At 42.8% G+C, this 229,768-nt stretch overlaps 1 protein-coding gene across 4 annotated transcripts; it reads right to left on the bottom strand.

The window, feature by feature from the left end:
- Positions 1 to 23,282: 23,282 nt before the first annotated feature.
- BCL2 (BCL2 apoptosis regulator) lies at positions 23,283 to 193,275 on the bottom strand. Of its 4 annotated transcripts, none has more exons than XM_084850509.1 (4): positions 192,802 to 193,275; positions 191,051 to 191,083; positions 189,906 to 190,788; positions 23,283 to 31,776 (listed from the first exon to the last, which is right to left on the bottom strand). In XM_084850509.1, the coding sequence occupies exons 3-4, from the start codon at positions 190,461 to 190,463 to the stop codon at positions 31,642 to 31,644; spliced, it is 693 nt and encodes a 230-aa protein (XP_084706635.1). In that variant the 5' UTR covers positions 190,464 to 190,788; positions 191,051 to 191,083; positions 192,802 to 193,275; the 3' UTR covers positions 23,283 to 31,641. The 4 variants fall into 4 exon arrangements, with proteins under 4 accessions (XP_084706635.1, XP_084706636.1, XP_084706634.1 ...); XM_084850510.1 differs by lacking the exon at positions 192,802 to 193,275 and adding an exon at positions 191,605 to 191,805; XM_084850511.1 differs by lacking the exons at positions 23,283 to 31,776; positions 192,802 to 193,275 and adding exons at positions 122,706 to 127,905; positions 191,605 to 191,748.
- Between the last annotated feature and the right edge of the window lie 36,493 nt (positions 193,276 to 229,768).

Raw genomic sequence — 229,768 nt, 5'->3', positions numbered from 1 at the left:
CTTTTGTACAGTTTTTTTCCTCTGATCTAAAAGACTGAGCTTTAAACTACAATATGCTGCTAATTTGGGACCTGCCCCCTTTGCCTTCAGCTCCACCTGCCACTGGAATGAAGCCCCTGAGAGCTTCTCCGAATTCAGCCCTCTGGCTGAAAGAGGTTCAACATACCTGTCTTACAAGGTGCCAGGGCCGGCCCAAGACATTTTGCTGCCTAAGGAAAAGAGCAAAATAGCACCTCCTCCCATTCCAAGTACAAAAGCTGACTGGACTTGCAGGTGAATCTCTCCTCAACGCTGGCAACTGAAGGCAGAAAACCAGCGTGGGTGGCTCAGGCCAGGCTGTGTAGCATACAACACTCTCTTCCGACACTTTGCTGCTGCCTGAAACAACTGTCTCACTCTGCCTAATGGTAGGGCCAGCCCCACTAGGGGCACAGCTCAAAATCTATGTCTCGTGAGTTCTTCTCATAGTTGTCTGAGGTGCACCTGCTGCAAAATATGTACCCTGCATCTTGGGTGACCTCCAAGTTGTGACCATTGCTCCTAGCAAGTCATAGTTTTTCTGACATATGTACAGCAGCAAGGTCGCAGAGGTTTCTGTGGTGTCTGGGAGGAGTTTTGTGAGGTTATTCAGCCCTTCCTCTCAGTGGGTGAGATCCCAAACATCTTATGGCCCCTGTGATGCCCTCCCAGGGACCATAGGATTGTTGTTGTTGTTCAGTCGTTCAGTCGTGTCCGACTCTTCGTGACCCCATGGACCATAGCATGCCTGTCCTTCCTGTCCTGCGTGCTCTCCTGGAGTGTGCAGGTAAGTAAATAATTTATTCATATCCTGCTCTTCTACCATTTTAGTCAAAAGAGGCTTACATCAGATATACATAATACATCAAATACAAAAATACAATTACAGATGATACAATTAAAAACAAGAAAGCCTGCCAAACGTTAGGAGAGCAGCAATTTTTTTAAAAGAAGGATATTATTATAAGATCCGATATGAGCAGAGGGATTGTATTTGTGGGGCAAAGTGGAGGTTTTGCCCATCATCTGTTCTTCTGCCTTATACTGTAAGCCTAAAGAAGGGCTGCTCTTCCCAATTTGGAGAAAATTAGTAGGGGTGTGTTAGGTGCCTTTAGCACGGATTTGGGAGAGGGATGTGCTTTCCTCACCTGTATTTTTATGGGCAATTTGTGTATGCAGACAGCATAGGGGTGTCCCCAAGTAAGAAACCTGCAAAATTTCAGAAGGGCAGGTGCAAGGATTAGGAGTGTGGTGAGCAAAAACAGTGTTAAGGTTTTATTTTTTTCTTCTTTGTGTTTTCTGTTCGGTTGACAGTGCTAAAGTTTCAGAAACTTTAAGTGCTTCATCCTTGATGGAGTGGATGAATGGAACACTTTACTGAGAAAATATATGGATGTGTAAAATGTAGAGCTTTTGCACGCTATCTAGTGCAGGAGTGTTTAACCTCTTTCCGCCTGAGGGCTGAATTCAGTTCTAATGCTGGGTGGGGCTGAAGGCAAGGCAAAATACCAAAAGTACTAACATATTGTAGCTTAAAGCTATTACTGCCAGTAAGCTGTCTCCGTGCCCATGTGCCCTAAGTATAAACACTTAACTGAAGCTTTTCTTTAAATCTAACAAACAATTCTTTATTGACTAGTCTCTTTCAATGGAACAACAAAGAAACAATAAGTCACAGTCCACAGGACATAAGGAGGTTGTCACAAATGAAGGTTGGGTCCAGGGGGAAATTACTGGTGGATGCTGGATAAAAAGGGGTGAGACGTGGTAAAAACAGAGCCTTCCCTCCCAGGTCTTCTGAGCCTCTTCTGAGCCAAAGGTAAAGAAAACTCCTGCCCAAAAGAAAGTCTGTACTAGTTCATCTCAGACTGCTAGAATCCAGCTACAGCAGGCCTGGCTAGCAGGTCCTTGATCTCTCCATCCACAGTATAAACATATACATTTCTTGGAAAAATACCACTTGCATTGTTAGCATGGTAATGTGTTGCTGAGGTGCCGAGAGTCATGTAGGACGTAGCGATTGGATTAGTGCTAGAGAGGTAGTGATTGAATTAGTACTAGAGGACCGTGGTTGATTAACTTACTGCGTATGAGTCACAATGCCTAGCAGGGCCCTCATCTCTGGAAACTGGAAAACTTCCCCTAAAGGAAGTCTGTGGCCCCTTGACTCAGCGCTGCACCAGATACTGACCAAAGCCTATGTTATGTGCCTTGTTTACTTGTTTGTAATAATAACTTTGTATACATATCAATGTTGCCTATTGTTCTGGGTCCAGTCCCGAAGGGCCATGTTGGCAACTCTTGCAGCTTCTTGCAGACTGCAAGACTTGCAGCTTCTTCACCTTTCAAGTGTCAGATGACTAGATACCACCCACAAACCTCATCATTTCACAAGAAGAACTTCATCATCCATCAACAAGTTTAACATCAACCTTACACCAAAGGACAGGCTCCCCACAACAAGAAAATCTAGCCCTGGGAAGCTCTATAAACTAATCCCACCAACTTCCCATACCACAGGGGTGCAGAAACTCAAGCCTGGGGGCCAAATCCAGGGATTTCCCAGATGGCCCCACCTCCTTTATTTTTCGGTGGTTTCCTGGCTTTTCTGCATTCCCCCCACCCATCCTAATGGGTTGAAATGCTTCTCCTAAGGCTTAGTTAGTGCCAGTAAGAGCTTTAAGCTACAATATGCTGGCATTTTTTGGTATATTGGTCCCACCCCATTTGCCTCTGGCCCCACCCACCAGTGGAATCTCCCCCCCCCCAAATGGAATTCAGCCATCGGGCTAAAAAGGATTCTGCACACCTGACATGCTTCCCCTCCCATTATTTTAGATCAGGTTAGATTTTGCCGGTATGTCCACAGTACCCTTTCAAGCTAGGACAAGTGGTACTTGTACAGTATACACTTCCTTCCTCTCATTGAGGCATAGACGTAAGTGTTACACCGTAATTCTAGTCTTACTATGTGGTATGGATGGGTGAGACATTCCTTGAGTTCATCTTTTAATTTGAACTGACCAAATATGCACTTCTTGAAGCTACACACAAACCAGAATGCAGTGACATGGCAATATTCACACTTCCCTAAATTTTACGGCGCAATTTGCCAGTCAAAACATGCACACAAAAATGTGTATAATAGCAGGAAATGTGCACCAAAATATGTACAATAGGGGAAAGTGCACACAATAATGCACCTATTAGGGGAAAGTGAACACGAAATCACATTATGTTTGGGAAAATCATGGGCAAAAAATTATATGTAGAAAACGTGTACACAAATACATACATTTAGCTAACTATGCATGAACTCAAATCTGTATGAACTTTCATGCAGACTTTAAAAAAAAACATATTTTGCAGACTACTACACAAAGAGGATGGAATGAATTTAATGTAGGAAAAAATTAGAAACTCAACAAAATTGCACAGGTTTGTCCATCGCTGTGGTTGCTACATAGTTAAAAAGTCTCTAGAACTGAATAATCTCCACCCACCTATGCAGCTTAGGGTGCAATCCTATGCATGTTTAGACAGAAACAAGTCCTACAACTCCCAGCATTCCCCAGCCAGCATGCAGTTGTAGGACTTGTTTCTGCCTAAACATGCATAGGATTGCACCCTTAGTTTTCCAGGCAGTATTAGTTTTGGGCCACTAGGTGGCTACAATTGTGAAGGAGACCGTCTCTCGAAGCTTTGCATATTTATTTATTTTGGCCTGCTTCTATTTTGCCCTTCTCTGCATGATCTATTCTCTTACACTGCACGAGCTTGGCAGCACCCAAGCGAGGAGCTTTTACCTCTGGAAATTTGTCATCAGTCCTGAAGCATTCATATATTATACGCAAAGGCAGAACTAACGTTGCACTTGTCACAGCTTGTTGTTTAACTCCATGTAAAATTCAGTCTGTGATTTGTGGGAGGAGGAAACAGTCATTGCGTGAGAAGAAAAAAATGGAACAAGTCTGGAAAGTACATAAGCTAAGGTTTCTCAATTTATGTTATAGTGGCACTCTCTAAATTAAATTATTTGGATTTGGTCTGGCATTGATTCCATGGGTGTGTCAGGCACACAGATCAGGGGAAAGGCAAATCTGCAAGATATGCATTGTGTTCAATGGGATGTGAAACAGCCAAGTTTGCTGAAGACACCAAATTATTTAGGGTGATTAAAACAAAAAGGGATTATGAAGAGCACAAAAATGATCTCTCCAAATTGGGAGAATGAGCATCAAAATGGTAAATGCAGTTCAGTGTAAACAAGTATAAAGTGATGCATGTTGGGGCAAAAAAATCCCAACTTCACATATACACCAATGGGGTCTGAGGTAGCAGTGACCAACCAAGAAAGAGATCTTGGGGTTCTGGTAGACAGCTCAATGAAAATGTTGACCCAGTGCGTGGCTGCTATGAAAAAGGCCAATTCCATGTTAGGCATAATTAGGAAAGGAATCAAAAATAAAACTGCCAAGATCATACTCCCCTTATACAAACCTATGGTGTGACCACACTTTGAATACTGTGTATAGTTCTGGTCAGTGAATCTAAAAAAGGATATTGTAGAGTCGGAAAAAGTGCAGAAAGGGGCAACTAAAATGTAGTGATGGTGAAGAAGCTGCTGCTTCCATCTTGGCCAACCTTCCCCCAACCTGGTGCCCTCTAGTTGGGTTGGACTACAACTCCCATCATCATAAGAACATAAGAAGAGCCATGCTGGATCAGACCAAGGGTCCATCTAGTCCAGCATTCTGTTCACACAGTGTTACACACTTACACACACATTGCTATGTTTGCTTGTTACAACCATAAAACCCTACATTCCTGTAAAGCCCTCATTGTACCTATTTGCTTTCAGGTAGAGAGGTGTTATACGTCTTGCCTAGCTCATCACCAGGCATTACATTAAGCAGTGGGAGAGGCAGCATCAAAAGTGGCAAGACCAGTTCTCTCCCCACGGCCCCTTACCTATGCTTCTTGGGTGCTAGAAGCTCATACGTCGCTCCCTATTATAACTTGTCAGCAAGCACCACTGTTATCAGAAATGGACAATGAGGTATGGATCTACCCGAATGAGTCTTCAGCCAGCAACTGGGTAGGGACCAGTTGACACAGTGAACTAGTTGTCGGCAGTTTTTCACGTAATGAGGGCTTGGAAGAAAGTGTTAGGCTTGCACATGTCTCCCCATCATGCACAAATCATGTTGAAGTACCCAAAGTCTACGCATGTACCTTTATACCCAAGATGTCTTCACACACACACACACACACACACACACACCAGAAAGGGGTAGGTGAAACATGTGAGTATAAGTTGGGAATATGCATGGATAGATAGATGCACATAGCCATTGGATCACAAAGCATGCTCTTCACATGTTAGAGTCCACATGAACCCAAGGCTTGTTCCCATACCAATCTATCGTTATCCCCAGTCTATATCCCAAATGTCTGTAACGAAACTTCATGTTCTCTTCTGTTCAGTTCCATTTGCCTAGTAGAGGGCTAAGCAGCCTGGTGCCCTCTAGAAGTTTTGAACGACACCTCGCATAATCCCTGACCATTGGCCATGCTGGGCAGAGCTGATAGGAATTGTAGTCCAAAAAGTTCTGGAGGGTACCAGGTTGCCCACCCCTGTTACAGTAATGATCTTGTGAATGACTTAGGTGGCTTGACAAGAAGCCAGAAGAATCCTCTGATGAGGAGCTTCTCAAAATCAATATTCCGGATCTGTCAAATCAGATCAAAGGCCTATCTAGTTCAGCCTCCTGTTTCCTACAGTGGCTAATCAGGCATCTCTTGGGAAGTTCACAAGCAAGAGGGCAAGAGCCTTCTCCTGCTGTTACTCCCCAGCAACTTGTACTGAGCAACTGGCTCTGATTCTGGAGGGAGCATAAACTCATCCTGACTAATAATAACTACTTCAAGAAGCATTCTTTGTTTTGTTTTGTTTTTAAGAATCCTTTGGAATCTCTTGAAGGAACTTAAAGGAAAAACGACAGCACTCATTTCCAAATGGATTAAACTGTTATGCATGTTTGAGGTTGGCTGGGGAATGGATGGCTCCTTATTTTTTTATTTTCTATCCCACCATTCTGCCCAAAAATGACAGTCAAGGCAGCTAACAGTAAAATCCAGATTAAAAACAAAATTCTAATTAAAACACAAGAGAAAAACAAAGAAATTCAAAACATAATTAAAAACACAACAATAAAAGAAATGAACAGCACTCAACCCAATACAATTCCCTTCAACAGCAGACCAATATCTTTGCCAAAGGCTTGCCTGGCTAAAAATGTTTTTGCTTGCCATCAGAAGGACAACAAAGAGGGAACCAACCTAGTCTCCCTCGCCAGGGAGTTCCAAAATCTGGGAGTGGCCACAGAGAAGGCCTCTCTCGCATCACCACCACACATGTCTCTGATAGCAGTGGGACCGACAAGAGCCTCCCCGAAAGATCATAAAACCCAAGCAGGGTTTAGCCAGATGTTCTTCCTTGTCCACTGAGAGGCAGCCTCTGTGTTTTAAGGCACCACCAGCTGACGCGTCAATGTGGCCGTTGAGTCTATTAATCCTACTCTTGAGGCTAGAACAGCTGGGGATTATTTCAACAAAACAGTGCACATGCATGAAAGGAAAAATTCGCAGAAAGATGCCCTAGAGTAAACAAAACTATATCTCACCCCAGCCCCACATGCTACTCTGTGAGAGAAAAAGCGGGTCACAGGCATCCCTTCCCCCCACCCCCTGACAGAGTGATTTGAGGTTCTATTGAAAACACTACAATAGGAAAGTTGGTTCCCATATTTACTGAGCAAAACTGGATTGTTTCTTGGACAAAAGCGCTGGATGATTTTTGCATGTTCATACAGCAGCATCAAGCTGATTGCAGCGGGTCGGTGGTGTGGGGGGAATGCAAGATGACAGTATAATAGTTTGCTTTGATTTTAACAGCATGCTTCAGCTTCTGTTTGCTTTCGCTTTTCAGTTTCACACTAATGTTAACATTCACACCCCAAATGTTTGTGTGGTACAATGGGTGCTATACAATGGACAGCAAGGTTTTATTCGCTCCTATTAGTTTTGCCCTAAATCCATGAAGATATTACTCATGAGGTTACCTTGACTAAGGACCTGTTTATTCCACCACTTCTCAGGGATGGCCGTACCATGAAGGAAAGTGAGGCAGCTCCCTCAGGTGGCAGATGCTGGGAGGGGCAGCAGCAGCCCCCTCCTGCCATTCTTCCTGTGACCCCAACCCATTCCCTCTGTGGGAGGTAGCGCTATGTGTTCCACCAAGACAGAGCTGTGTGTACCCCGTAAGCTAGCCTGCTGGCCTCAGGTGTGGTGGCAGATGCTGTCTCATCACCAGTGTTGACGTAAGGTTCAAATGAAGTTTGTTCCGCTTGGCACTCCACCTCAAATGCTGATGTTGGAAGTGCCATTCCAAAGATGAAGCTTTGCACATAGTGGAGAATGTGCTTCATCAGCTGTCTGTGGATCTGGCACATACCCACAATGACCATATCAATAGGCTTTTAATAGGACTCTGATATTCTTGCTTGACTTATGTGACCAATTCTGAAACAAGAAAACAGTGTTTTAATGTCCCTCCAGCTCTTGGAGTCCTTTTGGTGCTGCTAAGTACTTTTTGTCTCCCATAAGGAATACTCTTTCAGATACAGCTCAAGCAACTGTGGTATTGTGGTAGGTGAATTGCATGTTGGGAGTTGTAGTAGAGGCATGGAAAGAGGTGGGGAGGAAAAGGAAGTGAAAGGGACGAGTCAAGAGGAAGAGAAAGAGAAAAGAGAAAAGGAAGAGAAAAGGAAGTGAAGAGAAAAGAGAAAAGGAAGAGAAAAGGAAGTGAAAGGGACGAGTCAAGAGGAAGAGAAAAGGAAAATGAAGAGAAAAGGAAGAGAAAAGGAAGAGAAAAGGAAGTGAAGAGAAAAGAGAAAAGGAAGAGAAAAGGAAGTGAAAGGGACGAGTCAAGAGGAAGAGAAAAGGAAGAGAAAAGGAAGAGAGAAGAGAAAAGGAAGAGAAAAGGAAGTGAAGAGAAAAGAGAAAAGGAAGTGAAAGGGACGAGTCAAGAGGATTGCAGAGGGAGACTGTTTGCTTGAGTTTCAGTTTTGAGAAAAGGCCTAGAATAAAGAAGCATTTAAGGAGCTGTCTCTCATGTCTTGGGATTCTTGCAATACAACAGCAACATAACTGGTGTGCTACGACATTTCAGAAGAGAGCCATCATTCTCAGGACCATGCTGTTTGCCCTGCCCCATAGAGCTATTTCTTGGCCTTCTCTCCAGGCTCTTCCAGATGTACATGGGGGAACTGAATTGGGGCAGACATTTCAAGCCTTTCTAGCCAGTCAGTCTATCCAGCCAAAAAATAAAGTGCATTTGTTGATTATTTGTTGTATGGGACCCAGATATGTTCTACCAAAGGAAGCATTTCCTGTCTGGGAAACAGCACTTTTACCTAGCAACCAAACTGTAGTCTCTTGTCAGACTTGGAAGATTCCACTCTGCCTCCCCTCTGCCCACCCGAAAGTAAAGCCATAGCTAATCTATGTCCAGAATGAATGGGTGTGATTTCCGTACATCTGAATACTTCTGGAACATCATGCACGACAGATGGATAATAATGGTGAAGCGTCATGGGTAAATGCTAGGACTTGGGATGTTAATACAGTCGGATTTTTGAGAGTACCCTTACTCTCCCCCTCCTCATTAAAATCACATTTAATGAATCCATCTGGGTCCTGAAAGATAAGGGCTCCTGAGGCCTATCAGAATCCTTGTGAACTGGGCAAGGAGAGGAAATTTGCAGAGATAACCCCATTGCTCAACAGCAGAATGACAGCTTCATCTGACTGTCAATGTTGATCTCTAGCATTTTCTGCCCTTGGCAAATGCACTGTTTCAAATAATCACATTAGTGGATGCAGAAAATGGGTTTCTGACAGAATGCTATTTCTTCATAATAATGTGTGGGCACAAACACACAGACAGAGACAATATATTTGCAATTAGCTTCTGTCTCAGAAGTTGGACGGGATCTTTTTCGATTCATCAGGGGCTGGCAGCCAACTCACTTATCTAATTGGATGGAAAACTCCTGCTTTCTTCAATTTGGACAATGTCTGCTTTTTCACAAAACCATTAAACGCAGCTGTGCTTAAATATATAACAGCAGCCTCACTTAAAGAAGAAGAAAAAAGCACAGTCTGAAGTTAATAACTGGTCTGTCCTCTTCTCTGTTTGATCTCTCAGATCTCTTTGATTATGGCTGAAACATGCCCAAATCTTGAGGAATTTTTTTTCCCAATCCTTGGCAATCCATCATCTCTTTTTTTTTTCCATCATCATCTTCTTCTTCTCTGCAAACTGTCCTGCTTACTGTCAAGCCTACAAATTGCTATGGGGTTTTAGATACTTCCCCCTCTAGCTAAAGTGCACAGTAGTCTCTCCCCCCGCCCCCAATACTAAATCAAGTAGCTGCATAGACCCATGCAGGGCTAATGTGTTTTTTTTGTCCCCTTAAATATTTGGGAAGGATTGCAAAGTTATAGATGTTGTTGTTGTTATTATCATCATCAACAACAAGAACAACAACAACAATAGTGACTGTCTATCAGGAACCAGGGAGGAATGTGGGTGGCCATACCTTGTCAAGACAGTGAAGAAAACTGGAAGAAGAAGGGGTAGGAAGTAAAAGTCTGAAGAACAGCAGGTATTGCTGTGCTGACTAGACAAGAGCAAAATGCCAGCCTCCTAGTTATGTACATCAGGCCTGGCCAATCCAAAGGCTTCATACTGCCTGCCAATTGCAGGGGCCAATGTTGTACATCCCCATTCTCTTTGGTGCCTGAAGATCCTACATTAGACCTTCAACTTGGTATTTGATGCCTTTTGCATCTCATTCCTTCCCCCAACAGATTATCTCAGCCATTTCGGAGTAACGGCCATGAAGGCCGCATGTTGCCAATAAGCTACTGCAATCTATGAGTCTTACACTGGGATAAGCGACATATACTGGGATAAGCGACATACACAAGTACAAATCTACATCTGGGTTACTTGAGCACAAAACTCTAAAACTGGCCAGCAGAACTGCACAAAGACCTGGTGAAAGGCAATCAATTAATATTAATATTTTACAGGTGAGGAAATTTGAGATTAAGCAGTTAACACAAAGCCAACCATGGTCACGTCCTGGGACCCCACTGTAAACGCGGAAAGGGTCCACAATGGGAGGACTGCAGATTTTTTCCTTTAATGTAAAGGCAGCCAGTATTAAAGATCAGCAAGTTCAGGCGGCGCTCTTAAGCATAAAGCCCCATTTTACATCTGGGGAACACTGTGCCTCAGAGTGATATAACCTGCCCGTGGATTATGAAAGTAAGTGGCAGCCTATTTGTTGTTGCTATTATTAAACAATTTGGTGGTCAGAACTACTTGCTTATCTACTGCAAATCATACTGAGATCCATCAGTAGATCCCAATCTACCTTCTGTCTGCCCTTGATCTAAATAACCCAGCTCATCTTTTGTGGATAGAGTTGTCCCCTTGGCTCTTGAGCTATTTTTGCCTGAAGACATTTTGTGTGGCTTGAAAATATTATGGGTTTTGTGGGGAGACGGGAGGAGGTCCACCAACAAGTTGGCCCAGTAAAAGGTATCACCTTAACTTGATTTCTCTGGCAGAGTTTTTCTCTTGTTAAAGAAACCAGCCTTTTGACCTAAATGCAAAAGTGGCGTCTGTGACTCCAGTATAATTGGCAATGATGACTCCCAGCTATGGTTAAAGTGAAAGAGAGGGAGTCTGAGAAGTTGCATTGCATTTGCAGTTACAGGTGTTTTCTGCATTTCCACCCAAAGGTCCTTCCAACAACAACAACAACAACACGACCTTCTCTTGGTCTAATTGTACAAACCTATTGGAACAGAAGGCCAATGAGTGGGTAACTTCTCTGTCTGTGCTGACTTAGTGAATGAGATGGTATAGGCCTAACTATAATATTTGATTTGTTTTTGAATGATTTCTATCATACCTTTCCACAACACTCCACACCCTTGGTTTCTCACTTCTTCTTTTTCAAAACCACAGTGAAACGATTAAAAAAAACCTTCACCAAAAGAGTAAGATCAAATTAATAGATAAATAACAACCAAATCAAAATCAGCATCTGCTGAAAAAATAAAAGCTGTACTTGTAGTGCGGGGAGAGATGCTGTGGTATTGTAAACTATCCCTAATATATAGTGCCAGGCCAAGATATTTTTCTGCCTGAGGCAAAGGACAAGGTGGTGCCCCCACCAGATATAGAAGGCAAAGGACAAGATGGTGCCCCCACCAGAATACAGAAGCTGACTGGACTGGCAGTTGAATTTTACTTTAACTTGTTGATGGGACGCTGTCCTCTACTGCACCTAAGAGCAGCAGGCTAGCTTAGCAGGTGTAGGGCAGGCCACACAATACACACAGCTTGGTCCTTCAACACCTTGCTGCCACTCCACACAGCCAGCATTCCCTTGGGAAAGCCACCTCATTTTACCTAATGGCAGGGCCAGCCCTGCTAATGTAATTCTCCCATTCCAGCCAGGTTATGAGGCCATGGAGGACCAAGCTCAATGTGATGGGATGATCTTCAGATGGAAGTCATTCAGTCCCAGTGTCTAAGAAATTCTAGATAACAGGTCTGGAATAGACGGCTTCATGAAGCAGGCTCAGGACTAGGGCCAGGACCCATGGGAGCTCCCAGGGAAGGCAGATCTTGATCCAACAGATTCTAGTGTTCAACCCTTACATCCCTCAGCAAAGCCTGGCCCCTCAAGTGAAGTTGCAGAGAATTGATAGTGGTGGTGCTGAGGCTTGAAGAGCCTTAAACAGTGGGATCTTCAAATGTTCTCCGACTGTGCCCTCTGCCTTTCCACCCTTGGGATTCCTTGGAAGGCTAAATGGCTTGGGTGGCAGGGGACCCAATCTGGACTCTGAAAGGTCTGAGCTGCCCCTCCTTGATTCAAACCAGGTAATTCCTCCTTGTCTTTTAAGACCTCTTCAGAGTTTCATCTTGGATTCCAGGTCAGTTGGCTTCAGGAGCCACAAGACCTCCTGGATAAACAGTCCTGGCTCGGAACCAGTGTCTAACTCAGGGGGAATGTGTGGCTCTTCAGATGTTGTTGGACTGCCATTCCCATCATCCTTTGCCATTGGCTGTGCTACTGGGACTGATGGGAGCTGCAGTCCAACAACATTTGGAGTGCCATACATCCCCCACCCCCCACCCCCAGTCTAACTAGGGTCAGTTCTAGTGAGATGTCACTAATGGAGACATCTAGGATTTGAGTTGCAGCAGTAGCATCCTTGGTGAAGTGACTACTGGTACATGGCTATAGAATTGCAGCCTGGTGTTTTCTTTACAGTTGAAAATAAAGGGGTGGGGTAAATGATTGATTTAAGAAAAAGCAGAGTTGGGACTGGCCAGTATCTTGATGTCAGCCTGCCTAAGAACTTCATGTACTGAGGTCCATATTTAAGTCGTGTGTGTATCTGTTACAAATACAATAAGAATGCAGATTTGGCACATGCAACTATAATGGTTCAAGTGTTCTATTTCAAGCAGCATACTGATGTGGTAACAGATCAGATCTGAAGGGCTTCAGGATTATCACTATTTACACAACTCCTAAAACTATTAGGCAATGTACAAAAGTTAAAGATCAGCCTGGTCCTGCCCAGAAGTTTATGCTCTAATCAAAGACAAAACATGTTAGGGAGTAAAAGGGAAGGAAGGTCAATGATGGCAAGCCAGGGAGAAAATATCTCTCTTAAGGAGGTGCTTGAATGTAATAACAGAGGAAGAGAGCTGGATGTCTGGGGGAAGAAAAATTTAGTGGTAGGCAGCTGCAACGGAAAAGGGATGCAGGCAGGGGTAAAGAGGGTAATTTTAGATTTGTTTGTTTAAAATATATTTCTTTCCCCAAAATAGCTCAAAGCATTTCATAAAAATAAAAGAACACCGTCTTAAAATTAGAAAACCACACAAGTAAGACTATAGAAGAGAACATCTGCTAGTCACGGAAGAAGAAAAAAGATCCAGATCAACCAAATGCCAACTGAAAACGAAGCCTCTTCCAACCCCTCCAAAACCAGAGGGAGGGAGTTTTTCTAACTGCATCTGGTGATTCTGAAGCTTTGGGGCCATTACCATAAAAGTCTTGTTTCTAGTTACCCTAACTGGTCATACCTATGGGACAGAGAGCAGTGCCTGATGACTGACTCTCAGCTGGTGGGTCAGCTGTTTCAGGGAGAAGAATCCCAGACCATGAAGGGTTGAAAAGGCTGAAACTAGCACCTTGAATTGGACCAAAAAGATTGGTAGCCAGTGTAGCTGGCTCAGAATAGGCTACATATGTGCATGCCTTCTGACTAGGCATATGCATATTCTCCTAGCTTAAGGGAAATGCTACCCACAGAGTGAAGATTCTGAGGAATAACTAACATAGAGAGAGAACCTACTAACCCAGACACTAATCCTGGTCATGTCTCAGAAGGCTGAATGCCCAAACAAATAACATTTTCTCGGGTTGCATCCTGTGTCTTGGACTGGCCATCACCAAAGTTACTGAGGTCATCACTCCGAGAAATCCTAGTATTTTGTGGATAGGTTGGCATGAACCCATTTGAAACTGACCTATGAGAATCATATCTCTAGAATAAAGGCACTTCCGCATATTGAATCCAAAATAGATCTGAAGGTTGTGCTGAGCTGGATTTAGCTTTGATTTCTCCCCATTTGCCTGCAGATTCACCCAACAAACCATCCATTTGCCTGCAGAATAATGCGGAACCTTCCAAAGGAAAGTCTCTGAGGCTCACGGTTGTGATTGTCAGTACAGCTGTGCAGTGCAATGTACCCAGACCTGCCTTCTTCAAAGCATGGCAATTGCTATATTACACATACTACAACTTGCCACATGATCAGTTGCATTAACCTGCTGCATGGGTAATCTGATGGCTTCTTCTTGCAAAATCTTAGCAAGATGTCTTTTGGGACACAGGAAAGGTTCCATACCTTACCATAAAGACAACAGATAACATCCCATAACAGCCATATGTGTTTTATTGTATTGTAACAGCCAGGTAATTTGATACTTTCAAAAGTCAAAGCTGAGGAAGAATACACCCTCTTCTCAATCCTCTCCTATTTTCTCCCTTCTTAATCAACAGGAGCAGAATGTGACATATGCCTTTGTTTGCCTCGCATAGCTCCAAATGTCTATGCAGTTGGTTGAAGGGTGGATGAATAAAAGAAACAACCTTACTCCTATGTTGTGTACATAGCACCTATCTTCTAATAGTGGCAGTAACTAGAGCTGCTTCTGTGGGTTGCCTGCACCCATGTCAGCCTTCCCCAACACAGAGCCCTCCAGATATGTTGGACTACAACTTCCATCATCACAGCCAATGAAATGCTGGTTGCAGGTGATGGGAGCTGTAGTCAACACATATGGAGGGCACCATGTTGGCGAAGGCTGGCCTGTGTAGTTTCCAAAGACAGACTCCACGGAAGCCACAAAGAAGAGTAGATTGGGAGAGTCTGTGGCCACATTGGAAAATAAGTACAATAAGCTGAAAGTGAACAAGAAGTCAGTGAAAAGGCCCATGTAAAGGGGTGAGGTATGATCAGAACAAGCGGAAGCATTTAAGACCAAGTGGAAAAATTACTAGAAGCAGGGAGACGATTGAGAAGAAGATAGTAGTAGTTGATGTTGGGAATAATAAGAGGATAAAGTAGGCTCTCTTCACACCTGGCACTTTATTCCATTACAAACTGGCCCTTTTGATTCCAGATCCTTTCTGGGATTTACACTGGCCCTGTATACAGGCATCTCTCATAGTGCTTTCCTCTGCATTATATCTTTTCATGGCTGGGCCAAGCTGCATGGAATAATGAGGACAGAAGGGAGCGGCTGGCTCCATACCCCTCCCCTCCCCTGATCATTGGTTCTTGTAACATGATTGATGGCTCAGCCCCATCCCTCCACTCCTTCACAGCAGGAGGGAAGTCACAAGCCCTTCTAGTGATCTGGATAGGGGGCTATGGGAGCTCCTTCCTCCAAGGGAGAGAGCGTCTTCTTGATGGCTTGCCCCAAGGCTGCTGGTGCTGCTAGTCCTTCTCTACTAAATATGTCAGTGTGTGATGGAATTAAATGCAGTATATTGCTTACACTACTGAGTTTGAAGGCTATACAGATTTCTGGGTTCCCAACTACAGAAGTAAGAAATCCACAAATGGACTTGTATACAGTCAATGCACCAAGCCATCCCTAGCAGCCCCCCACCCCCCAGGTGACCGCTTCATGGAGACACCTTCTTCATTAGACCTGGCTTGCTCCCCCCTGCTGTTGTTGCTCCTCCCCCTTATTCTGACTTCCCAACGACCCTGCAAGGTGGGCTAGGAGAAGAGATAGTGGCTGGCTAGGTGGGAGGGAGTACTATGGAAAACCACCTCAGCATTACTGCCTTAACTAAAACAACTGCACACCCCAAAAGGAAACTATTAAAAATGACCATTCCAAACTTTGCATGATTAATTTATTAAGGGGAGGAGAAAAGGCACTTTTAATACCCATTGAAATCCTAACTGTCCAGCCTTTCTCCTGCGTGGCTGAGAAGGGAGACTCCCCCATCCACCCTGGGAGGAAAAAAGCTCATCGATCTGGTGAGCAAAAGGGAGAAGAAGCAGTCAGTGAAGTTAATGGGAGGGGGAGGTTCCAAGTACATGCATTGAAGGGGATGGGAGACCTTAAGACTGCTACTCTAAGTAGACTTACAGTGCACTCCTATGCATGCCTACTCAGAAGCAAGCACACAGATTTCAATGGCACTTAGTCCCAGGAAAGAAAAGCCTTAGAGCCAATGAGTTTACTCGGAAGTAAGCATTGCTATGTTCAAGGGGATCTTGGAGCCCATAGTGGAATGGGAGAGAGGCAGAAACGGTCCCTGGAAGCTCAGTCAGTGACCTGCCCCCCCTTCCCACCAATTTGTTGTCATGACAATGTTATTCAACACTGCCAGCAACACCCCCAGCACACACCTGCACAAAGCTGGACAAAGCACTAAAGGGGAAATGCACAGGGGGAAAATGATGATTTCAATAGCAAGCACAGAAAATGCTGGGTTTTCCCCGTTCTCAGATAACATGGGAAGAGAGAAGGAAAGTAGTGAGATAGCAGCAGGAGAGCAGCAGCATCGTTTAAAGCTCCCATGAAAACCAGTGATTAAAAAAGAACGATCCTGCTAAAAAACTCAGGTGTGACGTTTTGGTTGTTGTGTCTGTTGTTGTGTCCGTAAAGAGTAAAAAGCAAATTCTAGATCCACTGATCAACTGAAAGGACTTTGCAAGGGAAAGAGGAAGCATCAAGCAGTACTCCAAGATTGAGTTTGAGGAGAACAAGTAACACCATTCTCAAGGACAAGCAAAAGCAATGCTGAGAGAAGCTGGGAAGGAGGGAAAAGCAGAAGCTCTATTTTGGCAGACTTGTTTGAGGAAATGGGCATTCATCCACTGGGAGAGGGCGGAGGAAAACATGACTAGAAAGATGGGCAAGAATAGAAAGAAAAAGATCAGGTATAGAAGAGTAGAGTTGTAAATCTTTAGCACAAAGGTGATATTGGAACCAGTTGAGTAATAGAGCTCAGATGGAGAATGCAAAGAGATAGAAAAGAGGACTTCATATGGAAAAATGATCCAGTTATCCAAAGCTTTATTACATGTGTATCCCACCTTCCCTTTGGAAAGATCTGTCCACACTGAGATCTGCCTAGCCTGAATATGGCCAAAGCTTCAGATGCCCTCAAACTCTGGATCATTCTGATTGGTATGGCTGGTATTGCCCACAGCAGTCCAAATATAGCACCACTGTCTACATGTTATGTTTTCCATCCCACTTCAAGGCGCTGGCACTTATCATTAGTGCTTTACATGGTTTGGGACCCAACTTTGCTGTTATGATATTATCAATCTGTCCAAAGCAGCCTTCTGCAACCTGATGTCCACCAGATATTTTGGATTACAATCCCCATAATTCACAGTCAGCTTGGCCAGTGGTGAGGGATGATGGAAGTTATAGTCCAACACATCTGGAGGGCAGCAGTTTGGGGAAGGCTGATCTAAAGGTTTTGTCTGCTGCTTTTATTCTAGTTATGCATCTTATTGTATCGCTTGTTTTTGTTTGTATATTGCCCTGAAACTGAATATGATGAAGGGTGATATATAAATGTTTTAAACCAACCGATGAATAAAATAATAGAAGTGGACCCTAAAAGTGATGACAACCTGGGTTTACATGGAAGAAAGACAGTGAATCTGGATGATCAAGGCTGCATAACAAGTTCTATTGGGTTGAAGTCTCAGATGTGTTATAACAAAATCATGTCAAATACACACTTTTCTCACATCAAGCCATGTTTAAAAGTTTAAAGTCTAAGAGCTTTTGCTAGAGAAGCTTACGTGAGAATCATTTGTGTTTTGTTAACAACTGAATTATACAATGGAAAGTGTATGGCAGCTTTGGGAGAAGGGGGGGACCCTCTTGTGGAGAAGTAACAGCTGTTTTTTGTGAACACAGAAAACTGAAGGGTAAAGAAAATCTCCCTTGTAAAACTCAAGGGCTTGGACAGGAGGAAGTCAGTAATGAGGAGAGGATGTTAAGAAGGGAGAGAATGCCTCACCTGCTTTATCCATACACATTGAAGGAATTCAGTTTTGAGGCTCCAGATGTCAAGCAAAACTCCAATTCGCAGGGGTTTCCTGTCAGTTTCCACCCATAATGTTAATTTACAGCCACATGAGAGAGCAGTTTGGTTTTCAGCCAGTCCTGTCTTTGCATAACTGGAAATGGAAGGATGCTAGTACAGTCAGCGATCCCTTCCAGACAATGACTTGGAAGATACCAGCTGCATGGTAAAATTAGACAGCACACTCTGGTCTGGCAGCTCACATGCAAACTTTTCCTGCCTTCCAGAGTCTTGGCAGTTAATTCTCCACACATGACCATGGGGTTCTTTGCCTAAGGGCTCCAGATTAAAGAGCATCGGGGTTCCCAAGTCAGTTCTTGGCATGGGGTTTTAAAATGGGGGAGAAACCATTGCTTCCTGCAAGAGCACATGTTGCATGCAGAAGGCTCCAGGTTCAATCCTTGGCATTGCTACTAAAAGGCTCAGGTAGCAGGTACTGAGAGCCTAGAGACTGCTGCCAGTCCCCGTTGGCAGTATTGGGCTAGATCAGGAGAAAGAGAGAGAGAAAAAGAGATGGCAAAAAAAGAAAGAAAAGGGGGGACCCACCCACCTTTGGCTCTGTCCCTGCTCACCACCAACATGCAGGCCCCAACAGATTAGCCACGAGGGAATATGGCCCGACGAAGGGCAACGCCAAAGTGTGTTCAAACTACCGCACAATTGCGCTCATTTCACATGCCAGCAAGGTGATGCTCAAAATCCTACAAGCTAGGCTTCAGCAGTATGCGAACCGAGAACTACCGGAAGTACAAGCTGGGTTTCGAAGAGGCAGAGGAACTAGAGATCAAATCGCCAACATTCGCTGCATCATGGAGAAGCAAGAGAATTCCAGAAAAACGCCTATTTCTGCTTCAGTGACTACGCTAAAGCCTTTGATTGTGTGGATCACAACAAACTGTGGCAAATTCTTAAAGTGATGGGAGTACCAGACTACCTTACCTGTCTCCTGAGAAACCTGTATGAGGGTCAAGAAGCAACAGTAAGAACCAGACATGGAACAACCGAGTGGTTCAAAATTGGGAAAGGAGTACGACAAGGCTGCATATTGTCATCCTGCTTATTTAACTTATATGCAGAGTACATCATGAGAAATGCGGGGTTGGATGAATCAGAGGTCGGAATTAAGATTGCTGGGAGAATTATCAACAACCTCCGATATGCAGACGATACCACCCTAATGGCAGAAAGTGAAGAGGATCTCAAGAGCCTCTTGTTGAGGGTGAAAGAGGAGAGTGCAAAAGCTGGTTTGAAACTCAACATTAAAAAAACTGAGATCATGGCATCTGGCCCCATCACTTCCTGGCATATAGAAGGGGAAGAAATGGAAGCAGTGACAGATTTTACTTTCTTGGGCTCCAAGATCACCGCAGACGGTGACTGTAGCCATGAAATTAAAAGACGCTTGCTCCTTGGGAGGGAAGCTATGGCGAAACTAGACAGCATAGTAAGAAGCAGAGACATCACCTTGCCGACAAAGGTCCGTCTAATCAAAGCTATGGTTTTCCCAGTAGTAATGTATGGCTGTGAGAGCTGGACTATAAGGAAGGCTGAGCGCCGAAGAATTGATGCTTTCGAACTGTGGTGCTGGAGAAGACTCTTACGAGTCCCCTGGACTGCAAGGAGGTCAAATCAGTCCATACTAAAGGAAATCAACCCTGAGTGCTCATTGGAAGGACAGATACTGAAGCTGAAGCTGAAATATTTTGGCCACCTAATGCGAAGAGAAAACGCTCTGGAAAAGACCCTGATGCTGGGAAAGACTGAAGGCAAAAGGAGAAGGGGACGGCAGAGGATGAGATGGCTAGATATCATCACCGATGCAATGAATATGGACTTGAGCACACTCCGGGAGAGAGCACAGGACAGGAAGGCCTGGCGTGCTATGGTCCATGGGGTCACCAAGAGTCGGACACGACTGAACGCCTGAACAACAACAACAAATATGGCCCGACAGAAAAAAAAGGTTGTCTACCCCTGGGCTGGATGGACTAATAGTTTGATCTGCTTTATTGCAGATTCCTATGGTTGAGAGATAATTTGGGGGTATCTCAGAAGCTTGTGTGTGGCTCCTGAATGACCAGGTCGTAAGAACATAAATACATAAGAACGTAAGAAGAGCCATGCTAGATCAGACCAAGGGTCCATCTCATCCAGTATTCTGTTCACACAGTGGCCAACCAGCTGACATGAGTGCAATAGCATCCTCCCCCCATGTTCCCCAGCAACTGATGTACATAGGCATACTGCCTCTGGTACTGGAAGTAGCATACAGCCATCAGGACTAGTAGCCATTGACAGCCTTTTCCTCCAGGAATTTGTCTAATCCCCTTTTAAAGCCATCCAAATTGATGGCCATCAGTACATCTTGTGGAAGTGAATTCCATATTTTAACTATGTACAGGGTGAAGAAGCACTTTCTTTTATCTGTCCTGAATCTCCCACCAATCAGCTTCATGGGAAGTCCCCGGGTTCTAGTATGATGGGAGAGGGAGAAAATGTCTCCCTATCCACTTTCTCCACATCATGCATTGTTTTGTACATCTCTATCATGTCTCCCCTCGCTCACCCTTTTTTCTAAGCTAGACAGTCCCAGATGTTGTAACCTTTCCTCATAGGGGAGTTGCTCCAGGCCCTTGATTAGATTAGTTCCCCTTTCCAGCACTTTTTCCAACTCTACAGAATTATTTTTTAGGTGTGATGACCAGAACCGTACACAGTATTTCAAGTGTGGTTGCACCATAGATTTGTATAAAGTCAGTATGATCTTGGCGGTTTTATTTTCAATTCCTTTCCTAATTATGCCTAACATGGAATTGGCCTTTTTCACAGGTCAGGAACGACAGGTAAGGTTCCTTGCCAGACAGCTTGCTGGCCGCCACTACAAATCTTCCCTGGCAATGTGCCACCATAGAGGAGTGTTGACAAGCATTCTAGCAAGTTCTCATGGGCTGGCCAGTGCTCCAGGCGTTATCGACTGGCATCCTAGTCAAGAACTGCAATTCAGTAAGGTTTCTGTGGTGTTCATGCTGGGATGCCTCAACAGCCAAGTCAACATGGAAAGGGCCCCCTCAAGGTAGGCAGTTTGTAGATTCGAAGAAGTTCCTGCTGACTAAAAGCCAGAGGAGACTTAAAGACACTGTGGGGATGCCACCCCTAATGGCCGTTCTGTGCCAGTGTCCCTGCCATTGGGCCTGGTGGCAGCACCTAGACCCCCCTACAGCTGCCAAAGGCTACTTGCACTGTGGCCTGCATTAGCCCTCCCCCACTGCAGGTCTGCTATGAGCCTCCGTTTTAAATTTCCCACAATGAGCTAGAGTGATGCTGCACTGGGAACTCCAGGAGACTGCAGGAAATTTAAAATGATGGTTCATAGCTACCAGGCTAAGCTGGTAGTGGGTACTGGAATAGGAAGGGGCCCATACTTTACGGTTCCTTAGACCACAAGCTGGCCCTACCTGTTATCTAGCATTATTTACTTGCCACCACATGATCAGTCTCCATCCCTTGGCTCTCTATCCCTAATGATCTCTGCCAATTAAGGAAAAATATTTCATGTGAATCCATAAAGAAGATCCTGGATATTCTAGCAGGAAGATGGCTTTCCACCATTCTGAGATCCACAGGCATAGACAACTCTTCTCCCTTGTAAAGTCCCAAGCAGCTATTTTATGCTCAGCCCAATTCTATCACATGTAGTAGCTGTTGCAATTACATTTGGGGATATCATCTGCATTCGATAGTTTTCCAGGCATGGTGAACTCCCTCCCGAAGGAGATGCAACAGGCCCACTCCATGGAAGCTTTCAGCTAAAGATATGTCTGTGTATCTATAGAATTTTTTCTGTTCTGCTCTTCATCATAAAAAGATCCCAGGGTGGTCACAATATACAATACATTATTATACAATACAATACAATACAATGGAATACAATACATAGAAGCCAGGCAGTGTCAATACACTGCCCTTCAACTAAACAGAGCGCCAGGAATGTGTTTTGATGGTTTTAAATGCTGCTCTTCTGTACTACTGTGTGTCTGTGTTTAAAGAACTGTTTTTATAATATTAATTGGATTTCATTAATGACACTACAAATAGCTTTGAGGGTCATATGGTGAAATAGCATGGGATATGTTTAGCGAAGTAAACAGCTTCACTCAAGCGTTGTCTACACTGTAAACCTCATGGCAGCCTTCTCCAATCTGGCACCCTCCAGATGTTTTGGATTATAATTCCCAGGATTCCTGACCATTGGCCATGCTGGCTGCGGCTGATGGGAGCTGCAGTCCAAAACATCTAGAGGGCAGCAGGTTGGGGAAGGCTGCCTTGTAAAGCAGAATTGCCATCCTTATTAACTGGCTTTGCTCCTGTGCTTTTAACAGGCCAAGACCAGACTTGGGTGTTATAGAGAATGCATGGTAATCATTGAAAGCAACAGCCCCAGATCTTCTCCTCTTCTTCCTCCATAATGTCTATTACAGTGTGATATAACGCCATTTCTCTGCAAGATATACTTACCTGGCCTCTGCTTGACTTCTTTAGCTGTCACTGGTAGTGGGGATTTGTAATGTGATGGTTTTACTCTCATTTATTTAGAGGCAGTGTGATGTAGTGGTTACAGTGTTGGACTGTGACTTGGGAGATCAGGGTTGCAGTCTTCACTTGGCCATGAAGCTCACTGGATGACTTTGGACCAGCCACTGACTCTCAGCCCAACTTACCTCACAGGGTTGTTGTGAAAATGAAATGGAGAGGAGGGCTATGAACCCCACCCCCCTTGGGTTCCTTGCAAGAGGAAAAAAAGGCAGGATATAAATGTAATTAATAAATAAATCACTTTTTTTAAAACACTATTTGGGTTGGATCCAGATTTATGCTGGATCAATTGTGCAGATGGAAGTGGACTTCCCCACCCCCTCCTTCCCAGGGCAGCCCCTCCAGCCCCCTGAAAATACTACAGAGAGAGTCAGGAGACTGTGGAACGGGGTGAGCTGTGGTGTATGTGAGGAGCGGGTATCCTCAAAAATAGGGCAGAGAGACCTTCCACGAGCGGAACCCTTCCTCTTGTGGAAGAGCGATCCTGGATCCAGTCTTTTGTAAAATGCCTTTGGACCTGGATCTCAAAGCAATTTAACAGTGAATAAAATCAAATGGATAGAAAGCAGATGATATTGCTGTCACGGCAACAGATCCAGGCTACCAGAAAGATAACACCACCCTACTTTAAGCCCTCACACATTCTTTTGAAATGCCTGAGTAGGGTTTAAGTGACATATTATATCTGATCTTGCCTCATATAGTTAGGACTGAACTGACTGATATAGAGTGTGATATGTAACATGTAATATATTTTCCACAGGTTAAAACCCCCCCACAGTGTTTGATGATGTTACAAAGAAGAAATAGATAATTTTGACACATTTGAGGTATTAGGCAATAATAAGGAAGTATTAATTTAACTCTCCGATACTCAGGATCAAACTGACAAGGTTCTTGATAATCAGGAATGAACTAAAATGCCAATCTCTCACAGTGTGCTTTATTTTATTTTTCTCACAAGATTAGCTGAATGGAATGTTTAATGGCAGCATGATTTATGGCAACTTTAAAACAAAACAATGCAATTATTTTAATAAATGACAACAGACAGGCAAACTGTTTTTTACTTTTACATACAACATCCAAAGCATGGAAATAAACTCACATCTGTGTATTACTACAATGCTGGTGCTAATTAAAATTAAAATTGTCAGAAGAAAAACACAGGCATAATCCACTTGCACTGCCTGCTGGGACACTGGAGGGAATGGGAACTGTCTGTGTGGCTTCCATAACCTTATCTCACCGCATTTCTCTTGTGAATGGAACATCATGCTCAGAACATCTGCCAGGTACACAGAGGGAGAGCTGGATAGGGATATAGGTGACACATACATTCCTCCTAACATCCCATGATGCCAGGCTTTCCCAATTTGGCAATCCCAGATGTGCTGGGCTACAACTCTCATCACCCCCCAACCAGCATGGGCATGTGCTCAGCTGGAGAACAGGGGAAAACCAGACATCTATTGTGTTCTGCTGGGATCCTCTGTGCCTGGGCATTGTAGATGCATTATGAGTGGGTCCACTATGTTTAACTGGAAAAAGTGGACAATTTTGTAAGATAAAAAGAGTGTTTCAATGCAGTTGAAAGGTGGACACAAACAAAGCTGCATTAACTTCCATCAAATAAAGAAACTGTTCTAAAATGTTGGTTAAATTAACTCCCCTTTTATTTCTTCCCTCTATTCAGTCTAAAAAAAAATGTTGCTGTTTCAGAATATTTTGGCCTGTCTATTGATGAAAGCAATGGTTATTTTTCTACACGAACTCAAGATTTTATGGAAGAACAGCCCTGCTGGATGAGACTAAAGACCCATCTAGTCCAGCTTTCCCTTTCCAACAGTTGACCAACCTGACCCCTCTGGGAAAGCAATAGCCTCTGCTCCCAGTTGTTTGTTCCCAACATCTGGTATTCCAGACTGCTGCTGAACATGGAGGTTCCGTTCTCATACATGAGTTACATTTATTAACTAGTAAAATATCTAGTTAACCTATCTAGTTTCTACTAGATAGAAACTAGATAGGTTTCTATCTAGATATCTAGTAGAAACCTATCTAGTTTCGCGCACTGAGCATCGCATCTTGTTTAAGCCTCTGCGTGGATCAACTGTTATTGCACTGATGGATCCTGGTGCCTTCTGATTAGGAGAATAACTATGGGGCATACAGTGGGGTGGTTAACCCTTCCCACCAGCCGCAGTCCCAATGACAATCACTCCCCCAAACCTGCTATTAGCCCCGGTAGAGAAGCTTCCATTGGCACCAACGAGAGCTTCCCTCCTGGGACTAATAGCAGCTGTGGATGAGCAATTTTTATTGGAACCATGTGTGTGTTAAATCCCCTCTGGATTAACCATGGTTTCCATCCCGATTTAAATGAATCTAGATATGTTAAATGCATTCACTCAAACACTGCATTTAGTTTGGCCCTTAAAAGCCTATAGAGGGTGGAGTAAAACAGAAACAATGCACGACCCAATGCACTACTGTTCATTAGTCCTTTACAGTCACTTGGCCATCTTTAAAAGTATAACACTAGCTTTTGTACATCTAGAACTGATCCAGGAGGGAGTACTAGTGCCTGTGGTTGTAGCTCAATGTAATGCTGATGCAATACAGCTATAGAATAATCATAGACTCATAGAAGAGTAGGGTTGGAAGGGGCCTACAGGGCCATCGAGTCCAACCCCCTGCTCAATGCAGGAATCCAAGTCAGAGCATCCCCGACAGATGGCTGTCCGGCCTCATCTTGAATGCCTCCGGTGTGGGAGAGCCCACCACCTCCCTAGGTCATTGGTTCCATTGTTGTCTTGCTCTAACAGTCAGGAAGTTTTTCCTGATGTTCAGCTGGAATCTGGCGTCCTGGAACTTGAGCCCAGTATTCTGTAGTGAATCTTGCCCAATCAGGAGGTGTACTGAAGACTCTACCCTTTGGAATAAATTTGGGATAAAATTCGGGGGCAGGACATTTTGGCTCTCCTCCCTGGGATCCCCAGTGTTTTCTAGGAAGCCAGCTCTGGGTCGGATCCAGGGTAGTGCTTAAGTCATGGTAGAGGAAGGGGGAGGGAGGGGAACATCATGATTCCTCCTTCTCCTGCAGCCCCCTCTCCTGCCCCAAAAGCTGCTCTGGAGGGCTGGGGGAGTCTCCGCAGCAGCATGAAAGGAGACACAAAGGGTTGCAGGGGGAAGCAGCAAATCAGGAAGCCTTCACTGGATTTTGGTGCCTTCTGTGAAGGGAAGGAGCCCTTCCACTGATGGAATGGCCAATCTGGATCTAACCCAAAATATTTGCCCAGGGGCCATTATGGAGATGTTTTCCTGCTTCTGGCCATCACAAGAGAACACAAGAAGTAGTACTACCATTACCACAAGATGTAGTGACGGCCACCAATGTGGATGGCTTTAAAGGGGCATTAGAGAAATTCATGGAAAATGTCTAGTCCTGATGTCTATATATAACCTCCAGTATTGGATGCCTCCGTAAACCAGTTGCTTGGGAACATGAGCGGGAGGGTGCTGTTGCACTCATGTCCTACTTATGGGTTTCCTACAGGCACCTGGTTGGCCATTGTGTGAATGCTGGACTGGATGGACCCTTGGTCTAAACCAGCATGGCTCTTCTTAAATTCTTAAGTTCACTGCCGACTGTCACCACCCTGTGCACTTTTCGTTTCTGATGGCAGAAAAGCTACAGTTGGACCAGTGCTACATGCGCATCCTAAGCAGTTATTTTCTAGCATGGATAATTCCAGAATCGACCCATCTGAATGGGAGGGAGATTATGCACAGGATCAAAGAAAGCCAACATGGTTGAGTAGATAAATAACTGGCCTGGGAACCAAGAGACTCATGTGCAAACCTCAGCAGTGCCATGAGCGGGAGAGTCCCCATCAGCATAACCCTAGGCATGTCTATTCAGAACTAAGTCCCATTGAGTTCAATGAAGAGAATGCCCCAGTAAGTTCGTATAGGTTTGCCACCGGAGTCTTTGTTCCCCAGCTATAAAATAAAAGAGGCTTACTTTGCAAACTTGTAGCGAGGGGGAAATGTGATGGAAACTATGAAGCACAATGCAAATTGAAAGTGCTGTTTAAACGATTGGAGCAGCAGTACTCCTGGGTTTTACAGGGTTTTCTTTTTTTAACCTGGGGTAGGCAACTTGTGGCCCTCCAGATGTTTTGGCCCAGAACTCCCATCGGGCTTCACTGTTGGCTACACCAACTAAGGCTGATGGGAGTTGTAGAGCAAAACATCTGGAGGGCCAGAGGGTGCCAACCCCTGTTCTAAACCATAACAGTGTACCAGAGGAAAAGAAAACAAGAAAGACTGTCGAGTGTCATGGTGAAAAAGCCGAGGGGAAGGACAGCTTCAAGCTTTTATATACATTCAACCTTTCTAAATACATTTACCATGAATACTAGCAATATCAACTGTCCTTATAGCTAGTGCAGCCACAATACTGTACAATTCTGCAGCAAAGAGGGGATGGAAGGAACACCCACTGATCATCTGCTTTAAGACACAGACTATCAACAGCCACCTGGACTTCTCTGGCATAGAGCTAATTAAGATACTGAGAAGCCCGGTGGACAGAGACACAATAAAATGACTAGCGGCAGCATCTACCTGAATGCCTGTAATGTGACTACTTCAAATGACATCTAAAGCAGCTTTGAAACATCCTGGAATGGGTGATACACCAAAAATAAACTTTGTTCAAATAATCACGGTTGTATATAGCAGCACAGGCATTTTATAGGTCTTTTATAATTTTGACACTGTAAACCTTTCATTAAAAATTAAACCACTCCTTACTGATAATGTTTAGAGGTCCATAATCCAGTATTTATGATTAGGAGTTTATGGTCACGATTTGAAAATCAAGGGGAGCGCATGAAATAAAGAGCTTTAAAAAAAACCCATGCTCTCCAGGCCAAGAGCTCAGTCCCACAAGCCTCTGTGCTGAGATGGCAGCACAGGAGAAGAGGCACCAGGGCCTTGGCATCGCACACAAGGGGTGGGGAAGCGACATCATTCTGCCCCATGCAACATGAGCTGGATGCTGCTTTACTCCTACTTCTGCCACTCCAGTTAAAGCAGCTCCTTAAATCATGCTGCCTGTTCTGTCTGCTAGTTCAGCCTTCCCCAACATGGTGCCCTCCAGAATGATAGAGATGGTGCTGGCTGGCAATGATGGGGGCTGTAGTCTCAGCACACCTGGAGGGCGGCAGGTTGGGGAAGGCTGTGCTAGCTCCATGCTTCCCTTGGACAAGTGGGGAGGCACTGCACCAGATCCTATGTCTCTGCCTGAAGGTACTACAGTAGCTCAAGGGTGAGAGTGGTGGGGAGGAGGAAGCTTGTTTTTACAGCCCGGATGCATAACTCTCCCCTTGCCCCGTGTCCTTTTGAGCGGGTATAGTACAGACTGCTCCCATGTTATCCTTCTTCACCACTCCCTTGGAATTCCTGGACAGCATTCCAGTGTCTGTTTTCACAAGGGCCAGTTAACTCACAGTCATTACTTGTTGTTTGTGACAACTTGTGTGTATGGATGAGCCAACACAAATGAATCGCCACAAACAGAACTTCCACATATTCCAATGCCAACCCAAACACAGCACTTTTAAGTGAAGGCAGTTTACATATTGAACCAACAACCTGATCCTATGTAGAGTCAGGTGTGCTCAAGCCCACTGAGCACATATCACTCAGCATAGGATTGGGCTGTGAGAGTTGTTATGGGCTGAGTAACCAAGTGATGAAACTCAAGTGATGGGCACACATGTTTGAACCTGCCCTTGGTAAAACTGTTGGCATGCAACACTGATGCAAATCACTGAATACTGGAGCTTCAGTGGCGCATGGAAGGCTCTTTTGTGCATTGCTAAGGCACACCCTCACCTGGCATTGCTGATATAGGCTTACATGGTTTAACTGAGTGCATAGAAGGAGTGGTTTGCACAGAAATGAGTTGTTTTCCATACATTTTTAGTATTGAGGCAATCCAATAGATGTTAGGCATGATTATAGGCCACTGACAGGTATGTCGGTGCACCTCACTTCCTCTGAATTGCTCCTTATAAATGGGTAGTTTTAACATGTATGAATAAACAGCTTAGCTTTAGCAAAGCTAAATATTTTAACTTAGTGAAGCTGAACACACATTGCCCAGTATCTAGAACATATGCCAAAGGTTATATGCTTATTTCTAATGTGAAACATAAGAGCACACTTCACTGATGCTCTTGAAATGCTAGGTGCAAGTGCCATCCTAACAGAGTAGCTACTGCAATGCTGAGATGCATAAATACATTGAGCGCAGTCCGCTGGGAAATTCTCCTCTCTATGCTCCATTGAAATGAATGGGGCCTGAGCAAGAGAGGCTTCCTTATAGATTCTGTCCATTTTAAAGCAGCTTTGAAAACACAGGGTTGGATCCAGACTTAGTCATCATTAGAGTAGACCCACTGAAATCAATGGAACTTACATTAGTCATGACTAACCTAATCCCCATTAATTTCAGTGGGTGTACTCTAAGTATGAGTAGGTCTGGATCCAATCCATGATATTAAACTATTAGTTATGAAACTATTACGTTCCCTAGAGCTTTTTTTTTTTTTTGCATATAATGCCACAAATTAAGATATTTCACTTAGATCTGTTTTTGTTGTTTTTCTTATAGTTTTTTAAATATATATCTCTCATCTCAAGCAACACATCAGTTGAGGCTGTACTTCAGGTCCAAACTTTTATCACTGGATGAATAAGAATTCATAAATTCCATTTCTTTACAGTTTGATAAACAGAGAAATAACAACCAGTTTGAAAGAAAACACTTAAAAAAAAGAAAGACAGAAATTCATAGAAGTCAAACATGTCCACCACATCTAATTTAGATCTTGTTCCTTTCTGACTTGTATTTCTTCTAGACATTTACTAAGCCCCTGCTTTAATACCCATCACACTGATTCTAAACTCATTGGCTGGAATCCAAAGAACAAACCATGACTTAGGCATCTTTGCATATGCTGGGACTTTTCTGGCTCCATCCTGCAGTGCCCTTCCCTGACACCTAATTGTGAAGCTAATTGTAACTGGGGACCCTCCAGTGCAGAATCCTATGTAATATGAAGGGCAGCTGCTGCTAGCAAAAATTGGTAAAGTCCTGAGCATATGCAAAAGCACTAGCTGTTCACACAGAGTTCTTTTGACCGTGGCCTATTTATCCTATTGATACCTATGGACCATCTATTACCTAGATGTTATGGTCCATTGGAATGAATTCTACTTAGAGTTGCCTTTGTCAAAGTGATAGACCAGAAGAGAACATCCCATCAATTCTCTTGCTTTAGAGCTTGAGTCCACCTCAGGCAACCCAACCAAATGTGTATCTAACTTGCTCTTAAAGAATGTCAGCAGTGAAGAGTCCACCACAGCCCTAGGTACTGTCAGTTTCAACTTTTGGGGGGGTCCCTGGGCAAGAGGCCCCATTGGGCTTACATTCTTGAATGGGCCTACCTCCTTGCCACTGTCACCACAGCCCCATTTGCTTGCCCTCTACCTCTGAATCCAATTTGCGCCACTGTCCAGAAGGAGCGGTCAAGGCAAATGGAGGCGCCTCCTCCTCCTTTCCCTTGCTGTTATTGCCGCTTGCATGCTTGGGAGGACAGGTGGACAAGAAGCAACAGCAAGGAGGAGGAGCAGGGCAGAGGGCCTCTTACTGGGGTGTGGGCATTCGCAGATGCCCAACAATGCTGACCCTTGGTGATCTACCTGTCTTCACCTATACGTTTGGGACCAAAGAACAAAAGAACATACTCTCAGAAAAGCTGCCTTATTATGTACTCTGCATTCCCTTTATTTAAAGTGATTTTAAATAAGAACTCCCTGCTCCTCTTCCTTCCAAGGAAGAAAGAGCACAGGCACCTCAAGGAGCTGGGGGTCTGTAAGTTTCTCCAGGTGGAGGTGTTGGACGGCTTCTTTATCTTCCTTCCTTCCAAATACGGTCTTAAGAAATAACCAGCGTGCAATACTTCTGAGGAAAATAAAGCTCCAATTAGTAGGAGGGGACGGAAGATAATTTAATTTTGGTGTTCATTCTGATACAGAGAGAAAGACAGAGCTAATCTCTGTCAGCTGGTCACCCCTCCTTGCCAAATGAATCTTGAGCCTCTTTCGACTTTGAGATATTATTAAGTGACCAAAGCAAATTGCTTTTCAAGACCCCCAAGAAGAATTCAGTAAGTAAAGCAGGATCAGCTGTGAGTAAACGCTCATTCCAGTGGGGACATGAGCCAGGACTTCCAGGCTCCAGATCTGCGAGGCAGGCACAAGCACAGGCACTTACGGCTTCCTGATGGTTGCACATTAATAATCAAGTTACTGAGGAAGAATACACTGAAACAGCAATTCCTTGCCATTCCAAAATACGTAGCTCCTAGTTTTTAAAATAGTCGCTTGAAGACCCATCGATGTTCCCCTCCCAATGTCAATCAGTTGGGGTGTATAATAATGGCACAATATGTCATGTAACAAGATGCTTCAGAAGTTGCATGAAACAGTATTTCCAGCTGCTGTTCCATCAGGGAGCTTTCGAAATGCAGCTGTTGGCTTTGGGGACATTACTGGCCTGAATCTTGTGTTGCTTCTTGCTCCGGATAAGTACCATGTTGAATCACTACATCCCAAAGGCGATACTGGCTTGAAATGGTCCTCATCTCATCAATGCTGCATTTTAGGATCCCCCTTCCATGGGCAGAGCTGTAAAACCTAACTGCAACATCACACTGTGGCAAGCAGCCCATTCACTGACTTCCTTAAGGAGGAAACACACACGTCTCTGTGCCTGTTCTTCAGTCCACTGTAACAAAACAGTCTGTCGAATGACATGTTGCTAGAAGATCTTTGGAGTCTCCTTAAACTTCATTCCAACAACGTTATAGCATATGCGTGTATAGCTTGCAGAATTTCAGGAAAATAGCAGGTTAAATGTAAAATATGTTTAATAAATAACTCTTCTCCAGCAATGTAGAAAATAAATGAATATTCCCTTTGGCAGTAATAGCTGATTTAATATTTAGACGGAAAGATACTTGGCTCATAAAATAATATCATTATGCTACAGGAAAAAACAAACATAGCACATATTATTTTCTTCTGCCCACTCTGCTCTCAGTTGCTTTAAAAAAGGCTTTTTATCAGCCCATCATAAATTGGTTGAAGTCACTTATGGCCCAGATAAGCACCAAGGGTGATGCATGCTCCCACGACAGCCAGACTCAGGATTGTTTTCAGAGGCAGCCATGAGAAATCAAACAAAGGCCTCATGTTGTTGCTGTATAGCTCCACAAAGGCATCCTGGGTAAAAGAAGGGGAAGAAGAGGGGGCGAGGGGAGAAAGATGATGAGAATCAAAGGACGATATTGCTGCAAACATTAACAAAGTTACTGTTCACCATCAGCTGAAGATTAAAACCAAACCATCTGTGGAAGTTGAGAACAAAATATTTTGGCATGAACCTTTCTTTCCTGCCAGAAGAGAACCCTGGGTGTCTGGCTTCTGTGCATGTGGAGGGGACTCCCCAGGGATTCTGCAGAAGACCCGCCTTCCCTGCCAGTCAGCTGGATGTGTTGCCAACGGAGTGGCCCATTGCCAGGCAAAATTCTGGGTGACTGGGCTGAGATGATTCCAACAGGCAGTGGGAGATAGCATGGCAATTCTCCTAAATCAGCCTTCCCTAACCTGGTGCCCTCGAGAGATGTTGGATTGCAGCTCCCAGCATCCTCCAGCCCCAGGCTGGAGAAGGCTGTCCTAAATATTTCCTGGTGCCCCATTCAATCCCCCAGTGTTCAGTCACAGTATACAAAGGCCCTACATAGCTTGTATTCAATCTTGCTCCTTTAATCATGGTTTTTGGCACTTCTTTACTTCTCCAAACCAATGAGCTTTTCTACACAAGGCTGTTAATTGCTGTGGGCATCTCTATATTAAGGAAAAATCCCACAGCCTTACTGAGGCTTTCTTTTCCATTTTCTTCATGGGATCAGGATGGGCTCATTAGAGAGCGAGCACATTATTGGAAATTGAGAACATCCCTTCTCAGCAATGCTCTATAGTCTTCAATGAAACAGCCCCACCTAGTGGCTGCCAAAACTTTGGGTTAAATTTTATTTCATCTGATCTCTGATCTTTTTAAAAGTGGAATTAAGCTCAAAAAGCACAGGAGATGCTCTGGATGATGACAACCATGTAAAGGACCCACAAACTTCAATGAGTGGCCAATCATGAGTGTGAAATAAAAGCCATGTGTAGAAATTATCTGTATTACTTTTGGTTTCACTGCAGAATTGAGATCTGAGCTCTGCTTTTCCGCTACATAACCTCTAAGTGGAGCTGTGCTATAGTGGAATAGCACAAATACACAAGTAGAAACAGTGCTTTCAGAAACAATACCCTATTTTCCCCATCCTCCCCCCCCAAACCCAGGAAAGTGCTCTGAAAAAACAAAAGCAAAACTGGAGGATCAGGATATCATCTAAAGAACCCGTAAACTGTGAATAAGGAATCATAAGTGCACAATAAATGTCTTGGGTAGAAAAGCTCAATTTTTCTGGAGTTGCCCCTGCTACCAAGTTATTTTGGGTGTCTAACCAGCAATGCCTTTTCCAAACCAGATATTCTGTTATTTTAATTTATTTGATTATTTATTTGATTTCTATGCTCCTCAATACCAAAGCTTTCTGGGCTTTTTAGGTTAAAGACAGCACTTTGAATTGGGCTCAGAAACATACAGGCAGCCAATGCAAGTGGGCCAGAATTGAGGTTATATGCTTAGACCTTCTGGTCCCTGTTATTATTCAGGCTTCTGCATTTTGCACAAGCGGCAGCTTCTGAACTATCTTCAAGGGCAGCCCCACATACAGCACATTACAGCAATCTAACCTGGAGGTTACCAAAGTATAGACTACTAAAGCCAGGTTATCCCTGTCCCGATAGGGGCATAGCTGGGCCACCAGCCAAATCTGTTAGAAGGAACTCCGTGCACTGAGGCCATCTGAGCCTCAAGGGACAAAGATGGCTCCAGGAGAACCCGCAAGCTAATTACTGAGCTGCCAATACATGAATTTTCTGCATTCAGTGTGCTTGCCAAAACACCAGATTGAAGCCAGTAACTCAGCCCACCACCATCTGAGTTCTGGTTTAGCTTCCTGCTTGCTCTCTTGCTGCTGAGGCAAGCTGAGGAGCCTTTGGAATGACTGTGGGAGGAGCTTGGAGCTTTATTGGTAAGATGATAAAGGCAGAGGGTGGTGATTTGAGGATTTTCCCACCTTCACTTCAGTTGTACTAACCGCCATACTCCCTCCACCCCTGCCCCGATAGTCAGAAGATACACTGGTAGCTTCCAGTGGTGAAAGGTGAGCCCCGAAAGTGAGCGACACTACAAGTCCCACCCACCCACCTGGCCAAGCCAAGCTCATCAGGAGAACCTAGTGGGTTAAGGCTGGTGGTGTCATAGGCTTATAGTTTTAGCTAATAATCAATTGTCTGATTCCAGATACAGGAATTATTCACACTGACACATTTAACAACTGACACAAGATGGCGCATCAGGCTTCTCACACTGTGCAACTCAATTCAAATCCTGTGGAGCTGGACTTCAAAAGAGACGCACATAGAGAAAGAGAATTAACTGCCATAATTTCTCTTTTCAATAAGCAAGCAAACAAAAACAAATATATGCTGACTGCTATGCTGTTGTTTCTCCTTTTCACAAAAGAGAGGAATGAACTATTCTGGTCCCAAATATGGTTTTTAACACAAAATATAAGTGCTGGCCACAGTCTACTATGCTCAATCCCATTTAAATCAGAACTAGGTATACTAAAGACCACTGAAATGAATGGCCTCAAGAACACCTAAGTTTGAGATGGATCGTGGCCTCTATGTGCAGCTTCTCCACAGTGATTCATGTAGTTTAAAAGCTTCCATGAATGGCAGCATAAACGTAAACCACACAAATGGAAGGGTGTGTGTGTGTGTGTGTTTGTAGTTTAGCTTACAGAGAAAAGGGAACTGACAGGATAAGTGAAGTTTTGGAACCTGGAGGGGAACAGGTAATTTGTAAAGTCAATTAATTCATGATAAATACATTAATGCAACAAAGAAGAAAAACCATTAAGGGCACAATCCTATCTAGATAAGCAGGAGAAGCATGGGAGGATCGTTCACGCTTCTCCTGCTAGACAGATTGTCTAGTTGCAGGGGCCCGAGCAGGAGAGGAGGCTACTGTATTTATTTATTTATTTATTTATTTATTTATTTATTTATTTATTTATTTATTTCTATACCGCCCAATAGCCGAAGCTCTCTGGGCGGATCACAAAAATTAAATCCAAGCAACACACAATAAAACAATTTAAAATATATAGAACATTAAAACCACAATATAACAATACAACCACAATAAAACCTAGCAGCAGTGCAGGAGTTTAAAATACAGACTTAAAACAGCAAAGCTAAAAATTTAGAAAGCTAAAATGCTAAAATGCCTGGGAAAATAAAAAGGTCTTCACCTGGTGCCGAAAGGAATACAATGTAGGTGCCAGGCGAACCTCACTAGGGAGCTCATTCCAGAGCCGGGGTGCCACAGCAGAAAAAGCCCTCCTCCTAGTAGCCACCCGCCTCACTTCCTTTGGCAGGGGCTCACGGAGAAGAGCCACTGACAATGATCTTAAGGTCCAGGCAGGCACATATGGGAGGAGGCGACCTAGGAGGCATGTAGCATGTGCTTCCACACTGGTGAGGAGATGGGCTTTTAGAAGTACCTTGGTGGCTCCTAGAGTTACCCTGGCCACTAACTGCCTGCCAAAATGGAGGGGGGAAAGCAGGTATAATGCAACAGGGCCTGTCCTACCATCAGGCAGAGCGGGGTGGCCACCTCAGGCAGCTGAGTTAAGAGTGTCATGAATGTATTATTGTTGTATTTTAATGCCCAAGAGAGGAAGAGAGAAGCCCTGTCCTCTGCACTCAGAAGAGGAGTGCAGAGCAGCTGAAAAGGGGCAGGGCTGGGGGCATTCCAGGGCGGGGAGAGCGGATCTGTGAGATTTTCTGCCTCAGGTGCCAAAATAACTTGGCTGGCCTTGGGTACTACGCACCTTCACTTGGGGAGGGGCGCCATTTACTGCCTTGCCTCAGGCAGCAAAATGACCTGCGGTGTGACATGGGAGAACCTTGTAGCGCTGCCTTGCAATTTCCCCCATCTACAATGTTGATGTGCAGGGGGCTTAGGAGCTATCCTAGGATCAGACACTGGAGAACTTTCACATCATCTCAAATGCAGGTCTTTCAGAAAGCAAGTTATCACTGCTTACCAAAATACTTCCTGGCCCACTAGCTTTGACCTACAAAACCCTAATTGGGCTGAGTCCTGGATATTTCCCATCTACCTTCTCCCAGATGTGCCTTCCTGAAATATAAGATCAGCTGAAGAGCACCTGCTTCATGTTCCTATGTCTTGGGATGTATGAACGAGGCATGCATGAACTAGCCCAAAGAAAGTTCTATTAAGACTGGCTTGGCTAAAGAAACTCTCCAAAATTTGAAAATGACAGCCTTAATATTTGTTGCTGGCTTGTAAAAAATGCAGTTACTTTGCTACACTATTTGGCTAACGGCTGCCTCATACCCCTCCTTATCTTCATCTATATAAGAACAGATAATGGTGCCATAAAGTACAATGTGAACTCGAGCAAATCTTGCAGAACTCTGATGCTTTTGCTACAGGCATTTCCCCATGGTATTTTCAGTCCATGCTTTGCTTTGGGCAGGAAGTAGAAGAGCTTGATTAAAAAGAGAAAGCAGAATAGCTAATGGCAAAGCCGAGGTACAATGGGATTGCAATGCTAATCAAGGGAATTTAAAAACAAAGAGGAAATAGAAGTCATCACAAACACTTATGCTCATGTTCAGCACATGAATTCCTACAACCACAGAATTCAAGAAGAAAATGAAGTCATTAGAATATCAGATTTATTATTTTTTATTTGCTTGTTCCCACCGTCGTTAATTCCACAGGTAGTGGGGGTGCTGTTTGTGCTTAGGAGGAGCGCAGACCAAGGATGGGCTGTAGTGACTTTTAGAAAATGTTAATGCTCTGAGTTATGGCGAGGGGTAAGAAACATCTGCAGAAAATGCACAGTGGGAAATCCCCGTTCTCACTGACAACAATAACATCAGCGTCTACCTTATGGCGGCTGCTCCATATATTCTAAGTAACTGTTTTATGGGTCCTCTCTTTCCTCTTTGCTGCTTTCTCAAACATCCTGATTAGACTTATTTCCGAAGCTTGTTTGAACAGCCTGTCCCTATTTGTTTAAGTTTGAAACCCGATTTAAACAAACACCCAGACCTGTTTTATGCACTAAACCAACAGAGAGCTGGAGGTGGGGGAGCCTGTAGAAAGCCCAACACGTAAAGTCAAATGACCTCTAATTTGTAGATGTCTCACAAGCTGAGCCCTTGGGAGGGCTGAGTTGAGGTTGGAAGGATTTGGGGGAAAGACCAACCAGCAATATTCCTGGAGTATTCCTCTACCATCCCATGCCAGAGGTGGAAGGGGAGGAGATAATAAGAAACAAACCACTGATGTTCGATCCTAATCATATCAAAACATATATGCTTACATATATGCCTACATCTGTATGAGCCTGCCTGAACATTAAGATTAGTGTCAAGAGACCCTACTTTCTGGCCCACCAGCACGAGCCATTAGGCTGGTTGGGCTTTCTCAGTGGTGGCCCACTGGAACTCCCTCCAAGGGAGATACAAATGGTCTCATCACTGTTGGCTTTAATGCTCCCCCCAACACATTTATTCCAGTCTGCATTTGATGCTTAAAATTCATCAGATGCTGTTGCTGCTCCTGCATGTATGTTTAATTGCAATTTGTATGTTCCTGTTTTTGTATTATTGCAAGCTGCCTTGTGAAGGCAGCGTGCCCCGAAAGATGGGTAAAAAAACCCTTCTAAATAAATAAACAAAGCTGCTTTATACCAAGAGAGTCCAGTGGTCCATCTAACCTAGTATTGTCTAGTCTGACTTGCATTGGCTCTCCAGGGCCACAGATAGAGAGAGGTCTTCTTGAGTCTTCCACCTGAGATCCTTTAACTGAAGATGAAGAGTTTCAAACTTGGATTTTCTTCACAGAGTGTAACCACTCCACATCTGAGTTATGGTCCTTCCTGACCACTATGACTGATGCTGCATGACTGTTGGCTTGAGGGCAAGTGGATCCGACTAGTCCATAAAAGAGATGTGCAGCACATTCCTATGGAAGTCCCATGAGTTCAATGGGGCTTACTCCCAAGCAAGGACTGCAGCCCCTCATAGATACATTGTAAACGATTTGTACAACTGTATCATCTGGCCTTCCCCAACCTAGCGCACTCCGATGTGTTAGACCACAAATCCCACCATCCCCAGCCAGTATGACCAGTGGGTTGGACCATTCATTTAAGGTATCTACTGTTGAAGGATTATTTGCACCCTAAATATACCTTCTTGGAAATAAGGGCCTATGCATTATTGATACATGCACCACTATTAAAAATGTTCTTCTCTCTATATCGTTTAGCAGGCTCTTACCCCAATATGCCTGCAGTACAGTGTGCCAAAGAGCCTTGGATGAGCCTGTATGGTAAAGACATTTTAAGTGACACTTGCCATGTGAAGGGAATACTTGGGTAACGAGAACGCGGCACATATGAGATGTCACATCTAAACTGGACCTAATCCTCAAAGGTTTCAGTGTGATTTAGTCTCAGGTAGATGCACCTGAGACCAGGGTATTAAGAGGGTAAAGTAGCCGTCCCCAACCTGGCACCCTCCAGATGCGTCAGATTGCAGCTCCCACCATCCCCAGCCAGCCTGGTGAGGATGATGGGATGTGTAGTCCAACACAACTGGAGAGAGCCAGGTTGGGGAAGGCTGGGGCACTGAATGTTCTTGGCATGCAGTCCAACCCTTGACATCTCTGGTTGAAAAGACCTCAGGTAGTGGGGGCCTGGTAGGGTACTGCCACCTGGGCTGTACTCCAGTGGACCAATGGCAGCTTCGTTCTCATGATTTGTCCCATTGGCTGAAATGCAGCCCCCGCTCTGCAAAGACCAACACTTCCTATCGCTTGTAGCTCAGTGGGATGTTATTGATCTGTGCTGCATATAAAACAGGGCTGGTAGGTGGGGAAACTGGTTTGCTCGGTGCTGCATTTAGCATTTAGGAGCGAGTGGGTGGTGGACAGACTGTACACCCAGAGGAAGTCAACTTCCTCTCTCTCTCTCTCTCTCTCTCTCCCCCCCTCTCTCTTTTCTTTCCTACCTGAATCAACCAGCTGGTGAGGAAGTGATTTTATTTCCCTCGTTATCACTGGTCCAACAGGATATCCTCTTCAGCCGCACTGTGCTGAATGAAGGGCTGGCGAGCCTTCCAAGGCTTGGCAGAGCACAACCACCCGCCTTGCTGCTCTTTCGTGCTGCCCCATCGATGACTCACAAGTAAATAATGAAAATGCCAGCTTCTGAAGAAACTCACGTGAGGCTGGGTGACATGTCTCCAGCTCCCGTTAATCAGACAGAACAAGAGATGTATGACATCATGCGAGTCCTATACAACAGTATGTGTTTAGCCTCTGTGTGAGAAGCAAAACCATCTCCCCCACCCCTACCCAAACATCATAATTTCATATGGTAGAAGCCTAATTACACAAATCTCTGTTGGTTGTTTTATTGTGGTCCTATGTGCATATCTGTGTGTTTTATGTCAGCTGCCTTATTGCTTTTTGGTTTGTTTGTTTGTTTATACATACATACATACATACATACATAGCTGTATGTTTTCATAATTGTTTCTAAGCCACAGTTTGTAAGCCCTGTGGCCAGGGAAGCGGTGCGTTGCAGACTTCCCCAGCCTAGTGCCCTCCAGATGTTTGAGACCTCAACTCCCAACTGCCCCAGCCAGCATGGCCAACAGTCAGGAATGCTGGGAGTTATATGCCCAAACTTGTCCATCTAGTCCAGCATTATCCACTTTGTCCAGCAGCAGCTGTCAGAGGTCTACTGAAGGGGCCTTTCTGGACATGTTCTGCTGGTTTGAGATCCTTTTAACTGGAGATGTCAGGGACGCAACCTGGGAGTTTCTGCATGCAAACCATGTGCTCTACTATCGAGCCGCAGCTCCTACATTTTATAAGCAAAAATCAATAATATAAGCAAGTACCCCCATGCTCTCCCCTGGAATAGTAATTGAGTTCAGAGATGATACTGCAAGGAATGGCAGGAAAAAAACCAGCTTAGTAGTCTGTTGCTTTATTAAACCGAAACCTCGTTATGGAGAAAATGTTGTCTCCAAAATGACGTAAATGTACTTCAGGTCCAAGGCTGCTTTTCAAAAAGAACTTATATGGTATGTGGTTCTGTGTGTGTTTAATGCAAATATCGGCCTCAGCCTGTATGTAAATTAGGATAGGTCTGCTCAGCAATGGCCTGTTGGGTTATTTCAGGGTTGTTTCCCCCTCAAACAAGGGTTCGGACAACACAACAAGTCGCATCTGGGCAGGTAATTAAGTAAATGACGCCTGGCACACACCGCGGCTTAAACAAACCACCTTAGCTTGTTTAAGCCACGGTGATCGTGTGAACCAAGTCACTATGTTGTGCTCACACTGATGTCTTATGACATTTACAAAGAATTGATTGAGTCACACCTCAATTATTAAATTATTATCAATTATTAAAAATGTGGGCAACTTGAAAGAAGGTACAACATTTATGTGCTAATTTGAACCCACAACTTCACAGTAACCTCGTAGCTGTAGAAACCAGCAATTATGGTGAATGGGCTGACATATATATAAAGGTTGTTATGTACTCATATAATGTCCCTTTCTCTTTATCGTATTTTTAAAAGATTAGTTCTTATTTAGGATTGTTGCAGCTCCACGTAATATAACATATCTTCCTTATATTTGTGTGTGCTGTATAGCTCAGATTTTGAACGGGTAGTCCAACAGTTCATGTACACTGGTGTGATAAAGATCAGAGAACAAGGCCTGTTTTTGTTCTATCGGACATTGCCAAGACATCAAAGCAAGAAAGCAGTTTCAAGATTTTATTTTCTACTGCATTTTGACACAGTTTATCTTCTTTAAAAGGAAATATTAGTCTATACATTTGGAAAGACATATATTTGGCTGATCTAAGGACTCAGAACAAAAAGCCTTCTGGGGACTGTACCACTTCAGGCCTCAGATAGAAGGGATGTTGTTTTGAATGCATGGGTAGTCCAACTTCAGTCCCATTGATTTCAATGGGTCTGCTCTAAGCGTAATTAAGTCTAGATCCAATCCAGTATGTTTAACCGTTGAAAGTCCGTTACCATGTGCATCACCCCAACTACTTGCAGATTCTCTATGATAGCACTGTGTATCTTTGCTGACAGCAGGCTATGGTGGAGACACTGCAGACAACAGGGTTGACACATCTGGTAAGAGGAGTACTATCATATGGAAGTACCTTCTGGCCACTTCTACATCAGGGTTGTAATGTGTAAATCTTTTTATGCACAAGCAACAGGCCAACACACATAGCTGTATCTCCCCTACCATTACCTGTCCTTCTGTCTAGTGCATTATAAACCATGAGCTGTGGGTTCCATTTCTGCTCTGTTTTTTTAAAGTGAAATCTCCACTTCAACCCTCTCCTCAGCCATGAACTCACACTGTCCTTCAGCCTCAGCCTCCCCTGTCCACAAGATAGGCATAATAATGCCAGCCTACTTTACAAGGATGTTGTAAGAATGACCAAGATATTGTTTGAAAAGAGCTACATAAGCGCTCAATATTATTTCTTCCTCTCTTCACTTTCCATCACTAGCTGCAGGTTGTTTGGGAGCTATTCAACATGCCAATGAGGTGGAAGCTGCAGTTGCAGGCAGGTAGGGAGGCTTCTGAGACTGAGGAACATCTGTGGTTACTTTACAAGAGGGAAGTCTTGGTGCCAGAAGTTCTTGGGAGGAACTCTAGAACACTCTGAGCTACTAGATGGGAGGGAAGTACTTGCAATGACTAGAGAGACTGGAAGCCTTTCCCTTGATTAAGAGAGGGGGTGTCATTATATGACAGTCTGAAACACCCCCCCCCCCCAGTCTGATGCTTACTAAGCTAGGCTTGCCTGGGAAACGTTACAGCAATTAGTCTTGGCGTCTCCAACTTAATTCACTTACACACTGTTTTGCAATATCCGAAAGACAGCTCCTGTGGGGGTTTGCTTTCTTTTTTTGCTTCCATTCTTGGAAAAGCCACCTCAAAAAAAAATGAGATTATACATCTGACACCAGCATAGCAGCTGCAATGGCATTATGAAATCAGCAGTTAATCATGGTTGTCTGAGGATGGAAATCCACTTTGGTGGGATCAGTGTTGTTAACCCCAACGATGTAAAAGAAAACAACAAATACAGCAACATACACACAACCACACACAGAACGAAGGCCACAACATTGCAGTTCTCAATTTTGCAAGTGGTTCACAGAAATATAATAACTTCCAGATCGATGCTAAAGCAGCAATTTGATTTGTTTCCAGATGTGAAACTGCGGGCCAAGCGTGAGAATCTTTCCTGCATTGTGTTGAGCAAATATGAACCACTTATATTTCTTACATGTCACAGCTGCCAGTGCATATTACTTTCAAGATATCATAAAAAGAGTTAATTCACAAAGCAATTTGAGAAATGGGAACTGAAAGTAGCTATTAACTCAAATGTCCCAAAAGAAGATTGGGTGCACGGTTGCCGTCAGCAGGCTGCTGCTACAGAAAGGGGACATATTATTAAATACGTTCAGTGCTTTTAGCAGGCCAGTGGCTGCAACTGGAGGGACCGTTCAGAGGTCTGAGAGAGGGTCACCTCCATGGGGACTAGTAGCATGCCCCGCTAAAGAATTTTCGAAATATTCTATACAGAACAGAAGATACTTCTGGCTGCTGAACATCTCACTCATCAAATACAAAAGCTTTCACACTTTCAAAACTTGGACAAGGTTGTGAGATCACATCTGGCAGAAAAGCTCAAGTTTTCTGATACAGCTTCTGTTCACTCCAGCAACTGGGCATGCATAACGAAAAGCGCCATCCCTATTAAACTACTGGAGGGTTTGCGATCGATGGATGCAGAATGGTAAATAACGACAACAGCAGCAACAAAAAGGACAAAAATCAATGTGGAAGAAATCCGCAGCAGAACATTAGATTCCCAATATGCTGAAACTGGACTCTGAACAAGCAAAAATCAATATGGAGAGAGTAGAACAGAACCGGTTTGAGCAGGCAGTATTATCAGCTGAGCAGCATGAGACTCCAGTCATACATTTCTCTGCCTCTTGCTTCTCAGCACTGCTCCGATAAAATGCTTGCTCCTTCTCTTAACACCCAGATGCCAAGTTGTCTTGTAAGATAAGTTCCTTTGATCCATCCTCACGTCCTACCCGTGACAGGCTTTGAGTTTATTTGGAATTCTAGTCCAGCACTCCCTGTATCTTCTTTGTTGTTCCCACAGAGTTCGTGCCCTGCCACTCCCTCTCAGAAACATCTCATCCAACACAACACAGATGAAATCAGGAGCAGCCTTTAATCCCCCTATTCTCAAAGCAAGGATCCGTTCACAAGTTCCACCCCCTCCACTGTGATGCATTGTTGATGGCTTTTCATTTGATGGCTTTCCATAAATGCATTCATTTTTTTCTGCCACAGCCTGTGCTCCCCTAACTTAAAAGCCAAGAAGTTGAATGTGGTAAAGCTATACAACAGCCTTCCCCAACCTGGTGCCCTCCAAATGTGTTGGACTACAAGTGCCAGCATCCCACAGCCCACTGGGCACCAAGATGGGGAAGGCTGCTATTCGAGAAAGACACAATGGTCCTACAACAGATTATCAACATTTCTGCAACTGCATTGTATGAAACAGCAGGCATGGTGCCTTAGTGCCCATGAGCATGTATTTACATGCATGTGCGCTAGAGACAAGATGCACCCATGCATCAGTCCTGCAGAGGGAGATGAAGAACAGCAAATCTAGCAACTCACATTATTTTTTCAAAATACGGCATCCACAAAAGGCCAAAACATGGACAAAAGAGGGACAGTGATTTTTAAAATAAAAATTAAAATAAAGACCACCCTTGCAGTTGGAGCGCATGCAGATATGGCACATGACCTGTAGCAGATCTTCTTCCCTGGCAGGCCTTATGAACTGTCAACAGGCTCACAAACAGAATTGATAAGAAACAATCCAACCTAATAACTACCGTAACAGATACAAGCCCAGTTCAGACAAAACAGGAAGCCATGGTTTCCCCTATGCGAATGAGCCAGGGTGAGCCTTGGGCTCATGTGTTTCCTCCCCCCACCCCATTTTGTTGCCACAAGATGATTGTAAGCTTCTGCTTTGATTGTAAACAAACCACAGTTCCCCATAATGTCTAAATCTTGGGAAACCGTGGTTTGCTTAAACTATGCTTCGTGAGAATAAGCCAGGATAAAACCTTTGTTTTGGATCCTGGCTTGTTCTGAGACACCACCATAGTTTCCCATTATGTCTAAACTGGGTCAATGTATGGAACGGTTGCATCAGACCCAATTATATTCTAGAGAAGGCAGGGGATACGGTAAATGGAAGCCATGTATTAATGTACATTAATATGTATTAATGTACATAAATACATTACTAGATTGGTTGTTGTTGTTCAGTCGTGTCCGACTCTTGTGACCCCATGGACCATAGCACGCCAGGCCTTCCTGTCCTGCGCTCACCTCTTATTTGGTACCTCCTTTTTTTCTTTTACTTTTAGCGAGCGTGCCTGCCTGCCTGCCTGCCTGCCTTCCTTCCTTTTCCTTCCTTCCTTCCTTCCTTCCTTCCTTCCTTCCTTCCTTCCTTCCTTGAAAGCTGCTGTAGTGTAATAGCTAAGAGTGTGGGCTATGAAATCCCAGATTCATATCTCATCTCATCTCAGCAACTAAGTGACCATTAGGAAAAAGCTACTATTTCTTGGCCTCAGCTTTCCCTTCCCGTCTTCTACAATATGGAATAACAGTATTGCCCTACTTCAGAGGGTTGTTGTAAGGATAGTGAGTAATGCATGTGAAGTGTTTTCAACACTCTAAAGTAGTGGTCTTCATCCTGTCCAAACCCAAGACCCACCTCTGATACTCAACCGGCAACATGGGACCCATTTTCACTTTTTGTTATATGTGGGGTGCGGAGAATCTACACAGCCACACAAAAGCACTTCTTTGGACCCATATTCTCCTGTTCCACCAACAACTCCCATTCACAGAAAATCAAGTGACTTTAAGATCATGAGTGCAAAACAGGGTGGGGGGGAGGGGGAGGGAATCCACACAGCCACTCAGAAAAGCAGTCTTTGGAACCCAGAAGCAAGTTCTGAGAGCATCCAAAGTCCGCTTTTTTGTATGTTGTTGTTGTTGTTGCTGTAGTAGTAGTAGTAATATATTCTCAGAGTAACTACACAGAAAAGCAGTCTTTGGAAACTAGCAGGAACCCATTGCAAATCATCATCATCATCATCATCTCAGAGTCACACAGAAAAGCATCCAAAATGCATCTCTTTCCCTGAACATCTCCACAGCCACCTATACCCCAAACTCAGAAGTAACGGCAAGAAGTAGCACAGCACACATATCCAGTATATGCATCCCTACTCACAAGTAAGAAGGACTGGATTACTCAGGAGTAATTGTCCAAGCAACAAACAGAGATTAAATACTTTCCCACCTCCCAAAAAATCAAACAAACCCCCAAAAGAGATGAATTTCAGTCAGAGGCTCCATCCACATTCAATCCATCACACACATAGGCCCTGTTCACACATAACATGGGGAAGGATGGTTAGGCTAACCACGGTGCATGGTGGTTACCACTAAACACACTGAGTGCTCCCGCCACACATGCACAGAGCCATGGCCTGCAGCATGGTTAGCCTAACCACTCCCTAACCATCCTCCATCCCGCAAAACTATGCAGTCCTATGGACATGCTGCCATGCATCCCAGCAGCCTCACTGGAGCAAGCGGCCATGAGCCGCAGCTGCTGGCAGCCATCTTGAGGCAGCAGCTGCTGGCAGCCATCTTGGGGCTCGGCACTGCAGCCACTGTCTCTCACTGGGCATGTCCTGCCACCTGCACACACATGGCCTGTGATCCGTCTTTCCCATGCTGGACACTTCCTGCCCATCCCTCCCACAGTGCTGCGGGCAGTGCTGGTGCTAGCATACTGGGGCTTCGCCTTTGCAGCACTTGGGGCTGGGGGGGGGGCTACAGTTTTGGGGGAAGGGACACCATTAAAGGCAGGATGACTCTGCTTGCCCAATGGCTGAGCGGGTGGGGATGTTTTCCCTTATCACGGCTGACGCAGGTGCGAAGTGCTCAAGGTCGATGTGCTGATAACAGCAGCGTGGGATCAAAAGCATCTTTGTTCCCCACACACTTCTCCAATTGCGTACTGCGGATGAGGATGGAGAGCGAGGAGGCTGGGTCTTGGCTGTCATGTCATGTGTTGCTAGGCAGATTTTGGCCATGGAGATCTAACGCACTGGCAGGAGCAGCAGGGCAGTTTTTGGCCGCTCTTGCCACAGACCTCTATGGCAGTACTCGGATAAGCATGGGGGCCTGCAAACATCACACTAAGCCATGGTTAGGGCCACTAACCTTGCTGTAGCGCATGGTTAGTGAGCGTGGTTAAACTGTGGTTAGGTAGCCACCATGGTTAGGAAAAATGCCTCACACACAGCACGCTAAGCCACAATAGTTAGCTCAAAATGCTTAACCATCATGGCTTACCATTATGTCTGAACAGGGCCATATACATACAGGACCACTTTTTAAACATATTCGTTCATTCTTTCATTTCATTTCATTTCTATACCGCCCAATAGCCGAAGCTCTCTGGGCGGTTTACATACACTCACTCACTCTCTCACCACACACTGCTGGTAAAAAAAAAAAAGTTTTAATTTGCTCGCCATCTTGGAGAGCCCTGCTGCTGCTGCTGGATAGACAAAATGTGCTTTCACAGAGGAACAGGAAAAGGCTACCAGTTTCTTTCACTACGCATGCCTGGATAACAGAACACAGAGCAGTCGGAAGAGCTGATAAGGGGACTGACAATGAGGACTTGTAGTGTGCGTGGTGCCACAGTAAAAACAAAAAAGGTAACTTTTATTGTGTCTGGGAGTTGTTTGATAAAGGCAGTAAACAGGGCCTGGGACCCATCTGATGAGGCCTCATGACCCACTTCTGGGTCCTGACCTGCTGGTTGAAGACTTCTGCTCTAAAGAGCTATATAAATGCTCATTATTAATATATTGCCTCTCTATCCATGGTTCTCCCCCCACCCTACTCAACAAACTTGCAGAATCTACATTTGAAGCTCTACTGTTTAATTATTTAGCTTGTGGCCTATCCAAGTTATGAGGGCAAATATATTTTTAATCTTTCATCCTTAACATTAGCCCTGCCTAGGTTACTGATGCAACCTCAACGGAGAGCAAAGTTTCTTGTTTGGCATGTGAGCATCCCCCAATGGCGTCAACTCTAGGGATGTCAGAGGATTTCGCCACGAATCTTGGGGAGGCCGATTGCCAGCGCATTTGGCCCCCCGAAATCGGTGGCGGAACGGTCTGCCACCCCCTCGGGACGGGAATTACCTTCGGCGAATCTTCCTGGCGGCAGCGGCTCCGGTGGCTGGTCTTCCGACCGGCTGCCGCCGCTGCCATTTCCAGTTAAAAAACAAAACAAAAACGTGATAGGCTATGTAAAAATTTACGTAGCCTATCACGGCTAGATTTTAAAAAAACACCGTGATAGGTTACGTAAATGTTTACGTAGCCTATGACGGCTGATTTAAAAGAAGAAAAAAAACGCGCGTATGCAAATGGCGGCGCCCATGGGCGCCGCCATTTGCGTTCCTTATTTTGGCATGTCTTAGTCTACGTAAACATTTACGTAGACTAAGACGGCGAAAATAAGGGGAACGCAAATAGCGTAGATGCTACGCTATTTGCGTTCCCCTTATTTTCGCCGTCTTAGTCTACATAAAAGTTTACGTAGACTAAGACCTGCCAAAATAAGGAACGCAAATGGCGGCACCCATGGGCGCCGCCATTTGCGTACGCGTGTTGTTGTTTTTCTTTTAAATCAGCCGTCATAGGCTACGTAAACATTTACGTAGCCTATCACGGCTGACTGCAGGGACGCAAATGGCGGCGGCTACGGCCACCGCCATTTGCGGAGCCAGCTGGCCAGGATTCGGGGGGGGGGAGGGACGGAGCGCCTCCCCCCCGCCCAGAATTTCGGGGGGAGGGATGGAGTGCCTCCCCCCCACCGCGAATGTCACCCTTCGAAAAGGTAAGTGACTTTCGTACATCCCTAGTCAACTCTGACACAGCTCTGAGCAAAGGACTGAATGGTCAGGATACAGGATCAGGACCAGCCATGTACCCACATGTCCTACTTATTTCGCTTGGGTTTACGCATGCAACACTTCGTGCAGGATGGAATCCTATAAAGGCAATGCAAGTGACTACGCCTTTCTGCCCACTTCTGCTTGCCAAGTTTGAAATGTTCCACTCAGGCTCCATACTGATTCCAATCTGTTCCACTCAGGCTCCATACTGATGGCATCACACAGGCAGAAAGCAGAACAAACACATAGTAACGAAATTAATAATTACATGCACATGAAAAAATGAGCAATTCAAAATGCAATCCGAAGCATCTTTACTCAAAAGTAAGCCCTGCTGAATTCAATGGCTCTTGCTCCCTAGTGCAGCCTTCCCCAACCTGGAGCCCTCCAGATGTGTTGGACTACAACTCCCAGCTTCCCCAGCCAGGTGCTGGGAGTTGTAGTCCAACACATCTGGAGGGCTCCAGGTTGGGGAACGTTGCTTTAGGGAGTGCAGCCAGAGTGTTCTCTATGCTTCCTTAGGGGAAGGCCATCACTCACTGATAGAGCACACACCCTGCATGTAAAAGATCCCAGTTTCAATCCCCAGCACCGGCATCTAGGTTTGGAAAAACTCCCTTCTGAAACACAGGAGAGCCACTGCCAGGCAGTGCAGACAATAGCTAGATGGACCACTGGACTGATTCGGTATAAGGCAGCTTCCCGTGTCAAGCGGGGATATCTCTCACCAGCATTGAAACAACTTCACTAGCATCCAGGTTGTTTCAAAGTGCCAGCACTTATTTATTTATTAATTAAATTTATTAATCGCCCATCTGGCTGGTCACCCAGCCACTCTGGGCGATGTACAGAGTGTATAAAAGAACAGTTTAAAACAACAGAATTCTACAGTAAAAACATCATATTTCTAAAAATACCCTAACCCACCCCAAATGCCTGCCTGAACAACCACGTTTTTAATGCACGGCGGAAGCTCATTAAAGAGTGGGCATGGCGAAGTTCCCTAGGGAGGGAGTTCCACAGAGTGGGGGCCACCACAGAGAAGGCCCTCTCCCTCGTCCCCACCAGTCTAGCTGTCCTGGCTGATGGGACAGAGAGAAGGCCATCCGAGGCTGATCTTGTTAAGCGGCCTGTCTGGTGTTTCTGGAGGCGCTCCTGGCTTAGGACCTAAGTACCTGAAGGAATGCTTGCTCCCATAGTAGCCTACCTATGCAATGAGCTCATCTTCAGAGGCTCTCCTCCAGGTGCCCCCCCAATCTGCGGTAAGGTGGGTGGCAACCAGAGAGAGAGAGACAGAGACAGAGCGCCTTCTCAGTGCTGCAACTCCCTTTGTGGAATTTTCCTCCCCAGGGAGGCCCTCCCAGCGCCAACGCTGTTGTCCTTTTGGCACCAGGCAAATACATTTTTATTCTCCTAAGCTTTATGTTTATGTATTTTATCTTCTTTTTGTAAGGCATCCTGAAAATTCTGCTGAAGGGAAGTATATAAATCTTTTAAATATGTTCCTCTGAGACCTCCCGGCACAACCAATCTATCCTGTTTTGGTTTCCTCCAAGTCTCCAGGACGTGGCCCAGTGATTAGATCACAGTAATCCTCCTGGCACGGGATGCCCCCTCCTCAGCATCGAGTGCCCCCTTTCTACAGCCCTCCTGTCCACAGTGCACCCTTGGTTGGGGGTGCAGAGGAATTCCTATTGCTGTGCCATGATGAGCTGTGCAGGTTTGTACCTACCGGAGCCTGCCCTCCTGTTAGGTAGAGTGAGGCGGCTGCCTCAGGCAGCAGGTGCTGGAGTATGGGGAGTGGCAGTGAGGTGTTGGAGGACAGAGCTGTGTGTCCCACATTGCTGGCTCTGTGCTCCCCGCTAGCCTGCTGCCCTCAGGTGTGATGGAGAGAGCTGTTCCATTGCCAGCACGGAAGTCAGATTCCACTGTCAGTCCAGCTGGCTTCTGCATGTGGAACTGAAGACAGGGGTGCCATCATGATCTTCTCCTTCGTCTCAGGCAGCAAAATGTCTTGGGCCAGCCCTGGTACTGGCATGCATGTGATATGGGCAGATTGTCCTCAGTGTAGCAGGTTGGGGAACGAACAAAACAAGTAATATGAAACACTATTTGTTCTTTTCCCATCTGCGACTCAGGAACAGAGATTAAAGTTCACCTCTTTGACAACTGATCATAAACATTGCTGTGCCTCTTGAAAGCCTCTGGAGGTCATGTTTCATGATTCCCCCAGAACTGAAATAATAAGGGATGATTAGAGACTGAGCTTTCCTGACCTACTTTGCTGTTCTGGATGATGATTTCCTAGCTCCAGGTCAGAGTATAAATAGAGAAGCATCTGACTCTCCCACATAGATGCAAGGGGATGGCAAGAGGTGTGTTGAATTATTAAGCACCTTAAACAGAAAGCAATGGATTTAAGAGCATTTGTGAGAAATGTTTGCTAGATCAGATTCTGCCCTTGCAGTTAAGCACCCCTACCGGCTACATACATACATACATACCGGCTACATACATACCGGCTTCTGTTTCCCTCTCTTCTCCTCCTATCAAGATTTAGCCTGGATTCTCCTTGGAGTTTCGACCTGAATTTTTTGCTTAGGATATTTGGTAAAGTGCCATCTACAGTGATGGTGCTATATAAATGAGCAATGACACCAACAGATGGAATGCTATCAGGTACCATATGCAGACCACAGATCAACACTTGTAATGATAGAGTATGATAAACATGGAAACTGACATTTATTTGCATCTCTATTTATAGCCCATTGCCTACGACAGTTAAGCTTATTCAGATAATTGAAGACTGATTCACAAAAGTGAGTTATGAACTCTGTCTTTTCACCTATGGGTCAGGAACAATGGAGGTCATTCTTCAGAATTTCCCCACTTGTCTTTTATACCATGAAGTCTTTGGAGCTTTTTTTTTTTCACTAGTTCTCTAACAATCCAGCTAAGGAGATGTGGAAGCAAGCTTCTGGCTGTGTTATAATTTAGTGCTGCGTGAAAGAGCTTTGGGTTTGTGCGCTCCCCCCCAATACAGTCGCAAGGTAGAGATCGGAAGCATTTACTTTGATTTTCAACTAACCACAGTTTGTTTTATCTCAGCTGAGGCAAACTGTGGTTAGTTTTTACTATGGTTAAAACACAACTTCAAGCTGTGATTTTTGATCCTGGCATATTTTGAGAAACCTCAGTTAAAACTAATTGCAGGTCCCAGTTTAGACAAAATGGCAGTTACTGATCTCTGCTTGTCCATGCCAAAAATGAGAGGGGGGAGCAGGTGTGAGTAAGGAACACTAAACTCTGCTTTAACACTAGGCCTGAACCAGGCCACTATGGATGGCCTGCTGGACACATTCAAATGCATATCAGAATGTGCCCGGACCTTAAGATCATCATCAGCGGCCCTTCTCCGTGAGCCCCTGCCAAAGGAAGTGAGGCGGGTGGCTACTAGGAGGAGGGCTTTTTCTGTTGTGGCACCCCGGCTCTGGAATGAGCTCCCTAGTGAGGTTCGCCTGGCGCCTACATTGTACTCTTTTCGGCGCCAGGTGAAGACCTTTTTATTTTCCCAGGCATTTTAGCTTTCTAAATTTTTATCTTTGCTGTTTTAAATCTGTATTTTAAACTCCTGTACTGCTGCTAGGTTTTCTTGTGGTTGTATTGTTATATTGTGGTTTTAATGTTCTATATATTTTAAATTGTTTTATTGTGTGTTGTTTGGTTTTAGTTTTTGTGAACCGCCCAGAGAGCTTCGGCTATTGGGCGGTATAGAAATGAAATAAATAAAATAAATAGAATGTGCATATCAATGCCGATGCATCTATCCATACTTCAATGGAATGAAACCTCTCATTTGCATTTCCATCTACATTCCAGGGAAACTTGAGTTGGATCAGGTATTTCCATGTGCAAATACATTCATAAAACACATTTAGGGCTGTCTGGAATCTTTTTCTAGTCTAAAAATTACTGATCTGGTCCATGTCTGAAGCAACCTTGACAACAAACTGCAGCATGAGACAAGATTACAGGACCTGACCTTTTTGTTTGTAAGGTAGCTAGATTTGTTCTAGCTACCAAGACTATGGAACGTTATATTGCAAAAGAATTTTTATCTCACTCTTTTGTGGCAGTTTAATTGTGCCTACTGTATTTAATACTTTTATTTTGTTGTTTAGTATAGTCTATGTTGTTCATTATTCTATTTTGTCGTTGTAGCCAGTAGCTAACACAATAGTCAGTAAAGTAATCAATGCTGCTGTGAACAATCAAAACAACCTCTGGAAAATTATCCTGGGAATCAAAATTAATGTGTTACTCATGTACTTTAATCACAGTAAGCTTCACAGTTCAATGGATATTAACGAAGAAGATTGGGACGTTTCTGGAATACCTAAAGTACCAAACACAGCCCATTCTATAGCAAGCTGGACCACACAATCAACAGCTCTGAGCTCGCATGATGTCCCTCTTGCTGGGCTGTGTCACTTTAGATTACGAGTACGAAAAAGCGTTGTTAAAAATTCTCCCTGCCAATTCAAAACTAGGTTTTCCATTGCACCAGAGGTCGCTTATGCTAGTGCTACATCAATGGCATAAGCAGAGTGGCAGCGTTGGATAACTGCCCTAAGTGTGCATAAAACTGGGAAATCAGGTCCTTAGAGTAACAAATTAGAATACATATAATATTATTGTGATCTTTCAGCTGGATTTGATTGCCTTGGGGAGAGAATATGATGTAATTTATCTCATTTGTCTGGCTTCTACCACAGTGAATAAAAGATTCATTATGAAATATCAGATCCCAAAGAGGGCAAGACGTGAAAAACAAGACTAGTACATAAACCAGCAATTAAAGAAATAGATATATAGCTGTATATATCAACATAGCGTCAGATGTGGTTTCTGCACTACATGAACAAACACAGCTTTACAATGTAGAGCCATCCATCAAGATCATTTCATGCACTAAGTGCTTCCAGTCCAGGGGCGCTGCTAGGTTCTTAAAAGATCTGGGGCACAGGCCCATAACACAAATTTGCATATATATATATATATATAATATATCCAAGTCTAAGTGCTCCTCTAATACATATGTGTGTGTGTGTGTGGTGTGTGTGTGTGGTGTGTGTGCATGTGTGTGTGTATAGATTACATAGATACATACATTCATACATACATAAGAAGTGTGCATTGACCCCCCCCCCCCGCTTGGAAAACATCCCGCTTCTGCTCGGGCCAATTTGTAGTTGGTCCACTTCAGCTCAGCACCAAACCTGAGTCAAGGTTTGGAAAAATGAGTCTTTATGCTTCCTGTTGACTACCATGGGAAATTAGAGAAAAACTGTAACTTTTTTCTCTTAGTCAGAACTGGATGATAATTTCAGGCATAGAAGTGGATTACACCCGGACAATGTCAGAAAAATAGGTGCAGGGTTTATATTTTGATTTTCTTTTAAAGGGAACTGCCAATAACATTTTTATTACTTGGAAGAATTGGATAAACATTTCAGGATTCATTGCTCCATCAGAGGAGATCATGTCCGCCAAATTTCAGAATGATAGCCACAAGGGTTTTTGTGCAAGGATGGCCTTGACATTTTGAGGTCCCCAAAAGAGGACATACTTATCTCCCTATTTACCTTATGGACCAGTGTTCTGAAAATTACAGTCAGCCTAGAGTTGTCCCTAAGTAAGAAACCAGCAAAGTTTCAGAAGGATAGGTGCAGCAGTTCATGTGGAAGGGGAGTTCTCCAATTTGGGGGAGGGAGTGATTTGCTTTCCCTTCCCCAATAGTTTTTGGGTAAGTATGTATGAAAATGCACAGGCCATTAGAGGTGTCCCCCAGGCAAGAAACCTGCAAAATTCCTGAAGGATATACATGCATGCAAATTTAGAATTACTAGAATTTATTTACATTTCACCAATGTTAGCAGAAGGGGAACATGGGTGGGAAGGTGCTATAGCACTCATGTCCATGTCCTGCTTGTGGCCTTCCTGTGGGCATCTGGTTGGCCATTGTGTGAACAGAACGCTGGACTAGATGGACCTTGGTCTGATGCAGCATGGCTCTTCTTATGTTCTTAGAGAGTGCCTCTGAGCATATGCAGAATGCTTTTCTGTCACCACTGAGCACTTACATTCCCCCCTACCAATTCTATTCCCCTCCATGCAACCATGCCTCCTCATCCTACCATCCTCCAGCAACACTTCATAAAAACAGATATCTCGTTTCGTGCAACTCTCTTCTACCTCCTCCTTGTAATGCACAAGCTATCATTGTATCTTCTTCCTCATAACTTCATTTGTGCCAAGACTTCACCAGGATCCAGCCAATGAATCTGTTTTTAAAACTAGGGCTAAGTTATGGACAAACTCTAAGCATGTACTAAGTGCCTTTCCATCATCACTGAAGCTAGAGTTCATGCAAGCCGCCCCCCAATGACAAAACATGCATAGGACTGAGCTGAAAAGCTAGTCAATACATTAGATGGAATTGGGTAGGCACTGTATTAAGCCTGCAGTACCATGCTCACAACTCAGGACTTATTTCTGAGTAAACATGCAGAACATCAGGGTGCAAACTTCCCTGCAAAAGTAACTTGTGCTGGAATCCTATGCACACTTTCCTGAGGGTAAGCCTCATTAAACATGATGGGGCTTCTGAGTAGGCATACATAGGATTGTATAAATGAGCAGTATTTATCTCCCTTCCACTTAAGAAGCAAACCAAAAACTCCTATTTTTCTATTAAAGCTTTCTGTTCATAGGAACATAGGAAGGTGCCTTGTACTGAGTCAGACCCTGGGTTCATCTAGCCCAGTGTTGTCGACACTGATTGGCAGCACTGGCTTTTCAGGGTTTCAGGCAGGATTCTTTCCTAGCCCTACCTGGAGATCCTGGGGAATTGAACCTGGGACCTTCTGCATACCACGCATGTGCTCTGCCACTGAACTGCAGCCCTTCCTATTGCTGGATAATGGCAAGTACAAACAAAACAGTCCCAGATTTATTTCTCTGCAACCATGTGAACCCATATTCTCAAAGGCTTGAGTGAGAAGGAGAAAAACCAACCCTCTTGTCTGTTTGTATGAAGTCAAATACAGTTCAGAACTTCTCTTGCCCACCAAAGAGAATTCTCTTTAAGGATTCCCCAAGATATGCTCTGGGGGAGAAAGAAGAGAAAGAAAGAACAGGACAGGGGAGGGGAGGGAAGAAGAAAAGAAGAATGGTGATTGGAAATGTGTGTGTGTGTGTGGGGGGGAGAATTCCCCAAGCCAAGTGACTCCTTTCAGAGAGGTAGTACTTCAGATGAATTTAGGAGGCTGTGGAGGGTTTATAAAGATTGCACATACTTAAATGAACTCTATGATGTGAGGTGGCTGAGGGCTTTTTCTAGCTTTTTTAAAACTGTAGAACCTATTTAAAAGCCTCAGGTATTTAAAAGCCTCCTCGATCATGACATCACATAGTCCTAACCTTCCTTTTTGAATAATTTGAGTCCTACAGCTATTTAGGAGAAATTTAAGTGGAGGGGGAGAAAGAAGTCTGAGGAGGCTGACTGGATCCTCTGCTGTACTGAAGCTACTAAATTTCTGCAGAAGCCAAAGGTTCCAGTTTGGGGCCGCAAAATCAGGTGTTGTGTGAAATACCAGTATTTCACATGGAGCTCTTTCTTCCTTTCCTTCTCTCTCTTCAAAAAGTAATTGCAAGCAAGTGCCCAACAGTGGGCATGTAAGAGCAGAAAAGTAGGGGGAGATAGGTTTTGTGCGCCTCAGAAAAAACCTACACCAGAGATTAGGGATAGTGACCTCTTAATGGTCACCTTAAACATCTTCTGATTAGGATCTCTAATCTCCTGTGTGGCTTGGCAGTTTTTTACTTTTTGTTTTAGTCTTTGAGAAAAGGAAACTTTATGCATGCCTAGCACAAAAGCTACTGGACCTGTCTGAAATTTGGCAGGTTCAGTCAGCTCCATAGGGGCTGCCAGGTCCCCAAATTCCATGCTCTTATGTGGAAGGACAAAAAAATTATAGATCTTTGCTTTGACAGATTTTCTTGAAAAAAGCAAATTTTACCTGTGACTAGCACAAAAGCCACTGGACCTAATTGCCTGAAATTGGGCAGGTTTAATCAGATCCATGGGGGCTACCAGGTTGCCAAATTTCATGTATTTATAATACAAACTAAACAAGTTATGGATGTTTCTGTTTTCCAATGCAAGTCAATGGGAAAATAGAACAGCTCAAAAGATCCGAGGCACAGCTCAAAAGATCTGGGGACTGTGCCCAGGTAGGTGCTTACTAATGACACCCCTGTTCAAGTCTACCCAGCTAATTTCTTTGTATTGTTATACCTGACAAACATTAGTACCATCTTCTCATGATGTGCATGTATAATTTAGAATGGGCACTAATCCACTGCACTTTAGTGCCATTTATTTATATAGTATGCTATATATAGTATAAAAATGAATACATACCTGTTTATGTATCTCAGAAAAGGCCATCTGGTGTCTTGTGGGCCAACTCTGTTCCCCAGTGGGCCAAGTAAATTCAAAGCAAGGTGTGAAAAAATAAAAACTATTCCGAAAAGAGGTGTGTGTGTATTGTGCATATGAGAGAAAAAGAGAAAAAACCCCAGACAAGATGCAAGAGATACATTCATAGTGGATCATCCATGTCAGGGGTAGGCAGAAAGTAGATCTCCAGATCTTTTGGACTTCAACTCCCAGCATTCCTGAGCATTGATTATGCTGACAGAGGCTTCTGGGTGTTAAAGTCCAAAACATTTGGATATCCATCTGTCCACCCCATCCTATGTCACATGACGGTCCGCAGAGAGAGGGATTTCACATTTTAATATTACATCTCTCTTTAGCTGCCCATGGTTGGAAATAGAATATTGGACTACAGAGACCTTGATCTGACAGAGCAAGGGAATTCTTACATCTCTTATGCTCACTGCAAATTTATTGTAATGCCAAGTTTGCTCTTTGCAGTCAGATATCAAGCATTCTATCCAATTAACTAACGTTTCACAAGGACAGAAAGCTATTTATGACCGCAGATGGACAGCAATACAATGGGAGGGCTTCAGAATTCTAATTAGACAACGAATAACAAAGAATACCTTAAAAGGAAGGGAAAAAATGATCTGCCTGGCAGCATTGTTCTACGTAGCTTGCAACAAAAGATGCACTTGTTCTGCCAAGATTTTCCCTTCGTTCAGCATTAATCATGGAACCAAAATGCAAAACATTACACTAATTCTTTGGAGCTAATTAACCATTCACAAAGATGATTATATCACTGTCTGCAGTTTATGCACCTGGAGAGATGGAAAACAAAAAGTCCATGGGCAATATGTTCAGGTTAAATTATAGAGATTGGATGAAAATGTATATCCTTTAAAAGGCATCTCTGAGACATTCTCTGTAAGGACAACAGAGACAGGGATCACAAGAGTTTCACAAAGAACTCAATAACTTAAGGAAGAATATCTTATTATTTTTAATTTGGTGCCTATAAAGCTCATGCCATCATTTTAGTTGCTACTGGATGCTTTAGGGCAGCCTTCCTCAAACTGGGTCCCTCCACATGTTTTGGACTTCAACTTCCAATATTCCTGACCACTGATCATGCTGGCAGGGGCTTCTAGGAGTTGACATCTGGAGATCTACTTTCTACCCACCTCTGCTTTAGGGCATAACTTCATCACAGACCTGAAATGATTTAATCATCGTTCCGCTTTCTCAGGCGATTCAGGGAGCAGTGTGTGTGTGTGTAGCTAGGGATCAACAGAATTCTCACTAAACTACAATTCCCAGCATTCTTTCGGTGAAGATAGTAAAAGTGACATAAAGCCGAAGTATATAACCAACTCCACAAACTCTAACCTTTATTTCAGGGATAAAATTCTGGGGCTCATCTCCAATCCAATGCATCAACTTATATTATGTTACTAAGCAAAACATGCATTAACTATGCCTATGTGCACAGTTAATACATGTTTTAACTATTGCATAGTGCAAAATAATGGGAACATGGTAAAGTTAGGGGTGAGAAAGATCGGCACATTTTCCCCATAGTCAGCAGCAACGTAAATCGGAAAGCTGCATTTATGAAAGGTGATTGGGAAGGGCATACCATACTTGAATTTCTAAAAAATACAGTGCAGTTTCAATGAGCAAATCAACACAACTCATTTTGTTTGATATAATGGGTGGATGGGATAACCAGTTGGCTTTTGTTGCTGTCGTTCTCGTCAAATGGTAACTACTTCATGTAGCCAACTGCATAAATAGGTACAGAATACGTTGGGATAACCAGAATTGCATAGCATGTGTATGTGCAGTATCTTATTCAAGGATCATCAATTCAATTGAAGCCACTTGCATCAGCATAACATGGAGTAATGGGTTATCCTGCCCTGTAGCAATACAGATTGATTGGATAAGAATGAATGGATGACTGCAAGATCGGATTCTAAGAGCAAAAAAACCTGAGAAATGCATGGGAATAGGAAAGAACGGGAAAATAATATTTGGTATAGAGTATTAATGCATAAGATTTCATACTATAAAAATATGGGAGGGTCATGTCACAGAACAGGACTTCAATGGGACAAATTTATTCAGTATTGGAGACAGAAGAATAATTACTGGAATATAGGGAAAGAGATCTTAAAAGTTGTCTAACAGCTATACTTGAATTTAATATACATTTGATTGGAAAAGAAATCAAGAGAAGTATTGAACTGAGAAAGCAGGGTTATTAATTGATTGAATTAACATTTTCTTAGTTCTTAATTCAAGATTGAATTTGGAATTGTATTGTCTCTTCTTTGTTAAATGATGTCAATAAAAAGCTTTTACAAATTAATAAAGAAGAGTAGCCAATACTGGGCTAAATAGAGCAGTGCTGTGACTTGTGAGGCAGCTTCCTATGTTCCAGAGGGCTCTTTAACCCATTCTTCTCTAGCGTGAGCACCAACAGAGGCCCTGGTGCTGCTCTTCCTTTAGGTACCTCATTTGCTCGCTGTCATTTGTTTTGTGTCTTGGCTTGTACGAAGGCCTGGGTGGCAGAGGTCCATAAGGGGAGGACTTGGACAGAAACATGCTGTTCACACACAGGGAAAGCAGATTAAAGAGCCCTTTGCCTGTGCCTCAGTTTGGAAGAAATTGGCTGAGATGCGTGAGTGTGTGTGTGTGTGTGTGGCGGGGAGACTGAGCGGGAGCTTGGGATCATAGGCTATTCTGGGGGCCAGATGATAACCTTTTTTGGTGGGGAGAGGTCAGACAGACCTCCAGTGGCCTATCGATAGTCTAAGCTGTGAGGCAGTCCCCACTTCAAATTTCACAAACCTGTCAGGTAGCCTTAGGCAAGCCACGCTCAGCCTCAGACCCTCACCTGCACCATGGGGATAAAAAGAAGAAGAATATTGACAACTTATAGAACTCTTGACTGGATTATTGCAATACTTTATGTGAAGTGCTGTGATCGCTAAAAAAAAATGCTATATTAATGCTAAGCATCTCTTGAGCCTGTTTAAAACAAAAGTCTGGGTTTGTTTAATAAATGAGTTGCTCTTTAACACCAAACTGATTTTGTCATCAGCAATGTTTTGCCTCCCCAGAGAAAGAGCCACAACATGTATCTGTTTAACCTGGATTTATGATTCAGGTCAGGAACTAGGGCGAGTGTTTTGAGTAAACAGTGGGTGGTAACAGGCAGCAACTGGCTGACAACAGACATGGATTGTTCGTGTTGTTTTGCTTTGATACACATGTCCAGATGGATGTGTTTTTAATTTAGTAAATACATTTCCAATATGCTAAGATGACATATTTTAAACCTGCCCAGTTTCATGGTGTTCTTTGTACTGAAATGCCTGCCTCTTATTTTAAATTAAAATAATAAATAAAAGGTCCTGATCCAGCCAAAGCTAAGTACTGTTAAGTTCCATGGATTTCAAGGGGAAAGTGAAGCACATGCTGACATATCTCTGCAGTAATCAGCAGGACTTCATGGTGGTTAACACTAGCTAGATCATGACCATCATGTTTTAAAGAGATGCAATAATTTAAAAATGAGAGGCAATTTGCCCCATAAAAATATATCTTACGAATGGGACTAGCAACAAAATGTTGCAGTGTGGAGTGCTTCTGTTCCGGGTTCCATCGATGCCCTCCTTCAGGATAGTCCATTCCACCCCCACTGCCCATTTTTCTGTTCTCCCACAACAGAGACATAATATTCCCTGCACACTGAACATGCTCAGTCCTCAATGGACCGTTTTTGGCATTGTTTGCCTTCATAATATTTTTCCCCTAATGATTATTTTGTGGTTCACCCAAACAAGCTGATACTTCCCTCTTGTTTCTCAGCACTCCCATTTGGCTACAATCCTGTTGGCACTCAGCACCCGAGTTCACTATTAGAAGGAGTGATGTATTCTGTTTACATAAACATGTGACACTCCTTGCTAACTACATTAGTTTATGTCAGCTCAAACTGGCATGTATTATTCTCACAAGATTTTCTTAAATATCAGCCTGGTGGTGGCTAAGGTTGCCAATGTTTTCCTTTTAACTGGGCTGGCTTCTGTTCCTTTAACAGAAGCTTGATCTGCAGACATTAGCAGATGATAATGCATATCTGAATGCAATGGGTAGGTGGGTGGGTGGAGAATCTTCACCTGCTGATTTCCACATATCAAGCTTCTGTTAAGGGCGCAAGAGCTGGGTTTTGTTCTGGTCAGTTGGCAACCCTACTGGTAGCTTAACACCTTTCTTTAACTGGCACAAAAAGAAGAAGAAACCCATTTTACCAAAACATATCATGTTAATTAATGATTTGTTTTTGTAGTGCAACCAGAGCAACCTGTAACTACAGTAAATTAGAATCTCTGAAAAAGGGAATTTCCAACAGTCACTGATATTAGTAGTCACCCCTTCATTACCTTCCTTTCTAGTTTCAAGATGAGATTATTTTAAAAGGCGGATTTGTCATAAAAAATGAAACTGCCTGAGCTAATTTGCAAATTGATACAAACGGGCCAAGGGGATTCCCATGTCTGCACACAAGCATATTTTTTGTAAAACAAATACACCCCCCCACACACACACACACTCTTTGCCACAATAAACGATTTTAACTGTTAAATGCGATTCTTGGTGCTAGCTTGCTCACTCTTTCAATGTATCTGACATGTTGGGACTGATCTCAGTTGCATGAACCATATTGATTTGATTTGGGGAGTTGCACCTCTTTCAGCTGGCATAGGAAAGCAGAAGTCAAGGCATGGATCAGTGATGCTCCTGTGTATTTATGTGGGATGGTTTGGTGGATGAGGACTCCAGGGAAACCAGCTGGGGTTTCTTTGGGCAAAGAAAGAGGTTTATTATTTCAGAATTCACCATTAATGGACACAGTGAGTCATACTCTTGCACTGAGGCAAAACCGCCAGTAAACTTACTACAGTATATTTCTGAACTGCCTTGCCAGTCATCCAGTGCTATTAAGCAGCTATGAATATTGCTCTTTTTTTATCCAGTTACACTGACGTCACTGGATTGTGGCTGGGCAACTGAAAATACCTTGGTTCCTACGGACAAGCAAGCTGAAGTTAGACTGACATTTCTGGTATTGTTCTGGAAGGCAAATGGGAAGTAAGGTTTGGGTCCTATTTGGGCCACTTCCATGAAATCTCTGACTTGAATTACTCGTGTGCAGCAGACTATAAAGAATTATGGCAGCCTTCCTCAACCGGGTGCCTTCCAGATGTGTTGGACTGCAACTCCCATCATTCCCAGCCAGCATGGCCATTTGCAGTCCAACACATCTGGAGGGCCCGTTGGGGAAGGCTGAATTATGGAGTCACTATAATTGTGGAGACACTGCAATCGCAGTGCTATTTGGATGAATGAAATTATATGATTCTCACGAACAAAGCATTAAATATGGATAGATTTACACCTATCTCAGAGCACTTCCACATTTTATGAAGGGATTGAGTTTTTCACAGTTCCATCTGGGTTATAATAAATGGAGCAAAGAATAAAAGGAACATGGTGGTCGGAGTCTACTACCAGCCACCCAATCAAGGAGAAGACGAGGATGAAACTTTTGAAAGGCAAATAGCCAATGTTTCAAGGAAGCAAGATGTAGTAGTAATGGGGGACTTCAATTTCCCCGATATTTGTTGGGAGACAAATTCTGCAAAACATGGCCCCTCCAGGAAATTCCTGACTTGTGTGGCGGATAACTTAATGGAAAGTAGAGGAAGGAACTAGAGGATTGGCTATCCTTGACTTGATCCTAAGCAACAGAGATGACTTAGTGGATAAAGTAACAGTCACAGGAACTCTGGAGGACAGTGACCATGTTATATTTGAGTTCTTGGTTCTAAAGGAAGCAAAAGCCGAGTGTAGCCAAACGTGTACCTGGATTTTACCCTGGACTCAGAACAATGATCAGTAAGGTCCCATAGCAAGCAACTCTAATGAGAAAAGGAGTCCAAGGTGGGTGGGAGTTTTTAAAAAAGGAAATTCTCAAGGCACAATTACAAACAATTGCTACAAGAAAAAATGGTGGAAGACAACAGAAGAAGCCAATGTGGCTTCACAAAAAGCTTAGAGACCTGAAAACAAAAAAGGACACATATAGGAAGTGCAAGGAAGGCCAAGCAACAAAGGAAGTGTATAGGCAGGTAGCACAGAATTGCAGGGATGGTGTCAGAAGGCTAAAGCTGAAAATGAGCTGAGGTTAGCGAGGGATGCTAAAAGCAACAAAAAAGCTTTCTTCAGCTTCGTACATAGTAAAAGACAGAGGAAAGAAATGGTGGTTCAGCTATTAAATAAGGATGGCAAAATGGTAACAGATGACAAAGAAAAGGCAGAAGTGCTCAATTCCTACTTTGGCTCAGTCTTCTCCCAAAAGAGGGTCTATGAGCCCCCTGGCAAAAGCGAAGTACAGGCTGAAGGGGCAGGATGGCAGCTTGAGATAGGCATGTGGTGAAGGAACACCTAATTACTTTGAATGAGTTCAAATCTCCAGGGGCCAGATGAACTGCACCCTAGAGTAATAAAGGAATTGGCAGAAGAACTCTCAGAACCACTGTCTATTCTCTTCGAGAAATCATGGAGGATGGGTGACGTGCCAGATGACTGGAGGAGGGCCAATGTTGTCCCTATCTCCAAAAAGGGTAAAAAGGAGGAGCCTGGGAACTATAGACCAGTCAGTCTGACATCAATCCCTGGGAAAATTCTGGAGCAGATCATAAAGCAATCCTGCATCTGTTTTTCAAGCACCTTGAAAACAATGCAGTGATTACTCGAAGCCAACATGGATTTGTCAAGAACAAACCCTGCCAGACGAATCTGATCTCATTTTTTGATCAAATAACCTCCCTTGTGGACTGTGGGAATGCTGTGGACATCATATACTTCGACTTCAGCAAAGCTTTCGACAAAGTGCCCCATGATCTCCTGATGAGCAAACTAGCTCAAAGTGGGCTAGAGAAACAACAATCCGGTGGATCCACCGTTGGCTACAGAATCAGACTCAAAGAGTGCTTATCAATGGGACCTTCTCAAACTGGGGAGAGGTAATGAGTGAGGTACCACAGGGCTCAGCCTGGGCCCAGTGCTCTTCAACATTTTTATGAATGACTTGGAGGAGGAGGTGCAGGGAATGCTGATCAAATCTGCAGATGACACAAAATTGGGTGGGATAGCTAATACTTTGGAAGACAGAAACAAAATTCAAAGTGATCTTGATAGACTAAAGTGCTAGGCAGAAAACAACAGAATGATGTTTAATAGGGATAAATGCCAAGTTCTGCACCTAGGAAAAAGAAACTAAATGCACAGTTAAAGGATGGGGGATACGTGGCTCAACAACACTACAAGCGAGAAGGATCTTGGAATTGTTGTAGATCACAAGCTGAGTATGAGCCAACAATGTGATGTGGCTGCAAAAATGGCAAATGCTCTTTTGGGTTGCATTAATAGAAGTATAGCTTCCAAAACCTGGGAAGTACTAGTTCCCCTCTACTCAGCACTGGTTAGGCCTCATCTGGAATACTGTGTCCAGTTCTGGGCACCGCACTTTAAGAAGGATGCAGACAAGGTGGAGAGGGTTCAGAGGAGAGCAACAAAGGTGATCAGGGTACTGGAAACAAAGCCCTATGAGGAGAGACTGAAAGAACTGGGCACGTTTAGCCTTGAGAAGAGAAGACTGAGGGGAGATATGATAGCGCTCTTCAAGTACTTGAAAGGCTGTCACAGAGAGGAAGGCCAGGATCTTTTCTCAATCATCCCAGAGTGCAGGACACGGAATAACAGGTTCAAGTTACAGGAAGCCAGATTCCGGCTGAACATCAGGAAAAACTTCCTGACTGTTAGAGCAATACGACAATGGAACCAATTACTGAGGGAGGTGATGGGCTCTCCCACACTGGAGGCATTCAAGATGAGTCGGCAATGCTCTGACTCGGATTCCTGCATTGAGCAGGGGGTTGGACTCGATGGTCTTGTAGGCCCCTTCCAAACCTACTATTCTATGATTCTCATAGCAAATAGTGATATGATTGACAGAAGCACTTCCTTAAACATCTGTATACATGTATCCAAGAGCCCTTATTGGACAGCACATCATACCAGTGCATGTATGCAAGTATTTAAGGGTAAAATATATGGAGCTTTTATGTTGTGGATGCTTTTATGTTTCCACTGTAATGCCTGAATATCTGTGGTATATGTGACTGCCACAGACAATGTGGAGCTGCTCTTATGTTCTAACTGGGGGTGCTGAACCTCTTCTAATCCAAGGGCCACATTCCATTTCGGAGAAACTCTTGGGGGCTGCATTCCACTGGTGGGTGGGGCTGGAGGCAAAAGGGGTGGGCGAAAAGGAAAAAGGGGTCAACCAAAATGCCCCAAAGCTCCATATATTTTAGCTTAAAGCTCTTCCTGCCAGTAACTAAGCCTTAGGAGAGGCATTTCAATTTAGAATGGGGAAGAAGACTGCACAAAAGCCAGGAAACCATCAAACAATTGATGGTCAGCAGAAAGGGGGTGGGGCCAAGGGAAGTGGGAGTGGCCATCTGGGGAACCTCAGAGCCAGACTGGGACTCCAGGCGGGCTGGATGTGCCCCCGCCCCCGGTTCTGTACTTCTAAAGTAAACGCAACCTTATACACTCCCACCGCAGTCTGGCTGAAATGCTGTCTTTAAACTTTTTGTTTAGGGGAAAAAACAAAAATAGCTAAAGGAAGACATGATGAGAGCTTTATAAAACTATCAATGCTGTGGGGAAAGTGGAGTAAGAGGGAAGGTTTTCCTCTGGCTCTTATAACAGTCTTGCTGAAGGTAACTCATTAAAATTAACTGGCAGTAGTAGATTCAATCCTGACACAACACATAACTTGTGGATTTGCTGTTATAAGAAGTAGTGGCAGCAGCTGGCTTTAAAGGAGATAGCACAAATTCATGAAAGACCAGGAGGTGTGGAGCATGGCTACTAGCCACAGTTAACTGAACTTCATGGAGAGTTTCTATACAACAGACAGCTACCATTGGTAATTAGTAATGGTGATGAAAGTAATTTTCCATTTGATGTGAGCAATTCACATATGGCAAAGCTGTGCTGCCCATTACAGCTATTCTGTGGAGAACTCACTATGCGGATTTCCATCAACCTCCCGACGGCGACTGTAACTTGCATATTGTCCCATTAAAGTCAATTACACTAAGGGTGCAATCCTATCCATGTTTAGATGGAGAAAAGGCCTACATTTCCTTGCTGGCTGGGGAATGCTGGGAATTGTAGGCCTTTTCTCCATCTAAACATGCACAGGATTGTGCCTTAAATTGGCCAAGAGCTACAGCTTACTATCTTCTAAACTCAATAGAAGAAACACCAAACTACCTTTGCTGTAATGTGAACACTTCAGTGGAAGGGGGACTTCCAATGGTAAGTAATTACTGTAATAAAGCTGGTATAATCTACTAGCCCAAATACATTTGTGGACTGCAGACTGGGGGCTGTTTAGACATTCCTCAACTGTGTATGTTGTAGGAAAGTGCTTATTGATGGCAACAACACCAGTGGGAAAAGTAATGTTGAAAAGATCACTATGTGCACAGCCCCAATGCTAAGTGGGTAGCAAGTAGTTTAACTTACCAGATGTCAGGGCTTGATTTGATCATTTTCTTCTCCAACCAAAAAAGGTTGTTTGACCAAAGACTATTGCTAGCTATAGTGCCTGGTTAAATATAGTTAAATTATATATCAGGCCTTATGGGGGTGTAGCACTGATCTACTTCAGAAAAATCTTAAGGTACAGCCCTCATTTTGATGTGGAATCTACCAAATCAAAATGCAGGTGGGGGATCACATGATTTAATGCTCTCCTGTCTCAAACCTACCCTTGCACATAAACTAGCATGTGAAGCACCTTCTTCCCTGCACTGTTTTCCCTTCCTGATCCCAGCCTTCCAAAGTGATCATGCACCTGCATGTCATGTTTAGTTTGGTCCTAGAGTTCTTCCTAAGAATCCTTCCTTCCTTGCAATACAACAGGTGCTGTTTTATGAAGGGAAAGGCTGTAGTTCAGTGGTAATGCACATACTCTGCATGACAAAAGGTTCCACCTTCTACCTCCATCATCTTCAGGGAAAAAAACCTATCTCGAACCCTGGAGAGCCACTGGCAGTCTTCCCCAATCTTTTGCCCTCCAGATGTTTTGGACTACAACTCCCAGGATTCCTGACCATTGGCCAAGCTGGTTGGGGCTGATGGGAAATGAAGTCCAAAGCATCTGGAGGGCACCAGGTTGGGGAATGCTGGTGTAAACCATACTGAGCTAGATAGACAAATGGTGTGACTTGGTATAAGACAGCTTCCTGTGTCCCCATGTAGTAAGTTCCAATGATGCAGCAGTATCGATTTCATGTTAAGTGGAGATCTAGACTGATGGCAGAAGCAAGGATCAGGTGAGCTGGAGAAAAAGGAAGGCAGCAACAAATCTAATCAAGGCAAATGTCCTTGAGAACCCTTGCTATCACTTCCTAACCCCACTCTGTGAGAACAGGCCCTTCGGAACTTTTGATGATCATAACAATGTGGTTTTTCATGCGTTGTTTTGAAAGGTCAGCTTTACCATCAACCCCTCCAGCCCAGAACATTGAAAGCATAGAGGATACATTGAATCATACATATTGTTCATTGTCTCATTTGCATTTGGTGAAATCCCTGCATGGGCCCAATTTAGCGAGTACCGCACTGATATTTCCCCAGGCAATACATACTTTCTAAATGTAGCTTCTGTGCTTCTCTAAAACAAACACTTGCCCCATCCTGCCTTGCTAAATCATCCATGGCTTGAGTTTGCTGTTATAAACATGTGGGTTAGCACACATTCAGAGAAAGACAGACAGACAGACAATGGAACAGACTAACATTTTGGGCACATATTTTGCTCTCCCTTCCTGCCCCGAAAATGTCATCAGATAATCAGTAGTGAAATATGTTAATCTGCCTGAAAAGTGGATAGGGGAACAGCTGTTGTATCATTTTAATACATCCTTACAAACTCTCTATATTGAGCACAGGGTTGGTGCATCCACTTGACTTTTCATTTCTGCCTGGGGTCCCTAACGTGGAGCCTGTGAGCACCGATGTGTCCACAGACCCCTTCCTTAACAAGTGTCAGGATTCTTGGCTCTTCTGATTTTTAAAACAGAAGGCTGGCTTGTCTCAAAGCAAAGCACTAGTCTCCAACACCATGTTCATTTCTAAGAATACCTCTGGTCCCCAGATAGGCCCCAGAGGGATTCTTAGAAAATAAAAATGGCAGGTGGCTATAGCCCAGTGGTTTATTTTGCAGTGTGCCCAGCCACCCAGAAAACAGAAAGATAGGTGGTAGTCGGGAGATGGAGTGGTAGGGAGCGAGTGGGGGTATGTGTGTTTTGCCTACATTATGTATATTTGTGTGTGTGTGTGTGTGTGTGTGAGGGGGGGGGTTGCCTGGGTTATTTTTTTAATATGGTATGCCTGTATTAGCTAGTTTATTTTGTTTTGGTGTGGTGTGTGTTTTCCCTGGTATATATGTATTTGGTGTGTGGGTTTTGCCTGGTGTGTGTATGTGATGTTTTGCCTTGGACTTTTTGGGTGTGGGTGTGTGGTATGGCTGGGTGTTTTGCCTGTGTATGTGTGTTTCTTTGAGCATCACCACAGAGCTGTCTGTAAAATGGGTATTCTGTTGTGCTTTGTTGGGGGCAAATATGTGATTTGGCATTTGGGCCTCAGATCCCACCTCTGCCTTGCATTAACCTTCTTGGTTAAGTAAAGTTTGCCTTATGTGAAATGGGTGAAGGAGCAGAAAACTGTGGGTTCAAAAGAGTACTTTTGTGTTTTGGAACTCACACCCCACTTCTGCCTTGTACTTAGATTCTTGGCTAAGTTTAGTTTCTTTTAGCCTCACCAGTCTCTTTCAGCCTTCTGGAAAATAAGTATTTTGTGACTGGCCACGCCCACCATAGCAGCCATTTTGGGAATACGCATGCCTCCTCATGGCAGACATTTTGTGAGTCTGCCCATGATATGCTCTCAAAATTCTAAATGTGCCCACTGGCCCAAAAAGGTGAGTGGTGGGGGGGTAATTTATGCTAAACCCATTTGTTCAACTACAGGTCAATACAAATGGCCATTTCGCAGAAGATAACAATGTGCATGCAACTATCTGGTAAGCTGTCTGTCTGAGCCCACCCTGACAACAGTTTTACCCCATATATCCACCTGTAATGTCAGATAAAGTCATCCTTACAACTTGGCAGGATGAGACAAATGATCAGCCATTGGGAGTGACCCGGTCCATCGACACTTGGATGGATAGCCCAGCTGAGTCTTTTCAAGTTTTTGCTATTTCAATAAGTGCTGCTGCCCAAAGCATTCAGGTTACGTTTCTGTGCAATAGGGATTCACTGTCTCATATAAATAGTGATGGCAGTAGTTGTGCCACATGCTTTCTTATGGTCTGGTTGGTCACCTTGGCCAAAATGTTAAGAACTTGGTCCCAAAATCCAGTTATTATATGGCAAAACAGCCACATATGTATCATAGTAACCTGCCCCCCCTCCCATCCCCTCCAGCATTCCGATGACAGGGACTTATTATAATGACATAGCCTACGTGAGATTGACTTACAAAGTAGTTATATCATCTTAACAGTTGGTAAATACTCATCTGTAGCCATCCTCTATCAGAAATCTGGGGAAGCACTTGGGATACAGACAACCAGCTTACGAAGTGGTAACATGCACACCAAGGCACGTTACCACTTGGTAAACTGTCATCTGTTTCACCCATAGTTTAATCATAACAACTTTGAGAAAAGAGGGGAAGGCCCCAAGTTTTTAGCCCCTAAAATAGCCTGCTAGCAAGTCATTGCCACCACCTTCTCTTTTGACAACCATCCCTTTCCACAGCAACTTTTGCCTGTGGGTTGGCAACTGGCTACCCCATCAAGGATGACTACCTCATCAAGGCTATATTTGGCCTGTTGGCCACAAGTTGTCTACCTGTTGGCTAGATTGGTCATCATGCAGAAGGGCAGGGCATAGCCAGACTGGGCTAACAAGAGAGTCTGAATGGGTCTTGTGGCTCATTCAAGCCCAGTAATATGGAAGTATAGGATTGGGCTGCCTGTGTTTTAGACTCCTGATTGTAACATCCAAATGTTGTGCTTTATGCCCCACACCTTCCTCTCCAATGGTTTGTTATGTTTTCACATTGTCATAGAGTACCACTAGTAGGTGCTCTCCAAGAAGCTGTTGCTGCTTTTCCGGGGAGAGCCCCTAACCATGGGGATCTTTGTAGTTTTCAAGATCATATGATTAGTGGCAAAGCAGCAGACCCATATCTAGTTTTGTAAATGACACATCTGAGACCAGAGCACTTTTCACTCACCCATTTCAGTCAACCAGGAGTGTTTTCCTTTCAGAAGAAAAAGCATGAGGTTGTTTTTCTCATAAACTAAGAACATAATGAGTATTAGGTGAAAACAAAGAAATGAAACCCTCACACTTTGTATAGACATACAATTTGGAATAGATCCCAAAAGCCAAAGGGATTTCGGTGCAACAGAAGGTGGCCATAAGACTCTTTCTAGTTTTCGCCACAACAGATGAACATGGCTACCCCGCTGGAAACTGTTTCAAAGGAAAGTATTTTTGGATTGTTGGAAGATGGACTTTGCCCATTCCACAGAGTGGCAAAGCATTCAGAATGGGCACAATCCAGCCAGAGTTAAGCCCTTTTCAGCAAGCATGATGCTATGTTTGTTAACCTAGACATAACTCACACTAAATCCAGCAAATAAACACTCCCAGGAAAGTGTGCATAGGTTTTGCAGCCTTTGAGCCCCATTGATTTCAATGGGAGAGGTAAGCATGTGTTTAAATCTCTCCCACTGGAATCAGTGAGGCTCAACCTTGGCTGCACTGTGCCATATCTAGAAGTGCCTTGAGATCAGGAAGGGGGCCAATAAATGGAAGCTGGATCCACACAAGATGGAGATTTTGACGGTGAGTGGCCCCTGTACTTCTCCTTAAGGATGAAGTTTGCAGCTTGGGTGTTCTCCTGGGCTATGTTCAGAAGTGCCTTAATGATTAGCTCTGTATGGTATGGTAACTGCATCTTGCCTTTGAAACCAGGGACCTAGCCATCATAATTCCTCATATCTTTCAAGCTAGACTACTGCATGTAGATTAATGCACTTTATGTTGGCCTGACTTTGAAGAATATTTCGAAATGGAAATAAGTTCAGAACATGGTAGCACAAATGTGAACAGGGACTCACCAGCAGGAGCATATTTTGCCTGTCCACCAAACCTCACTGGTTACCAGTTTGTTTCTGGATCAAATATTTTTGTCATATAAAGCTTTCAGTGGTCTGGGATCTGGACCACTAGAGATACCAGAGAGACTGACTATCTCTATCTGAATTGCCCTGGATGCTAAGGCCCTGCTCTGAACACCAGATGATGCTCCCCCCGCCCCATTTTTTAAACCCCGTGTGCACATGTATGCAATTTCGGCAACCAAGCAGCTGAAGGAGAAAGGTTTAAACCTCCTCTTCTGGTGTGCAGTGGTCCCAATCTGGATTGAGGCCTCATGCACTTACTCTATAGTAAAAAACAAAACAAAGAGAGGAGTCAGTTGCATGCTGCATACATAATTAGTGTAGCATGTAGCTTGCCCTGACTCTGAGATGCCCTGCCTTCTGAAGCAAAATGGGTGGTTATTTTTCATGGGAAGAATGTTAGTGTGGCCCATTTTCATCTCTCCTTCTGAATGCAAATATAAACCTTCCTTTATAGGAAAGCCTTTGGGGGAGGATAGCAGCTTGTGCTATACTATCTGCTGGGAATTTATTATATATACACACACAGTTATTTTTATACTGCTTTATCCTCAGATTGGTGGCAATTGTTTTCTTTTTTAATTCTATGATTTTTAAATTGTAGTATAGTTAAATTGCGTGTGTCTGAGAACAGGGAGAAGAAGGGGCATATAAATATTTTTATCCAAACAAGCAAACAATGTTGAATAAGTTTCTGATTTTCTGGAATAATGTAACATAAAATACAAACAATTTATATAGTACATTTTTTATGTGTTCCACATACATGGATCAATAATCCTGTAAAGTAAACCAGATTATCTCCATATTATTGATGTGGGGAATGGGAGCATTGGCTCAGAGATAGCAGCCTGCCTAAGGGCACATCATAGCTACCATGACATAGCACATTTGGCATAAATTGTATTAAGCTAAAATCAAATATAGGCTAACCTTGGGCAGAATCGTGTAGGTTTATATATGCAGAGTTTGCACGAATGAGGAGCAAAGACTATTGTTAAGTATATATAGCATATTGTTTTGTAGAAGGGAAATCTATTCCCACAAGAATGGGAATGAGACAACATTTTATTGGACCCACATGTGGTTTAGCTACTTAAAATGCTACATTATGTCGAAGGGAGGAAGTGCCATTGTTAACAATATTCGATCCAGTCAGCTGGACTCAATAAAACAAATTAAAGCAAAACCCCAACCTAAGCAATGTTGTTTTAATTGAATCAAATCCTTAAACATGAAAAGAATTCTTTCCAACTAGTTCATGATGTAGACAAAGTACTCTAAAGACATCCTATTAATCCAGCAAAGCTGGGGTTTTGCTATACACTACAAATCTAACAACCACAGAGGTCTTTTCTGACCAATATTTTACTCACAATTAGATATAATAAATTTATATACTGTACAAATTAATGTAAAATCTAGTCACCTTATCTGCCCTGATGTAGCATGAATGCTGTGATGTGCACATGAACATCACAGTGGGCCACCCCATTCACTTCAACACAGGGCAGCTCTGTTGTACAAAAGGACATGTGTGGATCTTCACCCCCATTGAAATGAATGGGGCAGCCCTGAGGATGGATGAAATTCTGTAGACACAGCAGAGTCACTGCACTGGGATGACTGCCTCTGTTCCAATTTCATTAAGAAGTCGGTATTAGAAGACATTCCTTTGAAATCACCAAACTGAGAATCTTTGGCTGCGACCTCTGAATGGACATTAGGAAAGACCATGACTATCCTGGTAAAGAGAGAAATGGGAGAAGTATAGCCAAATGTGGATCATTCTGGAAGGCTCTCCTTAGCGAACCACCTATTACTCTCTGTGCCTGAGAACATGTGGCCCACACATTTGTTACATTATTCTGGGTCACCACTTCTTTGCTCATGTCTCCGCCTATCGTGTTCTGAGCATTTGATACTCAGGTGTCAAATTTACACCCACCTCATTCTGTCTATATTTATAGACTAAGTTTTCCTATGGATAACATTTTTCATGTCATAATCATCCTGCTGACATAATGAAAAAAGGGTTTTTGATGTCAAGCAAAATAGGCTTGTACCCTCTTATGGAAATCAAAGAGGAGTCAATCAAGGTGTCAAAAAGATTTTAAATAGCCCACTGATGTTTTTCCATACTGCAAGATCCATTCAGCTCCTGTACATTGGTAGTGTGAATGAAAGAGATTCATTGCTGAGCAAACAGATAAGGCTGAGATTGCAGGAACTGATCAATATGTTAAGATACCGTGCAACAAGAATACCTAGCAACCTCTGCCTTTGTCAATGTCAGGGAGATGAATGAATTAGGAAGGGGAGAAATGTTTGCATTCTTAAAATGGCAGGTTAACTTCCTGCTCTAATTTAGTACCAAGAGTAGCAGAGTGTTAAAGAGAATGAACTGTGTGAGCCAGGAAGTCTGTGGTTTCATGAATATCAGCTTAGCCACGAATTCACTTGGTGGACTTAGGGAAGACTCTGTAGCACTGTTCATACATTTATAACATGTACAGTGAATGTGCGTGGGACTGGGGGTAGAGAATGGGATCACAATGGTAAGCCCTTTGCTCCAAACCTATATTTATTATTTGTTTATTTATTAATAATAGTTGTATACCCCTTAATGTAATAAAATCTCTAACCAGTTTATATATTAAAATATTTTTTAAAATCACTTTTTAAAATACACAATTAATAAACAATTACAACAACAACAACAAAATTAAATAAAGAAAAGAAGCAATACAACCCCACCCCACCCCATAAAATGGAACTGCAACATGATGGTCCATTATTCATTCACCTGACCATCTGTATGGTCCCTATGAGTGCACTAACTGTATGTGCAGACTCTCTATTCTAGTATACTTCTTTCTTTTTCTTTTTTTGAGCAACCCGGAACCCACCTACTCTGGGGCAGTTACGATGAGATCACTTCAAAATGGCCCAATACAGCCATACCATTAGAATGCCCAAGTAAAGACAAAAAGCAATGACCCACACCAGCCATACGCTTCACCCCCAAAGGCAAGATTAAAGCAAATTACCACCTATTACCAAGGATAGTAATCATGAATATGGCCCTCTTTTGATCACCCAACCAAACTTGGTCCTCATTAAATAGAATCCCACTAACAATGAATGGGATCTTTATACCTGTCAGCAGAGGGAAAACTAGGACACCATTTGGTTATAAAACAGCCTTTGAGGGAGGAGTTAGTTGCATTAGCAGGGCTGCGTTGAATTGCCTTCTCTGTTCTATTTCAAACAGCAGCCGAGTAGTTTAAAATAATAGATGAAGAGGGCCTGTTTTCAGTAGAGACTGGAAATTAGACTCTTACCTGAACATTCTGTATCCTTTACTTGGCTTCATTTGTCTGTTTTTCTTAGCAAATCTAAACAAGCTTTTCCTGTTCCTCATGTTTGTGTATATAAAATAGAAAATCTTAAAAAAAAAATCTTAGGTCATGGAAGAAAATATCTAGAACTATTGAGTTAAGATTCTTTTTCAATCCCACAAACATGAAAGAATGCAAAACCAGAAATGTATCTGTACCTGCTTAAATTCCACCCAGCCCCCTCCGCCACACATTCACGATATTCAATGTATGGTTATCTATATTGTAATGCATGAAAAGATGTTGTGAAGGTTATAGGAAAGCCTTCTGCAGTGACAGGCTGAGCTGCTGTGATCACAGAGAGGTGTGACAGGCAAAAGGCTGTCATGGGGCTCAGCTGCTCAAACCTCCAAGAAGGGCAACACAAGGAAAAGGGCATAAGTAAGGAGGGATTGTTAGGTCTAGGAAAGGAGCAGGCAGGGGCTTAGAAGACAGCAGGCCTATGGCAGCAGGGGTAGGGGACAGGAATTTTTAGCAAGAGGAAAAGGCCAGGAGGAGGAGCCAAACATGAAAAGCAAACTGGGAGAGCAAACGGGCAGGAAGGTGAAGTGCATATGACCTGGAGTAGCAGAGGTGAGGAAGACTAAAATCCACATATCGATTTCAAATAACCAGTCAAGTCTTTGTTTGGATAACACATTTGGTATAGGAAGGACACTCACCTGATGCTATCTGTGAAAGGTTACAAAATGTACTGTCAGGAGATACCCTTTACTTTCTCACAGAACTGGGCAGATGGAAGACAGAGGCCACCAGTTCCGGTTCCATGCAGTGATTCCTGTATATCCAAATGCTACTAACAGAAAAGCCACCGACATCTGGATTGTAGCATACCAGAAACAGAGTGTAAGAGTCTGCAAAGTGCACCATCCTAAAGGAAACTGTGTGACGAAAGTGTGTTTAAAGAGAAAAATATCTAGAAGACTTGTACAAGAATGCTGAGGCAAATGCTACAATGGAGGAAGCAGTGGTTGGTCTGCAAAAATAGTAATACTATTTATCCATTGAAATGAATGGTGAAGACCCTATAAGACCCTGCACATTCAAGCAAAAGGTTGGATCCAGGCCATACTACACTCTTAGACACACTTATTTATTAGTAAGGCCCACTGAATTGAATGGGATTTATTTCTGAGTTATACATGCATAGGATTGCAGTGCATGTTAGTCACACTTAGGTCCCAATGAAATCAATGTGAAAAGTTAATCATACTAACTCCGGTTTCAATAGGACGTGTAAGTAACTTACAGCACAATCCTATACATATCAACTCAGAAGTAAGCCCTGCTGAATTCAATGGGACTTGTTCTTGAGTAAGTATGTATACCTAGTATCCTCCAGACGTCTTGGACTACAATTTGGACTACTGTTCCCAGCATTCTTGACCACTGGCTGTGCTAGAAGGAAGTCCAAAACATCTGGAAGGAGGGCACCAGGTTGGGGAAGGCTGATGAACAGGATTGCCACCTTAGTCTGGATCCTTCCCAAAGTATATAGACTTCACAAGCAAAACAATTACCTCCCTTAACATTCTGGTTGCACCAATCTGAGCCAATATAATGCCATAGGTAGGCCTTCTCCAACCTGGCACCCTCCAGATGTGGTGGGCTGCAACTCCCATAATCTCCAGCCAACGTATACAATGGTTGTGCTGGCTGGGGTTGATGGGAGTTGTAGTCCAACATAACTGGAGGGTGCCACGTTGGTGAAGGCTGTCATAGGTACAGACCTATATTCTGGTATTAGTAGTATCCAGCTATTCAAAAACTATGAGTCAGTTTCCATCCTACAAATTAGGAGGTTTCATACATGTTACACACAGGGTTTATTTTATTCGCCTTCTCATGTTAAAGGTTTAGCTTACACTTGGGTCGTGTTTTCCAACTTTTTCTTGGCAACGATAAGGTCAAGGTACTTTAAAAAACATTGAAATCGGATAGTCTCACGCAATTACATAACTCCTGGAATTGAGGCTTACGGAACAGCATTAAGCAACATGAGACAGAGGATAAAATAGGAACTCTGGCAACACTGCTATTTCTTGGCAAATCACATCAAAGAGTTTCAGGTCTACCTGTGGCTTTTATGAACATGCCTTCAGATAGCTGCAGTGCCAAGTGTCACAACAACATCATTCATATACTCAGGACTAAACTAAAAGCTATGACCATAGTGACCTTATGTAGAGTATAAAATGTGCTGTGAGCATGTGTTTGGATCTATGTGTGTGAGATCCCAAACTCTTTTAGTCAACAGGTGCCATGGCTACACAGCCATAAGGCTATAATTGTTTTGTTCAGCAAAGGACCTATCCTTGAATTTAAATCTCTAGTTCCGAGATTTCTAGAATTATCCAGTTCCCATTCCGGGAACAATGGGTGACAGCTTGTTTCAACTGTTCTAGTAATCGCTGAGAACTGCTATGTGCCCAAACAACAATTGTGTAATAAGCAGTACGTCACCATGTTTACATTCCTGCTCAACATCTTGTATTGTTGACAACATGCACTTAACAGTCTGATAAGTCCCTTAAAAATTAGCCTAGCAGCACAATCCTAAAAACTAACAGTGTAATCCTTTGCATGTTTACTCAGACATAAATCACACTGTGTTGAACGGGTCTCTCTCCCTAGTAAGTGCGTTTAGGATTGCAGCCTACATCATTCTTCCCATCCTCTCTTGTGGTTCCTCATGCCTTAAACATTCTCCCCTGAACTACAGTCAGGGCCAGAAATATTGGAACAAGGATAACTTGGGCAGTTGGCCTCTGTACACCACCACATTGAAGTTGAAAGGAAACACACCCAGATGGGAGCGAAGTCAGGACTTGCAGCTGTAATTCAAGGGCTTTGACAAAAGCGGGGCACTAACCATTCAGGAAGGACAGCCAGTGGCATACACACACTCCCACTGTTGGTGGCTCATAAGTAATGGAAGAAACTAACATAATTTCCAACTTAAGGATCGTGTTTAATACCTGGATGAAAATCCTTTGCAGTCAATGACTGCCTGAAGTCTGGAACCCATGGACATGACCAAAGGCTGAGTTTCCTCCCTCAAGATGCTTTGCCAGGCTTTTACTGCAGCTGCCTTCAGCTGCTGCTTGTTTGTGGGTCTTTCTGCCTTCAGTCTTGTCTTCAGTAAGTGAAAAGCATGCTGTATTGGGTGGAGATCAGGTGACTGACTTGGCCATTGAAAAACATACCACTTCTTTGCCTGGAGAAACTCTTGGGTAGCTTTTGCTGTATGTTTTGGGTCATTATCCATCTGCAATATGAAGCGGCATCCTATCAGTTTGGCAGCATTCGGCTGAATCTGAGCAGAAAGTATAGCCCTATACACTTCAGAATTCATCCTGCTGCTTTGATCAGCAGTCAGGTCATCAATAAGCACCAGTGACCCGGTTCCATTGGCAGCCATACATGCCCATGCCATAACACTGCCTCCACCAGGTTTGACAGATGATGTGGTATGCTTTGGATCATGAGCTGTTCCTTTCCTTCTCCATACTTTTCTCTTCCCATCATTCTGGTACAAGTTCATCTTGGTCTCATCAGTCCAAAGAATCTTATTCCAGAACTGGGCAGGCTTTTTTAGGTGTTTGCTGGCAAAGGCTAATCTGGCCTTTCCGTTCTTGAGCGTTACCAGTGGTTTGCACCTTGTTGTGAAGCCTCTGTATTTACATTCATAAAGCTGTCTCTTGACTGTAGGTGTTGACAATGACATGCCTACCTCCCCAAGAGCATTCTTGACCTGGCTAGATGTTGTGAAAGGGTTCCTCTTCACCATGAGCAGAATTCTGCGGTCATCCACTTTAGTTGTCTTCCGTGGTCTTCCAGGCCTTTTGCTGTTGCTGAGCTTGCCAGTTAAGTCCTTCTTTTTCAGGATGTTCCAAACTGTTGTATTGGTCACTCCCACTGTTTTTGCTAACTCTCTGATGGGTTTATTTTGTTTCCTCAGCCTAATGATGGCCTCCTTCACTCGCATGGACACCTCTTTGGACCTCATGTTGGAAGTTCCAGTGAACAGCTACCAAATGCAAATGTAACACTCAGAACCACCCCCAGGCCTTTTATCTGCTTGATTGGTCATGGGGTACATAGGAAACAGGCCACACCTGGCCATGCAGCTGCTTGTCAACCATTTGTTCCATTACTTATGAGCCACCAACGATGGGTGTGTGTGTATGCCACTGGCTGTCCTCCCTGAATGGTTAGTGCCCCACTTTTGTCAAGCCCCTTGAATTACAGCTGCAAGTCCTGACTTCGCTCCCATCTGGGTGTGTTTCCTTTCAACTTCAATGTGGTGGTGTACAGAGGCCAACTGCCAAAACAGTTGTCCTTGTTCCAATATTTCTGGCCCTGACTGTATGTGGTGCCACTTCTCTCTTCCTTAAAATCCTCTCTCAAAAGCTACCTTTTCTATTAAAACTTTGGATTAACTCCTTGGTCCTCATCCCAAACCTACATGCATCTTGTATGGGCTTCCATGAGTCCCTTATTACTGTTGCCTTTCCTATGGCTTCCCTCTATTATTTACTCCCTATGAGGAAAGGTCTGGGACTGTTTTGGTTAGAAAAATGGTGAGTAAAGGGAGACATGATAGAAGCATAAAAAATAATGCACGGTGTGGAGAAAGGGAGACATTTTTCTCCCTCTCTCATAATACTAGAACCTGGGGTCATTCCATGAAGCTGACAGGTAGGAGATTCAGGATAGATAAAAGGGAGTACAACTTCACACAGCGCATAGTTAAACTATGGAATTTGCTACAACAGGATGTAATGAGGGCCACCAATCTGGATGGCTTCAGATGAGGAATGGTCACATTCATGGAGGAAAAGACTACCAATGGCTACTAGTCCTGCTGGCTATATATCTGATATATCCAGTATCAGAGGCAGGATGCTACATCCAGTATCAGAGGCAGTATGCCTATGTATACCAGATGCTGGGAACACGAGCAGGAGTGTGCTATTGCACTCATACCCTGCTTGTGGGTTTCCCACAGGCAGCTGGTTGGCTACTGTGTGAACAGAATACTTGACTAAATGGGCCCTTCATCTGATCCAGCATGGCTCTTCTTATATTCTTACCCTTGCCACAACTCCCTATCTATCTTGTCTTCCCTTACTATCAAAATTTAGATTGTATGCTCATTGAGACAGAGCCCTGTTGTTTTGCTTATCCTGTAGAACACTATGTATATGGTCACAGTGTACATTAATAAAAAAGCAACGTGTTTATTCAGAAAACGAAGTAAGCCATGCTGGTTCATAAGTCAAATGCCAAAACACAGGGTCAGGGAATGTCTTTATTAGGGCCAACCAAATATACACAAAATTGTGGGCAAGCCTTTGAGATCTACAGATCTTTTCAATAGGCAAAATGTTACAAAAAGCAGGTGGGGTGGGTGTGGGTGTGGGGGGGAGAGGGAAGTGGAGAAAAAAGGCTGACTTGATGTTGAAGTCATGACACACAAACAAACATGTAATGGCTGATCCCCCATTTTTAAAAAATATGATTTAAAAAATATAAAAGAGTTTATAAAATATAAATAAATATAAAGGGGAGTCAGCCATTAAGTATCTCTTTGCCCCAACAGTCCTAGCTGTAACCTAAAAGACCTAGTGGAGCCTAAGGTTGCAATCCTATGCATGTTTAGATGGGAAAACGTCCTACAACTCTCAGCATTCCCCAGACAGCTGTGGTGATTGGGGAATGCTGGGAGCTGTAGGACTTTTTCCATGTAAACCTTCATAGGATTGCACCCTAGTCCATTTTAGTCTGTGACTCTTCCTCTACTCCATCTTAAAACTCTGACCATGCAGACTTCATGACTTAAACATTGTCAGCCTTCTTGCCCTCCCCGTGCTTTTTGTAGCAATTTGCCTGATGATATCTAGAGATCTCAAAGGCTTGCCCACAATTTGGTACATACCTGGTTGGTCAGAAAACCCACCCAATTTAATGTCATTTACATCTGGGTCGGTATGCTTAGGATTGTAGCCACTGGCCAAAGAAAGTTGTTCAGAGGTATTTAGGGAATCTTTGGAGGGTGGCTGCCTGCCATTTCTCAAGAACAAGAAACAAAGAAAGTTGCCAAACTCAAACACATATTATGGCCTTTCAGAGATAGATGTTGGCCCACTCATAGGAGGTCCCTTCTTGTTTACCTGGGGCTTCTTCACTTACTCAGACACCCCAAAACTGATAATGCAGACTGGTAAACTTAAATCCTCTATGTCAGCTTGGGATTAAGCGGCAGGTTTAGTCGCACACTCCTTGCTTATAACCCAAGGTCAGTGTTGCTGTACACTCTGCATTCTGCCCAGATCTGCCTACCTGGGCATTGATTATTGTATCACTGGCCCAGGTAAGCTATCTTGAAGGCAGGGTTTTTAAAAATGTAGGGCAAGTCTTCCTCTGGAGGTGCAAGCAATTATTCTTTCTTTCATCAATTAAATTACATTCTTTCATGAATAATCCTCTGAGTAATTTTGAGGCTGCCAACAACACATGCATACTCTGCAGCATGGGAGTTACATCATGACTGGTTGCTTGGGGTTCTCTCTTGGAACTGGTATTGAGTCCATGGGAAAGACCTGCATGGATTGGCTCTATTCACATTGTCATGCTATTCAGATGTGTATCCCTCTGTTCAAGCAGTGACCACACTGCAGAGTGTGTGTGCAATGAGATTTTGAGTATAACTAATTAGGACTAAAAACAGAATATGAACTCCAAGGAAGTCACTTTCGGGGGGGGGGTAGGCTTGGTAGGAGAGAAGAAGTCTTCCCCTCTTTTTCTGTGATCACCCTTGTGTTTGGCTTGGGTCAAGAGAGAAACTCTTCCAGGTGATTCACCCTGGGAACGATACATGTAATACTTGAGTGACTTACGAGGCTCATCTGTATGGCTGGATCCCTTTATTGTTCTAGTAAGACCAGTTAGGAGGAACCAGGCATGACTGGCATAAGTCCTCCACTAGTAACACAAATAGGGAGGATCAAAACATTTTGGGTGCTTCCAGAAGGAGGGTTCCTAGCACTACCAATGAAAAGTCATTGTGCAGCTATTCTGTCTTTTCTTCCTTAACATATTTTTGATGGAAAGTAAAAACAAGTAGCGGGAAAATATGGGTTACAAATGGAAGAAGATGTTGGCTGGACACCCATAAAATTCTGTGAAAGAGGCAGGGCGATCACATGATAAATCCTCATCTGGAAGCATCCTGCTTCATCACACATGAGTCCCGCCTGCAGTCTGCGGTGTCCCGGGGCAGCCTTGCTATACCACAGTTTAGAACAGCTGTCTTAAAGTGACAAACCTAGTTTGTCTGTCTGTCTTTCCATCCCTTCCTAGTCAGTTACCTTGTTTGTTTGTCTTTCTTTCCATCCCTTCCTACATCTCTCCTGTGTATCTGTATGAATCATTGTTCTGGGCTTGCCTCCTTCCATGTCCAGAATAGTGACATGCAGAAATACAGTGAAAGAAGAGAATCAGAGTGATGAAGTGGTTAGAATGCTGGATTGAGACTAGCGGGACCTAGGTTCAAATCCCCACTCAGTCATGAAGCTCCATGGGTGACTTGGGTCAATTAGTCTCCCTCAGACTAACCTAACTCACAAGACAACAGTGAGGATTAAATAGGGAGGAAGGTCAACCATGTGCACCACCTTGACCTCCTTGGAGGTGATCTAAATGTAATAATAAATAAATGCTCATTGTTACACACTTCGAAAGAGAAAAAAATGTCTAAGAAAGACCTATGCCTTCAGTTTCAATTGAGAAAAAATAGTTATTCCAAACTCTAAGAAGTTTAGAAAACGTTGCCATAATTAATATGTGACGGTGACATGCTTCAAGAAACTGGTTTCCCTAAGCATAAATGGTCCCATAAGCAACCCCTTTTTCGCTTTACCGTCAGGGGCTGCTTTAAGGCATTGCCCACACAACTCTATGGTTGGAGGGCATATGATGAAGCCACCTGCTGAAGCTAAGCAGGTCTGGGTCTCTGGCTGCCTGGATAAGAGGCTTCCTGAGAACTCCATGCCTGCTGCCTTGAGTTCCATAGTGGAACAAAGGTGGGATATAAATCTACTAAATAGACATGCTCGAGGTGCTGTTGTTTTGCTAGTAAGAAAGCAGGTGGTACTACATCAACAACTGATATTTAATGGCTCCCTGTCTGCTTGACTTCCAGAGTGGGAGCAACAGAGACAACTGTGCCTTGAATGTTCCAGCTTGATCTACTAAGGACTCCCTAGGCAATAGCAGTAGCCCTCCCACCTTCTTTCACTCTTCCCCGCCCCCATTAAATTATAACTGGGCGGAAGAAACCCCATCTCCTGCTCTAGTTCTGCTTCTCCAAGTTAACCAAACACTGTTCACAGAAACTCAGCTGAAATCCTTGCTTCCCCCTCAGTCAAACAGACTTGTAGCAAAGCCCAAAGCTCAAGGTCCATTTTACCATTGCCCAAATGTAGAATAGGGTCATAAAATATAATGCATTTATGTAGCATAGTAACTTTTCACAGTAAATGCGCCCACGGTGATGTGTTATTGCTTATTTAGCCAAGAACGCCCAGTTAAATGTACTGAAATGCACACCCACCATGATCTGTATTTATTTGGCATGAGTGGGCCCAGTGGTTGAATTAGTAGGAGTCCTGGCTGATCTGAGCTGGTTTTTAATGAGATATCATGTTCTATATCTTGGCTCATTATTTTGTACATATTTAGATCATGAGGTGATGTTATGTATTTCAGTTTCTGTGACGAGAGTGTATTTTTAAAATCCCTTTTAAACATTTTTTTCTTTTTTCTTTTGCTAATAATCCATGTTTACCACAGAACTAGATTACAGAAACATTTTCCCACTTTACAAAGCTGTGAAGGGGAGTGGGAAATCAAAGGCAATAGAGGCACTAAGTAAAGGAGCAGATACATCACCCTAGCCCCAAAGGGAGTAATATATGGGTTTCTTCACACAGAGCTTTTATCCTGCGATTGAGATGGCTCCTTCATGGAAATTTGCGAGCTCTTTACATGACACCATGTACCTCCAGGGTGTCTCCTGCACGAAATGCCCTTTGTTCCGTTTTTAAATAGATCACAGATAATGACTATCAAATAACTCCATTGTGTTCAGTTTCCAGGAAAAGCGGCAAGAAGAGGAGCGAGATCAATGAAAGATAATGGAAGACTCAGACATGGGGAGAAAGAGGGGCATAGGGGAGGGGGGAAAGGAAGCGGGTGAAAAAGGGAGTCGTTGTGATCCTACATTTAAAACGGAAGCAGAAAGCCCCATTTTGAATGCAGGATTTTAGGCTGGGGTAGAGATGCCCACAGCCACTGAATGAACAATGTCAACAGAGAAGTTTAAAAATGCTGGTCATTTGCTTCAAATATAAACACTGAAGAACAATATTAATCCTACTAGCAAACATTGGGCATGATCCCGCCAAAGTTAAACTTTCTTATTTTATATGTTGCCAATTACCAAAGGTATTCTTCTAAGAATGCAGCCAACTATCCCCCTGATAAATAATGATGCTGGTTTTATAATATGTCACTGAATTATGATTTGTGATTTTATATATACATTATATATTATTTGTATTTCTTATGGTCTTGCCATCCAATACCCACTCAAAGTGCACAATGGAGTACATCTGGGCATCCACTGGGCATGTTCTGAATATCCCTTCGTGTACTTAAGAAACATCCTGGGAACTATCTTCACACACACACCTGCTGAAAAGGGATGAAGAACAGAGCGCACTTCCCAGGCCTTACTAGTATTTGGTGGTGATGAGAGTGGCTTGGGTGAAGGGTTGCATGGCCGGAGGTGGGACCACAGCCCACCTTTCTACCTTCTTCCCTCACCATTCTACCCACCATGCTGTTGAATGTGAGACCTCAACTCTGGAAACTCTGGCCTGGTCACACACGGTCACACACCATTCCATTTTACGGGTTAGCTGATGGAACTGCAGGCTGATTTTTCACAGGCCCTTTGTTCCTCCGTGACCATATGCACTTTAAAACGAGTATCTGAGCCTGTGTGCATTTGCAACCAACCTAGAACACATCTTATCTCCCGAAGTCCAGACATCTAGCTGTCTGGTTACATCTAGCTGTGTTTTGTTTTCCGTCAGGCTTCAACAAATATGTTTTTCTCCATTGGCTTAGGATCATATCCAAATAAATGTACTTTTCTACTTCAGCAGAACACATGTAGATGCACAAATGAGGGAAAACACGTCAGAATAGCCCACCACATGTTACTCATGTGAAAGGACTGTGTAGAAAGGAGGTACGGGGATGTGCCTGTAGCCCTGCCCCAGATGAGATGTGGATCTTTCTGCCCTCACCACCCATGCAAATACAGGGATGGCTGAGGCAGGGAAGTGTTCATGCGTTGACTTCTATGTGTGGAGGCTATCCCAAGTTCTAGAACCCACAGACTTCCAGAACTCATGGAAGTGTTCATGCACAGACATATACAGGCAAATGCTTCCCCGCCTCAGATACCCACACAAATGCATGGATGCTGGGGGCCAGGAGGAGCTGTGTGTACTCTGGGTCAGGCTGACATACATGGCACAGCTGTTTTCTACACACTTCATGAAAATAATTCACATGGGAATGGCCAGTCACATTTACATGCACACCGTAAGAAGGATTTGTCAACAGGAGACACAGTAGTGCCAAACTAGGCATCTGTCAGCACTGGAGGGGGCTAGAATAGCCTTTAAATGCCATGGTTATGTTTTCCCTCATGCTGATCCTGCTTGTCAGGGCCGAAGTCAGTGCCTGGCATCCTTGGGCAGCTGCCACAGCCCCAGCATGACCCACGGCTGGCCCTGCCTTGGCCCCCCATTAAAACAACAATTCCAGCCTGATGATCTTAGCAATCACTCCAGGGCATAGACTCAGCCCCCTGACACTGCTTGCAATGCTGCTCAAAGTGGGGCTGCCTGCCACTGCCAGGTAAGCCTACAAAGGGGTCCACCAACAAAGGAGCGGGCCTACCAGAATTCACTTTGCCCAAGGCCCACTCAAACCTAGAGCAAGTCTATCTGGACTAGAACAGATAAGCACTGTGTGGATTATGACTGACCAGTGTTCTCTATTCAGACCACTCATCAGCTTCCTAATAGTACCTTTGAAAGGCCCCCAAACAAAGACTGAGAATTCAAGTGATAACTTGACGTAGACATTTTTATACAGATCTGTTCTCTCACGTTCCCTTTTATGGTTGTCACAAAGTACAGCCTGTTATTTTTAACTTCTGGGATTTGAAAAGGCAGAAAAAAGACTCATCAGATTTATTAAAACCCAGCTATTGATTCTCAAATTGTATGGCTGTTTTCTTCCGTAATTCAAGGCAATGGGATTTGGATGAACATTGAATATCAAATGTCATCCCCTCACCCACCTCTGTCTCAGATATTTATGTGACTTAAAAAACTGCATTAACACCCTTTTAGGTTCAAACACTGTATTAGCGTTGTGTGGATGTTTACAAGAAGTTATGTATTTCAGCCATCTGATTATACGGCTTTTCTACCATTATGGACTTTATATTACCATTATAGATTTGTCAAACGCCACCCTTAAAGAATAGTTCTCTAGGACTTGGGAGAAACCTAAATGACCAAATAAAGGCATCTTTTATTCAATAGGTTGGGCTAGTATAATTATGTAGAGGTTAGGGTTTCCCAGTGTGGTTCATCAGATTTTGGAGTGAGTGTGCATGCACATGCGTGTCATACCAAGGGAAAGAGGGGTATTTCCATGATACATTAACTGCACTTTGTGAGGGAGAGGGCGCTGAAGTCTTTGAAGGGCAGGAAGGGAACTGGTGTTTGTGTATGGGACAAGAATATGTCTTCAAATCAAAACATCCTGCACGTGTTTGTATAGAGGGCATGAATAGGAATATAGGAAGCTGCCTAATACTGATTCAGACCCTTGGTCCATCTAACCCAGTTGTCAGCACTGACTGGCAGTGGCCCTCCAGGGTTTCAGGCAGGATTCTTTCCTAGCCCTACCTGGAGATGCTGGGGATTGAACCTGGGACCTTCTACATGCAAACCATGTGCACTACCACTGAGCTATAGCCCTTCCCTTCTTTTTATATGAATACTTCTTCAAATAAAAAAAAATCCTGCACATAAACAACTAAATGTTAAGGAGACATCGACTGCCATGCTACTTCTCTCACTTTGTGAGCATTCACACATGAGTCCCGCCTTCACTCTGAAGTGGTACAGTATGGAGGCAGTTCTGCAGGTGTGCTATCACAATGTGCCATCCCATGAATTCAGGTGCTAGACTTCTGGGTAAAAATAACCATCAGCTGGGACCCAAATCCCTCACAAACACATCTCTTCTGTGGAAAGCAGGCGTAGAATTGCAAAGATCTTGGCAAGACCGTTTTCACAAATATCAACACGGCACATTATAAAATTAACCATATGCCAAATGTGACCTTTGTCCCTATGCATGTGTGATGAATGACAAACAGGGCAGAAACAAGAAAACACGAGGTGGAAAACTTTACAAAGAAAAAAAGAAAACAGAGCTGAAAGCATAATGTGGAAACAGTATTTTAAATACGTTTCTGAGAACTATATATTTTACTGTTTTCTTTTCCTTACAATAAAATACACACATTGAGCTAATGGATATGCACAGTATAGAATTCCATTTGCATGTTCCTTACTGAAATGCTGGAGGTTTGTTCACTTTTTTTTTTTTGTGGCTTCGTACAATATTATTGGCTTCTCTTGGCTTGAAGCAAGAGAAACATATACTCGACTTTGATTAGCTTCCCGAGACCATTACTCTAGACAATGAAACCAAAGTTCTCCAATACCTAATTAGATACAGGTGGAACCTGAGCAAGTTACAGGAAGAGAGAGCAAACCATCCTGGATTACCTATAAAGAGGTGCTTAGGTGAGAAGAATTGAAATCAGTAAAAATATTAGTACTAACTTAATTAGGGGATGGGGTCGAACTCACAACACAGATACCAAGAACTTAAAAGATTGGACTGGCAAGATTAATACCAGTCAAATGGGCCAGAGTTCTGAATACTACTCACTGTGACCATGATCCAGCCACATGGTAATCACTTCACACAATACTCATGTGAAGGAGGCATCACACAATTACTGGGGAGTGGAATCACATTCCCGGCCCTGGCTCTTGGACATGATATCTGGTGCTGCACAATAACAACCTCATTCTCTGCCCTCTATTACCTCCACCACCACATTCCTGGCCAGCCTCCACCGGTAGTGGCTGTATCCACATGGGAAGCACTTCCAAGATGTCACCTGTGCACAGGGTGCATCTGTTTTCAGCGCTGAGGGTCAGCCCCTAGAACAGCCTCCCCCAATCTGGTGCCCTCCAGATGGGTTGGACTACAGAACCCATCATCCCCACCCAACATGGGGATGGGAGTTATAGGACACCAGGTTGGGTTGGGGGGAGGCTGCCTTATAATGTATTTAATTATTTAGTAGATTTGTATCCCATTCTTTGAGCAAATTCCTCAAATCGGCTTACAACATTTATAAACTACTAGAGATTCACCAATAATCACATGCTCAACAAACAAAAAAAACCAAAATGGCACAAATGAACCAGTCCCATTGGAGCAGGAGCTGGCATCTGTTATTTCTTCCCACAAGGTAGTTGTTGTCAATTGGCTCTCTGTGGGGAGGAGGGGACGATCCAACTGGAGCAGGCCCTGATGTTGTCTTTGCTTGTCCCTGCCTCCTTTGCTTTCTTCTTGAGTCCCACAAGGCAGTCGGTGTCAGTAACATATGAAGTAGGCATAAATCAAAGTGCTCCTGAGCAGGTACAGAATGGAGTTCCCTTCACACTGACTAAATAAAGGGGTTCCCAAAACGTCTGGGATTAATGGGGGAAGGGCTTCCTGATCAGAAGTTTGAGCTTAGACCTGAGTGCCCCTGCCCCCCAAGAAATTAAATGCTTATTTGTTCAGTATTGCAATGAGTCTTGGTAGGCATGAAACAACTGCTATAGCAAATTCATATCCAGTGTAAAGCTGTAGGAAGGTCCCAGAGCCCTTCTGTAGCTAGCTAGTCTGTTGCCTTAAGGAGTACAGAAACCATGTTACTGTTGAGACATGTGTTATCAGTTTCTGTCTCAGACATTTTCCTTTTCTTTTTCTTTCTTTCTTTTTCTTTTAAGAGCAGGAAGCCTCAATAGATGTGACAGGATGATTTAATTCTTAGAACGTAAATATACACCACTTGATTTAATTCTTAGAATGTAGATATGCACCACTACCGGTGTTCTTGGAGTTCAGAGTATTTCACTGAACAAATGTAATATAATACAAGACATATTTTGCCTGGAAACTCTAGTTTACTATCATTAATGCATTTTCCTTAGAGACGGGAATGAAATGCATCAGACAGAGATCAACAGACAGTCAGATAGACATGCATTTACAAATTTGGGCTGTGCACAACATGCAATTTACAATGGTGAACTCACTTATTTTAATAGGACTACTTTGAAGTAAACAGGTTGTGGATTGCATTTTTAAGTATAGAACTGTAAAGAATAAGGGTTGGGTGCAGAATTATTTCTTAACCTTCTGATCAACACCCTAGTCCTTTTCTGGGCTTTCACAGAGCCCCCCAAATTTATGGGGGGGGGGAAAATTCAGTAAAACTACCCCCACTCTGGGTATTACTATATTCCAGGCTCCAGAGACACTTGATTTAACTAATCTTATAAAAAGAACCCAACTTCCCCAGTATTTATGGGGAGTCCAAAAGTGGGTAGCAAATGGCCAAAGCAAGCATGGATGGGCATTGGGCAATGGAGAAGGGATGCCGTTCAAGGAAAACCCAATCTAGAGCCCTCTTGGGCTAACAAAACGAGTTTCATGCTCTTTGGATCTTGGCCATTGAGCTAATAAAACACATGTTAATATATACTTGTGGGTATGACATTACATTTTTTAAAAGTTAAAACAAGTTTAAACTCCCCTGTTTGTTTGTAGAAATATAGTGACCCTAGGAGAGGTCTGCATAAAAAACTCGCTGGAGTGCATTATAGGAAAAACATTCCTAAACAACTTGTAGAACCACAAGAGCTATAAGAATGGGAAAAGGAGTGATCTTTAATGGGTATTTAAAAAAAGCAAAGAAAATTAACATTGTGAAGATTTCAGTTTTCTATAATGCTATGCAGTGGGGCAGAGGGGGTAAGATGCTGCTGTCACCCCTAAGTGGAGACTCAGAATGGGTGTCCCATGCACTTACATCATATGAGTTGTGGAAGCCAAATTTGGCTGGAGCAGCACTGTGGAGCTGTTGAAAGGCTAGCAGTGCCTAGCATGGATGAGGTGCCACTATGCTGGGGGGGGGGGGCAAAGGGAGGCCTATGTAAGAGCAGGCACATACAGTGGTAATAAAAAGTTTGTGAACCCTAATGATAATTATGGAAATAAAAACCAGTCCTTTTCTAAATATCCAATAGGGTTTATATTAGTGAAATTGTCTTGTGTAATAAAACGATGTAGAAATTAGGCAAACAATGCATACTTAAGAGTCAGAGTATGTGCAAAAGTAAGTGAATCCTTGGTTGCATCAGCTCAATTAAAGGGAATAATTAGAATCAGGTGCTTAAATCATTAGGTAGATCTTCAGGGGTGAGTGTGGGAGGCCCCACCCTATAAAAAGAAAGTCTGTCAGTTTGGCCTTCACCATATGGTTGTGTGGAAACACATCACGCCACAATCAAAAGACATCTCTGAGGACGTCAGAAAAGTTATTTCTGCTCAACAGTCGAGAAAGGGTTACAAAACCATTGCTAAGGATTTGGGGCTCCACCAATCCACTGTCAGACAGATAGTCTAAGGTTCAAGACCACAATCATTCTACCCAGGAGCAGTCGTTCTACCAAAATCTCTCCAAGAACAAACTGGAGCATCTTCCAGGAAGTCAAAAGAATCCCAGAGTAACATCCAAGGATCTGTAGGCCACTCTCACCTTGGCTAATGTTCGTGTTCATGACTCAATGATCAGAAAAAGATTGAAACAAGAATGGTGTTCATGGGAGGATAGCCAGAAGGAAACCAGTGCTCTCTAAAAAAAAATTGTTACCCATCTGAAGTTTGCTAAAGGTCACATAGATGATTCCCCAAGACTTCTGGAACAATGTTCTCTGGACAGATGCGTCAAAGGCCGAACTTGTTGGCCTCAATAAGAAATGTTATGTTTGGTGAAAAACAAACACTGAGTTTAAACGGAAGAACCTTATCCCAACCATCAAGCATGGTGGTGGGAATGTGAAGGTTGGGGCTGCTTTGCTGCCTCAGGACCTGGATGGCTTGCCATCATTGACACAACCATGAATTCTGCAGTGTATCAGAAGATTCTAGAGGAGAATGGTCAGGCCATCCATCTGTGAGGTGAAGCTGAACCAAAAGTGGGTCATGCAACATGACAATGATCCTAAACATACAAGCAGATCTTCAAAAGAATGGCTGTGTAAAAAGAAATTCCCTGTTTCAGAATGGCCTAGTCAAAGTCTGGACCTAAACCCCATGGAAATGTCATGGCAGGACCTGAACCTGAAATAAGTTCATGCAAGGAAGCCTCCAATGTCACTGAGTTGAAGCAGTTCTGTAAGGAGGAATGGGCCAAAATTCCTCAAAACCAACGTGAGAGACTGAGCAACAGTTACAGGAAATGCTTACTTGAACTCATTGCTGCTCAAGGAGGTACCACCAGGTACTGAATCTAAAAGTTCACATACTTTTTCACACATGGATATTGAATGTTGAATCAGTTGTGGATAAATGTTGAAAAAGCATCAGGTTTGTGGGCCATTTGTTTAATCAGGTTATCTTTTGTTCTTTATCTAAGACTGTGGGGTTGGATTAAGATCTAAGAAATAAATAATAAATAAGATCTAATAACATTTTAGGTTGGAAATATGTGCCAATCCTAAGGGGTCCACAAACTTTGTCTTGCCACTGTAATTAATGTGTTTAAAAGAGACTATATACTAGTTAGGGTTACAAATTCCTTATAGCAGGCCTGCACAATGTGGGGCCAATCAAGCCTATCGTAGCCCACCACCCATGCGGTGCAGTCTACTTGACAACCCTCTTGTTTCGCAATCCTAATCCCAGGCAAGGCACAACCACAGGAAGATGATTGAGCTTCTGGTAGGTGATCATATCTGGTTTCTGTAGGCCAGGGATGCAGAACCTCAGGGCCAGGGGCCAAATCTGGCTGCCCTGAGGGTTTCCCCAGAAGGCTACACCCCTTTTCTCCTGGCCCCACCCCATTTTTCCCATACCACCATTATTTTGTGGTTTCCTGGCTTTTGTGCATTTTTCCCCATTCTAAAAGGTTGAAATGCCTCTCCTAAGCATTTAGGCAGTAAGAGCTTTGAGCTAAAATATGCTGGTAGTTTTGGATTTTGGCCCACACCTTTAGCCCTGCTCACCACTGGATTGTTGCCCCCAAGAGCTTCTCCAAAATGGAATCTGGCCCTCAGGCTGAAATTGGTGCTATACCTTTGTTTGGCATAATGGGTCACAAGTTAGATAGACCTGCCCTATACAGAAAGTAGAGATGGACCAATTGAGGGGTGAATCAAATGTGAGACTTGAGGGAAACATGAATGATGGAATGTTACTGTCCATGGTGACGGTGATTCAAGTTTGAGGAGCAGGTCAGGGTACAGCTACAGTGAGCAGAGAAATGGATCTGTGATGGAGCCTCTGGAGACTGCTTAATATCTACCACTAACTAAAATTAAGGCTGGTATAGTTGCTGGACAGGACATGTTGTTGTTCAGTCGTTCAGTCGTGTCCGACTCTTCGTGACCCCATGGACCATAGCACACCAGGCCTTCCTGTTCTGCGCTCTCTCCCAGAGCGTGCTCAAGTTCATATTCACTGCATTGGTGATGCTATCTAGCCATCTCATCCTCTACCGTCCACTTCTCCTTTTGCCTTCAGTCTTTCCCAACATCAGGGTCTTTTCCAGAGAGTTTTCTCTTCGCATTAGGTGGCCAAAATATTTGAGCTTCAGCTTCAGTATCTGTCCTTCCAATGACACTCAGGGTTGATTTCCTTTAGGATGGACTGATTTGACCTCCTTGCAGTCCAGGGCACTCGTAAGAGTCTTCTCCAGCACCACAGTTCAAAGGCATCAATTCTTCGGTGCTCAGCTTTCCTTATAGTCCAGCTCTCACAGCCATACATTACTACTGGGAAAACCATAGCTTTGATTCGACGGACGTTTGTCAGCAAGGTGATGTCTCTGCTTCTTACTATGCTGTCTAGGTTTGCCATAGCTTTCCTCCCAAGGAGCAAGCGTCTTTTAATTTCATGGCTACAGTCACAGTCTGCGGTGATCTTGGAGCCCAAGAAAGTAAAATCTGTCACTGCTTCCATTTCTTCCCCTTCTATATGCCACGAAGTGATACGGCCAGATGCCATGTTTTTTTAATGTTGAGTTTCAAACCAGCTTTTGCACTCTCCTCTTTCACCCTCAACAAGAGGCTCTTGAGATCCTCTTCACTTTCTGCCATTAGGGTGGTATCGTCTGCATATCGGAGGTTGTTGATAATTCTCCCGGCAATCTTAATTCCGACCTCTGATTCATCCAACCCCGCATTTCTCATGATGTACTCTGCATATAAGTTAAATAAGCAGGGTGACAATATGCAGCCTTGTCGTACTCCTTTCCCAATTTTGAACCACTCGGTTCTTCCATGTCTGGTTCTTACTGTTGCTTCTTGACCCTCGTACAGGTTTCTCAGGAGACAGGTAAGGTGGTCTGGTACTCCCATCACTTTAAGAATTTGCCACAGTTTGTTGTGATCCACACAATCAAAGGCTTTAGCGTAGTCAATGAAGCAGAAATAGATGTTTTTCTGGAATTCTCTTGCTTTCTCCATGATGCAGCGAATGTTGGCGATTTGATCTCTAGTTCCTCTGCCTCTTCGAAACCCAGCTTGTACTTCTGGTAGTTCTCAGTTCGCATACTGCTGAAGCCTAGCTTGTAGGATTCTGAGCATCACCTTGCTGGCATGTGAAATGAGCGCAATTGTGCGGTAGTTTGAACACTCTTTGGCGTTGCCCTTCTTTGGAATTGGAATGTAAACTGACCTTTTCCAGTCTTGCAGCCATTGTTGAGTGTTCCAAATTTGTTGGCATATTGAATGCAGCACTTTAACAGCATCATCTTTTAGGATTTTAAATAGCTCGGCTGGAATACTGTCATCTCCGCTAGCTTTGTTGTTACTAATGCTTCCTAAGGCCCACTTGACTTCACTCTCGAGGATGTCCGGCTCAAGTTCAGTGACCGCACTATCATGGCTATCAGGGACATTCAGATCTTTCCTGTATAGTTCTTCTGTGTATTCTTGCCACCTCTTCTTAATCTCATCTGCTTCTGTTAGGTCCCTGCCTTCTTTGTCCTTTATCATGCCCGTCTTTGCACAAAACGTTCCCTTGAGATCTCCGATTTTCTTGAAGAGATCTCTAGTCTTTCCCATTCTGTTGTTTTCCTCGATGTCTTTGCATTGTTCATTTAAGAAGGCCTTCTTGTCTCTCCTTGCTATTCTCTGGAACTCTGCATTCAGTTGGATATATCTTCCCCTTTCTCCCTTGCTTTTCGCTTCCCTTCTTTCCTCAGCTACTTGTAAAGCCTCATCAGACAGCCACCTGGCTTTCTTGTATTTCTTTTTCTTTGGGATGGATTGAGTTGCTGCCTCCTGAACAATGTTACGGACCTCCATCCATAGTTCCTCAGGCACTCTGTCTATCAGGTCTAATCCCTGAAATCTATTCCTCACCTCCACTGTATATTCATAAGGGATATGATTTAGGTCATACCTGAATGGTTTAGTGGCTTTCCCTACGTTCTTCAATTTAAGCCGAAATTTTGCAAGAAGCAGCTCATGATCTGAGCCACAGTCAGCTCCAAGTCTTGTTTTTACTGACTGTATGGAGCTTCTCCATCTTTGGCTGCAAAGGACATAATCAATCTGATTTCGATATTGACCATCTGGTGATGTCCATGTGTAGAGTCGTCTCTTGTGCTGTTGGAAAAGAGTGTTTGCTATGATCAGCGTGTTCTCTTGGCAAAACTCTATTAGCTTTTGTCCTGCTTCATTTTGTACACCAAGGCCATGCTTGCCTGTTATCCTGGTGATTTCTTGACTTCCTACTTTAGCATTCCAATCCCCTATGATGAAGAGGACATCTTTTTTTGGTGTTAGTTCTAGAAGGTGTTGTAGGTCTCCATAGAACCGATCAACCTCAGCTTCTTCGGCCTCAGTGGTTGGGGCATAGACTTGAATTACTGTGATGTTGAATGGTTTGCCTTGTATTCGTACTGAGATCATTCTATCATTTTTAAGATTGTACCCCAGTACTGCTTTTCCCACCCTTTTGTTGACTATGAGTGCTACTCCATTTCTTCTAAGGGATTCTTGCCCACAATAGTAGATATGATGGTCACCTGAATTAAATTCGCCCATGCCTGTCCATTTTAGTTCGCTGATTCCCAAGATGTCGATGTTCAGTCTTGCCACTTCATGTTTGACCACCTCCAGCTTACCTTGATTCATTGATCTGACATTCCAGGTTCCTAAACAATATTGTTCTTTACAGCATCGGATTTTCTTTTCACCACCAGACACATCCACAGCTGAGTGTCCTTTCGGGTTTGGCCCAGCCGCTTCACTCTTTCTGGCGCTACTTGGAAATACCCTCTGCTCTTCCCCAGTAGTATATTGGACACCTTCCGACCTGAGGGGCTCATCTTCCGTTGTCATCTCTTTTAGCCTTGTGATACGTTCCATGGGGTTTTCTTGGCAAGAATACTGGAGTGGGTTGCCATTTCCTTCTCCAGTGGACCACATTTTGTCAGAACCCTCCACCATGACCTGTCCGTCTTGGGTGGCCCTGCACGGCATAGCTTATGGCTTCACTGAGTTACGCAAGCCCCTTCGCCACAACAAGGCAGTGACATAGGCTGCTGTTAATGAGGAAACTGTTACAAATTCCTTTCTGAATGTGTCTTGCATCACTTTTGAGCTTTCCTTGGGCAGACAGCAGGATGAAGTGGAGTAGTCCATCCCTGTGCAGCTATAATTTTGTCCAAATAGATAAACAGAGCTCCAGAAGGAGGGAAAAATTAAATGAATAATTGCTGGCAATTCACTGCGTACATTCATTGTAACTCCCTTAGCCCCAAACTCAAGATAGTGAATGAGCTTGTTATGGAGTGTTGGCCTTTTAAATCTTACAATTTAGAGTTTGGTGATCCTAAATCTAAACTCTTTTGCAACTTAATGTTAAATTTGTTAGGGTTGAGTCCACTCTCTGTAATTCTGTAGTGCTGCCATGGGACTAAAACACCACACTATGGCAGTACAGACACAGACGTGTCAGTAACTAAATTTCCCTTGCTGGAAACAAAGGAAAATATTATGGCAATACAGGTTTGTTTCTCTCAAATGATACATATGACACAACAGCATCTCCAACCTTTTATTTCCCGGTTTCTGATCTAGACTTTACACCTCCAAAAAATGCTGTTTAATTTCATTAGCGACTCACTTTGCAGCTTAAAAAGAAAACTGTACCAGTTTCTGTCTTTGGAAAATGGTGCATGTTTTTGAAGATGAGTAAGGGATTTTTTTCACCGTTTCATTTGGTCTGTGGTTTCAAATCAGCCAGTTTATTTTTGCATGTAAATAGAGTGTGTGTGAATAAAATACTTGTGCAATCTCCACACAAAGCAAGACAAACTGCAGAGCACATTTCTGCTAAGAACAGAAGACTGAATGACCCACTTACTGGAAATAGAACAAGGGAATAGCAGGTAGACAGATTTTTGCTGACTTAATAAATGAAGGGGATTTATTATATTTTATTTTGCACCATAAACACATGGCGTTCATGCTCCCAAGCGGAAAGCTTGTCTGAGGGCCTCATTTATGGACCTAGAAGGACAAGTTAATCCCTTATCCTTGCTGCCAGTTTTAGCCACGCTTGCGTTTTTCTTGGCATGTGCTCAAATGTAATGTTGGTGTCATGTGCTTAAATGCTGCTTCAGTCAATATAATTTCTGTCTAGGTCACCTGCACTGTGAATTGAAGGACTGTTTGGCCTTATTACCACCAGTTATTTTAAACTGAAATCCTCACAGCTGACAAACTGGCAGAAAAAGGCCTTTGGCTTAGATATGCAGCAGGAAGAGACCATGTTCTTAGAAAAGCATCCTTCTCAGTAACTGATAAACCACAACAGCTACTGGGTTCAGATTAGAGTGCACATTAAACCACAAGAATAGGGTTTTGTATATTGTGGAAGGTCTGAAATGACACTCTCCCTTCTCCTTCAGTCCCAGTCACCCTAAGGAAGTGGAGACTTAAGTCCAGAATTAAACTTTTCAGCCTTCTTCCTCTTCCCTCAGCGTTAATTATTCCAATAATGCAAGAGTTAAGACTTCTAATGCTTCCAGCATTTATCATTACTGTTCGCTTAACTGAGAAGTCCCATTGCAGAGACACACTGGGTGATCTTCTCTGTGCAAAAGATTCTATACAGCACAATTCAAAGACCCACTGGTACTCCTGTGAGTACACGGAAGCCACTGTGAACACGAGTTCTTCCATTTACTGCAATGTTAGGGGGCACGTCCAGGAACATGTGAACCCAGCGGGCACTGCTGTGAAAGGAAAGGCGGAAGGAATGTGTGTGTGCATGAGCTCCAGGATTCTCTGGAGGGGGTACAAATATGCAGACCAAATGTAGACCTCAAATGAATAAGATAAACTGTGTCCCCTCATTCAAACAAGTCTCCACGTAATCAGGGAGACTGTGGGGATATGAGCTTTTGCAGCTCAGGGGATAGTTGAAATGCACACGATAAGGGTCATTAAGTGAATCTCGGATCTGGCTCCAAGCAGTGCTTGGATGGGAGCCCTCCCAGGGACCACCTGTAAGAGGAAGAGCGTACATAATAAATAATATACATTTTAACTCACAAAAGTCAACGTTGTTAATTAAGATTATTGTTGAGATTATTTATAAAAATACTCAAGCATGAAAAAGCAAGAACAAGAAAGATAAATGGAAACTGTTCTGAAAGAAATGTTGAATGATATGCTGCTGTTTTTTGGATGAAGCTACTGGTTGGAATGCTAATGGAGAAAAAAATCCAAACCAGCATAACTGGAAGTGTTGCTGACAAGCAATTCCATAGTTTTGTAAGGGCGCAATTCTATTTAGATAGGTGTCTACCTCCAAACTTGGAGGTGACCACCTATCCAATGCAGGGCAGGAGAAGCACGGAGCAGATCATTTTCCTTTGCTGAGGAAAAATTGCCACGGCTCTTGCTTCATGTGTCAAAAAACATGTACATATTATTTATTTATTACCATTTATATACTGCTCAATAGCAGAGGCTCTCTGGGCAGTTCACAATAATTAAAACCATAAAATACAACACAACACTATAAAACCTAATATAAGACTTTAAAACTTTAGGAACACAGGAAGCTGCCTTATACTGAGTAAGACTATTGGCCCATCTAGCCCAGTATTGTCAACACAGACTGGCAGCAGCTCTCCAGGGTTACAGGCAGGATTCTTTCCTCGCCCTACCTGGAGAAGCCGGGATCGAACCTGGGACCTTCTGCATGCCAAGTATGTGGTCTATCACACTGAGCTATGGCAGCATGTAAAAACAGAGTAAAACCCAACAGCAGTTACAACCCCAAGGAAAGCCTGGCTGAAAAGGCGCATTTTTAGGAGGTGCTTGAAAGATGCCACATTTTTCGCCCCCCGAACTGCATAGGGGAGGGTTTTTGAGAGGATGGGTACCTCTACAGAGAAGGCCCACCATCAGGGTTCTTCATGGTAATATTCCTTTTGTTTTGGAATGACCAACAAGGCCTCCTCTGATGATCTTAGATGTCACCAGGGTATACATAGATATAGGGATGTATGAATTTTGTTAAATCCATTCTCTCTGTGTTTTGTGGATTGTCAGGTGTCTTTCGTTCTATCATTTGCTCATTGACAGAATCAGATTTTTATGTACAAGATTTTCATTTGTTTGCAAATGTGCACTTGTGCTAATACAAACTAGTGCAACCCCCCCCCCCCCGGAATAAAAAAAATTGGTCCACAAGTCCACAGAATTTGCACAACTCAGAGAAAGCTGGTCTGCTGCAGAATCGACTGGTCAGATTCACAGACATCCAATCTCATTTCAATCTGTTGTGGATTTCTCCAACGTCCCTAGTTAGTCATTATGTAGGTAGTCATTATGTTCTTGGACTTCCAAAACAGCTCTTGAAAATTCCCTCACCAACATCTCCAAAGTAAAACTTAAGAGCTATATAACAAGAGATGGTCCTCTTATGGACTGATAAGTGGTTAAAGAAAAGGAAGCATACTATATGAGTAAACTGACATCTTTCAAAATAGTGGGAAGCAAGCAGTGGAATACCTCAATAATATATATTGGAACCAAATTATTCATGGAAACCTAAGCAGCCTGCAAAGTGCTCCAAAACCATCACTCCAACCTGTGTGAATGAGCAATAAAGTGGCAAATGAAGTCCAGTGTAAGTAAGTGTAAAGGGATGCACGCAGGGTAAAAAGAACCAGACCCTATCACTGTAAATGTTAACTGGCAGTGACTGACCTGGAAAGATCATGGGGTTGTGAAGAATAGCTCAATGAAAATATCAATACTAGCTGTTGCCTTCAAATATTATTCCTAAAGATTCAAGGTAGTGTAGATTTCTCATGTACACATTTCCATATTTAATTATATATTAGTCCTTCAGTAACCCTATCATTCTGTCTGCCTTTCTTTTTGCCCTCCCCTTTCATATAATGAATTTTAGGGGTCAAAATATACCATTGGAAAATAGATTTAGACCTCTACTGGGTGGACCCTGAAGTTCTAAGCTAGAGTTCTACAACCTGTAATCCAGCAAGCCAAACACAGTCCACCAGCCATGTATGGTCGCTTAGCAGGGCCTCAATAACCCCCCTGATTTGCTGCCTACCTGGGACTGCAAAAAGAAAAAAAGAGGGGGGAAAAGTCTGTGTGAAACACCGTAATATATAGCTGGTAGGTTGCATCCAGTTTGGTGGGTCATACATTTTGCAGACCTATTCCCAACTATTGCTCTCTAAGTTCATTTTAGTTTTAATGTCTGCATAGCTTTCTCCAAAGATCTTGAGAATGAAGTAGAATTCAGAGGGACCCTTATAGGAGTTCAGTAGACATCCAGAGGGCTCCTGTCAGAGTATGTGCTTAGATGTGATTTGAAACTTTCCATCGCATTGCACAATCTCCCTTGAGTCCAAGCTTCTTTGAGACACTAATTTTTAAATTACCAAGGGGAGGAAGCTGAAAAGGCATAATTCCACCTCCACCCCAGTCATTTCACTGGATATGAACCCTCAGACAGTTATAAAAAAAAAAACAGAGATGTGGCTTGGATCAGTACTGCTGTATGTTGAAAGAAAAATTCCAGCTTCTTGCAATCGTTGCAATTCAAAATCCCTGATTTGGATTTTTTTAAAAAAATAACTCCACTTTGCACTGAAATAATACATGCTTCATGATGGGTCCCCCCCCCCTCCCCAGCTTAAACAGTGAATGGCTGAGCTCCGAGTCTGAATAAACAGTGTGGGAGGTGACTGTTCTGTGAGGCCCATGTAAAGGATGCAATCATTCTTCTTACTTAGCCTGTTCAGTATTAAATCATATGAAACTAGCTCAATTGCTGCATGCGACATTCATTCCGCTGACTGAGGGCCAACATACTGCGTATTATTCTTTCCAAAATGAGTGGGGGAAAATACATATTCAGTAATGAATTCTCCCAGCTTCTGGTGTCTAATTGTGTATAAAGTTCATTGACTCGCGGGGTTGCTGTCAGACGATCTTGCTAAAGCCTGTGAAAAACATCTCAGGAATGCAGTGATGTGGGCAGAAACAAAGTGAGTTCATGCCACAGGACAGTTTAAATGAAACAAAAATCAGCAAGCCACCCAGAGGAGGGAACTCACCAAAGGGAGGGCTGTGGAATAAGCACTGGTTTAACTTCACCTAAATGCTCCAGTAGTCATTACTATAAATCTTTCTTTTTAAATACTTTTACTTGTACATGGAGAGTCCAACAGAAGGAAAATGGGAAAGGAAAAAGGAGCAGAAGTGGGGAAAATGCCCTACTGATTAGATTACTGTGAACTGGGAAGTCCCTACTACAAATCTCAGCTCAACTATGAATTCAGCTCAATAACCTTAGACAAGTCAGCATCTCTAAACTTCCTTCCTCCATCTGTAATATGAGGAACTTGTCTAGTAAGGTCCCAGACTTCTGCCAATCTGTTTGCCCACCTTTTCCTCAGAATTGGATTACTGGTGGGCATTGCTATATAACAACAGAGACTACTATTTCTATAACAAGGTAGTTCTCCATTACTGAGGACTTAATGAAGCTCACTGAACTTTAACATTGAAGTGTTAAAGATAAGGGCGGGTAATATTTTCTTATGTCGTCATCCACAACACAATCCTGTGAAATGAGCCCTTTCCCCTATTTTTATGCAGATAAGACACTTAAGTGAATATATGGTCATTTGCCACCCTGTGAATCTAGAGCACAGCTAGAAGTTGAACTTAGGTCTAGCCAATTCAGCAGAGTTGGCTTTGCATGATTACCAGAAATAGCTGGATATGGCTATTGAATTCCAATAAGGGGCTGAAAACAGTCTCTGGTTAAACAGTCTTGTTTTAGTGCAACTAGTGTTTCTGGACAGTCTGGCTACTATGGATCATAGAACATAATGCATTGCAACTTGGCATGCTTCGATTTGGTGGAGTCTCTTTGGCAGTAGTTACCCACTGAACAGAGGAAGGGGCCTATGGCTTGTTCATAATATAAAGCGTTTATTTAGCTGAAATGAAGGCCTATGAAAAACAGCTAGCCAGTGGTGCAGCTAGTTAATTTTACATCCTGAAGTTAATGGTTTTACTGGGGTGGGGTGGGGGGGCTTTAGATGGCCATGTGTATTATTTCATTTGTGAAGCACACAGCTAACATTTCTCTACTCCCTGTCCCTTCTACATTCCTCATATGACAGCGAAAAAACAACCGTTTGCCAACCTTGAAGAGAAGAAAAACTGAGCATGCACAGTTTCACATTTTAAACTCACTTAAATTACAGCACCACCAGGACTAAAGGAACAAAATGGAATTTGCTTCTCCTGCCCCAATGCTAAAAACATTTTATTTGGAAATGAACACCATTTTGTTTTAGAAAAGGATAATGTATATTTAAAGTAAAAATAATACAATGAGCAGTTGTAACCATGTACATGCCTGGTTGTCTGCTCCCTGACTATAAAATCCTTTTTAAAGTGAAGAAGAAAGGATATTGCAGCAAGCAGCCCCGATGGGCCTCAGCATGCCCTGTTTGGCACAGCCCCATCACCTGCAGCTCTCTGAGCAGTTGCCCCCACTGCGGGCTGCAGAGTTTGGCCTGGACTTTGGCCCTGAGATCCGGCCCTAAGAACGTAAGAAGAGCCCTGCTGGATCAGACCAAGGGTCCATCTAGTCCAGCATTCTGTTCACACAGTGACCAGCCAGCTGCCCACAGGAAACCACAAGCAGGACACGAGTGCAACAGCACCATGGCAACTAGCTTCAACTGCTGCAGTGCTACCTCAGCGGTCTAGTGCAATCCCCGTGGCAGCTGTTCGTGTATATCACACGCTCCACTTCATTCTGACGTTGTATTTTGCATGTCACCATCCCATTTTGTTTTTAATAATACGATTCCCTGTCCTATAGCCTTGTGGCATATATGTGCTATGGGATACAGATGCCTTCTTCTATTGCTGGGGTGTTGCATATGCTCATAATCAAGGCACCATATTTTGCAGTGAGGAAAACACTATTCTTCCCACAGCTTGTATGTACATTACTATTGTGAATGCTGTATGGAATGGGTTTTCAGGAATGCCCTGGACCCTCAGTGGCAGAGCATAGGCTTTGCATGCAGAAAGTCCCATGTTCAGTCCCTGGCATCTCAAGTTAAAAGAAAGAGCGAGAGAGCAGGTGATGGGACAGAACTGTGCTTGAGACCCTAGAATGTTGCTGCCAGCCAGAGGAGGAAATACTGAGCTAGTACTGTCAGCCAAACAGTCTGACCTGGCATAAGGCACCTTCCTATGTATCAGATAGTGCCTCTAACATCAGGGAGCTTTGAGTGGTATAGAAATGTAATAAATAAATTGTTGTTGTTGTTCAGTCGTTCAGTCGTGTCCGACTCTTCGTGACCCCATGGACCATAGCACGCCAGGCCTTCCTGTCCTGCGCTCTCTCCCGGAATGTGCTCAAATTCATATTCATTGCATCGGTGAGGCTATCTAGCCATCTCATCCTCTGCCATCCCCTTCTCCTTTTGCCTTCAATCTTTCCCAGCATCAGGGTCTTTTCCAGGGAGTTTTCTCTTCGCATTAGGTGACCAAAATATTTGAGCTTCAGCTTCAGTATCTGTCCTTCCAATGAGCACTCAGGGTTGATTTCCTTTAGGATGGACTGATTTGACCTCCTTGCAGTCCAGGGGACTTGTAAGAGTCTTCTCCAGCACCACAGTTCGAAGGCATCAATTCTTCAGTGCTTGGCCTTCCTTATAGTCCAGCTCTCACAGCCATACGTTGCTACTGGGAAAACCATAGCTTTGATTATATGAATCTTTGTCAGCAAGGTGATGTCTCTGCTTCTTACTATGTTGTCTAGTTTTGCCATAAAAATAAATAATCACAACTTCTCTGGCCTTCATGCCCACCCCGAGTCATGACCACTTTTTAAAGGAGTTCTCTTTATATATTTAGCAATATTATTATGGTGGTACCACTCCAGTGGAGGGGCACTCATCCAGCTCTTTAAAAACAAGGTGGCAAAACAAAAGCAAGGTTCTTTCCACAGCAATGCTATCCCCCTTCACAGTAATTTTATTTTTTTAAAGGAGCAAAACAGAAGCATAGCTACTTTCCACCCACCTTCGAGCAGGGCTATTCCTTCATCCGTTATGTACAGAGCACAGGTCATGCTACTGCCTTTCAAACAGGCTTCCAGGGCTATCCCACCAAGACTACGGATGCTTCCAGACAAGGCTTTTACACGCATCGCCTTACCCGATTCATAGAATTTTTACCATGCATCGCCCTGCCTCGTTCATCAAATGTTTATCATGCATTGCCCTGCCCCGTTCATAGAATTTTTACCATGCATTCCCTACCTTGTTCATCAAATGTTTATCATGCATTCCCTGCTTCATTTATCGAATTCTTACCATGCATTCTCTGCTTCGTTTATCAAATTTTTACCATGTATCGCCCTGCGTCATTCATCGAATTTTTGCCATGCATTGCCCTGCCCCAGTCATAGAATTTTTACCATGCATCACCCTGCTTCATTCATAGAATTTTATGGGTGGTTGGGGGCGGGGGTTCAGACAACATCTTCCACTTGTAACGTTCTCATGTTTTCCCACCACTTCTTCCACCTTTTTTCTTTCCATGAAAAAAACATTAAAAAGGAAAAGATGGAATAGCTGAACATTGTCTTTGGATTGGTAATACTAGAAGCCATCCATCTGGAAGCACCCTTACACACAATCTGAGTGATCTGGATAAAGCTTCAGGCTAGTCTCTTAGTTTGCTCACATTTTGGTGAGGACTGTAGGCTTGGATTATAACTTCAACCATCTGGAACATAATCTTCTTCACAGACGGCTAAAACCAGATCACTGTCATATTAAATTCCAAATTATGATGTATCTCAGTATTAAATAATAACGCCTTGCCTGAAAAGGCTAAGGAAGACCTAGAATATTAAAGTGTACTGGAAAAGATGTGTTCCCATTTCTCTCCTATTAAAAAAAATCTGATCCACTCAGGACAGACTATAATCATGCCCATAACACTTTTTGTGGAATAGTTTACACAGTTTTACATAGTCCATGCATTACTAAAAATGTATTTCCTTTATATTTCCCCTTGTTACAACTTGGTTGTAATGTATACACAGAACAAGGACTAAAAACAAAGTCTGTAAACTGTTCCCGCTCTATCTCCCCACCCACCTCCCTGTTCAACAGCCCTAAAAATCAATTGGTTGCAAAACTTTTCCACAACTGGATTCATATTGGAAAACAATGTACCAAGAACGAAAATGCTTCTTGCAAAGTCCTGAAAAAGTTGCAAAGCACAAGTAAACAGTTATCTTCAGAAAAGCTCTTTCCAGATAGAAGACTTATTTCCAGTTTATGTTGTGATACATAAAATTTAAAAAACGGAAATACTGATGCAGCAAAAACCTCAATCCTAAATACAGAACTAACTTACCAATGTACCAATTACATGGAAGAAGTACCACTGATGTGAGTGAAACATATTTTCCATATTTATCTGATGAAGAAGGCTGTTGCATATGAATGCTTATTTAACAATAAACCAGGTAGGCCACGATCTCATACAAAGTTAGATATGCTTAAACCCATTAAGTTAAATGGGTACTGGGATGCCTAAGTCTTTATGGGATGTGGCTTTAATCTTAGATACTATTTTTTTCTCTTACTTCCATATAACCTTTCAAAGATTTGTTATTTAAAGCTCAGCTGTGAACATTCCTGAACAGATTCTAGGCGTTCAATTCACCCATTTTTAGAAATTATATGATCCCATTTCCCCACCCCAACAATAATTTTTAATTGCTTCCACAGCCTGCCAGTCTTCTATAAGAGTGTACAGTCTGGCTTCCCAGAAATAGCAATTCATTGGATTGCCACAGAAAATCTTTTAAAACGCTGTGATATTCACACAGCTTCCTAGCCAATGTCTGCAGTCAGGCCAGGATCACAAGAAATCATAATATGGCTGAAATAATGTTTGGGAATTCAGATTTAAGACAAAGTAATTCTATGTTCAAAGATTTCAACACAGATTTCAGGCAATGGAATGTTAAAACAAAAAACAGACTTTAGTCCGGTTCAGATGTAATGCTAAACCACAGGAAAATAGGAAGATGCCTTCTACCAAGTGGGACCATTGGTCTATCTAAGCTCACTGACTGGTAGCAGATTTCCAGGGTTTCAAAAAGGAGTCGTCCTATGCCATACCTGGACATTCCAGGGACTGAATCTGGGACATTCTGCATGCAAAGCATGTGTTTTACTACTGAGCTACAGCTATTCATGGTTTAGCACAACACAAATGAGCCTGCTCAAGTCCCCTTCCTCCCATCTCTTCCACTGGCATACATCAGAGTAGGTGGGTTCGTTTAAACTAACCGTGGTTTGTCATTATATCCCACAAAGACAAAATGATTCGCTTAACCTGTAGCTTATTGGAACCGGCCATGATCAAACTGTGGTTTCTGATTCTGGTTTGTTCCAATAAAATGTAGTTTAAATTAATAAAAAATTGTCCTTATCAGACGTAATGCCAAACCATAGTTCTAGTATACTGAATGTATCTTCAAGGAATCTGTAATGGATCCGTCGGTAAATACATAAAAATGAGTAAATAAATACATAAATTAGTAAACAAATACATTTTTGTTGTTGTTGTTCAGTCGTGTCCGACTCTTCGTGACCCCATGGACCATAGCACGCCAGGCCTTCCTGTCCTGCACTCTCTCCCAGAGCGTGCTCAAGTTCATATTCATTGCATTGGTGATGCTATCTAGCCATCTCATCCTCTGCCGTCCCCTTCTCCTTTTGCCTTCAGTCTTTCCCAGCATCAGGGTCTTTTCCAGAGAGTTTTCTCTTCGCATTAGGTGGCCAAAATATTTCAGCTTCAGCTTCAGTATCTGTCCTTCCAATGAGCACTCAGGGTTGATTTCCTTTAGGATGGACTGATTTGACCTCCTTGCAGTCCAGGGCACTCGTAAGAGTCTTCTCCAGCACCACAGTTCGAAAGCATCAATTCTTCGGCGCTCAGCCTTCCTTATAGTCCAGCTCTCACAGCCATACATTACTACTGGGAAAACCATACCTTTGATTAGACGGACCTTTGTCGGCAAGGTGATGTCTCTGCTTCTTACTATGCTGTCTAGGTTTGCCACAGCTTTCCTCCCAAGGAGCAAGCGTCTTTTAATTTCATGGCTACAGTCACCGTCTGCGGTGATCTTGGAGCCCAAGAAAGTAAAATCTGTCACTGCTTCCATTTCTTCCCCTTCTATATGCCAGGAAGTGATGGGGCCAGATGCCATGATCTTCGTTTTTTTAATGTTGAGTTTCAAACCAGCTTTTGCACTCTCCTCTTTCACCCTCAACAAGAGGCTCTTGAGATCCTCTTCACTTTCTGCCATTAGGGTGGTATCGTCTGCATATCGGAGGTTGTTGATAATTCTCCCAGCAATCTTAATTCCGACCTCTGATTCATCCAACCCCGCATTTCTCATGATGTACTCTGCATATAAGTTAAATAAGCAGGGTGACAATATGCAGCCTTGTCGTACTCCTTTCCCAATTTTGAACCACTCGGTTCTTCCATGTCTGGTTCTTACTGTTGCTTCTTGACCCTCGTACAGGTTTCTCAGGAGACAGGTAAGGTGGTCTGGTACTCCCATCACTTTCAGAATTTGCCTGTTTGTTGTGATCCACACAATCAAAGGCTTTAGCATAGTCAATGAAGCAGAAATAGACGTTTTTCTGGAATTCTCTTGCTTTCTCCATGATGCAGCGAATGTTGGCGATTTGATCTCTAGTTCCTCTGCCTCTTCGAAACCCAGCTTGTACTTCCGGTAGTTCTCAGTTCGCATACTGCTGAAGCCTAGCTTGTAGGATTTTGAGCATCACCTTGCTGGCATGTGAAATGAGCGCAATTGTGCGGTAGTTTGAACACTCTTTGGCGTTGCCCTTCTTTGGAATTGGAATGTAAACTGACCTTTTCCAGTCTTGTGGCCACTGTTGAGTGTTCCAAATTTGTTGGCATATTGAATGCAGCACTTTAACAGCATCATCTTTTAGGATTTTAAATAGCTCAGCTGGAATAGTGTCATCTCCACTAGCTTTGTTGTTAGTAATGCTTCCTAAGGCCCACTTGACTTCACTCTTGAGGATGTCCGGCTCAAGTTCAGTGACCGCACTAAAATGGCTATCAGGGGCATTCAGATCTTTCCTGTATAGTTCTTCTGTGTATTCTTGCCACCTCTTCTTAATCTCATCTGCTTCTGTTAGGTCCCTGCCTTCTTTGTCCTTTATCATGCCCGTCTTTGCACAAAACGTTCCCTTGAGATCTCCGATTTTCTTGAAGAGATCTCTAGTCTTTCCCATTCTGTTGTTTTCCTCGATTTCTTTGCATTGTTCATTTAAGAAGGCCTTCTTGTCTCTCCTTGCTATTCTCTGGAACTCTGCATTCAGTTGGGTATATCTTCCCCTTTCTCCCTTGCTTTTCGCTTCCCTTCTTTCCTCAGCTACTTGTAAAGCCTCATCAGACAGCCACTTGGCTTTCTTGCATTTCTTTTTCTTTGGGATGGATTTCGTTGCTGCCTCCTGAACAATGTTACGGACCTCCGTCCATAGTTCCTCAGGCACTCTGTCTATCAGGTCTAATCCCTGAAATCTATTCCTCACCTCCACTGTATATTCATCAGGGATATGATTTAGGTCATACCTGAACGGTTTAGTGGTTTTCCCGACGTTCTTCAATTTAAGCCGAAATTTTGCAAGAAGCAGCTCATGATCTGAGCCACAGTCAGCTCCAGGTCTTGTTTTTACTGACTGTATGGAGCTTCTCCATCTTTGGCTGCAAAGGACATAATCAATCTGATTTCGATATTGACCATCTGGTGATGTCCATGTGTAGAGTCGCCTCTTGTGCTGTTGGAAAAGAGTGTTTGCTATGATCAGCATGTTCTCTTGGCAAAACTCTATTAGCTTTTGTCCTGCTTCATTTTGTACACCAAGGCCATGCCTGCCTGTTATCCCCGTGATTTCTTGACTTCCTACTTTAGCATTCCAATCCCCTATGATGAAGAGGACATCTTTTTTTGGTGTTAGTTCTAGAAGGTGTTGTAGGTCTTCATAGAACCGATCAACCTCAGCTTCTTCGGCCTCAGTGGTTGGGGCATAGACTTGAATTACTGTGATGTTGAATGGTTTGCCTTGGATTCGTACTGAGATCATTCTATCATTTTTAAGATTGTACCCCAGTACTGCTTTTCCCACCCTTTTGTTGACTATAAGTGCTACTCCATTTCTTCTAAGGGATTCTTGCCCACAATAGTAGATATGATGGTCACCTGAATTAAATTCGCCCATGCCTGTCCATTTTAGTTCGCTGATTCCCAAGATGTCGATGTTCAATCTTGCCATCTCCTGTTTGACCACCTCCAGCTTACCTTGATTCATTGATCTGACATTCCAGGTTCCTAAACAATATTGTTCTTTACAGCATCGGATTTTCTTTTCACCGCCAGACACATCCAAAGCTGAGTGTCCTTTCGGGTTTGGCCCAGCCGCTTCACTCTTTCTGGCGCTACTTGGAAATACCCTCTGCTCTTCCCCAGTAGCATATTGGACACCTTCCGACCTGAGGGGCTCATCTTCCGGCATCATCTCTTTTAGCCTTGTGATACGTTCCATGGGGTTTTCTTGGCAAGAATACTGGAGTGGGTTGCCATTTCCTTCTCCAGTGGACCACATTTTGTCAGAACTCTCTGCCATGACCTGTCCGTCTTGGGTGGCCCTGCACGGCATAGCTTATGGCTTCACTGAGTTACGCAAGCCCCTTCGCCACAACAAGGCAGTGATCCATGAAGGGGAAAATGAACATGACCTGATGGCTGAAAGCATTTTGATATCAACCCTGATCATTTTATATACTGTACCTTCAAACTGTTGCTGTTTTCTTTACTGTCGCCACATTTTGCTGACAGAAACCCAGGCCTGAAAGTCTAGGATCAAAGGTCTTTAAACTATTAGCTTCCTTCCTATCCTGAATGAAAGACAGAGGATAACTCCATTTTTTTAGAACATACTGCTGATGCTGTAGAAATGTAATATGGAAGCAGGCTCAAGAGTATACATTCTAAGGCAGAGCCATTCCCTTTAGTGGCCATTTTCATATAACTGGAGAATCTGGTCCATAAAGAAAAAAAGGATTCTCAATGAAGTTTAATATTTTGCCTAGAATAAAAAGCCACAATTAACATGTGGGAAAGGCGACAATATATAAGAGAGTGAGGATTAAAGAACATATAGCTCATTGGATAAGACTTTGGCCCTTTAATCCATTTTTTAGGTCTACATGAAATGAATTGTGATGAAACCTGCATAGCACTTCAACTTTAAATATTCCTTTCCATTTAAAGCAATAAATCTTCTCTGCCTTAAATGCATACAACTACACCACACACAGACACACACACACACACACACAGAATGTACATCAGCATCTTCACATCTAAAATATTAGAACTTCTGAAGAGAAGAGAAACCATTAGGTTCTTGAGTCTGAAAGAGAGTCAAGATTAATTGAACAATGGAGACAGCAGGGCTACAATACAGAATGATTAAACTGAAAGCCTTCCTCTGTATATTTGCACCGAAGATTAAACGTGTTTAATCTTTCTCAACTGGTGCAGTGGAAAGAGTAATAAAAGAGGCCTACCTAGGCAAGACTGGAAAATCTTTCTTATTTTCCCCTCCCAAAGCAACTGGTCAGAAAAGAAATGTTTCACTTGTTACTTTTTATCTAATACTAACATTAGGACCAGAGATCTAAAAATGGTGGCTTGGACAGCCATTATTTATTGTTACCACCAATCTCCTCCCCTCCTTTAATCCTCTTGTATTCACAGGGGGATTGGGAAAAAGCCCATGGGAGTCTGCCAAGAAGAGACTCCTGCTGTTTCTTACCTGCTTGAAAACTACAGTGGAAATAGGGTCACCAGGCTAGGGATCTGTGTGGTGTCAGGTGCCCTGCTTGCCAGAGGGCTGGGTGCATTTGCCCCTGGTGAGCTGATGAGTAAATTTGTGGATGCCTGATTGAACGTAGGTTTTATAGGGCAATCCCTACCAAGAATGTACCTCTGTTCCCTCTCTGTGCTTTGACAAGACACAGGGCTCCTTCACATGGGGCTTTTATCCTGCGACTGAGATGGCACCTTCACAGAAGTTTGTGGGCTCTTTACATGATGTAATGACCCTGCTGTGACCCTCCTGCACTAAATGCCCTTTGTTTTTAAATAGATCGCAGATAATGAGCTATCAAATTACCCCACTGTGTTCCTTTTCAGTTTCCTCCATGAAAAGAGTTAAAGTGGCAAGAAGAGGCACGAGCAATGACAGATAATGGACTCAGTTAAGGGGGAGAGGAGGGGGAAAGGGGAAAGGAAAAAGGAAGCACAGGTAAAGGGAATCAGTTGTGATCCTGCATTTAAAATGGAAGCAGAAAGACCCATTTTAAATGCAGGATTTTATGCTGGTGTAGAAATGCCCACATATTGCATGAACAAAGCAGAATATTACATTTACATCATCATTCATCACAAGGAATGGAAGATGTCTACCAGGATAGGTTGCTACACAATCCTATTTTCAGACAGGAGGATGTATGAAAACGTCTTCTTTTTTAATTAAGAAACAAATACATAGTTCAGATTTTTAAAAGAATTCATTTGTTTCCAATCATGCTTATACATACATACATACATACATACATTGGGCTAAAAGGGAATTTGACAATAAAACAAACACATTAAAACTTTTGATGGATCACTATCATCTATGAAACAGAGAGCTAAAGATTGCTTTTCTTCCCCCCCCTTTTTTTTAAGAACTGGGGGGCGGGGTGATACCTGACATCTGAGGTTAAACATAAATGACATAGTCATGTATTATATTTATTATTGTGGGATTCTTACTGAACTAGCAATTCATCACAGTTATTGGAATCTCGGAGGTGTCATTCTGTATCTCATGAGGATCATCAACTGAGCCCCATGAAGATGATCTTGTACTCCTATTTTAAGCCCTCCAACTGTCTGAGCTCTGCAACATGTTCAGTTATCAAATTATGAATATTATTCTACTGAACAGACAGCAGTGACATTTTCCATCTCATGTAGAAACACTACTTTGCACAGTAACTGCTGTCCCTTACTTCTAGAAAATTGTGGATACTTGCAGCCTGAGTCCATCCATGTTTACTTGGAAGTAAGTCATACTTTGTTCAGTGGAACATACTTCTCAATAAATGTGCACAGGATTACAGCCTTAACTTTCAAGTATGTGACCTTGCTTTTTATTCTAAGCAACCCCCCCCCTTGAGAATGTAATTGAAGGGTGGTATAAAATACTTATAATGAATAAAGTATAAAATACTTATAAATTTGCGTGTGTACAAAGTGTGCCAAACAGAAATCTGTCTCTTGCTTCTAAGCAGACATAATTCTCGAGTACAAAAGTCATGTGGCTGGGTGGTCAAAGGTTTTGGATCATGCTCCTGGGCTGTATATTTAGTTGCAAGCCAATATGTTTGAAGTGCTATAGCAACCACTTAGTATGAATGCTTGTTTTGGAAATATATGAACTTCAAAATGGGAAACTTGGATTTGAATCACCTTGATTTAAAGCAAACCACTGTGGTCGGTTAGCGAGGAGAAGGGTCTTTTAGGGTTTATTTCCATATAACCCAAGTAGCCAGATAACCCAAGTAGCCAGATAACCCAAGTAGCCAGATAACCCAAGTAGAGATTGACCTGGTTCGCACATCATGGCGAGTTAATTAAACAACCTGCAATGTGTTCTCAGAGGATCAGAGCTTGTTTATGCAAAGCAGAAGCGACTTGTGTGCAGCACACGCCTTGCAAATCTTGGGTAAATTAACCCATAATTTGCTACTGTGATGTGCGAAATGGGCCAATGTGAATCCAGCTACACAGTGCTAATGTCCACAATAAAAGTTACCGTGGTCTGGATCCAGAGTTCCCATGAATGGAGTTCCAGTCATAGGACACTTAAGAAAGGAGGGGAGGGGATTATCAACGATTCCTCCCCCCACCCCATGCTTCCTGAAAATCTGCTCTGAAGAAAGTTGGGGGACCCTCCAGAACAGTGTGGGTAGTAACATACAGAGAATCAGGACCCCCCTTTTTTTCCAGTAGAAGCCTCCAGTGCATTGCAGTCCCTTCCACAAATGGAAGGAGCCCCTTCATTTGTGGAAGGGAAGTTCTGGATCCAACCCTGTATGTAAGAAAATGGAATAATAGACTGCAAGGGCTGCAAGTCCTTTTGTTGTTGTGGATTTTCAAATATTTGGAATTGATCCATGCATAGGAAATTATTCTGACTATAAGTGGGAAGAAAGTAAATAGCACACATTTTTGTGGTTAACCTCCCCCCACCCACCCCATGCCTGGACTTATATAATATTGCTGGCACTTTAAATGTTGTAGCCATTGAAACATTACTGCTTTTTGTGCATTGTGATAGTTTCTGAGACAAACATACTTGCTTTCCTTTTTCTTAGGTGTACAAAAATATAGTATTTTCTGTAAAAACGTAGCCCCTCATTAGCCATTCAGATAAGCTACAATGGCTATTAAAATTTATCTAAGTTGCAACACACAGTTTACAGTTTACATTTCAACAGTCCAGCCTTCCTCTTTTGTCTCATAAGAATATTTCTTTCCTTCCTCTACCATATATAGAACAAAAAGGTCTGACTTCTGCTTGGATGAATTTCAGTTTTTCTACAAATGAGTTTTGCGAAGTAAAATGCTTAAAGACCATTTTCCATTTGATACATTCAGAGAGCAGGAAAAGAATTCCTTGGAAGACAATCAAGACTTATATTTACATCATAACCACACCATGTATATAGCCATAACACTGCAATTTCACCACACAAATGCATGACCACATTTAGATTTAGTACCCTTTTTCCACTGAAGGGAACATTTTGTGGCCAAAAGGGGGGTAAATATATTAAAATAAAATAGAATAGAATGGATACATTTGCATCCCACCCTTCCTCCAGGAAGCTCGGAGCCAGAGATCATCCTTAAAGCTCACAAGAACCATGTGATGTAGGTCAGGCTGAGAGAGCAACTTGCCCAAGACCACCTACTGGGCTTCATAACTGGGTAGGAATTTAAACCTGAGTTACCCACATACAGACCCAACCAGTACTCCACACTGGCAATTCAAGCAATGGCTTGGAGTCTAACTTTCACATTATGAGACTTGGTTCACATTATGAGGCTTTCCCTGCCTCCTCCATTCCTCTGCAGCCCCCCTGGATGGAGGGGCTTAGGACCCTTGGGAATGCTGTGGGATACGGTGTAGGGGACTGCAGATGGAGGCAGGAGTTGGTGGAAATCACTTCCCTTCCCTTTATGTGAATAGAGGAGCAATTTAGGATCCAAGCCAACATTTGGTAAACATTCAGAAACAACAGATGGAGCAGGCAGGAGCTTTAGGTGATTTGGGTTTAGTGACCTATAAGGTTTTTCATTCTCATTCACATGGTTACTCTTCATTGTTCCCTTAAAACTGCTACTCATCCACCCCCCAATGCCCAAGTTCTTCTTTTCCTCTTTTGTCACACACACACTCTTACAAGATCTTTGAAAAATGGACTCTTGGGTACAGGACAAATCATGCAAACAATATAATAATTTTTTCTTAACTCCAACAATGTGAATGAAAAATGTAGGTTTATTCTAATTGAATTCACAGCCTCCTTGATCAATGCTGTGGGAGTAAAGGTTGAACCAGCGGGTTTTTCCTCAGAACTGGAAGACTGATTTACTCCATTGTCTCCAAGAACTGCAACAGGAAACATAGAAGACCAAATGATCATAAGCATCATCAGTTTCTTCCTATCTCTGTTATCAGTAGCACACAGAGAAGTCTATTGATCAGAATGAGGAAGGCAGAAAAGATCCTTCACACTTCCCAAATGTTGAGTTAGATGGGAAAACATACTTACAAGGCAATCCTATGTATGTTTACTCACAAATAAGCCCCATTGCGTTCAATGAGACTTACTCCCATGTAAGCATGTACATAAATGCAGCCTTAACGTTACACAATGCTGGCACTGTATGATTTGATACTAGGAGGCTCAGGACACCTGAGGTAGCCTCAAATAAAACAGCTGCCCTGTTCCAGTTTGGCCATGAACTCCCAAGGCTCTCACAAGCAAAACCCAGAGAGAACTTATGAGGAACAAAAGGCATCTAGCAGCCAAAGCAGGTAGTATAGGCTGGGTCTGCAGATATGAGAGAACTTTCAAACAAAGTTTGAAAGCTCTAAAGCTCATCTGAATCATTGTCTCCTACCTGAGCACCACACCTCAAACAAAGTTGCAGGGAACTTAAAGGGGGCAGTACTCTGGTTTGGAGTTGTGCACTGAATAGCCTTGGAGTGAATGGCCTTGGGGTGGTAAGTGGGCCAATTCAGTCTCCTCCCCTAAAAGATCTGAGCTGTCAGTCCCTGGTTCCAAATATGGTAACTTGTTCTCCTGCTCTTCCTCAGGGAGACCAACAGGGAGTTCACTGTAGGATTTGCACCCTGGTGGATACAGAAGACATGAGACCTCCCATGCAGACCACTGCAACTTGGGCTCATAATCACAAAGGGCTAAATCAAAACAACAACCAGAGGATGAGAGCCAAGGCTGATATCAGGAAGGTTGGCCATGAGAAGCTTGCAAGGAAAGGTACTGCAAGTTGTTGAACTAGAAAAGAAGAACATAGATGTTCGCTAAAAGTTCATGGGATACTTGGGAAAGAAGGACACCAGCTTCCCAACTGTACCTAATGAACATAAAGAGACCCCTATCTAGTCCAGCATTCTGTTCCCACAGTTGTCAACCAGTTCCCAAAGGCAAGAGATGAATGCAATAGTACCTTCATAGTCTTGTTCCCCAGTGACTGGCATTCAGAGGCAAGCAGCAACAGGGAAGGTGCTATTTTGCACATAAAACGTTAGAATTTACTTGTAGATCAGACTAAGGCTCATCTATCCCAGCATTCTGGTTCTAACAGTGGTCAGACAGATAACTTTGTAAGCTCATGAAAGCTGGTCACCATCACCCTGTCGTTTGTCTCCTGCATTCAGTTGTTAGGATACATTGATATTGCACATGGAAACTCTATGTAATGATCATAATTAATAGCTGTTAGTAGATCTCCCCATTTATGACTAGGGTTGCTTCCAGATGAGGCTTTTATGGTGCAATCGCCCTGCCTAATTGACAGAATTTTACAGGGGGGTCTAGTGTCATCTTCCACTCATAACCCTCCCGTATTTTCCCACCACTTCTTCCATCTTTTCACTTACTGCAGAAAATCCATTAAGGAAAGGACAGAACAGCTGCACAATACCTTCTGATCATTACCATCTGAAAGTATCCTAGGAGTATGGCAATAAAATACCTTTAAAAATCAAGCTTCAAATTTCTTCTTTAATTTTTTTAAAGGAAGGCTTAGCTCAGGTATCTCTGAATTATGGGCTATAACAGGCCAACATAATGTCCCATCCCTGATGAAGGGGAAAGGAAGCATGCTAGAATTAAAAAAGAAACTCAGTCTCTCCCCCTGGGCCCTCCAGTTTTCCTTTTTTAAAGAAGTAAAATTCAAAGGCTTGAGACTGTAAAAAATGTCTTGGAATCAAAGCAATGAATTTTACCATTCCTCATGTGTATATGACAAGGTGCTTAAAAATCATGTGAAACAGGTTAGTTGAGAGAAAGTGAGAGAGGTTCATAAATAGGACACTGCAATTATCTGCAAATTCACACTTTCAGTGTAAAAACCTCACATTGATTGTTGCAGATAGGTGTTCTGAATGGACAGAAGCTTTGAGGATCTTATTGGTGGAACTGTGAAAAGAAGGAAACATGCAAACTGCAGTACAGTTAAGCCAGCTGCAGACAGTACTATGCATGTCATCTGTGACAATGATTCAGATCTGCATTAATATTGCTCATAGAAGCACCTGTGCTTTTGAATGTGCAGTTAACCCAATTGTGGAAAACAATGCAACGGTGACTGGATCTGAATAGTGAAAATTCCATTTCTATTTGTGCAGATGCATGCCCAAACATGTGATAACATTGTGATGATGGGGGGCAGGGGTAGGGAATACATGCAGAAACGCAAGAATGGGTTTATTTTGCACACCCTGAATCATATGAATGCTTCTATGAACTTATTCTAGAAATGCAAATAATTCCTCCTTTAATTTTTTTTTAAACTAGACTGCTCCTATGAAAAGAGGGTTATTTAGAACAATGGTTAATCTATCTGGTATTAACTGATCTTTGAGAATTTTCCTAAAACTATTGTATAAGATTCCAATCCTTGTAAATGATTGTGAGAAAAACAATTGGAGGGTGATAGTAGTTCTCAGTTAATGGAATAATAACAAATCTCCCAGCCTTCCCTACAGTCTTCTACTAGATCTGTAATCTAATTTCGTTTTCTAAGTGCAACTCTATCTCCCTGTGCTGCTTGTGTGCATTCCTCAAAATACATCTGTACTACAGACCTAAACCACTTTTAAACTTGTTTAACAGTCTTAACTTCCCCCAAGGAACCCTGGGAATTATAGCTTTGTGTAGTTGCTGAGAGTTCTCAACACTATCATAGGGTTATAACTCCCAGGGTTCCTGAAGCATGGTAGGGGGGAATCAAGACTGTTTTAAAGTGGTTTAGGTTTGTAGGGTAGAATTTCCTCAGTCTCTGTGCAGCTAAATGTCTGTGTTAATCAGGAACATGTGCAGACATTTTACTTAAAACCTGAAGTATGTTATATACTTCTCATACCAAAGGTTGAAACATATAGGCTGAATCTGAGAGCCACTGGCTATGTGTCACATAATATGGCCATTACACAGTAAAATAATTACAACATAGCAAAAATTAACTATGCCTATTTTTTGTAATTTCTACTTATCTTTATTCTGCAACATTATAGGTGAATTTAAATTTAAGGTGTGTGTATGGGAGGGGGGTCACACAGACAAAACCTTTAAGAACTACCATTTCATTTCCCCCTATCTGCTTAAAGGCCATGCTAAGTTTAATTTGGAAAGAACACTAACAAACTAATACTAACAAATGATTAAGGCAGAGATAGTATCACAGTTAATAGCTGGAGTGTGCTTGAGATGCCTACAGGTTGTTTGTAATCACCTAAAGATCCCCTAATACTCATAACCTATGACTGCAACCTCTTATTTGGCCCAGTATATGTATGTACACATGCATGTATATTGCATGTGCTCTTGAAAGTGCCTTTGAGTCATATTTTATTCATTCCATGCCGCTCTATCCTTAAGAACACAGCACAGAACTAGTAAAATGTCCATGGGAACTAGGATTTAAGGATCAGGCTGTGGGATTGTGAGAATCCCCTCCCACTCCTCCCCTCTTGTGCAAAATTGCAACCCTTCTCCCCTCAAACCTGGATTTAGTATTTTGTGACACTGTCACCAATGTGTGTTAAAATGAAAGAGGGTGTGTTTCTCTACTTCCGTCGAGAACCCAGGCTTAATCAGTCTTTTCAAAGTGAAAGCGGCTCCATACTTTAAATGGCAATTGTTTGTGGTGCATGAGTCACATGTGTAAAGTCTGAATGATGGATATGCACACTTCAACACACCTGGCTAGAGAGAGGTAAGGGGAATTTGTATATGAAAGGAGAAGGATGGAGGAAGGCTACATGCAATCCCATGACTCTGATGACTAAATCCTAGTTCAAATATGCCTGCACTGGGCCACAAATATTCAAGAGTCTGCTTAACTTGTACTGACTATAATACTTCATTCCTTTTTTCCTTTTAACCAACATCTTATGCATCAAGGAATAGTATTGAACAACTGATGTTACAAACTGTTTATTGCCAGTGGAACTCAATGTTCTCGCCCACTAGGAACAAGGGTTAGCTTCCAAGCAATCCTGCTAATTCTATTAAAAGATGAAGCTTAATACACTGGCTGAAACAATGCAAAGTCATTCTAGTGGATGTTCCTGTAGTTCAAGGGATGGAGATCTGAAAGGATCACATAAAAGAGCAAGGTTTGAAAGTAGGCAAAAGTGTTTTTTTCCCCTAAAGCTAAAAACATTTTTTCTGTCAAATGAAACCTAAAGTCCTTAAGAGTTTAAATCAATAAGTCAGCCAGAAATGCCAAGAAATACAAGTTGCGTGTAACCACTGGTTTTCACATAACACTATCCCATGGTTTATTTAACCCATGTTTTGTTGCCCTACCCAGGGTTTGTCTGGCAAATAATCAAACAAACTGTCATTTGTTTTCTCAATTCCTAGGTTGCTTGTTTCCCTTCTCCTTTGCCTGCTCTCTCTGTGTATCCTAGATGCCTTTAGGTGCTGTAGTCTTGGCATATAGAGTGGCTGGTTTGGGCTTTTTTTACCACTCTTGCCCATCACCTCTGTAACCTGGCAAAACAATTACAATACACATTTCTGAGTTCTCACTTTGGCTTGTACGTGGTTAACAAACCACAGCTGCATTCACATATCAAAAGAACTCAGAATTCAACAACCCAAACCATGGGTTAGCATAATGCTTGAACCAGGCCAATTTGCTTCACACCTCTATTGTGGGAGGGTCCACCATTCCTCTAGGTAATTGAGTTCCATTGTCAGAAAGTAAGAGCAGTTCGGCAATGGAACCACTTCCCTAGAGGGTGGTGGGCTCTCCCTTACTGGAGATCTTTAAGCAGATGTTTAAAGGGATACCTAATTCTGGATTTTCTGCACCGAGCTGGGGTTTGGATTAGATAGCCTACAAGGCCCCTCTAATTCTATGATTGTATTCAGAGATCCTGTTCGTGGATTTTTATGTTATTAAACAGTCTTATGTCAGAAGACTCATAAACCAGGATCATATGGGTACACAGCATCACACTGAACACACGCAACCTGGGGGTTGGACTGGATGGTCTTATAGGCCTCTTCCAACCCTACTATTCTATTATTGAACCTGCATTATTAATGCACATTCTTATCTGATGTGGACTGATCTTTCATCTGCTTACTGGCAGCATGATGTAAGCACTGCACAGCTTTTACGAGCCCAGTGCCCTCTGAACACTTTAGGAATAATGACAGCATTGATTACGGACAGACAGCAATGCCCTTTGGCAAAATGTTGTTGTATGCCTATTCTTGGGTGTTAATGGGCTTACTGATGAAACAGGCAGAGTACAAAGTGAAAGAGCAAGCAAGCACTACAGATATCTCATCCAGACAGTGTTTCCAGTATAACCTAGGAAAGAGAAATGAAGTTGAACTGCAAGCACAATTTTGTATGCTACTACTAGTACACAAAGAGGATGTAAATTTTTTTTGAAGACTAGATGGGCAGCCTGGATGGCATCACTGAAACATGCCTAAGAAAAGGAGAAGAGAATACAGTCTATATATAGCCAGGGAGAACTGGGTGTGCTATTCCATCATATTACAGAACTTGACTTGAGTGGATAAATCAGTATGGGAAACTGAACTATATAAAATATAATTGTTCCATTTGTGTTACTTGTATTTTAATTGCTTTTGTATTTTCTTTGTATGTAAACCGCTCTGGGAATTTTCATGGAGGGGTAGTATAAAAGTACTTTGAATATATGACTACAGAAGGAAATCATGATGGGCATGAACTACCCAAAACTATGTTCTGTAAAATACTAAAATAAAAAGTCTTACATGAAATCAAATAGATATCTGACCTATGTATCCCCCTTGAACTGTTAAATGTAGTACTTGGTCATCTGAAAGACAGAATTTATAAAATAAATAACAACAAACCTGGAATCTATTAACATCAGCAAACATTTTATTTGTACCTAAATGGTGAGATTTTAGAATTATCACTTGATTTGAATAAGCTACAAGAGTGAAACGTACTGAACAAGTAAAAATAAGAGAAGCCCAACAACATATGAAGTACTTCATAAAAGTATGGTCTCCATTTGTTCATTGTTGAAGAGCAAAGCAAGATATGAAAGCTATAATATATATTTTTCTTTGTAATTCTATATTTGATTGTTGTATTGTTTAATAAACAATTAAGCACTTCTTAGCCCCATTGATTTCAGTGGAAGAGATTTGTACATATGCTTAAATCTCTCCCACAAATCAATGGAGCTTAGACGGATTCAACTCTGGCTGGATTGTACTCAAGGTTTAAAATTAATCATATTTTTCTTCAATTCTTCCCACCCCCACCATAAAATAATAGACTGATATGACCAGTGTATTCTTGGCACTAAAATAACTGAAGTCTAGACTGGACAAGTGGTTTTTCTATTTTACACTGCAGGCTTTCAAAGATCTTTTACCTTTTAGTATCCCCAAATCTGTTCTTTTAAAAAAAATCTTTTTCCCACACCATGATTTTGTATGGTGCTAAAGTCAAACCACATGAAAGTCCCAAGAAATCCTACACATGTGAATCCAAGTTTAACCAAGGAGTGGTGTGGAAGGGCGGGGGCGGGGGGGGGAGCTCAGATTTTTATGATGTGAACTTTATTGGAACATTCCCTTCATGTCCCTACATTCAGAAGAGAGTCTGGATTCAGTTACAGCAGTGCTGACTCCCACACATCTGCTTTCCTATTGTTAGAATTACCTTTCCCTTACTAGATACCTTTAAAAAAACATTAAAGATCACCTTTAGATACATGATGTTGGAGATCAAACACTTGGGCTTCAGATGTTCCAGCAGAGATACATGACAAGATGCATCAGTTATGCTTTGAAGCTGCTTCAATGCTTCTCCTCATCTGATTTTGTTTGAAAACTAACAATTCCATGTAATTACTTTGTTTTTTCATATTTGCCACATAGGGCTGTATCTAGGAGCTTAAATACTCCTATAAAATTAGACCACTGCAGCATCATGGTAGGTGTATTAAGCGTTGCTGAAGCAAATATTTGATGCATCATGTCCCGCAGAAAATATATTTGGATTGCTATGTGCTAGGGTGTGCATCTACACACACATACAAATAGGCCTATACGTCTGCAAGTCATTTCCTACTTAGAACTAGAGAGGCACAGTATAAGTTCCCTAGCAACATTTTTATAAACATCCAAACAAACCTTGATTCTGCTAGGTTCAAATTTACTGCATAAGCTGTTTTGCAGGCTGCACAATGGAAAGCAGCAGATGTCCAAACCTGAAAGACATCGAATTGCTTACAGTGAAAAGCTGAGCATCTAATGCTCCAAACAATGGTAGCGATTATGCCTCATGCACACAAACGGATAAGGAGTGTTGGGTTTAAATGCAGTAGAGTGAAGTATCTGGATTTAACAACTGGACAATCCTATCCAGATGAACTACCACTGCTGGCCAGGAGGTGAGGGTTGTAGTTCTTGCCAGAAAGTTCCCTGGTGGTTCTTCCCCTCTGCCAATCCCCCGCCCCCTGTTTCAATGAAGAGTAAATTACCCACACCAGCTCCAAGCTGGCATAGGTAATGAGTGAGCAAAAGGGTTTTGGATTCAGTGGATAACACTGTTTGGGGCCCTACCGCCAGCAGAACACTGCCAGCTGTAGATCCATGCCCAGAAAGCTTTCCATGGACATACGCCCCAAGAGCCCCCCCTTCCACCAGCAGAGGGGAAAGCAACAAAATTAAAGAATATGAAAAATTAAATGCCAAATATGTGACACAAACCAGCTAAAGGGATGACATACCATTGATTTCAGGGGTGGGGTGGGGTTAAAGCACATCCTTTCAACTCTTCCACCGAAATCAATAGGAGTTCAAAATGCTTACTTCCCTAACTTCAAGGATCACTGATGTAATAGTACTGTTCTCTATAAAAGCAACACTAATATCCCACAACAATCACTCATTCTAACGGAAAACTCAGATGGTGAGTGCCGACAGGATTGTAGCCAAAACGGGGTCACTAGGAAACAAGAGGAAAGTATCAGCCTACTCGGGGGAACCCCTTCAACCCAACCCCCCCCCGCAAGGATACCCCAATGAGGGAAGAGCACTTTCAGTAGCCACAAAATGTAAAGTCACATTCAGAAAAGAAAAATGGAACATGCTAGTGGGAGGGGAGAGGGGAATGTCCTGCTTAGAGAAAGCGGCTGGCTGGAATCCAGGTAAATTCCTTTTAGGGAGGATACACGGCAATATTTTGTTGCATGGTTCCACTTGCGCATTTTTAATGTTGAAAAGTACTGACCTCACAGACTATATGGAGATATGATGCTGCCTTATACCGAGTCAGACAACTGGTCTATCAAGCCAAGTCTAATCTACTCTGATCAGCCAGGCCTCAGGCAGAGGAGCCCTGATAACTGCAACCTTTTTAATCAAGAAGCCAATGATGAGACCCAGGGCCTTCTGCATTCACAGTCTGTGCTCCACCGCTAAGCTATACTCTTCCCCTTGATGTTACAAATAGTAAAGGCCACAATCTAGTTGCAGAAAAACTAAACATGCACCCAAATCTCTACCACTGAACTCAGTGGGGACATAGAAACGAACATGCCTGAAGTAAAAGGGATCGTAATGTTTTTTGTGAAACCCATACAAAGTTTATTTTTAACAATTATTTCTTCGACTTGGCTATAATTGGTGGATTGCGTTTTGCATGTACCCTTCCTTTACTAATAAGAAATGCAACTAACTCTGTACCAGATGCAGAGCTTCTTTCATCCCAAGTACATTTTTATGTGTTGCTATAGTGCTTGGATTTGATTCTTTTTTTGTGTTTTAAATCATCATATTTCCGTGGAAAGATACTATGATCCAATGTTATGGAATTCCTCCCACACTTCCTTCCTTTAGCCAGCAGTAGCAACAGAGGGAACAAACTGTGCGCCACTGTAAATCAGTTCTTCAATATGATTTGTTTCAGCTTTCAGTTTTGGCCTCCATGTCCTCATGCCTCTCTGTGCCTTTTGCTCTGATGTTCCCTACGCCTGGGACATCAATTTGCTTCGTCTCAATTTGGTGTGTCACCTTTCCTTCCCTTGTTTAAGTCTCCTCAAAAGGCTCAGTTCTTTATCAAAGTCTTTCAGTTCACAGCTTGCTTGCTTTTTAAATAATGGTAGTGGCAGGGGTTTGGATGGATGCTTCCAAGGCTGGAGAGCTGAGGTTACACAGTCACCAACCACGTCAACGACGACTACTTTTCTGCATCATGTACAGCAACAGCACTACAGTCAAAATGGCAACAGAAAAAGCATAATCTGGACTCTCAGGAATAAATGACAGAGCAAATGGTGTCAGTGTAGGAGAAAATGGCCAATATAAATGAGCCCAAGGATTTGGTAAGGCTGTCAGGGGTTAGATAAAATTGCTTGGCAAGCTGTATTTGGCCCACTGGATACCAGTTTGCCATCCTTGTGTTGGTATTAGATTTTAGAATTAAATAGTATTAAATAGTCCTGTGGGCCAAATCCGGCCCACCTGGGGTCCAAATCCAGCCCTCCAGGATTTCCCAAATGGCCACACACCCTTCCCCGGTCCCTGACCACCAATCATTTGGTGGTTTTCCAGCATTTGTGTTCCCATTCTAAAAAGCTGAAATGCCTCTCCTAAGTCTTAGTCACTGGCAACAAGAACTCTAAGCTAAAATAGGCTGGCATTTTTGGTTCCTTTCGCCCCACCCACCACCGGAAAGTGGCCTCTGAGAGCTTTTGCAAAATGGAATTCAGCCCTCAGGCTGAAAGAAACTCTGCACCCATTTTAGAAGGATAAATTCTGACAAGACCCCAGATGGTCTCAGCACCCAAATCCCATCTTTCAGAGAGTCTCTATGTGTCTATTGGCAGCAACCTGAGCCAACGTGTGTCTTTTAACAGACTACTCAAATTTTACATGGGTTTACATGTCCTCCTGCAGAGATCATCTCTAAACACCAGGCTGAAGCTGAAAAATGTTGGGAGATTTCAGCTCTGTTGGAGCTGAATACTCCAACAGAGGTTGGAGTATTTCTTACGTGCCCTACACAGTTACACACCCCTGTGACATCAGGCATTGGCCACTGTTGAAAACAGATGGTAGGCGAGACAGTCTGGAGGGTTTTGATTAATTTACAGTCTGATCCTTAATATCTCTACAGGGAAGTAAATCCCACTTAGTTAAATGGAAGCTACTTCCTAGTAAGTATGCTTAGGATTCCAACCCAAGGCTCACTTGTTTGTTCATTTATTCAAATCATTTTAATACAACTTTTCAGGGCAAAAATCCTCAGAGAGGATAGCGCTTAGCCCCACTCAGAACAATAGCCCTCCTGCCAATGTTGTACTCAATATTCTCCAGATTTGGTATGAAAGATGAAATTTGGGGGGTCAAAGAGTTTCCGAATCCCTCCCCCAATCTTACCCTCTTTAATGTCAGTTTGCTAGTGTCAATTGCACAGCCCTGATCAGGTGCTTTTACAATTCCAATTGTCTTTAAGTTGGCCTTCTACTTCCTATATTTGTTTTATATTTAGTACATATCTATTCTATCTTCCAACCATCATAGAACTCAAGGTGGAGTTCCCAGTTGGTCTACATGACATCACTGGCTACATGATGGCATCACTGAGGGCTATTTTGAGTGAGGCCATTGCCCATGACTTTCATTTGCCCTCAACAACATCATAATGTCGCCAAATGTGACTGTCTACAAAGGCCAATTTATCTTCAAAAATGGCATCAATCCAGCAGGGGAGGGCTGAATACAGATTTTAAAAGCAACCGAAGAGAACAGCAGGGACAAGGTGTGCGAGGCCACTGGGGAGGGGTGGGGGAGATGTCGACCATACGACAAACATTTTGGTCCCCTATCCCTAAACTGGTGGAGCAGGAAGCACATCTCACAGGGTGTGTATGTGCTCACAAAACACACATCCATTTCAGTTTATCACTACCATCCATGAGTCCAAGGTTCTGCCATGGAACTGTCCGTTTCAAGGAAAGGGAAGGGAAATGTACAACCCATCTCTCTTTCCTGGGGCCCATAGATTGCTTACGTATCCATACAGTGATACATAAATGACGTTTTAATGAGACTTGAACAGTATTTTGTTGTGATTTGAGAACTGGTGTAGTCCACTGACAAAGGATGTGAGCCAGAAATCCCTGGTTCAAATGATGCCCTGGTGCCTCAGCCATGAACTGACTAGGCAAACAACTAAACTGTCAGCTCCCTGTCTGTAAAACTGGGAACCTAATCTTGGCTTACCTTACAGGGCTGTTGAAAGGACTGACAAGATAACGTATTTTTTATTACATTCCTATCTCAGCTTTCCTCCAAGGAACTCACAGCAGCATGCATAGTCCTCCTTTCCTAATTTATCCTCACAACAATCCTGTGAGGTTGGGAGATAATGTGAACTTCATGTCTGAGTGAGGATTTGAACTCAGATCTCTCCAGTTCTAGTCAGCACTCTAATCATCTCACCATAACGATATGTGAAGTATGTTTTTAACATCTGAAATGTGCTCTATCAATGCTAGGCATTATTACTATTATTATTATTATTTATTGACTGAAGGAGGCTTGCGCAATTGCAGGCCGCTATTTCGCCCAGAATTTGTCATAGGTTGTTGCAGATGGGAAAAGTGGGAAAGGCTAATAGAATCAAATTAAAATGTCATAAAGCATTAATTTTACATGTTAGAGCAGCAAGTAATTACTTTTTAACCACTCAATCTTCAGTTCTCAGTGCTCTAAGCCAACTTCATTCCTCTATGATTATTGCCAGAAAAGATAAATATGGCATCCTTTTCATGTCTAGTTATAAAAACCTGCACTATAATCTGTCAACTAGTCAGGTTATTAGAAGATAAGTGCATTTTTTCTCTTGTAGGCAAACAATATTCCCACTGAACTACTGTTCCCAAATGCAAAAATGTTCTCATTTTGTATAAAATAAATCACACTAGTCTACTCAATCTATTGGATTAAACTTACACACCGAGTTAAATGCTCCTCCTGAAAAATACAAAGTGTCTTTCCATTCTGAATGTGCATAATCTAAAGTAGTTCAAATGAAATCTATAGAATTGTTCTTGGATAAAGATGTGTCTGCAATTGTTTCCCACCCATCTGCATATCTTCCACGACAGAGGTGCAGCCTGGCCTCATCCAGGGTGGCACCCCCGAACATAAGAGCCCTGCTAGATTAGATAAGGGATCCATCAAGTCCAATGTCCTGTTACCAACAGTGGTCAGCACAATACTTCTGGGAAACCCACGAGCAAGGTATGAAGGCTACATCCTTTCCTGTTGTTTGGCTACAAAATTCTGGGGGCAATTTGTCTCTGAACATAAACAGCCTTCTGAGGTCTGGTGCCCTCCAGATGTTTTGGACAACTCCCAGCATTCCTGGCCACTGGCCATGCTGGCTAGGACTGATGGGAGTTGAAGTCCAAAGCATCTGGAAGGCACCAGATCGGGGAAGGCTGACATATGAGACTGGTCTACTTCTGGACTTATTACAGGAAGACCATTGTAACAACCTTGCTCTCTTTCATGGAATGTCTTGCTCCGGACAGATTTGATGCACAATATTGTTTACTGTATGTTTCCTTCTAAAAAAGCAGTAGGCGTGCTTATTTTTGACTCGTCCTGCTCACAGGCAGGTATTTTAGGCTGATTCTTGAATGTTATTCTACTCACAAGCAGATCTACTTGCAAGTAAGTGGCCCAGCCTGCCTTATCAAGCTGGTGTCCTGGCATGCTACTTGAAACAGCAGGCTGATCATACACTTATCCGCCAGTTAAAATAGCATGTTGCGGTGCCTACCCATGAGTATTTCTGTCCTGATCTTTATACATGTGGACAGCAAACACATAAACAGCAGCAGCCCAGAAAACTGACAGCGCTGGCTTGAGATTTTTGAGGGCCAGTGGGCAAGACACTCTCCCTCAGCAAGTCTATCTTCTCACTGCCATTGTCACCAGCTGCTAGTGCTCCTTGTCCTATTTCTTATCCTCACCACCAATGTTTTATCTGCTTGACAGGCAGAGAGCAGTGAGCAAGGAGGCAGCAGCATCTCTTGCTTCTCCTTCTCACCACCTCTGTTGTCTGGGCCAGAGTGAGAGGAGAGGCAGGAGGCATCATAACAACAATGTGGCAATGCTGAAGAGAAGAAGCAAGTACAGGGGGCTCTTGTCAGTGGATCCCCTGCTGGGGTGTAGGCCCTCAGCAGGTTCCTGACCATGCCTACCCTTGACTCCAGCCTGGAAATGCATTCTCTTTCTTTGCTACTTCTTTACAAAACACATCAAGGTATGGTTTCACTGCACAAGACGTGGGGGTGTTTGATAATGCAAATGGCTTTTCAAAAGGATTATACAAATTCCTGGCTGGAGGACAGGTTTACCAGCAGCTGTTAGCTGTGAAAGCTAAACAAGGGCCTCTGAATTCCAGATTCTGGGTACAAATACCAACCTCATCCATGGGAGCTACTGGAGGCAGCTGGCTTGGAAACAGAACACTGGACCAGGTGGACCTTGGTCTGAATTAGCAAAGAATATCCTAGAAAAATTAGGAACAAAAGTGGAAGAAGAAATCAGATTGAGTACTAATGATAGTGTTGCACATGTGTTAAGCCCAGAGGAGAAAGACACTGACCACACCTCATGAGTTACGCATCAATATTCAGGGTTGGATACAGAAATTGGGTCCTTCTCAGACATCACTGCAAGCATGACAATAGCAGCTGACCAACTTTACCTGGTTTAACTGTTACAACCCTTCCCTCACCCCCCAATCCCCAACAACTGTAGCCTTATTTAGAGTGACCCCTGTTCTTCCCAAGAATTACAATTCCCTGGATTCTCTAACTGGAAAAAAATTATAACTGTTTGAAACGAGCATATTTTCAGTGTAGCTATGCCAGATGTTTGTTCCTCATTACTATTTGTGTTAATAAAGAAATAGTGGTTTGCAGATCATTAAACTAAATTCACTAACTCTCTCCTCTCTCACTCCACTGGGAAATTTCCTACTTGCCTGTCTCAGCATCCACAAATACAACTGCCATCTTGTCAGGGTTCATCACCCACAAGCTGGTACCTCCCTTATTGATTACCTTAGTTGATTCTACATGGAGCAGCTGATAGAGAATGTAGCTGTCCAGCTCTTAACAGGAGCGGGCCCCAGAGAATATACCTTTGCTAGTATGCTCACACTGCTTTGTCTATTAGCATCCTGACACAGGTCAAGGTGCAAGTGTTGATCTCGAAGGGCCCAGCATACTCCATGGAATATCTTCTCCCACATGACCCCTGCTGTGCAGATTGGTGAATAAAGACTTGCTATGTGCAAGGGCCTCTTCCTTGCATGGTTAAGTCACCAGGGCATGTTTTTTCTAGTAGTGGCATCACAATAGTGGAACTCTGTCTCTAGAGCAGGTGTGTTGAACCTTTGACCTGTGGGTCAAGTCCAGCTCAACTGGGATCCCAATCTGGCCTGCTGGAATTCCCTAGATGGCCATGCCACATTCTCCTAGCCCCACGCCTTTCCCCTAACTGTCCCCCCCCCCAATTCTAAAAGGCAGAAATGCCTGACTTAAGGCTTAGTTAATGGCAGTAAGAACTTTAAACTAAAACATGCTGCTATTTTGGCTCCACCCACCCAAGAACTTCTCTGAAACTGAATTTGGCCCTTGGACTGAAAGAGATTCAACAACCCTGCTCTAAAGAGATCAGTTTCCACCATTTTTTGTTTTTCATGGGCTTTCACATGCTAATAGTATGTTGCTTCTCCAGATGATTTGGGTAAATTTTGTCATTTTAACTGTAATTTTATTTTTACGTACCATTTGTAAACTGCCTTGAGCGCCCTTAGGCAAAAAAACGGCTACAGCATTTGTAAAGAACTCTATAAATGATATACAACACAGAAGTACCAGTTACATCCCTGAAGGAAAATCATTCCACAGTTTGAAAAGATGCTGCTCTAACACAGAAAGTGCAAACTCAGACTGCTGACTGGGACACATTTCTTTGTAAAGAGCAATTTTCTCTCTTGTCATTATTATGTGTAACTGTTGAATAACAAGTTAATATGAGCCCTGCCACTTAGGCATGTAGTGAAATTGCTCATATATTTAATTCATAAATCAATCCTTCCACCTAGTCCACATTTGGATGACATGGGAGGTGTCTCCATGAACTATTTACTGTGAACTGGCTGCATTTGGAGGTCGTTAGGGATATAGGACATCGTGGCCATCCAGCAGCCACTGCTTAAAGTCCGATTCTTTTCCTTAAGTCAGGTTCTCCGTGGTATAGTTGTTGTGTGCCCCAACCCCTGCATTTAAAGCACTAATTCCCTAAAGGCTGTAAAGTGCTTTCTCAAAACTGCGATTCTCCTTTGTTTGGTTTATTGCCATTTGGAAGTAACTACTTTCACCTTGGATCATCCCAATCCTGTGCAGCATTGGGTTAGAAAAGGGGCTGGTTTCCCATCCATTTCCCCTCCCTGTCTCTCCCAGCACAAACATATGTGTGCCTACTCAGGAGTAACTCCCATTGTGGTCAATGAGCCTTGTCCCCGAACTGCGCACTCCCAAGATTCCCATGAATCGAAATAACACATTTACCGAGCCTTAATGTCAAAGCTTCGATTGATTGCAGCAGGGCAGCTACAACACGGTGTTCCTTTCATGATTGTCGGGGCGGTGGGGAGAGAGTAATTTCTGTGGATAGAGGGGAGGAAACCTCCCAGGATTTTATCAAAGGAGAACAGGGGGAGAGCCGGGGGGGGGGGGAGAGCCTCTCTTATTGGTTGAGCAGCCCCTGCCAGTCAGATGACATTCACTCCAACCCCCCTCCCCATCCAGAAGTATGTTCTGTGAAGGGACTGCGACATACTTGCTCATGGAGCCCTGCCAACAGCAAAGCCGGCTTCTTGAAAAACCCAGGTAAGCCATGATTGACCTTCCCTTCTGTCTCCTTCCATTGTCGTGGAGAAACCTCCATGTAGTGGCAATATGTCAACTGAAGGAGCTGAATGCAGTCGAAGTCATTCCTTAAGGAGGGGATAATCACTTCACAACTCCTCCTATATGCAGCCTAAAATTATATCAGCTGTTTCATGCCAAACACTTACAAATTAGTCCCCCCCCCAGAACAGCAAAAGTTATTTTAAATCATAAACAATCAAATGACAGGTTTTCATTGAACTAGGAGTATGATTCTTTAAATTTTTGTAAGCTAGTGAATCTCTACCAATGCATTTTATAGACGTTTACTGTATATGTATAATTCCTTTGGAGTGCAAGCTTATGCGATTGCCACTTAATAGACAGAGGGCTCTGTCTATCCAAAGCCCAGCCAGCAAGAGCCAGGCAGAGCGGGAGGACAACAGAGGATTTTACAGCCTCTCTGTCCAAAAAAAAAACAATTCAGCTAGACAGGCCTCTCAGCCTGCCTAACTTACTTACCAGGGAGTGGGTGGGGATGGCAACAGAGAAGCTCTTGGAATGGGCAGATCCAGGCCTCTCCTCCCATCATTCTGCCCCCTTTTTTCCCTCTCAGATGTCGCTTCCAAGGTTGCAGTTGTGACCTCGGAAGAGAAGCTGCCACAGAGCTTTCCAGGGCACTGGGACAGGTGGGAGATCTCCTCTTCCTCTGTGGCTGTAGTTCTGTCTATGGCCATAGATGAAGAAATATGCACCATCCTTTCGCTCTCCAGACACTCTCTGGGAGTCTTGGATTGCTCTTCCAGTTACTTTAGATTCTGGTTCATTTTCTCTTAAAATAAAAACCCTGCTGGATCAGACCAAAAGCCCATCCAGTCCAGGATTCTCCGTCCAACACTGGCCAGCCAGAAGGTTCCGGGAAGCATACCAGAAGAGTGTGAAAGCAAACAGTCTACCTGTTTATTAAACTTGTCATCTAAGGCCCTCCTTCAGGTGCCTCCTCCAAGGAAGGCTTGAAAGGCGGCAACAAGAGAAAGGGCCTTTTTGATCCTCAACATTTTTATTGCATGGCTTTATACTGCTTTTATCTGCTGTTCTTTTGACTTTACTCTTTGTTGTGTGTATTTTATAATTTCAATTTTTAAACCACCCTGGAAATCTTTATATTGAAGAGTGGGCTATAAATTATTTAAATAAATGAAAAGGCCTGCTGAACTGAAAGATTTAGTAACTTCTTTGCACAAAGAATTGTTCCCTAAAGAGAAAGTGTGGAGAATGGGAGATGCATTGCTGGTATCAGTCTTTGAGGTCCAGAGAGCAAATATCATACGAAATGTTCTCCTGGAGCACAATGGGCACCTTTTTATTCAGAGTTCAAAACAATGGCAATCATGAAAAATCATGGCATTCATAGACCAAATCTGTAGATTGTATTAACCGTTGGCAGTCCAACAGGCTTTTGTAAAATAGTTGAGTATATGAGCTTTCAAGATTTAGAAATGAATGCAACAGAAGTGAAACTTTTTTTTAGAAGCCCCATTCATTTTAACCCAATCTTAGTTCTGCTGTTCTACCATCTGTAGATGATGATAAAATAACAAAACTTCCAAGTCTAGCCATTCTGTATGGTAGCATTTTACCATTAACAAACCCCTTGATTCTATCAGATGGGGCTTACGTCTGTCGAAGTGTATTACATTTCTAATTACTCTGATCCAGGTTGGTCTCCTATGCCTAACTTTGAGGTTGAGAAACTAGTTTCAGAAAGTCTTATTATTTCAATATGAGCCAAGAAAATACATCCCAAATGGCCACCTCCCAAACTGCTGAACGCTATCCAATCCCCAACAGTCAGAAGTCTGAGTGGGAAACCACCAGCACACAAGGACTGGAGCTAATGGGGAGAGACTTGGATGCGGGGCATAACTCTCATAAAGTTGCCTAAGTTCCAGACTACAACGCCTTGTGGATGAACAGGAAATAGGAAGCACAAGGGTGCAAGCAACAGCAGAAATAGATTTCACTAACATTTTCTAGTGGTGTCTGGCATTCAGAACAAACCTCCTTCTCCAACTCCTGTAGATTAAATTGGTGGACAAGACCTAATGGTTCCATGGTGCAGCCTCCAAGAGCAAATTTTTCAGTGGATTTGGCCTGATGAGCCAGTCTTATGAAAGCTCCAATAAGTATTGCAATTGTATGCCCTTGAATAACTGCACAAAGCTTCCTGTTCTTTTCCTTTTTTGCTCCCACTGCTTTTCTCTTTAATTTGCAAGATTGGCCTGACCAGTAACCATTTTCAAATATAATGCAATTATTTTCATGCAAACTATAAATATTTTCAGGCATGACATCAGTGCTGTATGTTTTCCACTGGTGTTTAGATCTTTTTTAATTAGGATGGGGTCTTTGATACTCATACTTGGCAAGCAAATTCAGTCTCTTTCAGTGTACTCCCCTTTTCCTGCAGTGCACATTTGCTTTTTTGTTATTTCCTGTCCTTGAAAATTGGCCTCATCTTCTGTCAGAAGATCTGATTATCATGGAAAAAAGAAATAAAACGTCCAAAAAACCATTATGGAACTTATTTTACATCTCCGAGTCAGAAAGGCAGTGAAAATAACCAGAAGGATGAGATAAGTGGTAATTCTAATCTGAGTGATAAAACCCCCCACTTAAATCTTTAGTGAAGTTGATACTACTCTGAACTGAAATTATTTATGACCACTTATGCTACAGCTTGCGCTTAAGGCAGATGCTAATTATAAAACAAAAATAAAAATGTTATTTTAAAGCATCTCTGTAACTCTGACGCTCAGTTTCCAGGAACCCCAGTGGCAAAGCACTGACGACTGAGTTCTTCAAAAGAAAGAATATGGACTAATTAATGTATTACCAGAGCAATGTGGGAACACTTTGGAGCATGAGGATACGGACAAAACGCTTGCATCTGTGTGACCCACTACATGCTCTCTTGACTGTTGCCCTTCATGGCTTCTTTGAGCTAGCCATGGGGGACTGTCCAGATGCATCAAGGGAGCGGTGAATGCATCACTGCATGATATGCGATACCTGCTGCCTTGAGGTGGTGGTGCTGCAACCACTCTTGAAAAAACTCTCTCTCAATCCAGAAATTCAGGCCAACTATCCTCTGGTCTCTCTGGTCGAGAGAGTGGCAGCGTCCCAGCTCCAGGCACTCCTGAATGAAACTGATTATCTGGATCCATTCCAGTCTGGGTTCAGGCCTGGGTTTGGGATGGAATCAGCCTTGGTTGCCCTGATGGATGACCTTCTTCAGGATAGGGACAGAGGGAGTGCAACCCTGTTAATTTTGCTTTATCTCTCATCGGTTTTGATACTATTGACCACGATATCCTCCTGGACCGCCTCCATCAGTTGGGAGTTGGGGGGCTGTCAGGGTTGTGTCTGAGCATATAGCTAGCGTCAGAGCACCTCAGATTTGGAGGAAGAGCTGCAACACATGGGGAACTTGCCCAGGCTTCAGAGGCACAGCTGGACTGAGAGGCCCTCCCTTCACACATCCCTGTGAGTGATAGTGAACAGGGGGAGGCAAGGGAAGGACAACCTGAACTCTTAGACGCAGATGCAGGCACAAGCGGGAAATCACAGGGGCTGAGCTCAGGCGCTCTGCCCGATTGGCTCGGCGTCAACAGCTGTGCCTCTTCTGTGACGCCTCTAGGCGCAGCTGTTGACACTGAGCCAATTCGGCAGAGTGCCTAAGCTCAGCCCCTGCAATTTCCTGCTTGTGCCTGTGTCTGCGCCCTGCGTCTAACAGTTCAGGTTGTCCTTCCCTCGCCTCCCCCTGTTTGCTATCACTCACAGGGATGTGTGAAGGGAGGGCGTCTCCATCCAGCTGTGCCCCTGAAGCCTGGGAAAGTTCCTCCCACATGTGTTGCAGCTCTTCCTCAGAATATGAACTGCTTTGACACTCTATATGCTCAGAGGAAACCCTGACATCAGCACTGTTTTACACTGGTTTGGCACTTACTTACATGGTACCAGAGAATAACACTGGGTGACTGTGCCTTGGCCCCCTGGCAGCTGAACTGTGGGGTGCCACAGGGTACGATTTGGTCCCCAATGTTATTTAATATCTATATGAAGCCATTGGGAGTGGTGAATAGAAGATGTGGGGCAAGGTGTCACCGGTATGCTGCTGACATCCAGCTCTATTTTTCTGTGACATCTGAATCAGGAGAGCACATTCTGAACCAGTGGCAGGATAGAGTTATGGGTTGGATGAGGACTAATAAACTGAAGCTGGATCCTGATAAGACAGAGACTCTATGGGTGGACATTTCCCAGGCCTGGGAACTTTTGTGGTATTTCCCTGTTCTGGATGGGGTTGTGCTCCCTCGAAATAGAAGGTCTGTAGTTTGGGAGTACTCCTGGATCCATGCTTGTCACTAGATGCCCAGGGGACCCCAGTGGCTTGGAGTGCCCATTACCAACTTTGGTTGGTGTGCCAACTAAGCCCATTCCTGGACAGGGATAGCCTAGCCATGGTGATTCATGCACTGGTAACCTCAAGAGCAGACTACCTTAATGCACCCTATGTGGGATTGCTACACATATTACACCTGCCTTAGAAGAACTGCACTGGCTGCTTATTAGCTACCGAACCATGTTCAAAGTTTTGTTGTTGACATTCAATGGCCTAAACGACTCGGGGCCAGGATACATAGCTGACCACTTTCCCCTATATACACCACATTGACCCAAGATCTTCTGAGGAGGTGTTATAGGTTGTTCTACAACCACCAGTATGCCAGGTAGTGGCACCCACCCTCTGGAACACTCTCCCACATGTGATTCGAGAGGAGGAAACTGTGGCAAGCTTCGAACGCCTCTATGAAATGCATTTTTGTTCACTCAGGCTTTCCCTGACTTGTAATCGATCATGACATTGCTCACTTTTACTGCTTTTGTTGTATCGTTTCTAAGGTATTTATTATTTTATATTATTTTTATATTGGTTCTTATACCGTATTGTTTGCGCATTTATGTAAATTGCTTGGAGATCCTGGGATGTCAAGTGGTATAGAAGCAGTTTAAATAAATAACGTTTGGATATATAGGAATCCCATGAGCGTAGCCAATGAATTGGCTCTTTCCCACATGAGTTGTCACAATGATTGATGTGACAACTTTGGGGACCAAATGTGGCCACTGAGGAGTTCAGCTGCTTAGTACGGCTACAGTACTCTCTTCATTAATTCCAATGGGGCTGCATGGAACTCCTGCATGAGCCCCCATTGAAATGAATAGAGGATGCACACCAGTAGTGCATGGTGAATTGCTTCCTGGATCGTATCTAGAGTAGAGCTTTATGACTCAAGCTTTAAGTAGGAGATTACAGCGGGGAAAACCTTGCTACAACAAAAAGTACAATGTCTTGGTACTTTCCAAGGCCACTTTTAAATATATACACAGTACCATCACAGCTTAGTAAAAAATTATGTGAAGTATAGGAAATGAGGAAAAGCCCCATCCTTTAAAGTCTACAGAGCCATACTGGGGGCTGCCCCATGATTAGTATTAAGTCTGCAATTTCTGATTGCTCTTTTGTGGTCACAGAACATTATTAGTCAAACTAAACACTGAATTGACCAAGCGTCAGAAAACACGAAAAGATGTTAATAGGCTGAAAGTGGATCAATGAGAAAGGCGGTGTGGAGTAACAATGCAACCCTTTTTATAATCCAGTGCATCAAGGTCAGCTTGTTTTGGAGCCAAGTAATTTAAGGTCATAAATCAAGACTCCCTAGAATACTTTCTGAATGGAAACAAATGCATAGACTAATATAGCAGGATTTTTATGAAGATTCCTAGAATAAGAAATGTACAGGTCAAGAGCAAACTCAAAGAGAATCATGCATCTTTGGATAGAATCATGTGAACATCTTAAATTGAATGCGCATATTCACATATGTATGTTCAGAATCTGCTGTGAGTGTATGTGTGTGTGTGTGTGTGTGTGTGTACATAAACATAGACTTCAGCTTCATCCCTAACAAAATGTTTGAATTCTTCTAGAAAGCTAAAATGACCTTGCTTCCAAAATAATCACATGGTACAGCATTGCCCAAATTGTATTGTTTCAGAATACTGGTGCAAGATTGCATGCCTGAATATTCCGCCTCATAACAAAGTACTTTGAAGACTAGAAAATCAGGGGGAAACATTCTAGCCTTGGAATTCTCCACATTTAGTGAAAATTGCGCAGCCTTATCGGAGCTTTGTCTTCTGGAATCTCCGCAGGTTTAACAAACATCAAAATACACATGCTCCCCACCCGCCTTTTTGCCAGTTCCCTCCCATATGATACCACCAGCAGATGGCGCTGTTTTATCGCATGATTTAAGGATGCAATCTTATTCAGATAGGAGGCCGCCTCTGAACTCCGAGGCGCCCGCCTTTCCAATGCAGGGCAGGAGAAGCACAGAGGAGATAATTCCCTCTGCACTTCTCCTGTCCTGCGTTTTCAGCTAGACAGCCGATTGGAGGGCAGAGAGGGGGAGGAGGCTGCTGTACGACACATTGGATGTGTCATACAGGCATTTCCGCTCTCCACGCCCTGGAACGCTCACCAGAATGCCCCTTTTCGGCTGCTCCACACTCCTCTTTCAAACGTGGAGGATGGGGCTGTTCCACGCTGCCTCCAAGGCAGTGCAGAAGTGGGGGAAGGTCGGTTCTCTGGGAAGCACGGGATCTGAGGTCGGTTCCCAGAAAACCAGATATCCTATGGCTGTCTAGCTGCTGTCTAGCGGCCATAGGATTGCTCCCTCAGTTTATTATCACATTTAAGGTGACTTTTAAAATGGCAGATTATCCGTGGAAACAATGCGAGAGGCATTGGAAGTTGTCAATGTCGTGAAAAGGACCCGTGAACTTCCGTAACATGCGGAAGGTATTCCCAGACACGTTTTTTTAAAATTTAACTTGATCATGAAACAAAAAATAAGAACAAAACAAGTTTATTCGCACATTTAGAAACAGGAAAATTGTAAATCAATCAATACGTATATGTCAAATGGTATATTACTGCAGTGTAAGTTCCAATATGTAATAACGGGTTGTATCCAATGTTAGTCCTACTTAGAGTAGACCCACTTAAATGAATGAGAGTTATGTTAGTGTCATCCCGTATATCAGTCACATGAATATTTGATATATGCCATTTCTTCTATAAATAAGATCTGTTAGCTTTTCCACTTCCACGATATCCAAACATTTCAGTAACCATACATCAATGAACAGAATCAGAGGATATTTCCAGTGTTTTTGCCAGATACTTTTAGCCGAGATCAGCAGATGCAATATCAATAATTTATGAATATTAGAAATATGTTCCTGAACTTTGTTAAAAAGCACCAATACTACGTTGCTTTATTATTTATTTATTTACCATATTCCAATCCTGCCTTTTTACATCAAGGTTCCCAAAGCAGCTTAATATAATAAAGAAATTAACAAAATAAAACATAATACTTTAACATTGTGCTTTCAAATATTCAGAATGCATCAACAACCTTGTAAGTAAGTGAGTATTATTATCGCCCATATTGCAGATGTGGGGCGGGGGGAGTGAAGCTGAGTGAGAATGCCTTACCTAAAGCCACCTGGTGAGTTCATGGCCAAGGCAAGATTTGAACCAGGGACTTCCTGATTCACAGCTCAGACTTTTAGCAGAATGATATAACAAAATCATTCAAAAACAAAACCAGTAAAAGCACACTTGAAGTGAAATCACAAAAGCCTGGCAGAAGAAAAATGTTTTCACTCATCTTTGAAAATGAGACTAAGGAAGAAGACAGACCCAGCTTCATTCCACTGATTTGGAGCCACACCCAAAAGGTTTTGCTCTTCCTAGAAGCTAATCTCAGCTCCCAGAAAGATGTCACTTTTAAGCAGAGCCTTGCTGGAAAATCCTAGATCATATGGGGGAACATTTCCTGAGATTAGTCAGGGCCCAGGCTGTGTGGGGCTTTAAAGGCCAAAACTAGCACTTGGAAACATACCAAGTGCATATGTTTCAGAATTATTGTAATATGTTCTACCAACTCTCACCTGTTAACAAGCAGGCAGTGTCACTCCATTTCCTGATGGTTTTTAAAAGCAGACCCAGACAGTGTGCATTACAGCAGCCCAGTCTTTAGCTCACCAGAGCATGAATGACAATAGCCAGGTCTCTACCTTCCATCAGTGGGCGCAGACGGCAAAAGGTATTCTAGGCCACAGCCACTTCCTGGGAATCAAGCAGCAATGCTGGGTCCAATTCATATCCCTCTCATAAAATCAATTAGTTGCCTGCTCTGCTTCCTTTATCCTTTCCAGAAAAAGTGGGGAAAGCACTGGGGTTATCTAAGTAGCTGTGAGACTAGAGCATGAGCTAAGAAAGCAGTTGACTTAAGTGCAATTGACAAATATCACTCACCACTAGCTCTGTCCCTCTCCATCTTTTTGACCCCATGTAGCCCAGTCCCCATTTTTCTTAACAAATTCAAGATCATTTGCCAGGAGGAGCTCTTCCATACAGCCAGTCCAGTCCTAAAGCATCTGTCTTTCCACCTTTATCTCCAAGGGGGAGAGCAAAGACACAACATTTGAAATGGAAAACTGAGGCCCCAAACCACCATTGCCCTGACTAACAGCCTGCCTTCACCACTTATCATCCTCTACTGTGCCTAGGGATGCTGGAGACATCTGAGATGGATTAAAATGAGCTCGGATTTCTAAGAATCCAACCTGTGGAATCCGCTGCAGAGCGACCCCCTCAGGCCCTGCGGAGTCCGTGGACTTTCGGATGATTTTTTTACTTTCCCGAAATTTACGCATATAAATCCGTAGAAAAATAAATAAGCTTCTGCTGAGGAAACATAGACTGGAATAGGGGACAATACACTAAATGTTATGTACTGGGGTAAATTATGTAAATACTTAAGTAAATACTTAAGTAAATACTTAAGTAAATACTTACGTAAATACTTACGTAAATATTTACGTAATTATTTCCGTATTTTTCCACATGACGGGAAAAAAAATTCGCATCTGTCTGTGGGCGGATGACGGAATGAAAGGCACCTGACAATCTGCAAAGCACAGACGGAGTGGATTTTACACAGTCTGTACATCCCTAACTGTGCCACAGCGCAAGTGCCTGCAAAACTAGGCCAATAAGGGTAGGCAAACCCATTTTGTGTGCATATGCTAGCAGCACACTAGCAGCGGCTTATTTTGCACCTACCCCCTGCCCAACCTATAAAAAACAAATACTAGTTAAGCACATACTCAGTCTTGGAACACATGATAAAAAGGAGCTGCCACTGTAATTAGGACATATTTCAAAATGGGCTACTCAACTGGACCAGACTCCTTTTTAGCACTGGGGTTATCTGAGTAGATGTGAGACTTGAGCATGTACTAAGAAAGCCTTTCGTAATTGTTGATTTTGCATTCAGTATAAGAGACTTTTGATATTGTTATTGTATTAGTTATTGATCCATGCTGTCTTGTAATGTTTTGTAGGATAATACCTTCAAAATACATTTTTTTCCTGCAGCACACACAACACACATAAATGTTGTTACATTTCCCTGATCTAGTTTATCGGATTTCTCCTCTTTTTGGAGCCTGTGAGTTTGGAATTACTTTCCTCATTATTTTTTATGGTCTTGGATGAGGACAGAAAATACTTCATAGGAGACAAAAAATAGTATGGATTTTGAAAACCACAATTTTGAAAGTGGTGGCCAAATTACATGTAATGCGTGAAACACAAGTTAAGAAGTTTTAATAGTTCCATAAAAATAAGATGACAAAAGCTGCTGGAGGGATAAGCAGATGAGCAGCACTGATAAATTATTTAATCCTTTTATTCTGGAATTTAAAAGGGATTAAATAGTTTAGACTGTCTGGTACGCTGTCTAAATTTTCCACAAATGAGTCTAGAATAGTACACTAAATGACAGTGATTAATCTGGCTGGAAGCAATATGCAACCAAGTCCCTTGATTGGTATTATTGTTACTTTAAGATAGGGTATTCAGACTCAAACACAATTCATTTATCTTTCAAAAAAAGAGGTTTATGGCTAGATATATTTTTGAAAGTATGTATTTGTGTGTGTGTGTATATATATCCCAATTACTTTTCATTATTGAAGATAAATTAAATTTCCTTTCTTTTGCTCTTTCTCTTCTTTATTGGAAGAATCCCTCAGAGTATTACTATTGCTAGGCATGTTTACTTCCAGAGAACTGTACGTTTGAATACTCCCCTTGTATGAAAAGATGTGCTGTACATACAAAACCACCATAACAGAGAGATGGCTACACTAGACCATTCTTCCTGACTTGCTACTTTTGTACACACACCATTTTCATATAGGGGAGCAATGAAACCAGCTTTCTCCAATCTGGTGCCCTCCAATTGTTTGGGAGTTCACCTCCCAGCCAGAACTGACAATGGTCAGGGATGCTGGGAGCTGTAATTCAAAATATCTTTCTCAGGTTGAGGAAGGCTGATTTAAACTATCAGTACTTAGGAGTATGGTACAGCCCAGCAAAAGCTGGACACATCACTGTTTCAATTGTCACTTGTTTCAGCTCTAAGAGTGCTTCCAGACCGTTCCTTCTTAACGGATATTCTGCAGTAGGAGAAAAGACGGAAGAAGTGCTGGGAAAACACAGGAGGGTCATGACTTGACGATGATGACATCTAGACTGTCCATATAATTCTGGAAATGAAGCAGGGCGATGGAGCCATAAAAGTCTCATCTGGAAGCACCCTAAACCTGAGGTCAAGGCTGCATGATGGTGGTCCAGCAATTAGTGCCACCATGATCAGGCCACACCGTGTGTGCTACAAACAGAAACGGATGCCACCCTGGCCATGTTGTGCAAACAAGGGTGCTGTAGCAGATGAAGTGACAGGAAACTGCCATATGTGATGAACTGTGCTTCCTACCCCTTCCCTGGAAATGGCATATATATATATATATATATATATATATATATATATATATATATAATTACTTCTTTAGTGAAAGGGCCTCAAGGTGAAAACAGATGTGATGTTTAAAAAGCAGTCACACCCCGTTCTCCACCTGTTTTTAACCTGGCTTCACAGCTTGTATGACAGATATAAGTATCAGCAAGTCAAACACTGAGTTAATCATCAGTCTAGACCCACCCCTTTCCAGATTTCAGGTGGGCTGACTGCCTGAGATTATCTTTGGAGGTCCTTCCAGGTGCTCCTACCAAATGAGGCAAGGTGCGTAGCTACCAGAGAGAGGAGCATCCCAGTTACAGAATGGGAGCATCCCAGTTACAGGATGTCCTCTCCAGAGAGGCTTGCCTGGTGTTCACTATCACTTTTGGTTTCATCTTTATTCTACCAGGCATTTTAATGCCTCTTTAGTGGCTCTTATAGCGTTATCTTATACATGTCTGCTCAGTAAATTCCACTGAGTTCCATGGGCATAGGATTGCAGCCTTAGGACACAATCCTATACGTTTAAATCCGATACATGTTTAGACAGAAAAAGGTCCTACAGCTCCCAGCGTTCCCCAGCCAGCATGGGAGTTGTAGGGCTTTTTTCTGTCTGAACATGCATAGAATCATAGGATTGCACCCTTAAGAGCTTTTTAATTGCAAACTGTTGTGCTGCTTGAGAGTTTTTTGGACTGATTGTTTTATTGATTTTATTCTCTGTTCTGTAGTGATTTCATGCTGTATTCTGTATTTTCTTTGTTTTTAAATTGAATTTCAAAATATTTTAACTTTTCATTCTAAGCTGCCAAGAGAACCTTTGGTTATGGGGCAGCATACAAATCTTCTTAGGTAAACAAAAATAATTTCAAAATCACATGTAATTAAATCTTTTGCCTTATTGAAAAAATGCCAACATTATAAAAACAGGTGAAACTCTTCCAGGATGGGGGCACTGGCATCATAAGTACTTACACAGATGCTTTTCCTTAGGTCAAACTGAGCCGTGCTGCAAATTGGCAGAACCAGCTTTTCAGAGCTTGTGTCTTGGGAGAAGAAAAGGTACATGGGCAGAACAATCCTAAGTGAGGGTGGGGAGGAGCAAAGTGGTGGATCTTCTGTCTCATCTCTAGCGTTACTGGTTTGTGCCAGCCAGGGCTGAAAGATGGGGGGGTCCATATATTTCCAATCCCCCTGCTGATAGGAATGAGAGGGAAATCAGCTCCAGAAGGCAGCTCCAGAAGTAGTATAGCTGATGGACACGGTTTGGGTCCACCTGGGGGAATGGAGCGGCTTTGGATGCAGTGGATTCAAAGTTGGTTCCTCTCTGCCCTGACCCTGCCCATAAAAGTCCCCATTTTAGGCTGGCCTACCTGCCATCTATGGCTGGAGAACTGTCCACCCACAGCATCAAAGTCCGCAGTGGTGGTTCCTCTCTGCCAGTAGAGGTCAATGGGCTAGCACCAAGACACCATCCTAACCCCGTCCAGCCATCACCTTTTGGGGGCTAGAATTGTGCTCTATCGGTGCAATCCTACACATGCCTACTAAGAAGTAAGCCCCACTGAGGTGAATGGGACTTTTCCCCAGGTAACTGTGCACAGCATTACAATGTAAAAGTACTAAATGCAATGAAGGCACTTTCATACTGGCCCCTGTGCTCTGGAAATATTATGTCTCTATTCAGCCTAGCTTCAAAAAACAAAAGCATAGCCTATTTCTTATCACTTTCCCCACAGAACTAAGCCATGTCAACATCTCACAACCACCTTTTATTTTGTCGTTCAATATCTTGCTGGCAAGCCTCAGGTATAGAGAGTTTTATTTACAAGCTTCCCGCAGAGATCTACTTCTATATCTAACAAAAGGATCTGACCCTATATATGTTTGTCTCCTTAGTGACATATACTGTACTGCTGAACACAGCAAGCTTACCTCATATTTTAAACTTTGGGGAGGGGGGAGAGGAGGAATCCACCACCAAGTTTAATTATTAAATTATTTCATTATTTTAAAAAAGAATGAAAGAAAAATATACTTAAGTAGTTTCATATGTAAACAAAAAAATACTGTTCATCTGGGAGAGATTCATGCACTGTACACAGAACAATATGTAGCTCTTCTTATTGTTTTGTAGTTCCCAGCTCTGAATTTATCCAATTATATATCTATTGTGCGATGGGCCTGGCATGAGGGATTCCATTTACAAGAAATATTTCTGAGATCACAAACACTCCAGGCTAAATGCAAACACTGGAGCAGATGGTAACTGATTCAGTAGGACTCTGCCTTGGGGTGCTAGAAGGGGAGAAAGTCTTGGAAAGTAAACTCCACTGACAAAATAACTTTTATTATTATATAAGAGAAAACAAATACAGCTTCATCAGTCCAACAAGCAGCTAGGGCCTCAATCACACAACAACACATCACATAGTTCTGTTGGATTATTTTTCAGAAGAAGGCAAAAGACTAGCAAAGGAGGTACAGTTACCCATCTAAAAAGATGACCACTCCTTTCAGGCATTACATTGCAGAAGTAAGCTTCATTGATTTGAGTTAGAATTTAATATAATTATAGGGAAGTTGTTTAGATTTAATTGAGGGCAGCTGTTCATATTACTTGGATGCAGGAAGGGGGAGAGGAAGCATGAGGGAGTTATGCTTCCTGTTTCTGTGGCTGATATAAATGTTCCTCTCTTCATGGATCACTGCCTTGTTGTGGCGAAGGGGCTTGCGTAACTCAGTGAAGCCATAAGCTGTGCCGTGCAGGGCCACCGAAGATGGACAAGTCATGGCGGAGAGTTCTGACAAAATGTGGTCCACTGGAGAAGGAAATGGCAACCCACTCCAGTATTCTTGCCAAGAAAACCCCATGGAACGTATCACAAGGCTAAAAGATATGACAACGGAAGATGAGCCCCTCAGGTCGGAAGGTGTCCAATATACTACTGGGGAAGAGCAGAGGGAATTTCCAAGTAGCGTCAGAAAGAGCGAAGCGGCTGGGCCAAAGCCAAAAGGACACTCAGCTGTGGATGTGTCTGGTGGTGAAAAGAAAATCCGATGCTGTAAAGAACAATATTGTTTAGGAACCTGGAATGTCAGATCAATGAATCAAGGTAAGCTGGAGGTGGTCAAACATGAGATGGCAAGATTGAACATTGACATCTTGGGAATCAGCAAACTAAAATGGACAGGCATGGGCGAATTTAATTCAGGTGACCATTATATCTACTACTGTGGGCAAGAATCCCTTAGAAGAAATGGAGTAGCGCTCATAGTCAACAAAAGGGTGGGAAAAGCAGTACTGGGGTATAATCTCAAAAACAACAGAATGATCTCAGTACGAATCCCAGTACGAATCCAAGGCAAACCGTTCAACATCACAGTAGTTCAAGTCTATGCCCCAACCACTGAGGCCGAAGAAGCTGAGGTTGATCGGTTCTATGAAAACCTACAACACCTTCTAGAACTAACACCAAAAAAAGATATTCTCTTCATCATAGGCGATTGGAATGCTAAAGCAGGAAGTCAAGAAATCACCGGGATAACAGGCAAGCATGGCCTTGGTGTACAAAATGAAGCAGGACAAAGACTAATAGAGTTTTGCCAAGAGAACACGCTGATTATAGCAAACACTCTTTTCCAACAGCACAAGAGGCGACTCTACACATGGACATCACCACATGGTCAATATCGAAATCAGATTGATTCTGTACTTTGCAACCAAAGATGGAGAAGCTCTATACACTCAGTAAAAACAAGACCTGGAGCTGACTATGGCTCGGATCATGAGCTTCTTATTGCAAAATTTCGGCTTAAATTGAAGAACGTAGGGAAAACCACTCAACCATTCAGGTATGACCTAAATCATATCCCTTATGAATATACAGTGGAGGTGACAAATAGATTTAAGGGATTAGACCTGATAGAGTGCCTGAGGAACTATGGACGGAGGTCCGTAACATTGTTCAGGAGGCAGCAACGAAATCCATCCCAAAGAAAAAGAAATGCAAGAAAGCCAAGTGGCTGTCTGATGAGGCTTTACAAGTAGCTGAGGAAAGAAGGGAAGCGAAAAGCAAGGGAGAAAGGGGAAGATATACCCAACTGAATGCAGAGTTCCAGAGAATAGCAAGGAGAGACAAGGAGGCCTTCTTAAATGAACAATGCAAAGAAATCGAGGAAAACAACAGAATGGGAAAGACTAGAGATCTCTTCAAGAAAATTGTAGATCTCAAGGAAACGTTTTGTGCAAAGATGGGCATGATAAAGGACAAAAAAGGCAGGGACCTCACAGAAGCAGATGAGATTAAGAAGAGGTGGCAAGAATACACAGAAGAACTATACAGGAAAGATCTGAATGTCCCTGATAGCCATGATAGTGCGGTCACTGAACTTGAGCCGGACATCCTAGAGAGTGAAGTCAAGTGGGCCTTAGGAAGCATTACTAACAACAAAGCTAGCGGAGATGACAGTATTCCAGCTGAGCTATTTAAAACCCTAAAGGATGATGCTGTTAAAGTGCTGCATTCAATATGCCAACAAACTTGGAACACTCAACAGTGGCCACAAGACTGGAAAAGGTCAGGTTACATTCCAATTCCAAAGAAGGGCAACGCCAAAGAGTGTTCAAACTACTGTACAATTGCACTCATTTCACATGCCAGCAAGGTTATGCTCAAAATCCTAAATGCTAGGCTTCAGCAGCATGTGAACCGAGAACTACCGGAAGTACAAGCTGGGTTTTAAAGAGGCAGAGGAACTAGAGATCAAATCGCCAACATTTGCTGGATCATGGAGAAAGCAAGAGAATTCCAGAAAAACATCTATTTCTGCTTCATTGACTATGCTAAAGCCTTTGATTGTGTGGATCACAACAAACTGTGGCAAATTCTTAAAGAGATGGGAGTACCAGACCACCTTACCTGTCTCCTGAGAAACCTGTACGAGGGTCAAGAAGCAACAGTAAGAACCGAACATGGAACAAACCGATTGGTTCAAAATTGGGAAAGGAGTACGACAAGGCTGTATATTGTCGCCCTGCTTATTTAATTTGTATGCAGAGTACATCATGAGAAACGCCAGGTTGGATGAATCAGAGGTCGGAATTAAGATTGCCGGGAGAATTATCAACAACTTCAGATACGGAGACGATACCACCCTAATGGCAGAAAGTGAAGAGGATCTAAAGAGCCTCTTGTTGAGGGGGAAATAGGAGAGTGCAAAAGCTGGTTTGAAACTCAACATTAAAAAAACTAAGATCATGGCATCTGGCCCCATCACTTCCTGGCATATAGAAGGGGAAGAAATGGAAGCAGTGACAGATTTTATTTTCTTGGGCTCCAAGATCACTGCAGATGGTGACTGTAGTCATGAAATTAAAAGACGCTTGCTCCTTGAGAGGAAAGCTATGGCACACCTAGACAGCATAGTAAGAAGCAGAGACATCACCTTGCCGACAAAGGTTCGTATAGTCAAAGCTATGGTTTTCCCAGTAGCAACGTATGGCTGTGAGAGCTGGACTATAAGGAAGGCTGAGCGCCGAAGAATTGATGCTTTCGAACTGTGGTGCTGGAGAAGGCTCTTACGAGTCCCCTGGACTGCAAGGAGGTCAAATCAGGCAATCCTAAAGGAAATCAACCCTGAGTGCTCATTGGAAGGACAGATACTGAAGCTGAAGCTTAAATATTTTGGCCACTTAATGCGAAGAGAAAACTCCCTGGAAAAGACCCTGATGCTGGGAAAAATTGAAGGCAAAAGGAGAAGGGAACGGCAGAGGATGAGATGGCTAGATAGCATCACCGATGCAATGAATATGAACTTGAGCACACTCCGGGAGACAGCGGAGAACAGGAAGACCTGGCGTGCTATGGTCCATGTGGTCACGAAGTGTCGGACACGACTGAACGACTGAACAACAACAACAACATAAATGTTCCAAAAACGAACTTGCAGGGGTGAGATGCACAAGATCTTAATGTGGAAACAACTTGTGCATCTCCCTGATTGAAGTTCCTTTTTGAATGTTACACCAGCTGCATCCGATAACATGAAGAGACACCTCTAGCAAACAGTCTAAGGGTCTGATCCTGTGCACTTACCTGGAATTAACTCCCACTGAACACAGTTGGACTTACTTCTGTGTAAACATATGCTGTAAGACACTCATTTGCACTTGCTTTCTTTTCTATCTCCACAATTCAACCTAAGGTATTTGAAGCATTTTAGATGGACACCCTTAATTTCATACACATCTTAATTTTCCAACAGAATCCATCCACTGTACTATTCAGCAGGGGAAGCAGGTTTGACCATCTCATGCCATTCCCAAGAAATAATAATAGTAACAAAAACACAAAAGGAAATGCAACAGGCAGGGGTGATGAAATCTTAGGAAGCTGCCAGGGAGGTAGACTGATGTAGCCATGTAGAAATTTTGAACCTATTTCCCCAACATAAAATATTTTAAGGCTTTTTCTTTTTTAACACTTACATCTCACAAATGTCAACAGGCACTTTGCCTTGGAACTGAATGATTTCATCCCATGCATAAAAAGCTCTGTTCAAATACATTTATGATATCAGATGTAATGTATTCCATCGCACCAGTACAGTCAAGGGTGTGTTCCAGATCTGTTAAACTTCTTGTATCCAACCGGGCATAATCCACAATCTATTTAAGAAATTGGCATCATCCCCTTTTGTTATATTTATCACATTTCTATTCCACCCTTCTCCCAAGGAGCTCCAGGGAGAGTACATGGGCTTATTTCATTTTATCTTTGCAATAACTCTGTTAGGTAGGTAAGGCCAAGAGGCAGTGACTTGTCCAAGGATACCGAGGGAGCTTCTTGACTAAGCAGGGATTGAACTTTGGGTTGGTTCCACACTAGCCCTTTTCTATGGAGTTGCCGTTCTTCGTTCATTCACTTTTTATGGGGAATCTACACAATGTTGTTGTTGAATTGTTGTATTCCACTATTTTTTGTGTTGTCTTCCCATGTGTTTTCACTCATGATATGTGGTGATTTTTATTTTGCTACAAAACACAACTGCAGCAATAGCCCATCCTGTGTGGAGCGCAAAGCACTGTTAGGGCTTTTAAAGGGAACTGTTCCTTTAAATTGAAAGCTTCCTGATCACAGTTTCAGCCTATTTTATTGCTTCCTTGGTCAATCCAGCTGGGAGATTAGTGCTGAACTGTCCCTTAACTAAACTGTTACTACAATGGAAAGAAAAGAGGGGGAAACTGAAAGAAATTAGTAATGTAATAGTCTCCCAACCTCTACATGGAACAAAAGCTGACTAAAATAATGTCCCAGCAGCCGTGACCAGGGAAGCAATAAATGGGCTGAACCTGTGAACAGAAAGCTTTTAATACCATTTGAAAGGACCTTTGCTGAATGGAACTTACTTGTGAATAGACACATTATAGAAGGACCTTGGCCAGGGAGATGTTACTTAATATAGTGCCAGATTAAATGATGTGAGGAACCTCTGTTTTCATCCTATTTCCAGGTAGCTGCAGAAAAGCAAAGCCTCAGCAGCACTAAGCAACACTGGTTTCTCATCAAGGCTTCTTCAGCCAGGCACCTTTGATACCAGGGAACATCACAAGTTTTGCCATTGGTGGGTTTCCAGCCTTATCATATCACTACAATAACAGCTACAATTCTGTTATGTACGCACTGTAACTTTGAATCACTGTAAAGGGCTTTTCCTATTTTGTTGTCTAATTCTCATATATTGCTGATATTATGAGAACAAAAACTCAGCAAGGGACTTTCCCAATGAATATATCTAAGGGTTACTCCCATAAAGCATACATGGATTTAGCATGGGGGAAATAGCAGGTGTCCAAATAAACTATTATGATGGATGTATTTAAATCTGGTATTTAGCATATCAGATTTGTTTAAAAAAATAACTACACACACAAAAAATTTCTTGGATAGGTTTCCTATTCTGTCCACCTACTATAATCACTATGTGTTATGGGGCATGTTGATCTCATCGGATTGCCTAGCACATTGGATGGAAACTATATTTCCACCCACCTATACTGTAATGTAATAAGAGACCTTATGATGGTGGTGATAATGAATGCCTCTTGACTCTGATGTCACAGAGCTGAGGCAGCCAGAAGGATTTCAGGCCGCCATTGGCTGAGCTGTTCTGAGGGACAGAAGAGACAGAACAGCCTAGGAAAAAACGGGTAGAAGCATGGTCCTACAAGATCAGGAGCCAGGAGGACAAAATAAATTTTGTGCTCTTGGCATGCTGTTCAGATTGAACATGTTGAGGAAAATGGCAGAGTGACATGGTTCACACATCTGTGATTGGAAAATGTGAGTAATTTAACCCACAATTTGCAAGGATGTGGGTTGCTGGCAAGCAGCTTCCAGTTTCTGTAAACAACCTCCAATCATGCAGCATGCGGACCTGGCTGAGTATGGTGTGTGGCTAAACAACCCAAAAGGTAACCCATGGTTTATTGTTGGGTTAACCAATGGGTTGTTTGGCCCCTGAACAAACCATTGGTTCAGATTCGCACATCATGTTGACAACCTTCGACTGCACTGATAGGATGCAAAAAATGGAAGCAGCTCATGCACTGCATGTACCTGCAAACCTTGAGTTAATTAACCCATGATTTGCTGCCAAATGCCACCATGATGTGCGAATGGCTCCACTCTGGCTTAGCTATATCCAACTGCAACTGCAGAGTATCAAGGGGAAGAGTAGGCTGGGCCTCACATCCCTACTATCCACATCTGCCTCCCAGCTTGGCAGCCCTTCTTTGCCAGCTTTCTGTTCTCTTTGCACAAAGACTTCAAATGATCATGGCCATTATTCTATTATTTAAAAATATTAGTAAATCATGAAAAAATCAATATGGAACATTTTTCATAATAAACAGGGTTTTGAATTAGATGTCTGGCAATCAATAGGATAAAAAGTGACATGTATGGATTAATGAAGTACCAGTCCTAGTACCAAACCCCTGATGGATCAGCCCTTTAAAATGGTATTAAGTATAGTTTATCTGAACAAGCCAGGAGCATTAATCATGGTTTGAAGTTGGCTTGTCTGAGCAAAACATAGTTAATACTAGCCACCATCTGTACCAGTTCAGACATAACGACAAACAATTATTAGTTTAAAACAAGAACTGAAGACTTCCTCCTCCCTGCAGCTACACCAAAGAAAGAGAGGGGAGGGGGAGAGCATAAGCCCAAGGCTCACCCAGGCTCATTCCTGTAACGTTGAATTATGGTGTTACATTGAAACGCAGCTGTCTACCCAACCACAACACCTCCCTGCTCATAAGTTAGGGTTTGTTGGTTTGTTTGTTTGTTTAAAAAAGGCCTGAACAAAGTAGCTTTTACCAGCATTTAACAACAAAAAAGCAACAGAATCCCACTTACAATAAATACTATTCAGTGGGACAAACAGCTTGGCCTGTGTTCTTAAGAGAGGAATGGTATTTTGGTAACAAATCCTTTATAATGAATGTGTGTTTCTTTAAGCATTTATGAGTCAGATCACAAAGGAAAATACGTCTTTCATCCTGTCATTACTGCAGCCATGGAAAATGTACAATGTAAAAGGCCGTGTAGCCTTGCATATCTAACCCCCTGCTTTCTTTTCTCACATTCCCTCTGGCTACAGCAAATGAAAAAGAGCATATCACCTATAGCCTTCCATGCAATGAAGCTAGTCACAACTGAAGCTGCATCTTCCTGTGTTAAGCATGGAATAAGGCTTGACAACTGCTTCTGTACTCAAAACTATTTTCCATCTAACAGGAAGAACACAACTAACCAAATTGTTTCTTTGAAGATGGGCCATTCTTTTTCCTGCAGCAAATGGATCTGACGCCTACTCCTGATTCAAGCATCACCCACATACAGTGTTTGTCACAACTAAAGCTGCTTTGCTAGTTGGGTGCATTTTTTAAAGAAATGGTTTCAATTTCTCCTGGGTTTTTTTTTTTTTGCATGTGTACCTGCCTTCTGTTTCTCTGATGGGAAATACTGTAGCATCTGATCTGAAAGATTCTATAACAGAACTATTACAAGAGTAACTGAAGGACATCCATTCCAGCCCAGCCAACATTCTTTAACCAACATTCTAGTCTCTAACTCTACATAGGTTCTACTTTGTATTCACCTTATGAACAGGATCTCCTGTTATGCTGACTTCCACCTTTTTAGTCTGGTTTATCCTATAGTGCAGCCTTCTCCAACCTGATGCCCTCCAAGTGTTTTGGACTACAACTCCCAGCATGCTTGACCACTGGCCATTCCGGCTTTAACTGATGGGAGTTGAAGTCCAAAACATCTGTCTCCCTCTCAATCCATCACCTTCTCAGCCTATTGTACAATCGTATGTTGCCTATGAAAGGTTTTGCCATAATAAATTAATACATCCAAGAACTCACAGAACTTGTCTTTTTTTTTTTTAGCTATATTAATACTCAAAGATGCAAAGGCATATCTTGTAGGGAAAATGGAGGGAACCCCCACAAGAAAATGTTGTATGTTCAGCAATCTCATCATGTAAACTCACAATTTAAATCAGTCTTCCATCCAGCCAAGCTAACCACTTTTAAATCTCATTGATTTCAATGGCTCATGCTTAACTCCCCCAATAAAATAAAGAGGACTTTAAAAGTGCTGAACTTGGCTGGATTGTGCCTCAAATTCATCCACCTTTATGGTGGAAAATGGGATACATTGTTATTGAATAAAATCAGTATAAACTTTTTATTTTTATTTTAAAAGCACTATTCACTTCAGAATCGATTCAGAACATAGCATGTCTGCAAGCTATCTTTTTTCAACCTTCTGTGTTTTCTTCTAAATTCTATATGGGATGTCACCACTTTTAAATAGGGCTATAACCTCTAACCACCAGAGGGCAACATGAATGCACACACAAATGAAAAACACAGAAATTATACCTTTTATTAGGCTAGATGGTCCTTTAAATTGTAGTTCTTGGGCTATATGCTTGTCATCAGGCATAGCTTGTTCAGGGTAAATTAAAACAACCCCCCCCCCCAAAGGTGGAGCTCATTATTTTCTCATGTGAGTGTGTTGTTATTTAGAACAAAGGCAAAGGAGGCTAAAGCAGAAAGTAACATTGAAGATTGTCATGTTAGTCTGGATCTCACCCAGCTGAATATTGTTAATGTGATAAGGAAAATGCAGGAGAACCATTTTTAAAGTGAATGCACTTATGAGGCTTGGCTCTTTTATTCAATATACAGAGGCAAGTAATTCAAATTTTAGTCACTTCTGAAAATTACATGTCAAATTACAGGGCCTATGTCAAATTACACAGCCAGCTCCAAGGCTGAGGAAGTCCCTGGCAAAGTGCCCCCCGCCCCCAATGGTGGGCCCCTTGGGCTTATAAAGCAGTGGTGTACACCTTATATCTGTCATTTAAGATTTTCCACAATGCCCCCAACATAGCACTGCTCCAGGGCATTCTGGGAAATTTAAATGGCACATCTTCAGATCCAACTGCCCAGGGCTAAAGGCAGCCAGGGCAGGCATCAGTGGTGGGCCCTGTTGAGTGGCTATTGCCCAAGGATATCACATGGTGACACCAGGCCTGCGTGATTAGGTTGCAAACAGATTAGGTTTGCTCAGAAAAAAACAGTTGATTTGTTGAAGTTATTTATGTTCTCCAGAGATGAGCTCATGAAAAAATAGGCAACAAATGATCAGAATAAAATAGTTCTCCATTATTTTCACTGGATTTTCGCATAATCTTTTAAAAAACAGAGTTAAATATTGATTTCCATTGATTTTACATGGGAGGAAGTTAAGTACATGCCTTTTGAGTGGTAGGATCCCATTTGTGGAATGCTCTCCCCGCAAGAGGCTTGTCTGGTCCCTACATTATAGGCTTTTTGGCACTAGGTGTAGGCCTTTTTATTCCCCAAGACATTTTAAGAACTGTTTTTAGTGCTTTTAATACTTTATTCTGCTGCTGATTTTAAGTTGGCTTTATGTGCTGGAATGTTTTTAGTCTTTGCTGCTGGTTTTCTCTTGGTTTTAATCTGCGCTGTTTTTATTCTTGTTTTAATGTTTGTATTTTATGTTTTTAATGTATTGTACACCACCCAGAGAACTTTGGTTACTGAGCAGTTTAAAAGTACAGTAAATGAAATTAATCACTAGGTATTAAACAATATAATCTCCTATAAGTCTACTGAGGAGTAACCTCCACTGAATTCAATGGAATCTGCTCTCGGGTAAGTGTGTATGGGATTGCAGCCTTACTCTTCTATTGAAATCAATGGGCCTTAGATGTGCTCACATTTCACCAAATTATATGCCCTATGTTAAAGCTGGAAATTCATTTGGGAAGTATGCTAAGTAAATAGACAATTCAGTTCAAAATGATGGCACTACCTGGTAATCAGAAGGGTTAAGTGATATGCCCTTACAGAACCAAGTTTCTTCTCTTAAAATTATCCAGTGGTGCAATGACACTAATACCAACTCTTTTCTTCTGTTGTCAAAGCTCATTTTGGAGTGTTATTCTTTTCAGTAAATGCTTGGCATGGGAAATGCACCACTTAACAGCATTTAAAAGAAATCACTTGCCGTCACGCAACCATAATATCACAAACATCTTTTTAATGAATATCCACACTGCATCATTTCCCCACTTCTAATTCCCACCATTATGACCTTTTAGATAAGGAGAGAAAAATTGATTATTAATTTTTCAGAAAAATATTAATGAATCTATTCAAGTCCAAGTCCATTAACATCATAGCAAACATTTTTTATACAATTTATAATTAACATCATAGCAAACTTGAATAGACTTGAATCTATTCAAGTCCAAGTCCATTAACATCATAGCAAACATTTTTTATCCAATTTATATCTCACCCTTCTTCCAAGCCCCTTCATGGATCACTGCCTTGTTGTGGCGAAGGGGCTTGCGTAACTCAGTGAAGCCATAAGCTATGCCGTGCAGGGCCACCCAAGACGGACAGGTCATGGCAGAGAGTTCTGACAAAATGTGGTTCACTGGAGAAGGAAATGGCAACCCACTCCAGTATTCTTGCCAAGAAAACCCCATGGAACGTATCACAAGGCTAAAAGAGATGACAACGGAAGATGAGCCCCTCAGGTCGGAAGGTGTCCAGTATACTACTGGGGAAGAGCAGAGGGTATTTCCAAGTAGCGCCAGAAAGAGCGAAGCGGCTGGGCCAAAGCCAAAAGGACACTCAGCTGTGGATGTGTCTGGTGGTGAAAAGAAAATCCGATGCTGTAAAGAACAATATTGTTTAGGAACCTGGAATGTCAGATCAATGAATCAAGGTAAGCTGGAGGTGGTCAAACAGGAGATGGCAAGATTGAATATCGACATCTTGGGAATCAGCGAACTAAAATGGACAGGAATGGGCGAATTTAATTCAGGTGACCATCATATCTACTATTGTGGGCAAGAATCCCTTAGAAGAAATGGAGTAGCACTCATAGTCAACAAAAGGGTGGGAAAAGCAGTACTGGGGTACAATCTCAAAAATGATAGAATGATCTCAGTACGAATCCAAGGCAAACCATTCAACATCACAGTAATTCAAGTCTATGCCCCAACCACTGAGGCCGAAGAAGCTGAGGTTGATCGGTTCTGTGAAGACCTACAACACCTTCTAGAACTAACACCAAAAAAAGATGTCCTCTTCATCATAGGGGACTGGAATGCTAAAGTAGGAAGTCAAGAAATCACCGGGATAACAGGCAGGCATGGCCTTGGTGTACAAAATGAAGCAAGACAAAAGCTAATAGAGTTTTGCCAAGAGAACACGCTGATCATAGCAAACACTCTTTTCCAACAGCACAAGAGACGACTCTACACATGGACATCACCACATGGTCAATATCGAAATCAGATTGATTCTGTACTTTGCAACCAAAGATGTAGAAGCTCCATACAGTCAGTAAAAACAAGACCTGGAGCTGACTATGGCTCAGATCATGAGCTGCTTCTTGCACAATTTTGGCTTAAATTGAAGAGCGTAGGGAAAACCACTCAACCATTCAGGTATGACCTAAATCATATCCCTTATGAATATACAGTGGAGGTGAGGAATAGATTTCAGGGATTAGACCTGATAGACAGAGTGCCTGAGGAACTATGGACGGAGGTCCGTAACATTGTTCAGGAGGCAGCAACGAAATCCATCCCAAAGAAAAAGAAATGCAAGAATGTCTGATGAGGCTTTACAAATAGCTGAGGAAAGAAGGGAAGCAAAAAGCAAGGGAGAAAGGGGAAGATATATCCAACTGAATGCAGAGTTCCAGAGAATAGCAAGGAGAGACAAGAAGGCCTACTTAAATGAACAATGCAAAGAAATTGAGGAAAACAACAGAATGGGAAAGACTAGAGATCTCTTCATGAAAATTGGAGATCTCAAGGGAACGTTTTGTGCAAAGACGGGCATGATAAAGGACAAAGAAGGCAGGGACCTCACAGAAGCAGATGAGATTAAGAAGAGGTGGAAAGAATACACAGAAGAACTATACAGGAAAGATCTTAATGTCCTTGATAGCCATGATAGTAATGTCCTTGATAGCCATGATAGTGCGGTCACTGAACTTGAGCCGGACATCCTAGAGAGTGAAGTCAAGTGGGCCTTAGGAAGCATTACTAATAACAAAGCTAGCGGAGATGACAGTATTCCAGCTGAGCTATTTAAAATCCTAAAAGATGATGCTGTTAAAGTGCTGCATTCAATATGCCAACAAATTTGGAACACTCAACAATGGCCGCAAGACTGGAAAAGGTCAGTTTACATTCCAATTCCAAAGAAGGGCAACGCCAAAGAGTGTTCAAACTACCGCACAATTGCGCACATTTCACATGCCAGCAAGGTGATGCTCAAAATCCTACAAGCTTGGCTTCAGCAGTATGTGAACCGAGAACTACCGGAAGTACAAGCTGGGTTTCGAAGAGGCAGAGGAACTAGAGATCAAATCGCCAACATTCGCTGCATCATGGAGAAAGCAAGAGAATTCCAGAAAAACATCTATTTCTGCTTCATTGACTATGCTAAAGCCTTTGATTGTGTGGATCACAACAAACTCTGGCAAATTCTTAAAGTGATGGGAGTACCAGACCCTTACCTGTCTCCTGAGAAACCTGTACGAGGGTCAAGAAGCAACAGTAAGAACCAGACATGGAACAACCGAGTGGTTCAAAACTGGGAAAGGAGTACGACAAGGCTGCATATTGTCACCCTGCTTATTTAACTTATATGCAGAGTACATCATGAGAAATGCGGGGTTGGATAAATCAGAGGTCGGAATTAAGATTGCTGGGAGAATTATCAACAACCTCCAATATGCAGACGATACCACCCTAATGGCAGAAAGTGAAGAGGATCTAAAGAGCCTCTTGTTGAGCGTGAAAGAGGAGAGTGCAAAAGCTGGTTTGAAACTCAACATTAAAAAAACTAAGATCATAGCATCTGGCCCTATCACTTCCTGGCATATAGAAGGGGAAGAAATGGAAGCAGTGACAGATTTTACTTTCTTGGGCTCCAAGATCACCGCAGACTGTGACTGTAGCCATGAAATTAAAAGACGCTTGCTCCTTGGGAGGAAAGCTATGGCAAACCTAGACAGCGTACTAAGAAGCAGAGACATCACCTTGCCAACAAAGGTCCGTCTAATCAAAGCTATGGTTTTCCCAGTAGTAATGTATGGCTGTGAGAGCTGGACTATAAGGAAGGCTGAGCGCCGAAGAATTGATGCTTTCGAACTGTGGTGCTGGAGAAGACTCTTACGAGTCCCCTGGACTGCAAGGAGGTCAAATCAGTCAATCCTAAAGGAAAGCAACCCTGAGTGCTCATTGGAAGGACAGATACTGAAGCTGAAGCTCAAATATTTTGGCCACCTAATGCGAAGAGAAAACTCTCTGGAAAAGACCCTGATGCTGGGAAAGACTGAAGGCAAAAGGAGAAGGGGACGGCAGAGGATGAGATGGCTAGATAGCATCACCGATGCAATGAATATGAACTTGAGCACGCTCTGGGAGAGAGCGCAGGACAGGAAGGCCTGGCGTGCTATGGTCCATGGGGTCACGAAGAGTCGGACACAACTGAACGACTGAACAACAACAACTTCTTCCAAGGTGTTTAGGTTAGCCTACATGGCATCTATTTCCATTTTATCTTCACTGCAATGTTGTGAAACAGGTTAGTCTGTGAAACACTGACTTGCACAAAGGTATCCAGTGAGCACCCATGGTTGCTGTACTGAATGGAAATCCACCTGTTAGCTGGACCTTCATTTGAACTGTCAATGAATCATTAGCATATTATTATTACAGGCAAGTACTCTCTAGTGCCATGAAACAGAGTAAGGCTGCAAATTCTCACTTAGGAATAAGTCCCATTGAACTCAGTGAGAGTTCACTTCTGAGTAGACATGTCTAGGATTGCACTGTAAAAACAATTAATGTAATTGTTATTTACTACTTAATCATAAATCAAGATGCGCTTACAAAATCCCAACTGCCTAGAGATACATTCGTTTTGTATGAGAAGGCATATAAGGCAACTTCAGTCTTGCATGGAATATAGGCCATCTATAAGACCCCATTATTGTCTTGTTCCATTCTGCCATCTCGGATCTTTCTTCTCTTACTGGATTTAGGTAGCCATTTGTAGGTAGATGTTGGGCAGGTTCGTTTTTGTCAGAACACACTTGAAAACTCAGACTGATTTTGGCATCTTGTCAGTTTAAGAGTCCAGGATTTACAGTTTCACACTTTTTGTCCAATTTGGGGCGATACTGTAATGAAATAATTACCTGAAGCATCATGCAAAAAAACCAGAACAGTGCAAAATGTGCATAATAACATGCATATAAAAAAAGAATCGTATTTCTCAAATTTTACTTTTGGTTAATTTTTTGTAGGGAGCCCAACATTTTGGTGCATCTACAGTGTATGATACACTATGTTCCCCATCTAGCCTACTATCAAATGTTGTGCATATCCATCATCCATATTCTTCGGATCCAAAGGAAGATGGGGAAAGTAAAAAATGAAAGCAAGCAAAAAATCACTCTGCATATTTTGTCAAATAAATTGTATCTCATGCTATGACATATCCATGACGTGTTGCCTTTCTGGCATTGCCACTTCATTTGTTCAGAATAAACTAACAGTATTCCTTTGTCATTGCCAAAATGTCATGTCAAAGGATCAATCAACGCTCCTTCATTTTTATTCAAATTAAATTGATAAGGAATCTGACTAGCATCTCACACATCTTAAGCCATCATAGATCAAACATCCTCTTTCACATGCCATCTCCTTCAGCTGGGTACAGTGCATCTCAGCATCCTGCTAAATACAATGAAGGCCTCTCAGAAAGGCTGCCATGGGGACTGACTGAAACATGGCATGGAAAAAAAGAATTTCCTGTAAACATTGGCAAGAAGAACACACTTTGTCAAATGTGCTCTTTGGAGTAAGACATTTTGGAAACACAAGGATTTCCCCCCTACTTTATCCCTCTTTTGGGATGTAAAATATGCAAAGCTAAGAGAAAAAGCATACCTCTGGTTTAGCAAGTTATTTTTTTCTTAATTCATCCACTAGTAGTAACATTCAAAAGAAAATTAAAAAGCAGCGGGGGGAGTAATTGCTTACAGTCAACATCTCAGGCTGGGAAATAGTTGTCTTCATTGGCACAAACAGAAACTTTAAAGTTCACATTAAAAGCATCATTAGAAGAAGTCATTACTATACAATTCCAAAATGAGGTCTCTGTAATTTTGAAAAATACTGTTCAGCAAACTTGTTATGGAGCCTGACATTAACTGCATTTACATGTTATCCTTGTCAGGCCACCACCACAGGAATCAGCATGACATTCTGCTACAGAATTATCTTACTTTTACAGCCTCAAAATGCACCCCTGGAAAGATACAGGGATTTCTGACAATTTTAAGTCTGCCTTGTAGTAACTAATATTGTCAGTACAATTGCTTTGACACATCTGAGCATTTTGGGTTCTCTAAAGTGGCCATAACAAAGATACTAGACTTGCCAAAATGTTCAGGCAGTTCAAGTTCTCTGTGGTCCTGATGGAAACCCCTGCTTTCAAGGATTCAAAAGTGAGCAGAAATTTCCCTGACCAATCAGTCCGATACAGGAGAGACCCTGATTCAGGAGTAGCTGCATATAAACAGGATACCGATATGCATGTAAACGAGTTGTGCTGAGAAAACGGATGGAGATGCGAATTCAAATGCACACCTTATTCAAAGCAGTATAGTCCAGAAAGTGTATCCTCTGATGCACATTTGGAAGCACATCTGAAATGCAGTTCTGATTTATGCCCAGAGTTCCTTTACTTAATTTACATTAAACTATTTATATCCTGGCCTTTCAAGTATAAATCCATTAGGCAGCTAGCAAAATTCTTACAATCCACAATGCAAATTAAAACAATGATCAAACCCCCAAGAAAATACAACTTCCATAGTTAATTAAGCAGTGGGGATCAGCAGAACAGTCAGAAAAAGAAAAAAAATCTGAATGTCTGCCCCCAAAAGCCCGATGAAAGAGAAGCACTTTCTCTTGGGGCTTGTAAGCCAGCAGGAATGGAACTTTCCATGGAGTTTTCACCCAGTCAAGCAACCAATATGCATGCACCAGTCTTTTATATAAACAGATCTCCTTAGCAGGGTCAGGCCACGTAATTTTACTACTGAATTATAACATCTGCACTGCTGATATATGGCTAAATGGAAGCCTTCATTGCCATCTGGAAGGTACCAGATTAAGGTGTATGGGGACGACCCCTCTGGAAACCAGGAACGTTGCCATTGCTTTCTTTCCATGTTAAATGATACTGGGCTAACAGCTGGGTTGTTTGGCCCCTAAACAACCCACTGGTCTGGGTCCACACATCATGCTCAAAAACCTATGAACGAGCTTATCGTATGCTGTTAAGTAAAAGCGGAAGTAGATGGCATGTGGGAGGCAGCAGCTCACTCTCTTCTGCTTGTCCCTGATAGCTCATGGTTTGTTTAACCCATGGGTTGTTGTTGCATGCAAATAAGTATTTTGGAATCCTAGAATTCTTCTCAATAATCCATCCCACTGTAGTTTGAAACCAGGTCCTATATTTCCTCACATAACAAGGAGTTGTTGGTATAGAAAGTGAGATTATATGCACATAGGGTGACTTTTATCCTAGGATGGAGAAAATGATCTGAATTGGAAATGTATGCAGACTTTTTATTTCCTTTTCAAAATGACTGTGGTTTCAACTCTCAAAAATTAGATAGCTTACACAGATTTGAAATTAAGACATAGTTTAAACTAACCATTTGTCATGAACAATACCTTTTTCAAAAACATTAAATAAACAACCTTTTAGACTTACATTTTGGTTTTGCCTCAAACCATGATTTACATTATAAATTCTCCCTTGCTCCAGTTGCCATGTATCATGGAAGGAAGGGAGGAGGTTCTGGGTCCATCATGCCTGGACCCAGAACCAACTAAGAATCCTCCTCCCCAAACAGCATTTTGGCAAAGAACTATAACAATTTTCATAGCTCTGAACTGCTTTGGGAGCCAATAAAAATAGAACAAATAAAAAAATATTTCAGGGAATATTCAACTACATTCAGAAAACTTTAACTCGGGGGGTGTTTCCATCAGCAATTTACTCCGAGCCAGCTGCGTGTTGTGGCTGTTAAGGATATATGATGTCGTGGCCATCCAGCAGCCACCCCGGAACTTATCAGGGAAAAATCGTATTTCCTGAGACTGGTTAAAGTCCGAATCTTTTCCTTAAGTTGGGTTCTCCACGGTATAGTTGTTGTATGCCCCAATCCCTGCATTTAGCTCAGATATGCTAGACCTGCCCAGGGATGTGCCTTTCATTCTGACCCCAGTCAAGGGGTGTTTCCTCCCATTGTGCTGAATAAGGTATGCCCTCTCAGTGACCACAGAAATAACAGAGAAGCCCCTCAATTGACTCGGCACATATCAAAGCCCAATTCATTTAGCGTGATCTCAAGGCTCCAATCAATTGCCTTAGAACGTAACTCCTTCACAACTTCCTTATAGAGATCCTGTGCATTAAAATGGGAGCTGGTTTTGGTCTCTTTCCCACAAAAAAACCATTAGTGTCTCCTCAGAAGTAACTCCCATTGCAGTCGATGAGGCTTGTCTTTGAATGCCCACATCAGAATTTATAGAGATTCGCCCTCAATTGAAATGGCACACTTTAAAGCCCAATTCCTTAAGTGCGATTAAGCGATCAAGCACGATCTCAAGGCTCCGATCCATTGCCTTAGGAAGTACTTCACAGCTTTATTATAGACATCCTGCCAGTTACAATGTGGGCCGGTTTCTGCCTTAGTGTTTACTGGTCTCTTTCCCACAACAAGCCCATTACTGTCTCCTCAGAAGTAACCCCTACTGTGGTCAATGAGGTCCTGTGGATTAAAATGGAGGCTGGTTTCTGTCTTTGTATTCTCTCCCTCCCCTTTCCCAACACAAGCATATGTGTGTCTACTCAGAAGTAACTCCCACTGTGCTCAGTGAGGCTTGCTCCTGAAATGCAGGTGCATCTAGACTCTCAGGGGAAAGCAGAAATGGGGGGAGGGGGAGAGGGGAGAGCCTCTTATTGGTTGAGGCCCTGCCAGTCAGCTGACATTCACTCCAACCTCCACCCCCACCAGGAAGTATGTTCACAGAACATACTTCCTGGTGTTTTTACTGCTGCAGAGAATCTGCTCATGGAACCCTGTTCACAGCAAAGCCAATTCCTTTTAAAAAATCCGGTACTCCTCCATTAGCTTCTCCTTCCTTTGTCATGGAAACATGGCCTTGGCTATGCTTTGCGCCAGTAAAACTGAACCACTGGCCAATACAAAGAATTAGCTCCTATGGAAATCCAGTGGCTTGAGGATTCAAAAACCTGAATCATTTGGATAAATTGGAATGCTGTTAAGATAGAGATATACCAACAAATGTAATCCAGTCATTTGAATGGTGATGAACTACTACACTAAAATTATTCCCCAAATTAAGTCATTCTCAGGGTTTGCCAGCTCGTCCAGCATGTGGTATTCAGTTCCACCCCCTACTGCTTCTTTGGCCTCACTGCCCTGTATCTTCTGTGCCCGCACACCACAGCCTCTGAGCCCTTTCCTGCCTACAGCACCTAGCCAGTTTGGGTGCTTCCAGATGAGGCTTTTATCCTGCAATTGACCTGTTTCAAACACAGAATTTTACAGGGGATGGGGTGTGGAAGCAGCCAACCTTCCTGTGTTTTCCCACTGCTTCTTCCATGTTTTTTCTTTCCATAAAGTATCTGTTAAGAAGGAAAAGATGGAATACCTGCACAATGTCATCTCTCTAGAAGCTGTCAGTCTGGATTCTGGAAGCACACACTGTCTCTAGGCTCTGCAGGATATGTTTAGCTCTCCGTCCCCCATGCACCCAAATCCTTATTGGTGCCAAACAGTATAGTTCACATACATCCTATTGTCTTTTACTCATTCAAATTCCAAATGGCTGTTTACCCATGGCAGGATCAGGCTAAAGGTGCATGAAGTACAGAAGACAACAGTTGGCAGTAGTTATTGTTGCATTTTAACTACAGTACATCCATTAACAACCCAGTCTGTAAAATGCTTCACTGTTGCAAATCTAATTTTAACAAAATGTATTCTTGAAAGACTGGATTCTTATTCGGTCCTTAATCTTAGAACAACAAACACATTCATGATTGAGGAAGACAACTCAAATTAACGTTTTACTCCATGCTTTCTGAACTGAACATAACCTGACTTCCACCCCAGCAAAATACAAAAAGGAACAATAAATTATGTGGCTTGTTTGTTTTTAAGTCCTGCTTAAACTGACTAGAAAGGATATATCACTTGGCTTTTCATTAAGATCAAATTAATTCACTGTTTGAAAGTCATTCCAGGACTAATCCAGAATCCCTTGGAAGTTAGGGAAAGGCTCACATGGATTTACTAGACTATGAACTAAGCTACCAAGAACTAGCTCTTTACAGGGAAAACTAAAATAAATAGCTAATACTTTTCCATCATTTGTACAAACCAGCATTTCGTGCTGTCTGTTTTCCATTCGCATTCAAACCAGTTTTAGATGGAAAAGCAGCTTGCTCATTTTGCTGGGTCACACAGCAAAGTTTTTCAGAGCACTTCCATGCACGTGCTTCTCCCTAGCCTGCGAAAGACTTCCGCTCCTTTTCATTCCTTATCCTAGGGCTTTATTGAATAGTGCCTCATCTTCTGAACCAGACAGTTGCCTACAAGGATCTGCATTTGGGATCTACATTTGCTTTTCCTGTATCCGTGACAATCTGACTAACAGAGACAAAATAGGAAGCTTTGCATACAAACCAACTAAAAGTAAGTTATATGCACCTAAATAAGTAGGGGGTTTGCCCACATGTACAAGCAAAAGGTGAAGCATGAGAAGAACAACATATGCTATGAAGCCAAGCCGTTGTCTCCTTTTGGAATGAGCTATCAAAGCAGGAGTGGAAGCACTGAAGTACAGTGCCCCAACCCAGACATCCTCTCTAGAAGGATACGATGGTCTAAGGTAGGGGTAGGAAACCTGATGCCCTCCAGACATTCTGAACTACAGAACCTTCCAGCCCAGTCAGCATGGCTAATGGTGAGGATTATGAGAGTTGCAGTCGAAAACATCTGGTGGGCATCAGGTTGCCTATTCGTGGTCTATGATATCAAAGCTGTCAAGAGATTCAGGAGAATTATCACGGTCAAATTCCTCCTATACTTCTCATGGCATAGGTCATCCTTCAGGGCAACCAATACCATTTATGTGCCAAAACCAGGCCTGAAACCAGTTTAATCAGTTTCATGCAAGAGTGACTGGAGTTGTTCAGAAAGCTCTCACTGAAGCGATTTGCCAAAGAACCAGGTATTTGTTAACAACCAATGGTTGTTACAAATTTGGGATCCAAAGAGTGGTCTCACAACTGCCTCCTTCAAGATGACTGGGGCATTAACTACCCCCTGGATGCAACTGGTCAATCCCCTCCCACTAGCTATAGTAAGTCATAAAGGGACAAAGGTTCAGCAAGTAAGTGGCTGGCCTCACTCCACAAGCAGCTTATTCATAACTTTAGGGAGTAACAAATAACCTTAAAATATCATATTTTAGATATCTGTGATAGTGTATGATCATATCCTTGAATTGATTAATACCTCTTCACAATGCTGTACTGTCATATCCCTTTTTATAAGCTTTTCCACAGAAATACATAGTATAGGTTTTTGGTCCTTAGGACAGAATGGATCACAAAACCTTCAGGAACATTTTTAATGAATACCTATCTTTCCCCCACTTCAAACAAAGCATTTAAACAAGAGGAATCATTGCTATATTTTTTCATACTCAGATCTCTCTACATATGCAAGCACATCCATACACCCATGAGTTAAACGTCACAATTTATTATATGAGTTTTGCTGGCATTGTTTTTTTGGCATGCCTTCTTCCTGGTAGTTTCTGTTATTTGGTTTGAGTTCTATGGTTGAGCTTTGCTAAACCCATGTTATTTTCTAAAAGCTAAGGCTCTGAATGCAATCTGAATGCTTTTGGAAAGAATGGAAGCATTCAACCATCTTATGGATGAGATACCAATGATCTCACAATTTCAGTTAGCAGGGAATCCTTTGGCTGGAACGAGCATATCCAGTTCGAGCCTCCAAAACTGGTATCAGTTGCAGGCTGTATTCAAGGAACCACAGGTTGGCATAGCAATTTGGGACATACCAGGGCATTAGACCTCAAAGTATTTGAAGCTACATTCATACATACACTGGTGCATGCTGAATCACAAATTACCACAAACTTGGTACAGGTGCCATTTCAGAAAGAAGAGGGCAAGATGTTTTTGGATATATTCAAGATTAAATAATGTAAAAAGTAGTGTTTATCAGTTGATCAGATTAATTAAAACATTTTGGGGCACAATCTCATGGGTTGCACCCTTGATGATCATAAGCCCCGAACTCAGAGGCTTACAATCATCCGACACAAGGCGGAAGGAGTGGTGGAGGTGATCTTTGCCTCCCTGTCCTCCCACCCTACATTTTTTTTGCTAGACAGGCTTTTTTGCTCGTCTAGTTGGGGCGTTTCTGAGGGAAGGAGGCTGCAGAGGCCTCAAGATAACTCTGTTCCTGGCCTCTCCAGTCTCTTCCCCTCCCTGCCCAATGAAACATCCCCTTCTCCCCTTCTCTGAGGTCGAATTCCTGACCTCGGAGAGCAACTGGCATGGTTCTTTCCATGCTGGCTGTGAGGGGGAGCGGGGTTGGAGCTCTGATTCCCCCCTCCAAGGTCAGAATGCTGTCTCTGATCTCAGATCAGGAAATCTGAAATATCCTATGGTGCCTCTGACACTGTCTAGGAGCCATAGGATTGCTCCCTTGTCTAAAAACCTGCCCCTCATTAAACAGGCAGAAGAAATAATAATAGTAGTAAAAAGTAATAATAATACAAGTGTTTACAAAAATTGCAGATGGCAAGCAGCATCTTAAAAGAGGTGATCTCCCTTCTCTCACATATAGGAGAAATGCTTCTTCTAGGATTATGCTATAACATTTGTGCAATCATCAGAAATATTACTTGATCTCAATGCAAATTTAATCAATAGATTATCTGAGAAACACTCATACCATTAATCGATTTAAATATATTTAATAAAATGATGGTCCTAATTTTAAAGAGTATTTGTTGTGCTTGCTGTTTTATACCCATTTATAAATATTGGAATGTTGCCAACACAAGTTCCTTTTTTCTCTTAGGCTAAATGACTTGAGATTTGGCATTCCCACCTAGCACATTAGCACAGCAATCCTAAGTGGGGGTCAGGAGAGAGGTGCTGTGTGGCAATGTACTGCCACATCCAAAATCCTGTCAGTCAGGGCTGAAGGTGAGGGAGGCAGGTCCTGCTCCCCATGCAGCAGTGCAGGGTTTTCCTGAACTCCCCCCCCCCATTGGTTATGCTCTCCAGGCCCTTTGGGGAAATCTAAAAATGCCTGTGCCCCACCACTGGAATACCCCACTTCAGGGCCTCCATTGTCTACTTCTAGCAGGAACACTGCCATCAGTAGCCTCACACAGCAGAGCTTTCCACAAGTATAATGGGGCCTCTGAAGCAGTGGAGCCTCCTCTCCCAGGAGGGGGGAACCTCTGTCAATTCCTAAAACCCTCTAGTATGCAACATCAAGAAGTTAAGATTGCACTGTTATAACAATAGTCACTGACCTGGTTCACACATAACACTAACCCATGTTTTAGTTAACTTGCAGTTTGTTGTCCTTCACAGATGTCTGGCAGATGGTCAAAGAAACTGTGGTTGTGTTCTCAGTCCCTGGGTTGTTTGTTTCCCTCCCCCCCATATCTGAAATGCTTTTGTGGCACTGTAGTACTGGAATGTAGAGAGACTGGATTTTTTGACCACTCTTGCCTGCCAATTCTGTAACCTGGAGAAACAACCCATGAACAACCCATAATCCTGGGTTCACATGTAATGACAACCCAGGGTTTAAACAACCCAGGGTTCACAACCCAACAACAAACCATGGTTTCTCTTTCTGGGTTATTCATGGTTAACAAACCATGGTTTGTTAGCATAGCTGAGTTTGCACATCACGACAACCAAGAATTCAACAATCCATGGGTTATATAAACTACGGGTTAGTGTTACGTGGAAATCAGGTCACTGTGTTGAGCCAGTGAGTTGGCCAGAAATATAGGTGATCTTGAAAACTAATCAGATGGTATCTGAAACCTTGGCAGTGGGGCGTCTTCACAGAATGTGTGTGCTTGCACCGGACATCGTTTGTGATGGGTCAAGGTTCTATAAACTAAGACAGTAACATGCATATTAAGCAGAAGTCTTACATTAGTTGGAGGAAATTATCAAATGAATCTCCAAGGGAAAGGAGTTCCACAGCTCTACAACTGTAGCAACAACAAAACTATGTTCTTTCCTGTTCATACATGGCAGATAATTAAAGAGGGTCATTTTACTTGCTCTAAAGATATAATAGGACATAAATGAAAAAGTAGGAAAAAAGAAAAATGTAACTGAAGTTTAAAGAGCAGACATAAAAGAACAATGTGAAAACACAGGACAATATAAATATAGTCCCATGAAATAAGACTGCATAATAATTGGCAAAATCAATACCAAGCCACATCCCACCAGTAAAAGAACAAGCTATAAAAATTAAGTCATAAATGTCTGATGAAGCCTTCTATGTTAACTTGAAGGTGTGCATATTCAAATACCAATGGCCGGGACCATGGAAGTTGTAGGCCTTTTTCTGTTTAAACATGCATAGGACTGCGCCCTTAATCTATTTTGTAGCTCATTCTCTAAAGCCAATAGTGCAACAGATGTCTATACTAAAACTTCTAAAGATAGGAGTACAACATAAGGTAAATTTCACATGTTTAGTAGCAGGAATTGCAGCTGTCAGAAACAATGGCAATTCTGAACCTACACTAAAAATTTAACAGCCAAACTGCTAATCGATGGATCATGGTCAAGGGCAGATTCTTGTATTCATTTTAGAGCATTAATATGACAAGAGATGAGGTCATTGGGCAAATCTACACCAAAATTTAAATTGGTACAATAGGCATGCCCTTTCTCCAAGGAAACCTAGTAACTGTAGTTCTGTGAGAGAAGCTAGCAAAGATTGATGAGTATCCTCAGTAAAATACAACTTGCAGGATTCTTTGGGGGAAAGCCATAACAATTAAAATGGGATATAGACTCAATATAAATTTATAGTGTAAATGCCCTTTGTGTCAGTGTTTCAGCTGTTATATTTTCAGGGGGGTATCTGATGCAGGAGAGTGACCTCTCTATTTGCAGTCCCACCTAATAATGTAATGTCTGAATTGGCCCAGAATTATTCTGCTCTACTCTTGTTTGCATTAGTGGATTCAAATATGTTTTGCACGACAAAGTCTTAACATTTCAACAACTCTTATTACACTCAAGCTTAGGATTCTTCCCTTCTCCGGGGCTAAACTCATGAGTAGTTGTGCTAGTATGCACAAAGGTGACATGCACATTTACCTGTTGCTTTCTTGAACCCTATGGTCTGATTAGATCAGGGCATTATGCTTTTCTCATATGAAAGGTTGGGGGAAGGGTGCTGTCTGCAAATAAAAAGCAACATGTAATGAAAACCCATGAGACACATAATAGCTTACTGGCAGATGTTTCAAAAATTGTGTTGATTGTTGAAAACGTGTCTAGGTTTCCCTTCACCATTTAATTTCCTGGCAAAATGTTTAAACTCACTTTCAAACTGCGTGTCAACATAGCAGGCATCCTGTTGCAAATGATTTTATGGAAATACTGCGCTGGTTTTTTTTGCCAATTTTGTATAAATTAAACCAGGCAAAATGGAAATACTTCTGCTGGATAGGTGGGGACTGCACATGGTGCCTTTGTTTATCAAGAGAGTAAAAGTATAAAAATAGACATTAGAATATTGTGAACAACATGTCATTTGGACTCTCTGTACGGTGGAAAGAACATGAAGGGTGTGTCTAAAATAAGATCAATGGCTGCTTAAGAAAAACAACCTCATTTAGAGGTAAAATGGAAATTTTTCCCCAGCTTTGAACAAATGAGCTGGTATCCCTACTGGAGCTGGTATCCCCCCACCCAAAAACCTTTAAAGGTGGTTCAATAATTTGCTATATTCCTATTTATTATTCATTGTTCTAGTCAATTAGAAGGATAAAACATATTGTTCTGTTGCATATTTCGCCCTGGATTTCACATTTCATCTCGCATGAATCTTAAAGGATTATTTATTTGCTTCTCTAACCCTAAAAATGCAAAGGACCAAGTAGGTCCTTATAATTTATTATATGAATAACTTCACTGAGCCTTTCAATACATTTCAAGATCGCACCCTATCTCCACAATAAATATGGTTCCTTATATCTAGATACCTGGAAGACATGCAAATGTTGGGTGTTCCAATATACAGATCGGAGATTCTGTGAATTAAGATAGTGTTTTCAGATAATGTACCCAGTCTTCCCCCAATTTTGATCAATTATCAATTTGTTATCAGAGATGTTTCAACTACATGAATTCTCTTCTATATATATGAATTCAGATCTAGAAAAAAACCATCTTTCTCGCAGATTGCTCTTGCAGTATCAGGATACATAAAGATAATTGTGTTACTTGGGTTTTACATTATTAATCAAGATATATAAACAATTCATTATTGATCTCAGTACAGTGGGGCTGAATCCAGTCTCCTCTATATCAGAAGTGGGGAACCTGTAGCCCTCCAGAAGTTGTTGGACTACAACCCCCATCATCCCTTACCATTGGCCATGTTGGCTGGTGTCAATGGGAGCTGGAATCCAACAACATCTAGAAGGCCATTTCTTCCCCACTTCTGCAAGATGCATTGCACTAGGTGTGCGCAACCTTCCCACAAGCACAGCTCTCTGTGCACTGGAAGGCTGCTGACAGGGGTGACAAGTTGATAGTAGAGGATTCCTAAGTGCATAAGGTAGAGAGGAGATGCAGAAAGGGACTGCATTCTCCCTAAAGTGTGTTCCATTTCTAATTTTAATAATACTAATATATTGGACAATGGGTTGAGTTCGGACTTAGTCATCCTTAGAGTAAACCCACTGAAATCCACAGGAGAAGTTACTCATGACTAACTTGTCCCATTGATTTCAATGAGTCTACTCTAAGCATGACCAAGTGTGTATCCCAGCCAATGAGAAATGTATCAGTTCTCTACTTAAAAGTACCAGAAGCTACATACAGCAATAAAAACACAGAATCTATTATCAATAACCACACAAGAACAACCTAAAAGTCAGGAAAACCTCAAAAACAGAAAAACAGAACTATAAATATCAGCAAGCAGATGCATTTGCAAACAGAAACAACTTTAATCTGTGAAAAGAGTGCATTAAAGAATGCGTGCCAACACTAGGGAGATCCTACCTTCCACTCTAGTAGATCCAAGCACCCCTTGCTGCCTTTAAATTAAGTAGGAACAATGAGGAAATGCAGAAAGTAATTCCCAAATGCTTCAGCTGTCCAAAGCTTTAGCATCTTATGGGAGAAACAGAAAATGCATCATGAACTGCATCATGTTCAATTCAAGGCATAAATTCTTGAAGCAGGAAGACATAGGATTGTATCCAATGTTGTCTGTCTACCAAGAGAATGGACACTGCTGACGGAATGGATTCCCTGCACAAAGCCCTCCATGTACACCCCAAATCTACTCCCTCCAGAGTACATTGGAGGGGTGCACAGGAATGCAAAGAGGGAAGACAGGAAGGGGAAGTCCCATTGTGTGATCGGAAGTCTGCTTCTGTGACACTGGATAGAGTCCATAAGTCTAAAGCCAGATATGGGCAAATTTTAATAGCACTTTTACTTTTCATTAAAAATGTATTTTTTTATTCCAGGGCTTCGCATACATTCATTAAACATAGGTATTAAAATATTATTTAAATACTGAATTGGTTTTTTTAAAAAAACTATTCTTATGAATCTCAAAACCTTTTTCAATAGAGAAATCAGGCATAGTTATGCAGGATTAAAAGTATGCCACATATATCATAAATCCATACAGTTCCTTACTCAGTTATATTTTTATTCATCCTTTACATAAAAGCTAGTTATGAAATGGTCTTATAAAAACTGCATCACTGTAAAACCTTACACATCAACTGAAAATGGAGGAGGAAGCAAAAAGAAAGAAATATTAGCAGTTTGAATTCCCATTTATTTCATCATGTGGGGCTGCTTCAAATGTTTAGTCCCTGCCATGGTACAATCTTCACATGTGACTGTGCTACCTCTGATTTGTGTGTGGGGGGGTGGGGGCTTCAGTTTGAAACAACCTTCATTATCCAACCCATGATCCATACAAAAGGTTTAGCCTCCATGTAAGCTTTTCATGTAGGGGGCACTACTGACTGAGGTGGGGTGGGAGAGGGGTACTTCCAAACAGTGAACTTCTACCACAAGAACTCTCAGGTGGAAACAATGCAAGAGAGACATGTTGGGAACACGAGCTGGAAATAACCAGGTCAGGATTTCCCCATTGGGCAAATCATCCACAGAGAAGAAATGGGATTGATTTCTAACTCCTTAGCTCAGGCTTCCCCAACCTGGTGCCCTCCAGATATTTTGAACTACAACTTCCATTATCCCTGACCATTGCCTATGCTGGTTGTGGCTGATGAGAGCTGTAGTCCAAAACATCTGGAGGACGCCATATTGGGGAAGGCTGCTTTAGCTAAAGCTGCAAAGCAGCTGCAAGCATCTCAGTACCATGCCCCCATAGGTCTTAGATGAGCAGAAAAGAGTAATCAAACCAATGTACACTTTTACATTGCCCACAACAACTGGACTTTCAGTTAGAGTGCATCCTAACTAACAGCATTCGCCAGGAAATTCTTCAGAGTATATTCCTTATAGCTTAGGTGGGCTATTAAAAACATAGTAAGGTCTGTCTGATGTATCTCCTTGTAGACTTCACACCCGGAAAGCAGGAGAACTGTATGTGTGTTTTTAAGAGAGAGAGCAAGTATGGTTATATATTCTGAAGAATTCCCCATCTGATGCCTCATGAGTATGTGATTTCCCACAAGCATCATGTAGGTAGGATTACAAGTTCTAATTTTGTTTTTTATTTGATCACAAAACTATTCATAGAAGAATTTGTCTTCACTCTTCTTGGAATCAGAAATGTTTTTAGATTCCCACTTCTTTTTTCTTCTTTTTTGCTGTTGGAAAAGTGAACTGTGATCAAAACCACTACCAGGGAAAAACACATGACAAAACTGCTGATTTTGGAAAGGATCGCACTTGGAAAACCCATAAAGGTAAAAAATATCTGCTTAGATATGTTCCTCCCTTGTTTGTGACAAACAGCAGAGTGGAGAGAAGTCATAAGCATCTAACTCGTGATAATGAAGTGTGGGTGAAATTCATCAGCTGATTATTAAGACAACAAGCATGGCTTAATATTTAAGTCTTAAAGATAAAGGAGAAATCCGAATGGTTCTACAAAAAATCCCCAACAGCTCAAAAGCAATAAAAAATAAATAATTTCTATGCATAAAGCGCATTGCCACAAACAATATGGTAATATTGCCATTTTTATTAAATCCAGGTTTCTGGTGAACCAAACTATTTATTCAAGTGACAACCTTTGCAATGTAAATACCACAGGCAAATCCAGTCAAAATGTTTCTACATTAACCCAACATTTTCTTTTTCTTGATTGCCTTTTGGTATCACTAGTCTTAAGTGGGCTTAAAACCGCTTATTCTGGTTTAGTGTTATTGATGGAAAAAACGACCATGTAAGCAGCTTGCGGTCTCTCTACCTTAATATATTAATGCATTTGCAATATATTATACCACTTCTTGTTAAGGCCAGTGAGAAATTCTTATTTAAACAAAGCTATTGTTTGGCATGGTACTCCCAAACCTACCCATTCAAATTCCATGAACTACCTTCCCTACTCATAGAAGTGATCAGATGATGATGAGATGACAGCACTAGGTTTTGCTTTTCATTCCAGAAGTTCAGAAATGTTGTTGCCTTGGTTTCATTCAGTCTGATTCTCAGACATCCTTTTACCCATCAGGCCTTTTAAGTAGCAAGACTGCAACCAGCAAAGCATAAAAAGTAGGATGTAATCAGTGGCTGCTTTCCACATGATGGGCAACATTTACGATTGGCAGCACACAGTCTCATCTAAAGACAACTATGAATTGACCTTGACAATGAAAGGAAGTACAGAACACCATAGCTGATGTTCCACTCTAAATTTGGAACCACAGACCAGTCAGTCTGACATCAATCCCTGGGAAAATTCTGGAGCAGATAAAGCAATCCATCTGTAAAGGTAAAGGTAAAGGTGTCCCCAACCAGTCGTGTCTGACTCTAGGGTGCGGTGCTCATCCCCGTTTCTAAGCCGAAGAGCCAGCGCTGTCCGAAGACGCTTCCGTGGTCATGTGGCCGGCATGACTGAACACCAAGGTGCACGGAATGCTGTTACCTTTCCCGCTGAGGCGGTACCTATTTATCTACTTGCAATTTCTTGCTTTCGAACTGCTAGGTTGGCAGGAGCTGGGACTGAAGACGGGAGCTCACTCGGTCACGCAGCACTCAGGTCTCGAACTGCTGACCTGCCGTCCTTCCAGTCTGCAGTTCAGTGTCTTAACCACTAAGCCACCGCAGCCCTAATCCATCTGTAAGCACCTTGAAAACAATGCAGTGATTACTCAAAGCCAACATGGATTTGTCAAGAACAAATCCTGCCAGACGAATCTGATCTCATTTTTTGATCAAGTCACCTCCCTTGTGGACCGTGGGAATGCTGTAACCATAATATACCTCGACTTCAGCAAAGCTTTCGACAAAGTGCCCCATGATATCCTGATGAGCAAACGAGCTCAAAGTGGAGGGCTAGATGAAACAACGATCCGGTGGATCCACAGTTGGTTACAAAATCAGACTCAAAGAGTGCTTATCAATGGGACTGGGAAGAGGTAACGAGCGGGGTACCATGGGGCTCAGTCCTGGGCCCAGTGTTCTTCAACATTTTTATTAATGACTTGGAGGAGGAGGTGCAGGGAATGCTGATCAAATTTGCAGATGACACAAAATTGGGCAGGATAGCTAATACTTTGGAAGACAGAAACAAAATTCAAAGTGATCTTGATAGACTGGAGTGCTGGGCAGAAAACAAAAGAATGATATTTAATAGGGATAAATGCCAAGTTCTGCACCTAGGAAAAAGAAACCAAATGCACAGTTACAAGATGGGGGATACGTGGCTCAACAACACTACAAGCGAGAAGGATATTGGAATTATTGAAGATCACAAGCTGAATATGAGCCAACAATGTGATGTGGCTGCAAAAAAGGCAAATGCCATTTTGGGCTGCATTAATTGAAGCATAGCTTCCAAATTCCAGGAAGTACTAGTTCCCCTCTACTCAGCACTGGTTAGGCCTCATCTGGAGTATTGTGTCCAGTTCTGGGCACCACATTTTAAGAAGGATGCAGACAAACTGGAGAGGAAGGGGGGCAATCAGGGGACTGGAAACAAAGCCCTATGAAGAGAGACTGAAAGAACTGGGCATGTTTAGCCTTCAGAAGAGAAGGCTGAGGGGAGATATGATAGAGCTCTTCAAGGACTTGGAAGGCTGTCACAGAGAGGAAGGCCAGCATCTCTTCTCGATCATCCCAGAGTGCAGGACACGGAATAATGGACTCAAGTTACAGGAAGCCAGATTCCAGATGAACATCAGGAAAAACATCTTGACTGTTACAGCAATACGACAATGGAACCAATGACCTAGGGAGGTAGTGAGCTCTCCCACACTGGAGGCGTTCAAGACGAGGCTGGACAGCCATCTGTCAGGGATGCTCTGACTTGGATTCCTGCATTGAGCAGGGGGTTGGACTCGATGGCCTTGTAGGCCCCTTCCAACCCTACTATCCTATGATTCTATGATTTCATCACAACTTTATTGATTAGCTAAGAAAAGGAACAGTTTTGTGCTTCTGTGTTATATTGTGTTTTGGATGCATTCACACAAATGCAGCCATGTTGCTAAAGGATAATCCACTGTTACATGAAGTTCTAGTACTGCACAAGCCCTTACCCATTTTCTGTTCCACTATGTTCCCTCTAGACATCCCTGTGATTTGAAAGCTGATTTTTGTGTCTGGCTGTATCCAGTAACAAGGCTAGTTCAAATGTCTGATTCTGAAGCAGAAAACAGAGCAACCATTTCACACAACACTGGAACACAGTGGTGCAGCCATGGGATAATTACAGGGACAGGAGTGGAAGGGAGGGCTTTTGCAGGGAGAATCAGCAAAAAGAAATATTTGCAGGGGAGAATGAGCTAGATTCCAATTACATCATGCAAACCCCCAGAATGTTTCCTCCACAGGCAGACTTCCTCTAGTTTCAAAGTGTGGCTAAGAAAAAGTAAGAAAAAATATCCTGTGTGGAAGCATTTGCTGGGGAGATTTACCATTACAAGGCAAAGCACGTTTTGCTTTGTAATTTTTAGTGCTACCCCCAAATGGATGCAACTAGTATTCCGTAATCCAGAAAGAACCACCACCGCACACTATGAGACTTGATTTAATCAGCAGTTATTACAGTTGTGGAACCCTGCTAGGCTTGCTAACTGTTAGGGGTTTTGTTTAATTTTGACTCATAGCCCTTCTCATCCCTATCCTGGGGCTCAAAATAATAACAACAATAATAACAACAACAATGATGATGATGTTTAACAGTTCAATCCTATATATGTCTACTAGGAAATAAGTTCCACGGAGATGAATGGCGCTTACTCTCAAGTAAGTGGGTAGAGGATTGCAGCCTAAATCTTGCAGTACAATCATTGAGATAATTTAACTTAAAGCTGCAGTTGCTGCACTTTGTAAGGCAGCCCAGTTAAAACTAATAAGTTACTTTTAAAACTTGTTGTTCGAACAATAACAATGAAGAGGGGAAGGGCAACCCTCTAAAAAGTTGTTCTCTTCACTAACTTATGTAAGGTTTTTCGACACCAGAGGCACTTTTTCCCCTTTGGCTCAGCCACTTGTAATAAAATCTTGAAAATGTCAATTTCCAATTGAAAAAGTAGTGTTTCTTCCATTAACATCCAAACACTTTTCATAAGGAAAGAAGTATAGTCAACAGAAAGACTGTTACATATGAGCATGCTGTGGTGATATGTCATTATTGCACAAGGTAGTCAATTGAGGGTGAAATCCTATGCACGTTTAGACAGAAAGAAGTCCTACAACTCCCAGCATGCTGGGAGTTTTTTTTTCTGCCTGAACATGCATAGGATTCCACCCTAAGAATTTTAACATCTTTTCCCATTTAAGCATGTGCTACTCCAATCAAGTTATTTGATTTCTTTGTAACTCAGTTTATCATACTGCAATAAGGATGACTGACTTGCCTAAGATCATGTCCTGAACCAGACGTGGGAAACTTTTCTGAAGATCTAATGGTACTAGAATTGTTCTCAAGAGAACGATTAGTTTGGAAAGTTTTTCATGGCACGTTCATCTCCTTTCACAGTAATTTCACCACCTAAATTACGCCCACAAAGGAGGATGGTGAGGGGGAAATAAGCTTTGATCAGAACCTCACTGTAAATAGGCCTTTCAAAGTGAATAGCTCTACTTAAATTGTTTCAGCCTCAGCAGTTTGATTATTAACAATTCTGAATAGGCAGATTTCTAATCAGTTATTTTTAGGGTTGTCAGATTTTCAACCTGAAAACTTTGCCCCTTCAAAGCTCCCGATGTGGCCACCGAAGTGTGGGATGGGAACTAGGACTCGGCTGCCACTGCTGAGGGAGAAGAGGACCCACAACCTTACCAGCAGGCATCAGGAGACAGAAACTGAGGCAGAGGAGGCTGGGTCCACACCTGCTGAATGGCCTGCCTAGCCCTGAGCAGCCTGGTGAAGTTAGCGCTCTCCACCTGAGCAGATGAACCCAACCTCCAAGCCCACTACTCAGCACCCACTAGTAAAGACATGAGCATTCCCTCCCACTGCTCTGCAGTGATGTCTCAGTACTACCTTTCTCCCCACACTACACTAGTTGCATTGGTAGATTTAAAGGGGGTGGGGGAGTGTCCATTTTAGCAACTTGGCAACTCTGTTTGTTTGCTTGTGTACTTATGGCCTTTGCCAAATTTTAAAACAGAGGTGGGCAACTTGCGGACTCTAGTTATTTTGGCCTACAACTTCCATCATCCCTCACCACTGGCTATCCTGGCTAGGGCTGATGGGAGTTGTAGGTCAAAATATCTGCCCATCCTTGTTTTTTAAAAAAATACATAAAACACCTTAAAGTATATTTTAAAACTCCTCAGGGTTCTCAGTTTCAAACTTATGAAGCACAAACTCATGGACATGTTTTCTTTAAAGACACATTAAGAACTCAAGGCACTACTGACCCTGACCCAGAGCCACATGTGCAGGATGGAATCTGCATAAGGTTCAACGTAGCTGTCAGGGTGCCCCTGTTACCCACTGACTTCTCCAATAGCCAGAATCAACACTCAGACAAAAGGGCTGCTTTCCAAGGCTTTAATTCCATTTATCCTAATGAGGCATACAGATGCTAATTGCTAGAGACTCGGAGAACTGCAAAGGAACAGCCATCTAGGGGTTTCTAAGGGTCAGGCCGTCAGTTGATCTCCGTTTGGGGAAAACGCGGCAACTCTCTGAACTTAAGGAGTGGGAGGGGAAGATCTCCCCCTCTCCCGTGATGCTTCTGGGCGCAGCTGTTGATGTCGAGCCAATCGGGCTGAGCACCGAAGCTCGGCCCCTGCAATCTCTCGCTTGTGCCTGTGTCTGCACCTTGCGTCTAGAAGCTCAGGTTGTCCCTCCCTTTCCACGCCTGGTTCACTGTCGCTCCCAGGGATGTGAGCGGGGGGGGGGGCTCCCCCTCCAGCTGCGCCTCTGAAGTCTGAGAGAGTTCCTTTCCCACGAATTGTATCTCCTCCTCAGAATCAGAGCTGCTTTGGGACTCTGGGCTCAGCTACAACCCTGACAGTAGCCCACTCTTCACTCCCACAGTGACCTTGAGGCAGGTGTTTATAGTGTTAGCAGACTGCAACATGCCTTCCCCTTACTTAGAATGGGAAGGTTATGGTGCTCCCATGGTAAGATGCAGAGGGCCTGTTCTCCCCATAGTCCTGGTCTGCAGACTACACTCTCTGAGGAAGTGTATGTAACCTGTGCATATGCAGCCCAAGGAATAGTGGGACTGCCCTGTGGAAGTGAGGGACCACCCACTGTATATAATGGCCAGACATGTTGTGCAGTACTACTGCTGTCTGCAACCAGCTGAGATGCTGAGGATGGAGGAGTTAAAAGGGCGCCATGATCCCCTCCCAAATGACGCAAAGGGGTGGACCATGCCCTCAGTCTTTTTGTAATTCATTGGGATACAACAGCAAGTATCCCTAGTGATAAAAAGGCAGGTTATTTGTCAGCAATGATATAATTTTTCCCTTCTGATGACCACAGCCTGATTCTATGCATATTTACCCAGAAAGAAGCTCCACAGAGTTCAACAGAACTCACTCACAAATAAGAGAGGCACCAAGTCTTGTATCATTCAGGAGACAATTTAAAAACTAATTTGTTACTCAAGCTTTTTATATTATTTAGTTTTACAATTTTATCATCTTACTGCTGCTACTTTGAATTTTACTTGTATTTTGTTTGTTGACTTCCGCTCCACTTTTCAGTTTTAGAACATCTTATTTATTCTGTTGCCTTGTACTGCTATTGTTGTCATTTTCTTCTTTTGTACATCACTTTCAATATTTCTTAATAGAAAATCAGATGATAAATGTTATAAACAAACAAAAGATTGCAGCCCTACATTAATTTTAGCTACTAAACAGGCAAATTATACTAAATCCCACCACGTTCAGGGGAAGGCAGGGATTGCTACCAAGTAACTGTGCAATTAATTTTGGCTATGTTGCAATCATGCTGTATTATTTTAGCAAGTAACAGACATTCCTATAAGCAACATTTAAAGTCTATATGATTACATTTGCACAGAGACTTTGTTTTATGGTTCTAGGTGTTTTACATGTTTCAAGAAGATTTAAGTGCTATCATGTAATTCCAGCTACTAATGTCATCACATTTTTAGTTTGTTTCAAAATTAGTGAGGAGTGCAAGAATTCTATTATTTCATATATACACTAAAGCACAGATGTCAGTCAAATAATGTGATTTGTGTCACAGGGCACATCTGCACTTCAGATGTAAACTGGTTTGCACACGGGATAGTTTTTGGAAGGTACTGAGAATTCATTATTTATCTGAAGCTCTTTAATTTAACTTCTATTTTCACTATTTCGAGAATTATAATAAAGAGTTTTAAACAATTTTAAAATGTGTTGTGCAGACAAGCCCACAGTCTTTTATAGTTCAACAGAACTCACTCATGAATAAGTTTAATGTGTGCAACTTCACCTCTGAACCTGTCCTATGTGTCATGTCTTTGTTAATCTACTCAGCTAGTGTACTTACTTGCTTAGTCAATACTGCCACATTCCCAAATGGGCTAGACCAGTGGTGGGGAGAAGGTAGATCTCCAGATATTTTTGGACTTCAACTCCCAGAAGACCCTGTAATATGGCCAATGGTCAGGAATACTGGGAGTTGAAGTCCAAACCATCTGGAGATCTGCTTTCTGCCTAACCCTGGCCTAGACTAGATATGAGCTGAAACCGGTACTTCAAATATAACAAATTATGGGACTTCCATCTAGAGATGTGTGTGCTATCTATATGCTACTACATGCATCTTACTGTACATATCTAGCCTCCCAAACTTTTGTTTGTTTTTAATGAACTGTTCTTAGTAATGAAGTTGTCTCAAACGATGGGGTGGACGCAAAATAAGTTAGTCATGACAAGTCCCACCAATTGTAATGGGAACTAAGTGCAACTAACTTAGTCTGAATCTATCCCTAGGTGTGTACCAAATTTCAACTTGCTACTTGTTATGGAAGTACCTTAATGGTTTTTACTCTTTTGTGAGTCTGTCAGTCTGTGAGTGAGGCTCATGCATGTTGAGAAAAGGCTATAGCTCAGTGGCCTGGTTCACATGATCACAGAAGAGGAAATAAACCACAGTGGCTTATTTCCCGCTCTGCGTATACCTGTCACATGCTGGGGGATTAGCATAATTACCCTCAGCAGCATGGCTTTTCATGTCATATGAACCCAGCGAGGCTGGCTTGCTGCAACAAGCCATCCTCGACAGGTTCACACATGACAAGGTATGCTGCTGAGAGTAATTATGTTAATCCTCCCAGGACGTGACAGGCACACAGGGAGGGGGAAATAAGCCACCATGGCTTATTTCCCCCTCTGTGATCATGCAAATCCGGTCAATGGTAAAGCATCTGCTTTGCATGCAAAACATCTCTGGTTCAATCCCCAGCACCTCCAGGTAGGGCTGGGAAAGACTCCTGTCTGAATCTCTGGAAAACCTTCTGCAAATTAGTGTTGATAATACAGGGCCAGATGAACCAATGGTCTAACGAAGTGAAATTCAACTGCTTAAGTTTCTATATAAGTGATATATTTAATATGCGTCCAAAAGGAATACAATTAAATTGAAAATAGAGTGGATTGGTAATGCTAATGGCAGTACTAACCCCAACAACAGCGTTAACTCAAATGGAAAGCAAGAATTCCTTCATGGGGGCACTTGGAAAAGTTGTCAAGCTGTGGGCACTTTCAAGAGCCAATTTTTTTTTTAAAAAAAACAGATTATTAATGAAATCAAACAGCCAAAACACAATAAAATCTCTAACCCATTACCAGCATTTTCACTTGCCAAGTATTTGCAGATACTATTTCTGCTGCGGAGCAGAAGATGTATAACACTCCACACCTCTATCCATCGTACTGCTATACATGGAGTGAAAAACACCATCCCAGAACTACCCTGAGAAATAAATGTGTGCTGGGTTGCCAACAAGCTCAACTCCTTTCTCATGGTTATGGTATTTGTTACTGGTCACAGACCACTAGAACCAGCATTTGCTGCATGGAGATAACAGGTGAAGCATAAACTTTATTTTCCAGTTTGTGTGAGAAAAGAAGATGTATAACAGCTCAGTTCATAGCTCACAAACAACATCAAAAGTTGTTTTACTGCTCACATTTAGAGTCTGATTGGTAAATTTGGGGTTGCATTGTTGCCCCAAGTAACAGACATCTTATACCTGCCCTGGCTGCTTACTCCTTACCCAAGCTCCTCTTTACTCTCATGTTATTAAATTATTTACCCGAGTACAAGTATTTGCTTTGAGAAGCTGCTTGCATCAAGCTGGGAGTTATTATTTTGTAAGAGCATGCATCCCCTGTCCCCATTGCAAACAAAACCCTTCTTGTATGACAAAGGTTCATTGTCTGGTCAAATAAGTCAGTTTGAACCCACTATTTACATGTAATTTCCAACTATTGGGGTGAAGTCAACACAAACTTACAAACACGCATGCACACGCGCGTGCGCGCACACACACACACACCCTTTGCCTGCTTTCTTTATGCCTTCTGAAATAAAACCTCAGGCCTGATTCTCCTCTGCTATGTGCCACTGTTACAATTCTAGTTATCCTTGATGCAGTTATCCTTTATTTATACCACTGTGTGGGAGCTGAAAGTATGGCTTACAAGTTTAACATTCCATGGATCTTATCCAATGCCCACTGAAAGCTGAAAGGTTCCCATCAAGTTCAATAAACTATGAATCACAGTCCATGTGGAAAAGGTGCAATTAGATAACCTTACTTACTAAACCTTTAAACTTCATGTATTCCATCTTTGAAACAAATTCCGAACATATCATGCAACAAAGATTATTTTCTTTAATCACTAAAATGCTTTCAACCATATTGCAAGATTGCTGAATCTCAGGTACAGGGATCAGACTAAGGGCCCCATCGTATGCATGTTTAGACAGAAAAAAAACCCTACAATTCCCAACATCCCTCCAGCTACTGGCTAAGGCATGCTGGGAATTGAAGGACTTTTTTTCTGTCTAAACATGCATAGGCTTGCACCCTAACAGCGTTCTGAAAAGACAGAAATTTCTAATCCCATGGGTCCCACACATTCTGTGTGTGAGTGCGAGTGATTATCTAGCTACAATCTAAGATGGGAAAAAGGAGAGAGGAAAAAATGGATGTTACAGCTGTGATTTCTGAAAAGCTTATGGTACTCTGTGACATTTAGGAGACTAGAGCTGCGTCAGTGACTAGAAAGCACAACAGAAAGTGGAAGAGCACATTAGGCAATCAGTCAACTGGAACAAAAGAGAACTAAAGTTTAGTAACAGCAGAACAGAAGTGTGCAAAAACAGGCCAAACATAACGTCAGCAGGATCAGCATATGATTCTAAAAGGCGCTCTTTTTTCCATCACGGAGCCTTCTCTCCCCTGCCCTTCCTCACAAACACACACATACTCTGAGCATGATCATCAACATTATAAAAATGCATGTTTGTTAAAAAGCATAATTCTCTTTGATTTGAATAAGGCAAAAACATGCAGTATGCCTCACCTTGGCAGGTTACAGGGATCAGTGCATGATATCATAACTGAATGCACCAGAGTTACAGTATTGTCTGAAGAACAAAACATTCACACCACTTATTGTTCTCCATATAGCAAGGCTCTGAAGATTTTCACATGTATTAAACTAAAGTAGAGACTAAAGACTTTCATAGATTTCACAAAGCCCCAGGACAGAAAGGGTAAACTGATCATTTAGTCTTGCCTCCTGTGTACTCTTAGGCTGACCCTAGGATCTCTTCCCTACCTCCTCTATCATACAAACCCGACACAAAGTTCTACATCCTGTAGGTTTATCAGTATCTCAGAGTTCCTTGAATAGCAAGGCTTATTTTAGGGAGATATACTTATGTGGATAACTTTTCCAGAAATGTTCAGTTCTACATTAGATGGAAGTGTGCGAATACTTATGGTAACAGAGGCCTCCTGTGGGCAAAACAGACTTGGCTCTGCTGGCTCTTTAAAGAGAATTCAGAAGCATTTTGGAATTTTTTTGCAGTCAATCTAGGAAAACATAAGTCCAGGAAGATTCTGGGTAACCCAAGATCATGCAGTAAAAAGCCTCATGTACATATACTAGTTATTAAAAATAAACATGGTCTGGTGCACATCTGATCTCCCCACTTCCTTGTGCTATGCATGTGACTAGAACTTCTACATTTTATTAGAGACCATCAGTGGCTTCCACCTGAAGCAAAGCTGCACCACAGATTACAGCTGAGAATCAAAATGATAGTAGGTTTGGCAATCTGTCGTTTTATCTTATCAAAGATAGCAGTACAAAATCAGGGAGAATACATTTATACATGAGCTAAGACCATTTTTCATGAGGCATTTATTCACTTGCAGAGCTTGATGCCGCCAGTGAGATGACACAAGGTCCACTAAACTGGAATATCTGGTCCTTGAAGCTCACCTGCTGGAAAATGCTTCCGCTTGTAATTTTGCATACCAGAGCATGAATCCTGACTCTTTTGCTGTGTTACCATAGGGCAAGTTGGAAAAGCACTTTGCTTGATGCTAACACACACTCACCTTCAGATATAATTTCAAATTCACTACGTAAAACCAACTTATTGTCATAATAAATATTACTTAATCAACAGAGTTGAAATGTTACGTTGTGAGATATTCAAATTAATAATCTACAAATCGCTGCAACAAACATATGTACTCAAGACTTATTTTTTTAGTGTTTAAAGTCTTTTCTCCCTGTCTCATATTCTGATCCTATGGATCAGCTGGCATCAGGAACCTTGGGCCAGCAAGGAATAACTTCTTCTTTGGCCCATATATGGATCATGAAGCCCCTAAGGGGGCCTAGGGGGAGCATGATAGCTTCCCACCAGTTTGAAATTTGTTTTGTGTGTCAAAATCACAAAGATACCAACTCCTAGTAACTGAGCAGGAATTTGGCCTGGGTCTCCCATATCCAAGCAGTTAAGTAACCATTCCTTTCCCCCATCTTGTATCTTTCAACATATGTATAGAAACAGGGAGAAAATGGCTGAAGACATGAGACTTGGAGCTAGTTCACACACGAACATTCATAAACTAATGTGAACCTGTGATGGCCCATTCACACATCCCCTCTTATCAGCTCAAACACAATGCTTTTCCATTGTATCAACTTACACGTTCAGCTGCAGGACAGCAATCAAGTGATATACATGCATGTGTGAATCAGACCTTGGTAAGACTGAATCCATCAGATATTAATCTGGCCTACTCATCAACAGCTTTCCAAAGAGTTTGCCAGCTGCCAAACACACACAACAGGGCACAGAAATGAACAACCAGGTGTGCATAACAAGCACAGGGTTTGGACCTATTTTCCCACAAACCTCAGCTCCCCAAAACTATGAACATTTAGGTGCTGTCTAAAACAGCTTTTGCAACTGTGGACAGACAGCATCTCTACACCAGCCTAAAATCCCGCATTTAAAACGGGGCTTTCTGCTTCTGTTTTAAATGCAGCATCACAACGGACTCCCTTAACATGTGCATCCTTTCCCCCCCTCCCCTTTCCCCCTCCTTCTCCCCCATATTTGAGTCTTCCATATGTTTGATTGATCTAGCCCCTCTTCTTGCGGCTTTTCCTTTTTCACGGAGGGAACTCAAGTGGCACACAAGCGCAGTAATTTGCTACCTCATTATCTCTGATCTATTTAAAAATGGAATAAAGGTCATTTAGTGCAAGAGACAACCTGGAGTTTAATAATGTCATCTAGAGGGCCTGCAAACTTCCGTGAGTGAGCAATCTCAATAGCAGGATAAAAGCTCCATGTGAAGAAGCCCAGAGACTGGAGGAGATGTCCAAAATAACAAGGTGAGAAGACTTATCTCTTCTCACCTTGAAGACCCTTGAAGACGGTTCAGAAGCTGCAGCTGGTACAGAACGCGGCGGCTCGCCTGATTAAAGGCAGCCGCCGGCGAGATCACATCACTCCAGTGCTGAAGGAGTTGCACTGGTTACCAGTTGTTTTCCGGGCCAAATTCAAGGTGTTGGTTTTGACCTTTAAAACCCTATATGGTTCCGGCCCAGCCTATCTTAAGGAGCGCCTCCAACAACACCAGACAGGCCGCTTAACAAGATCAGCCTCGGATGGACTTCTCTCTGTCCCATCAGCCAGGACAGCTAGACTGGTGGGGACGAGGGAGAGGGCCTTTTCTGTGGTGGCCCCCACTCTGTGGAACTTCCTCCCTAGGGAACTCCGTCATGCCCCCTCTTTAATGAGCTTCCGTCGTGCATTAAAAACGTGGCTGTTCAGGCAGGCATTTGGGGTGGGTTAGGGTATTAAAAAAAAAAATTTATGGTAGAATTTTATTGTTTTAAATTGTTTTATGGTATGTTGTACATCACCCAGAGTGGCTGGGTGACCAGCCAGATGGGCGATTAATAAATTTAATAAAAAAATAAAAATATCTACACTATAATGTTAAAGTGGTTTAGCAGTCGCTCTTTCTTCCCAGAAACCTTGAGAACTGTAGGTACACCGTAGCAGCTAGGGATCTTTAATTTCTTTTTTTTATAAAAAATCTCAGCACTATCACCAAACTACAAATCCCAGGATGCTTTCTGGGGGAAGCCTTCACCGAAACTTGTAAAGCTCCAATACAACTTTGCAAATGTAGTATGACATGCAACAAAATATTGCAACGCAAAATGCTTTTGTTTGGAGTTCCAGGTACTTTATTCACCTCCTGTTTTTCATTTCTACCCCCCACCCAATAGCTAGTCAGCATTCCATAGCCCCTCATTAAGCTGTGTGTGTGTGTGGGGGGGGGTCCTCTGAGGATTTTTTCTAAAGACTCTTTGTATTTCTGCAAACTTAAGAGTTCTCCTAAGCCTGCCAATTCCTCCCTCTTTTGCATAGGTGGTGGCACTTTGGCTACATAACAACTGACGCTTGGAGAATTAGTACATAAAAGTAGGTCCTGTAACAAATGTTGCAGTGTGAAATGTTCCCTGTTCAGGATTCCAGCCACTTCATTCTATCCCAGCATGTCAACTGCAAAAGTTAAGCACCACTCTGTGGCCACTGAGCACATTCAATTCTCATTCAGCTGTTTTGGGGTGTCGTCGTCCCCCACACATACATTTTAGGTTTTCTTGCACTTCTGCAAACCTTGGGGTTTAGGCTATGTAAGCAATGGCACTTACAGCTAAACATCAAAAACAAAGGGAATGATGATGCAACTCCAGCTAAAGCCAATAAAAATAACCACTTCACAGTGTAATCCTATGCATGTTTTCTGAGAAGAAAGTCCCACTGTGTTCAATGGGGCTAGGAAGTGTGGTTTAGGATTGCAACCTAAGTAAAGAACTATTCAGTGGGCCCGTGTGTGCCACTATATTAATCCCTTCCAGTCAAGAAACATTTAAGGTCTATGATGAAGGAAAAACCAAGTTTTCTTCAACTGACCAGGTATTAGTGCAAACTTGTCATAAAATGCTTAAATGCATTTCTGTGTTGGGTTTTAATTTCTCTCTGGAACACCTCAAACACGCAAAATAAGAGCCACCTACTGGACTACGAAGGGCCACATCCTGAGCACTGCTAATGTGAAATCTACTCAGTACCTTCACACTTGACTTGTCACAGAATCCATTTTCCAAGAAAAATACAAGTTTTTCCCAAAGGTAATCACTTTCCATATCTCCTGAAGTCAGGCTCCTAACTCATAAATGGCTGCTCTGCTTTCATCACTTCTAAAGAAAAACATTCTCCGGGGGGAGAAGAAGGAGAGTACTAGACACTGGAAATTAAAATCAAACATCCAATTAAGAAATGTTTATCAAAGGCAGGAAAACCTACATACTAATGTCTTGCAAAGATGCCTAGTCCATATTAAGTTTCCACTGTGATTAATATCTTGTTTGCAAGAGCAATACTGTGGTATTTTAAATTGGCATGCAAATCATTTGCGTTCTCCTGTGCCACCCAGAAAGCAAGTCATGTGTTTCTCTTTCCTCTGGTGAATAATAGTTGGTTTGGGGTAGAAGGAAGAATAAAGAGAAATAATGAAGTGCAGGAGAAAAACATTTCCAAAAATTAGGGTGAAGGCATGATAAGTATAGTAATTCTGCATATCTGTAATTTAAAAGATGCTTCTTATTCTAGCCTTGTATCATATAATGAAAATCTGTTAGTTCAAAATAAGGTTGAAGACTAAGGCTTGGTTCAGACAAGCATGGGTATCACTTAATTACTATGCATCTGATGCCTGGCAGATGAATGTGTGAACTTGGAGAATTGTGTTCTAGGTGATGTGAGGAGAGTTCTATCTGCAATGATCTACTCACACGTACAAGTCATCATTTGATGTTGCAGTGCTGAAATACACATGCAAACCAGCCCTGAGCTCTTCTGAAAAGTGGTCAGCATCACAAAGCATATATTGCAGACCACAGACAGGTAACACAGGACCAAGAGGTTACATAGCCCAACAGTCACTTTTGATAGATATTGTTATTCATAATACTAAGCAATGAAGATTGTAGCTCTTTGCAATTCATATTCTGATCCTCAATATTTTCACCAGTTTTTTTCTGCCTGCAAACACATGTGAGGTCTTTACAGAATCTTCATCCCATTATGGACTGGAGCAACTGCCCATCTGCTTTGTCCTAAGCGCCACTGGAGGCGCCAGACTTTGGATCAAATTGCCAGTGTTTTAATAGTATATACTTGGTATTAAAAAAAAGTGGCGCATATATTATCAACAGTAGTTTGAAGAGCATATGCGGATCTGATCCAAAAGAAAAACCTGACAGGAGTCAAAATGTTTTTTCTGGTTGTACCTTGGGGTGAAGGTAGGGTTGGTGTGAGTAATATGAAAACTTGCTATTCTCTAGAGATACAGATGGCCCAATAAAAGATGTTACTGGAATTTTTTTTACTTTCTAGTCTATATTTTAATTATCTAACTAATTTCTTTTTCTGAATATACTTAATAGGAGACAATCCCAGAGCTCATATATTTCTCTCAACAAGAGAAGTTGGGGATATATAATTAGTTTTAGCACCGCTATTCATAAAAAGATATGGAATCGCCTTAAGAAGGGGGTGGGTCACAACCCAAGTAAGCCCACCTTTAAACACTAAAGTTACCCCTCCCTTCCCCAGTGTTTCTAGTTCTACTTTGTTTTCAATACCATTGTTTTTACCATGGAGACATTCCACCAGTGAATGTAAACCTACCAGTTGGGAATGACTAGCTTAATATAATAAAACAAGAAGATGAGATGTTCCAGTTAATAAAATAACAACGCTGTGTACAGAGACGTTTGTTCAAAACAGAAAAGAATTAGATTACATTGTTATAGACAGGAAAAGGTAACACTATCTGCGTACGGTGAGATTCATCCTTCCTGAACACTTCCACTTTCCCTGCCATCACTGACTGCTCTATGTAGAATTCAACTGTTCTTAGAACTACGGTAGATCACAACAAACGTCATACACTTTCTAAGAATTAGTAAAAGAAAATGTATCTGCAGATTTCCTATTTGGGGCTCATCTCCTATTTTTCCCTCAAACAACTCTAGAGTATCTTTAAATAAGATAGTTTTAAAAAGAAATTAAAAACTTATTTAATTATCTTTGCTGCTATAAAACATGATGCATATACTGTTTTCTTTTCTTTGTAAAAACTTTGCCCATCAATACGAACCTCACCTGCTTAACATGGTCAGGCACTGTACAAAGGCACACATACAGAACTTCAGTTATACAAGTAGTGTAAGGAGCATCCCAAACATATGAACAAAGAATTTCAGCAACAATGGAAGTGTTGTCAAGCGTACCTGCAAGGGTTATGGGACATGCACACAAAGGATTGCTTCCAGATTTACGCTGGATCAACTGCGTTGGTTGACGTGGACTTCCCTAGCTACTTCCCACAACAGGCCCTCCAGCCCCCTGGAAAATACCACACAGAGAGCCAGCCAGGAGACCCTGCTGAATGGGGTGAGATATGGTGTGGGGGGAATCCCCAAAAATCGGGTTGAGGGACCTTCTGTGAGCAGAGCCCTTCCTCTCATGGAAGGCAGATCCAGATCCAACCCAACATTTGTGCAGGTAGGAGTCCGAAACAACCAAGGTTTGGATAATGAGCATTTAACTATGTTATATAGTGACAATCTGCTTTCAATATTTTTTTTCCTTTGCTTCTTCAGGCTCATTCAAGAAATAGTCCACACATGATGTGAATTAGCTGCTGCATCATTAGTTTTCCTCTCTCATGCTTCTAAACTGTGACCTCATTTTACCAGCAAATTTCACACAACCTATGAAGGACATCAGTGATTAAAGCTTGAATGAAACAAGAAAGGGAGTTCTCACTGTAACTTACATGGCTCAACACGGCCATCAGCAGACCAGAAGGACTTAGTGACATCACCACTGAAACAACTCACTTTTAACATCTACCTTGACATAGTATGGCCACTGATGTTCATTCCAAGTTTGCTGAACTGGCAAAAGAGTTATGTAGTATGTGTCCTCTTTCACTGCAGGTGTGAAATTATTGTGAATAGTATAAAGAGGTCAGTGGTGTGAGAAGCAGCCACAGTGACCATCGTTTATGGTAACTGGTTATCACATTTTGTCTGGAATAAGCAAACTGCCTAAGACAATTATGCACAGAATAACTGGAGCCATTGCCCTGTAACAGTGACACCCACTGGGAAAAGCTAGCCACTCAAGCCACATTTGACCCCACTGCAAATATATCAGCACAGTGTAATCTTAAAATAATGACATTAGTGTATTTGAGAAAGGAAAGACAGACAGACAACACAACTGGCCACATACCCAGCCTCCGTTGTCCTGGATCCAGTTGTGCAGGTGTCTATTCAGGTACTCGGTCATCCACACAGCAATACTGTCCACAAGGGGTGACATTTCCCGACTGACACTCTCCACACTCAGCATGCCACCAAATTCAAAGAATGCCACAATCCTCCCCCAATTGACCCCATCTCGGAACAGCTCTTCCACGACTGCCACAAAACGACTTCTGGCAGTGACTGGGGTCAAGTGCAACTGGCCAGACATCTGAGCAAAGTCCCTCCGGTAACGCCGTGAAAATTCATCTCCAGCTTGGCGTAAAGTTGAGTGGACAACCTGTGGAACTGGGTGTAGTTCATCAGCAGGAGCAATGTTACTAACAGCAGCAGAGCCAGGGAGCTCAGAAGGCAGGGACGCCAGCCCAGCAAGGACAGGGAAGGTCCCAGCAGCAGCAGCAGCAGGAAGGTTTTCTCTGTCTCCACTGGCAACCCAGTCATATCCTTTCTGTGACAGCTTGTAATGGATGTACCTCAACACTATCTCCCTGTTATCGTAACCTCTTATCCCAGGATGAGCCATCATTTGTAACGAGGAGGGGGACAGAGAAAAAAAGGAAAGCAGAAGCAGGTGAAATGTCCCCCCCCAGGACCCCAAAAATAAAACAGCCAGTAATAAGTGCCCGTGTTTATATATGATCCAGTTGTTTTATTCTATGCAGTTCCATTTGTTGAGGTGTGGGGGAGTCCTTGGGGTCTCAAAGGTATTTCCGTCTTCCCAGCGTTTCTTCCTCAGTGTGTGATACACGATGCAAACCGGATTTAAAATGCAGCCAATACTGTATTCCAAATGTAATATTGATTATAACATTTATTTTCAGAAACCTTCCCTCCTCTGTGTTGAAATACATCTAAAATAAGAAAATCAGATACTTATTCAAAATCAGGTGCATTCCCCCACCCCCTCTCCTACATGCTGTACTAGGATAAGAATGAAGAAGCTGCTGTGCACACATTCCAAAACCCCGACATTAAAAATGATTTACTAAGCAGAGCAGCCTCCAATGCAAATTCATGCAAAGCACGTTCAACTAAAAACTCTCAGCTGGTTTTCTTTTTTCTTTTTAATAAAGAAAAGTTACGCAAAGTAAATTTCCTGTGGAAAATACTTACTTGAATTAGAAATGTGCTTTTCTGTCAAGTTTCCTTAAAGGAAAAAATAAAAATTAAACATCACAGGTCTTCTAAAAGATTAAATGCAAATGTTTGTTTGATGATTCCAAAAAAGAAAGCTGGGAGGGAAAACAGGCTCTAGATATTGTTGAATTGCTATGATTTCCAAAAAATATTTCCTAGGCTTCTGTTTGAATGACATTTCCAAGGATATGTCAAAACTCAGAAATCCTGCCTCTGAACTTCAAGAAAGAGAACCCGAAAAGAGAGACGGGGGGGGGGGGATCTGAAAAGCATCACAGAAATTCGTATTTAAATCCAGGCTCTTTAATTAGTGCTATGCTCCAGTGCAATAGATTTCAAAATGAACATAGTTTCATTCAGACACGGATCTTGAGCGCAATATCCACCATATATATATATTCCCCCCCCCCCCAAATCTGGAATGATTCCCAACCAACACCCCCTTCACTATTCAACTCCAGGGGATTAAAAAAAAATCCACAGCCCCCCCCCCCAGCTTTCTTTTTTTGATTTTGAAAAAAGGTAGATACCCCACGAGGCACAGGAGGCTGGGGGAAGCGGGGCGTGTCTGAGGTATTAACTGATCCTGGCCATCCCCCACCCTCCTTCCCCAGTGCCCTTGCTACCCCGGGCAGCCGCGCAAAGCTTCCCAGTCACGAGGCGCCTCCTCCTTCTTCAGCGAGGGCTGCAGATTGGATGCGCCGCGTCCGGCGCGGCGGCGGCTGTTGGGGAGGTCCCGGGGGCAGGCGAAGCATACTCAACGCAGCAGCAGCAAAAGGGGGAGGAGACAGAGGAGGGGAGCTTCTAACACTTCGCGCTCCGCAAATGGGCAGCTTCATTCTAGCCCCACCTCATTGTTCATTCAAGAAACGGGGGAAAGAGAGGGGAGGGGGAAACACCCGTTTCTCCATAGCCGCCGCCGCCGGTGAGGCTTCCCATGGCTGTTTGGTGCAGCCTCTTCCGAGCTGCGTCCTGCCCGCATGCAGTTGTCCCCCGCGCGAGCTTTCCAGGCCTCGAGACGCCGCTGGGCGAAAGTGGGTGGGTGGTCCACGGTGGGAGGGTTGGGCTGGGAAAGAGGCGGCAAACCGGCTTTTCTCATTTATACACGCACGCACACCTCTGATAAAGTGGGCAATATCCACGGAAGCTTATGCACGTGTTGGTCTTTAAGGTGCACCAAGACTATTTTTCCTGCAACACACTGAATTCGGCTCCCCCCCCCCCGAATCTCTCTGTTTACACCGGCTGCTTTTTATTCTTTTTCTGACACCGCCCCCCTTTTGTTTCTGGTTTCGTGGGTCGACTTTGAAGCTATTATGGATTGCTCCTTGGGGTCGCTGGGGGACAGGAATATAAATACCTCGAGAAATTCTCGAGCACTTTTGATTTAGACAAGCGCATTTCAGCTAGCCCAGTGTCTACTCCGGGATGTCACAGACGCGGAGATACAGACAGGAAACTGAGGCCGAGAAATCGGGGGTCGTGGGGACGCACTTGTCCAAGACCACCTGGTCAGTCCTTGCGTACGGTGGAACTAAAAAAACCAGTTCCAACTCGGTAAAAACCGTTGTATCCCACGGGTAAAAGTGATTTTTTGGGGAAAAGCAGAATGATGCAGGTTTTCCCCTGGGGAGTTTCCTTAAACGGGGGGGGGGACTTATAATTTGGTTTAAGAAACGTGCTGTGCCCGGCTCCAGTCCCAAAAAGAAAAGAAAAAAGATGCTCACACATTTTTCTTTTAAAGTCCACACACAACTCTTCTGCCCGACGATACCTTTCTTGCGAGTTTGAAGCCCGCAAACGTTTGCGCCCGGAGCAGCAGACCCGGTTTTTAAACAAACACCGTCAGCCGCGAAGCGACACGACTATTTGGCCTGATGATTAGTCGCTTCTGAAAAGTGAGGCGAGGGCTGGTTTCGGTAATTTGGTAAAAAAAAATAATAAAAAAAAATTCCTTCCCCGCACCCCGTCGCACACGCCTAGAGCCGAGTTGGGGTTTTCCCCTCCCCAACACTGATGGCAATTAAAATGCTGCCCAAAGAAAATGTCAATACATAATCGAAAGTAAAGGACATTTTCCCCGCAGAGGGGGTGGGGAAGTTCGCAGTTCTCCTGAAGCTGCGTGCTTGAAAAGGAGTTCCCAGTTGTGGGGACTGACCCATTCTGGCGGCAAACCCCATCGATATCAATAGGGTGCCCCCTGGCTTCCCGCTTGGGTGGCTCCGCCAGGCCTGTTGATCAGTGTTCCCGCCCTCCATTCGGAGGAGCATTTATTCCCGCCTTTTTCTAGAAAGCGCCACTCCTGGACTCTTGAGAGGCGGCTGCGGTCTTGTCCTCTTCTTCAACCGGCAGGAAAGGCCAGGCTGTCTTGTCTTGTTTCGGCCAGTGGGTGCAGTTAGGATTGGACCTTGGGGCCAAAGTCTACGCCCCACAGCCCTGCGGGGAGGGGGGAGCAAATGGCCACCCAGACAGTGGCAGTTGAGAGCTGCGGAAGCAAACTCCATTTTATTCCTGTAGTCACGATGGTGCTGATTTAAGTGAGTTTAAAATGCAAAATTGCACATGCTCAGATTATTATTATTTAATCATAGTTGGCAAACAGCCTCTGTCAGAAATGTAGGTGCACTTGTAATGCATGGAGTGAAAATGGGGGTGCGTGGGGTGGGAGAGAAATGTTAGCGGTGTTTTTCACAACCGAAGTAATACACAGGGATATCTAAAGAGGCCCCCATAAGACCATTAAGGGTGCAATCCTATGCATGTTTAGGCAGAAAAACACCCCACAACTCCTACAGCATGGCTGGCTGGGGCATGCTAGGAACTAGGATATTTTTCTGTCTAAACATGCATAGGATTGCAACCCACCTGCAGAGTCTAAAATGTCCTACCTGCACCACTGCCTTTTAAGAATTTTGCACTCTCAAAGATGCATTATGATGGTCTGTGTGCATCACATCCCCATGCTTATAAAGACACCCTCCAAAATTAAACAGAAGAAAATGGACATGATTGTAACGCCCCGATTCTCAAACAAAGGAGCACTGCTGGACTCCCACCCTGCTGCACACTGCTGTGTGTGTTCTAAATAATCCATCTGGGAATATGATTCATTTATTCTGCAGCAGCCTGTTTATTTTTATTTTATTTATACCCTGCTCTATCCCATGGGCTCAACAGTTTTTCTGAATGTTAATAGTTCTGTCCCCAAGGGGCTCACAAGTTAACTAATAAGGTGTTCATGTTGAATGTGCCAGATAGAAAAACATAATTGTTTATATGTAATAGCAGGGCACCATGTGGCCCCCTTAATATTCATGCATGTGCATTTTACATGCAACTGCATTAGAAACAAAATGCATCCTTCATCCCACCACTACCAAAAATGATTTATTTCAATCCTATGAGGCCACACTTTTAATTGGAAAAGGTAAAGCACATGATAGTTCTGGTAAGGCACATGATTTTCAAGCAGAAGTTCCCAGTTCAATTTCCAGCCTTTCCTTAAATGGAGCTTACTCCCAAGGAAGTGCGTAGAGGATTACAGCCTTTCACATTTTTTGTTGGAAGTCACTGCTTGTAGAAACTTTGTTCTTGAAAAATCTGTGATAATAGCAGATGTTCATGCACTTTTAAATTACATCACTGTGATGCGGAGATTAACAGATGGACAGCAAAAGTGGATGCTGAGAGTCCTTATAACTGCAAAGAGACTTAGGGCTTCTTTACACCAGGCTTTTTGTCCTACAATGTTACCGGGGCTTCTGCTTCCAGTTTCTTTGTGGGATTAAGATTAGCCCTTTACACGCACTTCCACCTTGGTATAGCTGTGGCTATAGCGCAACTCTAATTACATGGAGCGATTCAAACTGCCATTTTAAAATAGTACATTTTCCCCATTACAAATAAAGCTGCCGAAATGGTCACAAAGCACAGGAGTGGCCCTGGAGGTTGATGACATCATGTAAAGGACCCGCAAACATCCATGAGTAACCAATCTTGATCACAGGATAAAAGCCTGGTTTAGAGAAGCCCTTATACTACAGGCTTGGAAGGGTAAACACTCACCACCCATCATTCAGTGGACTGAAGATCTTGTTGCTCTTGCTACTTTTGAGCATGTCTCCTACAGCCATCAGTCTCATATGCATGCTTATCTAGATATGTGGACTGCATACATTAACATATATATTTGAAGTAGAAATGTTAAATCCTCCTTTTTGTATTAAGGGTGACGTAAATTAGATTCCAGAAAAACGTCTATTTCTGCTTCATTGACTACGCTAAAGCTTTTGATTGTGTGGATCACAACAAACCATGGCAAATTCTTAAAGAGATGGGAGTACCAGACCACCTTACCTGTCTCCTGAGAAACCTGTATGAGGGTCAAGAAGGAACAGTAAGAACCAGACATGGAACAACGAATTGGTTCAAAATTGGGAAAGGAGTATGACAAGGCTGCATATTGTCGCCCTGCTTATTTAATTTATATGAAGAGTACATCATGAGAAACGCCAGGTTGGATGAATCACAGGTCGGAATTAAGATTGCCAGGAGAATTATCAACAACCTCAGATACGCAAACGATACCACCCTAATGGCAGAAAGCGAAGAAGATCTAAAGAGCCTCTTGTTGAGGGTGAAAGTGGAGAGTGCAAAAGCTGGTTTGAAACTCAACATTAAAAAAACTAAGATCATGGCATCTGGCCCATAAGGAAGGCTGAGCGCCGAAGAATCGATGCTTTCGAACTGTGGTTCTGGAGAAGACTCTTACGAGTGCCCTGGACTGCAAGGAGATCAAATCAGTCAATCCTAAAGGAAATCAACCCTGAGTGCTCATTGGAAGGACAGATACTGAAGCTGAAGCTCAAATATTTTGGCCACCTAATGCAAAGAGAAAAGTCACTGGTAAAGACCCTCATGCTAGGAAAGATTGAAGGCAAAAGGAGAAGGGGATGGCAGAGGATGAGATGGCTAGATAGCATCACCGATGCAATGAATATGGACTTGAGCACACTCCGGGAGAGAGCGGAGGACAGGAAGGCCTGGCATGCTATGGTCCTTGGGGTCACGAAGAGTCCGACACGACTGAAGGACTGAACAACAACAATAAAATTATTATTCTGCATGGATAAGTTAATTTATGTGTTTTTGTTTCTTTTTTTCTCTCTCTTGTGCTTCCCCCTCTTTTTTGTTTTTGTTTTTTGTTTGTTATTGTTGCATTTCAGATAAAAAATTGTTCTTAAAAAAATGGCCTTTGACATTTTTACTTCTACAGACCTGAAGTATGGGACTGAATCTTGAAGAATGGCAAATCTAGCAACTCGCATTAACAAAATTCTAGTAAAAGCTTCGCCACCGAAAGGCCAAAATAGGGGTTATACTCTACTAGGGCCAAGGACCCCCAAACAGGGACATGCTATAATATACAGATGCATTGTAAACAAGAACAATTAAACAACCAAAATAGGGATGGGGGTGAGATGTGAAATGCTGTGTGTTTGAAAGCATTTAATAATATTTTTGAGTTGCCTCAAAATACGTTAGTATAACATATTAAAGCATAGACATTCAAAAATCCACAAATAAACAATAGTTTAAAATATGATTCAGCCAGCACAAAACAAGTTTCACAAACCAGTGCAATAAATCAGCAGCATATCCAATAAAATATCAGTTAAATGCCTCTTGAAATAGATCTTCAAAGCTTTTTCAAATGCCAAGACTGAAGCAGCCAATCACACACCCTTTGAGAGGGAGTTCCACAGAGTAGGGGCCACTACTGAGAATGCCTTGTCCCTAGTGCTTGCCAGTCTAACCAATTTTAATGGCAGATCATTATGCAGGGCCTCCAATACTGATTTCAAGGCATAGGCAGATTCATGCAGGTGCAGGTGGTCCTTCAAATCTGGTCCCAAGCCATTTTCAAAGTGCTGGGTTTGACAAACCTAAATCAGGGGTAGGAGACTTGTGGCCCTCCAGGTGTTTTGGTCTACAAGTCCTGTCACCCCTCACCATTGGGTATACTTGCTAGGGCAGATGGGAGTTGCACTTTGAAATGCAGGCCTTTCAAACAGGCTCAGAAATGCACTAGTAACCAGTGCAACCGGTACAGAATTGGTGTAATATGTTCTGACCACCTAGCCCTAATGAGTACCTAAATGGCTGCATTACATGAATCTGTACCAGTTGAAATTTCTAAGTTGACTTCAAAGGCAGCCCCACATAGAGCGTGTTACAGTAGTCTAGTCTGGATGTAATTGGTGCATGCATAGGTGAGGCTAGGTCTGCTATCTCTGGGTTGGGTCATATTTGGCATTTCAGCCTAAGCTGGTAAAAGGTACTCCAGGCCACTGCAGAAGAATACCTAAGCTGCAAACCTGGTCTTTCAGAGGGAGTGCAACCCCACCCAGAATCTGGTCGCACCCTTCTACCCAGACTGTGCAAACAGTTTCCTAACATGCTCCAACCAATGTTTAATTCTAAGCAGAGTGATGGTGGGGCTCGAGTCTGTCAAAGGTCACGTCCCCATCCAGAAAGCAGGCTATGCAAGAATCTCTGTGATGTGCTAGGGTTTTGTTTGTTTGTTTTACTTACAAACATTGCAGGGAGTTCCATCATTCTAGTTATAAGCTGCTGAACACTGAAATATCAGTATGAAACTTGGTGCAGGCATTCTGGGCACAAATCTACATTTCAAGTTCAAATACCAACTCAGCCATATTGATTTTGACTCTAAACAAATAGAACCAAACTTCCTGATTTAATTAAAATGTTGTATTCTGTATGATCAATTTTAACTTTAATTTGCTTTCACCTGCTCTATTTTAAAAAAACAATAGAGCTGTATGCAACAATGACCATCCACAAATGGAACAGACACTGATGGTGGAACGGATTCTCCCTCCGCACTGCACACACCCCAAATCTGGTCTGAGGGGTCAGGGGACACGCCAGAGTAGATTTGGGAGACATGCAGAAGATACAGAGGGCAGGGGGGAGTGCAGAAAGGAGACTCCTGCTTGCACAACATTGAATGTAGCCCCCAAAGTTCCTCTGGAATGAACAAAATGGATACGATGCCTTTTCTTTAATCAGCATCTGATGATGAATTCCAGTTTCTGGGTAACATAGGACTAAGAAATACTGTTTCTGCCTAAAGTAGACTTTTGTGTTGTTCAAATGTTTGCTTTCACTGGTAGATAGGAGTACAATAAAATACTGTTTTACATCACATTTCACTATGATAGAAACAACAGCTTACTGCTGTAAACAAACTTCAGAGTCATTTGTAATCAGATTTTAGAGCCTTGGCCTACTAATGTTTTTAGCAACATTGAGAAATAGCCATCCTTATCTAAATGCCTTCCCTGTTCTAATTCATTTAAGGTGCAATCGTTTGCATGTTTAGACAGAAAAAAGTCGTACAACTCCCAACATTTCCCAGCCAGCATGGCTGACTGGGGCATGCTGAGAATTGTAGGAGTTTTCTCTGTCTAAACATGCATAGGATTGCACCCTTAGTATTGTTTGTTTGTTACATTTATATCCTGCCTTTTTCTTCCATATGGAACCCAAGGTGGTGTACATGATTCTCCTCCTCTCCATTTTATCCTCACAACAACAACCCTGTGAGGTGCATTGGGCTGAGAGTCTGTGACTGGCCTAAAGTCACCCGGTGAGCTTCATGGCCAAGTGGAGACTAGAACCTGGATCTCTCAACTCCCAGTCCAACACAATAGCCTCTACAATGCACTGGCTCTCATCTGCCAGTAGAGGCCATACTGGGCTCTACTGACTACCTTTCCCCCCGCAAGCTGGGTACTCATTTTACCAACCTCGGAAGGATGGAAGGCTGAGTCGACCTGAGCTGGCTACCTGAGACTCAGCTTCCGCTGGGATCGAACTCAGGTCGTGGGGAGAGTTTTGGTTGCAATACTGCCGCCTACCACTCTGCGCCAGACGAGGCATACCGTAAGCTCTATCCAAAATGCTGTTACAGAACTGATGTTGAAACAAATTTAAGTGGAATGGATTGCAAAGCACTCCAGAATGGTTGGAATATGGGATAGTAAATGAACAGTGGTTGGTTGTCAAGGGTGTCTTTATCTGAGCCCTGCTAGTATGGCTGATTCTGACAGCCGAGGAGCAGAATTGCCAAAAAGGCCTCTGGTTTTGATCTGAGTCAGAGTTTAACCTTTTATGTCTGCAATTTTCCTTGTTCTACATCCTTTCTCCCCCAAACACACTGCTGGGTTCCCACACCCACACCCAGCAGGAAAATGTCAGCTTCAGGGAGCAATTTAGACTGGAGAGAAGGATTAAAGATACCTTCCCTCAGTGCTACTGCTCTGATCAAAATGGGAGCCCTCCCAACATGACTGCTTTTAAAAACAAAACAAAAACAATGCTGCCACGCTATTTATGCCATTGACACTGCAGTAGTGTAAGTGACCTCTAGTGCAAAACTCATCATGCCAGCATAAGCTATTGGTGTTGCGCTGAAGGTCATTTACACTAGCGCAATGTTAATTGTGCAAGGGAGCAGCAGCGTTAGATACTGCCCAATGCCTTTTTTGGCCCTGAATCTCATTTTAAAATAAGTTTTCCCATAAGAAAAAAATAATCTATTTATGCCACTGCCAGTATAGCAAATATTTAGTCAGAAAGTGTCAAGTTTAGGGCTACGATGTTCACTGCTTCATTGGTTAGATTAAAAGTATTTTTTTAAACCACCAATCAATTGAAAAGATGTCCCAATGAATTGGGCAGCAGATTTTCACACACACACACACACACACACACTTTGTTGCTTCAGAACTATTGTTTGGATCATATGGAAATGTATGCAAATTTAACCAGCTACGTTTTCTCATTCTCATGTTATTTTTCACTTGCTATTAACCAGTGAGAATATAAATCTTTGTACTGGAAAAAGTAATGTAAGAATAACCCCATATTTCTGGAGCATACACGCGTGCGCGCGCGCACACACACACACACACACACACACATTTATGGTATCTTTTTACAATGCTTTCTAATGTTCTACACCCACTCACAGGCTTGCAATGGTTCAAATTAAGATATTTTGTAAGAAATGCATACAACTCATGATAATCATGCTTGAATTCTCTTATTTTTTTATATTATTGGAAACATGTGGAATAAAGCAAAGGGATTTTTTTACCACTGTCATGTCCAAATATGTTAAACATCAGTAACAGAACAGAATCAGACACTGAAATGAACAGTGGAAGGAAGATTAGTTGCCAAACTATTGTATGATTAAGGGTGCAATCCTATCAAGATAGGCGGCCGCCTCCAAACCTGGAGGCAACCTCCTATCCAAAGCAAGGCAGGAGAGGCACGGGGAGGGGGGGGGGGAGATCGTTCCCTCCGCGCCTCTTCTGACCTGCTATTTTCCACTAGGCTGCGGGGGGGCAACCGGGAAAGGAGGCTGAATGGGATGTGTCATACACACAGCTCCGCTCTCCCCGCCCTGGAATGCCTCCAGCCCAGCCCCTTTTCAGTCACTCCACGCTCCTCTTCTGAGCACGGATGACGGGGCTTCTCCACAGAAGTGGGGGGAGGTCAGTTTTCTTCGCACAGGCTCTGAGGTCGGTTCCTGGAAAAGAGCATATCCTATGGCCCTCTAGACAGTGTCTAGTGGCCATAGTTGTTGTTGTTTAGTCGTTCAGTCGTGTCCGACTCTTCGTGACCCCATGGACCATAGCATGCCAGGCCTTCCTGTCCTCCGCTCTCTCCCGGAGTGTGCTCAAGTCCATATTCATTGCATCGGTGATTCTATCTAGCCATCTCATCCTCTGCCATCCCCTTCTCCTTTTGCCTTCAATCCTTCCCAGCATCAGGGTCTTTTCCAGGGAGTTTTCACATTAGGTGGCCAAAATATTTGAGCTTCAGCTTCAGTATCTGTCCTTCCAATGAGCAGTCAGGGTTGATTTCCTTTAGGATTGAGGCCATAGTATTGCTCCCTAAACAATTCAGATTTATAGATTGTGTAAGGTGAAGTTTTAAAACCCTTTGAGAAAATGTAAGTAGTTAAAAAGGTGTCTCACTCCTACGGCTGAATACAGAGCCCATGAGACTTCACAAACTATTATGCTTGGCATGTTCTAATTCTGCATATATATAGATGTGTATAAAGGTGAAAATGCAATTAAGTACTGCTACAGCTAATGGGAAATCTTACAGGAACTTTCCATTTCTTGTCTTCTCTCCTCCTTAGAAATGTTTAGAAGATATTAGAGGAGTTAAATGAAATAGTCATTGACCTGTGTTGGTTGAGCCACTTTTAGTGCTCTTTGTAGGAACTAAGCAGAACTAGTGAAAAAGAATGATGGCTCTTTTATTTTACTTATTGTATTTGGAAACCGTGTCCCCCCCCCGCCCCCCTTTACTTCATAGGAAACACTTTCCTTGCTGCATGTTTCCACCTAGTGGTGATTCCTTAATTTTACAGTTTGCTAGGGTGTGCATTTATTTCTATTTAAACAGCAGCAACCCACCACAAAATGGTGCAGTTCAGGTAGCCACTTATGCATCGCCCCCCCCAACCCCAAGGAGACAAAAGAGGATACTGATTTGCATACAACTTGCATGTGCTGTTTTACATGTATAGATGCATGTATAGATGCAAATGTAGAAATAATCACTATAATGTAAATAGAAATACAATACTTTTCACCATAGGTGAATGTGCGCTGTAACCTGTGTGCCTGTTTAGCTAGCTGTCCAGCTGCTAACTGTTGGTGTGTTAACTTCTAGGCTTCTGCTTTCCCTTCTTAAGTTTTTTTAAACCTTCAAACCAGAACTGGACAGCTCTTCAAAGATGGGATGCCTTCAATAGAGGAGTGTCCTCTGACAGCCCTTCAAATAGAGGACCGTCCTCTGCAAAGTAGGACACAGCCACCCTAAGTGTATCCGTCGCTCCTAACAGGAATCTTCAGATCTCCCGACAGCCTAGGACATGAGCCTGGTTGTGCTGTTCATAGCTTGTGGAAGGGGAGGGGGTACATCTGTGAAGGGAAGGCAAAAGAACACCTTTTTTTCTTTCCCACTCTCTTGAAATCTTCCCTCCGTGTGCAATATAACATGAAAGACTTCTGTTTGGAATCTGAGCACTTTTGCTGTATAGCAGGTAGGATGCTTCTGGAGGGTGAGAAATGGGGAACAGTGCCTTTTTCCTTTTGTGAAACCCCCCAGTCAGCATGGGGAAGAGGCTTTGAACTTCATGGCATACATCCAAGTGACATGAATCTCCCGCTCTGGCATAAATTTCAGGGGGTGGCAGGGCTCAAGCCCCCCTCCCAGGCTGCCACTGCCAGGCAGCACTGGCATGCTTATGTGATGGGCCCAGTTGGCTTCTTCTCTCTTCTCTCCTTGTCAACAGCAGCTGCAGCAGAGCACAGGATGGGAACACTAGAGTGCACTAATGGAGTTAGCATGACGTATCTGTTCAGTTAGGATTCTCCCCATGGCAAAATCAGTGTCTCCTAAACAAATGCACCTGCCTTCGTCTGTGCCAGATGCCAGATGCTGCCTACCACACCCAAAGATACCTGATGAGATTAGGGAGAGGGAGAACCTCTAGAGGGAAACACATCAAACTTCGAGTGTCTCTACCTCTGGTCGCTAAGCTACAGTTATTAAGAGCCATGAAGTCTAGAAATATCTGCGTATTTCTTCCTTCCTGAGTAACCTGGCTGGAGCGCCAAGGTGCTGATCTTAGCTTTTGTTCTATTTATGTAAGCTTTGGGGATTACTTTTATAGCCTCTTATACATAAGAGTAATCTTAATGATATAGGGCGGGATACAAATGTTTTAAATAAAAAAAAAATAAAATAAAATAATCACCAGAGAAAGAAACTTTATTGTTCTAACTCTGCCAGATAGCAATCCCCATGTTCATTCTCTCTGGTTTGGCTCAATCTCTGCCCACATACCAGTCAGCGTGACCGGAAGAGGACGCAGCACATGGAGCTTGGCCCAGCAGAGCTAGACTCTAATCCCAGTTAGCTTTGCTTATCCTTTCTGTTCCTCTCCCTTGATCCTCTCCTCCCTATTAATTGGTATAGTTAGGGCATGATATATCACTAAAAGTAACCTGTTTAGCCCCTTCATGGATCACTGGCTTGTTGTGGCGAAGGGGCTTGCGTAACTCAGTGAAGGCATAAGCTATGCCGTGCAGGACCACCCAAGACGGACTGGTCATGGCGGAGAGTTCTGACAAAATGTGGTCCACTGGAGAAGGAAATGGCAACCCACTCCAGTATTCTTGCCAAGAAAACCCCATGGAACCTATCACAAGGCTAAAAGAGATGACGCCAGAAGATGAGCCCCTCAGGTCGGAAGGTGTCCAATATACTACTGGGGAATAGCAGAGGGTATTTCCAAGTAGCGCCAGAAAGAGTGAAGTGCCTGGGCCAAAGCCGAAAGGACACTCAGCTGACATCTTGGGAAGGACATCTTGGGAAAGGACATCTTGGGAATCAGCGAACTAAAATGGACAGGCATGGGCGAATTTAATTCAGGTGACCATCATATCTACTACTGTGGGCAAGAATCCCTTAGAAGAAATGGAGAAGTACTCATAGTCAACAAAAGGGTGGGAAAAGCAGTACTGGGGCACAATCTCAAAAACGATAGAATGATCTCAGTACGAATCCAAGGCAAACAATTCAACATCACAGTAATTCAAGTCTATGCCCCAACCACTGATGCTGAAGAAGCTGAGGTTGATCGGTTCTATGAAGACCTACAACACCTTCTAGAACTAACACCAAAAAAAGATGTCCTCTTCATCACAGGGGATTGGAATGCTAAAGTAGGAAGTCAAGAATCACCAGGATAACAGGCAAGCATGGCCTTGGTGTACAAAATGAAGCAGGAGAAAGGCTAATAGAGTTTTGCCAAGAGAACATGCTGATCATAGCAAACACTCTTTTCCAACAGCACAAGAGGTGACTCTACACGTGGACATCACCACATGGTCAATATCGAAATCAGATTATATCCTTTGCAGCCAAAGATGGAGAAGCTCTATACAGTCAGTAAAAACAAAACCTGGAGCTGACTGTGGCTCAGATCATGAGCTTCTTATTGCAAAATTTCGGCTTAAATTGAAGAACGTAGAAAAAACCACTAAACCATTCAGGTATGACCTAATTCATATCCCTTATGAATATACAGTGGAAGTGAGGAATAGATTTCAGGGATTAGACCTGATAGACAGAGCGCCTGAGGAGCTATGGACGGAGGTCCGTGACATTGTTCAGGAGGCAGCAACTCAATCCATCCCAAAGAAAAAGAAATGCAAGAAAGCCAAGTGGCTGTCTGATGAGGCTTTACAAGTAGCTGAGGAAAGAAGGGAAGCGAAAAGCAAGGGAGAAAGGGGAAGATATATCCAACTGGATGCAGAGTTCCAGAGAATAGTAAGGAGAGACAAGAAGGCCTTCTTAAATGAACAATGCAAAGAAATCGAGGAAAACAACAGAATGGGAAAAACTAGAGACCTCTGCAAGAAAATCGGAGATATCAAGGGAACATTTTGTGCAAAGACGGGCATGATAAAGGACAAAAAAGGCAGGGACCTAACGGAAGCAAATGAGATTAAGAAAAGGTGGAAAGAATACACAGAAGAACTTTACAGGAAAGATCTTAATGTCCCTGATAGCCATGATAATGTGGTCACTGAACTTGAGCCGGACATCCTAGAGAGCAAAGTCAAGTGGGCCTTAGGACGCATTACTAACAACAAAGCTAGCGGAGATGACAGTATTCCACCTGAGCTATTTAAAATCCTAAAAGATAATGCTGTTAAAGTGCTGCACTCAATATGCCAACAAATTTGGAACACTCAACAGTGGCCGCAAGACTGGAAAAGGTCAGTTTACATTCCAATCCCAAAGAAGGGCGGTGCCAAAGAGTGTTCAGACTACTGTACAGTTGCGCTCATTTCACATGCCAGCAAGGTTATGCTCAAAATCCTACAAGCTGGGCTTCAGCAGCATGTGAACCTAGAACTACCAGAAGTACAAGGTGGGTTTCGAAGAGGCAGAGGAACTAGAGATCAAATTGCCAACATTCGCTGGATCATGGAGAAAGCAAGAGAATTCCAGAAATACGTCTATTTCTGCTTCATTGACTACGCTAAAGCCTTTGATTGTGTGGATCACAACAAACTGTGGCAAATTCTTAAGATGGGAGTACCAGACCACCTTACCTGTCTCCTGAGAAACCTGTACGAGGGTCAAGAAGCAACAGTAAGAACCAGACATGGAACAACCGATTGGTTCAAAATTGGGAAAGAAGTACGACAAGGCTGCATATTGTCGCCCTGCTTATTTAAGTTATATGCAGAATACATCATGAGAAACGCCGGGTTGGATGAATCACAGGTCGGAATTAAGATTGCCGGGAGAATTATCAGCAACCTCAGATACGCAGACGATACCACCCTAATGGCAGAAAGCGAAGAAGATCTAAAGAGCCTCTTGTTGAGGGTGAAAGTGGAGAGTGCAAAAGCTGGTTTGAAACTCAACATTAAAAAAACTAAGATCATGGCATCTGGCCCCATCACTTCCTGGCATACAGAAGGGGAAGAAATGGAAGCAGTGACAGATTTTATTTTCTTGGGCTCCAAGATCACCGCAGACGGTGACTGCAGCCATGAAATTTAAAGACACTTGCTCCTTGGGAGGAAAGCTATGGCAAACCTAGACAGCATAGTAAGAAGCAGAGACATCACCTTGCCGACAAAGGTCTGTATAATCAAAGCTATGGTTTTCCCAGTAGTAATGTATGGCTGTGAGAGCTGGACTATAAGGAAGGCTGAGCGCCGAAGAATTGATGCTTTCGAACTGTGGTTCTGGAGAAGACTCTTACGAGTGCCCTGGACTGCAAGGAGGTCAAATCAGTCAATCCTAAAGGAAATCAACCCTGAGTGCTCATTGAAAGGACAGATACTGAAGCTGAAGCTCAAATATTTTGGCCACCTAATGCGAAGAGACCTGATGCTGGGAAAGACTGAAGGCAAAAGGAGAAGGGGACGGCAGAGGATGAGATGGCTAGATAGCATCACCGATGCAATGAATATGAACTTGAGCACACTCCGGGAGAGAGCGGAGGACAGGAAGGCCTGGCATGCTATGGTCCATGGGGTCACGAAGAGTCGGACACAACTTAACGACTGAACAACAACAATAATCCTGTTTAGGCCAGTCAAAGCAGAAGGCAACCTAATACAAGCAACCTTCTCCCTAAAGAACTGTCTTTCCTCTGTTGTGTGTGCCTAAGTATGGTAATATCTGGGTTAAGTTCTTAATCTTTCTAGCCTTCGATTTTTATTTTCCACAGATTATTTTCTCCAGATTGGTTGCATCCCTGCCACAAAGTCACAGTAATCTGAGTGCACAGGTCTCCCCGAGTCCCCTGTACTTCAGTAGAGCCAATTCCCTACCGTAGCCATTTCTTTGGTTCCTTGATTATTTTGACTAACCATAGTAAGAAGTTTATCGTCGTCTTCCTCTTTCTCATCCTACTTGAATATATGTTTCCTTGCAAGCAAAAGTATAGGTAAAATATCTATCTTGATTCAAATGTGTTAGTCCCACCAAGGGCCAGATAAACTTTGTTAAGGGTGGAAGTCCTGCTATGGTCAAATGATTTACTCCGAGGTTAGGGTACATAACGTAGCAAATTTTGGTTCCTGCTCAAAACAAGTTGGGGGCTTTCCCTCGTAATTCTTTTTATCTCTGCTTTTGCATGGACTATTGACTTGTCTGAATTTTTTTTAAAAAACCCATCTATTTGTAAAACGATGTTCCACTTTTAATTCAAACTGTCTGTTCTGAACACATGACAGTCTCATTACTGGTAGTACCTCACTCCACTCTACTTCTAATGTTTTATAAGAGAGGAGTCTGTAAAAATGACTTAGAACAAGCAGAATCCAGAAGGTGCTCTTGTCAATTCGTAAGAATTAAATCTATGTTCTTCTTCATCTGGTTTAATTAACACTTCTTGTCCTACTCAGTCAAGGATTCGAAGTAAATGCCTTCATTACTCAACTTCTGAACTGATTTTTTTTTGTACCTTCCAGTACGTTTTCACTTGATATTTCTGTGATTATTTAATTATTGAAGTGGCTTCATTAGTAGACTGCAGACCTATTTTGGCATTCTCCTTCACACACAATGACCCAGCCCCACAGCCCTCCACCAACTAGGGCTGAAGTTCTACAGGGGGGAGACGGCTATTCTTTTGAAGGCTCCCTGTACAATTTAGAACCCTGATTATCTTAGTCCCAAATACTTTACATACATTAAAGCATAGCCCGTAATTCCTCATTTCCAAACATTCAGCACAACGAGGAGGGCTACTGAACATTAGTATTGGCACTAAATTGATCTTCTCTGCATGCTTCAGGATTTGAGGGCACCAGTTTTATGCCTCATATCTGACTGTACTTAATATTCATCAGAGCAATTGGACAAATTATTATTTGTATAACATGCCAAAATCTCATCAGGTAAATTGTGTTAATTGTATCCTGTGTGACTTTGGGACAATTAAGATATGGCATAGTCTTCACACAGTTACCTCAGAAGAGCACAGAGCCAAAAGGCTCACATGGAAGCACTGTTTTTGTGAACTGCCATCTCCAATGTGTGTTTGGCCAAGTGTAAGCCCAGTACAATCTTGTACACCCCCAAGGCAATCCCTGTATGTCACCACCTTGCATAATTTTGTACGCCTCTATCATGTCTCCTTTACTCGCCATTTTTCTAAGTTAAACAGTTGCAGTTATAAATTCTCTTCATAGGGGAGTTGCTCCAGCCACTTTATCATTTGGTTGCATTATTCCAACTCTACAATAATATTTTTGAGGTGTGGTGGCCAGACCCATACATGGTATCTGAGATGAGGTAGCACCATACATTTGTATAAGGGCAGTATAATACTGGCATATTTATTTTCATTTCCTTTTCTAGTTATGCCCAACATGGAATTTGCCTTTTTCACAGCAGCCACACAGTAGGTTGGCATTTTCATTGAGCTATCCATCACAATACGAAGATCCCTTTCTTGGTAATTCATTTCATTAATTTATTATATTTCCATACCACCCCATAGCTGAAGCTCTCTAGGCAGTTCACAAAAATTAAAAACCATTAGAATGCATTAGACAAAGTACAAAAACCACTACATAAAAACATATAAACAGATAGCACACACACAGACAACAAATATCTAAAAACAATTTTTAAATGATCAGCCAAAGACAGCGGTCAATCACTGTCAGTTCAGATCCCATCAGTGTATATGTGAAGTTGGGATTTTTTGCCCCAACATGTGACACTTTATTCTTTCTTACATCGAACCACATTTGCCATTTTAATGCCCATTCTGTTTGGACAGATCCTTTTGGGACTCTTCACAATCCCTTTTTATTTTAACCACCCGAAATATTCTGGTTCCATCACCAAACTTTACCACCGCCACTCCTAATTCCAAATCATTTATTAACAAGTTAAAAAGCACTAATCCCAAATCAACACAAATTCATGCTGAATTACAGTACCTTTGGAGTAAAAGTAACCACTGTTTGGAAAAAGTAACTAATACTGGGGGGCAGGGGAAACAGAATACCTAAGGTAGACATGCTCAATGTATTGCTAGGAAGAGAACATTTGTCATTTTGAAAATGCTCCACAGAAGAATCAACCAATTTATTTGAAAAATATGCAACATATTCAGTCCTGATTAAGATCCAGTCTTGCACAAATTGTCAACGCCAGTTTCAGATTCATAAAAGGTACTTCCTGCTGTTGGAGGAAAATGGAAGAACTTGGATTATTAAAGACAGATTGGGCCATGTATGAATATCAGCGCATCAATTACATATTTTCATCAAGTAATTCCACAGTTAAACAAAGCATACAGTGTTGAGTCCCTTCATGGCCACATATGCCTGAAATTGTGCAGATAATCTAATGAAAACCAGCCTGTCAACAGATACAGCAATGTGGCAGTAAGTTCTGTAGTAATGAGAACTGAAACTACACCCATCACAGAAATTACTGAGAAGTTGCTAAAGTGGCATCTGTGGCTGGGGCAATTCACTCATTACTTTCTACATCTCAATGCCATCCCTGCAATGGTCAGGGTATTTTGAGGATATATATTTCATTCTGTGAAGGGGCCTGAGTTGTGCAAATTCTATCAGGCAATCTTTGCAAAAGGCCCCAAATAAAAAGGGTTCTAGCCCAAGATGCTGAAAAATAAAATTTGCAAGATGTATGGAAATATTTAAGATCAGATGAATATATTGCAAGTTGTGGTATATTGGCTTAAGCCACGGGGAAGGTAGAATGCCCAAGTCAAGAGAGATGATATGGGGTGTCATCACATGGGGCTTTTATCCTGCGATTGATATTGGTCACTCACGGAAGTTTGCAGCTCCTGTACATGACGTCGTCAACCATCAGTGCCTCTCTTGTCCTTTCCAAGCAATTTCACTGGTTAATTTAAAATGGAAATAAACTAGTAATAAACAGATCCTCTTCAATTTTTCCATGAAAAAAAAAACCCACAATAAGAAGAACTATTCATTTTATGGCTGCATAAATGAGACATATAAAATTCCTGGATAAAGGGAGAAAAGCGAGATGGCAAGGAGAAAGGAAGGGGTGGGGGGACATGGAACACGTCATGATCCTGCAAAGGAAACTGAGGCAGAAAGCCCCAGTGCAGTTGTGGGATTTCTGCATCGTGTGATGACACCCATGGAGCAACTTTATATGGAAAATCCATATGAAATAAAACTTCAATGTCCTCTTTCATGTACTAGGAAACTCTCCATGGAAATGAAAACAGCTGAACATTATCCAAACTCATAGTTAAGACAAATTTGTTAGATGATTATTACTAACAGAGCACCTCATGTAGAAGAAATATTTATTTTATCATGCTGAACATTATGTTCTCAGTTAAGAGATGTGTGCATAAGTCTAATTGTTTGGTAGAAGATAATTTGACTTTAAAGAACTTCTAATATTTAGGGTGCAATCCTATGCATGTTTTGACAGAAAAAAGTCCTACAACTCCCAGCATTCCCCAGCCAGGGAATGCTGGGAGTTGTAGGACTTTTTTTCTGTCTAAACATGCATAAGATTGCACCCTTAACCTATTTATAATGCTTGCTTACTTATGATAATCTAAGCATGATAGAAATGCATATTTGATTCATCATCCTTTATTAAAAAGTGCTTCCAGATTAGGTTCCAATCTACAAGGGTTCCAGATTGAAACGCTTACATATACATAAAGGAATGAGTAAGAACCAGGCGGATAGCCAGGGGTGGACTATGGGGGGGCCTGCCCCCCAACTTTGTCCCCTATTTTTTTTTACGAACAAATTATTAAAAACAGTTTTGTCTTGAAAAGGCCTGCAAACAAGATGAACTTATTCCCTACTTTTTTGATACCCCCCCCCCTGAACTTTTAGGCTGGCTATGGGCCTGTCAAGAACTGAGAAAGGTCTCCTAATCAACATACTTAAATCCATGTATGAACCCACAAAAGAGTAATGCCTTCTGGAGCAGTTGTACTACCAAATGGATTAGTCATGCTTAAGCATTTGTGAACAATTGTAATACAGACTTGCACAAGTGTGTATTCCTGTTCTGTGCCATCCTCCAGGATACTCCATTCCATTCCACCTTCCACCTGGTTTTCCATTCCTCTCCCAAACACAGTCACCATTCCGCAGCCACTGAGTACACTCAGTCCACATTGAGCTGTTTTTGGGGTCCCCTCCCCTTTAGGGTTTTTCTTCCAGAGATCTTTCGCAGTTGTACTTTTGTACTTCTGTCAATTTGGGGGTTCCCCCATGTCTGCTGATGCCTCCGTCTTGTGCATGGGTGGTGCTATTTTGGCTACATAAGCAACAGCATTCACAGCCTGAACACCAGAAAAAGTGGAATGGCTAGTAATACAGATTTACAATGTAATATTACAGCCTTTCCAGGGTGATGATAACTGAATTGAATTCTACATGTAGAATAAAAATCAATTATCACCACCCTGTAATTTTTTTAAAATGCTACAAAACCAAAACCAACATTTACAGTTATTACAGAGCTGCAATTACTATATAACAGCTCTATAGTTAAGGTGGGCATCTCTCTTTTCCTATGGTCTACAATTATACGGTACGAAAATTCTATTTGTATAAAATAAAATAAAAACTCTGATCCATTGACTGTTGGGGGTTGGTGGTAAGGGTATAATCTGGCATCTTTTGAGAAAAATCCAATGAAGGGCGCAATCCTATGGTTGCTAGTCAGCGGCTAGACAGCCATAGGATAGGTTGGTTCCCTGAGAACCAACCTTCTCCCCCTCCCATGCTGCCTCATAGGCAGTGTGGAACAGCTCCGCACTCGGAAGAGGAACGTGGAGCGGTGAAAACGGGGCATTCTTGAGGGCATGTCAGGGCGGGGAACTTGGAAATGCTAGTACAACACATCCAACATGTTGTCCAGCTGCTGCTTCTCCCGCTCCGACTTCCTGTGGCTAGATAGCTGAAATGGGCTGTCTAGCCACAAATGCAGGGCGGCTGAAGCACAGAGCAGACAATCCCCTCCACGCTTCCCCTGCCCTGCATTGGATAGGTGGTCACTTCCAAGTTCGGAGGCGGCTGCCTATCCCGGTAGGATTGCTCCCTCCATGTTATTCTACAGTTTTTCATGTTATATTCATTACAACGTAGCCCCCACACTTCCAATGTTCTTTGAGCCCCCACCTTCTTCCACTGCAGGTTGGCCAAACACTGTGGAGCAGCAAGTAACTAGCTGCACACTGACTCTCTGCTTTCCCTGTATGCTTTATTGGGGGTTAGAGAGACCATGATACATTAGTAGTAATTGGCTGCATATGTGGGAAACAAGGTTGACTGAAGGAGAATACAGTGACGAAGCCAAACTGGGAGCAGATTGGGCAAGTATTTTTTGAGGCAACATACGAGTCAGCAAGACAAAATAATATTTATTTATTTATTACATTTATATCCTGCCTATTTTCCTCCTTAAGGAACCCAAGGTGGCGTACATAATCCTCCTCTCCATTTTATCCTCACAATAACAACCCTGTGAGGTAGGTGGGCTGAGAGTCTGTGACTGGCCCAGAGTCACCCAGTGAGCTTCATGGCCGAGTGGGGACTAGAACCCAGATCTGCCGATTCCCAGTCCAACACTCTAGCCACTACACCACACTGGCTCTCCTAAATATATCCTAATTAATATAAGAACATTAATTAGGAGGAGCCATGCTAAATCAGATCAAAAGTCTAACAGAACAAGCTTCTGTTCCCACAGTGGCTAGGATTGCCAGGCCTCTGGACCTGGCCTGGAATCTCCAGGCCTTGTCCTGAATCTCTGGGAAAGATGGGGAGGGAGGAATCTCCAGGTGAGAGCTTTCTGCTGACTGCGGTTTATTTTTTTCCAAATCAGGAGGACATGGACGTGATGGAAACGGCGGATGCCACCACACCTGGAAAGGGAACGGAGGGAAGGCTGTGCAAGGTGAGAAGCACCATGGCAGCTCCACTCCATCCTCCTCCTTCTCCTGTCTGGTCCCCTCAAACAGCATCTACAGGCACGCACCCTCCTTTCGCCAGCCCAATCTCAGCAGCGAGGAGGGTATTGTTGGGTTGGCCTGGTGGGTATTGTGACAGGGCAAGGGGGAAGGGAAAAAGCCAGCAACCATGGCAGGACCGTGGCAGTGGTAGAAGGTTAAAGCAGGGCCTGGTTTGGCTTGGCCTGGCCTTGGTCATTCAGGGTAAAGCTGGGGATGGAGAAAAGGAAGAACACAAAGGGAAAGGGTGGGAAGGAAAGAGAGAGGGAAAGAGAAAGAAAAGAGCAGGAAAGGGGAGAAAGTAGGGAAGAGGGAGAAAAAGGCAAGAGAGGGAAGAAGCTAGGAAGACATGATGAAAGAGAGAAAATGGCCAGGACGAGGCCTAGGAAGGTGACCCTCCAGTGATAATTTTGACAGTTGAGCCCCAGTGCTTGTTTTTTCAGGGACAGAGCTGAGCATAGTTTGTGGGAAGCGGCAAGGAAAACAGAAATCCCTCAAGCGTGTCTCTGAGAATGTACAGAAGGCTTCCTCCCTTCACACGCTGCTCCCCACGTCTAACTGCAGCCTTGCCTACCAATTCGGGATATAGGGTTTCCAGATGAAAGGCTGGCTTTTATCCAGAGAAGCTTGACTGACCTGGAGCCCTTTTAAAAATAAATTACATGGCGGATTCCTCCTGCATCTGTGACAGGGAGAGGAACTTGTCTGGATCTCCCAGCCCGAGCTGCTGGAATAAGGACTTGAGGGCTGATCTGTCACTTAATACAGTTTAGCAATAATGGCACATATGAATTTCTTATTAAGCTGCCTATCTGAGAGAAAAGTGAGGTGAATCTTTCAGTTTAACAGTGTTTCCTGCATAGTTGGCTGGAAAAATTTTGTGCTTGTGTGGATGAGTGGACAAGCTGGCACTGATAGGATGGGATTAATTACCCCTTATCACTCTTCTCCCCTTATCGCTTTGCTGTGCTCACAATCAGGGTTGTTAAAAAAAAAAAAAAGTTGCAGAAAGGTGGTACTTATGGATAGAGTGGGCTTCTAAAATGAATCAGGATGCAATGCTATGCATGTTTAGCCAGGAAAGAGCCCCAGAACTCCCAGCATTCCCCAGCTGGGGAATGCTGGAGTTGTAGGACTTTTTTTCTGGCTAAACATACATAGTATTTCACCCTCGGTGATTGAAAATATGGGACTATGTTTGTGTTTAGAGGTAATGAGTGTTTGTGTGATCTTGACTGTTGGGAAATAAAAGAGAGGTGAAAAATCAAATCCTTCAGCCCTAAGGACATTTTCTTCAATTAAACAAAAATGCTGTATGAAGGGATGCAATAAAGATATGTTGACTTTATACTGCTGAAATATATCATCCATCTCTGTTTCCCAGCATGCATACACATGATGGTATCTCCATACCAGAGCAGAGGTTTCAAAGACTTTATTTTGGGACGTTCTGGAGTTCCTCAGAAGTTTAGCATAGTTGATCTTCCCCCTGCGGTGCTGAGGGTGTGTTGCAGTGGGGAACGTGCAGTCCATGTGAGGCAACATTGAGGCTCAACAGGATTGGTCAGTGCCCCTCATGAACTGTGTTTTTAGACTTTATGGCAGGGATGGCCGGCTGAAATTATATGATTGTATTGTTTTGTATTGCTTTTGTTGGTTGTTATTTTTCCTAGAACTAATATGGCAGTCGCGATTGTTGTACTGTCAACAGAAAGGATGCAAAAGAGCAAAGAAAAAAGGAGCTGCTTGCTGTGGACTCATCTCAGCATCATGCAGGTACTACTGTGCAGATGTCAGCAGAAGAACAGCACTTCACATGACTGGGTGTGTTTTGACAGTGGTGGAAACAATGTAAAAATCCTACCAATCGAGGATGTAGCATGGGGGCAAGTATCCTACCATTTCTGTTGTGATTGCTATATGTGTAACAAACGCGGTCATGCTGGGTTTCCTTATTGTTGCAGTTGGATGCAGTGTCCCAGTGTAGCTGAATTGCAACCTGAATCGAGGCATTTTGTGAAAAGAATAGTTGGATTTCTTTGAACAGAGAATGATCAACACAAGAAGCTTCAGTGGGCTATGGATAATTCTGAGAGGGATCCCCACCAGTCAAGCTTTACAGCAGGAGTATCCTAACCATACCTACTCAGAAGGAAGTCCTATTGAGTTCTATGGGGTTTAGGAAACCCTCTTCCTACAATGGCCTCCTGGTGACTGGCCTGAGGGCACTAAAACACTTCTTAGCAGAAGTGAATAGCCTAGATTATGTTTCCTACCCAGGCTTGCTAAACAGGTGTGAAGGAATGATCCCCTCACTTCAGCCGGACCTGGGAATACCCCCTTTTAGCTAAGATTTCTCTCTTAATTTCCAGCCAGAGAAATGTTTTCTCATTTGTTAGACTTTGTGGTTTTTATTTGAATTACATGCTCTGAGCAACTGTGGTTGATGCATAGTGTATCATGCTTAATGATGTCACCAGGGCCCGCCCCCTGTGACATCACTGGGGGCCACGCCATGACATCACTGGGTCTCAAGTTTGGGCTCTGAAATCTCAGCAAAGATGCTCCACTTTGTCCTGGTCCTTTATTGCCTTATGAAGCATTTGAGCCTTACTGTATTGCTAGCGGAATCTGACTGTGAGGTGACCCATGTGTGTTCGTTGCTTATACCAGTAGCTTGCAGGATGGGTTGAACAGTGAGAGGGAGCCCTCTTCTTTTATCCCTCACCATTCTTATATTATTTTTGTGTGTTACTACAAGGTTAGCCTGTATTACATTGTAATCCAAGTTTTTTATTCTGGTTTTTTCTATTGCACCAACAGGAATGAGTCAAAAAAAATTCAACACCACACCGAGATTTCCAGCAGCAGGCATGCTGCAAGATTTTATGGGTTGCTTTCTAATATGAGATGTTTGGTTGTGACAGAATATGTTTGGAGTCTGAAAGGGAAATATTCATTCTCTACCATATTGACATTTCCACTAGCACACATACTGCCAAGACCTACCCATGGTTGCTTTGGATCTTGAGATGCTTGGTGAAGATAAAACAATGTGGTGGTATGGTGCTGTCCATTAAAACAAGCGATTAGTGGAAGGCTTAAGCAGCCTCTTCCAGCACACTACTTACGTATTTGTTTCAGACAGCATCTTCCCAATATCACTTCACCCTAGAAAATATGTATGGGTTCAGGTTTGTGAGTTCAATTGTCTAACTTCATATTCTTTGTAAGTCTCTGTGAGTAACTTTAAGCAGGGAGAAGGCACTGCTCGACAAACATACTTCAATTTAATAAATGTAGCAACCGTTTTCTGCTCAAAATCATTACGTTCCCCACCCCCACACTACCAAGTTCCCCTTTTTCTTTGAGCCTCCTAATAATCTTTGAAACAATTTCCCCTACCCCCCACCCCAACTTGCTTTGATATTTCTCACCATTACTGGCAACATCATCAGTCATACTGTTGCTAGGAAATACAGCTACATGTACCACACCCCATTATTAGCAGTAGTACTGCTCTCGACCCAGCTGCGTTAAAGGAGACAGTAAATACAGTAAGGCTCAGATGCAGGACCAGGATAACGTGGAGCATCTTTGCTGGTCCCAGGCACTCTATCCCCCCAATCTGGATTTGGGACTGAAAGACCCAGTAAAAGTGTGGGTGCATGGAGGGTAGGTTGTAAGCAAGCACAATTTGTGACATTGCACAACATCATGACTGATTACAGGGCATGTCAGATAAGGCATCTGCCTTAGCTTCCAATTTCCTGTCTTTGTGAAGTTTGGACCAACGTGAGATAGCCTTATTGTCTGGTCTTTTAAACTGGCAGATTTTTGATGATTGAATATATATTATATGTATATTTGTGTCTGTGTGTGTGTGTGTGTGTACATACACGCGCACATACCCCTTTACACATGCAGGCACACAATTTACATATAGACACCACAGTGATTAAACTCTGTCAACTCTAATTGTTTCAAACATGGGTAAGTATGCACACTTCTGTTGAAGATCATAAAGAGTAAATCCTAAGATACATGTCTGTGAACAATAGAAGCTGCCTGGAGCAGTTCAGAAATAGACATATGCCAAGAGGCATATTTTTTTTAGAAGACAAAACCAATGAGTCACAACAAATTGTTCAAATTTGAAGACAATAAGTTAGGTACTCTACTAAACAGGTGCTGTATTTTGTTTTGTTTTTAGATAAATTATGGGTACTGTGCAGTTGGAATCCTTTCGTTATTGTGAAGTAAGGGAGTGGCATTCTGAGAGCTTATGAACTTGAGTGAATGGGCTATTCCTATGAAGCAAGCTCAGGTTTTACAAGTTCGTGTAGGTGTATTATTATCACTTTCAGATTACTTTTCTGGGTTTAAAAGGAGGAGGGAAAAACAATATTGCAAGGACAGGGAAAGGTGGGTAGATTTTGATGACGGCAAGTGAAAGGTAAACTATAATGAACTGCAGTAATAAAGGACAGTTGTAGACATAGTAGCAGCCACTTGTAGCCACTTACCTGGTAGTATGCTCTATGGAACCCAAGGGTACTTCCTTCTGAGTTGAGATGTATAGGACTATAGGGGGCACATCATGATTAAGCAGTAGGATCTTAAAAATATACAGAGGGCGGGTTCAAATGTCATGCTAAGCCACTCTGGTGAACAAGCCACGCAGTGTGGGTTGTTACAATGCCCCTGAGAGTTGATCGGGCTCACCGTGGGTTGTTCTCCCCTTCCTTCCTCCACCCAATTTCCCAGGGTCCTGTGCAGCAGAACCTGTCTCATCTGCCTGTTCTGTCCCATCCCCCTCCCTGCTCCGATCACAACCTCTTTTTGTTCACCAGCTTTTAAAATAATTTTTGTCAGTCTTTTGCAATTGTGGAAGAGCGCACTTTCACCTGCTTTTTATGTATTGCCTTGCCGTGTCAATGTCCTTCTACGCTTCAGCTGTTCAACAGGTGTGCCAAAGTTGGTGCACCAAAAAAGGGGGGGGACAATATCTCCCTCTTGGCAAGGTGATTCTCTGGGTTTTAAGTGCTGAACTGGCACTTGCTAGTGTCCTCCTTCCAGTCAACACTTCCCCCAGCCTCTAGCAAGTCGTTTTAAGGCAAATGTAGGGTCCACCACCTTTTCACGGCTCCCTTTTGGAGTAGTTACTGCCATAACTACAGCATAACTGCTCCCTTCACCAATGTTTCTTTTAAAAAATCTTCATGTCACTCTTGCGCAATTCTGCTGGAGTGACTGACAGCTGCCTGTTAAATTCCCCCACATTCTATTGCTCCCATGTGATTTTTTTCCTACTTCCCCCAATTCTGTAAATGTCTTCATCAATGTCTTCCACTTTCGGCTCCCCTCCTGCTTCTGCTTCCCTCTGTTTCGCTGTGGAATTCACTTCCTCAAGTTGTCATATTAGCCACCAGTTTGGGAGGCTTTAAAACACGGTTGGTCAAATGCAGGAGGATGGGGCTACCAGTGTTTCCTAGTCATGATGTCTGTATGCTATCTCCACTGTCAGAGGCAGTATGCATAGGATTGTGCCCTTAGTCAGCTTTTCTATTAATGCTATGAACCGTACGTTATTATGCCACTATTCCACTGAAGGTACATTTGATTTCCATGACATTGCTGTAACTTGTCTGCCTGCCACCATTATCCCTTCATTTGAAGCTTTTCTCGGTGAGGTGGAAGGACGGGGACTGTTTAGGTGAGAACAAAGGCAAGTAAAGGGAAACATGATAGAGGTATAAAAAATTACAAAATTATGCATGGTGTGCAGGAAGTGGGTAGGGAGATGTCCCCCACCCCCATATAATACTAGCACCCGGGGTCATCCCATGAAGCTGTTTGGTGGGAGGTTCAGGACAGATAAAAAGAAGTACTTCTTCATACAGCACATAACTTAAAACCCTGGAAATCATTTCTACAAGAGGTAGTGATGGCCACCAATTTGGATGGCTTTAAAAGGGGATAGGACAAATTCATGGAAGAGAAGGCTAACAATGGCTAGTAGTCCTGAGAGCTATATGCTATCTCCAGTGTCAGAGGCAGTACGCCTGTGTAGTCCAGTTGCTGGGGAATATGGGTGAGAGGGTGCTGTTGCACTTGTAGGTGTCCTAGGGGGACAGCTAGTTAGCCACTGTGGGAACAGAATGCTGGACTAGATGGACCCTTGCTCTGATGGAGCATCAGGGCTCTTCTTATGTTCATGCTTCTAGGGCAGCCTTCCCAAACTGGTGCCCTCCAGATGGGTTGGACTGCAACTCCCACTGTTCTCTGCCATGCATCCTAGTGTACCCTGCAGGGTTGTTGTGAACATGAAATAAGGTGGACAGTTCTGTGTCAGTTCAGCACTTAAAACTCAGAGGATCACCTTGCCTACTTCTCTCACTTCGGCATACCCGCTGAACAGCTGAAACATAGAAAGACATCGTCATGGCAAGGCTATACATATCAAGCAGGCAAAAGTGCACCCTTCGGCAATTGAAAAAGACCAACCAAAGAATAAATGAAAAAAATAAGCACATTCCCGGACCCCGAAAAATAAAAAGCCAAGGAACCAGCGACAGCCCCTCCAAGGTGCTATTTGGGTACTGTTGGGGGGGGGGGTTTGCAACTGGTGAGGGAGGCTTGAGGTAGTTCGGCTGTATTCGCGAAGAGCAAGAGGTTTTCCTCCCCGCTCTTGCCAACCAGCTGACTTGCTGCTTCCCTCAACCCACAATGGATTGGGTGTCCTGGGTTCGGATGACCTGACAATCCATCATGGGTTGAACAACCTATAGAACAAGTGATGGCTTGTCAGGGTGACTTGTTGCCTACAAACAAGCCATCTGTGGGAAGCAGTCTGGGTTCACACAACATGGCAACCCACTATGGCTTGTTACCCATGATAGGTTGTCATGTCATGCAAACTCAGTCAGAAACTTTCCTGCTTCTTAACTGAACCAATCTGTATGTACAGAGAGAAGTGGTTCAAAAATAGACATTTTTCAGAGGGTGCTGACTTTGATAATTTCTGCCACGATGCAGTGACTTTTGTTGTTGTTCAGTCGTTCAGTCGTGTCCAACTCTTCGTGACCCCATGGACCATAGCACGCCAGGCCTTCCTGTCCTCCGCTCTCTCCCGGAGCGTGCTCAAGTTCATATTCATTGCATCGGTGATGCTATCTAGCCATCTCATCCTCTGCCGTCCCCTTCTCCTTTTGCCTTCAGTCTTTCCCAGCATCAGGGTCTTTTCCAGAGAGTTTTCTCTTCGCATGCAGTGACTTACTTCTGAGTAAACAACCTTTGGATCTCATGGCTGATCTTCCAGAGGCTGCATGCCAGTGGTAGGTGGGATCATCCCACACTCACACCCTCATACACCCATACATACTATTCATCACACATCCGCACACACAGATTTATTCTCATACACACACACACACACTGTATTGCCCCAGCCCTAGGCTTCGAACTCTTAATTTAGAGGTGCCAAGATAGTGATAAATCAGATCCAGGTTTACTTACAAGGAGTACTTTATTGAGTAACTTATAGCACACAGGCGTACCCAATGGTTGGATCAGACAGCTTCTCTGAACCCAGAGCCATGGGGTACAATGTGTTTTATACCATACATATCAGCAGTAAGGCAGCATAACAGCAGTAAGCATTCCCCCTAGTGTTCATTCCCAGTTTAGACTCACAGTGCTTGGTTCTCAGCATAGCCACCTGTAGCTTTACGGTAAATAAACTTCACTTCCCAGGCACATCCTGACTAGATACTCTACTCATTAGTATGGAATGTGCTAGGCTGCGCTACCGGCCCTTTGACTCATCTTCACATGCTCAGAGGCTTACTAGCAAGGGAATTGCACTAATAATGAACTTAAGCAAGGCATTATGGATCTCTAGGCCCCTCTAACAATACAGGTGACTTGGTTATGTTCCTGGGGCCAATACACATACACACACACCCATTCTCACACACACCCCATTCATACACATACACATGCCACTGCATGGCAATTCAACTTGAAACAACGATTTTGCACTGTAGTCAATGGGAGGCTTTTTTCATGCCATACTTCCACGTATAGGGGGATGGGGGGAAATCTTTATCAAGTTCACAGCATCCAGGTAGGGGAGAGCTAAGTGTTCCTTTCCCAGGTGCAATCTCAGTTAAGGCCACCATCACTCCGGTACTGCAATTAGGTTTGAAAAAAAGCTCAGTTAGGCTTTTCTGAGAGCTTTTATTGAAAGCACAATTGCCACATGGGTGGAGGTTGAGGAGGGAAGGCTGCAGACTGGAACTGAAAGCTCTGTGTCACAAACAGACAGTTCTCCTCCCATGTTATGGGAAATAGACTTGTTACAGGGATTTGGAGCAACAATTTCTGGTTTTCCTTCCTGCCAATCCTGCCAGTATCTGAATTAGCCATCAGCATAGGGATTGGCACAGGTGTCCTGTGTGATAGCATGTGACTAGGCCAGTCACTTGCAAGATCACTGCAGTCACTGGGAGGAAACCAATGTCTGCAAATGCCATTGTTGTTTTACTTTTGCCCCAAATACCCAGATAAAAATCTTGTAAGGTATGAAAGCCTGAAACGCATCTGAACATCAAGCTGGTGCAATGGAAGACCACTTCCTCTGTTCCATCTTGAGAGTAGGAAAAGGAGAGGTCGTAAAGTGGGTAATGAAATTGACAAGACTGTAGCTTGGAAAGAAATTCTGCTTCCATATTTCCTTTAAAGAAACATTTATCCTCTTATCCACTTTGTCTTTCAAAAGGAAGAAAGACAAAGTGGTGGTGGAGGCGTTAATATGTGTGCACACACCTGCCTTTTAAAGCAGCCCAAAGAAAGAAGTTGTACCTGAACCAACCAGTTAGCCAACATGGCACATGGTAAAGTTTTCTAAAGCATTTTCTCTACAATGGATCTCACATTCTAGTAAATCCTCTGTGGAATGTCTCTTCTAAAAGTAAAAGGTTATGTAAATCAACCATTTCTTCATTTCATTATAATATTTGTGGAAGCAGGTATAGCTGACAGAATCATAATTCATTTTGATGTTTTGTTTATCACTTTATAAAGTATTCTAGAATTCTGCTGTAGCCATTCTTGTCCATATTTTCCTCTTCTGTCAGAGGGTGTTTCATTTTGTTTTTGTTGGTAATGGAATTGTTTTGATACTGATACTTTATTATATACCTGTTATGAGATTGTGCTGACTTTTCTTTAATATGGATATGCTTTTTTTCATCATGCATGAGAGTGTTCCATCCTTAAAGGCTGCCTAAAAGAGTTTAAAATACATTAAATGCTTTGTTGTGAACCACTTTGAGCATATTGTATACAGAAAAGCAGTATATTTTTAAATTTTAACTTATTTATAAACGTATGTCACATTTTGGCCCAAACAGGGCCCCCACTGCAACTGACAGTTAAAACGTGCAAATAAAGTGACTGTATCCAAATGCTACTTCCCAACCATTAGAATCAGGTCCAAGGTAGATGATGTGTTCAATGTGTCAATGCTTTTTGTCTCTCTTGGTTTCACTTTAAAAATAGCAACTGTGGAGTAGAGATGGGGACTGTGCATTGTGGGGAGAAGAGGGCTTAACCCTTCCCTCTGCGCCGCAGTCCTGCTCTGAAGCTGCTATTTCTACTGGGAGGGAAGTGCTGTAGCCTGGATCAGGGCCCTCCCTGTGCTATAGTGACATTTTAAAAGAAAAAGACACATGCATTCACACATTTAACAAAGTGTTTAGTTTGGCCCTATTATATTAGCGTGCACCTGTATTAATGCCTTATTTTTAAGTCTCTCAGTTTTTGCATCTCCCCCTGAAGAACCAAAGTGGGAGGAAGAGCTGATCACCTCCCTCCTCTATATTAGGAATGACCAAGTTCTGTAGTATTTTTAGACACTGTTTTCCAAACAGTGACTCAGGGGATTCATAGTAGTCATCAGCTTCATGGTAAAGTTGTGCCATCTGGCAGCAAAGGCTTCACAACATAGAAATACTTAACATTATACAGACATGCCATCATTTACCAAAAATTGATTTCTGGATGGTTCACAATAAAACAACTAAAAATGTAGCCTAATCAAAACACAAAACAATAATTAGCATTAGTACATATTATATACAAAATCCTGTAGGGGAATTTAAATGTGGATTTTCTACGGATGTCAGAGAATTCCGCCACAGACTCCAGTGAGGCCTGATTCTTTAGAATCCGCCCCCCCCAGAGTCCGTGGTGGAACGGCCTCCCCCACCACCACCCCGCGGAATTCCCCCAGGATAGAGCATACCTGGCAGCAGATGCAGCTCCAGCTCCTCTTCCAGCCACTGCCGGGCTGCTGCAGCCGCGAATGGCAGCAGTCGTAGCGGCCGCCATTTGCGTGGCTGCCTTTTGCCATGATGGGCTATGTAAATACTTACGTAGCCTATCACGGCTTGCCAGGGACGCAAATGGCGGCCGGCGTAGCAGCCGCAGCAGCCCGGCAGTGGCCGGAATTCCGGCTGCAGCTGGCCCTGGCCGGCGGCTCCGCGGAGTCGCTGCAGAGCAGAGCTGGCCGGGGAGGATTCTGGGGGGAGGGACGGAGTGCCTCCCCCCACCACAGATGCCCCGGAATGGAGCCAGGTAAGGGTTTCATACATCCCTAGGATTTTCTGTTTCTTAGAACTCAATACCATTTTTGGTAGAGACCAGAAAAATTGATTCAGGAGGTGAAACACCTGATCCACAGGCCACTAGTTAGCCACCCTACTTTATAACATTACTTGCAATGGCTTCCTGTACTATTTTGCATTTTGATTGATTGATCACATTTATATCCCACCTTTTTTCCTCTCTAAGGAGCCCAAGGTGGCGTACATCATCCTCTTCCTCGCCATTTTACCCTCACAACAACAACCCTGTGAGGTAGGTTGGGCTGAGAGTCTGTGACTGGCCCAGAGTCACCCAGTGAGCTTCCATGGCCGAGTGGGGACTAGAACCGGATCCTGACTCCCAGCCCAACACTCTAGCCACTACACCACACTGGCTCTCAAGCTGGATCTTTAAGTTTCTTTATTATCTTGCTCCTTCCTACTCTTCTTTCAGTATCATCCTCCCCTCTTCGTTCATGGGCCATAGTTGTAGGGGGCAAGATTGCAATTTCCATCTTCTGCTTACTGATAGTTTCCTTGAATGTTCTCCCTGCCACCACAAATCCTCCTCCTAAGTCAAGAAGCAACTGAAGACTCCTCCTCCTTCTCAAGTTTTCCCTAAATTGCTTTCTCTAAATCTTCCACTCCCCTTCATGGATCACTGCCTTGTTGTGGCAAAGGGGCTTGCGTAACTCAGTGAAGCCATAAGCTATGCCGTGCAGGGCCACCCAAGACGGACAGGTCATGGCAGAGAGTTCTGACAAAATGTGGTCCACTGGAGAAGGAAATGGCAACCCACTCCAGTATTCTTGCCAAGAAAACCCCATGGAACATATCACGAGGCTAAAAGATATGACGCCGGAAGATGAGCCCCTCAGGTCGGAAGGTGTCCAATATACTACTGGGGAAGAGCAGAGGGTATTTCCAAGTAGCGCCAGAAAGAGTGAAGCGGCTGGGCCAAAGCCGAAAGGACACTCAGCTGTGGATGTGTCTGGTGGTGAAAAGAAAATCCAGTGCTGTAAAGAACAATATTATTTAGGAACCTGGAATGTCAGATCAGTGAATCAAGGTAAGCTGGAGGTGGTCAAACATGAGATGGCTAGATTGAACATCAACATCTTGGGAATCAGCGAACTCAAATGGACAAGCATGGGCGAATTTAATTCAGGTGACTATCATATCTACTACTGTGGGCAAGAATCCCTTAGAAGAAATGGAGTAGCACTCATAGTCAACAAAAGGGTGGGAAAAGCAGTACTGGGGTACAATCTCAAACACGACAGAATGATCTCAGTATGAATCCAAGGCAAACCATTCAACATCACAGTAATTCAAGTCTATGCCCCAACCACTGATGCCAAAGAAGCTGAGGTTGATCGGTTCTATGAAGACCTACAACACCTTCTAGAACTAACACCAAAAAAAGATGTCCTCTTCATCATAGGGGATTGGAATGCTAAAGTAGGAAGTCAAGAAATCACCGGGATAACAGGCAAGCATGGCCTTGGTGTACAAAATGAAGCAGGACAAAGGCTAATAGAGTTTTGCCAAGAGAACATGCTGATCATAGCAAACACTCTTTTCCAACAGCACAAGAGGCGACTCTACACATGGACATCACCACATGGTCAATATCGAAATCAGATTGATTCTGTACTTTGCAGCCAAAGATGGAGAAGCTCTACACAGTCAGTAAAAACAAGACCAGAGCTGACTGTGGCTCAGATCATGAGCTTCTTGTTGCACAATTTCAGCTTAAATTGAAGAACGTAGGGAAAACCACTAAACCATGCAGGTATGACCTACATCATATCCCTTATGTATATACAGTGGAGGTGAGGAATAGGTTTAAGGGATTAGAACTGATAGACAGAGCGCCTCAGGAACTATGGACGGAGGTCCGTAACATTGTTCAGGAGGCAGCAACTCAATCCATCCCAAAGAAAAAGAAATGCAAGAAAGCCAAGTGGCTGTCTGATGAGGCTTTACAAGTAGCTGAGGAAAGAAGGGAAGCGAAAAGCAAGGGAGAAAGGGGAAGATATACCCAACTGAATGCAGAGTTCCAGAGAATAGCAAGGAGAGACAAGGAGGCCTTCTTAAATGAACAATGCAAAGAAATCGAGGAAAACAACAGAATGGGGAAGACTAGAGATCTCTTCAAGAAAATCGGAGATCTCAAGGGAACGTTTTATGCAAAGACGGGCATGATAAAGGACAAAGAAGGCAGGGACCTAACAGAAGCAGATGAGATTAAGAAGAGGTGGAAAGAATACACAGAAGAACTATACAGGAAAGATCTGAATGTCCCTGATAGCCATGATAGTGCAGTCACTGAACTTGAGCCGGACATCCTAGAGAGTGAAGTCAAGTGGGCCTTAGGAAGCATTACTAACAACAAAGCTAGTGGAGATGGCAGTATTCCACCTGAGCTATTTAAGATCCTAAAAGATGATGCTGTTAAAGTGCTGCACTCAATATGCCAACAAATTTGGAACACTCAACAGTGGCCACAAGACTGGAAAAGGTCAGTTTACATTCCAGTTCCAAAGAAGGGCAATGCCAAAGAGTGCTCAAACTACCATACAATTGCACTCATTTCACATGCCAGCAAGGTTATGCTCAAAATCCTACAAGCTAGGCTTCAGCAGCATGTGAACCAAGAACTACCGGAAGTACAAGCTGGGTTTCGAAGAGGCAGAGGAACTAGAGATCAAATCGCCAACATTCGCTGGATCATGGAGAAAGCAAGAGAATTCCAGAAAAACGTCTATTCTTGCTTCATTGACTACGCTAAATCCTTTGATTGTGTGGATCACAAAAAACTCTGGGAAATTCTTAAAGAGATGGGAGTACCAGACCACCTTACCTGTCTCCTGAGAAATCTGTACGAGGGTCAAGAAGCAACAGTAAGAACCAGACATGGAACAACCGATTGGTTCAAAATTGGGAAAGAAGTACGACAAGGCTGCATATTGTCGCCCTGCTTATTTAACTTATATGCAGAGTACATCATGAGAAATGCTGGATTGGATGAATCACAGGTCAGAATTAAGATTGCCAGGAGAAATATCAACAACCTCCGATACACAGACGATACCACCCTAATGGCAGAAAGCGAAGAGGATCTAAAGAGCCTCTTGTTGAGGGGGAAAGTGGAGAGTGCAAAAGCTGGTTTGAAACTCAACATTAAAAAAACGAAGATCATGGCATCTGGCCCCATCACTTCCTGGCATATAGAAGGGGAAGAAATGGAAGCAGTGACAGATTTTATTTTCTTGGGCTCCAACGGAGACAGTGACTGTAGCCATGAAATTAAAAGACGCTTGCTCCTTGGGAGGAAAGCTATGGCAAACCTAGACAGCATAGTAAGAAGCAGAGACATCACCTTGCCAACAAAGGTCCGTATAATCAAAGCTATGGTTTTCCCAGTAGTAATGTATGGCTGTGAGAGCTGGACTGTAAGGAAGGCTGAGCGCCGAAGAATTGATGCTTTCGAACTGTGGTGCTGGAGAAGACTCTTACGAGTCCCCTGGACTGCAAGGAAGTCAAATCAGTCAATCCTAAAGGAAATCAACCCTGAGTGCTCATTGGAAGGACAGATACTGAAGCTCAAATATTTTGGCCACCTAATGCAAAGAGAAAACTCCCTGGAAAAGACCCTGATGCTGGGAAAGACTGAAGGCAAAAGGAGAAGGGGACGGCAGAGGATGAGATGGCTAGATAGCATCACCGAAGCAATGAATATGGACTTGAGCATGCTCCAGGAGAGAGTGCAGGACAGGAAGGCCTGGCGTGCTATGGTCCATAGGGATGTACGAAAGTCACTTACCTTTAACGAAATTTGATTCACAGTGGGGGGGAGGCGCTCCGTTCCTCCCCCTGAAATTCTGGCCAGGGGGGAGGTGCTCCGTCCCTCCCCCCCGAAATTCTTACCAGGGGGGAGGCACCCCGTCCCTCCACCCCGGAATCCTGGCTGGCCGGGCCGCAAATGGCGGCGGCCATAGCCGCTGCCATTTGCATCCCTGCAGTCAGCCATGATAGGCTATGTAAATGTTTACATAGCCTATCATGGCTGAGTAAAAAAAAAAAAGCACGTATGCAAATGGAGCGCCCATGGGCGCCGCCATTTGCGTTCCTTATTTTGGCACGTCTAGTCTACGTAAACATTTACGTAGCCTATCACGGTATTTTTTAAAAATCTAGCTGTGATAGGCTACGTAAATCTTTACGTAGCCTGTCACGTTTTTTTTTTTTTTTAACTGGAAATGGCAGTGGCGGCAGCCGGTCGGAAGACCGGCCGCCGAAGCCGCTGCCAGGAGGATTCGCCCAAGGTAAGTCCCATCCGGGGGGGGGGGTGGCAGACCGTTTCGCCACCAATTTCGGGGGGCTGAATGCGCTGGCATTCAGCCTCCCTGAGAGTCGTGGCGAAATTCTCTGACATCCCTAATGGTCCATGGGGTCACGAAGAGTCGGAGATGACTGAACGACTGAACAACAACAACAAAGAGTCGGAGATGACTGAACAACTTCCACTTCCTTGTCACTTTCTCAGGTGTCTTTTTAGATAAAGCCTGCAGGTAATGATTTTAAATCATTGTAAGGGAGGGAGCAATCCTATGACTTGTCAAAAATCAGAATATAAATTCACTAAGGGAGCCAGCAGCTAGAAGGCCATAGGATATCTGGTTTTCCAGGAACCGACCTCCCCCTCATTTCCACACTGCCTTGGAGTCAGTGTGAAACAGCCCTATGCTCTGCGCTCGCAAGAGCGTGGAGCGGCCTAAAGGGGGTGTTCCCGGAGTGGGCGAAAATGCCTGTACAACACATCCAATGTGTCGTACAGCAGCCTCCTCCCCCACAGCTAGACAGCTGTCTAGCCAAAAATGCAGGGCAGGAGAAGCACGGAGGGAACGATCCCCTCCGTGTTTCTCCTGCCCTGCAGTGGATAGGTGGTTGCCTCTGACTTCGGAGGCGGCCGCCTATCTGAATAGGATTGCGCCCTTAAGCACTTTTTTAAGATGCTTAATAGTACATATGCACAACAGTTCTATCAGAACTCGTAGGCTACAATGACAACAGTGGCATTTAACATGGCTTATTACTTGAATTTTTAGACTGCATGGCTGTTTTTATATTCATCTATTCCTGTGCTGTTTGTCATTTTGTATTGTGTTTTATTCTTTTAACTGTATTTTATTTCTAACTGTAATCCGCCCAGAGAACATTAAAAATAGCATTAAAATAAGGAGGGGTTCAGACAAATGTGCCCATGGAGACCCAGCTTCAGATCTTGAGGAACCCCAGGCATACAGCTCTTGTTGCCCCTGCTCCCAGGTAACTTGCAAGTGAGTGGGCTTCCTGTCGACCCACCCAGGACAACTGCAGGAGCAGTGCTAATTGGAATTTCAAGCTGTGCACTTAGAGCTTCTCTACATGAGGCATTTATTGTGCACTTGTGATTGTTCACTCATGGAAGTTCACGGGTCCTTTTCATGACACCGTCAACCTCCGATGCCTCTTGTGTTGTTTTCAAGGGATAATCTGCCATTTAAAAGTCACTGAAAATACGGAAATAAACCTAAATCATGCAATAAAACAGCACCATCTGCTGGTAGTATCAACTAAACATATGGGAGGAAACCAGCAAAAAAAAGGGGAGGGGGGAACTCGTGTATTTCGCTGATCATTAAACCTGCAAAGATTTTGGAAGACAAAGGTCTGGTGAGGCTGCATGATTTTCGCTAAATGTGGAGAAGCTCTTAAGCTTGTCCATCTTGGGATTGGACATGTGGCCTGCAGCTCCAACCACTGCATTGCCACTCCCCTCCCAGCCCCCACCACAGTTCCCTTGACTGGGAACCCTGATAAGGCAGGGAGGTTTGTTAGTGCATATGGCTAAATGCACTTACAAATCCCCTTCAGACCTTAGCAGGAAGGTAGAGAAGCCTGTGTGCCTTGGGAGATGACAGGTGGCTGGCATGTACACCCCCACCATACCTTTGGCTGAGCAGGCACATCACCTGCATAGGGTTATTGTCTCATCTAACTTTTTTCCTTTTAAAACAGTGGTGGGAGAACCTGGATTGGGACTGCAGCATGAGGGAGAGGCCTGACCTCACTCCTCCACCACTTTCCTGCCAAAAGTCACTCTCCTGAAATGTTAAAGGACAAGAACCACAACAGAGGTAATATGTCACACCCAATATAACCCTTTGAGAGTAGCATGAAAAGAGCAGGTAAGAGCACACTGAACCTAGCTAATCATCCCCTGCCTCAGGGCCATAGTGCTCAGGTCTATCCAAGCAGGTTACTTCGTAGCCAGTCCTGAAAGTGCCCCCTTATTTAGCACTACGGCACTTCGGGAGTGAGGCTGGCAGTGCAGTGTGTTCC

The sequence above is a fragment of the Heloderma suspectum genome, chromosome 4, assembly GCF_057233095.1.
Source record: "Heloderma suspectum isolate Gila_16-S chromosome 4, 16-S_ref, whole genome shotgun sequence".
NCBI lineage: Eukaryota > Metazoa > Chordata > Lepidosauria > Squamata > Helodermatidae > Heloderma > Heloderma suspectum.
Note: the sequence above shows the minus strand (reverse complement) of the source record. Positions and strands in the feature narration are given on the sequence as shown.

Excerpts from the sequence above, each read along its gene's own strand:
- BCL2 (XM_084850509.1), bottom strand. The coding sequence starts at position 190,463 with ATGATGGCTCATCCTGGGATAAGAGGTTACGATAACAGGGAGATAGTG. Across the intron at positions 31,777-189,905 it reads TCCAGGACAACGGAGGCTGG|GATGCCTTTGTGGAGCTATA; the intron begins GTATGTGGCCAG and ends TCTTTTACCCAG.